This window comes from Hyla sarda, chromosome 10 (genome assembly GCF_029499605.1).
Source record: "Hyla sarda isolate aHylSar1 chromosome 10, aHylSar1.hap1, whole genome shotgun sequence".
Taxonomy (NCBI): Eukaryota; Metazoa; Chordata; class Amphibia; order Anura; family Hylidae; genus Hyla; species Hyla sarda.
In genome coordinates this window covers 107,547,402-107,830,964 of record NC_079198.1, presented here as the reverse complement: position 1 = coordinate 107,830,964, position 283,563 = coordinate 107,547,402, and the positions used below count along the sequence as shown (strand labels likewise).

At 43.8% G+C, this 283,563-nt stretch overlaps 5 protein-coding genes across 10 annotated transcripts in view; 1 reads left to right on the top strand and 4 right to left on the bottom strand.

Annotated features, from left to right (window-relative positions):
- LOC130293877 (membrane-spanning 4-domains subfamily A member 4A-like) overlaps positions 1-19,111 on the bottom strand; it is a 54,434-nt gene extending 35,323 nt beyond the window's left edge. The window contains exon 1 of one of the 2 annotated variants that reach the window (XM_056543084.1): positions 19,047-19,111. In XM_056543084.1, the coding sequence (XP_056399059.1) occupies positions 19,047-19,054 (8 nt within the window). In that variant the 5' untranslated portion in view covers positions 19,055-19,111. Of the gene's footprint in view, positions 1-7,001; positions 7,026-19,046 lie in introns of those variants that run through there. The other variant, XM_056543088.1, reaches the window with a different exon arrangement.
- A 30,097-nt stretch (positions 19,112-49,208) lies between these two features.
- On the bottom strand, positions 49,209-75,490 carry LOC130293872 (L-amino-acid oxidase-like). 2 transcript variants are annotated; one of them, XM_056543065.1, is made up of 7 exons: positions 65,897-66,049; positions 61,634-61,848; positions 60,087-60,196; positions 58,275-58,476; positions 56,776-56,841; positions 51,094-51,227; positions 49,209-50,312 (listed from the first exon to the last, which is right to left on the bottom strand). In XM_056543065.1, exons 1-7 carry the CDS (start codon positions 65,937-65,939, stop codon positions 49,529-49,531), a joined length of 1,554 nt encoding a protein of 517 aa, XP_056399040.1. In that variant the 5' UTR covers positions 65,940-66,049; the 3' UTR covers positions 49,209-49,528. The 2 variants fall into 2 exon arrangements, with proteins under 2 accessions (XP_056399040.1, XP_056399041.1); XM_056543066.1 differs by lacking the exon at positions 65,897-66,049 and adding an exon at positions 75,338-75,490 and having other exon boundaries at positions 49,214-50,312.
- A 4,521-nt stretch (positions 75,491-80,011) lies between these two features.
- On the bottom strand, positions 80,012-101,727 carry TNFRSF4 (TNF receptor superfamily member 4). The gene is given in 9 exon segments (XM_056543089.1): positions 80,012-80,460; positions 82,078-82,188; positions 86,269-86,492; positions 87,546-87,612; positions 88,560-88,694; positions 91,358-91,483; positions 97,700-97,718; positions 97,721-97,806; positions 101,383-101,727. Coding segments are annotated over 9 exon segments (1,053 nt in total). The 5' UTR covers positions 101,588-101,727; the 3' UTR covers positions 80,012-80,380.
- A 12,388-nt stretch (positions 101,728-114,115) lies between these two features.
- On the bottom strand, positions 114,116-176,740 carry SDF4 (stromal cell derived factor 4). 3 transcript variants are annotated; one of them, XM_056543070.1, is made up of 7 exons: positions 176,607-176,711; positions 163,786-164,136; positions 149,824-149,960; positions 142,792-142,905; positions 136,027-136,185; positions 119,441-119,616; positions 114,116-115,031 (listed from the first exon to the last, which is right to left on the bottom strand). In XM_056543070.1, exons 2-7 carry the CDS (start codon positions 164,091-164,093, stop codon positions 114,855-114,857), a joined length of 1,071 nt encoding a protein of 356 aa, XP_056399045.1. In that variant the 5' UTR covers positions 164,094-164,136; positions 176,607-176,711; the 3' UTR covers positions 114,116-114,854. The 3 variants fall into 3 exon arrangements, with proteins under 3 accessions (XP_056399045.1, XP_056399047.1, XP_056399044.1); XM_056543072.1 differs by having other exon boundaries at positions 176,602-176,682; XM_056543069.1 differs by having other exon boundaries at positions 114,117-115,031; positions 176,621-176,740.
- SLC35E2B (solute carrier family 35 member E2B) lies at positions 176,631-248,292 on the top strand. 2 transcript variants are annotated; one of them, XM_056543068.1, is made up of 9 exons: positions 176,631-176,768; positions 212,956-213,423; positions 224,939-225,074; positions 230,059-230,186; positions 233,446-233,566; positions 239,618-239,671; positions 243,159-243,231; positions 245,239-245,384; positions 245,598-248,292. In XM_056543068.1, exons 2-9 carry the CDS (start codon positions 213,102-213,104, stop codon positions 245,827-245,829), a joined length of 1,212 nt encoding a protein of 403 aa, XP_056399043.1. In that variant the 5' UTR covers positions 176,631-176,768; positions 212,956-213,101; the 3' UTR covers positions 245,830-248,292. The 2 variants fall into 2 exon arrangements, with proteins under 2 accessions (XP_056399043.1, XP_056399042.1); XM_056543067.1 differs by lacking the exon at positions 176,631-176,768 and adding an exon at positions 186,118-186,258.
- Positions 248,293-283,563: the final 35,271 nt, after the last annotated feature.

Below are 283,563 nucleotides of genomic sequence, written 5' to 3'. Positions count from 1 at the left end.
GGACTGAAGTTTACTTCAGTCCCGGCAGTGCAGCAGGGTTCCTGCTGTGTGATACAGCAGAGTCCCTGTTGCAAACTCGTGGGTGCCCTGGGCAGCACCCACAAGAACCATGGACGAGTATACTCGTCCTGGTGCGGGGACGTGCATCCGCCCTGGACGTGTATACATGTCCATGGTTGTTAAGCTGTTAAATATTGGCACCATATTTGCCATGCGCCAGTCCTGGGGAACAGTCCCTGTCCCTATAGAGTCCCTGTATAATAAAAAACAGGGGACTGTCTATTACATTACTTAATTCCTTTAGAACACGGGGGTGAATGCCATCTGGACCTGGTGATTTGTCTATTTTGATTTTTTGTGGGCGGCACTGTACTTCTTCCTGGGTTAGACAGGTGACCTGTACTGGGGAGTTTATCTCATCACACTGTATTTCACCTGGCATTTCATTTTCCTCTGTGAATACTGTGGAGAAGAATTTGTTTATTATAGGTGCACACAGCAGAGTTAGAGCCCCCCCCCCCCCCAAGTAGGTTCAGACAGCAGAGTTTTTCCCTTCCCCTCCCCTCCCCAGGTTGAAAATAAAAAAGCGATCTCCGTAGCAGGGGCCCGCATCTTTCCTCCTCCACAGTGCAGGCGCCGATGAGTGACATCATCGGCGCCTGCGCTGTGTGGGGGCGATGGTCACATCTCCTCTGTGTAAGTCGCAGATGTGACTCACAAAGACGGGAAGGCCTTCTCCTCTATGTGCGTGTACTGCACATACAGGAGAAGGCAGCGCTGTCTGCTGGGGATCTGGGACGAGTGTCCTGGATCCTCAGGAGCGGCGGCAGTGGGCCCTGTACCCGGCCCTCGGACAACGTTTGATCGCACCAGCTGGTCAGTCCGCCTCTGGTTCACACCACGTTTATGTTGTCCATCAAATATATCCGTCAGCATCACACTCTCAGCAGCGGGTGCCATTTATTACAGTAACCCTACTGGAGGCACTAGGTTTTCCACTGATATAGGTAATTTACCAGGACTCTACAGTTCGGTCTGCAGCGCTATTGATCCTTGTTAAATTGGCGCACCCTGCCAGTACTTTGACTGCACGGCCAGCAATTACCAGTTTGGAGTTGGTGCCAGTGTAAGCCATATACCGGCAACTTAAAAGCAGGTATTTTTGTTCTAGTACCGGGCAGTGGTAGATTAGGCCGGTGGATTTGGCTGCTCCCTTTCCAGGATGTAGGCAGTGTGATTACATAAGCCCTTGCCTACAGCCAAATTTGGGTACCAGGCCCGACTAGCTGAGGCTGGAGCTGCACCTAGTGAGGATAGCTTGGCACCTAGTTAGGACGGCGTGGGAGCAATCACTGAAGTAGTAAGTATATTATGTACAGTGGTGCACAGACAGTATATATATATATATATATGTAATTGCTAAATCAATGGAGAAAAATAGATGTCCGCACACCTACACATACATCTTGCATGAATATATATGTAAATGACAGGTCCATAGTGTACAATAGTGTACATTATTATCATAAAGTTCAAGCCGCTAGTCATATCATGGCCACCTGTATACAGCGGGTCCCTAACGTCCCTAGCATAAAATGGGCATCCACCATCATTGCCACAACGTCAGTGCCCATAGGGGGAATAGCCCAGTGGCAGAGCAGCAGTGCAGGCAACTGTGTCCCAGCCTCTTGGTCGTGGGCTCTGGACCACGGTAGCATTGGATGCTGCACACCACCAGTGTGAACAGATGATAAAATACACCTACCATGTGCTCGCTGTCAAAAGACTGGAAGACTGCTAGAAAACAGGGCCCTGTGCAGTTTCTTGCCAATTAAAGGGGTACTCCGGCGCTAAGACATCTTATCTTCAATCCAAAGGATAGGGGATGAGATGCCTGATCGCGGGGGACCCTCCGCTGGGGACCCCCGTGATCTTGCACGCAGCACCCCGATAGAATCAGTCCCCGGAGCACGTTCGCTCCGGGTCTGATTACTGATGATCACGGGGGCCGGAGCATTGTGACATCACGACCCCGCCCCCGTGTGACAACACGCTCCGCCCCCTCAATGCAAGCCTATCTGAGGGGGCATTACAGCTGTCACACCCCCTCCCATAGGCTTGCATTCAGGGGGCGGAGCGTGACGTCACACGGGGACCCCCGCGATCAGGCATCTTATCCCCTATCCTTTGGATAGGGGATAAGATGTCTTAGCACCGGAGTACCCCTTTAAATAGGCCTGGGCTGAGGGGGTGTATAAATTTGTTAAATAAAAAAAAAGATTTGGAGATTTTGGCCCCATGGCCGCTGTAAGACTGAATTCATACTCAGAGTTTACAGCTATTTTTCATGGTGATTTTTTTTTTATTCAAAAGTTCATAAAAATGCATGAGGGAGATTTATTAAGGGATTTAGAAGTTTTTAGTTTTTTTTTGCTTACAATAGGGCGAGGCTAGTGTATTATACACAGCTCATAAATGCAGTGTTTTTTTCTCTCTAAATATGTGTGATGGCCCAGTACAGGAGCTGCACCCCTGTACCCTAGCTGCCCCATCCGGCAGACTCCATCCTGTGACCCCTGGGCCCCCCCTCACCTATGTCTTGTATATATCACCTCCAATACCTATGTTATATAATATATTGTACATATGATGTGTTATACTTTTAAAAAATGTTGTCATGTGATTGTAACCAGGGATGGTACCAGTGACCATGTGACCTACAGAGTGACCTATGGGACCCCTCCAGAGTCTCCCCCATTTAAGCCCTGGGTGGAGCCTCTGCTCTCTTGTTCCTGCGTAGCTGAGTAAGGTCAAGTCCTGTAACAGTAGGTCTGGAGTCCAGAGGAGGCCTAAGGTCTACCACGCGACCACGGATACACAAGTCCACTACCCCCCAGGTCCAAGCCAAAACCTGGTAAGCTACAAATGGGGTATAGTCAGTCTTAGTCAAGTCAGTCCAAGTCAATCTGTATCAAGTCAGCGTGGCCGTGCATCAAATTGTCCAAGTCCACTATAAGTCCCAGCAAGCCCTGTGGTCTCTGAAGTCACTGGTCACCTCTTTGGGCCTAGCCAAGCTGTATCTGTTACACCTGTCTGACTCAGTAAAGCTGCCGTTGTTCCGTAACTTGGCGTCGGAGTCATTGTTTGCCCCCGTGCCTAGCCCAGGATCCAGTGGTATTCCTTCGGGTGGTGAGAGGATAAACTACTCCCTGGCATCACGAACACAAGGGGTTAATGCCATCTACCCCAAGGGTAATTCCATCTGTCCTCCTCACACCCTCACCACATATGACTATGTGTACAAGATACTGTACTATAATAAGTTGATTTATCTGCTTTATGCGCTAAACAATTACTTTTACAGTGATCCCTCAACATACGATGGTAATCCGATCCAAATGGACCATCGTTTGTTGAAACCATCGTATGTTGAGGGATCCATGCAATGTAAAGTATAGGACAGTGGTCTACAACCTGCGGACCTCCAGATGTTTCAAAACTACAACACCCAGCATGCCCGGACAGCCAATAGCTGTCCGGGCATGCTGGGAGTTGCAGTTTTGCAACATCTGGAGGTCCGCAGGTTGAAGACCACTGGTAAAGGAAGTTGTACTCACCTGTCCCCGCCGCTCCGGACCATCACCGCTGCCCTGGATGTCGCCCTCCATCCCTGTCACTGCGTCCCCAGGGTGTCTCCGATGCTCCGGCAAGGCCTCTGCTTCCCCGGCATCCTCGCTCTCTGTCGCCACCATCACGTCGCTACGCACGCCGCTCCTATTGGATGACCGGACGGTGTGAGCAGCGATGTGATGACGACGAAGGAGAGCGCCGACGATGCAGGGGATCCCGAAGAGGACGCGCCGGAGCCCCGAGGACAGGTAAGTGATCGTCAGCGGACCACACGGGGCACCGTAAACGGCTATCCAGTGGAAGCTGAAGCAGTCTGCGCTGCCGGATAGCCGTTTATGCGATGGCCCCAACATACAAAAGCATCGTATGCTGATGCTGCCTTCAACATGCGATGGCCTCTGAGAACCCATCGTATGTTGAAATGATCGTATGTCGGGGCCATCGTAGGTTGGGGGGGGGGGGTCACTGTATATGTTTTATACAAAACTTTGTATATCTTTGTATAATGAAAAAATCTTCAATAACACTTGTTGAACATTAAAAAAGTCATATAAGTTCATATTTCCTGGGCAGACCCATGATTGGTCCGTGCCGCCTGGCCAATCACAGCTGCCAATGGGAAAAATATGAAGACACAGAGCCGTAACTTCATTTTCCCCGCTGGGAAGCCAGAGAGTGGAGCGCAATGCTGCCTGCTTCCCTGGCTCCATTGTCACCCGCCCTTGCAGCATGACTACAACACCCAGCATGCTCTTACAGTGAGGACATGCTAGGAGTTGTAGTCGCGCAGCGGAGGCAGAAGACAAGCACATCTCCCACCCACGTTGCATGACATGCTGGGAGTTGTAGTCATGCGGCATGGACGGGGGATGTGCAGGCGGGTGACAAGCTTATCAACTGCCCCCGCCGCACGACTACAACTGCCAGCATGTCCTTACTGCAAATGTAACAAGAAGTTTTTGGTTTTTCTTATTTATTTCCTCACAAATTCTGAGAAATGAAAGTAAAGCAGCAGAAGAAGCTGAGGTTTGGCTGCTGTACATCATTTACATCAGGCTCTGAATGACAGTAGGTAATAATGGGGGAGATTTATCAAATCCAGTGCAGAGGAAAGGTGGAGCAGTTGTCCATAGCAACCAATCAGATCGCTTCTTTCATTTTTAATAAAGCCTCTGAAAAATAAAAGAAGCAATCTGATTGGTTGTTATGGGCCACTGCTTACCATAAATTCATATATATATATATATATATATATATATATATATATATATATATATATATATATATATATATATATATATACATACATTAATGCTTTCAACTAGAGGCCTAGCACAGCCTGTAATGTCATGTGATGTCACACATGTGATGTCACAATGAAGCATCGTGGTAAAAGGGCCCGCGCTGCCTGACAACTGTGTGGGTTGCTCAGTTTGAGTGTGAGGAGTGGATAGCAGAGCTATGAAGCGAAAAATGATGGAGTCCAGTGGGAGTGAGAGAGGCGGGGAGAAGATGGCCAGGATGGAGTCTGGGAGGTGTACCATCGGAGCAGTGAAGATGAGGAGACATCAGCTGAGGGCAAGACGACAGCAACATCTGATCCAGCCACAGTTTACATTCGACAAGGACGGGGACTGCATCATGACGGACGTAAGTCCTGATACCCAGCAGTTCACGTACGAGCCGGATGGTTCCTGTGTAATGAGAGACGTCTCTTAGGCCTGAGGAAGCTGTTTTTTTTTTTTTTTTAAATAACATCTATTGGGAACTCTAATTCCATCTCTAGAGTTTCCCAATAACATCTATAACATCCGAAGCTCCTGCCATCTATACAATCTGAGGCTCCTGACATCTATACAATCTGAGGCTCCTGACATCTATACAATCTGAGGCTCCTGGCATCTATACAATCTGAGGCTCCTGACATCTATACAATCTGAGGCTCCTGGCATCTATACAATCTGAGGCTCCTGGCATCTATAACATCTGAGGCTCCTGACATCTATACGATCTGAGGCTCCCCCGGCTTCTATACAATCTGAGGCTCCAGACATCTATACAATCTGAGGCTCCAGACATCTATACAATCTGAGGCTCCTGCCATCTATACAATCTGAGGCTCCAGACATCTATACAATCTGAGGCTCCTGCCATCTATAACATCTGAGGCTCCTGCCATCTATACAGTCTGAGGCTCCTGCCATCTGAGGATCTCATGAAGACTCATCGGGTGTCCTGGCTCCATATAGCACAAGATTCCAGTTTGGGATAAACTTTACCTCATCCAGAATTGTGCAGGCGCGGACGCCCATCTGATAGACACTTTCCATACTCTTCATGGCAACGTGCAACCAAGCATCCTATCTTCTCAGAAAGTACCAAATATTTATTTTATAATAAATATTGTTATATTTTTCCTATATTTAATGTATTTTATATTTATCCGCCAATTTCCAGTTACAAAGTAGATTTTTCAGTTTGGACAACCCCTTTATCTAGGTTTATTCCCAAGAATCTCATTAGGGGTATGTTCACACAGGAGTGAAATGCATGTGCTGCAAATTCCTTGCAGATTTTCCTAATTAAGTTCAATAGGGGATAAAACTCCCCAACAAACCTCCAGCATTTCAGACCTGGGTGAACATAGAAAGTTATCTTTAGTGATGCAACGAAATTTCAGCCGTCGAAAATAATTGGCCGAAAATGCCCCTTTCGGCCTTTTCGGCTAAGGGAATTTCCTGTCGATAATTATGGAAGGCGTGGCCTAAAGGGGGCGTGGTTTAAAACATATAAAGACTCCGGTGTAAGGCGCAGAACTGAGGAGAGGGCCCCTGTGCAAAGAATGTGCCTGCCCCCCCCCCCCCCAGCACTGTGCCCCCTTATGTACCTAGACCCCACTGGAGGGCCTCCACTTACCCCGTGCATGTAGTGTCGCCACTTGCCTTGTCGACCACAGTCCACGGCCCAGTGAGTACTCCCCCGGGTCAGCCCCCGTATCTAGCTGGGAGGCAGAGGGCAGTGCTCTCCTTTACATTCACACCCCTGGACTTAGCACGACACCCCTTGGCACCCCCTTGTTCCTTGGCTTCTTATCCTTAGTGATAGAAGTGACTTACAGGCAGGGCCAAACTGGGACCAAAAATAGGCCCAGGCATTTTAAAATAAACAGCCCATTTTTATGGTGGGGGTCTGACTCATGGGACCCCCACCAATCACCTTGGTTCAAGTGGTTCCCCAGATGTTGGAAAGCTGCAACTCCCATCATGTCTGAAGTGACTACAGCTCATGGGACAGTCAGGAGAATACACAATGATATCAGTGACTACAGCTCTGATGGGACAGTTAGGAAAATACACAATGATATCACTGACCTGAGTGACGTCTTCTCTGTTGTCTTTACTTTTCTTCTTCATCTGGTCCAGACACCAGGATTTCTTCCATCTTCTCTGCAGAGTCTGACACCTGGACATCATTGGTTCCTTAATTTGTCAGTAGATCCTCATCCTCTGTATGATGACAATAATCATTATAACCTTGCCAAATACTGTACCCCCTGAATATAATACTGCCAACCACTGTACCCCTGAATATAATACTGCCAACCACTGTGCCCCTGAATATAATACTGCCAAATAATGTACCCCTGAATATAATACTGCCAACCACTGTACCCCTGAATATAATACTGCCAACCACTGTACCCCCGAATATAATACTGCCAAATACTATTGCCCTGAATATAATACTGCCAATCACTATACACCACTGAATCACCCCATACACCCCACGCAACCCATCCTCAGTCTCCTCATCTCCCCCATACACCCCACGCACCCCTTCCTCAGTCTTATCCCCCCATACACCCCACACAACCCATCCTAGGTCTTCTCATCACCCCATACACCCCACACACTCCATCCTCGGTCTCCTCATCACCCCATGCACTCCATCCTCAGTCTTCTCATCACCCCCATATACCCCATCCTCAGTCTCCTCATCACCCCATACACCCCACGCACCCCATCCTCAGTCTCATCACCCCCATACACCCCACGCACCCCATCTTCAGTCTCATCACCCCATACACCCCACACAACCCATCCTCGGTCTCCTCATCACCCCATACACCCCATCCTCAGTCTCCTCATCACCCCATACACCCCACGCACTCCATCCTCAGTCTCCTCATCACCCCATACACCCCATGCACTCCATCCTCAGTCTCCTCCTAACCCCATGCACTCCATCTTCAGTCTCCTCATCACCCCATACACCCCACGCACCCCATCCTCAGTCTCCTCATCACCCCATACACCTCACGCACCCCATCCTCAGTCTCCTCATCACCCCATCCTCAGTCTCCTCATCACCCCATACACCCCATGCACTCCATCCTCATCACCCCATACACCCCACGCACTCCATCCTCAGTCTCCTCATCACCCCATACACCCCACGCACCCCATCCTCAGTCTCCTCATCACCCCATACACCCCATGCACTCCATCCTCAGTCTCCTCATCACCTCATATACCTTAAGCACCTCATCATTATTACACAGCTGACACCCCCTCTGTCTTTCTCATCAACATTAAACCCCCTAATCACTACACCCCTCACCCCCCCTCTGGTCCTCCTTATCAACACTACGCTCTCCCAGACCCCCAATCCTCCTTATTACACCACCAACCACTTCAACACCCCTCCTGTCCTCTTCATCATCATTACAATCCCCTCCCCCACCGCCCTGCACCTGACCGTCACTCTCCTCACCTTATCTGCTCAGTGATGCGGCCGTGTGAGGCGGGAGGGTTTGCTGCTCCTGTCGCTTCTGTCGGGGTCAGAGGCCATGACACGTGACGTCAGGGGCTTGGAACAGACGTGCGTGCCTGCGCGGGGCATGTCTGCTCCCATCAGCCCCTGGCCTGTCCGTCTCGCCCGGCCGGTTTAAAGGTAAATTACTGCTGTCAGCGGCAGGTCCGGGACCTGTTGCTGCAGCATAGAGTATGAAGTACTGGCAGGGGCCCTACAGGGGCCCAGACTGTGAGGCCCAGGCTGTGACCTGGGCTACTAGGTGGGCCCCCTAACACGCTGGGCCCCTGTGCAGCCGAATCGGCTGAACAAGTGATATGTCTGCCCCTGCTGTACAGTACATCAGGCAGTTGGCAGTACATGTCCTCCTCCCCCCCACAGGTCCTGTGTGGCAAGGTCTTGCCGCTCCATCATGGGCCCACTCACTCCTACCAGCAGTGCCGAGCGCTGGGAGGAGGTGACTTAACCCTTTTATGGCTGGCCGCCGTGTGTATACGGCACAGCCGTGCGGCAGGTGTATGAGTGGTAACATGGCGGGCATAAATGTCTGAACTATTAAAAAATTATGTTAATGAAACCGAACGGTCAGTGGCATAAATGTAAAAGAAATACAAACATCCAGAATGGTTGCTTTTTGTTCACTTAATGTAGCAGAAAAAAAAAGTGATTCCAAAAGTCCCATCAAAATAAAAAAATGATACAGATGAAAAATACAGATGACGGCGTAAAGAATTAGCCCCTATACAACCCCGTATATGGAAAAATTAGAACATTATAGGGGTCAGAAGAGAACATTTTAAGCATACTGATTTTTTTTTTTTTAAGATATAAGGGGGAGATTTACCAAAACAATCTGAGGAAAAATGGAGTAGTTGCCCATAGCAACCAATCAGTTTTAATCAGACAGGTGTATACCCCTATAGTGTGTCCTGGAGTCAATGTATGGTGAGCGGCAGTGCTGCGGCTCCAAGCCCGGCCAGTACCGTCTATAGCCACCTGTATGTGTTCCGGAGTCCCCTTCAAGTACATCAGTAACTAAAAAAATTCTGATAATACAATTTTACAAAAACTATATTGAAAAAAGTGGGCGGGGCAATGCATTTTCGGTTTTCGCCCATGCACAGCCAAAATTTTCTGTTTGAGCACAAAATTTCCCTTTCGGTGCATTCCTAGTTATTTTGATGCTATATTAAACTCACTGACTCTGACACAAATGGCAAATGACCTGTGGGACCTGCTTGGGGCCTGGATGGTAAAGTAGCTGATTGGCCAATTGGTCAGAGAAGGCCAAAAAGGATAATGCTATAGTGTGCCAGATATCAATATAATACTATACAATAGCAACATGACAGAAGTTTTATTTGTTAGGAATCCCAGTGCTGAGACCTAAAATGAATGGGCAGCAGAGTTAAACTGAGCGCTGAGCCCGTGTGTTTATCGTCAGCACCGATCTGCTCTGCACTGACAGTGGTGCCCAAGGTATTCGGGTCCGCAGGGGAAGTCAATAGAAAGGCGTACTCAAAAATTGTGACTTCTGGCAAAGCCATTTATACATTCCCACATATACAAAGTTGTGATGATTTTGTTATAAGAATTACCATCAGGTATTAAAAAAAAGAAACGCTATTTTCCAAGCATACAAATTCCCTCAGCCATGTTTAGTTTTTTTGTCCCATTCGCAGGCTTTTGGACTTGCATTCAAGGTTGAAAAGCTAAAGATAAGGCCCGTTTTACTTCAGAAGTTTCCATACAGGTCTGCATGCCAGGTTGTGGCAGGAATCAGATTTTTTTCATCAAAATCCACTGCTGATTTGCCCAGTGCAAATCCTAATATTGTGAACACCATTAAAAGGCCATGGACACTTTTGTATCTAATTATTTGCACTTGTTCCAATGCATAGAACAACCGATCAATAGAAAATCTAATCAACCGGGGGACCATGTAATACATATTGTTTTTACGTATGCTTATACAGTGCATTGTAAAAGTATTCGGCCCCCTTGAACTTTTTGACCTTTTGCCACATTTCAGGCTTCAAACAAAAAGATATAAAACTGTAATTTTTTGTGAAGAATCAACAACAAGTGGGACACAATCATGAAGTGGAACGAAATTTATTGGATATTTCAAACTTTTTTAACAAATAAAAAACTGAAAAATTGGGTGTGCAAAATTATTCACCCCCTTAACCCCTTAAGGACCGGGGGTTTTCCGTTTTTGCATTTTCGTTGTTTGCTCCTTGCCTTTAAAAAATCATAACTCTTTCAATTTTTCACCTAAAAATCCATATGATGGCTTATTTTTTGCGCCACCAATTCTACTTTGTAATGACGTCAGTCATTTTGCCCAAAAATCTACAGTGAAACGGAAAAAAAATCATTGTGCGACAAAATTGAAAAAAAAACGCAGTTTTGTAACTTTTGGGGGCTTCCGTTTCTACGTAGTACATTTTTCGGTAAAAATGACACCTTATCTTTATTCTGTAGGTCCATACGATTAAAATGATCCCCTACTTATATACCGTAGGTTTGATTTTGTCGGACTTCTGGAAAAAATCATAACTACATGCAGGAAAATTAATACGTTTAAAATTGTCATCTTCTGACCCCTATAACTTTTTTATTTTTCCGTGTATGGGGCGGTATGAGGGATCATTTTTTGCGCCGTGATCTGAAGTTTTTAACGGTACCATTTTTGCATTGATAGGACTTATTATTCATTTTTAAATTATATAAAAAGTGACCAAAAATGCACTATTTTGGACTTTGGAATTTTTTTGCGCGCACGCCATTGACCGAGCGGTTTAATTAATGATATATTTTTATAATTCGGACATTTCCGCACACGGTAATACCATATATGTTTATTTTTATTTACACTGTGGTTTTTTTTTTATTGGAAAAGGGGGGTGATTCAAACTTTTAATAGGGGAGGAGTTAAATGATCTTTATTCACTTTTTTTTTCACTTTTTTTTTTTGCAGTGTTATAGGTCCCATAGGGACCTATAACACTGCACACACTGATCTCTTATGCTGATCACTGGTTTCTCATAAGAAACCAGTGATCAACGATTCTGCCGCATGACTGCTCAGGCCTGGATCTCAGGCACTGAGCAGTCATTCGGCGATCGGACAGCGAGGAGGCAGGTAGGGGCCCTCCCGCTGTCCTGTCAGCTGTTGGGGATGCCGCGATTAGCCACGGCTATCCCGAACAGCCCGACTGAGCTAGCCGGCCACTTTCGGTTTCATAGCGCGCGGCGCCGTGATCGGCGCTGCGCGCTATTAGAGGCGGGTCCCGGCTTCACTATGACGCCGGGCCCGCCGTGATATGACGCGGGGTTACTGTGTAACCCCGCGTTATATCAGGAGAGCAGGACCAAGGGCGTACCTGTACGCCCTTGGTCCTTAAGGGGTTAAGTTAATACTTTGTAGCGCCATCTTTTGCTGCGATTACAGCTGTAAGTCGCTTGGGGTATGTCTCTATCAGTTTTGCACAGTTTTGCACAGTCGAGAGACTGAAATTTTTGCCCATTCCTCAAGCTCAGTGAGGTCGGATGGAGAGCGTTTGTGAACAGCTGGAGCTCAGTCAGGTTGGATGGAGAGCGTTTGTGAACAGCTGGAGCTCAGTGAGGTTGGATGGAGAGCGTTTGTGAACAGCTGGAGCTCAGTGAGGTTGGATGGAGAGCGTTTGTGAACAGCTGGAGCTCAGTGGGGTTGGATGGAGAGCGTTTGTGAACAGCTGAAGCTCAGTGAGGTTGGATGGAGAGCGTTTGTGAACAGCTGGAGCTCAGTCAGGTTGGATGGAGAGCGTTTGTGAACAGCTGGAGCTCAGTGGGGTTGGATGGAGAGCGTTTGTGAACAGCTGGAGCTTAGTGAGGTTGGATGGAGAGCGTTTTTGAATAGCTGGAGCTCAGTGGGGTTGGATGGAGAGCGTTTGTGAACAGCTGGAGCTCAGTGAGGTTGGATGGAGAGCGTTTTTGAATAGCTGGAGCTCAGTGGGGTTGGATGGAGAGCGTTTGTGAACAGCAGTTTTCAGTTCTTTCCACAGATTCTCGATTGGATTCAGGTCTGGACTTTGACTTGGCCATTCTAACACCTGGATATGTGTATTTGTGAACCATTCCATTGTAGATTTTGCTTTATGTTTTGGATCATTGTCTTGTTGGAAGACAAATCTCCGTCCCAGTCTCAGGTCTTTTGCAGAATCCATCAGGTTTTCTTCCAGAATGGTCCTGTATTTGGCTCCATCCATCTTCCCATCAATTTTAACCATCTTCCCTGTCCCTGCTGAAGAAAAGCCCAAACCATGATGCTGCCACCACCATGTTTGACAGTGGGGATGGTGTGTTCAGGAGGATGAGCTGTGTTGCTTTTAGGCCAAACATATCGTTTTGCATTGTTGCCAAAAAGTTCAATTTTGTTTTCATCTGACCAGAACACCTTCTTCCACATGTTTGGTGTCTCCCAGGTGGCTTGTGGCAAACTTTAAACAACACTTTTTATGGATATCTTTAAGAAATGGCTTTCTTCTTGCCACTCTTCCATAAAGAGTGGCCAGATTTGTGCAGTATACGACTGATTGCAGGGGCGTAGCTAAAAACCACAGGGCCCAGATGTGAAAAATTGTCCTGGGCCCCCCTACCCATACCCCACTCCCCCCCGACGACCTGCTTTCTCAATCCCTGACGACCCCCTTACTCGGCCTCAGCCGCACAAAGATATCAGTGACTACAGCACAGATGGGACAGAGTCAGGAGAAAACGGTGACTTACAGACAGGGATGGACTGGGACCAAAAATAGGCCCGGGCATTTTAAAATAAGCAGTCCATTTTTATGGTGGGGGGTCCGACTGATGGGACATCCACCAATCCCCTTTGTTCAAGTGGCTCTCCAGATGTTGGAAAGCTGCAACTCCCATCGTGTCTGAAGAGCCTCAGGATTTATGGGAGTTGTAGTTTTGCAACAGCTGGAGAGCCACAGATTGGAGTACAGCCATCATCACTGCAGAACATACAACTGACTACAGCTCTGATAGGACAGTCAGGAGAACACACAATATCAGTGACCTGAGTGACGTCTTTCCTTTTCTTCCTCATCCGGTCCAGACGTCAGGGCTTCTTCCAGCTACATCTTCTCTGCAGAGTCTGACACCCGGACATCATTGGTTCCTTAATTTGTCAGCAGATCCTTATCCTCTGTATGAAGACAGTAATCATTAGATTTCTGCCAAATACTGTACCCCCTGAATATAATCCTGCCAACCACTGTGCCCCCTGAATATAATACTGTTAACCATTGTACCCCCTAAAAATAATACTGCCAGACACTGCACCCTCTGAATATATTATTGCCACACACTGCACCCTCTGAATATATTATTGCCACACACTGTACCCTCTGAATATATTATTGCCACACACTGCACCCTCTAAATATTAGTGTTGAGCGGCATAGGCCATATTCGAATTCGCGAATATTCGCGAATATATGGACGAATATTCGTCATATATTCGCGAATATTCGCATATTCGTTATAATCCCGTTTTATTTTCGCATACGCGAAAATTCGCGTATGCGAAAATTTACATGTGAAAATTAGCATATGCGAAATTAGCATACGCGAAAATTCGCATATGCGAAAATTAGCATATGCAAATTTTCACGCGCCAGTCTCACACAGTAGTATTAGAACCTTCTTTACACCACACAAGCTGGAAGCAGAGAGGGATGATCACTGTGATGTGTATTGTGAAGAAAAAAACAAAAAAAAAACGAATATTCGTAATTACGAATATATAGCGCTATATTCGCGAAATTCGCGAATTCGCGAATATGCGATATTCGCGAATAATATTCGAATTGCGAATATTCGCGAGCAACACTACTAAATATATTATTGCCACACACTGTACCCTCTGAATATAATACAGGTATACATTTTACCACCTGAGTAAAAAACTACCACACACTGTAGCCTCTAAATATAACCCTGCTATACGCTGTACACTGAATATAATATAAATCTTCCTCCCGATTCCTTTGTTCCACCCTCTTTCCCTCTTTCCCCCTAGATTTGTAAGTTCTCTTCATGCTCCCCTGAACTCCCCCCCCCAAAAGTCCTTTCCCATTTAAATAACATCACTCCTCTAGCACCAACATACAGTCCCATGTAAATAACATCACTCCTATACCAACAATATACAGCCCCATGTAAATGACATCACTCCTATACCAACAATATACAGTCCCATGTAAATGACATCACTCCTATACCACCAATATACAGCCCCATGTAAATGACATCACTCCTATACCATCAATATACAGTCCCATGTAAATGACATCACTCCTATACCACCAATATACAGTCCCATGTAAATGACATCACTCCTATACCACCAATATACAGTCCCATTTAAATGACATCACTTCTATACCACCAATATACAGTCCCATGTAAATGACATCACTCCTATACCATCAATATACAGTCCCATGTAAATGACATCACTCCTATACCACCAATATACAGTCCCATGTAAATGACATCACTCCTATACCACCAATATACAGTCCCATGTAAATGACATCACTCCTATACCACCAATATACAGTCCCATGTAAATGACATCACTCCTATACCACCAATATACAGTCCCATGTAAATGACATCACTCCTATACCACCAATATACAGACCCATGTAAATGACATCACTCCTATACCACCAATATACAGTCCCATGTAAATGACATCCCTCCTATACCACCAATATACAGTCCCATGTAAATGACATCACTCCTATACCACCAATATACAGTCCCATGTAAATGACATCACTCCTATACCACCAATATACAGACCCATGTAAATGACATCACTCCTATACCACCAATATACAGTCCCATGTAAATGACATCACTCCTATACCACCAATATACAGTCCCATGTAAATGACATCACTCCTATACCACCAATATACAGTCCCATGTAAATGACATCACTCCTATACCACCAATATACAGTCCCATGTAAATGAAATCACTCCTATACCACCAATATACAGTCCCATGTAAATGACATCCCTCCTATACCACCAATATACAGTCCCATGTAAATGAAATCATGCTTGTCTCCATTCCTGTTGCTTTTTCATGGCAAAAATAATAAGGGAGATTTTTCTACCTTGTGCAGAGGAACAATAGAGCAGTCGCCCATAGCAACCAATCACATTTCAGCTTTCATTTTTCAAAGACCTTTTTTTTAAATGAAAGCTGGAATCTGATTGGTTGCTATGGGCGACTGCTCCAGTGTTCCTCCAGCATGCCCGGACAGCCATTCAGCTATTGCAAAACTACAACTCTCAGCATGCCAAAGCAGCCATAGGCTGTCTGGGCTTGCTGGGAGTTGTAGTTTAGCAACATCTGGATATCTGGTGCACTAGTTTGTAAGAGGAAGGCACTGTGTATAGTGAAAGTCCACCCCCCCCCCTCCCGTCCTCCTCCTCATCATTACCCCCCCCCCCCTCCCGTCCTACTCCTCCTCATCATCATTACACCCCCCCCACCCCCAAACCTAGCTCTACTCCCCTTCCTGAGCGGCGCTGCACGAGCCAGACGAGCCAGACAATGGTGAAACGTCAGACAAGAGGGATATAATTGGAGCTCGGCACTGTATATATGGACCCATGAGATGTATAGGAGCCAATAATAACAGCTAGTAGCAAAAAACATAAAAAAATATTTAAAAGACAGCCATCTAACCGATACCAATGCTGGATGCAGGGTACCTTGAAAGTAAAAACATTGGTCTGTGAAGCCAGCTAGCTGATCAACAATAAAATTCTAATAAAATCAGCTCATACATAATGCTATATAGCATTATAAACATATCTAATTAGGTCCATATATAGTGCTGTATTTTTAATATGTCACTGCCACCTAGTGGCCACTGAGCACCATTTTTCATTCATTCATTAATTCATTTATTTTGATTAAATAAAAGTTACATTTTAGTGTAAAGGAAATCATTTTGGGTGCCTCTATTCAGGGTTATCCCTGAGGGGAATTATTTCCCTAAGGAATTTTGTTTTGATTAGTAGTTGCCCGGAGACCCGCAAGGGGAATCTTTTTGGTAGTTTTGATGGTCAATATGTGTCACCAAGGCTCCTGGCCTTGGTGAAGTAAGAGCCGGTATTTATTCAGTATCTGTGCTGCAATGGGGAAACAAGTGCAGGGGGCCTTGGGGACACTGAAGGAGGCTGCCTGACAGGACAGCAGGAGCACGGGGTAACACCTCCTGTACTGGGCCACTAATATATATATATATATATATATATATATATATATATATATATATATATATATTATATGGTGAGAAGGTGAAGGGGATAATAGTGGATGGTCAATATGTGTCACCAAGGTTCCTGGCCTTAGTGAAGTAAGAGCCGGTATTTATTCAGTGTCTGTGCTGCGATGCAGATTGACACTGTGGCCGTAGTATGGCTGGAAGGCCAATCTGGGATGGCTCTTACTGGAAATGGTTAAGTGTAGGGTAGGGCCATTCCCCACAATCCAAGCGACCTTTTGTTGGCCTTAAAGCGTACCTGTCATAGTGCAAAAAAAAGTGATATGTTACTCAGGACCCAATCCTGATCATGTGCATATAATTTTTATGTGTCTCAGACCTATATATCCAGAGATATAAGCATTTATCTGCTGGTGAGTTACTTTTTCATTGTGCAGGCTGGAGGGGGCGTGTCAGTCTGTCTCCCTCACAGGAGCAAGCCTGTGCAGTCAGCCAATCAGTACTCTCTACTCTGTAACCCTTTCCTCTCTGGTTTTATGCTGTGTCATGTGTCAGAGGAAGATACTTGGAGCTTGCCTGCAGTAATCAGAAGACATTATGGTGAATTCATAGAATAGATCTTTATAAAATTAGTGCAATGATTTTTTAGATTAAAGTACAGCATTTTTATGAATACATGTTCTATCTGTTTTATCTTCTCCTAGTAAAGCTGGATGCTAATCAGCATAGCTGTCACTATGTGTGTCACTCATCTTTCACAAACTCCTGAATGTCTGATCAACTTCTTTGTCATTCAGGAGTCCGAGAAAGCTTTGACTATTTCAGCATGCTGGGAGTGGTAGTTTAATAACAACTGAAGCTGCAATGTTTGTAAATAACTGTGTTAGAGGAGTGTTGCCTCCAGCTGTTGTAAAACTACAGCTCCCAGCATGTCCACACATCCTTTATCTGTAGTTTTGCATACACTCAAAAGAAATCTCCTATACTGGATACCGGTATGCTTTACGGCCGGTATCCAGTATGCTGTAAAATCTAGACTAGTCTGTCTGGCTAAAAGACAGGGACCCCTAGTGCCGGCTATTTTGAGCTTGAATTTCAGGTGAAAATAAAAAAAAAATTTAACAGGTGTATATTGTGAAATGTCATATTATAATGAGTCCTGCAATATATGAAAAGTTTTTAACAATGACAGTGCCTCTTTAAAGGCAGCTTGCTTCACCAGCTGCGAGGGATTTGCATGTTGGAGCTCACTCTGCTAGAGTGGTGAGGTGGAATCTTCCCTGCATTTCCTCCAAGTTTGGAAGCTGGTGAGCAGCCTGCCTGGAGGCCTGAAAAAGAGTGAACTAACACCTAAGGAACGTTGGTGGACTTTGTTACTTTTTCTTTGAACTGCATCTAAGACGGTTTTTGCTGTTTGCTAAGTGTGAATAAAACACTGAACTTTGATTTGAAAAGTACTGTTTCCTTGCCTCTATACTGCAACCGCACCTATCTGCAAGAGTGAGTCATCACAATATATATATATATACACATATATACACACACACACACACACACCTTATGTAATTTCATGTATATATATATAAACACACACACACACATCTTATGTAATTTCATGTGACAACACTGAAGAAATGACTATATATACATCAGTAACGAGTTGTGGCCAGATTATGACCTGTAGATTTGGTTACCGGGTGACTAGTAGCTTAACTATGTATAAAACCACATGTTAGTGTAACCACAAACTGGAGGTGATGCCGCCAGGGGTGGACTGACAACACTCAGGGCCCCTGGACCAAAAAGTAAGGGTCCCCTGCGATGCTCCGCCGCTGGTCACATTTCTGCCCCTATTCTACCCAAATCCCTCCACCAGCCCTACACACAAAAAAAACTACATTTTATGTATAAGAAACGCTTTAAGGTAGGTAAAATAGTTTTCCATGACCAATAATACCAGTATAAAAGGAGAAAATATACACCACCACCCAATAACTGGATAATACCGCCATACTGTACTGAATAAAAACCACTATACCCAGACCAATATTCTATACAGGATCTGTATACAATATAAGTGATTATATACAGGACCATATGGTGGTAGATACCAGCTGTAAAGAGATCTGTATACTATATAAGTGATTATTTACAGGATCATATGGCGGTAGATATCAGCTGTACAGAGATCGGTATATAATATGTGAATATATACAGGACCATATGGCGGTAAACATCAGCTGTACACAGGATGTGTATACCATATAAGTGATTACAGTTACAGCAAGGGACTCACAAATACATCTTTTCTGATCAGTGGCATCCTCATTCCTTTTCTTCTCCGTCCAGATCAGACCGCTATATCGATCTCATACCATCTGTAGGACAAACAAGTCAGACATTTTTCCAGTGCCGTCCCCTCCTCTACACAATTTTTCCATCTATAAGCCCGCAAACTGTTATAAAGTCCTCCTTGGTGTCCTGCACAGTAATAGGGCGGGTAGGTAGGTAGCCAGGTAAATAGTTAACTAGGTAAGTAGATCAGGAAGCCAGATATGTAGGTAGGTGACTAGCCTGGTAGGTGGGTTGCTAGCTAGGTAGTTAGGCAGCCATGTATGAAGGCCAGGTATGTACATAGTAAGGTAGCCAGGTATGTAGGTAGGTAGCAAGATATGTAGGTAGGTAGTTAGGCAGCCAGGTATGTAAGTAGTTAGATAGCCAGGTATGTAGATAAGTAGTTAGGCATCCAGGTACAAAGTTAGGTAGCCAGGGAGTTAGTCAAGTAGGTAGCCAGCACCCCCCTACACCCAGTGGCAGGCAGCAGAGTTCCCCCACAGTAGGTGTAGGCAGCAGGGTCCCCCCTACAGTAGGTGTAGGCATCAGGATCCCCCTACAGTAGGTGTAGGAAGCAGAGTTAGAGTCCCCCTCCCAGTAGGTGTAGATAGCAGAATTAGAGTCCCCCCACCCAGTAGGTGCAGGCAGCAGAGTTAGAGTCCCCCCCCCTCCCCAGCAGGTGTAGGCAGCAAAGTTAGAGTTCCTCCCCAGTAGGTGTAGACAGCAGAGTTACAGCCCCCCAGTAGGTGTAGACAGCAGAGTTAAGAGCCCCCCCCCAGTAGGTGCAGTCAGCAGAGTTCCCCGCAATAGGTCTTGGCAGCAGAGATAGAGCCCCCCCCCCACCCCCCCACCCCCACCAGGCACAGGCAGCAGAGTTAGAGTCCCCTCAGTAGGTGTAGGAAGCAGAGTTAGAGTTCCGCCCAGTAGGTGTACTGTAGACAGCAGAGTTAGAGTCACCCCCCCCAAGCAGGTGCAGACAGCAGAATTTGAGTCCCCCCCCCCCCCAGTAACATAGTTCATAAGGTTGAAAAAAGACCAGAGCCCACCAAGTTCAACTTATAACCCTAATGAGTCCCTACTGAGTTGATCCAGAGGAAGGCAAAAAACCCTCATACTCTAGGTAAAAATTCCTTCCCGTCTCCAAATATGGCAATCAGAATAGATCCCTGGATCAACCTTGTGTCCCTATAGATCTAGAATCCATAACCTGTAATGTTATTATTCTCCAAAAATACATCCATACCTCTTTTAAATTATTTTACCCAGTTAACCATGACCACCTCCTCAGGCAGCGAATTTCACAGTCTCACTGCTCTTACAGTAAAGAACCCCCGTCTGTGCTGGTGTAGAAACCTTCTTTCCTCTAGACATAGAGGATGCCCCCTTGTTATATATACAGTCCTGGGTATAAATAGATCATGGAGAGATCTCTGTACTGCCCCCTGATATATTTATACATAGTTATTAGGTCTCCCCTAAGCCTTCTTTTTTCTAAACTAAATAACCCTAATTCTGATAATCTTTCTGGGTACTGTAGTCCTCCCATTCCCCCTATTACCCTGGTTGCTCGTCTTTGAACCCTCTCCAGCTCCACTGTATCTTTCTTGTACACTGGTGCCCAGTACTGTACACAGTATTCTATGTGTGGTCTGACTAGTGATTTGTACAGCGGTAGAATTATTTCCTTGTCATGATGCCAACCCATGATTTTCTTAGCCTTGGCAGCAGCTGCCCGACACTGGTCACTACAGCTAAATTTACTATTAACTAAGACTCCCAAGTCCTTTTCCAAATCAGTCATCCCAAGTGTGCTCCCATTTAATACATAATCCCAGCCCGGATTTTTCTTCCCCATGTGCATTACCTTACATTTATCAGTGTTGAACCTCATCTGCCACATCCCAGCCCAAACCTCCAACCTATCCAGATCCATTTGTAACAGTGCACTGTCCTCTATTGTGTTTACCGCTTTACAGAGTTTAGTATAATCTGCAAAGATTGCTACTTTACTATTCAACCTCTCTACAAGGTCATTAATAAATATATTAAATAGAACAGGACCCAAGACTGACCCATGTGGTACCCCACTAGTAACAGTCACCCAATCACAATAAGTACCATTAATATCCACCCTCTGTTTCCTATCACTGAGCCAGTTACTTACCCACTTGCACACATTCTCCCCAGCCCAATTCCTCTCATTTTATGCACCAACCATAGGCCTAATCACTGCGGCCCGCTGCTGCAGCATATTTTTTTTTCTCAATACTAAACCCCAGCCCCACCGGACATCCCCGACATCACCAACGCCAACCAACACCCCCCCCCCCCCCGACTGGGGGCCAGCACTGTACAGTGCACTGTATGCTGACTGATTGACTACATACAGTCAGCCAATTAGTCAGAATGCAGCAGCCACACACACCTCCAGGGCTGGCGGCCACTGCCTCTTTAAATCTGCAGTGGCCGGCGGGAGGTCCCCCTCCCCATCGCCCGCCCACTCGCTGGTAAAAAAAAAAAAAAAAAGCACTTTTCACACTGCTGCTGTCCAACTTCCGCTCTGAGCTGTATACAGTTCAGAGCAGGCCATGACCTCTGCCCCGACGCCTGCCCTATGGATAAGATAGGACACGACCCGGCTGTTGAAGATCGCTGCGTGGGACATGGTGTGTATCTTTTTTTAAAATTTTCTGTACGCGGGGGGGGGACAGGGAGATGTATGGGAACCACACACATCATGTTACACCAGTGTGCCTCCAGCTGTTGCAAAACTACACTCCCTGCATGCCCAAAGGCTGTCAGGGCATGCTGGGAGTTGTAGTTTTGCAACAGCTGGAGGCACACTGGTTGGGAAACACTGTGCTAGCATATTCAGCATACACATTATGTTAAACCAGTGTTTCCCAACCAGTGTGCCTCCAGCTGTTGCTAAATTACAAGACCCAGCATGCCCAAAGGGTGCCAGGGCATGCTGGGAGTTGTAATTTTGCAACAGTTGGAGACACACTGATTGGGAAACACTGTTCTAGCCAATTCAGTATTTCACAAAGAAAGAGCAGTGTTTCCCAACCATGGTGTCTCCAGCTGTATCAAAACTACAACTCCCAGCATGCTGTTTTGCAACAGCTGGAGACACCCTGGTTGAGAAACACTGTATTACCCATGCTACTTTTTGAGAGATTTATTCCACCCCCTGCTGCCTACCTACCTGAGTGTATTCCCACCTACGTATCTACCTGTCTTACTGTCTTCCTACCTAGCTACCTACCTACCGGGCAACCTAGCACACTAACTGGCTACCTACCTACCTACCTGGCAACCTAGCTAACTACCTACCTACATGTCTTCATACCTACCTGGCAATCTATCTATCTACCTACCTGTCTATACCTACCTGTTTTTAATACCTGACTACCTACCTTGCTATCTTTCTACCAAACTACCTGCCAACCTAGCAACCTACCTATTTGGGTACCTGGCTATTTCTCTACCTAACTACCTGGCAACCTAACTGCATACCTACCTGGCCGTCTTCCTTCCTACCTACCTAACTGGTTAGCTACCTACCACACTATCCAGGGAAATGTTTTCCATCGAAGCCCTGTGGTTTCAAGCTGCCCCCCTGGGGCCAATATAGAAAGGTGGAGCATTATGAGCAGCATAATATACAATGGGGACAAAGTGAGAGGGGATAATATACAATGGGGGCAATATGAGGGGGATAATATACAATGGAGGCAAAATGAGCGGCATAATGTACAGTGAAGGGCAATGTGAGGGGCATAAAATACTATGGGGGCAATATGAGGGGCATAATACCCTATGGGGACAATGTTGGGGCCTAATACTATACAGCTGCACAGAGGAATCTAATACTATATGGGGCAGTGTAATACATATAGGGGGTTTGTATAGAGGTGAGGATTTTGCTGTAGCGAGAAGCCTAAAATGTTTGTCTGGCAGATTCGGTGAAGATGAGTTGTGATCGGGAGAAATCTTCACGATGACCCAGGACAGATGGAGAAGAAAGAGAAAAGGGAACGACACTGATCAGAGAAGACGTCCCTGTGAGTATATAACTATAATGACTTATATGGTCTGTAGCCCCTGTGAGTATATAACTATAATGACTTATATGGTCTGCAGACCCTGTGTACAGCTGGTATCTATTTCTGTATGGTCACTGTATGGCGGATATTGGTATTTGTATAGTGGTTTTTATTCAATAACAATATAGGAGTATTAGTCAGTAGTAATGGTAGTTATTATGGTGTGGTGGAATTATATGTCCCTTGTATAGTGGTGTTATTAGTGATACTGGTCTGCGTATAGTGGCTTTTATTTCCTTACAGTATTCACTACAAAATGAACACAGAGTGGCGATATTATTTTATGTTTCTAAGCCCGATACTAAGATAAAATCTAGTGTTTGCCGCGGGGAGCAGGGGAGGGGGGGGGCAGACTACAAGCTGTGTAAGGGGCCCCAACATTTCTGATGCCAGCCCTGTGTGTAGGCTACATATAATAGACAGTCACAATCATACATGATGGGAATGTAGTCCTGAGCTGTGAGCCTGGGCATGTGTGGTGTGGTCAGGGCATACTGGGAGTTGCATGCTGGGAGTTGCAGTTTCTATCTGTAATGCCCAGCATGCCCTGATACAGCTTATGGTTTTGCAGCTGACCCAAAACTACAACTCCCATTATGTTGCACTATACTATAGTATAGGTTATATGGTGCTACATGCTGGGGGGAGCTGTAGTTTCGGTTCAGCTGCAGAGATATAGGCTGGAATCTGGATCAAGAAATTTCCTTGATCCAGATTCCAGCCTATATCTCTGCAGCTGAACCGAAACTACAGCTCCCCCCAGCATGTAGCACCATATAACCTATACTATAGTATAGTGCAACATAATGGGAGTTGTAGTTTTGGTCACCATATATTGTATCAGGGCATGCTGGGAATTGGAGTTGGTAACTGCAAATCCCAGCATTGCATTCCTTGAAGGAATGCAATGCTGGGAGGTGCAGTTACCAACTACAATTCCCAGCATGCCCTGATACAATCTATGATGACCAAAACTACAACTCCACACATTTTGCCCTATATAGGAGTACAATTTAGATTATGGTGTAACATGCTGGGAGTCCTAGTTTGTGGTCAGCTGCAGACCCAAAACTACAACGTGCATGCTGTTCCAAGCTTGCTGGGTGCCGCATCACTTTTTCAACCAATCTGGTGCAAAAAAAAAAAATTCAATTTGGAATATTCCCCCCTCTGTGCCTCCATCTTATAGTAAAATCGTTCGTCTGTTTGCCAAGTAAAGAAAAACATGAGTTTTACCATTCAACTTACAATTTTTTTTTTCAAATCCACATCAAATGCCTCCCTATAAACACCAGCAAACATGCACACAAGTGGGAGGTCTAGTCAGGGCTGGTGCATGGATTTTTGACACTCTAGGCAAAACCTAATTTTGACAACCCTTTGGCTCCGCCCATCGAACCCCTTGGCAAATATAAGATTAGGGGTAGAATTAGTCCCGTAAGCCTCATGGTAAATTCTAGACTTGTCCTCCTCCCTACAATTATAACTATACTGCACGTAATGTGGGGGAACTATATTGCACCTAATGTGGGGGAACTGTACTGCCAACCTAATGTGGGGGAACTGTACTGCCCCTAATGTGGGGAAACTATACTGCCAACCTAATGTTGGGGAACTGTACTGCATCTAATGTGGGAAACTGTACTGCACCTAATGTGGGCAAACTATACTGCCAACCTAATGTGGGGGAACTGTACTGCACCTAATGTGGGGAAACTGTACTGCACCTAATGAGGGCAAACTATACTGCCAACCTAATGTGGTTGAACTGTACTGCATCTAATGTGGGGAAACTATACTGCCAACCTAATGTGGGGAAACTGTACTGCACCTAATGTGGGGGAACTGTACTGCACCTAATGTGGGGGAACTGTACTGCCAACCTAATGTGGGGGAACTGTACTGCACCTAATGTGGGGAAACTATACTGCCAACCTAAAGTGGGGGAACTATACTGCCAACCTAACGTGGGGGAACTATACTACTAACCTAATGTTGGGGAACTATACTGCCAACCTAATGTGGGGGAACTGTACTACTAACCTAATGTGGGGGAACTATACTGCCAACCTAATGTGGGGGAACTGTACTACTAACCTAATGTGGGGGAACTATACAACCAACCTAATGTGGGGGAAAATATATTTCCATCCTAATGTGGGAGATTTATACTGCCAAGCTAATGTGGGGGAACTATGCTGCCAACCTAATGTGAATACAAAAATATAAAATTGTACTATTCTGATCCCTATAGCACTTTTTTTTCTGTATATGGGGATGTATGAGGGTCATTTTTAGTGCTGTGATTTGTAGTTTTTATCGGTACCATTTTTTTTTTTTTTGCTTGTTAGATATTTTTTATGGTATTTGAAGTGACCAAAAATGTGCTAATCTGATCAGTGCACTATTACAACTTTTTGGACCCCTTTTTGGACTTCTGATTTTGTCCAGGGCCATGCTAAGCCTAAAACTGGCCCTGGATCCAATCCTCCTACACTATGCAAGCAAGAGTGTGTGTGTGTGTGTGTGTGTGTATATTATATATATATATATATATATATATATATATATATATATATATGTACACATACATACATACACACATACATACATACCGTATATACTCGAGTATAAGCAGAGTTTTTCAGCACGATTTTTTGTGCTGAAAACACCCCCCTCGGCTTATACTCAAGTGAACTCTCCGCCCTCAGTGGTCGTCAACCTGCGGACCTCCAGAGGTTTCAAAACTACAACTGTTGTAGTTTTGAAACCTCTGGAGGTCCGCAGGTTGAAGACCACTGTGGCCTTCGACATCATCTAGCCCCCTCTCACCCCCTTTAGTTCTGTACCGGTGCTGCAGGACTGTCACGTGGGGAGGTCGTCCGGTGGGATAGTGGTTCCGGGCTGCCATCTTCACCAGGGGGGGGGCCTCTTCTCCGTGCTTCGGGCCCAACCCCGGAATAGTCACGTTGCCTTGACGACGACGCAGAGGTACGTTCATTACCAACGTCCCTCTGCGTCATCGTCAAGGCAACGCCTCTATTCCGGGCCCGAAGCGCGGAGAAGAGGCCCCCTGGTGAAGATGGCAGCCCGGAACCACTATCCCACCGGACGACCTCCCCACCGGACAGTCCTGCAGCACTGGACCAGCGCCGAGCGGAGGTGAGTACAGAACTAAAGGGGGTGAGAGGGGGCTGGATGATGTCGAAGGCCGCAGTGGTCTTCAACCTGCGGACCTCCAGAGGTTTCAAAACTACAACTCCCAGCAAGCCCGGACAGCAGATGGCTGCCCGGGCTTGCTGGGAGTTGTAGTTTTGAAACATCTGGAGGTCCGCAGGTTGAAGACCACTGTATCAGACATTGACAAGCGGTGATGATGATGACATGTGGTGATGATAACAAGGGGATGATGAAGGGGGGGGGATTATGACAAGGGGATGATGAAGGGGGGGGGTGTGGGATGATGACAAGAGGATGATGACAAGGGGATGATGACAAGGGGATAATGACAAGGAGATGATGAAGGGGGGTGGGATGATGACAGGGGGATGATGAAGGGGTGGGGATGATGACAAGGGGATGATGACAAGGGGATGATGAAGGGGGGTGGGATGATGACAGGGGGATGATGAAGGGGGTGGGGATGATGACAAGGGGATGATGACAAGGGGATGATGAAGGGGGGGTGTGGGATGATGACAAGGGGATGATGACAAGGGGATGATGAAGGGGGGGGTGTGGGATGATAAGGGGATGATGAAGAGGGGATGATGAAGGGGGGTGTGGGATGATGACAAGGGGATGATGAAGGGGGGGTGTGGGATGATGACAAAGGGATAATGACAAGGGGATGATGAAGGGGGGTGTGGGATGATGACAGGCGGTGATGATGACAAGGGGAGGATGAAGGGGGTGTGTGGGATGATGACAGGCGGTGATGATGACAAGGGGATGATGAAGGGGGTGTGTGGGATGACGACAGGCGGTGATGATGAAGGGGGGATGATGACAGGCGGGGATGATGAAGGGGGGATGATGACAGGCAGGGATGATGAAGGGGGGATGATGACAGGCGGGGATGATGAAGGGGGGATGATGAAGGGGGGATGATGACAGGGTGATGATGATGAGGGTATTAATGACGGGGGTCTGGATGATGACAGGGGGGGATGATGTATTTCCCACCCTAGGCTTATACTCGAGTCAATAACTTTTCCTGGGATTTTGGGGTGAAATTAGGGGCCTCGGCTTATATTCGGGTCGGCTTATACTCGAGTATATACGGTAAACAAACACACGCGTGTGCGGAGTGAGTTTGTGTTTAGGGTGCACATGCCTATGGCACCAACCTTTTATGTAGCACTGCATCAAATGCTTTGGATGCTTTGGAAAAATCCAGATATATGACATCCAGCGATTCCCCTGGTCCAGTCTGGAGCTCACCTCCTCATAAAGCCATGCTGATATGGGGTCATACATTTATTTTTATCAAGATACTCCAAAATAGCATCTCTTAGAAAACCCTCAAACAATTTACATACAACGGAGGTTAAACCAACAGACCTATAATTCCCGGGGTCACCTTTTGACCCCTTAATGACCAAAACAATTAGGTCTGTACACCCCTAAAAGACCAGGCCTGCTTTTTCAAATCGGGATGCCTGTCTTTAGAGTATAACTCTGGTAACGTTTTGCCAAACACGATAATTCGGACATTGTTTTTTTGTCACAAGTTGTCCTTCATGTACATAGTAAAAGTAAGCCGATATCATTTGTAGTTTTTTTTTTACAATGCAAAAAATAATGAAATTTTAAAAAAATAAGATTTTTTGCTATTTTAACACTTATAGGTTGTATATATTTATACTTTGACCAAATAGTTTGTGAAACTTATACTTTCAGATGTCTACTTTTTTTTTTAAAGTGTTTTTTTTATTAACATTGTAAATGAAATAGAAGCCTAGTAATTGCACTTGAAATTTTCAGTATTTTCAAAATTTTAAAAGAACATCCTTTTTTTATGTGCTATGCAAGGTTTGCAGACATTTAAAGGTGGTAGAACATAGGAAATGACCCAATTTTAAAAACTAGACCCCTCAAGGAATTCACTAAGGGGTACAGTGAGTATTTTAATGCCATATTTTTTTGGCAGGAATTATTACAAAGTCAGTGTTAAAAATTCGAAATTTGCTTTTTTCTACAAATGCATTATTTGTGGGACATATTTTTTGTACATCACTTCTGATATTGAAAAAAAGCACCCTATATTTTATTAAGCTGCTCCTCCCGTATTTGGAAATACCCCCGCTTAGGACATATTTGGTTCCTTGGCTTTCAGGGCATAATTTTAGGCCGAATGGATTATAGGCTGTACTTCATGCCTGCAAAGTGTTTTAGCTGCCAGAACCATACAGAACCCCCCACAAGTGACCCCATTTTGGAATATACACCCCCTATAGTATTCCTATAGACAAAAAGGGTCAGACAGAGCGCATCCGGAGAGTATTTCACACCGCGGATGTGAGATCACTGCTGCAGCTGGTTAGCTCAGTATGTCCGCTTGTGACTGCTGGCGGGAAATCCACCGCAATGAGTGGACGCACAAAGCTACCTAGCCGCAGCAGGGAGCTCATTGCTGTGATCCTACACAAAAATGCATAATATGTAGGATCATACAGCGGACAACCGCAGCATATTACATGCTGCGGATGTCCGCTGTGTGATCCCACACATTACGCATTTTTTTATTATATTTATTTAATAAACATGTTTTTTATTAAATTTTGTAAAAATATTTTTACACTTTAAAAAAAAAAAAAAATTTCACTTTTTTACCCTTTTTTTTAAATATTTTTACACTTTTTGTTACATATTTTTATTTTATTTATTTTTTATTCATTTTTTTAACACTTTTTATTAATTTATTTATTTTTACACTTTTTTTTTTAATGCTTTGGAATACTTAGTATTCCAAAGCATTGAAGTTATATGCTGCATGTCAGTTTTCACTAGCAGGCAGTATATCAGGCAATACCCAGGGCAGACCTGGGGGTCTTTGTAGGACCCTCGGCTGCCCAGGTATGCAGCAGCACCCCGCGATGCTCCGGGGTGCTGCAGGAGAGACAGAGGGAACCCCCTCCCTCTGTCAAACTCCTTACAGCTCGCGGTTACTTCCGACCACGGCTGTAAGGGTTAAACTGCCAGGAGTGAAGTGAACTTCACTCCCGGAAGTGCGGCAGGCCCCGGCCAGCTGCGTATTAGACACAGCACCCCGTGATCGCGATGCGGGGTGCTGCAGGGAAGACAGAGGGAGCCCTCTGCCATAACACTTACAGCCGCGCTCAATCCCGACCGCGGCTGTAAGGGTTAAAACTGCCCAGACTGAAGTTTACTTCAGTCCTGGCAGTGCAGCAGGGTCCCGGCTGTGTGATACAGCCGAGTCCCTGCTGCGATCTCGTGGGTGCACTGGGCAGCACCCACGAGAACCATGAATGAGTATACTTGTCCTGGTGCGGGGACATGCATCCGCCCTGGACGTGTATACACGTCCATGGTCGTTAAGCTGTTAAATATTGGCACCATATTTGCCATGCGCCAGTGCTGGGGAATAGTCCCTGTTACTATAGAGTCCCTGTATAATAAAAACAGGGGTCTGTCTATTACATTACTTAATTCCTTTAGAACACGGGGGTGAATTCCACCTGGACCTGGCGATTTGTCTATTTTGATTTTTTGTAGGCGGCACTGTACTTCTTCCTGGGTTAGACAGGTGACCTGTACTGGGGAGTTTACCTCATCACACTGTATTTCACCTGGCATTTCATTTTCCTCTGTGAATACAGTGGAGAAGAATTTGTTTATTATAGGTGCACACAGCAGAGTTAGAGCCCCCCCCCCCCCCCCCCAAGTAGGTTCAGACAGCAGAGTTTTTCCCTTCCCCTCCCCAGGTTGAAAATAAAAAGGCGATCTCCGTAGCAGGACCCTGCAGCTTTCTTCCTCCACAGTGCAGGCGCCGATAAGTGACATCATCGGCACTTACGCTGTGTGGGGGCGATGGTCACATCTCCTCTGTGTAAGTCGCAGATGTGACTCACAAAGACGGGAAGGCCTTCTCCTCTATGTGCGTGTACTGCACATACAGGAGAAGGCAGCGCTGTCTGTTGGGGGATCTGGGACGAGTGTCCTGGATCCTCAGGAGCGGCGGCAGTGGGCCCTGTACCCGGCCCTCGGACAACGTTTGATCGCACCAGCCGGTCAGTCCGCCTCTGGTTCACACCACGTTTATGTTGTCCATCAAATATATCCGTCAGCATCACACTCTACAGTAACCCTACTGGAGGCACTAGGTTTTCCGCTGATATAGGTAATTTACCAGGACTCTACAGTTCGGTCTGCAGCGCTATTGAGCCTTGTTAAATTGGAGCACCCTGCCAGTACTTTGACTGCACGGCCAGCAATTACCAGTTTGGAGTTGGTGCCTTAACTTAAAAGCAGGTATTTTTGTTCTAGTACCGGGCAGTGGTAGATTAGGCCGGTGGATTTGGCTGCTCCCTTTCCAGGATGTAGGCAGTGTGATTACATAAGCCCTTGCCTACAGCCAAATTTGGGTACCAGGCCCGACTAGCTGAGGCTGGAGCTGCACCTAGTGAGGATAGCTTGGCACCTAGTTAGGACGGCGTGGGAGCAAGCACTGAAGTAGTAAGTATATTATGTACAGTGGTGCACAGACAGTATATATATATGTAATTGCTAAATCAATGGAGAAAAATAGATGGCCGCACACCTACACATACATCTTGCATGAATATATATGTAAATGACAGGTCCATAGTGTACATTAGTGTACATTATTATCATAAAGTTCAAGCCGCTAGTCATATCATGGCCACCTGTATACAGCGGGTCCCTAACGTCCCTAGCATAAAATGGACATCCACCATCATTGCCACAACGTCAGTGCCTATAGGGGGAATAGCCCAGTGGCAGAGCAGCAGTGCAGGCAACTGTGTCCCAGGCTCTTGGTCGTGGGCTCTGGACCACGGTAGCATTGGATGCTGCACACCACCAGTGTGAACAGATGATAAAATACACCTACCATGTGCTCGCTGTCAAAAGACTGGAAGACTGATAGAAAACAGGGCCCTGTGCAGTTTCTTGCCAATTAAAGGGGTACTCCGGCGCTAAGACATCTTATCTCAAATCCAAAGGATAGGGGATGAGATGCCTGATCGCGGGGGTCCCTCCGCTGGGGACCCCCGTGATCTTGCACGCAGCACCCCGATAGAATCAGTCCCCGGAGCATGTTCGCTCCGGGTCTGATTACTGATGATCACGGGGGCCGGAGCATTGTGACGTCACGACTCCGCCCCCGTGTGACAACACGCTCCGCCCCCTCAATGCAAGCCTATGTGAGGGGGCATTACAGCTGTCACGCCCCCTCCCATAGGCTTGCATTCAGGGGGTGGAGCGTGACGTCACACGGGGACCCCCGCGATCAGGCATCTTATCCCCTATCCTTTGGATAGGGGATAAGATGTCTTAGCGCCGGAGTACCCCTTTAAATAGGCCTGGGCTGAGGGGGTGTATAAATTTGTTATATAAAAAAAGATTTGGAGATTTTGGCCCCATGGCCGCTGTAAGACTGAATTCATACTCAGAGTTTACAGCTATTTTTCATGGTGATTTTTTTTTATTCAAAAGTTCATAAAAATGCATGAGGGAGATTTATTAAGGGATTTAGAAGTTTTTTGTTTGTTTTTTGCTTACAATAGGGCGAGGCTAGTGTATTATACACAGCTCATAAATGCAGTGGTTTTTTTCTCTCTAAATATGTGTGGTGGCCCAGTACAGGAGCTGCACCCCTGTACCCTAGCTGCCCCGTCCGGCAGACTCCATCCTGTGACCCCTGGGCCCCCCCTCACCTATGTCTTGTATATATCACCTCCAATGCCTATGTTATATAATATATTGTACATATGATGTGTTATACTTTTAAAAAATGTTGTCATGTGATTGTAACCAGGGATGGTACCAGTGACCATGTGACCTACAGGGTGACCTATGGGACCCCTCCAGAGTCTCCCCCATTTAAGCCCTGGGTGGAGCCTCTGCTCTCTTGTTCCTGCTTAGCTGAGTAAGGTCAAGTCCTGTAACAGTAGGTCTGGAGTCCAGAGGAGGCCTAAGGTCTACCACGCGGCCACGGATACACAAGTCCACTACCCCCCAGGTCCAAGCCAAAACCTGGTAAGCTACAAATGGGGTATAGTCAGTCTTAGTCAAGTCAGTCCAAGTCAATCTGTATCAAGTCAGCGTGGCCGTGCATCAAATTGTCCAAGTCCACTATAAGTCCCAGCAAGCCCTGTGGTCTCTGAAGTCACTGGTCACCTCTTTGGGCCTAGCCAAGCTGTACCTGTTACACCTGTCTGACTCAGTAAAGCTGCCGTTGTTCCGTAACTTGGCGTCGGAGTCATTGTTTGCCCCCGTGCCTAGCCCAGGATCCAGTGGTATTCCTTCGGGTGGTAAGAGGATAAACTACTCCCTGGCATCACGAACACAAGGGGTTAATGCCATCTACCCCAAGGGTAATTCCATCTGTCCTCCTCACACCCTCACCACATATGACTATGTGTACAAGATACTGTACTATAATAAGTTGATTTATCTGCTTTATGCGCTAAACAATTACTTTAACAGTGGTCCCTCAACATACGATGGTGATCCGATCCAAATGGACCATCGTTTGTTGAAACCATCGCATGTTGAGGGATCCATGCAATGTAAAGTATAGGACAGTGGTCTACAACCTGCGGACCTCCAGATGTTTCAAAACTACAACACCCAGCATGCCCGGACAGCCAACAGCTGTCCGGACATGATGGGAGTTGCAGTTTTGCAACATCTGGAGGTCCGCAGGTTGAAGACCACTGGTAAAGGAAGTTGTACTCACCTGTCCCCGCCGCTCCGGACCATCACCGCTGCCCTGGATGTCGCCCTCCATCTCTGTCGCCGCATCCCCGAGGTGTCTCCGATGCTCCGGCAAGGCCTCTGCTTCCCCGGCATCCTTGCTCTCTGTCGCCGCCATCACGTCGCTACGCACGCCGCTCCTATTGGATGACCGGACGGTGTGAGCAGCGATGTGATGACGACGAAGGAGAGCGCCGACGATGCAGGGGATCCCGAAGAGGACGCGCCGGAGCCCCGAGGACAGGTAAGTGATCGTCAGCGGACCACACGGGGCACCGTAAACGGCTATCCGGTGGAAGCTGAAGCAGTCTGCGCTGCCGGATGGCCGTTTATGCGATGGCCCCGACATACAAAAGCATCGTATGTTGATGCTGCCTTCAACATGTTGAAATGATCGTATGTCGGGGCCATCGTAGGTCGGGGGGGGGGGGGGGTCACTGTATAGGTTTTATACAAAACTTTGTATATCTTTGTATAATGAAAAAATCTTCAATAACACTTGTTGAACATTAAAAAAGTCATATAAGTTCATATTTCCTGGGCGGACCCATGATTGGTCCGTGCCGCCTGGCCAATCACAGCTGCCAATGGGAAAAATATGAAGACACAGAGCCGTAACTTCATTTTCTCCGCTGGGAAGTCAGAGAGTGGAGCGCAATGCTGCCTGCTTCCCTGGCTCCCTTGTCACCCGCCCTTGCAGCATGACTACAACACCCAGCATGCTCTTACAGTGAGGACATGCTAGGAGTTGTAGTCGCGCAGCGGAGGCAGAAGACAAGCACATCTCCCACCCACGTTGCATGACATGCTGGGAGTTGTAGTCATGCGGCATGGACGGGGGATGTGCAGGCGGGTGACAAGCTTATCAACTGCCCCCGCCGCACGACTACAACTGCCAGCATGTCCTTACTGCAAATGTAACAAGAAGTTTTTGTCTTTTTCTTATTTTTTTCTCACAAATTCTGAGAAATGAAAGTAAAGCAGCAGAAGAAGCTGAGGTTTGGCTGCTGTACATCATTTACATCAGGCTCTGAATGACAGTAGGTAATAATGGGGGAGATTTATCAAATCCAGTGCAGAGGAAAGGTGGAGCAGTTGTCCATAGCAACCAATCAGATCGCTTCTTTCATTTTTAATAAAGCCTCTGAAAAATAAAAGAAGCAATCTGATTGGTTGTTATGGGCCACTGGTTACCATAAATTCATATATATATATATATATATATATATATATATATATATATATATACATACATTAATGCTTTGAACTAGAGGCCTAGCACAGCCTGTAATGTCATGTGATGTCACACATGTGATGTCACAATGAAGCATCGTGGTAAAAGGGCCCGCGCTGCCTGACAACTGTGTGGGTTGCTCAGTTTGAGTGTGAGGAGTGGATAGCAGAGCTATGAAGCGAAAAATGATGGAGTCCAGTGGGAGTGAGAGAGGCGGGGAGAAGATGGCCAGGATGGAGTCTGGGAGGTGTACCATCGGAGCAGTGAAGATGAGGAGACAACAGCTGAGGGCAAGACGACAGCAACATCTGATCCAGCCACAGTTTACATTCGACAAGGACGGGGACTGCATCATGACGGACGTAAGTCCTGATACCCAGCAGTTCACGTACGAGCCGGATGGTTCCTGTGTAATGAGAGACGTCTCTTAGGCCTGAGGAAGCTGTTTTTTTTTTTTTTTTTTTATAACATCTATTGGGAACTCTAATTCCATCTCTAGAGTTTCCCAATAACATCTATAACATCAGAAGCTCCTGACATCTATACAATCTGAGGCTCCGGACATCTAAACCATCTGAGGCTCCAGACATCTATACAATCTGAGGCTCCCGACATCTATACAATCTGAGGCTCCAGACATCTATACGATCTGAGGCTCCTGCCATCTATACAATCTGAGGCTCCTGACATCTGAGGCTCCAGACATCTATACAATCTGAGGCTCCTGACATCTGAGGCTCCAGACATCTATACAATCTGAGGCTCCTGACATCTGAGGCTCCAGACATCTATACAATCTGAGGTTCCTGACATCTATACAATCTGAGGTTCCTGACATCTATACAATCTGAGGTTCCTGACATCTATACAATCTGAGGTTCCTGACATCTATACAATCTGAGGCTCCTGCCATCTATACAATCTGAGGCTCCAGACATCTATACAATCTGAGGCTCCTGACATCTATAACATCTGAGGTTCCTGCCATCTGAAGATCTCATGAAGACTCATCGGGTGTCCTGGCTCCATATAGCACAAGATTCCAGTTTGGGATAAACTTTACCTCATCCAGAATTGTGCAGGCGCGGACGCCCATCTGATAGACACTTTCCATACTCTTCATGGCAACGTGCAACCAAGCATCCTATCTTCTCAGAAAGTACCAAATATTTATTTTATAATAAATATTGTTATATTTTTCCTATATTTTAATGTATTTTATATTTATCCGCCAATTTCCAGTTACAAAGTAGATTTTTCAGTTTGGACAACCCCTTTATCTAGGTTTATTCCCAAGAATCTCATTAGGGGTATGTTCACACAGGAGTGAAATGCTTGTGCTGCAAATTCCTTGCAGATTTTCCTAATTAAGTTCAATAGGGGATAAAACTCCCCAACAAACCTCCAGCATTTCAGACCTGGGTGAACATAGAAAGTTATCTTTAGTGATGCAACGAAATTTCAGCCTCCAAAAATTATTGGCCGAAAATGCCCCTTTCGGCCTTTTCGGCTAAGGGAATTTCCTGTCGATAATTATGGAAGGCGTGGCTTAAAGGAGGCGTGGTTTAAAACATATAAAGACTCCTTCTCCCATATTTCCCTGTGCTGTACAGTACATCGGGCAGTTGGCAGTACATGTCCTCCTCCCCCCCACAGGTCCTGTGTGGCAAGGTCTTGCCGCTCCATTATGGCCGCCGTGTGTATACGGCACAGCCGTGCGGCAGGTGTATGAGTGGTAACATGGCGGGCATAAATGTCTGAACTATTAAAAAATTATGTTAATGAAACCGAACGGTCAGTGGCATAAATGTAAAAGAAATACAAATGTCCAGAATGGTTGCTTTTTGTTGGTGAATGGCAGTGCTGTGGCTCCAAGCCCGGCCAGTACAGTCTATAGCCACCTGTATGTGTTCCGGAGTCCCCTTCAAGTACATCAGTAACTAAAAAAATTCTGATAATACAATTTTACAAAAACTATATTGAGAAAAGTGGGCGGGGCAATGCATTTTCGGTTTTCGCCCATGCACAGCCAAAATTTTATGTTTAAGCACAAAATTTCCCTTTTGGTGCATCCCTAGTTATTTTGATGCTATATTAAACTCACTGAGTGACACAAATGGCAAATGACCTGTGGGACCTGCTTGGGGCCTGGATGGTAAAGTAGCTGATTGACAATTGGCCACAGAAGGCCAAAAAGGATAATGCTATAGTGTGCCAGATGTCAATATAATACTATACAATAGCAACATGACAGAAGTTTTCATTGTTAGGAATCCCAGTGCTGAGACCTAAAATGAATGGGCAGCAGAGTTAAACTGAGCGCTGAGCCCGTGTGTTTATCGTCAGCACCGATCTGCTCTGCACTGACAGTGGTGCCCAAGGTATTCGGGTCCGCAGGGGAAGTCAATAGAAAGGCGTACTCAAAAATTGTGACTTCTGGCAAAGCCATTTATACATTCCCACATATACAAAGTTGTGATGATTTTGTTATAAGAATTACCATCAGGTATTAAAAATAAGAAACGCTATTTTCCAAGCATACAAATTCCCTCAGCCATGTTTAGTTTTTTTGTCCCATTCGCAGGCTTTTGGACTTGCATTCAAGGTTGAAAAGCTAAAGATAAGGCCCGTTTTACTTCAGAAATTTCCATACAGGTCTGCATGCCAGGTTGTGGCAGGAATCTGAGATTTTTTCATCAAAATCCACTGCTGATTTGCCCAGTGCAAATCCTAATATTGTGAACACCATTAAAAGGCCATGGACACTTTTGTATCTAATTATTTGCACTAGTTCCAATGCATAGAACAACCGATCAATAGAAAATCTAATCAACCAGGGGACCATGTAATACATATTGTTTCTACGTATGCTTATACAGTGCATAGTAAAAGTATTCGGCCCCCTTGAACTTTTTGACCTTTTGCCACATTTCAGGCTTCAAACATAAAGATATAAAACTGTAATTTTTTGTGAAGAATCAACAACAAGTGGGACACAATCATGAAGTGGAACGAAATTTATTGTATATTTCAAACTTTTACAAATAAAAAACTGAAAAATTGGGCGTGCAAAATTATTCAGCCCCCTTAAGTTAATACTTTGTAGCGCCATCTTTTGCTGCGATTACAGCTGTAAGTTGCTTGGGGTATGTCTATCAGTTTTGAACATCGAGAGACTGAAATTTTTGCCCATTCCTCGAGCTCAGTGAGGTTGGATGGAGAGCGTTTGTGAACAGCTGGAGCTCAGTCAGGTTGGATGGAGAGCGTTTGTGAACAGCTGGAGCTCAGTCAGGTTGGATGGAGAGCGTTTGTGAACAGCTGGAGCTCAGTGAGGTTGGATGGAGAGCGTTTGTGAACAGCTGGAGCTCAGTAAGGTTGGATGGAGAGCGTTTGTAAACAGCAGTTTTCAGTTCTTTCCACAGATTCTCGATTGGATTCAGGTCTAGACTTTGACTTGGCCATTCTAACACCTGGATATGTTTATTTGTGATCCATTCCATTGTAGATTATGCTTTATGTTTTAGATCATTGTCTTGTTGGAAGACAAATCTCCGTCCCAGTCTCAGGTCTTTTGCGGAATCCATCAGGTTTTCTTCCAGAATGGTCCTGTATTTGGCGCCATCTTCCCATCAATTTTTACCATCTTCCCTGTCCCTGCTGAAGAAAAGCCCAAACCATGATGCTGGCACCACCATGTTTGACAGTGGGGATGGTGTGTTCAGAGTGATGAGCTGTGTTGCTTTTACGCCAAACATAACGTTTTGCATTGTTGCCAAAAAGTTCAATTTTGTTTTCATCTGACCAGAGCACCTTCTTCCACATGATTGGTGTCTCCCAGGTGGCTTGTGGCAAACTTTAAACAACACTTTTTATGGATATCTTTAAGAAATGGCTTTCTTCTTGCCGCTCTTCCATAAAGGCCAGATTTGTGCAGTATACGACTGATTGTTGTCCTATGGACAGAGTCTCCCACCTCGGCTGTAGATCTCTGCAGTTCATCCAGAGTGATCATGGGCCTCTTGGCTGCATCTCTGATCAGTCTTCTCCTTGTATGAGCTGAAAGTTTAGAGGGACGGCCAGGTCTTCGTAGATTTGCAGTGGTCTGATACTCCTTCCACTTCAATATTACCGCTTGCACAGTGCTCCTTGGGATGTTTAAAGCTTGGGAAATCTTTATGTATCCAAATCCGGCTTTAAACTTCTCCACAGCAGTATCTCGGACCTGCCTGGTGTGTTCCTTGTTCTTCATGATGCTCTCTGCGCTTTAAACGGACCTCTGAGACTATCACAGTGCAGGTGCATTTATACAGAGACTTGATTACACACAGGTGGATTCTATTTATCATCATTAGTCATTTCATTTAAAAATTGGAACATTCAGAGATCCTCACTGAACTTCTGGAGAGAGTTTGCTGCACTGAAAGTAAAGGGGCTGTATAATTTTGCACGCCCAATTTTTCAGTCTTTTATTTGTTAACAAAGTTTGAAACATCCAATAAATTTCGTTCCACTTCATGATTATGTCCCGCTTGTAGTTGATTCTTCACAAAAAATTACAGTTTCATATCTTTATGTTTGAAGCCTGAAATGTGTCAAAATGTCAAAAAGTTCAAGGGGGCCGAATACTTTCACTATGCACTGTATTTAAATGGAAACTCTCATTAAAACAAATTTTTGCTTCTGCACTCCTTAAAAAGTATTTCTAATGTACTCTGTTTAAGAAAAAAAATGAAGTTTTCTATGTTTTATTTGTGTTTAAAAAAGCTGCCACTAGGTGTCTCCATACTTATCCAGAGCACCCCCCCCCCCCCCCCCCCCCCATATTTTGCACAGAATTTGGACTCCTGCTGGCCTGGCAGAAGTCCAAAATCAGGAAATGCAGTCTGGAGTGCTGAGGGGTGTGTGTGTGCAGCCTTATCCAATCATAGCTCACTCACACTGAACTCTGGGCTGTGTGTAGCAGAGTGAGGAAGTTCTCCCCTGTATGGCTTCAGATGATGTTCATGCCTGCTGGGAAACGCCCCTTCCCAGTCTGTGAATCTGAGTGAGCAGAAAATACAGAGCAATATCAAGGTAGAAAACTAAAGAATAATAAAAATAAAGGCAGGGGGTGGTTTATCATGATGGGGGCAGTGAACTGGGAGGATTATAAAATTTAACAAGATCATGAGAGGTACCGTACTCCTTAACCCCTTAACGACCAAGGACGTATATTTACGTCCTTTGGTCGGCTCCTGCGATATAACTGGGGGTCACGCAGACCCCATGTCATATCGGGTCGGTCCCGGCATGTATCTGAAGCCGGGACCGAGGGCTAATAGCACGCGGCAGCGATTGCGGTGCAGTGCCCTATTAACCCTTTAGACGCGGCGTTCAAAGTTGAAAGCCACATTTAAAACGAAAGTGAAACCTTCCCGGCTGCTCAGTGGGGCTGATAGGGACCACCGCAATGAAAATGCAGTGTCCTGATCAGTTGGGACATGAGCGGAGGTCCTCTTACCTTCCTCCGGCGTGTCCCTTCAGTGATTGATTTCTACAAGCCTGAGATGCTCCCCCTATGGGAGCTATAACACTGCAAAAAAAAAGTGTAAAAAAAAAAAACTTTACTTAAAAAACTAAATGCCATTTAACCCTTTCCCTAATAAAAGTCCAAATGACCCCCCTTTTCCCATAAAAAAGCATGTAAATAAAAATAAATATAAACATATGTGGTATCGCCGCGTGCGTAAATGTCCGAACTATAAAAATATATAATTAATGAAACCACACGGTCAATGGCGTGCACGCAAAAAAAATTCCAAAGTCCAAAATAACATAATTTTGGTCACTTTTTATATCTTGAAAAAATGAATAAAAAGCGATCAAAAAGTCCGATCAATACAAAATGGTACCGCTAAAAACTTCAGATCTCTGGAGCACGCCTTGAGCAGAGAGCACAACAGCCCGATCTAGCAGCACACAGCCACAGCATACTAATAAAAAATAAAATCGTTAGTGTATTCACACTCCCCCCAATAGACAGTCCGATATCCCCCCAGAGTCACTGAGCTTGGTGGGTCCAGGGAGAGGGTCCAATTCCATAGAAGAGGGGGTCTGCTAGGACAAAGTTGTTCATTTTAGTCCATAAGTCCAGGTTACTCCAAGTCACTAGAGAGGGTGGCCAGGCGGGGAGTCCGGCATCCAGTAATCTCTATTCCACATGGGACCAGTGCTGGGGACTGCTGCTGTTCACAATATTGCCGAAGTATTAATAGTAGGTTTCACCTATTGAAGGAAGTCCATAAATAGCAGTTTATCCCCATATTAGACTCCTCCATCCAGGGAAACTGTCTACTTAAGTGTCCTGTTCCCCAAAAAGAAGCCATAACTCACCAGTTTAGCGGCTATTAAGATAATTATCACGTGTAGCCTCAGTTTCCTTTCCTCCAAAAAAGGGATCTGTTCCGGCCTGATCTAGTCCCAGCAAGGAGTAGCAGGACACCACATGTACCCCTCACCACACCGCTACACCGCGCTGTAAGACAGGTGCCACAATATATGGGCTTCCGGAGCAGGCCCGAGACTCCTCTCTGTTAATGGCCGCGAAAGTCCACACCTCCCTCTCTCTCACCTCGTCTCCGGCGTCTCCCTTCACCACACACGTGGGGGGGGGGGGGGGGGGGGGGAGACCTCCGCCCCCCACCTCCGCCTCCCGTCCTGTCCAGCATCGGGCTGCGCCATTCTCCTCTCACTCCTCCCTCCTCCTGTGGCTGAGTCCAGCGCCCCCAGCTCTCGCAGGGCATCCAGGCCGACAAGCAGCACCAGCGGCGTCACTATGTGGGTATTCCGGCATCCCAGGGTCGGCATCAGCTCCACGTCCGTCCCGAGGGCTCAGGGGGCGGGGCCGGAGCCCCGGAGCGCGCGGCCCTAGCCCATGCCGCCGTCACTTCCTCCTTTGGCTGTCTGGGCATGCTGGGAGTTGTAGTTTAGCAACAGCTGGAGTCTCCCTGTCTGGGTAGACACTGCCAGAAGGGTCTGTTTACATTATACAAAACGTACAATGTGAACAGAGCTTCAGATTAACTAGCCTTGTTCCCTTCTGTAGCTCCGCCCCCTAATGATGTCATCACTAGGGGGCGGAGCTACACGAACACGGCTCGGGACTCGAGGGAAGTAAGCTGGACTTCGTCTTCTGTATACACTGTATACAGCTATCTATAGATAGCTGTATATAGTGTATACCGCCCAAAGGGTTAACCTACACTGTCCAGCAGTGTACGTTAACTCTTCCCTTGCTGGGCTTGCGCATAGCACACAGCACAGCAAGGAGTTAAGTGAGCCAGCAATGTGTATACTGTATACACATTGCAGGCTCACTGTAAGTTCTTGCTGGGCAGTAGATATACGATGTATACCTACGGCTCAGCGTCAGCTGTTCTCCTGGCTCTGTAGCCCTGAGAACAGCTGATCCCGACATTCACATCAGGAGGATCACAGCGGGTGTCAGGAGGAGTGACATCTGCTGGGATCTGTCCCTTACCGCAGGTACTAATACTCCCAACATGGAGCACACTCTGCTCCATGCTGGGAGCTGTAGTACCTGCATTAATAGACATATGGCAGCGAGTGTAACTTCTGACACCCGCTGCGATCTGTCTATTAATGCAGGTACTACAGCTCCCAGCATGGAGCAGAGTGTACTCCATGTTGGGAGTGGTAGTACTTGTAGTAAAGGGAAGATCACTGCAGGTATCACTCCTGACACCCGCTGTGATCCTCCTGTATAATGTATGGATGCGGCGGCCGCTCTCCTATGGTCCCCTGCATGGCCATATATATACACAGATTCCTATTTCTCACAGAGAGCTGTGATTGGCTGGAACCATCTGGCCAATCGCAGCTCTGCGGGAAATATGAATAGGTGTATATATACGTGAGTGCAGGGGACCATAGAAGAGCAGCCGCTGCATCTGTACATTATACAAGAGGATCGCAAGGGACCCCTTCGATCTGTCAATTAGTACAGGTAACTACTACTCCCATCATGGAAGAGTGTGTTCCATGCTGGGAGTAGTAGTACTACCTAAAAAATGTTTTTTCTAAAAAGTGAAAAACACGCACACACTACATTTTCATTATTGTCGGCTACATTTTTAGTGCTTTACCCGCTCACATAAATTGATCCCTGTTTAAAAATGAATAAACATTTCATAATAAAAATGATACATTTCGTTAGATACAATTTTTTCCATCACCACTGTATCTTTTTTATTATGATTTTTTTATGATACCCTGCGAAATTTTAATAAAAAAGGTATCTCCATAATTTATTAGGATCGCTAAAGTCCAAAAAAAGACTAAAAAGATTTACCGAATGTACCCGAATACCGAATGTATCCGAAAAAAAACAACCCGAATACCGAATGTATCCGAAAAATCTAAACCGAAAATATTGCCGAACCAAAATTATTTTCCAAAACGAAAAAACGAAACGAAATTAAACGAAAATTTTTCTAGTGCACAAGTCTAGTAGACATAAGCCTAAATCACAAAAGTCATGTACATCAGTCACAAACTTCAGTCAAATATACATTAGGGACTGTAGCATTCAGATAGCAATCCACACCACTGTCACTAAAATGTCATAACTAATGTCATTTCTTCTTGTCTTTGCGTGCCCAGGGTACTTTACTGGCCAGAAGGTATTCCTGTAGCTAACCAAATGCACGTACAAAAGTAAAGTAACAGAATGTCAACTATTATCCAGAGTAAAGTGTTCTAGGGTTACGTGTGTAATGCCTATAGACCCTACTAGCCAAGGCATTGGGCAGAAAGCCTCAGGCAACCCAATCCGCAACCAGTGTCTAACAGCCAAAAATAAACAGTGGTATAATGTCAAAGTGTATGTATAAGCTTTGCCGTCACCATGCATACCAAGTCTAATAGTCTAATAGTCAGTCAAATGTCAGTCAGATATATCATAGTACTAATCAAATGTTGTAGTACTCAAAGTGTGATGTCATAGCCATAATAGAATGTCAGATATAGTCCAGTGTCATAAAATTTTTAGTCAGTCAGAAATGTATAGTCAACTATGTCTGTTGTATGCATAGTTGTTACGCCTAGCGCTCCGGGTCCCCGCTCCTCCCCGGAGCGCTCACGGCGTCTCTCTCCCTGCAGCGCCCCGGTCAGTCCCGCTGACCGGGAGCGCTGCACTGACATGGCCGTCGGGGATGCGATTCGCACAGCGGGACGCGCCCGCTCGCGAATCGCATCCCAACTCACTTACCCGTACCGGTCCCCTCCTGTCATGTGCTGGCGCGCGCGGCTCCGCTCTCTAGGGCGCGCGCGCGCCAGCTCTCTGAGACTTAAAGGGCCAGTGCACCAACGATTGGTGCCTGGCCCAATTAGCTTAATTGGCTTCCACCTGCTCCCTGGCTATATCTGATCACTTCCCCTGCACTCCCTTGCCGGATCTTGTTGCCTTGTGCCAGTGAAAGCGTTTAGTGTTGTCCAAAGCCTGTGTTACCTGAACTCCTGCTATCCACCTTGACTACGAACCTTGCCGCCTGCCCCGACCTTCTGCTACGTCTGACCTTGCCTCTGCCTAGTCCTTCTGTCCCACGCCTTCTCAGCAGTCAGCGAGGTTGAGCCGTTGCTAGTGGATACGACCTGGTTGCTACTGCCGCAGCAAGACCATCCCGCTTTGCGGCGGGCTCTGGTGAACACCAGTAGCCTCTTAGAACTGGTCCACCAGCACGGTCCACGCCAATCCCTCGCTGACACAGAGGATCCACTACCTGTAAGCCGAATCGTGACAATAGTCACTAGTTGTGCATAGTCCATAGTCATACCTACTAAAGTGGCCTGCATCATCATTGTCACCACTACAAGTCCAAGCAAGCCTGAGAGGTTCCCTGTGTCCCGGTCACCTCTGTGGAAGTTGTTATACTGTTGTTATACTGCCTTCTTCAGTAAAGTTCCAGTTGCATCAAAACCTGCTTTGGACTCATTTAATATATGCTGTTTCTGGATTTGTTATCGGTGGTGCCCTACACCAAACAACCACATTCTGGCCTCACAAACACTACAAGGGATTATACTACCATCTGTCCCTGGGCTATTACCACCTGCCCCTACTTCTACCTGCACTACACCACCCTGGTACCATAAAAGCATTAATCAGTGGGCTGACCTCAGTGACCTCCTGTCACCTGCAGTGCTGTGTCCAGTTGGTACAATACAAATCCCAGCCAGCAGTGAACAAGCCCATAAAAGCTATTACATTACAATACCTAGAAAGCTGATAAAAGCAGTGGGCTGACCTGTATTGTAACACAACTACGCATTAAAAAGGTCGGACCAGTGCCAGCCTGTCGGCCAAATTATGGAGGACTTTCCTGGACACGCTTCTGAGTGTTGTGTGATAGAATGCCACCAAAGGAGTGAGGAATGTGCAGTCTTATATTGTGCTTCACACCACGGTTAACCCCTCTGTGAAGATCCCAAAGACCCCAAAGTTCTAAACTGCAATTATCCAATTAAGTCTGCGGTTTTATGAATGAAAAATTTTCCCACGGCAATTACTATGCATATCATTGACCTAGTAACCCATTTCTGAAAAAAGCGAGCGGAATTTGAAAATGAATTAAAAAGCTTTGCGCGTGTTTGCCAAAGTGTGCCTCCAGCTGTTGCAAAACTGCAACTCCCAGCATGCCCAGACAGCCTTTGGCTGTCAGGGCATGCTGGGTGGGTGTTGTAGTTTTGCAACAGCTGGAGGCACCCTGGTAACAGTAACCGTGTTAGCGCAAGTGACATGACATGTTATACATAAATCATCCGACAATCAAACACATCGATCAAACACATCAATCATTCATACAGTATTCATTCATTCATTCAACATTACATTATGTATTAATAATAAATCACATAAAATTATATTATCTTACCTGTCTTCCAATGTTCCGATCTCTGCAGCTGTCCTCTTTTCCTGCACACACACGCTCCCGATAATGGTCCCCTGCTTAAAAAAGATTTACCCGAATACCAAATGTGTGCGAAAGAAAATAAAAACCCGAATAACGAATGTATCCGAAAAATCAAACCGAACACCCAAATACCGAATGTATCCGAAAAATCAAAAAAGAAATTACTGAACCGAAAATTTTATCCAAAATGAAAAAACGAAATGAAAATTTCTCTTGTGCACAAGTCTACCTGTCACCACACTAAACATTTAATATATTGTTCCTTATGTAATTATAATACTGTAGAAGATGTGGGAGGTGGAATCCCGGCACGGATCTCCTAAACCTTCCCGTGGGTGACGACTTCAGCGCTACACCGAAGGGGTACAAATAGCAGTCGGAGAGGGTGCAGAGGATGGTGATAGCTTTTTATTGTATAATCATAAAAAGGATCTGTGCTTGGATGGACAACGTGTTTCGGAGGGGCCCCCTCCTTAGTCAGGTCCGCCCCTCCGAAACGCGTTGTCCATCCAAGCACAGATCCTTTTTATGATTAAACAATTAAAAGCTATCACCATCCTCTGCACCCTCTCCGATTGCTATTTTTACCCCGCCGATGTAGCGTTGCAGCGCCGGAGTTGTCACCCACGGGAAGGTTTAGGAGAACCGTGCCGGGATTCCTACCTCCCACAACTGCTACAGTATCCCATCCACCATCTCCGACAGGACCGACGGCCAGCTGCTCCCGGCATACCTGCGGAAAGACACCTGCTCAAGGCTTAGATCAGTGTTGCGCCTGAAATTAGCGCAACATCCAAAAGGTGAGCAGGCTCCTATCCATCTACCAACCATCTGTTATCCACGGATAACCGGCACTATATTAGCGCCACATCTGTCTTTTTTTCTCCCCTACATATTTATGTAATTATAAGACACTTTGCTATTAACTTGCTGTTAAAATTCTCAACCTTTATATGTTTTTAATGTGATTTTAAAAAACGGCCACTAGGTGGCTCTGTTCTGTTTCCTGCCACAAGTCAAACAGTTTGGTCTCCTCCCGGCCTGGCTGGAGACTAAACTCAGGAAGAGCATGCGGGGCATGGCGGGGCACAGCGCACATGGCTTCAGTGACATCACGCCCTGCTGGGGAACACCCACTTTCTCCTGCCGGGAGCTCTTACAATGAGAGCAAGGGGAAAGGTATGATACACAGCTTTTTAAAGCATATAATTTTTCTTAAGGGCAGGAGGGGTGTTAGGGAATATGGTTTAAAGACAGGTACTCTTTAAGGGTATGGTCATGCGAAGCGTATACACAGCGTATTTTATGCTGCAGTGGGAAATACACTGCGTAATCTCCTATGAATATACACACAGGGCTACTCAAAATGACGTCGGTGTACAGGCCCCGCCTCCAAACCTCCCGTCACGCACAGGGCTGCTGTCAAGTAGCCCTGTGTGTCTGCTTAAAGGGGAATATGTAGCGTATTTTCTGGTTTGCTGAAGATAAACCAGTGTTTCTCAACCAGCGTGCTTCCAGTTGTTGCAAAACTACAACTCCCAGCAGAAGGCTGTCCGGGCATGCTGCGAGTTGTAGTTTTGCAACAGCTGGAGGCATGCTGGTTGTGAAACACTAAAATAACCCCTTCCAATCATTAATTTTGGCCCTCACTATTGCCAACCCAGTCAGTTCACATCATCTGAATAACATCCATGTTTCCTATGTGTCACTGGACCCTTCAGTGACTTTTCATAGTGTTTGGTCATGTTTTTTTTCATACAGTATGGGAATGGTGTCCTGGGCTGTAAAGTAACACTTTATATCCTACAAAATCTGCTTTTTCATCCAGAGCCAATTGAGCTGACTCCTCAAATGTCAGCCTCATCTGGAAGTATTGGAAGGCTCCGTCATTGTGACTAACTGGGCAATAATCTCGTACTAAACAAATGAATGAAAGTTGCTTAAAAAGGGTACTCCACCGGAAAACATTTTCTTTAAATCAACTGGTGCCAGAAAGTTAAACAGATTTGTAAATTACTTCTATTTAAAAATCTTAATCCTTCCAGTACTTAGCTGCTGTATGCTCCACAGGAAGTTATATTCTTTTTGAATTTCTTTTCTGTCTGCCACAGTGCTCTCTGCTGACATCTCTGTCCATTTTAGGAACTTTTTAGAGCAGGAGCAAATCCCCATAGCAAACCTGTCCTGCTCTGGACAGTCCCTGACATGGACAGAGGTTTCAGAAGAGAGCACTGGGGTAGGACAGAAAAAAAAATTTCAAAAAGATAAGAACTTCCTGTGGAGCATACAGCAGCTGATAAGTACTGGAAGGATTAAGATTTTTTAAATAGAAGTAATTTACAAATCTGTTTAACTTTCTGGCATCAGTTGATTAAAAAAAAAAATCCCCTGGAGTACCCCTTTAACTATGCCATCTTTTGTTGGATCAGTAGGGTCCCATATTGATCATAACAATAAAGAGGCCACAGCATTAGTTTAAGTGGCATGGTTTGGCTGGCACTTCTGTGTAGGGAAGAACGCAAAGGTTTTTTTTTCCCTATGTGTTCTTGGGATTCGCAGGTACTTTATATCAGAGGTCAGACCCTTAAGATCATTATGTTATGACATAACCTTACCAGAGGCGGCTCTACCATTAGGCGAGGTAGGCAGCCACCTAAGGCCTCACATTAGCAGGGGCCTCGTGGCCGCCTAGCTCACCCCCTAAGAAAGTAAAATGAGTGGCAATGCCTACAATTTACACATCGCCACTCAGTATTATACAGGAGAAGGGAACAGGAATCCCTGCTCCTGTACTCACAGCTCTTACCCCGCACGGCCTGCACCAGAAGTCCTGCACCGGAAAAGATTCAGGCCCGGGAGGAGGACAGGAGGCGGCTGAGGAGCTGAGAGTGGGCGCTGCTGAACAGACTGGGCACGGACACCGGACATCAGGCGAGGGGACAAAAATATAGAAAAGTAGAAGACAGGGGTAATGTTAAAGGAAGCAGGGCCACTATTAAGGGGGAAAGGAGAAGTCTGTAATGGGGGGAAAGGAGGGGCAGCAGGATAAGATTGCTCTATATAAGGGGGACAAGAGGACAGGAAAAGGGCTTTATATAAGGGGGTACAGAAGGAGAGGAAGAGGGCTCTATATTAGGGGTACAGAAGGAGAGGAAGAGGGCTGTATATAAGGGGTACAGGAGGAGAAGAGGGATATATATTTTATATGGGGTACAGGAGGAGAAGAGGGCAAATTAGGAAAGGAAGAGGGCTCTATACAAGGGGGTACAGGAGGAAAGGAAGAGAGCCTTATATAAGGGGGTGCAGAAGGAGAGGAAGAGGGCTCAATAAAACAGGGTACGGGAGGAGAAGATGGCTCTTTATGAGTGGGTACAGGAGGAGAGGAGAGAAAGATGGGTCTTTGGGGGGGGGGGGAGGAGTGGTCTATAAATAGTTACAGAAGGAGAGGAGTGTGTCTATAAGCGAGGGCAGCAGAGCCTTAGGGAGCGCCCCTGTCTGTCACTGAGGTCCCTTTAGGTCCGGTTTCTGCTACCTCCATTTTGCACCTTGCAGCACCCAGCAGGCCAGACACACAGTGGTGAGTACTCATGATACACTTCCACCCAACAGGGCGTCATCTCAGTTGTCTGTAATTAGTAAAGGAGATTTATGTAGATTGAGGTATTTTTTATTTTTTTTGCTGAATTCGCAAAAGAGTTTTTTGTTGCGCGCAAAAAGGGTTAAAAAAAAATAATGCGGAACTGTAAATCTGGAGCAGCTGTAGTGACCCACTCTGTTATTTGGCACCAATGATACCTGTACCCAGGGAGTTACCCAGTATTTTACACAACACTTTCCCTTACACAATACTGTGCTGCCAACCAACACTACGTAGTGACGACATCTCAGTGAGGGCCTCAAGTTCAAGTTTCGCCTAAGGCCTCACAAAGTCTAGAGCCGCCTCTGAACAACGCCATCTTTCCCTATTATATCAGATGTCCTTTCAAGATCAATGGGGGATTATGCTTGAGTGACGACACACATCCTTTACTTTTTGAACTTTGTTTATTGGTATTGCTGTATATATTTTTTTCACATTAGCATGGATACAGAGTATATTTTGTACAGCTATGTTCTCTAAACTTGACAATTTGGCATTTATAGCTATTCTTCACAAATAAAGTTGAATTCAATGATGGAGGAACATGTTGGCGTCCCTATGAATCTCTTTTGCTGCCTTCAGACCACTCTTAATAGCTGTGTCGATCCAGCCATGAGGAAGTAACGTGTGCTCCCCTGCAAAATAAATTCTGCCTTCTGGTGCAGCCAACACTTCATATGTATCTCCATACTGATACGGTGTGAAAAAGGCAAAAGCTCCCATGGAATATGGATCCAGACTCCACTTCTTCATCACAGACTTCGGGCAGAGTTTTTTCAGTTCCTCCTTCGGTATCCTATGAATGATGGACAAGTCTTCCAGCAGGACATCAGCGCAATCCTCCTCACTGAGCGGCAAAAAAAACATTGAGTCGTCTTCGTAAGTGTACGAGGCCAGGATGACGCCTCTTCCATTGGTGAAGTTATGACTTGGGTAGTAGATGCTACGGGATGGTCGATCAGTAGAACTTTTTCCACCGACTATCCCATCCTTCTCCCAGAATCTCTTGGTGCAGCTCAGAAAAATCTTTGTGGCACCTCCATAATGAATGAAGCTCAGAGCATTGTACTTGTCATTACTCAGAGGAGGACTGAAGTGTATGCGTCTGGTGGCCTTGGCGGTGGAGGTAATGAGGACGTAGTCTGCGGATATGCTGGTGGGAGTAGAGCTCTTGTCTTTACGGTACTGGACAATCACAGATTTCTGATTCCTTGTTATTTTAACTACAGTAGAATTTAGTCTGATGGCCCTTCCAATGTAGCGTGAAAAAGCCAATGGTAACTGGTCAAAACCTCCTGTGATCTCATCCATCCTTATGGGGAAAAAAAATAAAATAGAACATGGGTAAAATAAGCCAAGTATATTTAGAACAAACATACAAAAAAAAGCATTTATTTCTCCATATGCTACAATGACTTTTGATACCATTCTTAAAGGGGTACTCCGCACTAGACATCATATCCCCTATCTAAAGGATGGGGGATAAGATGTCTGATCGCGAGGGTCCCGCCGCTGAGGACCCCTGCGATCTCTGCTGCGGCTCCCCGAACTTCGATCCGTGCCGGATGACTGGCGATGCGTGGCGGAGGCTCGTGATGTCACGGTCACTCCCGCCTCATGACATCACGGCCACGCCCCCTCAATGCAAGTCTATGGGAGGGGGCGTGACAGCCGTCACGCCCCATCCCATAGACTTGCATTGAGGGGGCATGCACTCTGACACTCTAAACGAACGCCAGGTGCAGCAGGGAGATCGCAGACATCTTATTCCCTACCCTTTGGATATGGGATAAGATGTCTAGGGGCGGAGTACCCCTTTAAATGTTTGTCAATCATGCCTTATGGTGTAATTGAGATCATTGTGTGAAGCTGGTGGGTTATATATGGGGCAGGCACTATTACATGGTCACTTTGGTAGTTACTATTTTAGCTATTTCATGTATACTGAGCTATTTTATGTATAGTCTGGCTAGTTTTACTATAGAAGTACTATGATAGGTGCTGATATGTGAGCACTGTAGCAAGGGCTATCCTGCCTTTACTATGAACATTGAGACGACCCCATGCAACAGTACTGTTTCTTTTGACTTTACCTGGTGGTGTTGAAGATTGAATCATCCACTAGTGACTCCAAAAATGAAATGTGAAATTCACCATTTATTCCCATGTAGTGTCCAATCATTTGAAGAGCTCCTGCGCTTAAATGTCCTTCCTCCGCCAAGAAGGACTGTGAATACAAAACATAAGATCTTACAAGATCTAGTGCAAAATGGGAATCTCAAGTTCTTAGCATCATACCTCAAAAATACAGTGACTCCCCCGACCTACGATGGCCCCGACATACGATCATTTCAACATACGATGGCCTCTCAGAGGCCATCGCATGTTGAAGGCAGCATCAACATGCAATGCTTTTTTTTTTTTTATGTCGGGGCCATCGCATAAACGGCTATCCGGCAGCGCAGACTGCTTCAGCTGCCACCGGATAGCCGTTTACGGTGCCCTGTGTGTTCCACTGACGATCACTTACCTGTCCTCGGGACTCCGGCGCGTCCTCTTCGGGATCCCCTGCATCGCCGGCGCTCTCTATTGTCGTCAATCACTTCGCCGTGCAAGCCGTCCCATCATCCAATAGGAGCGACGTGCATAGTGACGTGATGGCAGCGACGTTCACAGGCAGCAGAGACCTTCCCGGAGCGCCGGGGACACCCCGGGGACGCAGCGACTGCGATAGAGAGCGACATCCAGGGCAGCGGTGACGGTCCGGAGCTGCGGGGACACGCGGGTATAACCTCCAATACCAGTGGTCTTCAACCTGCGGACCTCCAGATGTTGCAAAACTACAACTCCCAGCATGCCCGGACAGCCGTTGGCTGTTCGGGCATGCTGGGTGTTGTAGTTTTGCAACACCTGGAGGTCCACAGGTTGTAGACCACTGTCCTATACTTTACATTGCACGAATCCCTCAACATACGATGGTTTCAACAAACGATGGTCCATTTGGAACGGATTACCATCGTATGTTGAGGGACGACTGTACTTCTATGATTTATAAAAAAGTCCCACACTTGTTCTATCCTTTCTATGGCATACTCAGTCCACCATGCTACCTGTGTAAAGTCTTCCCTTAGGACTCTACTGCCTCTTAATGGGGGAAGATTTATCAAAATCTTTGCAGAGGAAGAGTGGTGCAGTTGCCCATAGCAACCAGGTAGCTTCTTTCATTTTTTACAAGAGGCCTGTCAAAAGTGAAAGAAGCGATCTGATTGGTTGCTACGGGCAACTGCACCACCCTTCCTCCACACAAGCTTTAATAAATCTCCACCATTGTCTCCAGTATAGAGTCCTCTTCCCACATTGGTCGCACATTTATATATCAGCGCTCCTCCATTTGCATTTCCATTCACTTTCTGCATTTCTGATGACTCCTCTCACCGACAGGACAAACACCAAGCTCACACGCGGACTCTTCTTCATACAGGGATTAAAACTCTGCTCACTAGAAACAGAAGGGCACAAGACAAAGAGCAGGACCACCTATAATTTAGTTAAACGCTGTGTTGAATTGTATTCACAAACATTCCGTATAAAAGTTCCTTGAAAACATTTTTAAAAAAACATAGGAGACATAGGAGACATACCCTGGTTACACCTCACCGGCTATATCCTGGGGCACTATGGGATGTGATTAGAGATGAGCGAACTTACAGTAAATTCGATTCGTCACGAACTTCTCGGCTCAGCAGTTGATGACTTTTCCTGCATAAATTAGTTCAGCTTTCAGGTGCTCCCGTGGGCTGGAAAAGGTGGATACAGTCCTAGGAGACTCTTTCCTAGGACTGTATCCACCTTTTCCAGCCCACCGGAGCACCTGAAGGCTGAACTCATTTATGCAGGATAAGGGTGGGTTCACACTACGTTTTCTCCCATACGGGAGCGCATACGGCAGGGGGGAGCTAAAACCTCGCGCTCCCGTATGCCTTCGTATGCGCTCCCGTATGTCATTCATTTCAATGAGCCGGCCGGAGTGAAACGTTCGGTCGGCTCATTTTTGCGCCGTATGCGCTTTTACAACCGGACCTAAAACTGTGGTCAACCACGGTTTGAGGTCCGGTCGTAAAAGCGCATACGGCGCAAAAATGAGCCGACCGGACCGAACGTTTCACTCCGGCCGGCTCATTGAAATGAATGACATACGGGAGCGCATACGAAGGCATACAGGAGCGCGAAGTTTTAGGGCTGAATGTAGATTTTGAGATTAAAGGGGTATTCCAGGAAAAAAAATTTTTATATATACATCAACTGGCTCCAGAAAGTTAAAAATATTTGCAAATTACTTCTATTAAAAAAAATCTTAATCCTTTTAGTACTTATGAACTGCTGAAGTTGAGTTGTTCTTTTCTGTCTAAGTGCTCTCTGATGACCCCTGTCTCGGGATCTGTCCAGAATAGAAGCAAATCCCCATAGCAAACCTCTTCTACTCTGTGCAGTTCCCGAGACAAGCAGAGATGTCAGCAGAGAGCATTGTTGGCAGACAGAAAAGAACAACTCAACTTCAGCAGCTGATCATTATTGGAAGGATTAAGATTTTTTAATAGAAGTAATTTACAAATCTGTAACTTTCTGGTGCCAGTTGATATCTAAAAAAAATAAATAAATGTTTTTTTCCTGGAATACCCCTTTAAACAGTTATTGTAGTGAGTGAGATACATTAGATTGTTCAATGTGATGGATAGCGTTCAGTCCTGTCAGCTGCTTTTTAATTGATATTAGTTAAAGAATTTTAACAAAATATGGAAAGAGTATATCGTTTAGGATCTTTTTGGCTATGCATTTTAGTAATAGGCAAATCATCCCTGCTTCCTTGTTCTAAGAACATTTTGTATTGTCGAATATTTTATGATCATCATATTACATAGATGTATTTTTGTATGTGTTATTGTTGTTTTGCAATCTTTATGATGTCATACTTGTTCCATTAGGTATTTGTAATATTGTTTGCAAATTAAAATCTATAAATATAGTTAATAGAAACACCCTTTACTGTCCCAGGATGACACTGGTGAGGGGAAACCCAGGGTCATGGAAAAAAAGCGGGTGTGCCGTATGTCTTCTTTGCATTTTTTTATGTGTTCTAGGCGTATATTTTATTAAACTAAAGTATAGGTGTTGCTGCTCTATCTTGTGCTCTTTGGTTTCTAGGAACACGAGGTCAACTCCCTGTATCGGGGAGAATCCAAGTGTGAGTCATGGCCGTAAGAGAAGTGAATGGAAACGCAAAAGGAGGAGCACGGATATATAAATGTGAGATTAATGTGGGGGCATTTAGAGGCAGTAGCGCTCTGAGGGTAAACACCAGACAACAAAAGATCAGGGACTGGCACTACCCCTCTAGTATCAGTACAAACCTAAACAGGAGACCTGTTGCTCCATACAGAAACCTTTGCTCCACTCAATGGTGGTGATCAGCTGCCTCATGCAACTGTAAATCCACATACAGAAAGAATAAGGCTGTGGCACTCACCAGTCATGGGGACTTCTAACTGGTGAGTGCAATAGATTATATATATATCTTTTACTTACACACACCGACCTACGATGGCCCCGATATACGATAATTTCAGCATGCGATGGCCATTCAGAGGCCATCGTATGTTGAAGGCAGCTTCAACATACGATGCTTTTGTATGTCGGGGCCATCGCATAAACGGCTATCCGGCAGCGCAGACTGCTTCAGCTGCCACCGGATAGCCGTTTACGGTGCCCCATGTGGTCCGCTGACGATCACTTACCTGTCCTCTGGGCTCCGGCGTGTCCTCTTCAGGATCCCCTGCATTGTCGGCGCTCTCCATCGACGTCATCACGTCGCTGCGCACGCCGTCCCGTCATCCAATAGGAGCAGAGTGCGTAGCGACGTGATGGCGGCGACAGAGAGCGCGGATGCCGGGGAAGCAAGCAAAGGCCTTGCCGGAGCGTCTGGGAAAATCCCGGGGACGCGGCGACAGCTACTTCCCGGGCAGCGGTGACAGTCCAGAGCGGCGGGGACAGGTGAATACAACTTCCTCTAACACAGTGGTCTACAACCTGCGGACCTCCAGATGTTGCATAACTACAACACCCAGCATGCCCGGACAGCCAATGGCTGTCCGGGCATGCTGGGTGTTGTAGTTTTGCAACATCTGGAGGTCCGCAGGTTGTAGACCACTGTTCTATATACTTTACATTGCACGGATCCCTCAACATGCAATGATTTCAACAAACGATGGTCCGTCTGGAACGAATTACCATCGCATGTTGAGGGACCACTAATAAAATATATAATATATAATAAATTAATATATAATAAATTTTGAACATGTGTCTGCACTCTGCCCCACCCCCTCAGCCCAAACCTATATAAGTAGTAGTTAGCTACACAAGGGCCATTTCTTTCCTAGCAGCCTCCCAGTCTGACTGGGAGAGCATGGTAAGTGTGCTGTTACACCTTGTTCACACTGGTGTGGTGCAGGGCGGCGTCCGTTGCTGCCGTGGCGCCGTGTCTGCGGGGGAATGCGGCCCATAGACTGGTTTGAGTGAGATTGGGGCCGCTCTGCCAGTGGGTCGCTCCCCCCCTGAGGGCACTGGTGTCGCGGCGGTGGTGGTCACTGCCCAGTGCTATGCCATTTTATGCTAGGGATGTTAGGGACCCACTCTAAATAGGTGGCCTTGACGTGGCGAGTGGGCTTGTACTTTTTGATCAAAAACGTATATACTAACAACCTGTTAGTCATTGATATTATGCTGAGAAGCAATCAGATCATTATACAAGATTGTATAATCATGTTATCTAAACTTTTATAGATCACGATTTCATTGTACCTATCAGCCAGAGGTTCAAAGAAATAGTGAGGAATAGAAATCAGAGGTTATGTATTAAATATGCATGATATATAGCTGCTAAATATGGATGATTTATCTTTTGGCATCAAGTGAATGAGGTATGGCATATAACTGGCTGATATAACAGTGTCTAACATGGTCGTGTGCAGTGATGAGAAAATGGCCGTCTGGGGCCAAAAGGTAATCTAACCTTCCCCTCGCCTTTTTTTCTAGATACATGCTGAGGCATCCCACAAAATAAAACATACAATGGCATAGATCAGAGAAATTCTCCCAATTCTCCGATGAAAGGCTCAAACACAATGTGAACAGAGCTTAAAAGGGATACTCCACTGGCCAGTGTTCGTAAGTAAATGTTCCGAATGCTGTTTTTTGCGCTGTGGGGGTCAGCCACGCCCCTCGTGACATCACTGCCACGCCGCCTCAATGCAAGTCTATGGGAGGGGGCGTGACAGACGTCATGTCCCCTCCCATAGACTTGCATTGAGGAGGCATGACAGTGATGTCACGAGGGGCGTGGCAGACCCCCACAGCGTAAAAAAACAGCATTCGGAACATTTACTTCCGAACGCTGCCAGTGGAGTATCCCTTTAAGACAAGTACTAACTATTAAAATTAGTACTTAGTATCCTGATGAATTCCCTACAGGCATGGCATGTTCTCCCTGGGGTACATATATCGGATGTTGAGAATCTAGACTGTAGAGTAATTCCACAAGATATGCAATACATTTTTGGTATACATGTATGGTTTTCCTCATTCTCTTCTAAGACCACCCATTCCCAAAATAGGTGTGGGTCCCAAACGTTGGGACTGAAGTCTATCAGACATGTATGGCATGTCCTAGGGTTATGCCAGAAATATTCAATGTACATTTAATACAATCGGAACTTTACCCGCTCGGAAGCGTTGTCAAATCTTTTCAAGATTTCAGAGCAATTTCTGTTTGTTTCTTTCAGGAACTGAGGAAAAGACAAGAAGATAAAATAAAGCACTAAATATGAATTTTTTTCACGTTGTCATGAACTCTATTGTGCCATTTTCTAATTATCTCTGTTTCTCAAAAAGATGGAGTAAAATCAATAGTAATGCCTTTTAACCACCAATAGGGTTTTTTGCAACCCGCAAGTCCTCCCATTTATGTACCCCAACAGATAATAATGGATCACAGTGCATCTGTCACTGACCCTTAGAAAGAGAGGTCATGAAGTCAGTGTGAACAGAGTCTAAAAGCCCAATTCCCTGGTCTCCCCAGCAATATGGCTTATAAATAAAGCCCTTTGTGTAATAGAAATGTATTAGGGAATTGCTGCTATTACATATATTTAACCAGTAATTCGTCCTTTGCCTCGAGCAGTGAAATAATGGCCCTCATTTACTATTGCAAACCCGACATGTTTTGTTGGGTTGTGCGCCGGATTCTGTCGCATTGGGGAAATGGGGAGTGGTCTCCGAAAAGGGACGGGTTCACAACATTTTCACAACCACATAAAACGTGGTGGATTTGAGCTGAGGAAAACCAGACAGATCAGAGCATGTGTAAAAAAAAAGCAAAGTGTAGGGAAAGTGGAAAATGTAGGGAAACTTTAGTACATACCATGGAAAATTGTAGGGAATTAAAACCCACAAAGAAACCTACACAACACTCTTAGTAAATAAGGGCCAATATAATGCATACGGTGTCCATATTTGGACATCATCAGGCATCCAAATAGCCATCATTCCTCCTCCCTCATCCTCAAAACCCATCCTCCAGAGTAAGCTTGCCTCCTCCTCAGCCAAATCTCTCTCCTCCTTCAGACATAAACAAAATCCTCCCACATTCTTATGTCCTCAGACACACCCCATTCAGCCCTCAGCTCTCAGCCAAACCTCAGTCATGCCTCAGACGTCAGCCAAACAGCCGTTGATATCAAGTTTTCCTCGATTCGTAGAAAACAGAGTGCATGCGTGGCACTCCGCTGATAGCGCAAGGCTAAAGTAGGCAGCGTTAGAAGCAAAGTGCTAGCATAACCTTCACATGCGCAGTTGTCCGCACCGCTCAGAGCGCATGCGCTGCTTTCCACTGCTATGCAGTTAGCATAGGGTGGTTGGAAAACGTTAACGGCTGTTCAGCTGACATCTGAGGTGTGGCCGAGGTTTGTCTGAGGTTTGAGGGAGGTTAAGCTGAGGGTGTAAGAATGTGGGAGGATTTTGTTTATGTCTGAAGGAGGAGAGAGATTTAGCTGAGGGATGACAGAGGTTAACATGATGTACAACGGAGGAGGCGAGATTATGCTGATGGAGGACGGATTTTGAGGATGAGTGAGGAGGAATGATGGCTATTTGGCTGATGCCTGATTATGTCCTAATATGGACACCGTAAATGCAGACCCATTTGCTCTATGCTATATACCTTGTGCACCGCTTTATAATACAGATCAGTAACAGATTCACCCTCCTCTTCAGCCCTCAGATTGAATCCGAACAGATTTGGTGTCTTTTCGGGAACTTTGTGTGTTCGTCTTATATTGTTGAAGAAATAAAAAGTGTCTTCATCAGATGTAATAAAAGGGTTTAGTTTCAGCCCAAACTCTTTAATGTATTCATGAACAATCCTGCAATAAAAGGAATAATCCATATGAGACCTGTATTTAGTTTATGCTGCTTCATATTCATTCATCATATCGAAGCAATGTATTTCCGGTACTGGACCATAGAAGAGGCTGAGCATACACATCCCCATTCCAAGGGCCACAATGGCGTATACTGGAGCCAGGATGTGGAAAAATCTACTGGGTATTCAGTGCACCTAAACTTTCAACAAACTACTGACAAGTCATAGTGACCTGTTAGAAGTTGCGGTTATTGGGGGTCCGGGAGTTGAGACCCCCTCCAATCTTTAGAACAAAGTGGCAAGGGTGTCAGTCAGTGTATCAGTGCATAATACACAATATAGAGGTATAGAGGAGTAGGATAGAAATTACCAAGCCAAGAGTATGGTTAAACCCTGGTTGTAAAAAAAAAAAAAAAAAATTATATTATATCTATATCTATACACACACACACACACACACGAAAAAAGAAAGATAGCCGGCACAACAGCCTAATACACGGGTGCACACTGCCATGGCATCAGAGTATACAAAAAAAGAGGATTGCAGCAGCACACATTGGTCAAAAAAATTGAGGCTCTTAGCGCACTTTTTGATCAAAACGTGTCCCCCATCCACCACGGGGAGGTGGCCTCATTTAGGATGGGAACCTAGCACAAATTCTGAGCCTAAATGAGGCCACCTCCCCGTGGTGGATGGGGGACACGTTTTGATCAAAAAGTGCGCTAAGAGCCTCAATTTTTTTGACCAATGTGTGCTGCTGCAATCCTCTTTTTTTGTGTATATATATATGTGTGTATTTTATTAATTAAAAAAAAAAATGCAAATAAACATTCTGTATTCTGTAAACACAGCATGTTTAAAAACCCCTAGCTATTAAAAAAAAAAAAAAAACACTTTAAAATGATCAAAATTGCTGTTTTTTGCCCTTACTGCCTCTCAAAACAATTTATATTTCAGGTGATCAAAGCGCCATATGAACCCTGAAATGATGCCAATGTAAACTACATTAGACCTGGAGACTAAAACTATCATGTACTTTCAAATGCATGGTGAACACCATAAAAAAAAAAAAACCTTAAAACACAATGAGGATTTGCAGTTTTTTCTACCCACCCTGTATAGCATATGGCTGTGTAGACAGAAAAAAAAGGGAACATGAAATACTAAATCTGACCATAACCTTAAAGGGGTACTCTTTTGCTAAACATCTTATCGCCTATCCAAAAGGATAAGATGACTGATTGCGGTGGTCCTCTATTCATGTCTATGTGAGGGGGCGTGACAGCCCCTCCTATCAACATGAATGGAGGGGATGTGGTATGACGTGACGTCACAACCACAGCCTCACGAACCCAGCTTTCTAAACATAATGTTCAGAACGCCACGTGTCTGCATGGAGATTGCAGGGTTCCCATCGGCCGGACCCCTACGATCAGACATCTTATCCCCTATCCTTTGGATAGGGGATAATATGTCTAGCAAAAGAGTACTCCTTTAAAAGGTGTTCATGAACCAGAGCTAAAAAGGTAAGCAAAAAACGACCACAGGAAACAAACCCAAAGTACACAAAAAAATTTGACAATATTAAAATAATTTTTGATAAATGGTACCTGTGAGAAGGTGGCAGACGCATAGGTCCTAAGTCTGCATACCAGCCTTCTGGATCTCGGTATGTGTAGACACGACCTCCAACTCTATTACTGCTTTCCAATATGGTTACCTGAAATCGAAAAAGCTTCGATCATATAAACCTTCCTTTTTCTGTACAAATGACTATTGGGTGGGACAACTTCTCTTGGGACCCAAGTTAGGCCTCAGTATAAAAAGCTTTCTGATGGACAGTTGGTTGGCTCACAGCTATCAGCTCTTGTTCTCTCAGTAAAGGTGCCCACATACATTTAATGGCCGTCAGCAGAATGTCCATTTGGCCAACAGCTTTTACCTGTTCACCTTGTACACACTGGGGGACATCAATGTTTGCTTATGTATTCCTTTTTTTAGTAAATTTTTTCTTACAATTTTTTTTTGCTTATGTGCGACTTACGGTATTTATCAACTGCTTTCAACCTGTTGATAAATTTCTTTCACGCAAGCAAGTTCTCTTTTTTTGCTTTGGTAGTGACTTTCTGCTCCATGTCTGAGCTGGAGGAAATTTTGTAGGTTTTTTTTATGTGATGTGACTTTCGCACTTGAAATCTCTGACCACTGCAAGTCAAAAATCACTTTTTGCTTTGGTAAGCAAGGTTTTTATTTTTTGCTTAGGGCGCTGCACAATCAAAAAGTCGCAGAAAAAAAAGAGTAGTCGCACGTGCGACTTTTTTTGCCACAATTTTAAGCAAAAAAAAAAAAATCGACTAAATGCTTGGTTAAATGTCCCCCATGGAGATTAAGCTTGTGTATTGTGAATGAGCAGAGGGGATGTAAGCCACTGCCAGATAAATACAGACCCCTGGACCTCCTAAATAAATACAAACCCGCAGACTAGAAAATACAGACCCCCTAATAAGATACTGTCCCCTAGACCCCCTGAATAAATACAGACCCCCCTCATAATAAACAGACCATGAGCCTTCCTAAATAAATACAGCCATCAGACTCCTAAGAATACAAATCCCCAGATTCCCTAATAAAATATGAACCACCAGACCCTGTAATAATATACACCCTCGACCAAACTCCTACATAAAGGCTCTAGAAGATTCCCCTTGACAGAAAGCACAGACTAGACTCCTCCATACAGACCCCAGGTTGGATGTACAGCAAAGATGCCAATGCCAACCTACACACTACATTGCATGGGGTGGTTCCCAGAAGAGGGTGGGAATGGGGAGAGGTGAATATATTTTAAAGAGAACGCTACACCAAGGAGGTCTGCCTTTTCTTTTGGGAGACTAGGAGGTCTCCCCTTTTACCAAGTTTCAGAAAGAGTTCAGAAGGGTTAATAAGTATGGTTTATGGGGGGTTGGGAGACATAGCTTTGGGCCAAACAAATGTTTTATCTTATGTATCTAGACAACTTTAGTAGGTTTGCGGATTTGAAAGGACATAAACTGAGGAGGTAACAGTCTATATTGGATTCCCTCTTCTCCTTTTCCTAGTGGTCTGGCTCGTAGATTAACACCATAACAGTCAAAAAGAAAAGGATTTGCCTACTTACTCTGTGTCCTGCATCCTGCAAAGTTTTGGCTGCAGAGAGGCCGGCCATTCCAGCACCAACAATCACTACATGTTTCCGATTGGGTGTCTTAGAGGATGGCAATCCATGTTTGGCAATGTCCAGGAACTCTTCATAGTTGGGGTCTTTCAGGCACTCCTGGAGCAAATCATTAGTGCTCGTACCAAATATGGTCCAGAACAGTAGAGAGGCGAGAACTGTGTGTGCAGATCAGAAGAGACAGGTAAGTCATCATAGCCTACATTCAGTATACAGACACCTTCAAATAAATGGGAAAAAGCGACAAACAAAAACAAAACCCACTGTCACTGTTTTTTGGAAAAATACCTCCTTACCATAAAGTCATCCTATTTATGCTCATATGGAGAAGAAGATATATTCAAATATATACATATGTGTTACAATGATGCCACTCACTAAGGTTGTCCATGTTCCACCTCCGTAGTCCAAAGACTTTCTTACTGCTCCTGTTTCCACAACAGATCTAAATAGGAGTGACCTCCGGAAAGTGCAAGCTACCAGGGTGATGGTGGAAGAAGTGTAATAGTAAGAACATTTCTCAATATAAAACATCCTGTCAACAGGATCTTAAACAACAGGTTTTACCTAATTCCAATCTGGATTCTGTGTGACATGACAAGTTCTCAGGGAGGATCCCTCACTTTAGATGTCTTCCTATCTGTGTAGTTCTATAACCTGCACTTTAATGTGGCTTCAATAGCTGAGCCTATATTTAAGGCTTTTTATATACATTGATGGACATTTATCAACGGGTTTAGTCAGGTTTTCTTTACTATAATTGTGGAAAAATTGTCGCGTCTACGTGTGTTTTCGTGTGACAATTTGCATGAAGAACAAGAAAAGCAAGAAAATTCAAACTTGCTTACGTAGTAAATTTTTCAAAATGGATTTGCTTAAGGCTAGGTTTCCACTTGGTTTTTTTTCTGGCAGTTTTTGGAATACAGCCACTGCAGTTTTTGAGCCAAAGTCAGAAGTGGATCCATTGGGGAGGAAAAGTATAAGTCCTTCCTTTATATTTCCTATTCCTTTTGAATACACCTCTGGCTTTGGCTCAAAAAAACTGCCAGAAAAAAAACCAAGTGGAAACCTAGCCTTAGTCATGTATCTATCAACTGCGACAGTCGCAACTGCGCAAAAAAAAAAAAAAGTCGCAACAAGGTAAAAAATTTACTAAATTTACTCCAGCTCAAACATGGAGCAGAAAAAGCTACTACCAAAGTAAAAAAGGAAAAATTGCTTACGTGAAAGAAAATCATCGACAAGCTGAAACCAGTTGATAGATAAGTCACACATAAGCAAAAAAAAGTAAGGAAAAAATTACTAAAAAAATAAATAAATAATAATAATAATACATAAGCAAACATTAATAAATGTCCCTCATTATCTCTATCACCCATCAGGGTTTTTTGGCATTGTGTAACACTTCATCTTCTAAAGATTTCTCAGAACAATTTTATGTTTCCATATACAGAGCCACACGAGAGCTTGTTTTTGTGGGACCAATTGCACTTTGTAAAAGACACCTTTCGTTTTACCATGAAATGTACAGTGAAACAGGAAAAAAAATTATATATTTTTGTGGTTTAAATAAAAACCTGCAATTTTGAAAGTTTGAGGGATTTAGTTTTTACACTCTACTTGGCACGCATCCTTATTTTGCAGGTAATTCTGATTACAGCGATACCCAATTTTTACAGTTTTTACAATTTTTTCCAGGTTTTACAATTTAAAAGAAAATGTAAAAAAATAAAACAAATTGCTGTGGATGCCACATTCTAGCCGCTATTACTTTTTTTTTGTCTACGGAGCTGCATTAGGTCTCATTTTCTGTACCTTGACCTGCAGTTTTTTTTTAAATCGGTATCATTTTGGTGTCAATGGGACCATTTGATCACTTTTCATGCCATTTGTTTCTGGAAGTGATGTGATTAAAAATGAGTAATTCCTGCATTTTGTTTAGTTTATTTTTTGTTTTCGCTTACACATTTTATCACGTGGGATCAAAGGCATTGTATTTTAAATAGCTCAGATTTTTCTGCACACTGCAATACCAAATATGGTTGTGTTTTAATTTGTGTTCTTAGAGGAAAGAAAATTTTTTTTTTTTATATAAAATAGAATATAATATAATATATACACACACACACACTTTTTGTTCACCAAGGAGACTTTAAACCCTTAAAGGGGTACTCCGGTGAAAAACTTTTTTAATCAACTGGTGCCAGAAAGTTAAACAGATTTATAAATTACTTCTATTAAAAAAATCTTAATCCTTCCAGTACTTATTAGCTGCTGAATACTACAGAGGAAATTATTTTCATTTTGGAACAGTGCTCTCTGCTGACATCTGTCCATTTTAAGAACTGTCCAGAGTAGGAGAAAATCCCCATAGCAAACATATGCTGCTCTGGACAGTTCCTAAAATGGACAGAGATGTCAGCAGAGAGCACTGTGTTCCAAAAAGAAAATAATTTCTTCTGTAATATTCAGCAGCTAATAAGTACTGGAAGGATTAAGATTTTTTAATAGAAGTAATTTACAAATATGTTTAACTTTCTGGCACCAGTTGATAACTCTTATATTTTCCTCCACAGACTAGTATGAGGGCTTGCTTTTGACAAAAAAGTTACATGTGTTCTTTATTCTTTGGTTCAATACGATTAAAATGATACCCATGATAATATACTTTTCTATTACTGTTGCGCTTAAAAAAAAAAAAAAAAATCACAAACTGTTTAACCAAATTAATACGTTTAAAATCCCCCTATTTTGAAGACCTATAACGTTTTCATTTTTCCGTATGAACGGCGGTATGAGAGCTCATTTTTTGTGCCGTGATCTGTACTTTTTAATGATACCATATTTGCTTATATAAAACTTTTAATACTTTTTTTATACATTTTTTGGGAATAAAATGTTATAAAAAAAAGCAGCTATTTTGGCCTTTTTTTTTTTACGTTCACCGTACGGTATCATTAACATTTTATTTTAATAGTTGGGATATTTACGCACGCGGCGATACCAAATATGTGTGTGTGTGTAATATATATATTTTTTAAATTTATTTATTTTATTTATTTATTTAATTTTATTTTTTACACTTTTTCGGGGTGAAATAGGGAAAATGGGACAATTTACGTTTTTATTTACGTTAAGTACCAGCTCACCAGGACGTACATTTATGTCCTGCCTCGTTAAGGGGTTAAGGACCCAGGCATTTTTTTGCACATCTGACCACTGTCACTTTAGATATTAACTCTGTGATGCTTTTACTTTTCATCCTGATTCAGAGATTGTTTTTTTTTGGGACATATTCTACTTTATGTTAGTTGTACATTTTCGTTGATCATTTCTTGGTGAAAATTTCCAAAATTTGATGAAAAATTTGAAAATTTAGCTTTTTTTTTTTTAAAGTTTGAAGCTCTCTGCTTATAAGGAAAATATACTTTCCAAATAAATTATAGATTGATTCACATATACAATATGTCTAATTTATATTTGCATCATAAAATTGACATGTTTCTACTTTTGGAAGACATCAGAGAGCTTCAAAGTTCAGCAGCAATTTTCAAAAAAAAAATTTTCTCAAAATTGGAATTTTTCAGGGACCAGTTCAGTTTTGAAGTGGATTTGAAGGCTCTTCATATTAGAAATACCCCATAAATAACCACATTATAAAAACTGCACCCCTCAAAGTATTCAAAATGATATTCAGTAAGTGTGTTAACCCTTTAGGCCAAGTTTCCACTTTTTTTCCTGGCAGTTTTTGGAATACAGCCACTGCAGTTTTTGAGCCAAAGTCAGAAGTGGATCCATAAGGGAGGAGAAGTGTAAGTCCTTCCTTTATACGTCCTATTCCTTTTGAATACACTTCTGGCTTTGGCTCAAAAACTGCAGTGGCAGCTATCCAAAAACTGTCAGAAAAAAAAGAAGTGGAAACTTAGCCTTAGGTGTTTCACAGGAATACATTGATGTGATCTAAGGTGATACAAGGTGCTCAACTCCAAGTGCAGTTGTGCACCTACGTTGGAGTGGAGGACCTGCACCTATGAATCACAATGTGGTTTCACAACTGTGGTTATTGTAAACAATGACATTAGCTAACCCTCAAAACTGATGTAAAACTGAGACATTAGCCAGTATATCCTTATATGAAAGACACACTTGAGCCCGCACACCACGCCAAGGTTTCTCAGATGGTGCGGGTCCTATCAACTAACCTACCTGGCCAGATAAATAAAACCAGGAACCGATATAAGGCAGCCATAGGCCCGACTTGCAGATTGCTCCTCAGTCACCTCCAGTGTGAATCTAAGCAGACATACAATGGGAGGGAGTAGACAAACTACAAGCCCCACCCTGGTTGGTTCATTTGTAGCAGGCCTCTCAGGTGAAACCCTAATGCTACCCAGCAAGATAAAAGGGTGCATTAGTATAAGCCTTAAGCAAAGACATAACGGCTTATATTTGCATGAACATGGTTATAGCAGGAAAACTCCACCCCAAGTGCAGTTGAGCACCTTTGCTGGGGCGGAGGTCCTGCACTTGTAAACCGTTGCTAAGGGCGATCCCCAGCAAAAATTGCACCTATGGATCACAATGTGGTTTCACAACTGTGGTTAATGTAAACAATGACATTAGCTAACCCTCAAAACTGATGTAAAATTGAGACATTAGCCAGTAGATCCTTATATGAAGGACACCCTTGAGCCCGCACACCACGACAGGAATAGCAGCAAAGTGAAGCAGAAAATTCAAAATCTTCATTTTTTACACTCGCATGTTCTTGTAGACCCAGTTTTTGAATTTTAACAAGGGGTATAAGGAGATAAATCACCCTAAAATTTGTAAGCCAATTTCTCTTGAGTAAGGAAATATCTCATATGTGTATGTCATGTGCTCTGTGGGTGCACGAGAGGGCTCAGAAGGGAAGGAGCAACCCCACCACCACCACACATAGCATACTATTTTGGACACTACACCCCTCAAGGAACGTAACAAGTTTCACTAAAATGCAGTTTTTACCCCCAAATTTTACATTTTTAAAAGGGGTAATAGGAGAAAATGCCCCCCAAAATTTGTAACCCACTTTCTTCTGAGTATGGAAATACCCCATGTGTGGATGGCAAGTGCTCTGCTGGTGCACTACAATGCTCAGAAGAGAAGAAGGAGTGCCATTGAGCTTTTGGAGAGACAATTTGGTTGGAATAGAAGTCAGGGCCTTGTATGTTTACAGAGCCTCCCGTGGTGCCAGAACAGGTGACCCCCCCCCATGTGAACCTATTTTAGAAACTACACCCCTCACAGAATGTAATAAGAGTTACAGTAAGCATTTACACCACACTGGCATTTGACAGATCTTTGGAACAGTGGGCTGTGCAAATGAAAAACTACATTTTTCATTTTCACGGACCACTGTTCCAAAAATCTGTCAGACACCTGTGGGGCATAGATGCTCACTGTACCCCTTATTAGATAACATGAGGGGTGTAGTTTCCAAAATGGGGGGGGGGCATTGTTTATCCTTTATTTTGTGTAGTGTTTTCAGGGTAAATTCGCAGTGTCGGGATTCACAGTTCGCAGGTTTACGGTAAGTTTCCCGCTAGGAGTTGGTGCTGCGGTGGAAAATTTGCCACAGCTCAAACTTGAAGAAGGAAACTCACTGTAAAACCACCCGTGTGAATGTACAGGGTAGGGGGCAAACCTCCAGCTGTTGCAAAAATACAACTCCCAGCATGTACTGATCGCCGAAGGGCATGCTGGGAGATGTTGTTATGCAACAGCTGGAGGTAGGCAACTACAACTCCCAGCATGCCGAGACAGCCGTTTGCTGTTCATGCATGCTGGGAGTTGTAGTTTAAGATTTAGAGGGCCACGGTTTAGAAACCACCGCACAGTGATCTCCAAACTGTGGCCCTCCAGATGTTGCAAAACTACAAATCCCAGAATGCCCACACAGTAAGCAGCTGTCTGGGCATGCTGGGAGTTGTAATTTTTGCAACATCTGGAGGGCTACAGTTTAGAGACCACTGTATAGTGGTCTCCAAACTGTGGCACTCCAGATGTTGCTAGGCAACGCTTCACTGGCTTTCGTAGTCAGCAGGATCGCCACACCAGGGAGAGTATTGCTGCCCATCGCCACTGGTAAGGGACCTCCACCGCCGATTACACCACAGTTCCCCCATTCTGCCCTGACTACCGTGGGTGGGCAGAACGGGGGAACTGAACTTTAACCCCCCCACCCCGATCTGCTATTGGATGGTCACTTCTGACCGACCAATAGCAGAGATAGGGGGGAGCACTCCTTCAGGGGGATCGGGGATGTCTTGCACATCCCTGATCCCCCTTATTTTCCGGCTCACCGGAGACCCGTGTGACCCACAATCGCCTCAGATCAGATTGCCGGCATGGAGTGGGGGGAGTCTCGGGAACTCCCCCAGGGGTTTGCACATGGTGCCTGCTGAACGATTTCAGGAGGCATCCAGGTCCGGTCGCCGCCAGGCGAGCAGCGGGGACTGGAATTCCCATGGGCGAACAGGTACGCCCAGGGTCCTTAAGTACCAGGGTGTACCTGTACGCCCTGGGTCCTTAAGTGGTTAAAAAGCAATCATTTTATTGCTTTTACAGTTCATTGTCATTCCACTATATTGGGGACTAGAGTTGAGCGAATTTTTAAAAAGTTCGGCTCACCAAACATTTCAAAAATCGTGAGTTCGGTTTGGCACAATTCGACTTGAACCAGCAATGAAATAAGCCCCTAAACATGTTTGAAACACTGCCTAACAGCTTTAAACTACTGTCTAACACTGTTAGGAGAGTATACAAGTCGTTTTTAAAGGGTCAGTTATGGTGACAGGCGGTAACCCATTGTAACTATTACAGCTCACCCATTTTTTAGGCTTATTTACACCAAAATAAAGTGGCAAAAAAAGTGTGGTGACCCAACGGGTGAATGGCGGGACCACAGGGGTTGCGGTGAGAGTGGTGGGATCTGATGTTATTAATAGTGTTGAGCGGCATAGGCCATATTCGTCATATATTCGCGAATATTCGCATATTCGTTATATTCTTGTTTTATTTTCGCATATGCGAATATTCGCGTATGCGCAAATTAACATGTGAATATTGGCATACAAAATTAACACGCGCGTAAATTCGCATATGCGACAATTAGCATATGCTAATGTTCGCATATGCGAATTTTCGTATGTGCGAATTTTCGCACGTCAGTCTCACACAGTAGTATTACAGCCTTCTTTACACCACACAAGCTGGAAGCAGAGAGGGATGATCACTGTGATGTGTACTGTGAAGAAAAAAAAAAAAAAAAAAACGAATATTCGTAATTACGAATATATAGCGCTATATTCGCGAAATTCGCGAATTCGCGAATATACGATATTCGCGAATAATATTCGAATTGCGAATATTCGCGAGCAACACTAGTTATTAACCCCCGGAGTCGGAGTTCCAGAACCCCACACGCCCGGATTCTCCGCTATCCCACGGGCTAGTAGTGAATAAAGAATCCACAACCAGTTAAACGGAGGCTTTACTGAGTAGAAGACAGGTGTAAATATCTTCACAGCTAAGGCCAAATTTCCCAGAGAGGTGGCCAGTAGTGTTGAGCGGCATAGGCCATATTCGAATTCGCGAATATTCGCGAATATATGGACGAATATTCGTCATATATTCGCGAATATTCGCAATATTCTCGTTTTGTTTTCGCATCTGCGAAAATTCGCGCATGCGAAAATTAGCATAAAAAATTTGCATATGCGAAAATTCGCATATGCTAATTTTCGCATATGATAATGTTCGCATATGCGAATGTTTGCACGCCAATCTTCGTATATTCGTAATTACGAATATATAGCGCTATATTCGCGAAATTCGCGAATGCGCGAATATGCGATATTCGCGAATAATATTCGAATTGCGAATATTCGCGAGCAACACTAGTGGCCAGTACCCAGAGGACCTCGCAGCTTGCTGGACCAATACTTGTAATTAACTTGACTTGTAATTAGACTTGACTTGACTATGTGCAGGACTTGACTATTACACCTTATCTTTAACCTGTTAAGGACCCAGGGCGTACCTGTATGCCCGGAGTCCGCTCCGTTCTATAACGTCTCTAACAATGGCCGGGACCCATGGCTAATGATCTCGGTGCCGCACGCTATTAACCCTTTAGACGCGGCATTCAAAGTTGAACCCCGAATGTAAAGTGAAAATAAAACAATGCCGGTTAGCTCAGGGAGATTTCGGTGAAATCGCGGCATTCCAAACAGCTTACAGGACAGCTGGAGGGTCCCTTACCTTGCCTCCTCACTGTCCGATCGCCGAATGACTGCTCAGTGCCTGAGATCCAGGAATCATTGATCAATGGTTTCCTATGAGAAACCATTGAACAATATAAAAGATCAGTGTGTGCAATGTTATAGCCCCCTATGGGAGCTATAACACTGCAAAAAAAAAAGTGAAAAAAAAGAAGTGAATAAAGGTCATAACCCCTCCCCTAATAAATGTTTGAATCACCCCCTTTTTCCCATTTAAAAAAAAAAAAAAAAACAGTGTAAATAAAAATAAAAAGAAATATATGTGGTATCACCGCGTGCGGAAATGTCCGAATTATAAAAATATATAATTAATTAAACTGGACGGTCAATGGCGTACGCGCAAAAAAAAAAAAATCCAAAGTCCAAAATAGTGTATTTTTGGTCTCTTTTTATATCATGAAATAATGAATAAAAAACGATCAATAAGTCCGATCAATAGATTAAGACGCAAAAAATGAGTCCTCATACCGCCCCATATGCAGAAAAATAAAAAAGTTATAGGGGTCAGAAGATGACAATTTTAAACGTATACATTTTCCAGCATGTAGTTGTGATTTTTCCCAGAAGTCCGACAAAATCAAACCTATATAAGTAGGGGATCATTTTAACCATATGGACCTACAGAATAATGATAAGGTGTCATTTTTACCGAAAAATGTACTGTGTAGAAACGGAAGCCCCCAAAATTACAAAATGGCATATTTTTTTCAATTTTGTCTCACAATGATTTTTTTTTCCGTTTCGCCGTAAATTTTTGGCCAAAATGACTGACTTCAATTCAAAGTAGAATTGGTGGCGCAAAAAATAAGCCATCATATGGATTTTTAGGTGCAAAATTGAAAGATTTATGATTTTTAAAAGGTAAGGAGTAAAAAATGAAAATGCAAAAACGGAAAAACCCCAGGCCCTTAAGGGGTTAAAGGGGTTCTCCGGTGCTTACACATCTTATCCCCTATCCAAAGGATAGGGGATAAGATGCCTGATCACGTGAGTCCTGCCACTTGGGATCCCCGTGATCTTGCACGTGGCACCCCGTTTGTAATCAGTCCCCAGAGCGTGTTCGCTCCGGGTCTTATTATGGGCGACTACAGGGCCGGCGGCGTGTGACCCGCCTCCGCCCCCGTGTGACGTCACACTCCGCCCCTCAATGCAAGCCTACGGGAGGGGGCGTGATAGCTATCACGCCCCCTCCCGTAGGCTTGCATTGAGGGGCGGAGTGTGACGTCACATGGGGGCGGGGGCGTAACGTTACAAGCCACCGGCCCTGTAGTCGCCCGTAATCAGACCCGGAGCGAACACGCTCTGGGGACTGATTACAAACGGGGTGCCACGTGCAAGATCACAAGGATCCCTAGTGGCAGGACTCACGTGATCAGGCATCTTATCCCCTATCCTTTGGATAGGAGATAAGATGTGTAAGCACCGGAGAACCCCTTTAATCCGTAGGTCCATACGGTTACAAAGATACCCTATTTATGTAGGTTTTATTTTATTTTACTACTCAAAAAAATTATAACTACATGCACCAAAATTGGAATGTTTAAAATTGGCATCTTCTGACCCCTATAACTTTTTTGGTTTTTGCATACAGGGCTATATGAAGGCTCATTATTTGCGCCGTGTTCTGTAGTTTTTATTGGTACCCATTGTTTTGATGGGTCTTTTTGATCGCTTTTTATTAATTTTTTATGGTATATGAATTGACCAAAAATGCACAATTTTGGACTTTGGTATATTTACATGTACGCCATCGACCGTGCGGTTTAACTAACATTTTATTTTAATAGTTCTGACATTTACGTACGCGGCAGTACCACATATGATTATTTTTTGTTTTAAAAAATGGGAAAGGGGGTGGGTTATTCAAACTTTTATTAGGAAGTGGTTGATTGCATATCCTGATCAATGCTATGCCATAGCATAGCATTGATCAGTACTCTGCTGCTCCTCGAGGCATTGAGCAGCAGAACACCGATCGGACAGAGAGGAGGCAGGTGAGGACCCTCACACTGTCCTCTCTGCTGATCGGGACATCGCAATTTTGTCGCGATAGTCCCGATCCGCTGAGCTGCAGGGACATTTTACTTTTTTTTTTAGATGCCGCGATCAACTTTGATCGCGGCGTCTAAAGGGTTAATGCTGGGCATCGGCATTAACCCTAGGTCCTGGCTGCTGGGAGCAGTTGGGACCAACCGGGTTTGACGCACGCTCAGCTTGTGAGCGTGCTTCAAACCCTGGTAACGGGACTCAAGGTGTACAGGTACGCCCTCTGTCCTTATGTACTGGGACACGAGGGCGTACCCCTACGCCCTCCGTCCCTATCAGGTTAAAGGGGCACTCCAATGCTCCAAACACTGTGTGCGCGCTACGAGGGTCGGCCACGCCCCCTTGTGAAGCCCCCTCAACGCAAGTCTATGGGAGGAGATGTGATGGCCGCCACGCCCCCTCCCATAAATTTGCATTGAGGGGGCGTGGCTGACCCTTGCAGCGCGCACACAGTGTTCTGAACTAAATGTTCCCCTTTAAAAAGAGAAGAGACTGAATTATTGTAAGGACATGGCTTATATAATAGAACAACTCCCACCACCGAACCATACCTTGGGCCTCATTTACTAGGAGTGGAGTGTATTTTTCCATGGTATTTACTATTGTATCTTGTATTTGGTGATTTTTCCCTACGTTTTGCTCTTTATACACCTGTTCTGAGCTGTGGGGTTTTCCAGAGCTCAAATCCTCCACATTTTATGCGTAAACATTTATATTTGTATCCAGTGATTGGCTATGCATGACACTCTGGGTTCCAACGTCATTCAGGGCCCAAGCGTCACCCTGCAGTCGGGGACCAGAGCAGGACACCAGAGGCACCATGGGAGTGCTAGAGGTTTATTTCATAATATACTGTAGAATGGGCATTGTTCTTAATACAGTAAAAGCTTTTTACACATAGGGCTAGCGCTTGCGATCTTAATAAATGTAGAGCGGTACTTGAACTTACATCTATTATAAGCAGTAAGCCAAGGTGCCACACAGCAATAAGGATTTCTGTCCACGAGCGCTGCGTGTAATAGTGATAAAAAATGCAATATCCCAGTACAGATCCTGCTACGTGGTTTAAGTTGGTCATTAGATAACCGTAGTGTTGTTACGTGTCCCATTAAATTATACTGTGTATTTCCTATATGCTGACACTGTGAATTGTGATTGTGCTGCCATCTAGTGGCAAATCTATTTCAATGTCTACATTGATCCTTCATATACTGATAATGGTGACCGGTTGAGTTCACTTTCACATTTAAAGGGATATTCCAGGAAAAAAATTAATTTTTTATTTTTTATATCAACTGGCTCCGGAAAGTTAAACAGATTTGTAAATTACTTCTATTAAAAAATCTTAATCCTTTCAATAATTATCAGCTGCTGAAGTTGAGTTGTTCTTTTTTGTCTGGCAACAGTGCTCTCTGCTGACATCTCTGCTTTTCTCAGGAACTGCACAGAGTAGAAGAGGTTTGCTATGGGGATTTGCTTCTAAACTGGGACATGCGTCACCAGAGAGCACTTAGACAGAAAAGAACAACTCAACTTCAGCAGCTCATAAGTACTGAAAGGATTAAGATTTTTTTTTAATAGAAGTAATTTACAAATCTGTTTAACTTTCTGGCGCCAGTTGATTATCTATATATATATATATATATATATATATATATATATATAAGTTTTTTCCTGGATAAGCCCTTTAAATATGAACACACGTGCAGTTTAGGCCCGCTTTAGCAAAAGGATGCCCTTAAAATTTCCATAGATCAGTGTTTCCCAACCAGGGTGCTGCTAGTTGTTGCAAAACTACAACTCCCAGCATGCCCGGACAGCCAAAGGCTGTCCGGGCATGCTGGGAGTTGTAGTTTTGCAATAGCTAAAGGCACCCTGGTTGGGGAACAGTGACACAGACCATGATGAAAATTGAGTAATTTTACTTCACACCCAAGCCGCCCTATTTTTCCCATATATTTTAATAAAATGCAACTTGTTATTCCCTATTTTTGTCTCCGATGACTAATATAAGGAAAGGGAATTAGTCAGTTTTTATAAAGTCTGTCCAAATAGTAGAAACAGATATAAGCAGCAATGCAAAATCCACATGAATGCCACTCGGGTATAGCAGGACAATACTCTATTCACAATAGGGAAGGCAAACAAAATGTTCATAGTGAAAAGGGGCAGAAAGGCACTCGCCATAATACTTGAAGCAATCTTGATGCTTTATTTCAGCCATCGTAGTACAAACACGTACAGAACCGTGCAGTTCAACACAACAAAGGAGAAATGGTTACAGCTGTTTCTCACACAAGTGTTTCATCGGACCATCTCCACCCTCCATGTGAGGCTGGGTTCACACTACCTTTATGTCATATGGGGACCGGATCCGGCTGGGAAATGTGAAAAACCGGGCGCTCCCGTATCCCAGCCGGACCCGGACCCCATCTCGGAGTGATTCTGGTCGGCTCATTTTTTTTCCCCGTATCCGGTTTTCTGGCCGAACTGAAAACCAAGTATGGGGCAAATATGAGCCGATCAGTCACTATCTGACTCCGGTCAGCTTATTCAAATGAATGAGATGGGGGCCAGGTCCGGCTGGGATACGGGAGCACCCGGTTTTCCCATCCCCCAGTCAGATCTGGTCCCTGTATGGGCAAAACTTAGTGTGAATGCAGCCTTACTGGGGTTAAAGGGGTACTCCGGTGGAAAACTTTTTTTTTTTTTAAATCAACTGGTGCCAGAAAGTTAAACAGATTTGTAAATTACTTCTATTAAAACATCTTAATCCTTCCAGTACTTATTAGTTGCTGAATACTACAGAGGAAATTCTTTTTGGAACACAGAGCTCTCTGCTGACATCATGACCACATTGCTCTCTGCTGACACCTCTGTCCATTTTAAGAACTGTCCAGAGTAAGGGAAAATCCTCATAGAAAACATATGCTGCTCTGGACAGTTCCTAAAATGGACAGAGATGTCAGCAGAGAGCACTGTGGTCATGATGTCAGCAGAGAGCTCTGTGTTCCAAAAAGAAAATAATTTCCTCTGCAGTATTCAGCAGTTACTAAGTACTGGAAGGATTAAGATTTTTTAATAGAAGTAATCTACAAATCTGTTTAACTTTCTGACACCAGTTGATAACAAAATAAATTAAAAAAAATAAATAAAAAAGGTTTTCTACCGGAGTACCCCTTTAAAACTTGGGCGGAAGGGAATTTAAAACTTTAAAACTTGGGCGGATGGGAAAAACCACTTAAGAAGAAGACTTTTTGTAAAATGTTTTATTTACCTTGAGGTCTTTATCAATTGGCACTACGGGGATTGTGCACCTCAGTATAGACATATATCCCAATATAGTGTGAGCGTCCTTTATGTACGGTAAATTTCCCCTGAAGAAGACACCTTCACATCTGAGACATCTGGAGCAGGATCTTCTGAGGAGTGGGCCAAGATACCTGGAGACAAGTGCAGAAGTCTCATTTGGGGAGATTTATCAAAACTTGTCCAGAGGAAAAGTTTCCCACTTGCCCATAGCAACCAATCACATCGCTTCTTTCATTTTTAATAAGGCCTCTACAAAACGAAAGAAGCAATCTGATTGGTTGCTATGGGCATCTGGTCAACTTTTCCTCTGCACAGGTTTTGATAACTCTCCCATTGAGACTATGCTCACACAGCTTAAAATGGGCGAATATCCTCCCAGAAAACCTGAGTGGACATTCCGCACATTTACTTGTTTCTGATTTTCATCAGTTAATGTTCAGTACATTTATATTCGTTATTACTTTTGTTAGTTTCAAGTTATTCTTTGGCTATGTTTACAAGGTAGAATTTCTCCACGGAATTCTGCAGTATATTCCGCAGAAATGATTTGCCCATTCACTTCAATGGAATTCCTGCAGCAGAAATTCTACTGTGCACATGGGACTGCGGAATCCCATTGAAGTGTATTTGCTATAGGTTTATGCAGAATTTTCATGCAGAAATTCTGGTGTGTGAACATAGCCTTAGGGAGCGAAAATTATCGTGCAGAAATTCGGGCGAATGCGCTGTCTCATAGACAGCTATGCATTCCATGCGGAGTCCACAGAAAGAATGAACAGGTTCATTCTTTCTGCGGACACGGAAAACCAAATTTTTGTTTCTGGCACGGAAATTTCGTCTTGTGCACAGCGCAGCAGAATCCCTTTGAGTTCAAATTCCGGATGTGTGAACATGGCCTTAGGGAAGTTTCTTCTTAGGCTAAGTTTCCATTTTTCATATTATGCACAGTCACTACTAGGAGTACAGAGCAGTACCTGGTAAAGAATAAAGGTGGTTGGCAGTAAAGTGAAGAGTCGGACTCCCATAATTTAATATTCACCATAAATTTGAATGTCTCAGATAACCCTTAGGCTAGGTTTACACGTGTTTCTTTTTTTTTACAAAAACGCCAATAAAAAGCCCATTCTGCCGCATGGCGTTTTTTTTTGTGAAAAAACGCTGCGGCCAGATGTTAGCTGCAAGTCAATAGTAAACTGCAAAATGCCAAATCCACTTGGCGTTTTTCAGTTTGGCGTTTTTTTAATCCTTTTGGGCTCCTTGGCAGTTTTTAAAAAACGACTTCTTGTCGAGACTTTGGCATTTTTTCGGGAAAATCTTGGCGTTTTTCTCCCATAGAAGTCTATGGAAGTGAAAAAACACCAAGAAAAACGCCATGTAGGTTTTAAATTTGGCGTTTTTTCAGGCGGTTTTTATTCTCTTTTGGACTTTAGCGATCCAAAAAAAAGTGTTGGAGATACCTTTTTTTATTAAAATTTTGTAGGGTACCATTAAAAAATAATAATAAAAAAGATACAGTGATGGAAAAAATTGTATTTAACGAAATGTATCTTTTTATAAGAAAATGCTATTTAATTTTTAAACAGGGATCAATTTATGTAGCCGACAATAATTAAAATGTAGTGTGTGTGTGTTTCACTTTTTATTAATTTTTTTTACATTTTTTAGGTAGTACTACTACTCCCAGCATGGAATACACTGTTCCATGATAGGAGTAGTAGTTACCTGTACTAATTGACAGATCACCGGGGTCCCTTGCGATCATCTTGTATAATATATAGATGCAGCGGCAGCTCTCCTATGGTCCCTGCACTGCCGTATATATACACATTCATATTTCCCGCAGAGAGCTGTGATTGGTCAGATGGTTCCAGCCAATCACAACTCTGTGGGAAATATGAATAGGTGTATATATACGTCAGTGCAGGGGACCATAGAAGAGCAGCCACTGCATCTATACATTATACAGGAGGATCACAGCGGGTGTCAGGAGGAGTGACACTCGCTGCGATCTGTCTATTAATGCAGATACTACAGCTCCCAGCAGAGTGTGCTCCATGTTGGGAGTATTAGTACCTGCAGTAAGGGACAGATCACAGCGGATGTCACTTCTCCTGACACCCGCTGCGATCCTCCGGATGTGACGGGATCAGCTGTTCTCAAGGCTACAGAGCCGGGAGATCAGCTGATGCTGAGCAGTAGATATACATTGTATACCTACTGCCCAGCAAGAAGTTAAAGTGAGCCTGCAATGTGCATACAGTATACACATTGCTGGCTCACTTAACCCCTTGCTGAGCTGTGCGCTAAGCCAGCCTGGCAAGGAAAGAGCTAACTTACACTGCTGGACAGTGTAGGTTAACCCTTTGGGCGGTATACACTATATACAGCTATCTATAGATAGCTGTATATAATGTATACAGAAGATGGAGAAGTCCCCTTACCTCCGTCCAGTCCCCGCGGGTCCATGTAGAGCCGGACCCTAGTGATGACGCCATTAGGGGCAGAGCTACAGACGAGATCCAGGCTATTAAGTCTGAAGCTCTGTTCACATTGTCCGTTTTGGATAATGGGAACAGACCCTTCTGCCAGTGTCTACCCAGACAGGGAGACTCCAGCTGTTGCTAAACTACAACTCCCAGCATGCCCAAACAGCCAAAGGCTGTCTGGGCATGCTGGGAGCTGTAGTTTTGCACCAATTGGAGGCTGACTGTTTAGGTAGACATTGCATTATGGGCGCTCTCCCCTGCAGAGAGTGCAAAAAATGTCCTAACCCATTTTTTTGTGTTTTTTTTTTTCTTTCTTCTCGTTTCAGATCCGTGTATGCAGAGGATTACGACGGATTCGATGGATTACCACAGATTAACTGGATTTTTTATATTTTAATAAAATGGTTAACGAGGGCTGTGGGGGAGTGTTTTTTTAAAATAAAATAATTTTTCCAATGTGTTGTTTTCTTTTTTATTGAATATTCAGGCTTAGTTATGGAGGCTGTCTAATAGACGGAATCCATTTCTAAGTCGGGGGCTTAGCGTTTGCCCCAAAAACAGCTAGCGCTAACCCCCAATTATTACCCCGGTACCCACCGCCACAGGGGTGCCGGGAAGAGCCGATACCAACATGCCCGGAGCGTCAAAAATTACGCTTCTGGTTCTCACCCACCCTGGTAACATCAGGCTGTTGCTGCTTGGTTGGTATCTGGCTGATACTGAAAATAGGGGGAACCCAAGGTTTTTTTTTTTTTAATTTATGAAAAAAAAACACATAGGGTTCCCTGTATATTCAGTATCAGCCAGATACCAACAAAGCAGCAACAGCCTGACGTTACCAGGGTGGGCAAGCCCAGCCTAAATAACGCCAGCCTGTTACCGCCCAGGAGCACCATTTTTGATGCTCCGGGCCTGTTGGTACCAGCTCCACCCGGCACCCCTGGATCCCCGGGTGTTTTTGGGGCTAACGCTAAGCCCCGGCTTAGTAATGGATATGGTCTATTAGACAGCCTCCATTACTAAGCCTGAATATTCAATAAAAAAAAAAGACACAACTCATTGGAAAAATTATTTTATTTTACAAAACACCCCCCCCCCCACAGCCCTCGTTAACCATTTTATTAAAATAAAAAAAATAAAAGTTCATCCATCGTAATCCATCGAATCCGTCGTAATCCTCTGCATACATGGATCTGAAATGAGAAAAAAAAACACAAAAAAATGGGTTAGGACATTTTTTGCACTCTCTGCAGGGGAGAGCGCCCATAATGCAATGTCTACCTAAACAGTGAGCCTCCAATTGGTGCAAAACTACAACTCCCAGCATACCCAGACAGCCTTTGGCTCTCTGGGCATGCTGGGAGTTGTAGTTTAGCAACAGCTGGAGTCTCCCTGTCTGGGTAGACACTGGCAGAAGGGTCTGTTCCCATTATCTAAAACAGACAATGTGAACAGAGCTTCAGACTAGCCTGAATCCCGTCTGTAGCTCCGCCCCTACTGACGTCATCACTAGGGGACGGAGCTACACGGACCGGCGGTGACAGAAACGAGGAAGGTAAGTGGACCTTGTCTTCTGTATACACTATATACAGCTATCTATAGATAGCTGTATATTCTGTATACTGCCCAAAGGGGCTATAGGAGCAGGGAATCCTGTCAGTCTGGTGACAGGATTCCCGGCTCCTGTATAGTATACACGGGTACACTATGCCCCCCTGTATACTATACGGCCAGGGAGGTGAGTAGTGATGCTGTACATCACTCCTCATCTCCTTACACTCTGTGGACCGGGCGCTCAGCATCCGACCCACAGAGTGGTACCCAGAAGGCAGTGAGAAAACTGCAACAGGGGACAAATTTGGCTGTTTCCACACACCAGGGAAAACGCCAGAAAAAACACCAGAAAAACTGCCAAAACTCAGGAAAAACCTGTGGCAGTTTTTCTGGCGTTTTTGCTGGCGTTTTTTTAGGAGTACAAAAAAAACCAAGTGGAAACCTAGCCTTATAATGTAATAAAAGAAAGAATAGCATCATGATAAATCATAAGTCATAGTACTCACCCTGAAAAGAAAATCAGCAAACATCATATATTATATAACATAATAGGCATAATAGGTGGGAAAAAGTGGTTAAAATGTTTATTTTACGTCCACAATGTATTAAAATGAAATACTAAAAATATTTAGAAAAAGGAAAATGTTCCCAGTTTTTATTACAAGTATGTACATAGAATTATACAAAAATAAAAGGCCCATCTGTCATAAAAAAATATGCAAAAATCAGCATAAAAATGTTTAATTAAACCAGCTCTTAGCAGAATTTGATGAGATATAATAAAAAAAAAGTCTGGTTAAATCTCTGAAAATGCACTTTTAAAATAAAAAGGTTTTCAGCAGAAAGTCTACAGCCAGCACCAGCCTTGTCACAGTCCCACACTGGCATCGGCTGTAGAGAATAAAAGCCACTGGATACCAGTGAGTAAAGGCAGCTTCATAAAACTGCAGTCCGTTCTAAGCCGCCCGTCATGCCGGACACTCCTTGGGAAGACTGGAGTCAGAACTTGTGCTCTCCTCTTGTATAGGAACTCTGAACCTCTCTCCTCCTGACAAGACAGAATTGTTAGGGTTAATAAAAAACTGCATAATCCTGCAATAGTTCTTATAACCATTTTATATTTAGCCTATTTAGGTTATAATAATGAAAACACTGCATAGATGAACAGATCCCAAGAAATTTGTTTATGGAGGATTCACTGCAAATTAACCACTGGTTTAATTCGGCTTCAGTCCTACACTCGCTGGGCCAGGTGCAGAGTGTTCAGACCAACTAGTGCAAGTGGCAATGCTCAGCATCATCACTTACCGTATATACTAGAGTATAAGCCGACCCGAATATCAGCCGAGGCCCCTAATTTTACCCCAGGAAAAGTTATTGACTCGACTATAAGCCTAGGGTGGGAAATACATCATTCCCCCCATGTAATCATCCAGACCCCATTCATCATCGCCGCCTGTCAATCCCTTCATCAGTGGTCTTCAACCTGCGGACCTCCAGATGCTGCAAAACTACAACTCCCAGCATGCCTGGACAGCCATCGGCTCTCCAGGCATGCTGGGAGTTGTAGTTTTGAAACTTCTGGAGGTCCGGAGGTTGAAGACCACTGCGTCCTTTGTCATCATCCCACCCCCCTCCCCTTCATCATCACCGCCTGTCAATCCCTTCATCAGTGGTCTTCAACCTGCGGACCTCCAGATGTTGCAAAACTACAACTCCCAGCATGCCCGGCCATCCATCGGCTGTCCGGGCATGCTGGGTGTTGTAGTATTGAAACCTCTGGAGGTCCGCAGGTTGAAGACCACTGCGGCCTTCGTCATCATCCAGCCCCCCCCCCCTTTTTGTTTTGTACTCACCTCCCCTCGGCGGGAAGTTAGGGTGAGCTGCAGGGACCGTCCGGTGGGGAGGGTTAGTCGTGGCGGGCTGTCCATTTTCACCGGGGGGGCCTCTTCTCCGCGCTTCGGGCCCGGACTAGTGGCGTTGCCTTGACGACGACGCACAGGGACGTTGCGCATGAACCAGCTCACCCTAACTTCCAGCCGATGGCTGTCCGGGCTTGCTGGGAGTTGTAGTTTTGCAACATCTGGAGGTCCGCAGGTTGAAGACCAATGATGAAGGGATTGACAGGCGGAGAGTTCACTCGAGTAAAAGCCGAGGGGGAGTTTTCAGCACGAAAAATCGTGCTGAAAAACTCGGCTTATACTCGAGTATATACGGTACCTCCTTTGGGCCAGACAGTAAGCAGTAATATGTAGCGCATTGCTGCTTACTGTAAAAGAACAGGGGACTCCTGTCTTTAACAAGAGTCCCTGCTCCTCAACCTAGTTTGCATTGCCATCTGTGCTAAAATGCCATGAAAACTATGGACAGCTTAGTCAGTATAAAGGGGACCGGGGCTAGGTAAGTATAGGATACTCATATCTGTAAAACATTAGATATCCCCTTTAAATGATGAGGGTCAGTGGAGGCTCTGCAGACAACATTCCTTTCCAGCGCCACCAACAGAGCATACTGCTATTTAATCAGATTTTCTAGCCATAAACATATGGTAGAGAATCTGGAAGAATTTAATAAAATTGTATTATACCATTTTATTATTGTATTATGTTGCAGATATTAGCAAAACTTTGGTTAATTGAGGCTTACTGAACATTTTAATACTTACTAATGAATCCTCTGTTGTTCTTCTTATGATTTATTTGTGTTATCATCGTTAGGATTATTCCGGCAGATAATACAAGCAGGACGGCTCCAATCAGGATCAATGACAGAGTCCCTAGAATAATAAAACAGGATGTTATATCACTTCATATTCCAAAACAAGCCTGCAAACCCTCATGGTAACACACCAAGGTGTGGACGGGATACACGGACGCTCGACAACCAGGTAGTAGGATAAAATGTTTATTCACCCATAATGCAACGCGTTTCACAGCACATCTGCTTCATCAGGCATTTATCAGGTTAGATGGGTTCATAGCACACTATATATACACATAGGTGTAGCGCATTAACCCTTTCAGGGCCGTTGAGCACCTGAAGGGTTGTACAATTATATCAAAAACTGTTGCAATAATTATAAATAGTAACAAAAATATATATAGTATAAAAGGCAACATAAAAAATAAACAAATAAAAATGAAAAGAGAATGAACATAAAAATAAATGTAAATAATAAAAAATCGAGTTTGAATAAATAGTAAATATCTAAAATAGAGACACATGTATATTATCTGGACATCTTAAAAACTTATATAAGAGGCTCCTTATTATATGATATCGATGCATGTATTGAAGCAAGTCGATACATACATCGGGACAAATCGCACCATGTGAACATATCTGTATCGTGTATCCCGTCCACACCTTGGAGTTCTACTGTTATTTTGGCTATACAGTGGTCCCTCAACATACGATGGTAATCCGTTCCAAATGGACCATCGTTTGTTGAAACCATCGTATGTTGAGGGATCCGTGCAATGTAAAGTATAGAACAGTGGTCTACAACCTGCGGACCTCCAGATGTTGCAAAACTACAACACCCAGCATGCCCGGACAGCCGTTGGCTGTCTGGCATGCTGGGTGTTTTAGTTTTGCAACATCTGGAGGTCCGCAGGTTGTAGTCCACTGTTAGAGAAAGTTGTACTTCACCTGTCCCCGCCGCTCTGGACCGTCACCGCTGGCCGGGATGTCGCCGTCCATCACTGTCGCCGCGTCCCCAACTCTCTGGCAAGGCCTCTTCTTCCCCGGCATCTGCGCTCTCCGTCGCCGCCATCACGTTGCTACGCACGCTGCTCCTATTGGATGACGGGATGGCGTGCGCAGCGACGTGATGACATCGATGGAGAGCGCCGGCGATGCAGAGGATCCCGAAGAGGACACGCCGGAGCCCCGAGGACAGGTAAGTGATCGTCAGCACAGGGCACCGTAAATGGCTATCCGGTGGCAGCTGAAGCAGTCTGCGCTGCCGGATAGCCGTTTATGCGATGGCCCCGACATAAAAAAGGATTGTATGTTGATGCTGCCTCTGAGAGGCCATTGCATGTTGAAATTATCGTATGTCGGGGCTATCGTAGGTCAAGGGGTCACTGTATATGACGAGACGAGGAGTGGCTGCTGACACCTTATTCATTTCTCTACATCTTGTTCCATTGTTGCACTTGGTGGAGTGTAACCTACTGTGGTAAGAGCAACATCCAGCTACATTCATTTCTCTGTGCAATAGCGGTATCACACTATGGAGCGCTGTCTGCCTTTTGTTTTACTTCATGCTAACACACGGCTGTATTATAGATCTGCTTTTATGGAACGAACACACAAGAAGAGGGCCACACCACCTGATGATGTCTGCACAGGGTTAGCTAAGAAGGATGCTCCCTATATTATTATTGTAGGTAGAAACCATTGTATGTTGAGACCATAACTCTATGAAAACCTGGTAATTGGTTCTGAAGTTCCAAAATGTCATCCAAAAATAGGAAAAAGTGAGGATTAGACATAAGTAGATAACTAATACAGATAAAGCAAATCCTTACATATAAAAGTAATAAAGATCTGCTGGGAGCTGTAATCACTGTCTATGTAGAGGACAGGAGCTTCTTCAGGGTCCTGTACAGAACACAGTGTCCTAAAAAAGTAACATGGAGCCGCCCTCACCTGGAGCAGATAACCCTGGTACAGGTAAAGAGTAGTACAGAACATGTAATACCTCCCTGTACTGTAGGGGGCGCGACCAGACAGCCAGTCAGTGCATACACTTCAGTAATACAGGGGTTTTACCAGTGAATGCCCATTTTCATTGGTCAGTTCTTCCAGCTATTAAGACGTTTTTCAGATCTGGACTGTCCAAGTCTGGTTTCAAGTACAGTGATCCCTCAACTTACAATGGCCTCAACATACAATAGTTTCAACATACAATGGTCTTTTCTGGACCATTGCAAGTTTAAACCAGACTCAACATACAAAGTTACAGACAGTCCAGATTTGCGAAACATGTCAATGGCCGGAAGAACTGACCAATCAGAACGGGCAATTTACTGGTAAAACACCTGTATTACTGAAGCGTATGCACTGATTGGTGTCTGGTAGCGCCCCCTACAGTACAGGGAGGTATTACATGTTCTGTACTCTTTACCTGTACCAGGTTTACCTGCTCCTTTGGACACCAGGTGCGGACGACTCCATGTTACTTTTTTAGGACACTGCGTGTTCTGTACAGGACCCTGAAGAAGCTCCTGTCCTCTACATAGACCAATGTTTCCCAAGCAGGATGCCCCCAGCTGTTGCAAAACTACAACTCCCTGCATGCCCGGACAGCCTTTGGCTGTCCGGGCATGCTGGGAGTTGTAGTTTTGCAACAGCTGGAGGCTCCCTGCTTGGAAAACACTGAAATAGACCGTGATTACAGCTCCCAGCAGATCTTTCTTCCTTTTATATGTAAGGATTTGCTTTATCTATATTAACTATCTACTTATTTTTCTTTAATCCTCACTTTTTCCTATTTTTGGATGACATTTTGGGGGATTTAGAACCAATTACCAGGTTTCCATAGAGTTCTGGTCTGAACATACAATGGTTTCAACATACAATGGTCGTCCTGGAACCAATTAATATTGTAACTTGAGGGACCACTGTAATAATATACTTATAATAAAATCTTGTAACTTGAGGGACCACTGTAATAGATAGCCATAAGGCCTTCGTGCACTACCATAAACGCTTACCTATGCATGTCATTTCAATCCAGTTTACATTATTGACAAATACTACAAGAACGATTTATCTACAGAGGTTTTATAGTCCCATAGAATACACTAAAGGAAAATCATACAAAAAGAACAGACCCTATTGATGTACGATAAATATTTGTGATGGGAAACCCCCATTTAGAACAAAGGATGAGAGCTGTGGGGAAGTTTAGCATGAGATGGAATTGTATTTCCTTTTCAGCCACTTCCCCTTATATATGCTTTGAATATAGGCGCCTGATGGGTTGTAAAACTTGAACAATGCAGGAATGCTGGTATTTTCAATAGGTAAAACTGTGTCACAAAAAATAAGACTACAAAAAGACAAGCAAGGATTTTCCACTGTGCAGAAAACCCCACATAAAAAAAAAAAAAAATACATACATATATATGGTTTCTCTAGACTTGACAAGGAAACAACATGTTTTCCTTGGAATTCCCTGTATGGAAACCAAGACTTGATGAATACAGAAGGAATAGGCTTGACTTTTGTTAAAGGGGTACTCCACTGGAAAACATTTTTTTTTAAATCAACTGGTGCCAGAAAGTTAAACAGATTTGTAAATTTCTTCTATTTAAAAATCTTAATCCTTACAGTACTTATCTGCTGCTGTATCCTACAGAGGAAGTTCTTTTCTTTTTGAATTTCCTTTCTGTCTGACCACAGTGCTCTCTACTGACACCTCTGTCCATGTCATGAACTGTTCAGAGTAAAAGCAAATCTCCATAGCAAACATCTCCTGCTCTGGACAGTTGCTGACATGGACTGAGGTGTCAGCAGAGAGCACTGTGGTCAGACGGAAAAGAGCTAGACAACTTCCTCTGTAGTATACAGCAGCTGATAAGTACTGGAAGGATTAAGATTTTTTAATAGAAGTAATTTACAAATTTGTTTAACTTTCTGGCATCAGTTGATTTAAAAAAATGCTTTCCAGTTGAGTACCCCTTAAAGGTATAAAAGTGTTTGCCAACCAGAGTGCCTCCAGCTGTTTCAAAACTACAGCTCTCAGCATGCCCAGACAGATGAAGGCTGTCCGGGCATGCTGGGAGTTGTAGTTTTGAAACAGCTGGAGGCACCCTGGTTGGGAAACAGTGATGTATAAACTCACCCCAGTAATGTGAGTTGTTAGACATGGGGGTCACGCTGATGGAGATAGGATTTGTAGTGGTAACATTCTGAGGACTGGTTGCTTTTCCTTTAGGTCTGGTAGTAGCTGGTGTCAAAGACGTGGTGGGAATTCTGAGAGTCACAAGACTGGGTGTGGGTTTGGTACATTTCACATCCCGTACAGCAGATCCTTGCTCCATAATGGTTTGACCCAGAGCGCTGCAGCTATAAAAAGACAGAACACGCTAAGTAAGAATAGTGAATATAGCATGAAAACAAAAAGGGCTTAATAAAGCAGCCATAATAAACTGACACACTGACAGCCCATCAGCTCTGGAAAAGAGCGCTGTGCACAGATGAGTAGTGCGGAGACCGAAAGTATTTAGGGAGCTTTTTTAACATTAGCAAACATATTTTACATTTGTAGGGTAGACAAAGGGCTCACTGGGCCGGAGGAACAGATCAAAATGGAGCTGTCACTGGCCATAGGGGCATCTTAAACCCTCTATCTTCCAAATTACTCTTATGCATGGCTTGAGATCGTTTGTAATGTTGGCGATGCACTTTAGAATAATGTCAGCTGGACCTGACAACTTTAACACACCTGGCAAACCATCCAATCAGTATGCGGGCCTCCCAACTCAGGCTTAGGGTACTCCGCCCCTAGACATCTTATACACTATCCAAAGGATAGGGGATAAGATGTCTGATCGCCGAAGTGCCGCTGCTGGGAACCCCCGTGATCTCTCCTGCAGCACCCCATGTCATCTCAGTCACTCCCACAGACTTATATTGAGGGGGCGGGGGTGTGACGTCACGATACTCCGGCCCCTGTAACAAAGCAACAAAAAAACTCGTAAGGCACTGCAATGATTCAGGAGATCTAGTGTAAGGGCTTGAGTGGTTCTTGCCCGTCATCGGGCATGGAGCGAAGTTCAGTTGACACAGGGCGCTGCAGGAGAGATCGTGGGGGTTTCCAGCAGCAGGACCCCCACGATCAGACATCTTATCCCCTATCCTTTGGATAGGGGATAAGATGTCTAGGGGCGGAGTACCCCTTTAATGGCAGATGTCAAAGGAGAGAAGGATCGGACAGTTGGATTTGAATATGCCTGATCCTTAGTACTATTAGAGTTAATGGAGCCAAGCTGTAACACCACACACATAACCTTAGGAGTGTTGCTGTTTTTAGGAATAAAAAAAGCTCTGTTTTCTAATTCTCGATAACCCCTTAAAGGAGGACTGACAAACACAGTAGGAAAAATAGTTTTTACTTACTCTGTCCATGGGCGACAGATACTGTTTTCTTTATCTGAAAAATATCCAGACTTGCAGGGCTGGCATTCTGGAAGGAGAACATTTACAATGTCCTTGTGATTTACAGCAGTCTGATAGACAAAGAGCTGACACCCAGCTTTAAATATGAGGACAACTGTCCTTTATAAAGTAGCTTTATAGACCAAGACTGTGACTGAGTTTTGTCTCGGACACCTAGCGCCCATTCAAAGCTCAGCTTTCGTTTCTTAAAATAAACTCTGATTGGTTGCTATCAGTTAGTTTCCGAGCAGAATCTGCTTGCAGCAGAATCCCATCAATCACCACCAATCTGGGTTAGTTCCGACCACTAGAACCCCCCATGATCTCCTGCCCAGGTACCCTGCTCTCTGCATAAATGAAGCTGTGTCGACCAAGGTACAAAGTTGCAGCTGACACAACATCCCCCACCCCCTCCCTCCGCTATATTTCCCATAGAGATGCATGGAGGGGATGTGTGGGTCACAACTTTGAGCCTCGGTCGACACAGCTTCGTTCATGCAGAGAGCAGGTCAGACGCAGTCAGACCCCTCGTCCCCACGATCTGACACTGATGATAAGTTTTTCAGACTGGATAACTCCTTTAAAGGGGTACTCCGCTGCTCAGTGTTCTGAATGCTGGAGCCGGGAGCTCATGACGTCCCGCCCCCTCAATGCAAGTCTATGGGAGGGGGCGTGACAGACGTCACGCCCCCCCATAGACTTGCAGTGAGGGGGCTGGTTGTGACATCATGAGGGGGCGGGGCTATACCACCACGAGCTCCCGGCACCAGCGTTCAGAACAGTTTGTTCCAAACGCTGAGCAGGAGTACCCCTTTAAGTCCCAGCCAACCATCTAATGTGTATGGTGGACTGCCTTTACCCCAGCCTTACATTGCAATAATAAATCTAACTCCACAAGTTAAAACTAAATGAACCATTTTATAGATATCATTATTGAGTAAACATATGTATAAAAACAATGCACAAATCACATACTGTTATTGACAATCTCTTTTCCTTTGTCACACCGACAGGCGGTTTTGCGGTCATTTTTTGGCGTACTTCCTTCAGGGCATTCACAAATAGCGTCGGTCCCTTTGGTGCACGGCTTTTTTTCAATGCTTCCTTCAGCTGTCAAATCAGAGGACAAGGAAATCATGTGATCTCACTATATTATCTATTTATTTACATCTCCAGCAAGGACAACCCCATAAACCCCCTGGTCATCTGCTTTTGTCATTGGCTTAAAGCTGCTAGTATTTGCTTAGGAACTGTCTACTCAGTCTCCACTGATTCCACAGGGGCATTTTTTTTATATGACAATTTGGGCAATTTATATATAGTTATTTATAATTTCACCCTTGGTGTCCATTTCTCTCCATTTATTTCTTGGTTCTCTTTCCAACTACGAATTGGTTTCAGATTTCCTTTAGCGGCACATGTGGCAGGCTATAGTATCTTATTTGTTTACATGATAATCTAAAAGGAAAGCAGAAGGCGCTCCATGTGCGGGATCAGCAGGTCAGGCCCATAGGGAAGGGCCTGATGAAGCTGCGCATGCGCAGCGAAACGCGTTGCATCTAATAAACCCAACTTGATTTTATGCTGCACTCCTCCTCGTTCCTCTATCCAGCGCCGACATCTCCTACTACACGGTCAAATTGCTTATCTATTTGTTTACATGGGCACTGTCACTTTAAAAAACCTTAGACATGTTTTAGAGATTTATGAAAAGTTTTCATCGGTCGGGGTCTACGTGTTCAAACTGCAACCAAAAGTCTATACAACATGTCAAAAGTTTTTTTTTAAAGGGACAGCTACACAAGGAAACTTGCATGCATCATATAGGAAGCAACGTCCTGAAGGTAGACTTCAATTGGATGAAAGATGTATGAGGATGTACTAGTGTATTATTGTGAAGAAAGATTAAATATTCTAACTAGAGATGAGCGAACTTACAGTAAATTCGATTCGTCACAAACTTCTCGGCTCGGCAGTTGATGACTTTTCCTGCATAAATTAGTTCAGCTTTCAGGTGCTCCAGTGGGCTGGAAAAGGTGGATACAGTCCTAGGAGACTCTTTCCTAGGAATGTATCCACCTTTTCCAGCCCACCGGAGCACCTGAAAGCTAAACTAATTTACGCAGGATAAGTCATCAACTGCCGAGCCGAGAAGTTCGTGACGAATCGAATTTACTGTAAGTTCGCTCATCTCTAATTCTAACACACCAAAGTGCTATGGGGGAGATCTATCAAAACCTGTGCAGAGGAAAAATTGCCCAGTTGCCCATAGCAACCAATCAGATTGTTTCTTTCATTTTGCAGAGGCCTTGTTAAAAATGAAAGACGCGATCTGATTGGTTGCTATGGGCAACTGGGCAACTTTTCCTCTGCACAGGTTTTGATAACTCTCCCCCTATGTGTTGTGGTCTTTCATGGCTAGAATTAATCTTTATATTCCTAAGAAGGGTACTAAAATTGTTAAGCACATAGACAAGAAGGTGCAATTACCTTATTTGGGGATCATGACTATATATTTCCATGAAATGTTTTAAAAGTCATCAGGGGGGAAATCATCAATAATGGTTGTACTGTGTATGTTTTTACCCCTTTTTTTTGGCTTCATTTTTGGTTGTTCAGGTTCAAATTCATCATAAGGTGTACGCTCCTTGATGAATCTGGTTTCATGTGGTATATAATGTGTCCACCAATTCTTTTTCTCTGTCTTTTTTTTATTTTTTACAACTTACATTTTGTCTATATTTACGTTTTCTGTGACTGTCGCACTTAGTTGTCGCAACTTCGATCGTCTCATCTATTCATGTAAATGCGTTTTTACTTGAATTTCCCTTTATTGAAATTTTTTTTTACATATATTTCCCCTATCCAGTTGTGTAGCGTGTTACCCGCAGCCTCCACACTATCTAGGTAGGGGCCTGCCGCCAGCCTGAATATCAAAATCCCCTTTTTGTTTGTTTTGTTTTATGCTCAAACGCCCCTCCACCCCCTCCCCCCCCCCCCAACACTGCGTGTCAACTAGGGAGTTCCCGATCCCAATACTAGTATCGTTATCAGGGCCGATTCCCCGATACCAAGCCTGATACCTCCTGCAGTGCGGCGTCCTCCAGTCAAATGCCCCGCTCCGCTGACCTGTTCTCCCGTCTTCATCATGTTGTTCCATGGACGAGCATGTGACACACACGTCACTCTACTGCGCCCAGTGTAACGCTATGAAGAAAGCAGAGTGACGTGTATGTCACATGCTCCTCCATAGGACGCCATGATTTGGACGAGGGAACGGGGCAGCAGAGCGGAAGCCCCGACAGAGGACAGCCGCAGGTGAGAAACTACCAGGGGCACTAACGAGGGTGGGGGGTGGCTTGCTGTCTACAAAGATGCAGTGGATAGCTTTTTTTCTGCACCATAAACAATATGGTGTAGAAATGCGACTAATGAGTAGAGGATGCGACTAAACATGTGACAATAGGCGTTTGTCACAAGTGATGAATTTGTGAGCACTGGAAGAAAAAAAAGGGGTAAATGTAGACAAACAGTTTGGTGTGAAGAATAACATAAACGGTTTGGCACATTAAAAAGTCACAAGCAGTGGCTTGCGACAAAATATGCGACAATTATATGGGGGGAAAAAAAAAGGTTTAAATGGCTTGATGAATTCCCCCCCCCCAATCATGTTCAGGCTTATTGGGAACAATTTTAGTGGGACCCTCCTCTATGTCACCCGAATATGGCATATAGAAAAGGTTCATCTCCTTGGTCCTCCATTTATTGCTTACCTTTGTCGCAGACAGTGCACCGCTGACAGCGATCTCTGGCATTCTTTGGGTTATATCGGTTTTCCACACAATTTCTACATTTAGATGCTTTATTTGAGGGTGTGCATACTTCTTGTATCTCCTGGCCTAAAATGAGAACAATAAATAGTAAATAATGGTACCTAATTTCAGAATAGACATTAGCTACATGATTATTATTCATAGGCTTGCATTGAGGGGGCGGAGTGTGACGTCACACGGGGGCGGAGCCGTTACGTCACTATGCTCTGTCCCCGTGATCGCCAGTAATCAGACCCGGAGCGAACACGCTCCGGGGGCTGATTCTAACGGGGTGCGGCGTGGAAGATCACAGGGGTCCCCAGCGGCAGGACCCCCGCGATCAGGCATCTTATCCCCTATCCTTTGGATAGGGGGATAAGATGTCTTAGCGCCGGAGTACCCCTTTAACTTTGATCAATATTCTGCTTAGGCTAAGTTCACATGTCACAGTCAGGTTGCGGTTTTAGTTGCGATTCCAGCAAAATGGTTGCATTATTGTCCATTTTTAGTTTTGACGGGAGAAGAACAGGGCGGGTCTAGACGGCCGTGTGAACGCAGCCTAAATCCTATTTGGGTTTAGGAGTGGGGTTATTAATTAGTGATTGACAGCTATTTCTATGCACACTCAAATTGAGTAGGGCCGCCCACTGGATTCCTAAACCTAAAAGAGCAGAGGTTTAGATCAATAAACTACAGTGGTCCCTCAACGTACGATGGTAATTCGTTCCAAACGACCCATTGTTTGTCGAATCCATCGTATGTTGAGGGATCCGTGCAATGTAAAAAGTGCATTAAATACTCACCTATCCCCGCCGCTCCGGACCGCGTCCTCACTGCTCCCGATGGTCTCCCAGGGGCTCCCGATGCTGTCCCGCTGCTCCGGCGTCTTCCGCATCTTCACAGGACTCCGGGCCTCGCTTTCTGGTGACGTTATTACGTTAGTGCGTCGGGACGGCGTGCACAGCTACGTAATAACGACGCCGGAAAGCGAGGCCCGGACCCCGGAGAGGAGCCGGAGCAGCAGGGATAGGTAAGTGAACCTGCTGGGGCACATTACACTGCTATCCGACAGCAGCTTAAGCATTTTGCGCTGTCGGATAGCAGTTAATGCGATGGCCCCGACATATAAAAGCATCGTATGTCGATTTAATCATATGTCGGGGCCATCGCATGTCGGGGGGTTACTGTACAAGCCACACTAAATATTTCCCCCATAAACTATACAGTGATCCCTCAACTTACAATGGCCTCAGCATACAATGGTCTTTTCCGGATCATTGTAACTTGACACCAGACTCAACATACAATGCTATGGAATCTGCGAAACGTGTCAATGGCTGGAAGAACCGACCAATCAGAATGGATATTTCACTGGTAAAACCTGTGTATTCCTAAAGTGCATGCACTGACTGGTGTCTGGTAGCGCCCCCTACAGTACAGGGAGGTATTACATGTTCTGTACACTTTACCTGTATTACTGAAGTGTATGCACTGACTGGTGTCTGGTAGCGCCCCCTACAGTACAGGGAGGTATTACATGTTCTGTACACTTTACCTGTATTAGGCTGGGTCCACACTACGTTTTGTCCCATACGGGAGCGCATACGGCAGGAGGGAGCTAAAATCTCGCGCTCCCGTATGTCACCGTATGCGCTCCCGTATGTCATTCATTTCAATGAGCCGACCGGAGTGAAACGTTCGGTCCGGTCGGCTCATTTTTGCGCTGTATGCGCTTTTACAACCGGACCTAAAACTGTGGTCAACCACGGTTTTAGGTCCAGTTGTAAAAGCGCATACGGCGCAAAAATGAGCCGACCGGACCGAACGTTTCACTCCGGTCGGCTCATTGAAATGAATGACATACGGGAGCGCATACGGTCACATACGGGAGCGCAAGCTTTTAGCTCCCTCCTGCCGTATGCGCTCCCGTATGGGACAAAACGTAGTGTGAACCCAGCCTTACTGAAGTGTATGCACTGACTGGTGTCTGGTAGTGCCCCCTACAGTACAGGGAGGTATTACATGTTCTGTACACTTTACCTGTATTACTGAAGTGTATGCACTGACTGGTGTCTGGTAGCGCCCCCTACAGTACAGGGAGGTATTACATGTTCTGTACTCTTTACCTGTGCCAGGGTTAGCTGCTCCTTTGGGCGTCAGGTGAGGGCGGCTCCATTTTACCTTTTTTTAGGACATTGCGTGTTCTGTACAGGACCCTGAAGAAGCTTCTGTCCTTTACATAGACCAGTGTTTCCCAACGAGGTTGCCTCCAGCTGTTGCAAAACTACAACTCCCAGCATGCCCGGACAGCCTTTGGCTGTCCGGGCATGCTGGGAGTTGTAGTTCTGCAACAGCTGGAGGCACCCTGGTTGGGAAACACTGACAGACAGTGATTACAGCTCCCAGCAGATCTTTATTACTTTTATATGTAAGGACTCGCTTTATCTGTATTAGTTATCTACTTATTTATCTTTAATCTTCACTTTTTCCTATTTTTGGATGACATTTTGATGGCTTCAGAACCAATTACCAGGTTTCCATAGAGTTCTGGTCTCAACATACAATGGTTTCAACATACAATGGTCGTCCTGGAACCAATTAATATTGTAGCATTAGGGACCACTGTATATCAATCTGCTCAGCTCTTCCAACTCTATAACATAATGACTGCAGTACAGACTGCATTTTCAGTGTTATAGCTACCTTTAAAATCCCAATGTCCTGCATTCACCCTGCTTTCTATGTATCAGACAGAGGCTGTAGTCCAGTGTTTCCCAACCAGGGTGCCTCCAGCTGTTGCAAAACTACATCTCCCAGCATGCCAGGAAAGCCGTTGGATGTCCGGGCATGCTGGGAGTTGTAGTTTTGCAACAGCTGGAGGCACCCTGGTTGGGAAACACTGCTGTAGTCAAACATTCACAGTCTGGTGATAGACTGCAGTATGTGACTGAATGTATAGTAGGGCAACCTGGTGGAGGCAAAGAAGCATAAGGCTAAGTTTCCACTTTGTTTTTTTCTGACAGTTTTTGGAATACACCCACTGTGCAGTTTTTGAGCCAAAGCCAGAAATGTAATCAAAAGGAATAGGACATATAAAGGAAGGACTTACACTTCTCCTCCCTTATGGATCCACTTCTGACTTTGGCTCAAAAACTGCAGTGGCTGTATTCCAAAAACTGTCAGACAAAAAAAACAAGCGGAAACTAAGCCTTAGGGTGCGTTCACACGTGCGTATTTTTGCTGCAGATTTTCTGCCCATTAACTTTGATGGCTAGATAAATCTGCTGAAGCAAATCTGCAGCAGAAAATACGCACCTGTGAACGCACCATTAGGCAGCCAATGAAATAAATAGCTGGCCGCATGATACACACAGGTCCGCCTATACAACTGTTAGTGGCTCTCTACTCCAGCTAAAAGAGTGGGTCCTGAGTGTGGGGCTCCCCCAAATATGACATCCCTATGCTCTAAGGCTGCATTCACACCACGTTTTTGCAATACAGTTCCCGTAACAGGTTTTTGATGAAAAACGGTTTCCTTAAAACCGGACTAAAGTGTATAAAAACTTGTGTACAAATTTTAACCCATTTAGGGTTAAAAAAAATTTACACAATGTGATAAATGATATCCGTTTTTTAACCCCTTAAGGACTCAGCGTTTTTCTGTTTTTGCATTTTTATTTTTTCCTCAACACCTTCTAAAAATCATAACGCTTTCAATTTTGCACATAAAATTCCATATGATGGCTTATTTTTTGCGCCACCAATTCTACTTTGCAGTGACATTAGTCATTTTACCAAAAAATCCACGGCGAAAGGGAAAAAAAATTAATTGTGCGACAACATTGAAGAAAAAAAATGTCATTTTGTAACTTTTGGGGGCTTCCATTTCTATGCAGTGCATAGTTCGGTAAAAATTACACCTTATCTTTATTCTGTAGGTTAAATTGATCCCCTACTTATATAGGTTTGATTTTGTCGCACTTCTGGAAAAAATCATAACTACATGCAGGAAAATGTATATGTTTAAAATTGTCATCTTCTGACCACTATAACTTTTTTATTTTTCCGCGTACGGGGCGGTATGAGAACTCATTTTTGCGTGTTCTGACATTTTTATTGCTACCATTTTTGTATTGATCGGACTTTTTGATCGCTTTTTATTCATTTTTTCATGATATAAAAAGTGACCAAAAATACGCTATTTTGGACTTTGGAATTTTTTTTGCGCGTACGCCATTGACCATGCGGTTTAATTAACAATATATTTTTATAGTTCGGACATTTCCGCACGCGGCGATACCACATATGTTTATTTTTATTTACACAGTTTCTTTCTTTAATGGGAAAAGGGGGGTGATTCTTACTTTTATTAGGCAAGGGGTTAAATGACCTTTGTTAACTTTTTTTTCACTTTTTGTTTTGCAGTGTTATAGCTCCCATAGGGACCTATAACACTGCACACACTGATCTCCTATGCTGATCCCTGCAAAGCCATAGCTTTGCATGGATCAGCATTCTAGGGGCTCGATTGCTCAAGCCTTTAGCTCAGGATTGGAGCAATCAAACGCCGATCGGACGTGACAGAGCAAGTTAAGGGGGCCTCCGCTCGCGTCCTTGCTGATCGGGACGTCACAATTTTATCGCGATAGTCCCGATCAGCCCGACTGAGCTGCCGGGAAGCTTTTACTTTCATTTGGACGTGGCGATCAACTTTGATCGCAGCGTCTGAAGGGTAAATAGCGCGCGGCACAACGATTTGTGCTGCGCGCTATTAGCCGAGGGTCCCGGCTATCATTAGCAGCCGGGACCAACCCGGTATGATGCAGCGTGACCCCGTTTTAAATACTGTTACCGGGTGCAGGGCGTACAGGTACACTCTGCGTTTTTTAAGAGGTTAAGAAAAAAACTGTATACATTTTTAACTTTTTCACTTCATTGTGAATAAAGTTTCACGCGTTTGATTGAAATTCCAAGAAAAAAAACAGTGCAAAGTAAAAAACTGTATGTGCAAACCGAATGGAACGGTCCGCACATACGGTTCTGTACGGTTCCCATTGACGTATTCGGTTTAATACGGTTTTTCGCCCGGACAAAAAAAAACGTGGTAGGCTACGGTTTTGGGTACGGGGAAAAAAAAAACGGACAAAACCGTACAAGATACAAAACGGATGCAACCGGGTGCATCGTTTGGCATATGGTTTCCAATACGGTTCCGTGCGGTTTTCAGATTGAAAACGTATACGGGAACTGTATTGCAAAAACGTGGTGTGAACCCGGCCTAATAAGGAACGTGGAGAGGGGTTGTGATGGTGAGAGAACCCCATTAAACTGATGATACTAAGGAATACAACCAGGACGTACAGCATTACAGTTATGACACAGCGATAGGACGTACAGCATTACAGTTATGACAGTGATAGGACATACAGCATTACAGTTATGACACAGCGATAGGACGTACAGCATTACAGTTATGACACAGCGATGGGACGTACAGCATTACAGTTATGACACAGCGATAGGACGTACAGCATTACAGTTATGACACAGCGATAGGACGTACAGCATTACAGTTATGACACAGCGATGGGACGTACAGCATTACAGTTATGACACAGCGATAGGACGTACAGCATTACAGTTATGACACAGCGATAGGACGTTCAGCATTACAGTTATGACACAGCGATAGGACGTACAGCATTACAGTTATGGCACAGCGATAGGACGTGCAGCATTACAGTTATGACACAGCGGACGTACAGCATTACAGTTATGACACAGCGATAGGACGTACAGCATTACAGTTATGACACAGCGATAGGACGCACAGCATTACAGTTATGGCACAGTGATAGGACGCACAGCATTACAGTTATGACACAGCGATAGGACGTACAGCATTACAGTTATGACACAGCGATAGGACGTACAGCATTACAGTTATGACACAGCGATAGGACGTACAGCATTACAGTTATGACACAGCGATAGGACGTACAGCATTACAGTTATGACACAGCGATGGGACGTACAGCATTACAGTTATGACACAGCGGACGTACAGCATTACAGTTATGACACAGCGATAGGACGTACAGCATTACAGTTATGGCACAGCGATAGGACGTACAGCATTACAGTTATGACACAGCGATGGGCATACAGCATTACAGTTATGACACAGCGATAGGACGTACAGCATTACAGTTATGACACAGCGATAGGACGTACAGCATTACAGTTATGGCACAGTGATAGGACGTACAGCATTACAGTTATGACACAGCGATGGGCGTACACCTGCAGTAGTAGATGTGTGTCAGTAAAGTACTCATCGCTCCTTTTTCGGTATTTCCCCTCTAAGTTCTTTCCATTCATGATGTATGAAAACTGCAATGTCTGCAGATCTCTGAATAGTAATTTAGGCTATATTTATCTCCGGAAACAAGTAGATTTGTAAGGTTTACAAAAAAGTGAAAAAAACATCTCCCCACACATGGGGTGAAAAATCTGATCCGATCTCTGGGGAAAGTACATGCAAATGTACAAGGATCAAGGCTGGTGGAATATAACCATAATATGGGCACAGATCAGCGACAATATCAGACTCCACACTCCGTGGTCTTATAGAATTATAATAGGTCACATAATGTTCTATGAGAAATTTGGTTTAAGGGGTACTCCACTTGAAAACATTTTTATTTATTTTTTTTATCAACTGGTGCCAGAAAGTTAAATAGATTTGTAAATTACTTCTATTTAAAAATCTTAATCCTTCCAGTACTTATCAGCTGCTATATGGTCCACAGGAAGTTCTTTTCTTTTTTTCAATTTCCTTTCTGTCTGACCACAGTGCTCTCTGCTGACACCTCTGTCCATGTCAGGAACTGTCCAGAGCAGGAGCAAATCCCCATAGCAAACCTATTATGCTCTGGACAGGTGTCAGCAGAGAGCACTTGTGGTCATGACAGAAAAGATATTCAAAAAGAAAAGAACTTCCTGTGAACCATATAGCAGCTGATAAGTACTAGAAGGATTAAGATTTTGAAATAGAAGTAATTTACAAATCTGTTTAAATTTCTGGCACCAGTTAATTAAAAAAAAAATGTTTTCCAGAGGAGTACCCCTTTAAGAAAAACAGCAGGGAGTCCAGTTGTTATATCCCTTGTATGAACACTGAAAGGCGTCCACATCACCACAGTGTGACGGTGACTAGTCCTGGGCGGTATGACCAAAAATGTGTATCACAGTATTTTTCAAACTTGTGGCGGTTCCACGGTATTTGACGGTATTATTTTTTTCACTTTTTTCCCCCCTTACCATCATAACCCCCCCTCCCCTTCTTGAACGAATCAGCCGCAGTGCGCTGGGGAACTAATCATATATGACCCGCGTGCGCTGTCCAGCTCTCCCCCCCCCCCCCCCCCCCTCCCAGCGAATGCGCTGTCGCCACATCGGGGGACTAATCATGTTACCCGCAGGCGTTGCTCTCCTTTTCCTCCTGTGAGCCGATGCGCTGGAAATGAATGAGTTGTGAGCGGCGGGCGCAGGACTTCTGTTTGGAGAACTCAAGCCGTCACCTCCCCCTGCAAGCGCTGAAAGCCAGTGGGGTGGGCCGCAGGTGCTGCAGAACGTCTAATCAGAAGTTCTGCAGCGCCCGCGGCCCACTGGCTTTCAGCGCTTGCAGGGGGAGGGGACAGCTTCCGTTCTTCGTCCTGCGCCCACGGTATAGGGAAAAATTCATATCGCACAGAAAAAACACATGGCATCCGGTATGGACCGGAATATAGCCCAGCACTAACGGTGACCCATTTCTCTGTGGCAAAGTAAATGGCAAGTAAGACAAATTGTGCTCCCGGAGAAAGTTGTGCTAAGAGCATAACACCGCTATGTGCTATAAAGTGGCATGTAGTGGGTCAGTAACCTCTGGGTCCTCCGAATCCTACAGATGAAGGACAGCTACATAGAATCCATAAGAGCAGAGTAAGCAGACAGTCTATAGCAGTGTTTCCTAAGCAGGGTAGTATACAGCCACTAATAAGTACTGGAAGGATTAAGATTTTTTTTTTATAGAAGTCATTTGCAAATATGTTTAACTTTTCGGCTTTTTGACCAGTTGATTTAAAAAAAAAAAAAAAGTTTTCCACCGGAGTACCCCTTTAAGAGTCTGTTTAAGATTTGAAACGTGTTGTTCTGTCTTAATAAAGCAGCTGATGTTTCATTTATCTTGGATCCATCCCCTGATTGGGAGAAGCGCCCGGCTGATGTATATTCTGTATCTGCTCTTTAGGACCCCCTTCATGAGTGGCAGGAAAACGTTCTATTACAAACACACACACTCCTCACACATTACCCCCCTCCTCCCCCTCAGTATATATATATATATATATATATATATATATATATGTTTTCTTCTAGTAGTATACATATGTAGGACTCCCCTTCCCCCCCCCTCAGTGTATATATATATATATATGCCCCCCCTCTTCCCCCTTAGTATATATATATATGGACCCCCCTCTTCCCCCTCAGTATATATATATATATGGACCCCCCCCCTCTTCCCCCTCAGTATATATATATATATATATATATGGCCCCCCCCTCTTCCTCCTCAGTATATATATATATATATATATATATATATATGGCCCCCCTCAGTATATATATATATATATATATATATATATGGCCCCCCCTCTTCCCCCTCAGTATATATATATATATATATATATATATGGCCCCCCTCAGTATATATATATGGACCCCCCCTCTTCCCCCTCAGTATATATATATATATATATATATATATGGCCCCCCTCAGTATATATATATGGACCCCCCCTCTTCCCCCTCAGTATATATATATATATGGCCCCCCCTCTTCCCCCTCAGTATATATATATATATATATATATATATATATATACACACAAGGGTTGGTGTGAGACAGCACCGGGGACCAACCTTCGTGCATGTGAAACACCCAGGCAGCCAGCCTGGTGTTAATGTGTGCAAAGTCCAGGAATCACAGCACCAATAGGTCTAGGATCTTCATAAGCTGGTTTCTTTATTTACCCCAAAAATACAACGTTTCGGCAACAATAGCCTTTATCAAGCCTTGATAAAGGCTATTGTTGCCGAAACGTTGTATTTTTGGGGTAAATAAAGAAACCAGCTTATGAAGATCCTAGACCTATTGGTGCTGTGATTCCTGGACTTTGCACATATATATATATATATATATATATATATATGGCCCCCCTCAGTATATATATATGGACCCCCCTCTTCCCCCTCAGTATATATATATATATATATATATGGCCCCCCTCTTCCCCCTCAGTATATATATATATATATATATATATATGGCCCCCCCTCTTCCCCCTCAGTATATATATATATATATATATATATATATATATAAGAACCCCCCTCTTCCCCTGCAGTATATATATATATATATATATAGACCCCCCTCTTAACCCCTCAGTATATATATATATATATATATATATATACATATATATATGGACCCCCCCTCCTGCTCCGCAGTATATATATATATATATATATATATGCCCCCCTCTTCCCCCTCAGTATATATATATATATATATATATATATATATATATATATATATATATGGCCCCCCCTCTTCCCCCTCAGTATATATATATATATATATATATATGGACCCTCCTCCTCCCCCTCAGTAAATATATATATATATATATATATATATATATATATGGACCCCCCCCCCCTCAGTATATATATATATATGGACCCTCCTCCTCCCCCTCAGTATATATATATATATATATATCTATATGCCCCCCCCCTCCCCCTCAGTGTATATATATATCTATATGGACCCCCCTCTTCCCCCTCAGTATATATATATATATATATATATATATGACCCCCCTCCTCCTCCCCCTCAGTATATATATATATATCTATATGGACTCTCTCACCTTCCGAACAGAAGTCGCAGCACACGTTTCGTCCGCCCGAGGTTTCCGGGTACTGATCCGGCGGACATGAAGCAGCAGCAGCAGCCGGCTCCGGGAGCAGAGCACCGAGCAGGAACAGGGACAGCAGCCCGGTCACCAGGAGACACATGTCCGCCATCTGCTTGTCACTCGGGACACTCTGCTCCATCTCCCGGCTCCGCTTCATATACCCGGGGGCGGACGGGGCGGGGCCTCCTCCTATACACAGTCATCGCTGTGCACCATGTGACTACAATGCTGGGGGTAGTAGTTGTACAGTAGTAGTTTCTCTTTATTATCGAATGAATCAGTCGCCATAGATATCAAACATGCAACCAATCAGATGACAGCTTTAATGAGCTAGAGAAATACAAGCTGGGATTTGATTGGTGCTCCGGTCTTTTGCACTGGGGTGAGTTGCCCATAGCAACCAATCAGGCCCGGCTGTAGGGGAGAGTTTTTTTATTTTATTTATTATTATTATTATTATTATAACGTGTGCAGAGGAGAAGTGGTGCAGTTGCTCATAGCAACCGATCACATTACATCTTTTATTTTTCAGAACCTTTAAAAAAAAATTATGAAAAAAGCTGGTTGGTTGCTATGGGCAACCACATCACTTTTCCTCTATGCAGGTTGTAAAAAAAAAAAAAATCTCCCCCTCTGTGTTTAAATGAATTAGACACTAAAATGTTTTATCCCAAGATTAGAAGTTATCCCCTATTCACAGGATAGGGGATAACTAAGTCAACAAGAATACAGTGGTCCCTCAAGTTACAATATTAATTGGTTCTGGGACGACCATTGTATGTTGAAACCATTGTATGTTGAGACCAGAACTCTATGGAAACCTGGTAATTGGTTCTAAAGGCACCAAAATGTCATCCAAAAATAGGAAAAAGTGAGAATTAAAGAAAAATAAGTAGATAACTGATGCAGATAAAGCAAATCCTAACATATAAAAGTAAGAAAGATCTGCTGGGAGCTGTAAATCACTGTCTATGTCAGTGTTTCCCAAGCAGGGAGCCTCCAGCTGTTGCAAAACTACAACTCCCAGCATGCCCGGACAGCCAAAGGCTGTCCGGGCATGCTGGGAGTTGTAGTTCTGCAACAGCTGGGGCCACCCTGCCTGGGAAACACTGGTCTATGTAGAGGAAAGGAACTTCTTCGGGGTCCTGTACAGTACACAGTGTCCTAAAAAAGTAATGGAGTCGCCTTCACCTGGTGTCCAAATGAGAAGCTAACCCTGGAACAGGTAAAGTGTACAGAACATGTAATACCTCCCTGTACTGTAGGGGGCGCTACCAGACACCAGTCAGTGCATACACTTCAGTAATACAGGTAAAGAGTACAGAACATGTAATACCTCCCTGTACTGTAGGGGGCGCTACCAGACACCAGTCAGTGTATACGCTTCAGTAATACAGGGGTTTTACCAGCGAATGCCCATTTTGATTGGTCAGTTCTTCCAGCCATTGACAGGTATCACAGATCTTGACTGTCTGTAGCATTGAATGTTGAGTCTGGTTTCAACTTACGATGGTCCAGAAAAGAACAATATATGTTGAAACTATTGTATGTTGAGGCCATTGTAAGTTGAGGGATCACTGTAAAGGTCATTTGTCCCCCAAGTGAATGGCGCAGCAGGGTTCTTGCTCAGCCAGAACTCTCTTCGCTGACTAAGAGACTACCAAACATTCCGGTGTGTTTAACCCATAGAATTTAGTGGTCTCCAAACTGTGGACCACCATATATTACCAAATTACACATAGTTGGAGTTTTGCAATATCTGGAGGTCCACAGTTTGAAGACCACTGCCATAGATAGTGAGTAGCATTTGACCTCCATTCACCTAATGGGTGGAGGTCTCAGTGGCCGGACCACCACCTATCACTTTTTATCTTATGGATAGGGCAGGGCTCAAGTCCTGCAGGAACATGTGGGAACTGAGTTCCTGCACTTTTTCCACATCAGGATTACCATTCCCATTAGCAGGAGTCCTGCAGGATCAGCCCTTGAGTGGAAATCTTGGGTTCCCACACTTTTTTTCTCAGGACTTGACCCCTGGGATAGGGGGTGACTTTTTATCTTGGAATAACACATATATACAGTGATCCCTCAACCTCCAATGGCCTCAACATACAATAGTTTCAACATACAATGGTCTTTTCTGGACCATTGTAAGTTGAAACCAGACTCAACATACAATGCTATGGACAGTCCAGATCTGTGCAACGTGTCAATGGCCGGAAGAACCGACCAATCAGAATGGGCAATTACTGGTAAAACCCCTGTATTCCTGAAGCATATGCACTGACTGGTGTCTGGTAGCGCCCCCTACAGTACAGGGAGGTATTACATGTTCTGTTCTCTTTACCTGTGTTACTGAAGTGCATGCACTGACTGGCTGTCTGGCAGTGCCCCCTACAGTACAGGGAGGTATTACATGTTCTGTACACATTACCTGTACCAGGGTTACCTGCTCCTTTGGACACCAGGTAAGGGCGACTCCATTTAACTTTTTTAGGACATCGCATGTACTGTACAGGAAGAAGCTCCTGTCCTCTACATAAACCAGTGTTTCCCCAAGCAGGGTGCCCCCAGCTGTTGCAAAACTACAACTCCCAGCATGCCCGGACAGCCTTTGGCTGTCCGGGCATGCTGGGAGTTGTAGTTTTGCAACAGCTGGAGGCACCCTGGTTGGGAAACATTGACATAGACAGTGATTTACAGCTCCCAGCAGATCTTTCTTACTTTTATATGTAAGGACTTGCTTTATCTGTATTAGTTATCTACTTATTTTAATCTTTAATCTTCACTTTTTCCTATTTTTGGATGACATTTTGGTGGCTCCAGAACCAATTACCAGGTTTCCATAGAGTTCTGGTCTCAACATACAATGGTTTCAACATACAATGGTCATCCTGGAACCAATTAATATTGTAACTTGGGGGACCACTGTAATGTCCACCCCAATGTATTGTATCCATGCGTCTCACATCAGACCAGCCCTATGGCTCAGAGGAGCATTTCTGACTACACCATCTAACCAGGGAATTGCAATTTAGGTGATTTTCCTTTCCTCCTATGCTGTTATAGCTGTAAGGAAGGGCGCGTTCCCACAGGGCGTATACGCAGCGTATTTGACGCTGCGCAAAATGTATGGCAGCAGCGGGAAATACGCTGCGTATTCCTTGCTCACTATACACACAGGGCTTTCCGGCGGCAGCCCTATGTGTATAGTGAGTTTTGGAGGCGGGGCCGTGTGCCGGCGTGACTGTGACGCGCGGCTCCGCCTCCAAAACTCACTATACACATTGGGCTGCCGCCGGAAAGCCCTGTGTGTATAGTGAGCAAGGGATACGCAGCATATTTCCCGCTGCTGCCGTAAATTTTGCGCAACGTCAAATACGCTGCGTATACGCCCTGTGGGAACGCACCCTTAAAATGTCTCCCTGCCCTGTGAAATCTTGGTGGGTTCACGTCTGCCAGCGCTATACTGTTTACGTATTGATGTGGTTAACACTGTATAACGTTACCAAGAAAGGGAAGTAGGAGATTGTGGTATCTGCACATCAGTGAATGAAAAGCACTATATATATATATATATATATATATATATATATATATATATATATTTATGCCAGCTAGCGTCTAAATTCTAGATCACACTTTTTTTTTTTACTATGGTTTTCTGTTTCCAACCAAGGAATCATTGCTTGTAATTAATCGGAAGAAATTGATTTTGGTGAAAATTCCTGCTGTGGTGACAGATTGTGAAGATATCTATCAGTGTTTCCCAACCAGGGTGTCTCCAGCTGTTGCAAAACTACCACTCCCAGCATATTGTCAGGGATTTGCAACTGCCGGAGAGACACGGGTTGTAGTTTTGCAACAGCTGGAGGCACCCTGTTTGGGAAACTCTGATCGGTATATTTATATCTAAGAAGTGTTTGCATTCTTCAAAAGTAGGGGGAAGGATAAAAGTACTATTTGGCTAAAGATGAGCGCCGATAGACTTAACCCATTGAGGACACAGTAAATGGTTGGACATTCCACGAAGAGCTGTTGTGTAAACGAGCACGTGCCAGAGGCTTCCTGCCTGTGTGGACAATCTACACAGGGGCATAAAAACCTCATGCCACGCCTCTCTGACACTCTATTAAAGGGGTACTCCAGCGCTTAGACATCTTATCCCCTATCCAAAGGATAGGGGATAAGATGCCTGATCGCGGGGGTCCCACTGCTGGGGACTACCGTGGTCTTGCACGCTGCACCCTGTTAAAATCGCTCCGTGTTTGCTCCAGGTCTGATTACTGTCGATCACGGGGCCGAAGCATGTGACGTCAAGGCTCCGCCCCGTGTGATGTCACGCCCCCTCCCATAGGCTTGCATTGATTGCACAGATTCTAATCTGCAGTTGTCAAATCTGCACAGTATCCTGTATTTGTGAACGTACCTAGAGATGAGCGAACTTACAGTAAATTCGATTCGTCACGAACTTCTCGGCTCGGCAGTTGATGACTTATCCTGCATAAATTAGTTCAGCTTTCAGGTTCTCCGGTGGGCTGGAAAAGGTGGATACAGTCCTAGGAAAGAGTCTCCTAGGACTGTTTCCACCTTTTCCAGCCCACGGGAGCACCGGAAAGCTGAACTAATTTATGCAGGAAAAGTCATCAACTGCCGAGCCGAGAAGTTTGTGACGAATCGAATTTACTGTAAGTTCGCTCATCTCTAAACGTACCCTTAGGGTCTATTCACACGTACAGTATTCTGCGCAGATTTGATGCGCAGGATTTCAAGCTGTGTTCAGTCATTAAGTTTACATTGAAATCTGTAGCAGAAAATCCTAATAGATGAATAGACCCTTAAGATCACAGGATAAAATTTAATAGATTTTGGCCTAGGAATGTAAAATTTTGCATTAGGCTCATTTGCATTCTATAGTACCACTTATTTGCCTGTATGCCAGACACCAAAAGCAGACCTAAAGCAGTGGTCTGCAAACTTTGGACCTCCAGATGTTGCAAAACTACAACACCCAGCATGCCCGGACAGCCGTTGGCTGTCCGGGCATGCTGGGTGTTGTAGTTTTGCAACATCTGGAGGTGAACAGTGTGGAGACTACTGACCTATAGCACCTTCTGGTTACCTCTGATGTGGCTTAAAGGGTACCTCTCATCAAATAAACTTTTGATATATTTTAGATTAATGAATGTTGAATAACTTTCCAATAGCATGTTAATGAAAAATATGCTTCTTTCTATTGTATTTTTCCCGATCAGTCCTGTCAGCAAGCATTTCTGACTCATGCTGGAGTCCTAAACACTCAGAGCTGCCAGCCTGCTTTGTTCACAGCCAAACAGGCTGTGAACAAAGCAGGCTGGCAGCTCTGAGTGTTCTCCTTTGTGAACAAAGCAGACTGGCAGCTCGTAGTGTTTAGGACTCCAGCATGAGTCTGAAATGCTTGCTGCCAGGACTGGTAGGGAGACCCCTAGTGGTCATTTCTTCAAAGTGGAAAATTAATTAGAAAGAAGCATATTTTTTAATAACATGCAATTGTAAAGTTATTCTGCATATATTAATCTATAATATATCAAAAGTTATTTTGATGAGAGGTGCCCAGGTGCACATCATGACGCAAGCAAACTACAGAAAACCCAAAATATAACAGGGTTGTGGATGCAGAACAGGTCCTCATTGAGACGGCACAACAGAGCTCTAGTGGAAAATGTATATGAGAAGTTCATATCTTCCACCACCACGTATCTACCACAAAGATCTGCGGCATCAGACGCCGTGCAGCACTGTCTGTCATGCACATGGGACCTGTGATTGTGATCAGCATCGCTCATGCTGTGAGATCATAGTAAGTATAGTTACGCCTTCTTCCATGTAGTAATGGAACATACAGTTAAGGCTAAGTTTCTACTTGTTTTTTTTTGTGGCCCAAAAAAACTTTAACGTTTTTACAAAATTTGTAGAGATGAGCGAACTTACAGTCAATTCGATTCGTCACGAACTTCTCGGCTTGGCAGTTGATGACTTATCCTGCATAAATTAGTTCAGCTTTCCGGTGCTCCCGTGGGCTGGAAAAGGTGGATACAGTCCTAGGAGACTCTTTCCTAGGACTGTATCCACCTTTTCCAGCCCACTGGAGCATCGGAAAGCTAAACTAATTTACGCAGGAAAAGCCATCAACTGCCGAGCCGAGAAGTTCGTGACGAATCGAATTTACTGTAAGTTCGCTCATCTCTAAAAATTTGCAAAAAAAGGATGCAGTAGTGATGGAAAAAAAAATTTAATTTAACAAAATAATTTTTTTTTTTATAACGAAATTTTAACAAATGTTTAATAAAGTGTGTGTGTGTTTTTCACATTTTTTTCTCAAATTTTTTTTTTTAGTTAGCACTACTACTCCCAGCATGGGACAGACCGTTCCATGATTGGAGTAGTAGTACCTGCACTAATAGACACATTGCCCTGGGTGTCACTCCTGACACCCGATGTGACGGTCCATAATAAAGCAGAGATGCAAAGCGGCTCTATACAGTGCTCGCATCTCTGCACTGTACCTCCGGCCAGTGATGTGAATAGAACATCACTCATTCATATTTTCCGCCAAGAGTGGGGATTGGCCGGATGGCTGCAGCCAATCACAGCTCTCAGAGGGAAATATGAATGAGTGATGTTCTATTCATATCACTGGCCGGAGTTATAGTGCAGAGATGCGGAGCGCAGGAGAAAGCCGCTCCGTATCTCTGCAATAGATAGGACGATTGCATCACAGCTGTCCGGGCATGCTGGGTGTTGTAGTTTTGCAACATCTGGAGGTGAACAGTGTGGAGACCACTGACCTATAGCACCTTCTGGTTACCTCTGATTTAAAGGTGCACATCATGAAGCAAGCAAACTACAGAAAGCCCGGAGAAAGCTGCTACGCATCTGTACTAGAGATGAGCAAACTTACAGTAAATTCGATTCGTCACGAACATCTCGGCTCGGCAGTTGATGACTTATCCTGCATAAATTAGTTCAGCTTTCAGGTGCTACGGAGGGCTGGAAAAGGTGGATACGGTCCTAGGAGACTCTTTCCTAGGACTGTATCCACCTTTTCCAGCCCACCGGAACTCCTGAAAGCTGAACACCTTATGCATCAACTGCTGAGCCGAGAAGTTCGTGACGAATCGAATTTACTGTAAGTTTGCTCATCTCTAATCTCTACAATAGATAGGACGATCGGATCACGGCTGTCCGGGCATGCTGGTTTCCCTAGGGGTACATTCATGCGTGCGTTTTTTTACGGCACATTTTCTGTGGCTGGTTTTCTGACCCATTGAAAATCTGCAGCAAAATACAATGCAAAACATGAACGTGTGAACGTACCCTAAAACAGCCTCCATGTACACAAGGCCTCGGTATTTGAATTATTGAGTACTGCAGTATTTCCTGCAGACTGTACAGACAACACTAACACAGTCCTGAGATACAGATTCCTTTATTTCTTCAGAAGCAGAATTAAACGGATGACTTTGGTGCACAATGTTCTCTATAGAAAATAGGTTGCTATTAAACTGATGTATAAAAATAAATTACATGTATCTGTGAGGGTCTCCACCATGGCAACATTTCCCAAAAATGTTCCACCCACTGGTCTAAAGATCTCTGTAGCAGAGTTGCTTTATGTCACTGACACTCAAGATGTCATTGTACTTATCATATCACTGTGTTGTACAGTAACTGAGTTAGAGTAAATGTACCGCCATATAGAGCTCCACGTCGTATTATGAAGATATTCCCCCAAAAACAATCCTTTAAAGGGGTACTCCGGTGGAAAACTTTTTTTTTTATTAAATCAACTGGTGCCAGAAAGTTAAACAGATTTGTAAATTACTTCTATTAAAAAAAATCTTAATCCTTCCAGTACTTACTGTCCAGAGCAGCATATGTTTGCTATGGGGATTTTCTGCTGGACAGTTCTTAAAATGGACAGAGATGTCAGCAGAGAGCACTGTGGTCTTGATGTCAGCAGAGAGCTCTGTGTTCCAAAAAAAAATAAAAAATTCCGCTGTAGTATTCAGCAGCTAATATGTACTGGAAGGATTAAAGGAGTACTCTGGTGGAAAACTTTTTTTTTTTTCTGGTGCCAGAAAGTTAAACAGATTTGTAAATTACTTCTATTAAATTTTTTTTAATCCTTCTAGTACTTATTAGCTGCTGAATACTACAGAGGAAATTATTTTCTTTTTGGAACACAGAGCTCTCTGCTGACATCATGAGCACAGTGCTCTCTGCTGACATCTCTGTCCATTTTAGGAACTGTCCAGAGTAGGAGAAAATCCCCATAGCAAATATATGCTGCTCTGGACAGTTCCTAAAATGGACAGAGATGTCAGCAGAGAGCACTGTGCTCGTGATGTCAGCAGAGAGCTGTGTGTTCCAAAAAGAAAATAATTTCCTCTGTAGTATTCAGCAGCTAATAAGTACTGGAAGGATTAAGATTTTTTTGATAGAAGTAATTTACAAATCTGTTTAACTTTCTGGCACCAGTTGATTTAAAAAAAAAAATAATATATATATATATATATATATATATATATATATATATATATATATATATTTTCCACCGGAGTACCCCTTTAAAGGTTGGGCATCTCCTGCAATACAGCATCCAATGGCGCTATTCTTGAGGCATTGCAATGCTCAGTACAGTGTTTCCCAACCAGGGTGCCTCCAGCTGTTGCAAAACGACAACTCCCAGCATGCCCGGACAGCCGAAGGCTGTCCGGGCATGCTGGTAGTTGTTGTTTTGCAACAGCTGGAGGCACCCTGGTTGGGAAACACTGGCTCAGTACCAGGTCGGTGTCAACATCAGCTCTGCTGCATCTGTACAGCAAACACATATTCCACCTACTAATGAACACATGGAGCCATCTCCAATATTACATGAGATCATATCCATAGAACATACAATACAAAGACAAAAAAACGAAAACATTTTTTTTTTTAGAAATCTTATAAACACGCCATCTATGATCTCAATATGTGTCTCCATGAATATATAATACAGTTGTAAAAAAAAATATATAGAGAAAAATAAAATGAGATCACTGTGGTCATGAATAGAGATGAGCGAATTTACAGTAAATTCGATTCGTCACGAACTTCTCGGCTCAGCAGTTGATGACTTTTCCTGCATAAATTAGTTCAGCTTTCAGGTGCTCCGGTGGGCTGGAAAAGGTGGATACAGTCCTAGGAGACTCTTTCCTAGGACTGTATCCACCTTTTCCAGCCCACGGGAGCACCTGAAAGCTGAACTAATTTATGCAGGAAAAGTCATCAACTTCTGAGCCGAGAAGTTCGAGACGAATCGAATTTACTGTAAATTCGCTCATCTCTAGTCATGAAGTCATATGTTCTGTATTTTACAATGTCGGATTTTATCTTCACACACGGCGCCATTTATGTGCTCTATATTGCAAAAGTATTTCTCAATATGTGACATTCTACAGTAAAGGTTTGTTATCTGCTGACCAGGAACTTGTCAAGTCACATTGACCCCTCCAGGGATCATGTGGGTGACATACATGTTATTTAAAAAAAAAATTTTTTTTTTTTTTTTTTTTTTTAAAGGAAGTAACAAAAGTTCACAACAAAATGACATTAATATTTCCTCTTAGAAAATGAATTTGATTTGATTGATGGCTCTCTAAATTATTGGGCTACAACCCGTATCATACAGCTTAGATAGCAACGTTAAAGGGGTACTCTGGTGGAAAACTTTTATTTATTTATTCATTTTTTTTAATCAACTGTTGCCAGAAAGTTAAACAGATTTGTAAATGACTTCTATTAAAAAATCTTAACCCTTCCAGTACTACTTAGCTGCTGAATACTACAGAGGAAATTCTTTTCTTTTAGGAACACAGAGCTCTCTGCTGACATCACGAGCACAGTGCTCTCTGCTGACATCTCTGTCCCCTTTTAGGAACGGTCCAGAGTAGGAGAAAATCCCCATATGCTGCTCTGGACAAGTCCTAAAATGTAGAGACGAGCGAATTTACAGTAAATTCGATTCGTCACGAACTTCTCGGCTCGGCAGTTGATGACTTTTCCTGCAGAAATGAGTTCAGCTTTCAGGTGCTCCCGTGGGCTGGAAAAGGTGGATACAGTCCTAGGAAAGAGTCTCCTAGGACTGTATCCATCTTTTCCAGCTCACCGGAGCACCTGAAGGCTGAACTAATTTATGCAGGAAAAGCCATCAACTGCCGAGCCGAGAAGTTCGTGACAAATCGAATTTACTGTAAATTCGCTCATCTCTACTAAAACGGACAGAGATGTCAGCAGAGAGCACTGTGCTCGTGATGTCAGCAGAGAGCACTGTGTTTCAAAAAGAAAACCATTTTCTCTGCAGTATTCAGCAGCTAATAAGTACTAGAAGGATTAAGATTTTTTTTATTTTTTTTATTAAGTAGTAATTTACAAATCTGTTTAACTTTCTGGCACAAGTAGATAAAAAAAAAATATAAAAAAAATAAAGTTTTCCACCGGAGTACCCCTTTAATCCTTCTAACCAAGGATCTTTCCTCTATATGTATTGTATAATGTACTCGTGGTTGAATTCCTGATAATCCATTTCCAGGAGATCTTGTTATCTTGATTTGTATTCAAAACGACATATCTAAACTTGCTCCACCGATTTCTATTATGTGTTTTACTCTCCCGTTATTGTAAAATTGTTAAAATTCTTCTCAAATAAACAGTTCTACAAATAAGAAAATGAATTTGATTCTCCAGCTAAAATTTCTTACAAACCAACCAAATAGCCCCTGTAATGAAGACTTGAAGAATCCAAGACTGGTTACTAGGGAGAAACGCTGCCTAACAATCCCATATAAAGGCCGTAATTGTTTGGCGAGATACATGTTAGGTCGCTAGCCCCAGCCCGACTGTGGCCTTAATTGTCCAAACTAAAGGCCTTGTTCACAAGGCAGAATTTCCGAGCAGAATCCGGCAGATAAACCCGTTGCATTGTTTTTAATGGGATTCGGCTGCTCCATGCACGTGGCAGAATTTCGGTGCCAGAAACATGGAAATTCAAATGTCAATTATTTTGCCGGAATCTGCTCGGAAATGCATTGGAGTCTATGGGGACAGCTCATGTACCGGCAAGGACTGATGTGCCCCAGCATGCCAAGACAGTTGTTAGCTGCATGATGGGAGTTGTAATTACATGACAGCTAGGACAATGGGCACTGCGATAAAGCCGCATACTAATGTATTAATAAATAAGTGGGCTCAACCACAAAGACTCTGATTAGTAATGGGTGCTTATCCCTGCTTCAAAGCAAACTGTACAACCAAAAATAGAAAAGAAAATATATAAAAAAGAAAAAAAAAAAAAAAAGAAAAAAAAAAATATATATATATATCAAAATAATTCTTTATTGTACAAAAAATAGCCATATATTATTAAAAACATTTAAAAAGGAGGTCCACAAGACATCTCGGACCAACCTAAAGCCATAGGGAAGGATCCCAGACTTAATCTGGTACTCCCCCCCACAAACAAAGACACCCGTCTAATATCTATATGTCTAAAGAGTAAGGTGCAATAGTCCCCCTGTGACTTCTGGCCCCAACACAATATAATCTAGGGTACACAAATGTTAGCTCTTATGGGTAACAAATGTATACAGTCTTGCTGCAAAAAGTGCAGTTTCTACATCAACAAGGCTTAACAATCCATACACTGCAAATACATATACATCACACTGTCATGTAGAGAGCGGGTGTCTCACAAAATCCCCAAGTCCCCACGCGTTCCGTCACTCTTGTGCGCCCCTGAGGAAGTCGCCAAGAGTGACGGAACGCGTGGGGACTTGGGGACTTTGTGAGACACCCGCTCTCTACATGATAGTGTGATGTATATGTATTTGCTCCCTTGATCATATCATGTGACTTGGTTATTTGATTTATTTATTGTTGCAGCAGCAGTGTATGGATTGTTAAGCCTTGTTGATGTAGAAACTGCACTTTTTGCAGCAAGACTGTATACATTTAACAATCCATACACTGCTGCTGCAACAATAAATAAATCAAATAACCAAGTCACATGATATGATCAAGGGAGCAAATACATATACATCACACTGTCATGTAGAGAGCGGGTGTCTCACAAAATCCCCAAGTCCCCACGCGTTCCGTCACTCTTGGCGACTTCCTCAGGGGCGCATGTGCGCCCCTGAGGAAGTCACCAAGAGTGACGGAACGCGTGGGGACTTAGGGATTTTGTGAGACACCCGCTCTCTACATGACAGTGTGATGTATATGTATTTGCAGTGTATGGATTGTTAAGCCTTGTTGATGTAGAAACTGCACTTTTTGCAGCAAGACTGTATACATTTGTTACCCATAAGAGCTGCCATTTGTGTACCCTAGATTATATTGTGTTGGGGCCAGAAGTCACAGGGGGACTATTGCACCTTACTCTTTAGACATATAGATATTAGACGGGTGTCTTTGTTTGTGGGGGGAGTACCAGATTAAGTCTGGGATCCTTCCCTATGGCTTTAGGTTGGTCCGAGATGTCTTGTGGACCTCCCTTTTAAATGTTTTTAATAATATATGGCTATTTTTTGTACAATAAAGAATTATTTTGAGATATATATATATATATATATATATATATATATATATATATATATATTTATATTTGTGGTGTGCTATCACTTTCTGCTTTTTCTTTTCTATTTTTGGTTGTACATACTAATGTATGGCTCCATAGCAGAATATAAGTGTCCTATTACAGCTATATACTACTTGGTCATTCTATATCTTCCTAAGGATATGATGTAATCAAGAGTTGAAAAAAATATTTTCAAGAGAAATAGAATAAACTTAAAATTCTACATCTATAGTATTTCGCTTTTTAATTTTACATTTTTTATTTTCGACACCATCACCATTGACCAATAGTAAACATGAATTAACTGATATGGACGAGAACAAGTAAAGACAGGATACATAAATAGTTCAATTTCATATAAACAAAGATCTATTATATAATACACTTTACACGGACGGTTCACCATTCACCACTGTCGAGTCCTTTAGATTATTTTGCGTGGCCGGATATCACTGGCCGTAGAGAAGCTGTAGAGGGCGCCCCCCTCCCGCAGGTGATTCGAGTCATTGTATGATCAGGATGAGAGAATCATCTAAGCAAATAAAAGCCATTATTTATGTGCAAAATTCTGCCATGAAGGTCGCAAACGGTGGGGGGGAAGGCAACGGCCCCCATTCAATACTGCACACTAAGAACACGCAGGAGGAGTAGCAGCAAAAGTGGTGTGGATCCTCCCTATTAGGCTATATAAAAAGCTCTCCATCCACAGAAAGGACTTCTCCAGCCAAGGGGGTTAGGAAGGACAATCCGGATGAAGGGTGGAAACCTAAAACTCCTCGTGCACGTTGCGGGCATAGTCCATCAGTTTGCTTCCTGTGAAGTATTCGCTGTATTTCAGGATCTCTTCCAGGCCCAAGAGATGATCTTGGTTTTCATCCGCTACAGCGATCATCTGCTTGGCTTCGTTCAGGGCGTTGTACTCATTCATGGGGTCCATGTACTCCTGAGTAAACACACAAGACACGTTACTATTGTGGAAGTATAACCAGCAGTATTTAGAGAGTTAAATGGGATATGTCAGATGGTTTTACATAGTGTAAGTCAGTGTTTCCCAAGCAGGGTGCCTCCAGCTGTTGCAAAACTACAACTCCCAGCATAGGAGTGCGGATCTGACTGCTAGGCCCTCCAATGATCACGAAAAAAGTGAGGTTAAATCTCCCATAAGTGAGTGGAGCGGCAGCACACGTGCTCCACTACCGCATCAGTCATTGTTTTTGGGGCTGCTGAATATTGCAGAGTTCAGTGGCCTGCAATACAGTGACCCCCCCCCCGACCTACGATGGCCCCGACATACGATCATTTCAACATACGATGCTTTTGTATGTCGGGGCCAATGCATAAACGGCTATCCGGCAGCGCAGACTGCTTCAGCTGCCACCGGATAGCCGTTTACGGTGCCCCGTGTGGTCCGCTGACGATCACTTACCTGTCCTCAGGGCTCCGGCGCGTCCTCTTCAGGATCCCCTGCATCTTCAGCGCTCTCCATCGACGTCATCACAACGCTGCGCACACCGTCCTGTCATCCAATAAGTGCGGCATGCGTAGCGACGTGATGGCGGCGACGGAATGCGAGGATGCCGGGGAAGCAAAGGCCTTGCCGGAGCGTCAGGGACACCCCAGGGACACGGCGGCAGCGATGGACGGCGACATACAGGGCAGCGGTGACGGTCCGGAGTGGCGGGGACAGGTGAGTATAACTTTCAATATCAGTGGTCTTCAACCTGCGGACCTCCAGATGTTGCAAAACTCCAACTCCCAGCATGCCCGGACAGCCGTTGGCTTGCCGGGCATGCTGGGAGTTGGAGTTTTGCAACATCTGGAGGTCCACAGGTTGTAGACCACTGTCCTATACTTTACATTGCACGGATCCCTCAACATGCGATGGTTTCAACAAACGATGGTCCATTTGGAACGGATTACCATCGTATGTTGAGGGACCACTGCATTCTGAAATCCAGGGTGAACCAGGGTGCCTCCAGCTGTTGCAAACTATAACTCCCAGCATGCCCGGACAGCCTCCCCCACCAGTCCTGTAAGTAGTCCCCTGGGTGAGGAGCTATACTCACCTTGTCCTGGCACGACCCACATCATTGCTCTTTGCCTGCTTAGGGAGTAGAGCGGTGACCAGGGCTGTCAATCACACTGAGGGAGCATCATTACAGCAGGAGAAGACTGGATTAGGGGAGTATAGCCACCCTGTCCTGGGGACTACTTATGGGGCCGGTGGGAGAAAATTTCGAACTTAATATTCTCACAATATCTGCCGACAGAACATTTCCGGGGGATGGTGGACAAAAAGATTTTACCATAAAAAAAAAGAGCTGCCACACATTAGATATGGTAAAATCTAATGACATGTGTCCTTTAAGGAAGTTGAAAAAGAAGTATCATTCTGGGCAATTAACCCCTTAAAGACCGGGGGTTTTTCCACTTTCGTTTTTTGCTCCTTGCCTTTAAAAAATCATAACTCTTTCAATTTTGCACCTAAAAATCCATATGATGGCTTAATTTTTGCGCCACCAATTCTACTTTGTGATGACATCAGTCATTTTACCCAAAAATCTACAGTGAAACGGAAAAAGAAATCATTGTGCGACAAAGTTGAAAAAAAAAACGCTGTTTTTTTACTTTTGGGGGCTTCCGTTTCTACGTAGTACATTTTTCGGTAAAAATGACACCTGATATGTATTCTGTAGGTCCATACGGTTAAAATGATCCCCTACTTATAAGGTTTGATTTTGTATTACTTCTGGAAAAAATCATAACTACATGCAGGAAAATGTATACGTTTAAAATTGTCATCTTCTGACCCCTAAAACTTTTTTATTTTTCCGTGTATGGGGCGGTATGAGGGCTCATTTTTTCCGCCGTGATCCGCCGAAGTTTTTAACGGTACCATTTTTGCATTGATAGGACTTATTTTTTCATGATATAAAAAGTGACCAAAAATACACTATTTTGGACTTTGGAATTTTTTTGCGTGCACGCCATTGACCGAGCGGTTTAATTAATTATATATTTTTATAATTCGGACATTTCCGCACGCGGTGATACCATATATGTTTATTTTTATTTACATTTACACTGTGTTTTTTTTTATGGGAAAAGGGGGGTGATTCAAACTTTTAATAGGGAAGGGGTTAAATGATCTTTATTCACTTTTTTTTTTCTCACTTTTTTTTTGCAGTGTTATAAGTCCCATAGGGACCTATAACACTGCACACAATGATCTTTATCATTGATCACTGGTTTCTCATAGGAAACCAGTGATCGATGATTCTGCCGCTTGACTGCTCAGGCCTGGATCTCAGGCACTGAGCAGTCATTCGGCGATTGGACAGCGAGGAGGCAGGTAGGGGCCCTCCCGCTGTCCTGCAAGCTGTTCGGGATGCCGCGATTTCGCCGCGGCTATCCCTAACAGCCCACTGAGCTAACCGGCAGTTTTTACTTTCACTTTTAGCCACGTGGCTCAGCTTTGAGCGCGCGGCTAAAGGGTTAATAGCGCGCGGCACCGCAATCAGTGCCGCGCGCTATTAGCGGCCGGGTCCCGGCTTCACTATGACGCCAGGGCCCGCCGTGATATGATGCGGGGTCACCAGGCAAAAACTTATATATATATATAAAATCAACTGACTCCAGAAAGTTAAACAGATTTGTAAATTACTTCTATTAAAAAATCTTAATCCTTTCAATAATTATAAGCTGCTGAAGTTGAGTTGTTGTTTTCTGTCTGGCAACAGTGCACTCTGCTGACATCTCTGCTTGTCTCGAGAACTGCACAGAGTAGAAAAGGTTTGCTATGGGGATTTGCTTCTAAACTGGGCGGTTCCCGAGACACGTGTCATCAGAGAGCACTTAGACAGAAAAGAACAACTCAACTTTAGCAGCTCATAAGTACTGAAAGGATTAAGATTTTTTAATAGCAGTAATTTATAAATCTGTTTAACTTTCTGGAGCCAGTATATATATATAACCCCTTCAATGGCAGCGACGGGCCGTTCTCCCGATTGTTCGGTGAACAAATAAAGAAGCCACAGCAAGAACATCTCAGTGAGTGCTCCGTTTTTTTTGTTTCTTATGCTTGTTCACCATCTTACACTGGATTCACACGTTGTCAGCACCCGAATAGATGACAGCTAGCTTCTAAGGGAGCCGTACTGCCACGGCATATATTGCATTTATCTTGGAGTTTACGGGTGGTGCCTTAAAGTGCTCTCTTGGTCTTAAAATCAATCATTAGTTAGTAGCTAGCTGTTAAGTCAACCCATTAAAAACAGCTAAACTGCGTTAAATCTGTCAACCCAAGAGACCCTGGACCTGAGCCAGTTTAAAGTAAAATAAAGGAGGGGTTGAGGTAATTTTATTTTTATTTTTTTTTGGCCGAGACAACTTAATGTTGCAGAAAGGTGTTTTTTGAAGACAGAATGTGCTAGGTTTTTAGCGCTGAATTTCCAGTAAGAGTCCTGTTACAGTCCCTTTAGGAAATTAAACTACAGAAGCAACATGCAGTAGTAACAGCCGCCATAAAGTCTTGGAAATTTTATATATATATATATATATATATATATATATATATATATATATATATATATATATCTCAACTGGCTCCAGAAAGTTAAACAGATTTGTAAATTACTTCTATTTAAAAAATCTTAATCCTTTCAGTACTTATGAACTTATGAAGTTAAGGTTGTTCTTTTCTGTCTAAGTCCTCTCTGATGACACCTGTCTCGGGAACTGCACAGAGTAGAAGAGGTTTGCTATGGGGATTTGCTTCTAAACTGGGCGGTTCCTGAGACAGGTGTCATCAGAGAGCACTTAGACAGATAAGAACAACCTTATCTTCAGAAGCTCATAAGTACTGAAAGGATTAAGATTTTTTTAATAGAAGTAATTTACAAATCTGTTTAACTTTCTGGAGCCAGTTGATATATATATATATATATATATATATAAAAAAGCTGTCCGGGCATGCTGGGAGTTGTAGTTTTGCAACATCTGGAGGTCCGCAGGTTGGAGACCACTGGTCTATAGACAAATTCCACCCTTAGAACAGACGTATGTAAACGTTTCTTTAATGGCATTAGGAAAGGCTGCCAGATTCCCACCGATCCTGAGAACAGTTTTAGCCTCAGCAGCAGGTGGAGGGCAGATCAAGCATGGTGTCTGGTATTACAGCTCTGCTTTATTAAGGTGAATGAGGTTGAGGTGTACTACCAGATGCAACCTGTAGACAGGTGTGGTGCTGTAGGAGGAAAAAAGCAGTCATGTTTTTCTAATCCAGAGTAATCGTTATAACTTGTTTAATGCACAGGATTCTCTTATAGAACCTACTGTCCCCTCCTTACTAACCTCCAGCTCCTCCATTGTGACTATGCCATCACGGTTGGCATCAATGACGCCTTCAAACTCTTTCTTTCTGTCGCTGACCCATTCGTCGTCAATATCTTGCGCCTGCTTGTTTTCTACGGTTCCCATCGGGAGAGAGATGAACTCGGACAAAGTCAGCTTCTTATCCCCATCTTGGTCTGTGTAGAAGACAGAATGATCAATAGCCAATATGATCACATTATAAAGCTAGGATAGTTCACTAGAATCTACATACCTCTCCTATCTGTAACAGGTTGGACAGCATTTAAAAAAAACATTGCTTCTCTCTTACTAAAACAGCGCCACACCTATCAACAGGTTGTATGTAGTACTGCAGATCATATCCGTATTATAAAGCTTAGATATTATAACAGATAATGGCACTGTTTTTGGATGAAAGCAAGCATGTTTTCTAATCCTGTACAAACTATTTAAAAAGGTATGCGAGTTTAAAACAATAAATAAATAAATAAATAAATAAATAAAGTGACACATCCTAGGGATATACCAAAAGTTTTGATCAGTGTTGGTCTGGGTGTTCAGACGTCACTGATCACTGACCGATCACTAGAACAAACAGGAAAAGATGGGTGCGTCTGTCCCTGATCTGTGTCTACGTGAGCGAGACGGTCCCATAGACTCGCATTATAAGACGGTCTCAATCATGTGAGTCAGAGCCGGTAGAATACATGCTTAGCGTCACTGTCACTTAAAGGGGTACTCCGCTGTTAGACATCTTATCCCCTGCAATACCCCCTGCAGCTGCCTGGAGCTACGTTTTCTCTGAGACTGATGACAGGCGGTGCAGGGGACGGGGCATTGTGATGTCAGGGCCCGCCCCCTCGTAACATCATGCCCCACCCCCTCAATACAAGTCTATGGGAGGGGCGTGATGCCCCTTTCATAGACTTGCATTGAGGGGGGCGGATGTGATGTCACGAGTGGGAGGGGCTGTGACGTCACGATGCCCCGTTCCCTGCACCGCCTGTAATCAGCCTCAGAGAAAACGTAGCTCCAGGCAGCTGCAGGGGGTATTGCAGGGGATAAGATGTCTAACAGCGGAGTACCCCTTTAAAAAAATCTATTCTGACCCCACAATCAGTAAAATGAAGCAGGAGAAGCACATGGCTAAATGCTTCTCTCCCTGTCTCATTGCACAATGTGGGTTTCAAAGACTTACTATAGAGTTTGTCCTGTGCTGTGTGACAAAGGACAGAAGTGCCCGGCCGCGGTTCTCCCACCTTGTCTAGCCACCTATGCGTCTGAACACTCAGTGCCCCTTTAACAGACTATAGTGGATCTATCCAAATAAAATTTGTATATACATTACTATATTTCATATTTTGGTGCAGTCGTTTCTGGTCCCCAGCTGCTCATCCAAATGCCAAAATCTAGGAACAGTAATTTGCACCTCCAGAGGTTTACATCTACTCTATAATCAGCAAATGTATAATTCCTTATTGTTATAATTCTTATTATAGACCATTATTCCTTCTTTGTTATTTTCATATGATCAATTTCTTTCTACATTGTACAGAGAATAAAACAGTCCTTGCTGCCATTATAGGAGTCACTCAGTCCACATGTATGACACGACATAGGTCAGTAGACATTCATCTGATAAGGATTCCCACTGCAGGGGAGATATTAGTCAGCCGCAAGACCAAATCAGATAAAAAGGTACAACCAAGTGCCCTCACAGTACTAAACACAATCTCAAGAGATCATAAAGATATCATAAAATCATAACATGATCTGTATTTATTAAATGGTACAAAAAAAAAAAAAAAAACAACAACAAAAAGACCCCCAAACAAACCAAACGGCAGAATAACAAGGGTAGTTTAAAGGGGTACTCCCGTGGAAAACTTTTTTTTTTAAATCAACTAGTGCCAGAAAGTTAAACAGATTTGTAAATCACTTCTATTAAAAAATCTTAATCCTTCCAGTACTTTTTAGGGGCTGTATACTAAAGAGAAATCCAAAAAAGAAATGCATTTCCTCTGATGTCATGACCATAGTGCTCTCTGCTGACCTCTGCTGTCCATTTGAGGAACTGTCCAGAGCAGGAGAAAATCCCCAGAGCAAACATATGCTACTCTGGACAGTTCCTCAAATGGATAGCAGAGGTCAGCAGAGAGCACTGTGGTCGTGACATAAGAGGAAATGCATTTCTTTTTTGGATTTCTCTGTAGTATACAGCGATCTCCCTGCTGCACCCGACATTCATTTAGAACGCTGAGTGCAAGGGGCGGAGGTCGGGATGTCACGGCCACGCCCCTCGTGATGTCACACCAAGCCCCCTCAATGCAAGTCTATGGGAGGGGGCGTGGCGGCCGCCACACCCCCTCCCATAGACTTGCATTGAGGGGGCATGGTGTGACATCACGAGGGGCATAGTTGTGACAATCCCGGACCCCTCCCCCCTCACCCAGCGCTCAAAACAAAATGTTCCGAATATTGGGGCAACGGAGCACATCCGTGTAAAAAAACATAGTAAGCAGGCATAGAGAGAACAGCAGAGATGAGCTCTGGAGAGGTGACAGCTGTTTCGCAGCACAAACTGCTTAATCTCTGTGTGAGATCAAGCAGCTTGTGTTGCGAAACTGCTGTCACCTCTCCAGCGAGCTCTCTGGAGCCGTTCTCCCTATGCCTGGTTACTACGTTTTATAAATGGAGGTATAATAGGAATAGTTTTAAATTATTTTAACAAAAGGGCGGTATGAGGGCTCATTTTTTGCACCTAGATCTGTAGTTTTTATCAGTACCACTTTTGCTTATATTTTACTTTTTAATCACCTTTTATGAAAAAAAAAAAAATTGGAATAAAATGTGACAAAAAGCTGTAATTTTGGACTTTTTTTTTTTATTAACGCTCACGCCGTTTACCATACAGTATAATTTACATTATATTTTGATAGTCGGATATTTACGCACCCGGCAATACCAAATATGTTTTTTTTTAAAATGCTTTTTGGGGGTAAAATGGGAAAAACCTCACTACTATTTTGTGGCCAAACAACACATACAGAGGTATCGACCCCTAACAACAAATTAACCCATAGGGGTTAAAAAAGTCCTCTTGGATATGTGTTCATAAATAATACTTAACTTTTAATGTGTATAAATAAAAAGTGAGAACAAACATTTAAAACCACACCTCATGAGGTGACACTATTTTGCTATTGGTCCCTACTATACACTAAATAGTCTAAGCTCCACTGTTAGTCCCAATCTAGGGTATGTGCCACTATATCAGTCCACTAGGGCACGTCACTATAATAAACTCCAATTGAAGATTTGGAGTGGACGTATAGTGGTGATAGCTTGTAGGTCGACCAAGATAAATTTATTTTATGGCCGTCCCACCATTGGAGCCTGTGATGATTGATATCAACCACTGTTCAAGATAGAGTAAACCAAACCCCCACCACGCTGTGCACCGCGGGTGTGGGTTGGACGGTGGTGCTCAGGTAGGAATTAGTTATTTATGTGCATTTCACTCTTTAGGTCACGATGAGGTGCAAATTTAAAATAAAATGCTGTCACCCCGACATGTTTCGCCCCTCACAGGGCTTGATAAAGCCCTGTGAGGGGCGAAACATGTCGGGGTGACAGCATTTTATTTTAAATTTGCACCTCATCGTGACCTAAAGAGTGAAATGCACATAAATAACTAATTCCTACCTGAGCACCACCGTCCAACCCACACCCGCGGTGCACAGCGTGGTGGGGGTTTGGTTTACTCTATCTTGAACAGTGGTTGATATCAATCATCACAGGCTCCAATGGTGGGACGGCCATAAAATAAATTTATCTTGGTCGACCTACAAGCTATCACCACTATACGTCCACTCCAAATCTTCAATTGGAGTTTATTATAGTGACGTGCCCTAGTGGACTGATATAGTGGCACATACCCTAGATTGGGACTAACAGTGGAGCTTAGACTATTTAGTGTATAGTAGGGACCAATAGTAAAATAGTGTCACCTCATGAGGTGTGGTTTTAAATGTTTGTTCTCACTTTTTATTTATACACATTAAAAGTTAAGTATTATTTATCAACACATATCCAAGAGGACTTTTTTAACCCCTATGGGTTAATTTGTTGTTAAAATGGGAAAAAGGGACGATTTACAATTTTTATTAGGGGAGGGGAATTTTCAAATGTTTCTACTTTTTATAAAATTTTAATTTTTTACACTTTTTATGTCCCCATAGGAAACTATCTATAGCAATCAGTTGATTGCTAATACTGTTCAGTGCTATGCATAGGCATAGCACTGATCAGTGTTATCGGCCATATCCTGCTCTAGTCTGCTCGATCTCAGATCAGAGCAGAAGACCCATGGAGATGGACGGAGGCAGGTGAGGGGACCTCCAGCCGCCATGCTGGATGAGCGGATCCCCGCGGAAGCTCTGCGGGCGATCTGATCATCCATTTTAAGTGCTTAACTGTAGCAGATACAGTGATCTGTACTGATCACGGCATGAGGGGTTCAAGGGGTACTCCGGTAGAAAACAATTTTTTTTTTTAAATCAACTGGTGCCAGAAAGTTAAACAGATTTGAAAATTACTTCTATTAAAAAAAAATCTTAATCCTTCCAGTACTTATTAGCTGCTGAATACTACAGAGGAAATTATTTTCTTTTTGGAACACAGAGCTCTCTGGTGACCTCTCTGTCCCTTTTAAGAACTGTACAGTGTAGGAGAAAATCCCCATAGAAAACCTATGCTGCTCTGGACAGTTCCTAAAATGGACAGAGATGTCAGCAGAGAGCACTGTGGTCATGATGTCAGCAGAGAGCTCTGTGTTCCAAAAAGAAAAGAATTTCCTCTGTAATATTCAGCAGCTGATAAGTACTGGAAGGATTAAGATTTTTTAATAGAAGTAATTTACAAATTGTTTTAACTTTCTGGCACCAGTTGATAAAAAATAAAAAAAACATGTTTTCCACCGGAGTAATCCTTTAATGGCAGACATGAGCACGATCGCTGATGTCCACCATTACCAGCGGGTCCCTGGCTGTTGACAGCAACTGGGACCTGCCGTGCATGATGCAAGAACCAGTCCAATGCTCGCGTCAAGTACATGGCATAAATGTACGTCAAGGTGCGCTAAGTACCACCACACCAAGACATACATTTACGTAAATTGTGATTAAGGGGTTATCCACCATAAGGTGATTTCAGAACTTACCTGCCAGACAGTAATGGACATGCTTAGGAAGGATCTGCACTTGTCTTGGGGCTAAAAGGCCATGTTGTGAGATTTCCATAACGCTGTGGCTATCTTTTTTGTGAACTGGCTATTTCTTGTTGGAGTTCATTCCCTCAAACTACAAGTCCCATGATTCCTTGTAAGTGTGAGGTCACTTTTCTCCCTACCACCCCACCCACTGAAACACACCTGTGCTCCCTTCAATGCAATAGACCAGTGTTTTCTGACCAGGGTGCCTCCAGCTGTCCAGCTCCAACATAGTAACATAGTTCATAAGGTTGAAAAAAAAGAGTCCATCAAGTTCAACCTATAACCCTAATAAGTCCCTATTGAGTTGAGTTGATGCAGAGGAAGGCAAAAAACCCTCATACTAGAGGTATGAATGATCTCCCTCCCACCTAGCGATCGCTCCACCTATTGAAGCAAAGACAGGCTCCCTCTGAACACCTGACTGCAGATGTAATGTCGGGCTGCACTGCAACCTGGAAAAACCTGAGAAGACAATCATTTTGTATCCTATTAAAAATAAACAATGGGACGAAAATCACATAAGAATTGTGAGACCACCATCATACACCGACCCTGTCCGTTATTTGCATGTTACTCAAGAGGTTTGAATAAAGTTTTCTGCTTTTACTTGACCCGAACAGCTGATTTCCATTCTTGCACCAACACACAAAGGTACAGACACTATATTATGAATTACAATAACTTTACAGCCCCTGTAGCACAGTCAAAAAAAAAAAAATCCTAGAATATCCCTTTAGGCCCAAGGAAGGCAGCAGTCCAGTGCTAAAATGAGTAGCCAAAATATTGCCTAATAAAGAATATCTTTACAGTAAGCCTTGTCTCCTGGACCTCACCCGTCAGCCGCCCCCACATCCAGCTTTTGGTTTTACTGGGAATACATTAGGAATATTTATGCACAATCATAGGAAACTGACCTATGATGGGAAAACCCCTTGAACAAAACAAGAAGCGTCAGAGTGAGAAGTGACATTTTGAGATGCGGATATTTCAGTGTAGAAAATGTAGATAAACTTCCCCGATTTTATGCTGGAGCAATAAGGTGAATGAGATTATGTTAGAACAGTAAAGTAGAGCAGTTTCCATTCTGAGGCTTCCTGTTCTGTACACATTTCCCTGTATGATGATTTTCTTCTCAGGATTACAGTGAAAAGTGACACCAGTAGAGAGATAACACTGGATCCACCATCATTCACAGCAGAGATCAGCCCCCCACACACACACTGTACATTGCCCCATAAATGGTTCACAGAGAATGCTCAGTAAGGTCTCTAATTCATCTAAATTGGTCAGGCAGTAAAGCATATCACCAAATGCTGAAAAGAATAAAAAAAATAAAACCCAGCTCAGGCAAGATGACAGCCCCTATAAAAATGCACAAACAGTGGGGGAGATTTATTGTAATCTGAGCAGAGGAAAAGTTGCCCATTACCAATCAGATCGCTTCTTTTATTTTTAAAGGGGTACTCTGGCCCTAATATATCTTATCCCCTATCCAAACGATAGGAGATAAGATGTCTGATCGCGGGGGTCCCGCCACTGGGGACCCCTCCCATAGACTTGCATTGAGGGGCGGAGTCGATACTCCGGCCCCGTGGTCGTCACTCTGCACACTCGAAGCCTCCAGTGCTGTGGAGAGCTCACAAAGGTGGGTGCGCGATGACAGATTGCGGGGGTCCCCAGCAACTTTTCCTCTGCACAGGTTTCAATAAATCTCTTCCTATGAGTTTAAAAAAGTTACAATTAGAAAAAAGAAAAAGATTTGGAAAAAATAGAAAAAACAATAAACTAACATGTTTCAGTGTCTGCCTCTAATCATTAAAGGGGTACTAGGGTGGAAAACTTATTTTTAAATTACTTCTATTAAAAAATCTTTACCCTTCCAGTACTTTTTAGCAGCTGTATGCTACAGAGAAAATTCTATACTTTTTGAATTTCTTTTTGGTCTTGTCCACAGTGCTCTCTGCTGACACCTGATACTGTTTTCCGCCAGAGTCCCCCTTTAAGAAAAAAAAAAATCTAGGCGACACGTTCCCTTAAAGTAATTTGCTTTATTATTTGATTTCCTAGTTGTTGCACACGTTAAGAGCAGTGGCTGTATTTCCAGGCACCGCTTTATATTGGTGTTCTACAGCGGATTGTTGTAGACTATTGAGCTGGTGCATACTGAAGAGTTTCAAGACCTATCCAACACAGTTAAGTCCTCTTCGAGGTGCTTTCCATTTTGTTATTGTTGGAAATCAATAAACTTGTTTAAAAAAAAAAAAAAAAAAAAGATGGAATTTAAAGGGGACATTTTTTTTTCCAAATCACCTGATACAAGAAAGTTAAACAGATGTGTAAATTACTTCTATATAAAAATCTTAATCCTTCTAGTACTTATCAGCTGCTGTATGCTCCACAGGAAGTTGTTTAGTTCTTTCCAGCCTGACCACCGTTCGCTCTGCTGACACCTCTGTCCATGCTAGGAACTGTCAAGAGCAGGAGAGGTTTGCTATGGGGATTTGCTCCTACTCTGGACAGTTAATGACCTGGACAGAGGAGGCAGCAGAAAGCACTGTGATCACACTGGAAAAATCTACACAACTTTCTCTGGAGCATACAGCAGCTGATAAGTACTGGAAGGATTAAGATTTTTATATAGAAGTAATTTACACATCTGTATAACTTTCTGGCATCGGTTGATTTGAAAAACTGTTTCCTCTTGGAGTACCCCTTTAACTTTAAGGAGATTGTTTGTGACTTTAAAGAAGTTGACAAAACAGCAGAAAATGTTATTTAAAATAATAATAATAATAATTTTAAAGTCAACCTCAAGCCAACAACAATGCTTCTATATTTCCTCATCTCCTGCCCAGACTACATCGAAATACTTATCTGTGACCTCCCATGTAGCACTCTTCCTCCCTTCTGGTTCAACCTAACCTTTTGCAACCCTGTTATTCAAGTTCTAGAGATTAACGGGGTTATCTCGGAAAAAAACTTTTTCTTATATATCAACTGGCTCCAGAAAGTTAAACAGATTTGTAAATTATTTCTATTTAAAAAAATCTTAATCCTTTCAGAACTTTTGAGCTGCTGAAGTTGAGTTGTACTTTTCTGTCTAAGTGCTCTCTGATGACACCTGTCTCGGGAACTGTCCAGAGTAGAAGCAAATTCCCACAGCAAATCTCTTCTACTCTGTGCAGTTCCCGAGACAAGCAGAGATGTCAGCAGAGAGCACTGTTGCCAGACAGAAAAGAAAAACTCAACTTCAGCAGCTGATAAATAATGGAAGGATGAAGATTTTTTAATAGAAGTAATTTTCAAATCTGTTTAACTTTCTGGAGCCAGTTAATATTAAAAAAAAAAAAAAATTCCCTCTGGAATACCCCCTTTGACAATGAGATGCAAGGCTGTCCATGACCTGTCCCCTCCATACAACTCTGACCTAATCATACGATCATCTCTAAAATCTCCCTCAGGCATGCGCACATTACGAATCCTCACCTTTTTAAACTCTGATATCGCAGCAGTGGAGTGGTCAATTAACTAATGAGAAATATGTATGGATTTAGGGTCAAAAGCCCCATACCAGTGTTTTCCAAAGAGTGTGTCTCCAGCTGTTGCAAAACTACAACTTCCAGCATGCCCGGACAGCCGAAGGCTGTCTGGGCATGCTGGGAGTTGTAGTTCTGCAACAGCTGGAGACACACTGTTTAGAAAACACTGCCCTATACAGCCATGTTCTTACTTTCAAGAGGTCCATTCATCTCTATGGTCCTGAACAAGATATCCTCTTATGTCCGCCAGGACACAATAAGAAGCCTGGATGCATTCCCCCCCCCCCCCCCCCCTCCATCTCCGGTGCGGTACACCAGCGCTCTCACTGAGGAGCGCATCACATCTACCGGTAGACGGCACGCCCTCCATTTATTCCTATGGTAGCGCTGATGATTTCCGAGTGCTGTACTCGGGTCTTTTCAGAGCTCCCATAGGAATGAATGGAGCGCTTGGTGGCTGCAGCACGCGCCCCTCACTGAGCGCCGGGTCCCCTCCTGGTGATCGCTATAAGTTTTTTTTTGTTTTTTTTTTTAGCGGATTCCTCCTTTAAAACTCTGTCTTGTGCCGTTCTGTTGTTATCCCTCCTGGAAAATGTAATGTATGAAACTGATGAAGGAAACAGAAGCACAGAAAATGCAGGGGTTCTGTCTCCCAAGCGCTACTGTGTAAATAAGTCAGGATGCAAATGGATCCACAGGATTCTTTTATTTTATTCGTACGTAAAGGGTACAACTGGACAACGAGTTTCGGTGTGTTCTCATGCCTTGCTCAGGTCCACAACAATAATTTTGCGGTGTCCTGCTAGTGAGTTCCTGTGTCTAGGCGGCCTTTTTTCCTTCTCTTTTCTTTTTAACCCTCAAATATCTAATTTACTACGCCAGAGAGCGCTCCGCATCTTTTTATCTTTTTTTTTCGTTTTCTTCCCTCCTAATTTACGAAATTGGTATGTATGGGTGCCGCTCAGTGTTAATATGGTGTGTAAGAATACACCACCCCCCCCCCCCCCCCCCCCGTTGACAAGGGCAATGGTAACGTTTTTTTTTCTTTCATCAATTTATTCATACGTTAGGAACAACGGAGGAACGGCACAATGCAGACTTATTTTATGGATGAGAATGTATATTCTGCAAGGGCTGTCAGACTCGGATTTACATTTCTCCTGACTGCAGAGTCTGCATCAGACAGGTAGGACTCTACCATGCATCATATGGGTTCCCTATAGAAAAGAAGTTCTCGGAGTTGCCGATTCCCCCTGGTCTCCAATAATAAGCAGCATGGAACCTGTTAAGGAAGGAAGAGTAACACCTAGTGGCTAGATGAGAGAATGACAGTGTAGAACATGAGGACACTACACAATTTGCACATTACAGCCACTGAAATGTCATCATCCCCCCCATCTCAGGTGAACCATTTCCACCTGTACAGAAAGTAACACTCTGCACTTCTGACCACATCGCCATGTGCAGGAACCGTGTGGTAAGACTTGTTTGACTAAGCGGTACCTGTCTTTGAGAAGGTAGGCACAATGTGGTGAGCCACACTTCCCTGTCCTTAGCACATGCACGCTCACACATGAGATAAGAATTGTATTTATAAAACTTTAATATTCAGTAAACATTAAAAGATATTTAAAAGGGTTTTTGTTCTGCCTAAATGGTCACTGTCCTTTTAACATTACATAAGTCAACAGTACAAACTAAAATAAGAAACTTTATAATATCTTACAGCAAGGAAAGAAATCCAGCACTGCTTGCTTGCCATCCAAAAGCCTTGTCTTTATTAATCGTGTTCACACAGGATACAAAACAGGAGATAAACCTCTTCTGACGCATTTCGGGATATCAGCGTGAAACGCGTCAGAGGAGTTTTTCCTCCTGTTTTGTATCCTGTGTGAACACGTTTAAAAGGGGTACTCCGGTGGAAAATTATTATAAATTTTTTTTAAATCAACTGATGCCAGAAAGTTAAATAAGTTTGTAAATTACTTCTATTAAAAAATCTTAATCCTTCCAGTACTTATTAGCGGCTGAATACTACAGAGGAGATACTTTTTTTTTGGATTTCTCTTCTGTCAAGACCACAGTGCTCTCTGCTGACCTCTGCTGTCCATTTTAGGAACTGTCCAGAGCAGAAGAAAATCCCCATAGCAAAATAAATACTGCTCTGGACACTTCTTAAAATGGACAGCAGAGAGCACTGTGGTCGTGACAGAAGAGAAATCCAAAAAGAAAAGCATTTCCTCTGTAGTATACAGCCGCTAATAAGTACTGGGAGGATTAAATTAATAAATGTAATACAAGTTATTTACAAATCTGTTTAACTTTCTGACACCAGTTGATTTAAAAAAAAAAAAAAAAGTTTTCCACCGGAGTACCCCTTTAACCACTTAAGGACCTAGGGCGTATGGATACGCCTTGACGTCCTGGTACTTAAGGACCCAGGGCGTATCCATACGCCCATGGGAATTTCGGTCCCCACCACGCGCCGGACGGGGACAGGACCAGGATGCCTGCTGATATTGTTCAGCAGGCATCCCGCGCAAATGCAGGCCCCCCCCCCATGTCTGCGATCACGGCAGATCGTTGGTGAATTCGCACTAACGATATGCCGCGATTCGGGTCATGTGTGACCCGCTGACCCGAAGATACAAGGTGATCGGGGGTGTACAATACACCCCCTATCACCCACTGTATCTATGGGGAGGTGTCGATTTCGTCAACCCCCCCAGGAGCGCTGCTATTGGCAGCCGGCGGGGGAGGGGTTAACTGCATCTTCTTGCAGCTCTGCCCGTTAGCTGAGTTCAGTCAGCGGGCAAAGCTGCTCGAAGGTGCCAGGGACCCCCCCCCCGTGAGGATTGGAGCCCCCTCAGGACCGACGATCCCCTATAGAGCAGGGACAGAAAGCCCCCCATGGAAAGGTAGGAAAAAATTGTGTAAAACAGTAAAATAAAAGTTTTAAAAAAATCCCCCCTCCCCCCTAATAGGTCCCCAAGGGTCTGCCGGAGATTTTTCAGCTTGACACGGGCCCTATTAGGGTTTCAGGGCGCTGCATTTGCCTCCCATGGCACGGAAGCGGTTCGAGGCCATTCGGGAATGCCAGCATTATGCAGATAATGAGGCATGTCCGCCCCGAGGTGATCCCACCTATGACCGGCTTTACAAAGTGAGGCCGGTCATCGATCACCTTGGGGCCAAATTTTTGGAGGCCTATGTACCGCTTAGGGAGCTCTCTGTAGAGGAGTCTCTCATCAGTTTTAAGGGGAGACTCATCTTCCGCCAGTATATTCCCTCGAAGCGGGCGCGATATGGCGTGAAGCTTTATAAACTTTGTGAGAATACCTCCGGGTACACTTACACGTTTAGGGTGTATGAGGGACGAGATTCCCATATTGAACCCCCAGATTGTTCCCCACTCTGGGTGTTAGCGGGAAAATCGTTTGGGACCTTATGTACCCATTTGCTGGATAAGGGTTACCACGTGTACGTGGACAACATTTATACCAGTATCCCTCTCTTCACATCCCTTGCTGCCAGATCGACGTCCACTTGTGGGACCGTGCGGAAGAATCAGAGAGGCCTCCCTCTAAATTTTGTTCAGACACCTATGCCCAAGGGTGAGTCCCGTGCCCTCACCCATGATAACCTGTTGTTGGTGAAGTATAAGGATAAGAGGGATGTCCTTATGCTGACCACTATTCATGGTAACGGCAGCTCACCTGTCCCTGTGCGAGGTACCACAACAACGGTCTTCAAGCCCGATTGTATTCTGGACTACAATCGGTATATGGGGGGAGTTGATCTTTCTGATGAAATCCTGAAGCCATATAACGCCATGCGGAAAACACGGGTATGGTACAAGAAAGTTGCGGTCTACTTGGTACAGGTTGCCATGCACAGCTCTTTTGTACTGTACCAGAACGCTGGCAACACAGGGACATTCCTCCAGTTCCAAGAAGAAGTCCTAAAGGTCCTGATCTTTGCTGACTGGGAAAGAGCAGGCCGGACTTCCCAAGGAACTGAAGTTATAGGTGCCAGGATCGTCCCAGGCCAACACTTTCCAGGTGAGGTCCCCCACACTGGAAAGAAGGGACGATTCCAGAAAAAATATAGTGTGTAACAGAAGGGGGATTCGGAAGGACACCACCTATCAATTTGACACTTGCCCTGATCATCCGGGCCTCTGCATTAAAAACTGCTTCAGGGAGTATCACACTTCCATGCAGTACTAAATTTTCCCTTTTCATTTCAATTTTCCATAATTTGACCCCAATGTACCAAGTCCAGAGTACATTCCAAGTTTTAACCCCATAAAACCACTAAATTGCCCAAAAAAACTCTCATAAAAAAATAAAAGAAAATAACTGATAAGACCTCTGGGGGTATTTTTTTTCTCTGGGTCATGGGTCACTGAGTCACTTTCATCGGGGACTTTTTATGTTGCCTCAAATGCGCAGCGCTCTCTCCCCACCTGAGCGGGTGCGCAATTGAGGAAACAGGTTAGGGACGGCCACACACATCACATTCCCAGAATGATGATTCAGAGAATAGGGTTTGGGGTGGGCATATTTTTTAGTTTTGGCTATGCTCTGGGTCATCATTCTGGGAACATAACCTGTTTTATCCTTTTATGTCCCTCTGTACCCCTTGTTAGTTATTAGTGTACCCCATATAATGCCCCTTGAGGGGGGGGGGGGTCCCACTGTTCTGGCTCCATAGGCAGAAGCTCAAGGCCCCTGACTGCCCTCCTGTTCCTCCGTGACCAGTGTGCACCCACAGATCCGTTTTACGCCCAGATATGAGGTATGTCCTTTTTCCAAAGAAATGTATTTACAAATACATTTTTTTATTGCTTTTCTGGCAGTAAATGCAACATCCCCCCCCCCCCCCCCATTTCAGCAAAATTAGCAAATGTAACTCCTTCTCTTCTGAGCATTGTAGCGCTCCTATAGTGCATTTGACGTCCACTTATGGGGTACATCCATACTCAGAGATGGGGTTACAAATTTTGGGGGGTATTTTCTGCTATTAACCCTTGCAAAAAATTTGAAATTTGGGGGGAAAACACACATTTTAGTGAAAATTATTTATTTTATTTTTTTACATATGCAAAAGTCGTGAAACCCCTGTGGGGTATTAAGGCTCACTTTGTTCCTTGTTACGTTCCTCAAGGGGTCTAGTTTTCAAAATGGTATGCCATGTGTTTTTTTTTTTTTGCTGTCCTGCCACCATAGGGGCTTCCTAAATGCGACATGCTCCCAGAGCAAAATTTGCTCTCAAAAAGCCAAATATGACTCCTTCTCTTCTGAGCATTGTAGTTCGCCCGTAGTGCACTTCAGGTCAGCGTATGGGGTACCTCCATACTCAGAAGAGATGGGGGTTACAAATTTTGGGGGGCATTTTCTTCTATTACTCCTTGTAAAAAAATTTTTATTTGGGGCATTATTGAAAAAAAAAAATGTACACATCCAACTTTAACGTAAAGTCGTCAAACACCTGTGGGGTGTTAAGGCTCACAGGACCCCTTGTTACGTTCCTTGAGGGGTGTAGTTTCCAAAATAGTATGCCATGTGTTTTTTTTTTTTTGCTGTCCTGGCATCATAGGGGCTTCCTAAATGTGATATGCCCCCCCAAAAACCATTTCAGAAAAACTCACTTTCCAAAAACCCACTGTCGCTCCTTCCCTTATGAGCCCTCTACTGCGCCCGCCGAACACTTGACATACACATATGAGGTATTTCCTTACGCGAGAGAAATTGGGTTACACATTTTAAGAAAATTTCTCTCTTTTTACCCCTTGTAAAAATGCAAAAACTGGGTTCACAAGAACATGCGAGTGTAAAAAAATGAAGAATTTGAATTTTCTCCTTCAACTTGCTGCTATTCCTGTGAAACACCAAAAGGGTTAACAAACCTTTTGAATGTCATTTTGAATACTTTGAGGGGTGCAGTTTTTTTTTATGTGTCATTTATGGGGTATTTCTAATAAGAAGGCCCCTCAAATCCACTTCAAAACCTAACTGGTCCCTGAAAAAATCCGATTTTGAAAATTTTGTGAAAAATTGGAAAATTGCTGCTGAACTTTGAAGCCCTCTGATGTCTTTCAAAAGTAAAAACGTGTCAACTTTATGATGGAAACATAAAGTAGACATATTGTATATGTGAATCAATATATAATTTATTTGGAATATTCATTTTCCTTATAAGCAGAGAGCTTCAAAGTTAAAAAAAATTCAAAATTTTAAATTTTTTCATCCAATTTTGGAATTTTTCACCAAGAAATGATAAAAGTATCGACAAAATTTTACCGCTAACATAAAGTAGAATATGTCACGAAAAAACAATCTCGGAATCAGAATGAAAGGTAAAAGCATCCCAGAGTCATTAATGCTTGAAGTGACAGTGGTCAGATGTTAAAAAAATGGCCGGGTCCTTAAGGTATATTTGGGCTGGGTCCTTAAGGGGTTAATAAAGACAAGGCTTTTGGATAGCAAGCAAGCAGTGCTGGATTTCTTTCCTTGCTGTATCCAGAGTTCAGCCGGTGAGGATACCGGCAGCTTCCATGCACTGGCTTGCGATAGCAGGAAAGGATGAGCTGTTCTCTTGGTGGATAAAAAAATATATCTTATTAGATTAAAAAAAAAAAAAAAAAAAAAAAAGGATCTTTCTTATGATATGAGCCGCTTAAACTTCTTCCTACCTCTTGCACGGACCATTCACTCTCAAATCCCAGGTATTGTTTGCTGATGGATCAGATTAAATGCTGCCTACCAAAGTCCATGGAGATGAGAAGGAAGAGGTGGTGTGGTGAGAGAGACTGAGATACAGACAGTGCTGCAGGCTCTAGTAAGTGTCTTACTACTCTTCTGGATCCACAGTTACCTGCTCAATACTGCTGTAAAATGTAATTTATTCCACTGCTGCTTTTCAGCAGAGTCTCACTGAGACAGTGAAAGACTTTACTAAAGCCTGCAGAATCTCTGTGTCTGTCACTGCACCTGATCTCTCCTCCTTGGCCCCCACCTCATAGACTTCTATGGGCAGGTGTACCCTGATTCCTTCAAGAGCTAATAAGATATCTTGTCTTTCAATACATATTTAGCAGTGGATTGACAGTGAAAGGTCAAGAAAAGGAGAAGTGGCCCATAAAATAAAATAAAAAAAAGAGCAATTTTTATCTAAAAAGATACATTACAGCATATTCATAAATTGTCTTGTACTATTTGCCAAAAGGACAGTGAATTTGTTTCTAGAAAAATATACATTAACAGACTGTGGAAATTTTCAGCACAGTGGATTTGTTGCAGATTTTCCCACTGAAATCCGACAGCAAGTGCACAGCAAATCTGCATATTTTTTCGCACCATTTTAAAAAATTCACAAGATTTTATGCAGATTTTTCACGCATTTTGTTATGAAAAATGTTTGAATCAAATCTGTCTAATGTGCATTCACACTTGTGGTATATTTACACACATAAAATATGTTGTGGATTTTCAATGATAAAATCTGCAGCAGAACATCCGTAGCATATTTAGTGCATGTGACGTCAGAGTGCCAGTTAGCACCTCATTTGAATATAACGAAAATAGAAGATTAAGGCTGAACAGCACGGCGGATCTGGGCACAGTAATCATTAAACTGATCAGCGTCCCCCGCACTACCAGCCAGTACTGCTGGTTAGTGCGGGGGAAGAAAGCTGACAGTTTTCCTTTAAGGCAGACACATCCCTGGTGCTCATGATCGGTATTGGAAATAACCTAAAGTCATGTTCTCACCTAGGTCACGAATGATCTCTTTCACCATGAATTTGAGCATTCCCCGGCTGTGTTCTGGATGCAGGAAAGAAAGGAACTCTTCTTCATTGAGGAGCTGGTCAGCTGGTGGGTTGTCAGCTTGAAACCAGCGGTCTTTAAGGTTATCGAGTACTTCCTGTGCTGTGAAGGGGAAAAAAAAAAAAAAACATTGATAAACATTTTTAGGCCCTTTATTTTTAGTCTTACTAAAAAACAAAGTGCAATCTTCCAATCAATCACTCATAAAATGCACTGCGATACAACTATACTGTAGAAGACCTAATAGGAATATAATGAGGGCAGAGCTGGGGATTATTGTTAGGGCTGCATTATACAGCCTGTCCCCCAGTGTATGATCGCCTTGGGATTGGGCAGCGAGAACCACACGATAGATCGTTCAAGATAATTTGTGCAACCCTTTACTTCTATCACTCGTCACCTGCCTATGCCTATTACACAGGGTGATATGCAGCCAACCAACAATGATCTATAAACCTCTCAAAACCCCCTGATCAGCTGACAAACAAGCTCACTGATAAACCGGTCGCTAAGCCAATTATACAGGGAGATCTTAAAAGAGTACCTGTCACCAAACTAAACTTTTAATATATTGTTCCTTGTGTAATTATAAGACAATTTGCTACATGATGTGATAAAAAAAAAAAAAAAAACGGCCACTAGGTGGCTCTGTTCTGTAACGTGATGAAAGTCAAACAGTTAGGTTGGTCTGAAGACCAAACTCAGGAAGTGTGTGTGGGGCATGGCGGGGCACAGCTCTCACAGGCTTCAGTGACATCGCACCTGCTGGGGAACACCCACTTTCTCCTGCCAGGAGCTCACACAATGTGAGTAAGGGGAAAGATCTGATACAGAGATTTTTAAAGCTCTGAAATTTGTTTTAAGGGCAGGAGGGGTGTTAGGAGTAGTTAGGGAATATAATCTGAGTTAGTTTAGAAAATATAGTTTGACGACAGGTACTCTTTAAGGCCAATAATCGCCCCATATTAAAAAGCCCTGCCCAAAATAGTATTATTGCCTCCCCCTATTGACCACTTAGTATTATATTATACACTTTCATCTTTAGATGTGACATACACCCCAATCCTTGGAAATAGGGTTTACATTTCTGCTTATAATTTCTTCTTGTTAGAACAGTTCTTGTTATTCTTTATATATTCTTTGTTTATGGTCCATGTGTAAATCATATCTAAATTGTGTGTGTATATATATATATATATATATATATATATATATATATATATATATATACACACACACACACGTGTGTGGAAAAAAAAATTATATATCACACACACATACACACATATATACACACACATAGTATATGGTGTTATGTTAACTATACCTCATTTTGCATGTTTTCATTGATGACATGGCATTTTTATTTACTTTATTATGTTCTTTCCTACTTTATGTTCATCATAACATCTTTCACTGGGCTGACAGTGGTATAACACAGGTGGCACCCATAAGTGTTGGCTTGTGCCCACACATTCATAGCACACCAGTTAGCGGGAGCTGCATAGTTCCTGATGTACTATTACTGTGCAGGAAGCAAAGGGGTTACAAGCCACTAGAGATGAGCGAACTTACAGTAAATTCGATTCGTCACAAACTTCTCGGCTCGGCAGTTGATGACTTATCCTGCATAAATTAGTTCAGCTTTCAGGTGCTCCCGTGGGCTTCCAGCCCACGGGAGCACCTGAAAGCTGAACTAATTTATGCAGGATAAGTCATCAACTGCCGAGCCGAGAAGTTCGTGATGAATCGAATTTACTGTAAGTTCGCTCATCTCTACAAGCCACGTCTCAATCACTGTTTTCAACTTTCCCAAAGCATAAACTTTGCAATAGGTCTTTGTGAAAAAAAAATCCCATTTTGCTCATACAGCCCTTAGGGTAAGGTCATGTGCCGTATTTTGCTGCATATTTTGCTAACCACTGACTTTAAAGAGTAGCAGCGGCTAGAGATGAGCGAACTTACAGTAAATTAGATTCGTCGCGAACTTCTCGGCTCGGAAGTTGATGACTTATCCTGCATAAATGAGTTCAGCTTTCAGGTGCTCCGGTGGGCTGGAAAAGGTGGATACAGTCCTAGGAGACTCTTTCCTAGGAATGTATCCACCTTTTCCAGCCCACCGGAGCACCGGAAAGCTGAACTCATTTATGCAGGATAAGCCATCAACTGCCGAGCCGAGAAGTTCGTGACGAATCGAATTTACTGTGAGTTCGCTCATCTCTAGCAGCGGCAGCAGCAAATACGCAGCAAAATATGGCACGTGTGACCCTACTCTTATGATCGAAAATGCATCTTCATGGTAAATGACAACAAACCAACCTTGTATAATCCGATGCTACACATTTCCCATTAGACCCCTACCGAATTTATGTTGGCATCAAGTTGGAAAAAAGAATGAAAAATGTGCGACAGCAAGAAAAAAAAAAAAAAAAAAAATCAGAGTTTGTTTGTTGTCTGTTATCCTGGATCTGCAGAGAGCTGGAGGAAATTGTTAAGGCTTTTTGCAAAGTGACTGATGTTTAGAGGCAACAATATAAACTGCTTGAGACGACACGACCTTGTTGTGCATTAGTCGGCTTTCGGGCAGCGTTCACCGCCGAGCGCACCTGTTATTCCAGAACTGACTGATTTGCCGGTAAGAACAGTAGGCTGAGTAAGAGCAAAAATTGTCATAGCTGTTCATGTTAAAAACATTATCTATGAGTGAAATGAGTTCAGAGGGTATTACTGCTGGTAAAATTATCTTCCTGCTCCTCTTGGAAGTCTTATACGTTTAGGAGTCACATTTTATAGACAGATATACTTTATCGATCACATTCTTGACTAAAATAACGCTCTAACATTAGAGCCTGTTTGCTGCCACTTATCTTAAGAACTGGTAACAGAGGTACCTTTAAGGCAGTGTTTTACAAACAGGGTGCCTCTGGCTGTTGCAAAACTACAACTCCCAGCATGCCCGGACAGCCAGCTGTCCGGGCATGCTGGGAGTTGCAGTTTTGCAACAGCTGGAGGCACATGGTTTGGAAAAACACTACTTTAAAAGGGGTATTCCAGGCAAAAACTTTTTTTTTATATATCAACTGGCTCTGGAAAGTTAAACAGATTTGTAAATTACTTCTATTAAAAAAATCTTAATCCTTCCAATAGTTATTAGCTTCTGAAGTTGAGTTGCTGTTTTCTGTCTAAATGCTTTCTGATGACTCAGGTCCCGGGAGCTGTCCAGCTCCTATGGGGATATTTTCCCATCATGCAAGGGATATTCTCCCATCATGCACAGCTCCCGGGACGTGACATCATCATTGAGCAGAAAACTTCAGAAGCTAATAACAATTGGAAGGATTAAGATTTTTTAATAGAAGTAATTTACAAATCTGTTTAACTTTCCGGAGCCAGTTGATATATATATAAAAAAATTAGTTTTTGCCTGGAATACCCCTTTGAGGTGTACCTATCGCTTTAAAAAGCATTCAGATTTTGATCAGTAAGGGTCCGGGTGCTGACCCCCCACCAGTTACTAAAACGAATAGCTGATGCCTATGTTTTAGCGATTGGTGAGAGTCCAAGCAACTGTATCCCCAAGCGATAAAAACCTATAACATGTCAGAAGTTAATATTTATTTCATTTTTTTTTTTACATTAAAGAAGATGTCTTTTTCACATTAAAGGAGATCTTCGGCAAATAAAAAATTATCTCCTATCCACAGGCCCCTCGCGATCAATGGGACGGGACCCAGCACTCAGTGAGGAGCTGCAGCGAGCTTGCGCACCATTCATTCCTACGGGAGCGGCAAAAAGACCCGAGTACAGCTCTCGGGCATCATCAGCATTCCCATAGAAATGAATTGAGCGTGTACCATGTAACGGTAAACGACACACGCTATTCACTGAGATCGCTGGGGTCCTGGTGATTGCGGGGTGGTGATCCCTTATTCTGTGGATTAGCGATTGGCCGATATTATCGGCCGATATTCACGATTTTGGACATTATCGGTATCGGCAATTACCTTGCCGATAATGCCCAGCCCCCCGGCCAGAGACCACCGCCGCTGCCCCATTGCCTCCCCCATCCCCAGTTTTATAATTATCTACTTCTGGCTCCTTCGGCATTCTGTGCAACACAATGACGAGTGACGCCCTCAACGCGACGTCACCTTCAGTGCGCACAGTGGCAGCTCAGGACGCCTCCGGAGCCAGAAGTAGCGCAGACCCCGGGAACAGATAATTTTAAAAACGGGGATGGGGGAGGCAGTGGAGCGGTGGTGGTTGGACTAGGGAGGACCCAAGGACAGGCAGGGGGAGAGAAGCGGGCGGCGGTCTCTGGCACCGCAAAAGCCACTGCAGTTCATCGATTTAAAGCGCCCGCTTTAAATCATTGATCTGCAGTGGCTTCTGCGGGGCCGGGTGGGGGGAAATAGCCGATAACTTATTCCGATATTCCGGTATAAGTTATCGGCTATTGGCCTGAGAGGTCACAGATTATCGGTATCGGCCCTAAAAAAAAAATCGATATCGGTCGATCACTACTGTGGATAGGGGATACGTTTATTTCAGCTGGAGAACTCCTTTAATAGTGACAATGAAAAAATAAATGTGTGTTGCAAAGGTGTATATAGCATTAAAATTTTTGGTCATATTAAGCAATTTTGGATCAAACCGTAAAATCATTCACCGATTCCCCTGTATGGTTCAGAAGCTGGAGCAGAGCGCCAGACACCCTCTGAGAACCAGCTCCTCTTCTCATGAGTCTAAACCCATAAATGATTTCCTCTTCCTTTCAACGTGTGGCTGTAAAGTCTTTGCTCAATACTTTTGTAATCATCATGACTCAGAGATTGAGCGCTGACGCCAACTCATTCATTACAAGACTGTTCCTAAACTGCGCAGGGAAAGGAAGTGTCTGGTGACTGATAGTTTCCAAAAATAAAAAAATAAAATTAAAATTCCCTTTACAGCCCGACTGATCTCTTCAACAAATTTTAAAAACAAATGTGACAACAGAAAGTGCAGCCATTGGTTGTCACCTTTGAATGAGCTTTTCAGTAACCGTGAACATGCTGCCCAACATGTGCAGCCGCCTCTCCATTTACTCCCTAACCTAGATTCAGCAGCTGCCTGATGGCACAAGGTCAGGGTACCCCTGCTGTTTCGATAGATGGAGGTGGCAGAGATAGGAATCCCACCTATAAAACCTTTAGAGCATATTCTGTACATATGCCATATAGATCTATGGTGGGGAACTCCCTGTAAATAGTAAATAACTAGAGCGTATTATTCTTTTACAAACAACAGATACCGTACTTTTCGCCCTATAGGACGCACCGGCGTAAAAGACGCACCCAATTTATAGGTGCAAAATCTTAAAAAATAAAGATTTTGAACCCAATAGTGGTCTTCAACCTGCGTCCGGGCATGCTGGGAGTTGTAGTTTTGCCACATCTGGAGGTCCGCAGATTGAAGACCACTGCATAGGAGGTAATACTCACGTTTTCCCTCAGCTCCGGACCCGTCACCGCTGCCCTGGATGTCGCTCCATCACTGTCCCCGTCGCTCCGAAACGTCTCTGCTGCCGGCCGGGTATCCTCGCTCTCCGTCGCCGCCATCACATCGTTACGCACGCCGACACATGTACGCGCCGACGTGATGACGAGGAAGGAGTGCGCCGGCCATACAGGGGATCCCTGAACGGAGAAGACACCGAGGAGGCAGGTAAGGTCCCTCCCGGTGTCCTGTAAGCACTAACCCGGCTATTCAGTCGGGCTGTTCGGGACCGCCGCGTTGAAATCACAGCGGTCCCGAACAGCCCGACTGAACAGCCGGGTTAGTGTTACTTTCCCTTCAGACGTGGCGGTCAGCTTTGATCGCCGCGTCTGAAGGGTTAATACAGGGCATCACCGCGATCGGTGATGTACTGTATTAGCCGCAGGTCCCAGCCGTTGATGGCCGCAGGGACGGCCGCGATAGGGGTGTATTCGCCGTATAAGACGCACTGACTTTTTCCCCCCAGTTTTGGGGAAGAAAAAGTGCGTCTTATACGGCGAAAAATACGGCATGTTGGAAGGAAAAATGTAATGTAATGGAATGGTTGCAAATGACAAAAAAAAAAGTTACTGAAATTTTGGGTAAACTGAACCATTTTTTTCCCCCATAAAATAAACAGGAAATTAAACGGATTATCCCAAGATCAAAAGTTACCCCCACGTATCCACAGGATGAGGATAACTAGCTGATTCGTGGGGGTCTCACCCTTGGGATCACAAGAATGGGGGTTAAATTAGCCCAGTCAATGCTTAGCCCAGTGTTACCCAGCCAAAGGCTGTCCAGGCATGCTGACAGTTGTAGTATTGCAACAGCTGTAGGCACCCTGGTTAGGGAAACACTGGCTTAACCACTGCTTCACTCTCTAGAACATTGCAGACTGCTAAACTACGTAAGGAAGCCCCAAAAACAAAGAATAAAGCAGTAGCCGAACATGCGCGTGCCACTACACTCACTCGTGGGACATTTGACCTCTGCTTTTGTAAACGTATGGGGGACCAGCAGTCAGACCCCCACTGTTTAGCTAGTTATATATCCCATAGAAAGGTGAAAACATTTAATCTTGGGATAACTACTTTAATAAAAGAGGAAAAGTAACTGACGGTGGTCGCCCTTGTGGACATCAAGTGTAGTCATTCATTGTATCCTGTAGGTGCCATCATAGAAACTTACTTTCTTCATCGATCTTCAGCTCCTCATTGTTCTTAACTTTCTCAGCGATCTCCTTTTCATTGAAGCCTTTGCTGGCCAGGAACTTCACCTTGTACTCGTCCCACGACACATGTCCTGCAATAAAAAAAAAAGCACAGAAATCCAACATTATGAGGTCTACGGAAAGCGTGAACAATGAAGAGAGACAGGGTTATTGAATGTCTAAGCACAGTGTTTTCCCCAAATAGGGTGCCTCCAGCTATTCCAAAACTACAAACTACAAAACAAGCATGCTGAGAGTCGTAGTTCTGCAACATCTGGAGGCACCCAGGTTGGGAAACACTGGTCTAACATGATATCATGATAACAATGAAGTAATCTAGCCTAAACTGATGACCTAAGCTCAGCACTCCCTTAGTGTGAGTACTGCAGATGTTTACTGTGCTCATACATTTAGTACAAGGTAGTGCAAGGTACTGCGGCGTTGTTTCTTTCAGCTGAAAAAAAGAAAGTAACTAAATAGTACAGTAGTAAAGGTATAAGTGCTAGCAAACGCCGCTTGCATTAGTGTCACGGCCCCTTCAGACAGCTGATTGGCAAGGGTTCCAGGAGTTGATCACCGCTGACAATATTCATGGCTGGAATACCCCTTTAAAGGGAACCAGTCATCAGATTTTACCATATCTAAGGCTGCATTCACATCTCGTTTTGTACATACGGGCGCCAGATCCGGCTGGAGGAGGGGAAAACCGGGCGATCCCGTACCCCAGCCGGATCAGCCCGTGACTCCATTTACTTTAATGAGCCGACCGGAGTCAAACGGTGACTCCGGTCAGCTCAGTTTTGACCCGTATGCGGTTTTGGACCGGACCTAAAACCGTAGCATACGACATGTTGCCTAACACGTGGCAACATGTCATATATAGTAAAAACTTCTTCCTCACCATCCACAGGATGTTCCTGCTTGCGTGGATGGTTGGGATATATAGATGAAAAGTGAATCACACTGAGGGGCGCGATTACAGCCGGGATTAGGTGAGTATGGCTTCCCTCCCATGTGACTACTTATGGGGCCAGCAGGGGAGACTATTAAACAATACAGTGACCCCCCGACCTACGATGGCCCCAACATACGATAATTTCAACATGCGATGGCCTCTCAGAGGCCATCGCATGTCGAAGGCAGCATCAACATACGATGTCGGGGCCATCGGGTATGTTGGGGCCATTGCATAAACGGCTATCCGGCAGCGCAAACTGCTTCAGCTGCCACCGGATAGCCGTTTACGGTGCCCCGTGTGGTCCGCTGACGATCACTTACCTGTCCTCGCGATTTCACCGCGACGGTCCCGAACAGCCCGACTGAATAGCCTGGTTAGTGCTTACTGTACACCGGGAGGGACCATACCTGCCTCCTCGGTGTCTTCTCCGTTCAGGGATCCCCTGTATGGCCGGCGCTCTCCTTCCTCGTCATCACGTCATCGCGTACGTGCGTCGGCGTGCGTAACGACGTGATGGCGGTGACAGAGAGCGAGGATACCCGGCCGGCAGCAGAGACGTTCCGGAGCGACGGGGACGCGGCGACAGCAATGGAGCGACATCCAGGGCAGCGGTGACTGGTCCGGAGCGGCGGGGACACGTGAGTTTTACCTCCTATGCAGTGGTCTTCAATCTGCGGACCTCCAGATGTTGCAAAACTACAACTCCCAGCATGCCCGGACAGCCAACGACAGCCACTATTGGGTTCAAAATCTTAATTTTTTTAGATTTTGCACCTATAAATTGGGTGCGTCTCATACGCCGGTGCTTCCTATAGAACGAAAAATACGGTACACGAGTAAATTCCTCTTGAATTACTCAGTGTGAACGCACCTTTAGGCTGCTGCAGTTTACAGATCTACACTACAGGTACATTTGTGTGCAGAAAAAAAAAAAAACATCCGTAGAATGTGGATTAGAACTGTTAAAATCTTCTCCCCATGTAGAGTATTGTAGTCTGCTGTGGTTTATCCATGCACAAATCTTCAGCGATTCTGGTATGTGTGTATTAACTATTTAGGGCTAAGTCCAAGGAGACTCAATCTGTAAAGGACAGTGCTTACCAACCAGGGTGGCTCCAGCTGTTGCAAACCTACAACTCCCAGCATTCCTAGAAAGCCTTCGGCATGCTCGGAGTTGTAATTTTGTAACAGCTGGAGGCACCCTGGTAGGGAAACACTGCCTTAGGCAAGATGCAATTAATTTGTAAAGTTTTGTCCAATTTCAACATGCCGATCCTTTGTTCTCAAGGGAGATAAGGGGGTCCGGCTGCAGCTTAGTCCCCTTTCTCTAATAGGAAAACAAGTAAGCTTGGAAAGCTAATAAAACAAGCGCATGGAGGGTAGGAAGGAAGAACAACAACCATGTAAGTCAGTGATGCCCAACCTGTGGTTCTTCAGCTATTGCAAAACTAAGGCTGTCGGGGCATGCTGGGAGTTTGTAGTTTAGCAAAAGCTGGAGAGTGACATGTTGGGGACCATTGGTCTAAAACATATGAGCATCTATAGGCGCGATTGAAAATCAGGATGTAGAGGAAGAATGTGGGTGGAAGTCAGGCTGCCTGGCTCTTAGGTACATATTACTGCAAGCAGCTTACAAGCCAGGCTGAATATGGAAAATACCTTACAAACTGAAAGAAGTGGTAAAGAAAAGTGCAAACTTTCATTTCAACTATGAGTAGTGAATATGTAAGTGCACAGATCACCTTATAAAGTCATAGAAAGAATGCAACCTAAATCCAAATGTAGGTAAAAGCCTACTACTCTGCCTCGCAAGGCATCGCTGCTGTTTAACTAAGGCGGCTCCCTGGAGGGGGCACGATACTAGGGAGTCGGTGTCACCTGATGTACATTTTCTTACTGTACTTATATCCCTATACAATGGAGGAGATTTATCATAGCATGTGCAGAGGAAAAGTGCAGTTACCCATAGCAACCAGATTGCTTCTTCCATTTTTCAGAGGCTTTTATTTATTTATTTTTTTAATTAAAGGGGTTATATAAAAAAAAAGTTTTTTCCTGGATATCAACTGGCTCCAGAAAGTTAAAGGGATTTGTAAATTACTTCTATTAAAAAATATTAATCCTTTCAGTACTTCTGAGCTTCTGAAGTTAAGGTTGTTCTTTTCTGTCTAAGTGCTCTCTGATGACACCTGTCTCGGGAACCGCCCAGTTTAGAAGCAAATCCCCATAGCAAACCTCTTCTAAACTGGGCGGTTCCCGAGACACGTGTCATCAGAGAGCACAAACCTTAACTTCAGAAGCTCAAAAGTACTGAAAGGATTAAGATTTTTTAATTGAAGTAATTTACAAATCTGTTTAACTTTCTGGAGCCAGTTGATATATATAAAAAATAAAGTTTTTTCCTGGATAACCCCTTTAACGCCTTAAGGACGCAGGACGTAAATGTACGTCCTGGTGCGGTGGTACTTAACGCTCCAGGGCGCACATTTACGTCCTGTGCATAACCGCGGGCATCGGAGCGATGCCCGTGTCATGCGCGGCTGATCCCGGCTGCTGATTGCAGCCAGGGACCCGCCGGCAATAGCCGACGCCCGCGATCTCGTGGGCGTCCGTCATTAACCCCTCAGGTGCCGGGATCAATACAGATCCCGGCATCTGCGGCAGTGCGTGATTTGAATGAATGATCGGATCGCCCGCAGCGCTGCTGCGGGGATCCGATCATTCAGAACGCCGCACGGAGGTCCCCTCACCTTCCTCCTTCCGGCTCCCGGCATCTCCTGCTCTGGTCTGAGATCGAGCAGACCAGAGCAGAAGATCACCGAAAACACTGATCTGTTCTATGTCCTATACATAGAACAGATCAGTATTAGCAATCATGGTATTGCTATGAATAGTGTAAAAGTGTAAAAAAAAATGTTAAAAAATGTAAAAGTAAAAAAAAAGTGAAAAATCCCCTCCCCCAATAAAAAAGTAAAACGTCCGTTTTTTCCTATTTTACCCCCAAAAAGCGTAAAAAAGAAATTTTATAGACATATTTGGTATCGCCGCGTGCGTAAATGTCTGAACTATTAAAATAAAATGTTAATGATCCCGTACGGTGAACGGCGTGAACGAAAAAAATAAATAAAAAAGTCCAAAATTGCTACTTTAATACATTTTATTTAAAAAAAATTATAAAAAATGTATTAAGAGTTTTTTATATGCAAATGTGGTATCAAAAAAAAAAAGTACAGATCATGGCGCAAAAAATGAGCCCTCATACCGCCGCTTATACGGAAAAATAAAAAAGTTAGAGTTCATCAAAATAAAGGGATTATAAACGTACTAATTTGGTTAAAAAGTTTGTGATTTTTTTTAAGCACAACAATAATATGAAAGTATGTAATAATGGGTATCATTTTAATCGTATTGACCCTCAGAATAAAGAACACATGTCATTTTAACCATAAATTGTACGGCGTGAAAACGAAACCTTCCAAAATTAGCAAAATTGCGTTTTTCTTTTTAATTTCCCCACAAAAATAGTGTTTTTTGGTTGCGCCATACATTTTATGATATAATGAGTTATGTCATTACAAAGGACAACTGGTCGCGCAAAAAACAAGCCCTCATACTAGTCTGTGGATGAAAATATAAAAGAGTTATGATTTTTAGAAGGCGAGGAGGAAAAAATGAAAACGTAAAAATTTAATTGTCTGAGTCCTTAAGGCCAAAATGGGCTGAGTCCTTAAGGGGTTAAACAAGCGATCTGATTGGTTGCTAAGTGCAACTGCTCTATTTTTCCATTGCACAGGTTTTAATAAATCTCCACCAATGTGTATTAGGCCAGCAATGACAAATAAATGCAACAGAGCTAGAAGATCACTGGAAATGTCACAAAAAAAACAACATCAGTCAAAAAGTGCACAAATATTATGAGATTTTACAGCTGACCATCCAGGATCTGTTGGACTTAAAAAGTGCACTTTTCATTTATAGAAAAAAAAAGTTAACATGTCACAAACTTTGATCGGTCGGGGTCTCTGTGCTGAGATCCCCCACTGCTCATTATAAGTGGTGAGAAGAAGCGAGCAGTAACGCGCTGAACTTCCCAGCTCTCAGTGATCTACATCCTGCTTGAAAGGACGGCCCCAGTCACAAAGCAGGATGGAGATCACTGCTAATCCGATAGTTTAGTGCGCTACAGCAAGCATCTCCCTGCTTGTTCAAATGAAACGTCAAAATTTTTTTTTAAACAACAGACACTTTTAAGGGGTGACCTGGTGAAAAAAACACATATCTCCTATCCAGAGGAATGGGAATGTCTGTTTTTGAGGGGCCAACTGCTGGGACCCCCACAATGTACTTGAACAGGACCCAAATGGCACATGCTCCTTTCATTTCTATGGAAGCGTCGAAAATACCCAAGTACAGCAGTTGAGTCTCTTTGACGCTCACATAGAGCCAGGTCCTGTTCAGGAGATCGCTGAGGGACCCAGTTGTCAGACCCCCTGCGATCAGACACCCCCCTATCCTGTGGATAGGGATAAACAGTTTTTCACCAGACCATCCCTTTAAGGAACTTTACTTTTAGGCTTCTTTCACACAGCTGTTTGCATACGGCAGTGCGACGGACATCAGGGAACACAGGGAGAAAAAATACATCATGCAACGTCTTTTTCTCCCGCTACACCCGTCAAAAAACAACGGCACCTTACGGACCCCATAATAGAAAATGGGATATGTCGGGACCAGGTGTTGCCCGTTGTGCCCGAATAACGGACGTTAAAGGCACACACAAAAAAAAGTGCCTAAGGAACCTTTTCAGAGGGGGCACAACGGCAGTGTGAAAGGGGCCTTAAATGGTCACTCTCATTAAAACAAAATTTTTGCTATTGCAAAAATATTTGAAATATACTTTGTTTAAAAATAAAAAAAATATGAAGTTTTCTATGTTTTATTTAAGAGCACATTTTCCCCCATCTCATATACAGACTTTGGACCAAACACAGGAAGTGCAGCCTGGAGTGCTGAGGGGGGGGGGGGGGGGTGTCCAGCCTCATCCAATCATAGCTCCTCTCACACTTAACTGCCATATACTGTTGGTTGGATACAGCGTGATTCGCACGATTTTTCATTTGGCAATACTGAATCGATTCAAAATATTTTTGAATCAATCCTTTTATTGATGTGGAATTTGTATCTCCTGATGCCTGGGACATGCAGTTCCGGGCGCCGGGTAGGTGAATTTTTCCGGCTCGTGCAAGCAAGGCCAGATTTGACGCGGCGTTGCTCTGGGTGTATGGAGCGGCTACCGACTCATGCCCGCTCCGTACTCTGCGGCCCCCGGCTGATTTCAGTAGCCGGGCCGGCTATTAACCCTTTAGATCGCCATGACTGGCTATTAACCCTTTAGATCGCCGCTGTCAAAGCTGACAGCAGCATCTAAAGGGATCTGTGAATGCTCCCTGGTGGGCTAGTGGGGTGGATGGCCCCCCCGCAGCGCAATCGCGGGTGGGCGATCCAGTGTGGAGGTAGCCGGAGGGCTTACCTCTGCTGTCCCGTGGCTCTGTCATTGATAGATCCTGGCTGGACCAGGCTCTATCAATGGATCGCAGATCAATGGAGTTCAATAGAACTCTATTCATCTAATGATTCCTCCTAAAAGTGTAATAAAGTGTATAAAAAAAATAAAAAAATAAAAAAAAGTTTTAATAAAAGTGTAAAATACATTGTTTTTGAGACAGAATCGTGATATATCGTCCCGTAAACAGAATATATCGCGATATAGCGTATTGTCATATGTGTATCGCGATACGTATCGCCAAATTCTTGCCGATTCACACCCCTACTCCAGGCTGCACTTCCTGTGTTTGGACTTCGGTCCTAAGTCTGTGTATGAGATGGGGGAAAATGTGCTCTTGAGCTTTTTTAAGCACAAATAAAACTTCATTTTTTTAAACAAAGTATATTAGAAATATTTTTTATTTACCACAAGGAGTGCAACAGCAAAAATTTGTTACAATGAGAGTTTAAGGTGATAAAATCTGTATACAAGAAAGTCATTACTTACCATCCCCGTCGGGATCCACAGCGCGGAAATGAAGTTTATTTTCCTTCATCGCCTCCTGAAAATGTTCTTCAGTCTTCTCCATAATCCAGCGCTGCATTTCTTGTGCACTGATCTGTTTGTCCTTATTTATGTCCACCCTTTAAAGAAAATGAAGAAAACGTAAGAAACTATGTATGTTGTATGGCAAGTTGGTCTTTTTGTATACTATTTATGTCGATTTTATGTATATTTTTGAAGAGCGCCAACTAACCACATCATTATTGTTCATGGGCTGTTTCTGGTAATGTGGCCCAGCTCGAGACCCTCACCTATAGAGAGGACTAGAGTCTTCAGAGCCCAGTGACCAGTTGAGGGGGGCACTGCCTGACTGACTAAATGTAGAGGAGGCCTTGCAATGGCATTCTAATAGAAGCTAATCTCGGAAAGAGAAGTGTGCACATATGCAGCCAATACACTGTTCCCTCAGGATCAGGGCATCCCTAGGACCACCACCAGTCAGACATTTATGGCATATGCTGTAGATTTGGATAGGAATGCCCCTCAAACAAACAACAACTACACATAGAAACACACAAGACACAAACAGAACAAGTGCTGCGAAAATACAAAAAAAATAAAAATAAAATAAACATTGTAATCGTATGTACACTGCTCAAAAAATAAAGGGAACACTTAAACAACACAATGTAACTCCAAGTCAATGACACTTCTGTGAAATCACACTGTCCACTCAGGAAGAACACTGATTGACAATCAATTTCACATGCTGTTGTGCAAATGGAACAGACAACAGGTGGAAATTATAGTCAATTAGCAAGACACCCCCAATAAAGGAGTGGTTCTGCTGCAGGTGGTGACCACAGACCACTTCTCAGTTCCTATTCTTCCTGGCTGATGTTTTGGTCACTTTTGAATGCTGGCGGTGCTTTCACTCTAGTGGTAGCATGAGAAGGAGTCTACAACCCATACAAGTGGCTCATGTAATGCAGCTCATCCAGGATGGCACATCAATGCGAGCTGCGGCAAGAAGGTTTGCTGTGTCTGTCAGCGTAGTGTCCAGAGCATGGAGGCGCTACCAGGAGACAGGCCAGTACATCAGGAGACGTAGAGGAGGCCAACAACCCAGCAGCAGGACCACTACCTCTGTCTTTGTGCAAGGAGGAGCAGGAGGAGCACTGCCAGAGCCCTGCAAAATTACCTCCAGCAGGACACAAATGTGCATGTGTCCACTCAAACGGTCAGAAACAGACTCCATGAGGGTGGTATGAGGGCCCGAAGTTGACAGGTGGGGGTTGTGCTTACAGCCCAAATTTGCCACTGGCACCCTGTGCTCTTCACAGATGAAAGCAGGTTCACACTGAGCACATTTGACAGAGTCTGCAGACACCATGGAGAACGTTCTGCTGCCTGCAACATCCTCCAGCATGACTGGTTTGGTGGTGGGTCAGTAATGATGGGGGGTGGCATTTCTTTGGGGGGCCACACAGCCCTCCATGTGCCTGCCAGAGGTAGCCTGACTGCCATTAGGTACTTAGATGAGATCCTCAGACCCCTTGTGAGACCATATGCTGGAGCGGTTGGCTCTGGGTTCCTCCCAATGCAAAACAATGCTTGACATCATGTGGCTGGAGTGTGTCAGCAGTTCCTGCAAGAGGAAGGCATTGATGCTATGTACTGCCCGCCCGTTCCCCAGACCAGAATCCGATTGAGCACATCTGGGACATCATGTCTCGCTCCATCCACCAACGCCACATTGCACCACAGACTGTCCAGGAGATGGCATTTGCTTTAGTCCAGGTCTGGGAGGACATCCCTCAGGAGACCATCCCCCACCTCATCAGGAGCATGCCCAGGCGTTGTAGGGAGGTCATACGGGCACGTGGAGGCCACACACACTACTGAGCCTCATTGTGACTTGTTTTAAGGACATTACATAAAGTTGGATCAGCCTGTAGTGGGGTTTTCCACTGTGATTTTGAGTGTGACTCCATATCCAGACCTCCATGGGTTGATAAATTTGATTTCCATTGATAATTTTTGGTGATTTTGTTGTCAGCACATTCAACTATGTAAAGATGAAAGTATTTCATACGATTAGTTCATTCATTCAGATCTAGGATGTGTTATCTTAGTGTTCCCTTTATTTTTTTGAGCAGTGGATAAATCTGGTGCCTGCCTAACCAGACCTGGTCCCTATCCAAATAGTCAGGCTGCTAAAAACTGCTACTTTTGGGATTGGCAAAATCTACTACACTCCTCCATTTATTGCAGGGCACTGATTTGTATACCAGCCAGAAGAAAGCCAAGAGAGCCTCTATGTTTGCATGTACAGGAACTTTTCTGAAGTAAACCAGTTTTTCCCAACCAGGGTGCCTCCAGCTGTCGCAAAACTATAACACCCAGCATTTCCGGACAGCCAAAGGCTGTCCGGGCATGCTGAGAGTTGTAGTTTTGCAACAGCTGGAGGCACACTGGTTGGGAAACACTGTGCTAAACGTGATGTAAATAGGGACTTTTATGTGACCTGCCCATCCATACTGACAACTACCTAGAATCTCTATGAACGTGCATTGAAAGCTTCATCATCTTCACTAAAACATGAGAAGCCCTTAAAGGGGTACTCCCCGTGAAAACTCATGTGGAAGATTTTTTAATAGAAGTGATTTACAAATCTGTTTAACTTTCTGGCACCAGTTGATTTAAAAAAAAATAGTTTTCCACCGTAGTACCCCTTTTTAACCTAAGTCACAGGTCGGGGGAAAAAAAGTGCAATAAGAAGCAAATATTTTATGTAAATATTTACAAAGTAAAAAGACAAAGTCATCACTTTGTCCTAACCAGAGAACAATACGCCCATAGACTCCATCGCGGATCCCACACAGTATATTTCACCTATGTTCTTGAGGCTACATGAGAAAACTTCATAGCAGATAAATATGTAAATGCATTTTCCTCTGCTGAACAGATCCGGGTCTATTTGAAGCAGAAGCCTCATTCTCTGCACAGAAGTTGATATTTTGTGACATTTTGGTCGAGAGTGGAAGCTCCAAGAATAGGCAGCCGGATTGTGTGGGCACACACCTTACGTACGCGGTTCTTTCCCCAAATCAGATATCTGCTGAGCAGGATGCTAAGATGGCAGAAGCAAATTGGTGGTTTTCTTTTCAGTTTAAATAAATTAGAGTTTTGTCTCATTTTTTTTATAAACTCATATTGTCTGAATAATTTATTAAAGGGACACTCCAGGGTTTAAAAGGATAAACATATCAATTTGTCATCAAACTTTTTGTCCACCATGGCACATTTCAAGTGTGAGCGCATGGCTTGAAAAGTGTTGGGAAAGTAATGGATACTCCTTATGTACTCACACAATATAATGGAACAAAAGTTGCATAAGCTCACCAAGCCGCTTGTGGAAGAGAACATTACATCTATGGAAATTAGCACATTTTGTTCCATTATATTGTGTGAGTACATAAGGAGTAGCAGTATTTTTGGCAATTATAACACTAATATATATACATTTTATTCCCATTTGCAGGCCCCATCTGTAATTTTTAGTTGTCCTAGCCTCTATGATGTCTCTAATACACTACATAATCCTGCTCCTCTATATTTCTACACCCTTAGAAGCAGCAGCAGCATAGTGGACATTATAGGGCAGTACAGAGCAGTCTAAACTGTAAATCCAGCACTGGGTTGATAATATTCACTTTAAAGTCCTATAATAAATCTACATTCTCTATGTTTGCTATTGTTGCTCAAATTTTTCCGTCACAGGATCATTTACATTTTATTTGAATAGTTCTGACATTTCCGCCAGGGCTGTGGAGTCAGAGTCAAGGAGTCGGAGGAAATTTTGGGTACCTGGAGTCAGAGTCGGCAAACAATGCACCGACTCCTACTAAATTTAGATTGGAATAAAAAAAAAAAAAAAAAAAATAAGTTTAAATGTCCCAATTCACAAAAAGTTATAATTAATGACTTCTCTACTGTAAGAATAAAGACCAATGCATGCAGTGCCTCACGTAACCGCAAAATGAATACGTTAAGTGACCGTGAAGAAGCATGCTTGTAATGTGCTTCACTATATGGCACGCAACGCACAATTCGGAGCGGTAATACTTATACTTTCCATAGTGTTGTGTTTTGCTGTTACAGGGAACCCGTGGGTAACCTAGCCTCTCACTGATAAGGGATTAAGTAAATATGTTTTTTGCAGGACTAGAGACACTTGTATAAGTGAAGGGAATGGAGGGTCAATAGTTCAAGACTGAAGCTGTAAACCATTGGAAAAAGGCTACAATAATTTGTAAACTCGATTGTTAGCTTAAAGGGGTACTCCGCCCCTAGACATAGTTACGTCATGGCATCGTTACGTCATGGCTCCGCCCCCTCAATACATAGACTTGAATTAAGGGGGTGGGCCGTGATATCACAAGGGGCGGAGCCATGACATAACAATGCTCCGGCCCCTGTATCGCCCGTCATTACGCACAGAGCGAACTCGCTCTGTGCAGTAATGATAGCGCGGTGCCGCAGCGGGGATCCCGGGGGTCCCCAGCAGCGGGACCCCGGCGATCTGACATTTTATCCCCTATCCTTTGGATAGGGGATAAGATGTCTAGGGGCGGAGTACCCTTTAAACATGACTATGGGATTCTACTAGGGAAATCATGTTTTATAATAAATGCCCCTTCCTTTATCCTCCCACTGCCCTATCTTCAGCAGCAGATCAGCACACAAACTGTTCAATACAGTAGACTGTTGGCTTCCCAGCCAGTAGTCCTGCGGTAATGACATGTATGTTGCCTTTCTTTCCTTCAAGGAATGTATAAAATACATTCGCATATTAATACAGAGGAGTCGGGGAGTTAGAGTCAGACATACAAAAAACTCCGGAGTCGGAACATTTATCTACCAACTCCACAGCCATGATTTCCGCGCACTGTGATACAAAGTAAGTTTATTTAGTTTATTTTTATTTTTTGTAAAACGGAAAAGAGGGTTGTAGGATTAACTCACATTTATTTAAATAATTGTTTTAAGGTTTATTTCGACCTTAGATGTCTTATCCCCCCCCCCCCCCTATCCAAAGGATGTCTGATCGCGGGGGTCCTGCCGCTGGGACTCCCCACGATCTCCATGCAGCATCAGGCTTCCTGTGCCGGGCGCTGCTCCCGAGACGTGATGTCATGGCCACGCCCCCTCCATTCATGCCCACTCTAAGATGTCTAAGGCCAGAATACCCCTTTAAAGGATAGGGGCTAAGTGTCTGATCGCTGGGGGGTCCGACAGCTGGGACCCCGCGATCTCCCGAGCAGGGCACCAGCATTGCCGCACTATGCGCCGGTTAACGCACGTAGCGTCGACGATACGCCCCCTCCACATACAGCTCTATGAACGCTGCCTCCCCACCTCTCCCATAGAACTACATGGAGGAGGCGTGTCGGCTGCGGCATTATGCTGCGGCCAACACACCTCTTGCACGGCAGAGCCATAGCCTGTTCAGTAGATCACAGGGGGTCCCAGCATTCAGACCCCCCGCAGTCAGACACTTATCCCCTATCCAGTGGATAGGTGATAAGTCGTTTTTGCTGTAGATGTCCTTTAAGTCCCACAGAGAACTATTAATAGCAATCTTTTGATTGCTAATACTGATCAGTGTTATTTGCGATCTACTTCTCTGGTCTGCTAGAAGGCCACCCAAAGGAGGAGATGGCAGGAGTGATCACTATTGATCACGGCAGCTGAAGGGTTAATGGCGGACATCAGCTGATAACAGCAGTCGGCCAATTCCAATCACCTCGCTGGGATCCAGCACAAAAATTGCAGCTTTGTTGAAGATTCCAATAGTACAACACAGGTAAAACCGGTCACTACATGGAAGCCTGCAACGTACATGTAGGTCGCTGAGTACTAAGTACCAGGGAACAGCAACGTACATGTACATTTTGTGTCCCCTAAGTATTAAAAGGGACTGTCGATGTATTATTTTATTGTACAACAATGCTCAGACAGGCAGGTGGTAAACAGAAAAAAAAAAAGTTAAAAACCTCCCATCATGCACTGACAGCTGGATAGCCACAGTTTGGAGTATGCTAATGTCTACCAACCCACCGCATGCAAAGAGTAATGACATCCATATGGAGCTTTCAGCACTGGAGTAAAGCAAGTGGCTCCTCACAGCACTTGTTTTGTGAATGCCTCACTTTACTGCAAACAGAAGCAAAAGCAAAGAAAAATAAATTTGCTAAAAACACTTTCCTCTCAAATTCATGAGTGAATATTGGCTCTCCCCAGGAAACCACACCTAGTATGCTGACCCCATTTCAAAAGGAAAACCAGATGTCGCCCCCGACACATGTGCAGCACTAAAAGGCTTTGTGAAAGTGAAAAGGATGCATGTGCCACCCACCTAAACTGCTTAGGGTTCACATTTTTCACACTTTTAATGTTTATAAAATAAGCATTCTACCTGGTACAATGACTGACAAGTTTTGGAAAACTTAACTGCAGATAATTTTTTTTTGCAGCATGAAAGTGAGGACAGGTTCCCTGTAACAAGATGACATATGGTTCAGGCAGCATGAAAGTAGGGACAGGTTCCCTTTAACAAGAGGATCTATGGTTCAGGCAGCATGAAAGTAATGAATGCGATGATCCAGCACAAAAATTGCAGCTTTATTGAAGATTCCAATAGTACAACACAGGTAAAACCGGTCACTACAGCATCAGACACGTTTCGAGCGCACGCGCTGCCGTGAGCACATCGCAGCAGAATCTTGTCTAATTCAATGGGACTCTACTGCTGCAGAATCTCTGTGCAGAATGCCAATGCGGAACTCCGCACAGAAATTCCAAGGCGTGAACACAGCCAGCGTTAGATCTGTGTTTCCCAACCATGGTGCCTCCAACTGTTACAAAACTACAACTTCCAGCATGCCCAGACAGCCAAAGGCTATCCGGGCATGCTGAGAGTTGTAGTTCTGCAACAGCTGGGGGCACCCTGGTTGGGAAACACTGGCTTGGACCTTCACATGACCACAGACCAGGTTTATACAACATTTTCTGCGTGCATTTTGGCGCATTATAACAAAATACACACGTGCAATGTGTGCCCCATTGTTTTTAGTTGTTTTAGAACATGCATTTTAAACACAGCCCAATATGACTTAGTCTAAATGAAAAGCACATTCATGAACTCGATGAAAAACGCGGTCAGAAGAGGGAAATAAGTGATGGAAATCCTTGTAATTCTGTTGCATATTTTATAGCGTATTTTTCTTCTATTCGAAAATTAAATGGGTACTCTCATTACAACTCATTTTTGCTATTACACTCCTTATGGTAAATAGAAAAATCTTTCTATGTTTTTTTTTGTATTTAAAAAAAGCTGCCACTAGATGTCTCCCAACTTGTCCAGAGGACATTTTCCCCAATCTCTTGCACAGACTTTGGACTCCTGCTGGCCTGGCAGGAGTGCAGCCTTAGCCAATCACAGCTCATCTCACACTGAACTGAACTGCTCTGGGATGTGTGTAGCAGAGTGAGGGAGGAAGTTCTCCCCTGTATGGCTTCAGATGATGTCACGCCTGCTGGGTAACGCCCCCTTCCCAGTCTTTGAATCTGACTGAGACTGAAAATACAGAGCAATATCAAGGTAGAAAACTAAAGAATAAATAAAAATAAAGGCAGAGGGTGGTTTATCATGATGGGGGCAGTGAACTGGGAGGATTATAAAATTTAACAAGATCATGGGAGATACTCTTTATTCTTTGCGCATGTAATCTGCGGCACCTCTTATCCACAGCCGTCCTAAGGAATAGGATTGTTCTGCTCTTGATGAAACCATAAAACAAAAAAGATTATAAAGTTAAATATACGGCCCTCCTTGCCTTCATGACTCTACATAACAAAACAAAGTTTGCTGAAGTTTAACAAGTTTAATGTGCACACATACTGTAACACAGATGTGCACCTTGCGTGGGAGAGTTTTGAGCAACCGCACTGAGGCTTTGAGAACCACAAAGATCAGTCACGTTTCTTGTTTTTGATGATAAAGGTCCAATTTCTTGTAAAGGTGTCATAAGAAGCGGCGCTTCCAGCAGGAAGAATAACAAAGCTCCATTACTGGCTATGTAGGTTGGGATTTCTCAGAATGATGACATGTACCGTACGACGTAGGTTATTGTCCATACAAAGTCAAATGTCAGGGTTTTACCCGATGGCAATAGATCTGAAAGATTCTGATATAAGATATGGGAAAGATTTATGATAAATCACAGCTGGTAAAGAGCAGCTCTCGCTCTGTGGTTCCCAGCCAGTCAATGTACTACATGGCCGCCATGTGATACTATGTTTTCCCTGTAGTGGCCAAGGCGCGTCTTGTATGACAAGACGCGCCTTGTCCAGCAATAACAGCTGACTGCAGGGCCAACTTCTATTTAGCCCCTTAAAAGGGGTACTCCGCTGCTCAGCGTTTGGAAAAAACTGTTCCGAACGCTGGAGCCGGGAGCTCGTGACGTCATAGCCCCGGCCCCCCTCAATGCAAGTCTATGGGAGGGGACGTGGATTACAGATAACTAATCCAGGCTGTTTAGCCCCTTAAAATGTTGCAGTCAATAATGACTATGGTGCCCAGGTGGTCAGACAACTGTTCCTCTGTTCCATCTCCCTCCAACGTTCTCCCGTGAAGTGATCACGAGGTGCAGAGCAGTTAAGATGGCAGCCACGTCCCTAGTTAGGGTGCTTGGTCCTGTCATTTTGGTAACCTAGTACTAATAGAGTGATCATAGAGCAATAAAGGAATACAGAGGCTGTTCGGGAAACCATGTCTGTCGAAAACCATGTCGAAAACCATGTCTGTCTGTTTTGCTCTAAAAACAGCTCCACACTTGTCCGCAGGTCACAAGTGCTAACTCACAGATCTGAAATGCTGGATACTCCGGACGGCTGTGTTCTGTTTTTGTGAGAAAAGCAGCCACAACAACCCATTCAATGATCTCAGCATTCACAAGTACTGTATTTACATAGACCATTGTTTCCCAGCCAGGGTGCCTCCAGCTGTTGGAAAACTACAACTCCCAGCATGCCCGGACAGCCTTCGGCTGTCCGGTCATGCTGGGAGTTGTAGTTTTGCAACAGCTGGAGGCAACCTGGCTGGGAAACACCGACATATACCCAGGCCTTAGTAAAAGGCTGCAAGTAAATGCGGATAATTCTTCCCTGCCACATTTACAGGAGCTGCTTATTGCAGACTCCCAAAGCACATAATAGAGATGAGCGAACTTACAGTAAATTTGATTCGTCACGAACGTCTCGGCTCGGCAGTTGATGACTTTTCCTGCGTAAATTAGTTCAGCCTTCAGGTGCTCCGGTGGGCTGGAAAAGGTGGATACAGTCCTAGGAAAGAGTCTCCTAGGTCTGTATCCACCTTTTCCAGCCTAGGGGAGCACCTGAAAGCTGAACTCATTTATGCAGGAAAAGTCATCAACTGCCGAGCCGAGAAGTTCGTGACGAATCGAATTTACTGTAAGTTCGCTCATCTCTAGCACATAACCTTGTAGGAAGAAGCAGATGACCTCCAGGTAAAGGAGAAAGAAAGAAAAAAAAATGAACCCATCTGTAGCACATTAAATGCTAAATTCTTACGTTTTTCTATATTGCAAAAACACAAAACCAAAAAAAAATAAAAAATAGAAGGTTGCCGACATAACTGTGGGGGTGGGGGGGGGGGGGGGGGTTTAAGGGCACCATTTTTGACTGCACAGCCTGTATAACCAAAGCACATTGAAGGAATAGGCTACAAACCGTGCAGGAAAAATCCATATATAAAAATGGTTACTTTGTAGTTAAACGTGTTTTTTTAGTATCACTGGTTGAAACTAAAAACTATTGTTGTCACTGATTTAAGTAGTCGAAATGTTCTGACATGTACATACACTGATCCTAAAATCATGGGGTCTAAATACAATTGTTCAATGGTCTTGACAAGGAACAGACATGGGGACTAAATGACATGCCCTTGATGTAGTTTATATTAGGGCTTCTCAAAGTGTTTCTACTTTGGTCTCAGCAGCAAATCCATGGCGAAGCTACCATACCCCTATCAGTGCCAACCAAATACCACCATGCAGTACACACAATACAATACAAAAAATAAAAATAAAAAATCCAAATGGAGAAGGTGAACTAGGCACAGTAAAAAGTCCCAGGAGAGACTTGAAATAGATCCAAATTGTAGGATTGAAACGCAGCAATTCGTATGTTGGATGGGTGAAGAAGTCATATTTTTGGTTTCTTAACCTTTAGAGTGCCGATTTGCTGCATTTAAGCTTGAATCCTTAAAAAAAAAAAAAAAAAAAAATCGCAGTGCAGCACAAAATACCTCTCCAGCAGTACCAAACCAATACTGCAGTGCAGCACAAAATACCTCTCCAGCAGTACCAAACCAATACTGCAGTGCAGCACAAAATACCTCTCTAGCTGTACCAAACCAATACTGCAGTGCAGCACAAAATACCTCTCCAGCAGTACCAGGACCACTGTTAACAGTATTCTCCCCATTTACTCCCATCCACCACTGACAGTATTACTATTCCCATTGCCATGACTCCGCACAAAGAATGAACGTGTTCATTCTTGGTAAGGACACAGAAAATAGAATTTCCGTGCCAGAAACATCTGGCACAGAAACTCCGCTGTGTGCACAGCGCTGCAGAATCCTATTGAATTCAACGAGACTCTGTTGCATCGGAATCTCTGTGCCGAATTGCAATGCAGAATCCAGCATGGAAATTCTGACATGTGAACATAGCGTTACACTCTCCCCCTATCCCACTGGTAGCAGCATTTTACCCACCAATTCCTCCCCAGGACACCATTCCCTGACTAGCAGGAACAGAGAAGATGCAGGAGGTGGGAGGGAAACAAAATGTCAGGAGAGCTCTCCCGACTTGCTCTCCCTCTCACCTCCTAATTCTCCTCTGCTCCTGATGATGCAAGGCCTGTAACATTGGTTAATTTCCTGTGGTGAGAATGGGTGAGGGATCTGTAATTACAACATGGAGGGACATTTATCAATGTTTGCTTATGTATTCTTTTTTTTAGTAATTTTTTCCTTACTTTTTTTTTTGCTTATGTGTGACTTATTTATCAACTGGTTTCAGCCTGTTGATAATTTTCTTTCACGTAAGCAATTTTTTCTTTTTTACTTTGGTAGTAGCCTTTTCTGCTCCATGTTTGAGCTGGTGTAAATTTAGTCAATTTTTAACCCTGTTTTTTTTTTTTGCGCAGTTGCGACTGTCGCAGTTAATAAATACCTGACTACCCGTAGTCCATTTTAAAATGTTTACTACGTAGTTAATTTTTGGAAAACTTGCTTTTCTCGCTTTCCAGTCAAAATGTTGCACGAAAAATCGCGTAGTCGCAGTTGCGACAATTATAGCAAAGAAAACCTGACTAAACCCGTTGATAAATGTCCATAATGGTCACAAACTATTGAGTGCACGGATCCTGCACCCAACGAGCAGTCTTCAGGAGAGCTGCAGAATATGTGGACTCATGGACATGTGACCTTGTTGTGGCTGCAGATCCTTTACCCATTCTCACCACAGGAAGTGAACCGATATTGCAGGCCTGGCATGGGTGGATGGGGGGACACATTTTGATCAAAAAGTGCGCAATGAGCCTCCATTTTTTGACCAAGAGTGCTGTTGCAACTTTCTTTTTTGTACATCATCAGTTTCTGCTTTGCATATAGCAATTGAAGGAGAAGCACAGGTGCACCGGCACTACAACAACCACAATGCCCTCAGATGTGCAGATAATGGGCCGCTGACAGAGTGACTGCAAATAGATATGTATCTCTAGGTGGTGCAGACTATGAATAACGGAGCAAACATCCTTAGTTATGCAAGAGAACAGAAGTCGCACTCACCCAGTTCGATGCAAGAATCAAATCCATTTATTAAACACCAGCAGTGGATGACAGGATAAAAAGTCACTGACACGCGGGGAGCGAGGGCGCACGCCCCCAGACGCGGGGTATACAACAGGAGGCGACTAGTTTCGTATATACCTATTGGCCGTAAGAAGCGTCGTGCTGTGACGCGAAACTAGTCGCCTCCTGTTGTATACCGCGCGTCTGGGGGCGTGCGCCCTCGCTCTCTGCGTGTCAGTGACTTTTTATCCTGTCATCCACTGCTGGTGTTTAATAAATGGATTTGATTCTTGCATCGAACTGGGTGAGTGCGACTTCTGTTCTCTTGCATAACTAAGGAAGTTTCTGCTTTGCGCTGATTAGAGATTCTGTGTGCAGAGCTCACATGAAATAGATATCCTTGGCAAGGATTCCTGGGGGAAAAACAAACAAACATTGAAATGTATTCTACACTACTGGCTCTCTAGCGCAGTGTTTTCCAAACAGTGTGTCTCCAGCTGTTGCAAAACTACAACTCCCAGCATTCCCGGACAGCCGATGGCTGTCCGGGAATGCTGGGAGTTGTAGTTTTGCAACAGCTGAAGACACACTGTTTGGAAAACACTGCTTTAGTGCCCCCTATAGGTATCTACCACGTAAGTCAATGTCTTAAATCACAAAGGCGCCTTGAAACAGTATTCGGGATATTAGCCATGCAATAACACCCATTTGTACGCAGTATTGTTCCTAAGATGTTTCAAGGCTCTTTCATAGATCAGATAGGGTACCTGCCTATAGGTGGCACTAGAGAGACCATTTTCTTCCTTCTGAAGGAGGAGAGCCAATTTGTGAGCTGCACTAAGTATCTATTAAGTAATAGTAATAAAGTTAAACTGTATGAACAAAGTTCAACATTAGCTTATATAAAGCTACAGGAAGTGAGCTGTCAGTTCCACGAAAAAAAAAAAAAATTACTACAAAAACATCTAAGAACAAGTCACATCAGATTAGCACATTACATGAGTCAGGAACCGGTCACCGTCACAACCCACCGGAGAGTCACTGATAAAAGTCTAAGAATCTGTGTGCAGTGATTTACACCGTAAACTGCTAAGAAGAAGAGAAATTACCAGCCTTGAGTTTAACCTCATAAGGGTGTATTCACATGTACAGTATCCTGCGCATATTTGATGTTGTAGAGTTCAATGTAAACCAAATGACTGAACACAGCTTCATATCTGCGGCTTCGATCATGTGCCGGATACTGCGCATGTAAATTCATTTTAAAAGGAAATATTTAGCATGGACCAATATAACCTTATCCACAGGACAGGAAATAAGCATCTGTTCAGTCGTCAGACCCTCCGATGCCTAGAACAGAACTAAAGAAGCTCTCATGTGCATGAAGAAGTAGTGTTTATACATCAAAGTCAGGGTCCGACTGCTGGGACCCCTCAAGATCACCTGCCAGGTGCCCCGGCATACCCCATGCATGGAGCTGTCACCCCTCTGTGCACGAAGCTGTGTCGGACAGCGCACAAAGTGGTGGTCGACATGCCCGCCCATGTATCTCTATGGGAGAGGCGGAGATACAACGCTTCCATAGAGATGTACAGTATGTGCAGTGGTCGACACAGGTTCGTGCACAGAACCGGAACCGTAACAAAACCAGAAGGAGATCGCAAGGGGTCCCAGCGGTCGGTCCCCGCAATCAGACACTTATCCCCTATCCTGTGGATAGGTGATAAGTTGCTAAGTACTGAAGTTCCCCTTTAAAAGGAACACTCTGGGCAGAACAGATACATGTGTTATGACTACTGCAGGGTGCGACTGTGTAATGCTTGAAACAAGGAATAAGGCCCTGCATTCTACATAAAGCACATCATTTCTGCCCGCAGTATTCCTCTATAAGCAAGGCTTGACTTGTATCTGCTGCTATTATAGGGGTCATAAAATACAAGGGTCATGGCCCGTTCACAGATGCTCTTGTACCTGTGGCTGTGTCAGGAACTGGAACCCAAGTTCAGTTAGGGACTTACTTTGAAAAGATGGCTGTCAACTTCCTCCTGTTTCTCCTTGGCTCTGAATCCTCATCAAACTCTTCTCTCTCTTTCCCTAGGAAAACCTCTTGATGGAACTCCTTGTTGAGGTGACCATCCATTTCCATTTTCACTCCGTTAAGATGGTCCGGGGGCATGATCTCATTTTCATCCTTATTGTCCACTGGTTTATCTTTTAAGGCAGAATTATTGGCCGGCCTGGCATAAACATCCATAAGAAGAAATACGAATAAGAGGGAGAGGTAGAGGGAACCCAAGCTGAAAAGGAATGCCTGCTTAGACACCATTGTCCTTCACTGAAGAGGATGTAGTTGTAAAGAGATTTTCTTCCTGAAAAAGATAACAGCATATAAAGAACCAGTGTGACAGATTATACAGTGCCTAATCCCTCAAGTTATAATATTATTGGTTCCAGGACGACCATTGTATGTGGAAACCATAAATCTATGGAAACCTGGTAATTGGTTCTGAAGCCACCAAAAGGTCATCCAAAAATAGGAAAAAGTGAGGATTAAAGAAAAATAAGTAGATAGCTAATAAAGATAAAGCAATTACATACATATAAAAGTAAGAAAGATCTGCTGGGAGCTGTAATCACTGTCTATGTAGAGGACAGGAGCTTCTTCAGGGTCCTGTACAGAACACACAGTGTCCTAAAAAAGTAACATGGAGCTGCCCTCACCTGGTGTCTAAAGGGGCAGATAACCCTGGCACAGGTAAAGAGTAGTACAGAAAATGTAATACCAACCTGTACTGTAGGGGGCGCTACCAAAAAGACTTCAGGAATACAAGGGTTTTACCAGTATAATGTACATTCTGATTGGTCAGCTCTTCCGGCCATTGACACGTTTCACAGATCTGGACTGTCTGTAACATTGTATGTTGAGTCTGGTTTCAAGTTACAATGGTCCAGAAAAGACTATTGTATGTTGAAAATACTGTATGTTGAGGCCATTGTAAGTTGAGGGATCACTGTATAAGCAATGAGTGATACATCATTGTAGGTCTATAAGGAAGTTACTTCTAGATTAAATATTGGAGTAGAGTGACAATACCAGACACAGCCCATGGATACAAGAGGCGCTGTTGCATCCACACACATATACTTATATTCAACCTGTCACTATTTTCTCACTAAATATATTTCCAAAGGTACTGACATAAAATGTTCACCAGATGTTGGTTATGTTGGTATTTTATACATACAAAGAAAACTAAACAAATAACCTGAGGGGAAAAAAAAGTCAGTAACATAGTTTGTAAGGTTGAGTCCATCAAGTTCAACCTAAAACCCTACTGTGTTGATCCAGAGGAAGGTCAAAAAACCCCATGAGGCTGATGCAGATTGCCCCATGAGAGGAAAAATTCCTTCCTGACTCCAATATGGCATCATAATAACCCCATAAATCCAGTATCCATAAGTTGTAATATTATCTTTTCAAGAAAACATCCAGGCCCCCCTTGAACTTGTTTAGTGAGTCAGACATCACAACATCACGAGGCATAGAGTTCCATAGTCTCACTGCTCTTACAGTAAAGAATCTCTGTCTGTGATGATGGTGAAACCTTCTTTCCTCTAGACCAGGGGTGGGCAATTATTTTTCCCATGGGGCCACATGAGAAACTAAAAATATTGTGGAGGGCCGGGTAGTTTTTCCCCCAGATCAGGCAGCATAGTTGTCCCCCAGATCAGGCAGCATAGTTGTCCCCCAAATTAGGCAGCATAGTTGCCCCCCAAATAAAGCAGTATAGTTGTCCCCCAGATTAGTATAGGTGCCCCCCAGATAAGGCAGCATAGTTGTACCCCAGATTAGTTGTCCCCCAGATTAGGCAGCATAGTCGTCCCCCAGATTAGGCAGCATAGTCGTCCCCCAGATTAGGAGCATAGTCGTCCCCCAGATTAGGAGCATAGTCGTCCCCCAGATTAGGAGCATAGTCGTCCCCCAGATTAGGAGCATAGTTGTCCCCCAGATTAGGAGCATAGTTGTCCCCCAGATTAGGAGCATAGTTGTCCCCCAGATTAGGAGCATAGTTGTCCCCCAGATTAGGAGCATAGTTGTCCCCCAGATTAGGAGCATAGTTGTCCCCCAGATTAGGAGCATAGTTGTCCCCCAGATTAGGAGCATAGTTGTCCCCCAGATTAGGAGCATAGTTGTCCCCCAGATTAGGAGCATAGTTGTCCCCCAGATTAGGAGCATAGTTGTCCCCCAGATTAGGAGCATAGTTGTCCCCCAGATTAGGAGCATAGTTGTCCCCCAGATAAGGCAGCATAGTTGTCCCCCAGATAAGGCAGCATAGTTGTCCCCCAGATAAGGCAGCATAGTTGTCCCCCAGATAAGGCAGCATAGTTGTCCCCCAGATAAGGCAGCATAGTTGTCCCCCAGATAAGGCAGCATAGTTGTACCCCAGATAAGGCAGCTCCCCCCCCCCCCACACACACACTGACACATACACATATAAACACAGACACTCACCCGCCCTGCGCAGCAAAGGGAGACAGGATACACGGCCTCTCATCCTCTCCCCTCCCTGCTCTGCCTATGGAGGGTTGTAAGACTGCACGGGGCAGAGAGAAGGTGGGGGAGGGGGAGAGAGGAGACAGGAGGTCACGCCCCCTCCCCAGCACTGTACAATCTCTTCCTGTCATCGCACGGAGCTCTCCCTGTCACAGGCTGGTGGTGTCAGACCTGGGCATTGTACGGCCGACAGTCAGCGTGGGCCGGTCAGAGCCAATCAAAGGGCCGTATGTGGCCCGCGGGCCGTACAATGCCCAGGTCTGCTCTAGATGTACAGGATGCCCTCTTGTCATGGTTACGCAAGAGTCCCTCAAAAAAAGGACAAGAGTCTTGGGTGGGTTCACATTACATTACTGCTCCCATTCATATCCAGCTGAAAATGGGATGCTTAGTTTTTCCCCCAGATCAGGCAGCATAGTTGTCCCCCAGATCAGGCAGCATAGTTGTCCCCCAGATCAGGCAGCATAGTTGTCCCCCAGATCAGGCAGCATAGTTGTCCCCCAGATTAGGCAGCATAGTTGTCCCCCAAATAAGGCAGCATAGTTGTCCCCCAGATTAGGCAGCATAGTTGTCCCCCAGATTAGGCAGCATAGTTGTCCCCCAAATAAAGCAGTATAGTTGTCCCCCAGATTAGTATAGGTGCCCCCCAGATAAGGCAGCATAGTTGTACCCCAGATTAGTTGTCCCCCAGATTAGGTAGCATAGTTGTCCCCCAGATTAGGAGCATAGTTGTCCCCCAGATTAGGAGCATAGTTGTCCCCCAGATTAGGAGCATAGTTGTCCCCCAGATTAGGAGCATAGTTGTCCCCCAGATTAGGAGCATAGTTGTCCCCCAGATTAGGAGCATAGTTGTCCCCCAGATAAGGCAGCATAGTTGTCCCCCAGATAAGGCAGCATAGTTGTCCCCCAGATAAGGCAGCATAGTTGTCCCCCAGATAAGGCAGCATAGTTGTACCCCAGATAAGGCAGCTCCCCCCCCCCCCCCACACACACTGACACATACACATATAAACACAGACACTCACCCGCCCTGCGCAGCAGAGGGAGACAGGATACACGGCCTCTCCTCCTCTCCCCTCCCTGCTCTGCCTATGGAGGGTTGTAAGACTGCACGGCAGAGAGAAGGCGGGGGAGGGAGGAGAAAGGAGGTGCACGCCCCCTCCCCAGCACTGTACAGTCTCTTCCTGTCATCGCACGGAGCTCTCCCTGTCACAGGCTGGTGGTGTCAGACCTGGGCATTGTACGGCCGACAGTCAGCGTGGGCCGGTCAGAGCCAATCAAAGGGCCGTATGTGGCCCGCGGGCCGTACAATGCCCAGGTCTGCTCTAGATGTACAGGATGCCCTCTTGTCATGGTTACGCAAGAGTCCCTCAAAAAAAGGACAAGAGTCTTGGGTGGGTTCACATTACATTACTGCTCCCATTCATATCCAGCTGAAAATGGGATGCTGACTTATACTGAAAACGCGAGCAGCGGACCCTATTGCTTTATAGAGCCAAAGTTACCTAGTGACTCCGCTTAGGACGTGTACTATTTGAAAAGTGCAGCGGGACGCACTTTTAGGGCTACATTCACACCTCGTGTTCACTCTACGGGTGCCGGATCCAGCTGGGGGAGGTGAAAACATCGGCTAATTTTTGACCCGTATCAGGAAATTTGCATTGGCGGCGAGAGCGATGTCTCCGCAGCGATTGCGCTGATGTTCACATGGTGAGCAGCGGTAGAAACCAGGTCACCTGACCCATCTACCTATAAATTCAAGTTAGTGCAGGTGACTCTGCTGTAAGATTGACTTTAATAATAGGGAGTACCCCCTTGTAGGTAGTATAGATAATTGCAGACATTAGTAGCAGCCCCCCTGTAGACTACAGCCCCAGCCTTGTAGACAGCAGCCCCCCCTCTTGTAGACAGCACCCCCCCCCCCCCGTGTCCCCCTTGTATACAATAGCCCCCCCCTTATAGACAGTTCTCCCTCTTGATCCCCTTACAGAAAGACAGCAGGCCCCCCATGTAGACAGTGGGCCCAATCCTTGTAGACAGCACCCCCCCTTGTAGACAGCAGGCCGCCCCCACTTTGTAGACAGCGCTCCCTCTTGTCCCCCTTGTAGACAGCAGGGTCCCCCCCCTTGTAGGAAGCAGCCCCCCCTTCCTCTTGTAGACAGTGCTCACCTGCGGCTGTCCTCGGGTGTTGCCGCTCCGCTGTCCCTTTTTCCCGATCGCATCATGGCGTCCTATGGAGAGGAGCATGTGACATACACGTCACTCTGCTTCCTCCATAGCGTTACCCTGGGCGCAGGGGAGGAGGAGTGATGTGTGTGTCACATGCTCCTCCATAGGACGCCATGTTGCGATCGGGAGAACGGGACAGTGGAGCGGGGCCGCACAGCAGCAGGTATCGGGGACATTAAACGAGTCCACGATACCATGCAAATACCGAGTATCGGGCCCGATACAGATACTAGTATCGGTATCAGGACATCCCTAATTATTTCACAATAAATTTGCCTCGACCAGGTGCTTCTCACAAGATTTCCGACATAAGAATAATCAGAAAAGATGTCCAAGAGCCAAGGACACTTGTGGAGACCTGGAATTAGCAGGGGCTGTTGTCTCAAAGAAAATCGTAACTAATGCACTCATGGCCTGTCTCACCGCACAAGACTCCATTGTGAATATAAAGTAGGTTGAAGCTCGTGTGGAGTTTGCTGGACAACATTAGGAAATTGTGAAATACTGGGAGAATATAGTGCGGACAGATAAGAGCAAAATGGAATTGTATGGAGGTGATAATATGCACCATGTTTGGAGGAGAAATGGCGCTGCACATCACTCCAAATACACCAGAACAACAATGAAGTCCGGAGGTGGGAACATCATGGTGTGAGGCGGCTTTACAGCAAATGGTATCGACAAACGTCATAACTGAAGGAAGGATGAATGGGCAAATATACAGACACATTGTGACAAAAATCTGCTGCCATCTACCAGGATGATGAAGATGAAAAGAGGGCGGACATTTCAGAAAAACAGTGATCCCAAACACACAGCCAAGGAAACTCTCAAATGGTTCAAATAAAAGAAAATAAAGCTGCTAGAATGGCCCAAACCACCTGACATATCCCAATGAAAATTCATGGAAAGAACACCAGTGGTCCTGACTGCCCTCTCGTCCCTGTCCTCCCCCCCCCCCCTCTTTTTTATGTCCCCCCCCTCTTTTTTATGTCCTCCCCCCTCTCTTCGTCACACCACTGTCCTGTTTGTCCACTTTATTGTTCAACTTCTACTGACGTTTTTTGTTTTGATCAGTCCTTTTCGTTAGATAGCTTGTGTTTTGCTTTGCTGTTGCTCAGCACGTTTTTACTACTTGACACTGCACTCAAGGGGCTTTTACCTTGTGGACCCCTCTTGTTGTCTGATGGTTTCCTGTTTTCTCTTTATGATGCTCCTCTTACATGCCGCAATATAATATTCTCTTTTTACTCTGACCCTCATTCTTTATGTGTAATTGTCGTACATGTCATCCATGTCGGTTGTTTGTTTTCCTTGTTCTTTCTTTTTTTTATTTTTTTTTTATTTTAATGAGAAAATCTATTGGAAAGAACTGAAGATCATGATTCATAGAAGAGGCCTATGGAACCTTTATAAGATGTAAAGACTGATTGTGTAGAAGAATAGGCCAAAACCCCAGCAGAGCAATGCTTGCCACTAGTTCTTCCATTCAGGAGACGTCTAGAAGCTGGCATAACCAAAGACTTATATACAACGTATTAAATAAATATCCGTAATCGTGTTCAATACTTTTTTCCCTGTGTCATTTCACATTATTACACAAGACTTAATTCCTGAGCTTATTTGTTTGGTTTCTTTGTATGTATGTATTACTTAGGTCGTTACCAACATCTGGTTAAAGGAGAGCTCCGGCAAAAATTAACTTATCCCCTACCCACAGGATAAAGGATAAGTAGCCGATTGCGGGGGATCCGACTGCCAGGGCCTTCCATGATCACCGGGACAGGATCCTGGCGCTTTCAGTGAGGAGCGCGTGTCGTCTACCTGACGGCACATGCTCCATTCATTTCTATGGGAGCGCCAATGATGCCCAAGTATATACTCTGGTCTTTTCAGTGCTCCCATTGGAATGAATGGAGCAAGTGCCGGCAGCAGGACGCACTCTTCACTGAGCTTTGGGACCCCCCCCCCCCCCCCGCGATCAGCTACTTATCCCCTATCCTGTGGATAAGGCATAAGTTATTTTTTGCCAGAGATATACTTTAAAATTTCAAGTCAACAGCACTGTTATAAATATATTTAGTAAGAAAAGTTATGACTTATCCCAACTGCTGTGTGTGTGTGTATCTATCTATCTATCTATATTTATTTTTATTTATTTATTTTTTTATTTATTATTATTATTTTTTTTATTTTTTACTCATCATATTACGAGAGTGGGATTCCGAAAGTTACACAACCAAAGTCATTGGGGAGGCAGGTATTAAAGGGGTATTCCAGGAAAAAAACTTTTCTTTTTTATATATCAACTGGCTCCAGAAAGTTAAACAGATTTGTAAATTACTTCTATTAAAACATCTTAATCCTTTTAGTACTTATGAGCTGATGAAGTTGAGTTGTTCTTTTCTGTCTAAGTGCTCTCTGATGACACCTGTCTCGGGAATCGCCCAGTTTAGAAGCAAATCCCCATAGCAAACCTCTTCTAAACTGGGCGTTTCCCGAGACAGGTGTCATCAGAGAGGATTTAGACAGAAAAGAACAACCTTAACTTCAGAAGCTCATAAGTACTGAAAGGATTAAGATTTTTTTAATAGAAGTAATTTACAAATCTGTTTAACTTTCTGGAGCCAGAGATATATATATATATATATATATATATATATATATATATATATATATATATATATATATATATAAGGTTTAATGAGATGCTTCAATCATAGTACATATGACAGAAGGAACTATTGAAAGCTACAGTAAATATTGCAGGTATTTACTTAGGAAGCAGTTCATATGCCCTGCCATTGTAAAACAACTCTGAGTTATCTACGGATGATGAAGTGTATAGTTAGAAACAAAGTCAGGCCTGTATATATATATATATATAAATAAAATAGTTTTTTCCTGGAATACCCCTTTTTGCTAATAAAAAGAGTAGAATGGTCACTGGAAAATAGAATCTGACCAACATCTGCATGCTGGGAGTTGTAGTTTTGCAACAGCTGGAGGCAGCCTGGTTGGGAAATACTGGCTTTTAGGTGGAGGGCTGTGCTTATGACCCATGGCTTACACAATGCTTTGCTAATATTTATTTTGCCCATGTCCAGACAAGTATTTTGCCAGTGCTGCAGCTTGTTCCTGAATGAGCAGAGTGACAAAATACAGATGAAGAACACGTGACAACAAAACATCAAGGGCAGAACACAGACGGGTAAGGTCATGGTGCATACTGCAAAGGCAAAAGAACACACATTCTGCAGTGCAACGCAGAACAGACAGGCAGCCGGTAATTCAAGCTTCACACACTTTAGTTTCAGGCACAGACATCCATTTCACTTTCAACTTTGGGTGTTAAATGCTCCAAATATTTGCTCTATTATCCAAAAAGCCAAAGTATAGGGGCCACAAGCCAACAGGAAAAAATTTAGCCCCGTTAGCGCCTCTGGCCCAGATGTACTGTTTAACTTTGTGTCTTTACCTAACTTTTAGTTTTTACTAGAGATGAGCGAACTTACAGTAAATTCGATTTGTCACAAACTTTTCGGCTCGGCAGTTGATGACTTTTCCTGCGTAAATTAGTTCAGCCTTCAGGTGCTCCGGTGGGTTGGAAAAGGTGGATACATTACTAGGAAAGAGTCTCCTAGGACTGTATCCACCTTTTCCAGCCCACCGGAGCACCGGAAAGCAGAACTAATTTATGCAGGAAAAGTCATCAACTGCCGAGCCAAGAAGTTTGTGACGAATCGAATTTACTTTAAGTTCGCTCATCTCTAGTTTTTACCTTGCACAATGCATTCTATGATCCAATTATCCCCTCAGGCCCGGACACCTTGCCAAACAACTGCTACCTGGATGTAAGAAGTGCGCTGGGGAAAGTATGGAAAAGGTCAAGAAGCTCCAGCTGTCTATTACAGCAGGGATTAAAGGGGTGCTCCGGTGGAAAACATTTTTTTTGTTAAATCAACTGGTGCCAAAAAGTTAAACAGATTTGTAAATTGCTTCTATTAAAAAAAAAAAGAATCTTAATCCTTCCAATACTTATTAGCTGCTGAATACTACAGAGGAAATTCTTTTCTTTTTGGATTACTTTTCTGTCTGTCCAGAGTGCTCTCTGCTGACACCTCTGTCCATTTTAGGAACTGTCCAGAGCAGCATAGGTTTGCTATGGGGATTTTCTCCTACTCTGGACAGTTCCTGACAAGGACAGAAGTGTCAGCAGAGAGCACTGTGGTCAGACAGGAAATAATCCAAAAAGAAAAGAATTTCCTCTGTAGTATAAGACAGCTGATAAGTACTGGAAGAATTAAGATTATTTCATAGAAGCAATTTACAAATCTGTTTAACTTTCTGGCAACAGTTGATTTAAATAAAATAAAGTTTTCCACTGGAGTACCCCTTTAAGAGATAACTCTGATCACGGCCATTGAACTCCTACATGACAAGCTTAATAGTTATCTAGGTGGTTAGGCTAGGGGATGCTCTATTACAGGGGTCTCAAACTTAAATTATCTGGGGGCCACTGGAGGTAGCGGCTCGGTGAGGCTGGGCTGCATGCACCCCTCACATATAATGCCTCCATCATGCAACCATCATCATCCACCAGCAAACCCTTGCCCCCATTCCTCCTACCACCCTGTGGTAATAGCATAAGCTGACGGATGATGGGGGTTCTACTGCTGGGGGGGGGGGGAAGCATTAGGTAGGCAGCAGTTTCCCCAAATTAGGCAGCCTTAGCACAGATTCCCCACCTGGACTGCACTACTTACAGCTGCCTGCGGGGACTTCCTGGCGGAGGAGCCCGCTAAACTTTACGTCAACGCACGCGCTACACAGGACGTCGGCATCCCTGTGCGGCGCTTGCGATGACGTCACTCACGGCGCATGCCTCTGCAAGGAAGTCCCCGCAGGCAGATGTCAGTAGCAGTTTCGTGACGGGGCAAGACTGGTTGCTCCGTCACATGTGCACCGGGTCCCATGTAGCAGTGTTTACCGAAGTGTGTGAAGTCTTCTGGCATGTAGCCCTGCTTGCCCGAAGCTAAATGCCTGAAGAATTCACCTGCCCGGCACCCGGAACTGCATGTCCCAGGCGTTAGGTGATACAAATTCCAGATCCCTGGTGCGGGCTGCAAAATTTCGTTCCGCGGGCCGCAAATGGCCCACGGACCAGGAGTTGGAGACCCCTGCTCTATTATATTAAAATGTACTACCATATTACTGGTTCTGTGATATCTTTTGTGCTCCTGTATTATAGCGACAGGAATAGCAGTATCCCAGCCACTTACCTCTGTAATACCGCCAAACAGCGAAATTATAGCAGCACGAAGAGAACACAGACTTATAGTGTCAGGGATGGGTGTGTAGCTTTAAGTGTCAGTGAACATTAACCTTGATATAATACGTGTTATAAGTGTAGTAATAAATATATAATCCCTAGTAATAAATGTGTCAGTGCATCGTGTTATCTATATTAATAACATAGAACTTGGGCAAAGTACAAGCAATGATCTTCTCAGTGCTGAACTAGTGAGTAAGTAAAAAGTAAACCAGCTGACAAATCGCCGTCAATGTGTTATCCTGGGGAAGCTGCATGAACCTGTGTATCTTTCCTGTAGCAATGATGTAAAGTAAACCTGTCCATATATATAAGTGGCACTGATTGTGGTGTCACCAGTTGTATTGGTGGCCTCCAGCCTCTCCCATGACCACAGATGTCAATGGAGAGAAGGATCAGGCATGTTGAATTTCAACAAACAGAATCTTCTCTTTCTGCCGTATGAACCACTGCCAGAGGCAAAGGAATCTGGCTGTAGCTTTCTAATGTCTTCCAAATTAGAATGTATATTTGCTGCATTGACAAGTATGGGGTGATCAGGAGCAGTCATCTAATATGTATCGCCAGCTTTGGAGCCCACCCATTCAAAAAGGGTACAGCCTTGTCACACATGGTTATGCCACCTGTGAAAAACATTCCTGGCAGCTCTCTCCACTTTGGCCAATAAAAGGTCTAACAGAGCACAGTAATCCCCTATAAAATATCCAACAGGGCCTATGGGAAGGACCTGTCTTCTTACCAGGATAGGTCCCTTTAAAGGAGAACTGTCACCCTGATCAACCACACTAAACCCAATATACTGGGTTATAGTGTGGGTGACCAGGAATCCACAGAGGGATCACTTACTATAATCGGTGCAGTGGTTGCCGAAATATTGGCTGGCGAAGTTCCCCTTCTGAATTCATGGCGTTGTGCACAGTAAGCGGGGCCCTGCCGGACGGCCGCCCGTTTCTTTCTGTCTCCTTCATCAGCCATCCCCTTAGTTAGCATATTCATATTCTGCAACTCCACGTCCTAGTGACGTGAGTCGCAGGTCATATGAGCGCTGCACTCTGTCGGTAGAGCGCATGCGCCGGCAGTCTACATACAGCTCTCATGTCCAGAGCTCTGACTGCTGAAAGCAGTCATGTGAAAGCTGTAGAGCTGCCGGTGTATGCGCTCTACCGACAGAGCGCAGCGCTAATATGACCTGCGACTCACGTCACTAGGACGTGGAGTCACAGAATATGAATATGCTAACTAAGGGGATGGCTGATTGAGAAGACTGAAAGAAGCAGGGGCAGCCAGCCTGCGGGGCCCCGCCTCCTGCGCGCGACTCCCTGAATTCAGAAGGTTGCACCATCCGCCCAATGTTTGTTCGGTTCAGGAAACATGTCCGACTTTCCAGGAGGGAAGAAGGGGTGCCCAGACTGGCAGAAAATCTGCAGATCAAACACAACGGCAACCCCGCAATACTAACTTTCTTCGGTCTGGAAACTGTCAAACATTCCTATGGGTCTCACCAGACAGACCTTTCTGCAACAAAGAGAAGCACGCTGGATCTCCCGGCTGGGAGCCACTGAATTATAAACTAGAAGGGACTAAACCACCTTAAAGGAGATGTCTCATGGAAAAAAAATGTATCCTCTATCCACAGGATAGGGAATAAGTGAACCACCGCCATCTCCTCTACGGGGCCCTGACTCTCCACAGGAAGGCAGCGTCACAACCCGCACCCCCTCCATATATCTATATGGGAGATCCGATCAGCTATCTTCGGCTCTCCCATAGAGATATATGGAGCGGACAAGGCAGCCCTTGCTTCGGGCAGGGGTCGTGATGCTGCGTTCCCAGGGAGAGCTGGGGCCCTGTACTGGAGATCACGGGGTTCCCAGCAGTCGGACCCCCTGCAATCTGAAACTTATCCCCTATCCTTCAAAACAGACGGAGCATCAGGTAACTCCTAAATCATTCATATCACATTGGAGTTTGTCTACCATGCTTTACTCTGCAGCTCTGCCTGTTCAAATGTAGGGCCCCTTTCACACGGCCATTGCTCCCCGTCAAGAACGGCTGTTTTTTTTGTGTGTGTGTGTGACTTTAACAGCCATTCTAGTGACGGGGAGCAACGGGCAACAACGGGTCCAGATGGCTCCCATTTACTAATATGGGGGTCGTCGGGCACTGTTGTTTTTTTGACAGAAATAGTGGGAGAAAATACGGCGCTTGCAGTAATATTTCTCCCGCTATTCTCCCCGGCTCCCGACAGCCGCCACACTGCCGTGTCATAACAGCAGTGTGAAAGAAGCCTAAAAGAGGGAGGAGAGGATGAGTATTTGGTATCGTATATCTGGAAAGGCTCAGCTTTAAAATGGTCTACCCAGGATTAACACAATAACTGCTGTCTTCCATAAAAAATAAATACAGCGCCACGCCTGTCCTCAGGTTGAGTGTGGTATGGCATTGCAACTTAGTTTCATTGAAGTGTATAAAGCCAAGTTGTAATACCACAAACAACCTGATGACAGATGTGGCGCTGTTTTCTCTATTCCCGGATAACCCGCACATGAATAATAGAACAGACATGTACAGAATACGATGCTGTCATTATAACGGAACCGAAACTGAGGTGAGGGCTGAACCTGAGTGATGGCGGCTGACTCACGTATTGTGAGAGACACCGGAAGCTCATATGCCCACACACGGATGTAACATATATGTATCTCTGCCGGTACATACGTCACCTTTCCTCTGTTACCTGCTGCACACGTCGGCAAAGCTCTCGGTTGCGGTCCGAGGCAGCGATCATCTACAGACCGGAAGCAGGAAGTGATTGAAGCCGGGGGAAGGAGGAATAGAGGACACGCCTGTACCAGACGCAAGGTTCCGCCCCCTCCCGCCGGCCGGTGAGGGAGGTGGATAGAGCGGGGTTTGGTGCAGTGCGGTGCTAAGCTCGGGCGTTGTACTGCAGGACAGCCGTGTGTCTATTGCAGTGTTTCTCAACCAGGTTCCCTCCAGCTGTTGCAAAACTACAACTCCCAGCCATGCCCGGACAGCCTTTGGCTGTCCGGGCATGCTGGGAGTTGTAGTTTTGCAACAGCTGAAGACACCCTGAAACACTTGTCTGTGGTGACATAGGAGGGTAATTATCAAAACCCGTTTAGAGGAAGAGTGGTGCAGTTTCCCATAGCAACCGATCAGATTGCTTCTTTCACTTTCCACAGGTCTATTTAAAAATGAAAGAAGCGATCTGATTGGTTGCTATAGGCAACTGCATCACTCTTCCTCTACACTTGTTTTGATAAATCTCCCCCATAATGTACAACATGCTGATGAAAAGGCTCACAATTCGGGGGTATAAATAAGTAAAGATGATGGGCAACCTATAGATTGAATAATAATCCACATATAGGCTGTGTTCACACAGCGCGTGACCTTTAGTCCGTATTTGGCTTATGTTACTTTTTCACCTATTGCTTTCACTTTAAGGTGCATTTTGCAAAACAGCACCACTCCTGTCCACAGGTTGTGTGTAGTACTGCAGGTCAGTTTCATTCACTATAGTGGAGCAGAGCTGCAATACCAGACACAACCTGAGGATAGGAGTGGTGCTGTTTTTTTTTTTTATCCTAGCCTTTTAAAGGGGTACTCCGCCCCTAGACATCTTATCCCCTATCCAGAATATAGGGGATAAGATGTCTGATCGCGCGGGTCCAGCCGCTGGGAACCGCTGTGATCTCTCCTGCAGCACCCCCTGTCATCTGGTGCATAGAGCGAACTTCACTCCGTGCCTGATGACTGGCGATGCAGGGGGCCGTAGGCTCGTGACATCATGGCCCCGCCCCCTTGTGATGTCACACCCTGCCCCCTCAATGCAAGTCTAAGCGGAAATTCTGCCATGTGAATAGACCCTTAGACACTTATCCCCCTATCCGCAGGAACGAACGCTGGGACCCCCGCTATCTCCTGAAGCAGGCCCGGCTCTGCCGCAGCCTGCCCGTTCAGGAGGCACATGCTGCCGCTGGTACACCCCCTCCATGTATGTCTATGGGAGAGGAGGAGATGCAGCATTCCTGCATCCCTGCCTCTCCCATAGAGCTGTATGGAGGGGGCGCGTCATCAACGACACGCACATTAGCCGTGCAGAGCCCCGGCAATGCCGGGTTCCCATACGGGATCAGACACTTATAATCTATCATGTGGATAGGGGATAAATGTGTAACACTGCAGTATTCCTTTAACCCCTTAAAGACGAGCGCCGTAAATGCACGTCCTGGTGAGTTGGTACTTAACGCACCAGGACGTACATTTACGTCCTAAGCATAACCGTGAGCATCGGAGCGATGCCCGAATCATGCGCGGCAGGTCCCGGCTGCTGATCGCAGCCAGGGACCCGCCCGTAATGGCGGACACCCACGATCCCACGGATGTCCGCCATTAACCCCTCAGATACCATGATCAATACAGATCACGGCATCTGCAGCATCGCGGTCACTAAAATGGATGATTGGATCGCCCGCAGCGCTGCCGTGGCGATCAGATCATCCAGCACGGCAGACGGAGGTCCCCTCACCTGCCTCCGCTGCCTTCCTGCAGACCAGAGCAGATGACCGATAACCCTGATCAGTGCTGTGTCCTATACATAGCACTGAACAGGATTAGCAATCGAGTTATTGCTATAAATAGTTCCCTATGGGGACTATTAAAGTGTAAAAATAAAAGTAAAAGTAAAAAAAAATTGAAAAACCCCCTCCCCCAATAAAAACGTAAATTGTCCCATTTTCCCTATTTCACCCTCAAAAAGTGTTAAAAAAATATTTTATATACATATTTGATATCAACGTGTGCGTAAATAACTGAACTATTAAAATAAAATGTTAATGATACCGTACAGTGAACGGCGTGAACGTAAAAATAAAAAAAAAGTCCAAAATAGATGCCTTTTTATAACATTTTATTCCCAAAAAAATTTATAAAAAATGGATTAAAAGTTCTATATAAGCAAATATGGTATCAATAAAAATTACAGATCACGACGCAAAAAATGAGCCCTCATACCGCTGCTTATACGGAAAAATGAAAAAGTTATAGGTCTTCATAATAGGGGGATTTTAAACAAACTAATTTGGTTAAAAAGTTTGCGATTTATTTTTTTAAGTGCAACAGTAATAGAAAAGTATGTTGTTATCATGGGTATCATTTTAATCGTATTGACCCAAAGAATAAAGAACACATGTAATTTTTACCGTAAATTGTACGGCGTGAAAACAAAACCTTCCAAAATTAGCAAAATTGCGGTTTTCTTTTTAATTTCACCACACAAATAGTATTTTTTGGTTGCGCCATACATTTAATGGTAAAGTGAGTGATGGCATTACAATGGACAACTGGTCGCGCAAAAAACAAGCCCTCATACTAGTCTGTGGATGAAAAAATAAAAGAGTTATGATTTTTTGAAGGCGAGGAGGAAAAAACAAAAACGTAAAAATTTAATTGTTTGCGTCCTTAAGGCCCAAATGGTCTGCGTCCTTAAGGGGTTAAATGCAAAATCTATGGCAAAAGTGCCCTGGGAGAGATGACCCCAAAGTGCCGAAATTCACTGGGTATGAGACCCTACTTGAAGTGGAAGCATGTAGCACGTACTTTACATGGCTGGATGTATGCGCTGTTTTTCATGGCACACATCCACATTATTTAACCCCTTAAGGACAATGAATGTATATTTACGTCCATTGCCCTTTCCCGTTATATGAAGAGCACTCAGGAGCTGAGTGCTCTTCATATCTGGTGGGTTCATACCTGGTGCTATCGGCAACCACGACCCGCGGCTAATGCCAGACATCGCCGATCAGGCTGATGTTTGGTATTAACCCTTTAGACGCCGCAATCAAAGTTGATTGCGATGCCTTAAGTGGGAGAATGACATAGCATTGTTCAGTGTATGCAATCTAAGGGTCTATTCACACGGCAGAATTTCCGCACCAATTCTGCTTCCGCTTCCTTGGGTGGTTTCTGGCTTGTGCAGATTTTGTGCGGAATTGGTGTGGAAATTCAGAAGTTTGAATGGGAGTGCGGAATCCCATAAAAGACTATTGGGCTTTCATTTGAGGCGGAATTCTGCAAACTGAAATTCTGCCGTATGAATAGACCCTAAGGATTGCATGTAATAGTCCCGATAAGGACAAAAAAATAGTGTAAAAAAAATTGTTAATAAATGTTATTTAACCCCTTCCCTCAAAAAATATTTGAATCAACCCCCCTTTTCCCATAAAAACAAAAACATATGTAAAACAAAAAATAAACATATGTGGTATCGCCGTGTGCATAGAAGTCCAGAATGGCATATTTTTGGTGACTTTGTATAACCGTAAAAAATGTATAAAAAGTAATCAAAAATTCCCATCAAAACAAAAATGGTACCGATAAAATCTTGAGATCACGGTGCAAAAGATTAGCCCACACATCCTCGTATGCAGAAACATTTAAAAGGTTATAGGGGTCAGAAGAGACATTTTTAAATGTGCTTATTTTTGTACAAAAAATTATAATTTTTTTTAAGAAGTAAAAAAAAAAAAAAAACAACATATAATTTAGGTATCATTGTAATCATGTGGACCTACAGAATAAAGAAAATATGTAATTTCTACCAAAAAGTACACTGCGTAGAATTGGAAAAAAAAAGTGAAAAAATGAGTCCTTAGGCTAAGTTTCCGCTTGGTTTTTTTTCTGGCAGTTTTTGGAATACAGCCACTGTCAGAAGTGGATCCATAAGGGAGGAGAAGTGTAAGTCCTTCCTATATATGTCCTATTCCTTTTGAATACATTTCTGGCTTTGGCACAAAAACTGCAGTGGCAGTTTTCCAAAAACTGCCAGAAAAAAAAAACAATTGGAAACGTAGCCTTAAAGGAGTAGTCCGGCACGCACTTTTCTATTTTCATCCCGTCCGGGCTGCAAAATAAAAGAAAACAAACTTTCTCTTACCTGCCAACGAGCCCCCGGAGCTCCGGTACACGTGTTCGGTCCCCGGGCTGTATTCTTCTTACTTCCGGTTAGCCCGGCACGTCACACGGAGCTTCAGCCTATCACTGGCCGAGGCGGGACATCGCTGCGGCCGGTGATAGGCTGAAGCTCCGTGTGACATGCCGGGCTAACAGGAAGTAAGAAGAATACAGCCCGGGGACCGAACACCTGTACCGGAGCTCCGGGGGCTCGTTGGCAGGTAAGAGAAAGTTTGTTTTCTTTTATTTTGGATAAAAATAGAAAAGTGCGTGCCGACCTTTAAGGGGTTAAAAAAAAATCTACAGTAAAAAAAAAAGAATAAAAAATATTTGTGGGACAAAATAGAAAAAAATCCTGCATTTTTCCACATTTTGGGGATTTCATTTCTGCGCAGTGCACTTTACAGTTAAAACGACGTTACCTTTATTCTGTAGGTCAATACAATTACGGTACAATACTACCCAATTTATATGGGTTTAGGTTTTTTTTACGACTTAAAAAAAAAATGTACTTTTTCTAAGAAATGGAGTATGCTCAAACTTGTCCTCTTCTGACCTCCTATAACTTATTTATTTTTCCGTAAACAAGGCTTTATTAGAGCTCATTTTTGTCTTCTGGCAGACCAGAGAAGCAGAATGCAGAATACACTGATCAGTGCTATGCCTATACATTGCACTAATCAGTATTAGTAAGTAAAACAATTGCAATAAATAGTCCCAGTGGGGACTTAAAAAAGTGTAAAAAATAAATAAAAAAGTAAAAGATGTACAGTGTACAAATACCATAAAGTGTACAGCGTAAATATAAAACCACGCAAAATTAGCAAAATTGCATTTTTTATTAACATTTTTCACCATAAAGAATTTTTTTTTTTGTTGTTGCGCCACACATTGTACAATAAAATTAGAGAGGTCGTCCCCTTCTGACCGGCATTTAACCCTTTAGACACAGTGATCAATGCCGATCATGGCGCTTAAAGAGAAAATGAAAGTTCCTGGTAGCTCAGTGGAGCTCACTGAACCCCCCCAACGTGATAGATGTTCTGGCAGCTAAAATGGCAAAGGAGGGTTCCCTTACCTACCTCCTGCTGCCGATCCAATGATATAGCTTGGGTTTAGCCAGGCTATATCAGTGGATCGCCGATAATACTGTATAATGCTATGTCATAGGCATAGAACTTTACAGTAAATGCAATCTAATGATTACATATAAAAGTCCCCTATGAGGACTTAAAAAGTGTAATGTGAAAAGTTGTTTGTAAAATTATATAAAACCCCCTCTCCTAATCAAAAAAATCAAATCAACCTTATTTTCCCATTCTGAACGACAAACGGCATAAAGGTACAAAAATACTAAACACCAAAAATACTGGTTTTTAATCACACCATAAAATAAAAAAGAAAAAAATTATAAAAAGCGTTCAAAATGTCCCATCAAAGCAAAAATGGTACCGATAAAAACTACAGATCACGGCGCAAAAAATAAGCCCTCATAAATCCCTGTAAACGGGGAAAAAAAAGTTATAGGGGTCATAAGAGGACAATTTTATTAAAGGAAAGCTGTCAGCAAAGTCACCCGCACTTACCAGCGGTAGCGCGGGTGATGTTGATTAAAATGCTACCTACTAAGCCCAAATCCATTGCGGCATTCCTCCGTTTTGACCCTAATTATTAGGGATGTCCCGATACCGATACTAGTATCGATATCGGGGCAGATACCCAGCATTTGCATCGTATCGGGGACTCGTTTAATGTCCCCAATACCATGTCCGATACCTGCTGCAGTTCGGCGCAGCTCCGCTGCTGTTTTCCTGTCCGCATCATGGCGTCCCATGGAGGAGCATGTGACACGCACGTAAATCCACCTCCTCCCCTGCGCCCAGCGTAACGCTACGGAGGAAGCAGAGTGACGTGTATGTCACATGCTCCTCCATAGGACTCAATGATGATGGAAGGGAAAAAGGGAGAACGGGGCAACGGAGCGGCAACACCCGAGGACAGCTGCAGGTGAGCACTGTCTACAAGGGGGGGGGGAGCTGCTGTCTACAGGGGAGACAAGAGGGAGCACTGTCTACAAGGGGGACATGAAGGGGTGCTGTCTACAAGGGGGGGCCTGCTGTCTACAAGGGGGGGGGAGCTGTCTACAAGGGGGGGGAGCTGTCTACAAGGGGGACAAGAGGGGATGCTGTCTAAAAGAGGGGGGCGCTGTCTGCAAGGGGGAGCTGCAGTCTACAGGGTTGGGGCTGCGGTCTACAGGGGGGCTGCTGTCTACAGGGAGCTGCTGCTAATGTCTGCAACTATCTATACTACCTCCAATGGGATACCTGAGTCACCTGCACTCATTTCAATTTATAGGTAGATAGTGCAGGTGACCCAGTTTCTACCGCTGCTCACCATGTGAACGTCAGCGCAATCGCTCCGGAGACATCGGTCTCACCGCCAAAGCAAATTCCCTGTTCTGCCCAATGGAGAAGAGAGAAATCTTGGCTCATACTACAGCAGCCGCCTCCATTGCACACAAGGACCCACATATCAGAACGGTAAGCAGCACCAGAGACCCTGGTGTCAGATTCCCTTTAAAATAAAAGTACTGGTAATTGGTATCGGCGAGTACTAGAATTAAAGTATCGGTATTCATACTAAGTCTTAAAAAAATTGTATCGGGACATCCCTACTAATTGTGATTATGCAAATGACCAGTCAGTGGCACGGGTGGAGTTACGATAGCGGCCTCGAGCACTGTGTCAGTCTCAGTGCTCGGCCCGGTCATACATATTCATACAATCCCCTCCGCTTCCCCATTCTGTATTTACTCCTACTGCGCATGTGCTGATGATGGCCGTGGCCATCTTGGATCATCGGCAAATGCACAGTAATAGTAAATACAGAGCGAGGAAGCGGAGGGGATTGTATGAATATGTATGAGGAGGCTGAGCGCTGAGACGTCACAGTGCCCGAGGCCGCTATCCTAACTCCACAGGTGCCACTGAATGGTCATGTGCAAAATCACTGGTTAGTGCGGGGGACTTTGCTGACAGTTTCTTTAAAAAAAAGTTAGCTTTTTTTTTTTTAACCTCTTCAGGACATAGAGCGTATGGATACGCCCTGCATTCGAAGTCCTTAAGGACTGAGGGCGTATCCATACGCCCGTGGGAAATCCGTTCCCACCGCTAGCCGGTTGGGGACCAGAGCCGGATGCCTGCTGAAATCATTCAGCAGGCACCCTGGCACATCGCCCAGGGTGGTCCTGAGATCCCCCCATGTCGGCGATCGGAGAAAATCGCATGTCAATTCAGACATGCGATTTTCTCCAATTCCGGGCTGATCGGGTCTCTGGTGACCCGATCACCCGGAAAATAGGGCTGATCGGAGTTGTCAGCAACAGCCCCGATTGAAAGTGAAAGTAAATCGATCTTTACTGTGGCAACCACTAGGGGGGCCAAACTGCAACTCCCAGCATGCCCAGACAGCCAAAGGCTGTCTGGGCATGCTGGGAGTTGTAGTTTTACAACATCTGGAGGGTCACAGTTTGGAGACCACTGTTACAGTGGTGCCCAAACAGTAGCCCTCCAGATGTTGCCAAACTACAACTCTCAGCATGCCTTGACTGCCCAGGCATGCTAGGAGTTGTAGTTCTGTAACATCTGTCCCTTCAGATTTAGCAATTTTCATGCCATTTTTGAAAATTGCTGCTCTACTTTGAAGCCCTCTAATTTTTTCAAAAAGCAAAAATATGTCCATTTCATGATGCCAACATAAAGTGGACATATTGTGTTTGTGAAGAAAAATTAAATTTATTTGGAATATCCATTTTCCTTGCAATTAGAGAGCTTCAAAGTTAGAAAAATGCTAAATTTTCAAAATTTTCATGAAATTTTGGGATTTTTCACCAAAAAAGGATGCAATTAACGCCGAAAATTTACCACCAAAATAAAGTAGAATATGTCACGAAAAAACAATCTCAGAATCAGAGTATTCGGTAAAAGCGTTTTCGCGTTATTAATTCATAAAGTGACGGTGGTCATAATTGCGAAAAAGGGCTCAGTCCTTAAGGTGAAAAAGGGCTGTGTCCTTAAGGGGTTAAAGTAGTACAATAATAATAAAAAATAAAAAAAACTCTACTTACCTCCTGTGCTCCAGCGATGCCTCCTGTGTACTGCTCCAGTCTCCCACCTGGACCCAGCGTGTCACATTGCTGCTCAACGAACCGCTGGCTGAGATGCCAGCAATTCGCTGAGTGAAATTCAGGCCCCATTGACTTCAATGGCATTCCACTGTGGATGTCCGCAAAAGGTATTTTTTGCGGAATGCCCACAGCCGAAATTCCACTTTCTGAATGGGACTGCAGAATCCCATTGAAATCAATAGGCAGTAAATGAACATATAAGCAGGGGTCAAGTCCTGGGAACAAAAGTGTGGGAACTCACCCAAGATTTCCACTTAAAGGGGTACTAGACATCTTATACCCTATCCGCTGTTGGGGACCACCATGTTCTCCCTGTTGCACCTGGTGTTCGTTTAGAGTGTTGGGTGCAGCGCCGGAGGCTCGTGACGTCACGGCCCCTCAATGCAAGTCTATGGGAGGGGGTGGGACGGCCATCACGCCCCCTTCCATAGAATTGTATTGAGGGGGCATTACTGTGACGTCACGAGCCTCTGCCCTGCATCACCAGTCATCCGACACTGCTCGCTCGCTCCATGCACCGGATGTCTGGAGTGCTGCAGCCGAGATAGCGGGGGTCCCCAGCAGCAGGACCCCTGCGATCAGACATTTTAACCCCTATACTTTGTATAGGGGATAAGATGTCTAGGAGCGGAGTACCCCTTTAAAGGGCTGGTCCTGCAGGACTCCTGCTAATGGGAACTGCGTTCCTGCTGTGGAAAAAGTGCAGGAACTCCATTCCCATGAGTTCCTGCAGGACTTGAGCCCTGCATATAATTCTATGGGAGAAAAAAAAAAAAACTTCATGTGGGATTTGCATTAGTGTTTTTCCCCATCATTTCTTCCATAGAAATCATTGAGTCACGTGATAAAAGAATCACATGACTTGTTATGAGAAAAAGGCAGGGGAGAGAAAAAACAAACAAACAAAAAAAAAAGCCTAAATTAAAACCCACTAATTTTTTGGGGCGGGGGCGCGACAAAAATGGCATCTTGGGGGTACAGAATGGCAGGGCAGTTTTTTGTGACTTTTTTTTTATTTTAAATAAAAAACAAAACAAAAAAAATATGTGGAAAAGCCTAAGCCTCGCAGTCCCGCCTGTTACCGTCAGGCGTCGCTGTAGCCGCGGCACTTCTCCCCTCAGCAGGTCTCCGTCTGCCTCGCTGGCGCCGGGTTTACACTGTCGCTATGGAGAAAGGCTGAGTGCGGCCGGTCAGGCGGCTGGAGACACCGGGTGAGTACGTGAGGGAACAATACTCTGTTATATCCTACACGGACCCGTCACACCTCCAGGACCGGGTCACCGCCCGGGTGGCAGCCGCAGTTGAGTGCGTGTTTCTGGGCTTGTGACTAGGAGAGTGGCAAGGGAAAGTAGTAGGCCGCTGCCAGCTCAACCGGGCGCTGTGGTCAGGGGAGGGCGCACTGGACCCGGGCACCGGCTATGGCTGGAAAGTAGCATCATAGCACTACTCTGCATCCTGTTCCCTCCATCTGTGGCAAAACTACAACTCCCAGCATGCCCTGACAGCCGAAGGCTGTCAGGGCATGCTGGGAGTGGTAGTTTTGCCACAGGCTGCAGGCCATTCCTGTTTTTTCACTGACAGCAAGCAGAGATATAAGAGAGTCAAAGACCCGGGCACAGGCAATGGCTGGAAAATAGCTTCATAGCACTAATCTGCAACCTGTTCCCTCCATCTGTGGCAAAACTACAACTCCCAGCGTGCCCTGACAGCCTTTGGTTTGTCAGGGCATGCTGGGAGTTGTAGTTTTGCCACAGGCTGCAGACCATTCCTGTTTTTTCACTGACAGCAAGCAGAGATATAAGAGAGTCAAAGACCTTGGCACAGGCAATGGCTGGAAAATAGCTTCATAGCACTAATCTGCAACCTGTTCCCTCCATCTGTGGCAAAACTACAGCTCCCAGCGTGCCCTGACAGCCTTTGGTTTGTCAGGGCATGCTGGGAGTTGTAGTTTTGCCACAGGCTGCAGGCCATTCCTGTTTTTTCACTGACAGCAAGCAGAGATATAAGAGAGTCAAAGACCCGGGCACAGGCAATGGCTGGAAAATAGCTTCATAGCACTAATCTGCAACCTGTTCCCTCCATCTGTGGCAAAACTACAACTCCCAGCGTGCCCTGACAGCCTTTGGTTTGTCAGGGCATGCTGGGAGTTGTAGTTTTGCCACAGGCTGCAGACCATTCCTGTTTTTTCACTGACAGCAAGCAGAGATATAAGAGAGTCAAAGACCTTGGCACAGGCAATGGCTGGAAAATAGCTTCATAGCACTAATCTGCAACCTGTTCCCTCCATCTGCGGCAAAACTACAACTCCCAGCATGCCCTGACAGCCGAAGGCTAGGGCTTGAAAGTAGCATCATAGCACTACTGTGCAGCCTGTTCCCTCCATCTGTGGCAAAACTACAACTCCCAGCCTTCGGCTGTCAGGGCATGCTGGGAGTTGTAGTTTTGCCACAGGCTATAGACCATTCCTGTTTTTTCACTCAAAGCAAGCAGAGATATAAGAGAGTCAAAGACTCGGGCACAGGCAATGGCTGGAAAATAGCTTCATAGCCCAAATCTGCAACCTGTTCCCTCCATCTTTGGCAAAAGACTGTCAGGGCATGCTGGGAGTTGTAGTTTTGCTGCAGACCAAGACCATTCCTGTTTTTTCACTGACAGAAAGCAGAGATATGAGAGTCAAAGACCTTGGCACAGGCTATGGCTGGAAAATAGCTTCATAGCACTAATCTGCAACCTGTTCCCTCCATCTGTGGCAAACTACAACTCCCAGCATGCCCTGACAGCCGAAGGCTAGGGCTTGAAAGTAGCATCATAGCACTACTGTGCAGCCTGTTCCCTCCATCTGTGGCAAAACTACAACTCCCAGCCTTCGGCTGTCAGGGCATGCTGGGATTTGTAGTTTTGCTGCAGACCATTCCTGTTTTTTTTTTTACTGACAGCAAGCAGAGATATAAGAAAGCCAAAGGCCCTCTCAGCAAGATGGGAATACCATATTATTGATAACGCTGCAAAAAGTAAATACACACAGTGGTGTTTTTTTTTTTTTTGTTTTTGTGTTTTTTACTGTTTCCTCCTTTGGGTTCAGGTTACAGTGGATGCCTGCTACAGAGGATTTGGTGACAGCTTCTGAGTCTACCTCATCCCTATGTTTTTATAAGTGGTTGAAGGGGTTATTCTGGCTGTGAAAATACTAACCCTTTCAATTACAGTGATCCCTCAACTTACAATGGCCTCAACATACAATAGTTTCAACATACAATGGTCTTTTCTGGACCATTGCAAGTTGAAACCAGACTCAACATACAATGCTACAGACAGTCCAGATCTGTGAAACGTGTCAATGGCTGAAAGAACTGACCAATCAGAATGGGCATTTTACTTGTAAAACACCTGTATTACTGAAGTGTATGCACTGCCTGGTGTCTGGTAGTGCCCCCTACAGTACAGGGAGGTATTACATGTTCTGTACTCTTTACCTGTATTACTGAAGCATATGCACTGACTGGTGTCTGGTAGCGCCCCCTACAGTACAGGGAGATATTACATGTTACCTGTACCAGGGTTAGCTGCTCCTTTGGACACCAGATGAGGACGGCTCCATGTTACTTTTTTAGGACACTGTGTACTGTACAGGACCACGAAGAAATTCCTTTCCTCTACATAGACCAGTGTTTCCCAAGCAGGGTGCCCCCAGCTGTTGCAAAACTACAACTCCCAGCATGCCCGGACAGCCTTTGGCTGTCCGGGCATGCTGGGAGTTGTAGTTTTGCAAAAACTGCAGGCACCCTGGTTGGGAAACACTGACATAGACAGTGATTTACAGCTCCCAGCAGATCTTTCTTACTTTTATATGTAAGGATTTGCTTTATCTCTATTAGTTATCTACTTATTTTTCTTTAATTCTCACTTTTTTCCTATTTTTGGATGACATTTTGGTGGCTTTAGTACCAGTTACCAGGTTTCCATAGAGTTATGGTCTCAACTTACAATAGTTTCAACATACAATGGTCGTCCTGGAACCAATTAATATTGTAACTTGAGGGACCACTGTACACTCGTCAACATAGTGTAAATATACTGTATATTGATCTCAAGAAATAACAAGCAGAAAACTGGCTTCGAAAATATGTACAAAGTTAATAAAACATGTTATTTTTGAAAAAAAAAAAAAAAAGCCAAAAACCTGGGCACCGGCTATGGCTGGAAAATAGCTTCATAGCACTAATCTGCAACCTGTTCCCTCCATCTGTGGCAAAACTACAACTCCCAGCATGCTCTGACAGCCTTCGGCTGTCAGGGCATGCTGGGAGTTGTAGTTTTGCCACAGGCTATAGACCATTCCTGTTTTTTCACTGAAAGCAAGCAGAGATATAAGAGAGTAAAAGACTCGGGCACAGGCAATGGCTGGAAAATAGCTTCATAGCCCAAATCTGTAACCTGGTCCCTCCATCTTTGGCAAAAGACTGTCAGGGCATGCTGGGAGTTGTAGTTTTGCTGCAGACCAAGACCATTCCTGTTTTTTCACTGACAGCAAGCAGAGATATCAGGGGAGGGCGCACTGGACCCGGGCACCGGCTATGGCTGGAAAGTAGCATCATAGCACTACTACAACCTGTTCCCTCCATCTGTGGCAAAACTACAGCCTTCGGCTGTCAGGGCATGCTGGGATTTGTAGTTTTGCTGCAGACCATTCCTGTTTCTTCACTGACAGCAAGCAGAGATAAAGAAAGCCAAAGACCTGGGCACAAGCTATGGCTAGAAAATAGCTTCATAGCACTACTCTGCAACCTGTTCCCTCAAATTGTGGCAAAACTACAACTCCCAGCATGCCCTGACAGCTGAAGGCTGTCAGGGCATGCTGGGAGTTGTAGTTTTGCTGCAGACCATTCCTATTGGGAGTTGTAGTTTTGCTGCAGACCATTCCTGTTTTTTCACTGACAGCAAGCAGAGATATGAGTGAAAGACCCGGCACAGGCAATGGCTGGAAAATAGCTTCATAACAATAATCTGCAACCTGTTCCCTCCATCTGTGGCAAAACTTTGCTGCAGACCATTCCTGTTTTTTTTACTGACAGCAAGCAGAGATATAAGAAAGCCAAAGACCTGGGCACAGGCTATGGCTGACAAATAGCTTCATAGCACTAATCTGCAACCTGTTCCCTCCATCTTTGGTAAAACTAGAACTCCCAGCATGCCCTGACAGCCGTGGGTTTGTCAGGGCATGCTGGGAGTTGTAGTTTTGCCACAGGCTGCAGACCATTCCTGGTATTTCACTGACAGCAAGCAGAGATACAAGAAAGCCGAAGAATTGTGCATGGTGTGTGCCATATTGAGAGTAGTTGTCTATATGGTAGTCACGAGTTGACTACTGCTACTTCCTGAGCTGTGCCAAGTCACATAACATTAGGGATACCCACCGATGCCAGGATGGACAGGGTTGTGCCACGCTGAGTATTGTAGACATCATATCTCAATGCCAAGGGAAACCATCCTCAGGTAGGTCCACACTAACCCGCTTTGGGTAATAGCGCTTGTGGCGCTGAACACGGTGGTACCGTTTATATTGTCATCCGTTGCAATGTTTTTCTTACATATTCATTATTATTATTATAGATATGCAAATGAGCATCCTTGGCACACTGGGGGCATTACCTAGGTCCAGATCACACCCCTACGCCTATTATTCATTGTTTCCCCCGCAGTGACGCAGCGCAAGTGAGTGTGGAAATGTCGCGCTTGTCCAACATTTCCGGCATTGTAAGGCGGAATGTCTGCCCGGAAAAAAATTCCCGACTGACATTCCGCAAACAGCTGAACATGCTGGCGCTAGGACCACTCGGAATTCCGAAAGGATTCCGCGGGAAGAATTGACGTGTCAATTCTTTCTGCAAAGGCTGGCATCGGGAGTTCTGCAGAGGCTGGGATTGGCAGATATTTCCACTAGAGATGAGCGAACTTACAGTAAATTCGATTCGTCACGAACTTCTCGGCTCGGCAGTTGGACTTATCCTGCATGAATTAGTTCAGCTTTCCGGTGCTCCGGTGGGCTGGAAAAGATGGATACAGTCCTAGGAGACTCTTTCCCAGGACTGTATCCACCTTTTCCAGCCCACCGGAGCACCTGAAAGCTGAACTAATTTATGCAGGAAAAGTAATCAACTGCCGAGCCGAGAAGTTCGTGACGAATCGAATTTACTGTAAGTTCGCTCATCTCTAGTTTCCACCACGAACATTCTGCTATGTGCGCAAAGCAGCAGGATCCCATTAAAAAAATAAAATAGGATTCTGCTGTAACGGAATTTCCAAAATTCCATTGTGTGAACAAGACTTTAATGTGAATGCGCAAAATTTCTGTGCTACGTCACCGAGGGGAAGAATATTAAGGTGGCGGGTAGGTGTAGGGAGACATTTACCCCCCAGTGCACCATAGATCCTCATTTGTATATATCTATAATAACAGATTTTTTTCTAAATATGCTCATTCTGCCTTCTTAAAAGGACATCTGTAGTAGTACTGGGCGATATGACCAAAAATGAGTATCACGGTATTTTTCTAAAGTATCACGGTATTTCACTGTATTTTTTTTTTTTTACATTGAGACTTGCATTGAGGTGGCGTAGCGGAACTAAATGGGCTTTTGGAACTAAATGATCTGAACACCGGGGCAGTGGAGTACCCTTTTAAATAGATGTAACAAACAACCCTACAGTCTCCAGCTGTTGCAAAACTACAACTCCCAGCATGTTGGACTATATAGTAGTGTATAGTATAGGTCAGTGTTTCCCAACTAGGGGTGCCTCCAGCTGTTGCAAAACTACTACTCCCAGCATGCAAGGACAGCCGTTGGCTGTCCGGGCATGCTGGGAGTTGTAGTTTTGCAACAGCTGGAGGGCCTCAACAGCTGGAGGGCCTACTGTAGGTATAGTATATTATACAGACCCCTGTCCATCCCAGAACCCTGACTCACCTTCCCAGTTGCTGCAGGGACCGTCCGGGGAGGGTGGTCCGGGCCATCCATCCATCCATCCTTCCTGTAGTGTCCGGCGGCATTCCGGGTGGAGGGTGAACTGGTCCGGGCTGTCCTTCTTCTCCAGAGGTCCTCTTCTCCACTCCGGGCAGGCTCCGGCCTAGTAACGCTGCATAGATTCCCCTGCTGCGCAGTGACGCACCTGACGTCACGGCGTAGCGGCGTCTATGCAGCGTACTATGCCGGAGCCTGCCCGGAGTGGAGAAGAGGACCTCTGGAGAAGAAGGACAGCCCGGACCAGTTCACCCTCCACCGGGAATGCCGCCGGACACTACAGGAAGGATGGATGGCCCGGACCACCCCCATTATGAGTAAGTTTAATTTTTTTTATGGACTCGGAGGGTGGGGAAGGGGCCCGACCAGTATAGCGGTATGGGCAAAAATCCATATCGTGGGAGAACAAAAAAACGGTATCCGTTTCATACCGGTATACCGCCCAGCACTAATCTGTAGTAGTAATTTTTCAAAATCCTCTGTGTCGGGCTGCAAAACGTAACAAAATGAACTTTAACTCACCTTCTGACGTTTCCCCGTTGCGCTCTTATTGGTGTCCCGGTCCTCCAGTGGCGGTCTTCTTTCTGAGGACAAGGAGTCATACTGCGCCCAGCCCATCGCCAGTGATGTCTCGCCTCGGCCGTTGATAGGTTGAGCTCAGTGTCATGTAATGAGCACAGCGGATTCTCAAAAATGACCACTACAGATCTCCTTTTAAAAAAACAAACCTTTACTAACCTCCGGTATCTCTGCTCTGGTCCCTGGTGTGATCCTCTTCCTGGTATCGGTGGTTGATCCGTCACAGTGTGGCTCAGTGAATGGCAGTGTGACATATTGGGCCCGGGCACGCCATAAAAGGACTCAATACGTCACATTGCCAATCAGCCAATTTGTGGCTTTGGCGGGACCCCATTGCGGACAGCGATTTTCTGAACTACACTATGACAGATCAACCACCGGAGCCAGGAAGAGGAACGCCGCAGGAGCAGTATACCGATTGAGCACGGGAGATACCGTAATTTAAAGTTTTTTTCTTTATGGAAGACAGAATAGGCATATATATATATATATATATATATATATATATATATATATATTTCTTTTTTTAAACACTCTGCTGCCGGATCATAATAAGATTGTGTTCACAACCACAAGCGATATCACTAGTGTTAAGCGAATTTACAGTAAATGCGACCGAACTCTAACCTGGCATTGATTGCTTTAGTCTGCATAAATGTATTCAGTGCTTCAGGTGCCTTGAGAATTCTCGACTGTATTTATCTTTTCCAGCACCTGGAGCACTTTGAAAAGAGAATTAATTTATGCAGACTAAAGTAATCAACAGCCATGTTGCTTGATTGACAGCTGGAAGCTGAGCCCTGTTTTCAAATCTTTCACCTGCATATAATTTGTATGCACAGCACAGTGATTTGGGAACAGGGCTCGGCTTCCAGCTGACTGTCAATCAAGCAGGTACAGGGAAGGAGGGGGAGCGGGGAGGTGTTCCAGTCCTCACCACTTGGCATTGGAGAATAAAAGCATTGTGGGTGTAAAAATTTTTGCAAAAGTGCCCTAAAATGTGACTTTTTCCAGTTTAGCACTACTCGCTGCACTTTTCTAAAAAAGCGGGTAAGAAGTCCTGCAGGATGACACTTTACTGTGATTTGCGTCAGAAATTATAGCAAAAAGTCTACTCCAGCTCCTAGCTGGCGTACAGTGTGTCAGATGGAGATGTTGTCATTGACTACAACTTTGTGGCTCTGACCAGCATTAAAGGGGCTATCCAGCAAAAAAATTTTTTTTCTTTTTTATATCAACTGACTCCAGAAAGTTAAACAGATTTGTAAATTACTTCTATTAAAAAATCTTAATCCTTTCAGTACTTATGAGCTGATGAAGTTGAGTTGTTCTTTTCTGTCTAAGTGCTCTCTGATGTCACGTGTCTCGGGAAACGCCCAGTTTAGAAGCAAATCCCCATAGCAAACCTCTTCTACTCTGTGCAGTTCCTGAGACAAGCAGAGATGTCAGCAGAGAGCACTGTTGCCAGACAGAAAACAACAACTCCACTTCAGCAGCTGATAATTATTGAAAGGATTAAGATTTTTCAATAGAAGTAATTTACAAATCTGTTTAACTTTCTGGAGCCAGTTGATATAATTTTTTTTTTTTTTTTTCTGGAATACCCCTTTAACCCTTCCTGATGATAGTGACTGACTCTATCTCTGGTCACCTCTTGGGTTGATGACTACTAGAGATGAGCGAACTTACAGTAAATTCGATTTGTCACAAACTTCTCGGCTCGGCAGTTGATGACTTATCCTGCATAAATTAGTTCAGCTTTCAGGTGCTCCGGTGGGCTGGAAAAGGTGGATACATTCCTAGGAAAGAGTCTCCTAGGACTGTATCCACCTTTTCCAGCCCACCGGAGCACCTGAAAGCTGAACTAATTTATGCAGGATAAGTCATCAACTGCCGAGCCGAGAAGTTCGTGACGAATCGAATTTACTGTAAGTTCGCTCATCTCTAATGACTACAGCTGTGCGGTCCAACATGTTGCATGAAAGTCAATGGACAGGACAGCCGTGCCGTATTTTGGATTGACTTGTCTAGGACAGGTTGTATATCGGTATTCTTTAATGCACTATTATAGGGCGACCTACATAGTCTCTGTCACTCCCACTGTCAGGTGATCTGTATCTAGAGGTAAATATAGACTTTACGCGTTTGCTCTCGGATTACTTTGCTGTTGTTATGAAGCCGGCGGAGCAGTATACATGGGAAGGTTCATCTTGGGTGAGCTCAGCATAACTAGCGACTCCTTGGGTATTATTCTTCTTTCAGGTAGTGAATACAGATTTATCATGACTTCCCTGCTTTCAATCACTAGACAGAGAGCATTACTTTGTGCTACTATATCAACTAGAGATGAGCGAACTTACAGTAAATTCGATTCGTCACGAACTTCTCGGCTCGGCAGTTGATGGCTTTTCCTGCATAAATTAGTTCAGCTTTCAGGTGCTCCCGTGGGCTGGAAAAGGTGGATACAGTCCTAGGAGACTATTTCCTAGGACTGGATCCACTAGAGATGAGCGAACTTACAGTAAATTTGATTCGTCACGAACTTCTCGGCTCGGCAGTTGATGATGTATCCTGCATAAATTAGTTCAGCTTTCAGGTGCTCCAGTGGGTTGGAGACTCTTTCCTAGGACTGTATCCACCGGAGCACCTGAAAGCTGAACTAATTTATGCAGGATAAGTCATCAACTGCCGAGCCGAGAAGTTCGTGACGAATCGAATTTACTGTAAGTTCGCTCATCTCTAATATCAGTGTTTACTAACCAGGGTGCCTCCAGCTGTTGCGAAACAACAACTCCCAACATTAATTATATCCTTATATATCACATGAACTGATGATACTTGTCCAGTTCGGCCTTTAGACTCTTGTGGTACTTTGCTCCCGTAGACTTTACATTGTACACGATTTTGTCCATTACTATTTGTTGTACTCACGGGTAAAGTCCTTCACAAATATTAGCAAGTTGTCATGAAATATATTCTACTTCTGTTCTCAGTGAGGCTCTTCAGATGTGTATTGATATAATAGGTGTATTTGCTTTTAGCATAAAGTACTTTGCAGTACTTTGTGTATAGATATTTTTTTTTTGCTTTACAGTTTTTACTGTGGACCAGTCAGCAATTTTAAATTATCAGCAAAGCTGACAGCGCTATACAGAGGCCAGGCCAGGGAGGGGAGGGGAGAGGAGCGAAGTCTGTGATCTCCGCTATTAAGCATGTATGATAGACTTAAATCAGCGGTTTTCAAACTGTGGCCCTCCAGATGTTGCAAAACTACAAAACCCAGCATGCCCGGACAGCCAACGGCTGTCCGGGCATGCTGGGTGTTGTAGTTTTGCAACATCTTTTTTTTTTATTTTTTTAATTTTCATTCAACAAAAATATATGATATACAACAATCAAAATTGTGGTCAGTATATATTCCCACTGTACCCACCGCCCCCCCCCTACCGATGCCAGGAGAAGAAAAAAAAAAGTTTTGCAACATCTGGAGGTCCGCAGGTTGTAGACCACTATTAGAGGAAGTTGTACTCACCTGTCCCCGCCACTCCGGACCGTCACCGCTCGTTACCGCTGCCCTGGATGTCGCTGTCCATCGCTGTCGCCGCGTCCCCGGGGTGTCCCCGACGCTCCGGCAAGGCCTCTGCTTCCCTGGCATCTTCGCTCTCCGTCGCCGCCATCACGTTGCTACGCACGCCGCTCCTATTGGATGATGGGACGGCGTGCGCAGCGACGTGATGACGACCATGGAGAGCGCCGACGATGCAGGGGATCCCGAAGAGGACGCGCCGGAGCCCCGAGGAAAGGTAAGTGATCGTCACCGGAGCTCACGGGGCACCGTAAACGGCTATCCGGTGGCAGCTGAAGCAGTCTGCGCTGCCGTTTATGCGATGGCCCCGACATAAAAAAGCATCGTATGTCGATGCTGCCTTCAACATGCGATGTCCTCTGAGAGGCCATCGCATGTTGAAATTATCATATGTCGGGGCCATCGTAGGTCGAGGGGTCACTGTACGTCATAAATAACATGGTCTCCATGGGACGTGGCTATGCTGCAGTCGGAGAGTGGATAGCATTACTTCAGTAAATCTTTTACCCTACTATCCACCCACCCACCCACTGCAGCATAGCCACGCCCCCTGGTGACCATGTGACTTATGACTTATTGCATCTGGCTACATGGTATGCTGGGGGGGAAAATCCTGGAGTAGCCCATACACAGTGTTCCTGGCCCCTCCTCTGTCAGTCATGGCTAAGAGAAGGGACCGGGAATGCCCTCAGTACAGAGAACTTTGGGCACTTAACAAACTGACCCTTACTTGTAGGCGCTTGCAAGTGGGCAGGAGCTTATAGGGGTACTCCACTGTAAAACATTTTTTTCTAAATCAACAGGTGCCAGAAAGTTAAACAGATTTTTTAATTACTTCTATTTAAAAATCTTAATCCTTCCAGTACTTATCAGCTGCTGTATGCTCCACAGGAAGTTCTTTTCTTTTTGAATTTCCATTCTGTCTGACCACAGTGCTCTCTGCTGACACCTCTTTCCATTTTAGGAACTGTCCAGAGTAGAAGCAATTACCCATAGCAAACCTCTCCTGTTCTGGACAGTTCCTTACATGGACAGAGATGTCAGCAGAGAGCACTGTGGTCAGACAAAAAAGAAATTCAAAAAGAAAATAACTTCCTGTGGAGCATACAGCAGCTGATTAGTACTGGAAGGATTAGGATTTTCAATAGAAGTAGTTTACAAATCTGTTTAACTTTCTGGCACAAGTTTATTTATAAACAAATGTTTTCCAGTGGAGTTCACCTTTTAAAGGGGTTATTTAGCCTTTAAAAAATAATATGCTGTTGGGGCAGTAAAAAACAAAAAAAAAACATCCTTGCCTAGCTCCGATCCCCCACACCTCCCACCAGTCCCCCAAACGTCTTTCTTCTTCCGATATAATCACTGGTTGCAGGACCTTCCTGCTCAGCCAATCACTGACTGAGATGGGACCCTTCTGTGGTCACTGATTGGCTGTGCTGGCAGGTCCTGCTCTGTGCACTGCTCTCAGAAGCAGGAAGAATACAAAAGAATCTTGGACCCGATGGAGAGGATTGGGAGTAGGGAAATAGATTTATTTATTCTCCTTTGCAACTTAGGCTGCATTCACACCACGTTTGTGCAATACAATTCCTGTATACATTTTCAATGTGAAAACCGTACGGAACCGTATTGAAAACCGTATGCATTGACTCTCCAATGAAAACCGTATGCCAAAAGATGCATCAGGTTGTGTCCGTTTTGCATCCTGTACGGTTTTCTCCTTTTTTTTTTTTTCCCGTACCCAAAACTGTAGTCTACCACGGTTTTTGGTCCGGGAGAAAAACTGCATTAAACCGTATAGGTTTTTTTTTTTTACATGGGAGTCAATGGGAACCGTACAGAATCATATGTGCCTACGGTTCCCTCCGGTTGTCACCATACGGTTTTTGACATTGCACAGTTTTTTTTTCTTGGAATTTCAATCAAACAAGTGAAACTTTATTCAAAATGTTATGTTTTTTTTCTTTAAAAACGGATGCAACCGGACATCATTTTTCAAACCATATACGGTTTTTAACTGTATATGGGTTGAAATTTGTACACACATTTTGATACAGTTTAGTCAGGTTTTGAGGAATCCGTTTTTCATCAAAAACCTGATACGGGAACTGTATCGCAATAACGTGGTGTGAACGCACCCTTATACTGATTTTTGGCTATTAAATACTGCTGGAAAATGCTGACCAAGTCTGCAATGTGTGGGTACATAGTCATCTTGCCTCCATGCTCATGGTCTCTTGTGAAATTCCACATTATATTGCAGTTTTCTGTTGAATTGAATGTTATTTTGAACCTATTCTCTGTATCTAAGTGGCTAGATGGTTAGATGAAGAGATTTTGCATTTATTTCTCAGCATCTGGATTTGGTGCTTTATCTTATGTGGATGGATTCTGTATTTCTCGTTCGCTGGTCACTCTGTTCTGCTTCTCAAGTGAGATCTTACGAGCCTCGTTGATGTTATTGTGATATTTGAAATAACGCAAACCTTAGATCGGTTATAGAGATGAGCGAACTTACAGTAAATTCGATTCCTCACGAACTTCTCGGCTCGGCAGTTGATGACTTATCTTGCATAAATTAGTTCAGCTTTCAGGTGCTCCGGTGGGCTGGAAAAGGTGGATACAGTCCTAGGAGACTCTTTCCTAGGACTGTATCCACCTTTTCCAGCCCATCGGAGCACCTGAAAGCTGAACTAATTTATGCAGGAAAAGTCATCAACTGCCGAGCCGAGAAGTTCGTGACGAATCGAATTTACTGTAAGTTCGCTCATCTCTAATCGGTTACACAGGGTACTGTAGTGGTACAGTAGGTTGATAGATCTGGAAAATACTTTCCCACATTGTTCTATACATTACATCAGTGTTTTCCAACCAGGGTGCCTCCAGCTGTTGCAAAACTACAACTCTCAGCATGCCCGGACAGCCTTTGGCTGTCCGGGCATACTGGGAGTTGTAGTTTTGCAACAGCTGGAGGCACCCTGGTTGGAAAACACTGCATTACATGCTTGGCATACAAGGCCTTATTTATTGTGTACCAAGCAAAGCAGATTTTCTGTTTAATCCTGGAAAACCTTGTTGTCTCTGCACAATGTCTTATTATTAGGGGGGAAAATTTGATGTGTGAGCATACCCTTAGAAGGGTAACACAGGGTCTCTCTCTGTCAGGACCTCAACAGTCGGCTAAAATCTGTGAAGTCATACAGCAAACATTACACAGTTTACATTAGAATGCATGTATGTCCATACATGCTATATAGTGCAGACAAAAAGACATTTGCATCAGAAGTTCCATTAGGCCCCCGCCATGACAGATTCTGGCCAAAATTCTGGTTAATAAAAACAAACCAACCAAAATAAAGCCACCATAATGAAAACCCTCAATAAAGTTGTTGTTGTCTGAAGCAGACAAATGAAAAAAAAAAAAAAAACTAGCAGTGGTGCAAACACAGACATTACCACGGAATTCCCTTAGGGTAAGGTCACACGTGCCGTATTTGCTGCTTCATATTTTCCTACCCATGAAATCATTGGGTAGCAAAATTTTATCTGCAGAAAATATGCAGCAAAATACGGCATGTGTGACCGTACCCATAGGGTCTGGAATTGGAGAGGAATTTCCACGAGTAATTCTGCTGGCTTTTTCCTCTCCAAATCATTCAGCAGTGAAATCCCCCATAGAGCTGTGCAGAATTTCTGCCCCTCAGTTCACACTGAGGAATTTCCTCAAGCAGAATTCTGACGAGGAAGTATGTTCCGCTTGAAGAAAGAACATGTTCTTTCTTTCAGGCGGAATCAGCGTCGTTCTCCCATAGAGATCAATGTTGTTGTTTTTTTCAGTCAGAAGCATTTCCACGCGGAATTCGTGCATGAAAAAAAAAAAACAACAGAGAAGTATTTATGAATAGAAATATTTGATACTCCTCCTCTTCTCCTCCTCTGCATGAAACCTGCATTTCCGCGCGGAAATCGCTGCTAATTCTGAGCGGAAAAAAACTGTATTTTGGGGGCGGAAATCTTCAGCATGATTTCCACCCCAATTCCTCAGTGTGAACATACCCTTAGGGTCTATTCACACGTACAGTATTCTGCGCAGGATTTGATGCACAGGATATGAATCGGTGGTCAGTCATTTAGTTTACATTGGAATCTGCAGCATAAAATCCTGTGCATCAAATCTGCACAGAATACTGTACGCGTGAATAGACCCTTAATGGTCTATTCACACGTAGTGTATTCTGTGCAGATTTGACGTGCAGATTTGATGCGCAGGATTTTATGCTGCAGATTTCAATATAAACTAAATGACTGAACTCGGCTTGAAATCCTGCGCATCAAATCTGCGCAGGATCCTGTACGTGTGAATAGACCCTAAAGGGGGACTCCGCTGCTCAGCGTTTGAAACAAACTGTTACGGACACTGGAGCCGGCGCCGAGAGCTTGTGATGTCAAAGCCCCATCCCCTCATAATGTCACATGTCATGGCGGAGTACCCCTTTTTAATGTGTAAATCCAACATTTAGCCTGCGCAATCGTCAGCTCCAGTGCGGGAGGACGCAGGGCGGTGGTACAGTTGCAGAGGCAAATGTATCTTGTCCAGCAAGTTCTGTGCAAGAGTCCCATTTGGGCTGCACGATATATCGCAATCGAATTGCGATAATTGCAGATTGCGATATGTCGATTTAGCCCTTCGCAAAATTTTGCGATTATCTAAGCACCAATGGGAGGAGAAACAGTGGGCCCCACAATGGAGGGGACGCGCCACACGGGATCAGAGCCTGGCTCCGGCAGTAAGCTTAGCCCCCGTGCAGTGCGGCCCGACTCGGCCCCTTCAGTGTACGTCCTACTGTTTCTCCTCCCAGTAGACCCTAGCGTTGGGTGGAGGTTAACCCTTTACGGCCGGCTGCCACTAATAAACAGCGCAGCCATGTGCTGGGTCTATGAAGCAAGCTCAGGAGCTAAGCTTACTTCATAGTGGCTAATGCTGGATATAACTGATCTGGCGATGTCCAGCATTAACCCCTTAGACACCGCAATCAAAGTTGATCTCTGTGTCTAAAATGCCGAAGCAACCGGAGGTAACAAAATGCCACCGGGTCCTGCTCAGCTGAGAGGACAGAGGGAGGGTCCCTACCAGCCTCCGGTTTGTCCGATCGGCACTCCAATAATGCAGGCAGCCTGTAGTAATGGAGCACCGATAACACTGATCAGTGCTGTGCCATGGTACCGCATTGATCAGTGTCTGCAAGCACAAGATTGCAAATAATAGTCCTCAAGGAAGTTTTTTCCTAAAAGTGTGCCTCCAGCTGTTGCAAAACTTTAACTCCCAGCATGTTTTGAGAGCCTTTGGCTGTCTGGGCATGCTGGGAATTATAGTATTACAGAAACGGTAGAGATCATACAATCCATAAAGAGAGATATAAATGTCATGATTGTTTTGGCCTCCAGATTACGCGCTGCTGCCAGACATTTCTTCATACAATAGAATTCATTTTCCATGTCTAATCCAGCATCTGTTTCATTGCACATCACTGATTCCATGCAAACCGTTCTGCTCATTAGTCAATGTAAATATTAAAGTACATCTCCGGTGAGAATGAAGGTCTCCGCTCTGTCCAGCTTCATGTATTCGTCTATAGCAGTGATCTCCAACCTGCGGACCTCCAGATGTTGCAAAACTACTACTCCCAGCATACCCGGACAGCCAACGGCTGTCAGGGCATGCTGGGAGTTGTAGTTTTGCAACATCTGGAGGTCCACAGGTTGAAGACCACTGGTCTATAGTATTCAGTTTCACTTGTTCACAGATGACAACGGGACAAAATGATTTACCTATGTCTAAGGGTGCATGCACACCACGATTTTGCAATACAGTTCCGGTATCAGGTTTTTGATGAAAAATGGATTCCTCAAAACCTGACTAAACTGTATCAAAAAGTGTATACAAATTTTAACCCGTGTACGGTTTGAAAAATGATGTCCGGTTGCATCCGTTTTTTAAGAAAAAAACGTATACGTTTTTAACTTTTCACTCCATTTTGAATAAAGTTTCACTTGTTTCATTGAAATTCCAAGAAAAAAAACTGTGCAATGTCAAAAACCGTATGGTGAAAACCTGATTAAACCGTACGCACATACAGTTCTGTACGGTTCCCATTGACTCCCATGTTAAAAAAAAAAAACGTATACGGTTTAATACAGTTTTTCAGCCGGACCTAGAAACGTGGTAGACTACGGTTTTGGGTACAGGTAAAAAACTGGACAAAACCGTACAGGGTGCAAAACGGACTAAACCGGATGATGCGTTTGACATACAGTTTACAATGTTAAGTCAATGCATACAGTTTTCTATACAGTTCCATACGGTTTTTAACTTGAAACCGTATACGGGAACTGTATAAAGCTGGGTTCACACTACGATTTTCAAATACGGTAACCGTATACGGTTTTCCGCAAAAAAACATATACGACCGTATCCGAAACCGTATGCATAGAGAATGCATTGTAAACCGTATTCCAAATGTTGTGTACGGTTGCATCCGTTTTGCCTCGGATACGGTTTTGCCGATTTTTCAACCGTAGGCAAAAACGCTGTCGACCACGTTTTTGCCTCCGGTTGGAAAACCGTATGCGGTTCTTTTAACATTGTTGTCTATGAGAACCGTACACAGAATTTCAGAATACGGTTGGACACGGTTTTTCAAATCCGTTTTTTGGAGTTGACACATGCGCAGAAGGAATTTCAATAGAACCATAATAACTTTATTAAATTGCTTGAAAACTAATTCCAACAAAATAGCAAAACCGTAGGCAAAAACGGATGCAAACGTATAGAACCGTACATACTTTTTGGAACCGTATACCGGGAAAAACCGTATTTGGAGTCATACGGTTGTATACGATTGCATACGGTTTTTGCCATACGTTTTTTAGCGGAAAACCGTATACGGTAACCGCATTTGAAAAACGTAGTGTGAACCCAGCCTAACAAAAACGTGGTGTGCATGCACCCAAACTGTAGTCTACCACGGTTTTTGGCCGGGTGAAAAACTGTATTAAACCGAATGTCTTTTTTTATTTTTTTATTATTTATTTATTTTTACCATGGGAGTCAATGGGAACCATACAGAACCGTATGTGCATACGGTTCCCTCCGGTTGTCACCATACGGTTTTAGACTTTGCACAGTTTTTTTTTTCTTGAAATTTCAATCAAACAAGTGAAACTTTATTCAAAATGGAGTGAAAAGTTAAAAACGTATACGTCTTTTTCTTAAAAACGGATGCAACCGGACATCATTTTGCAAACCGTATACGGTTTTTAACTTTTATACGGGTTGAAATTTGTACACACGTTTTGATACAGTTTAGTCAGGTTTTGAGGAATTCATCAAAAACCTGATACAGGAACTGTATTGCAAAAACGTGGTGTGAATGCACCCTAAGAGTCACCTAATGCCAACCTGAAGCATGGCGGATAATGGCCTGTGACTTGTTTGGCAAAATGGAGGAATCATTAGATTAGCCTTTAAATTGACAGAGCTTTTCTCTATGTCAGGCACGTGTCTTAATGGACATGAAAAGTGATGACTAAAATTAGCAAATATTTACTGTGTTTGGCGTTTCCAGTGTAATAAAGAAAATTGTGCCCCTGAAGTGGAATGTGACCCTCCGCACAGGGACACTGGCTTTGAAATTTCACTAACATTAATAATTGAATTGGCATCCCGAAATATTCTGCAAATTGAAACCGAAAATTTGCTTCACTCTAATGAAAGATGTTTTGTTTATTTTTTAGCCCATTTGAAGTCTAGTTGAATAGTTGGAGGTGCAGCAAATGGTAAATTGAATTCACTTTGGACTTTTTAGCGGCTTTTACACATGAAAATCAGAAAATCCACACCAAATGGATGAATTTTTGTCGCACATTTATCACTGCGGATTTTGATGTGGATTGGGGGAAAAAAAAAAAAAGAAAAAAGGTATATTGCCCAGATGTATCAATCTGCATAAAACAAACATGTCTAATTTTCCTATGATAACCGATCACAACTCAGCTTTAAAATCTTCAAAAGTTCTGGAAAATGTAAGCGGAGCTGTGATTGGTTGTTATGGGCAAGACCAGACAGTTTTTGATAAATCTGGTCCTATGTATATGATGAGGTCCACACCTGCAAGTTTTGCTGCAGATTTCTTAAAGTTTCAACCCCCTCCAATTTCCCTGCAGTTGGACATAATAGGGAAAATTCATAACAAATCTGCAATTTTTCCACAATATAATTTTCCTAGTACTCTTAGGCTAAGTTCACACGGCAGAATTTCCGCAATTCTGCATAAATACCTTGCTGAATGAAAGATCCTTGAAACTTTTAGTAATTCGGAATTTTCCGGCAGAATTGTCACAGCGGAAATTCTACTGTGTGAAAAGGATAGCGGAATTGCATTGATGTAAATTTTGTCAGGATTCTAATGTGGATTTCCGCACGTAAATTCCGATGTGTGAACATGGCCTTAGAGTTCAGAACACTTTATGTAAGCCTGCAACTATTGGGGCCCATCTATGCTTAGAGTTGTGAGATATAGGGGGAGATTTATCTAGATATGTGCAGCTGTCACGCCCCCTCCCATAGGTTTGCATTGAGGGTTGGAGCCGTGATGTCACAACGCTCCGTCCCCCTGATCTACGGTAATCAGACCCGGAGCGAACACGCTGCCCTGGATGTCACTCCATCGCTGTCGCCGTGTCCCCGTCGCTCCGCAACGTCTCTGCTGCCGGCCGGGTATCCTCGCTCTCCGTCGCCATCATCACGTCGTTACGCATGCTGACGCACGTACGCGATGACGTGATGACGAGGAAGGAGAGCGCCGGCCATACAGGGGATCCCTAAACAGAGAAGACACCGAGGAGGCAGGTAAGGTCCCTCCCAGTGTCCTGTAAGCACTAACCCGGCTATTCAGTCGGGCTGTTTGGGACCGCGGCGGTGAAAGCCCGACTGAACAGCCGGGTTAGTGTCACTTTCCCTTCAGACGCGGCGGTCAGCTTTGATTGCTGCGTCTGAAGGGTTAATACAGGGCATCACCGCGATCGGTGATGTCCTGTATTAGCCGCGGGTCCCGGCTGTTGATGGCCGCAGGGACCGCCGCGATAGGGGTGTATTCGCCGTATAAGATGCACCGACTTTTTCCCCCCAGTTTAGGGGAAGAAAAAGTGCGTCTTATACGGCGAAAAATACGGTAATTTACAAATCTGTTTAACTTTCTGGAGCCAGCTGATAATATAAAAAATATTTTTCCTGAATAACCCCTTTTAAAGGCTCTTCCGTTTTCCATAGACTTCAATGTTAAATTTACCGTATCGTTTTTTTTCTTTTCTTTTTTCTTTTTTTTAAACGGAAGAAAAAATACTGCATGTGCTGTTTTTCTGCCTTCAAAAAAAAACGGAAATCAGCACAGACGGGTACAAATGGATGTAAACGGGATGAATGGGATTTTTTTTTTTTAAACTGTTTTTCATCCGTTTGCAGCCTGCAAGAACGGAACCGAAGCGGGGATAAAAAAAAAATAAAATTAATTAAAATGGGGACAGACGGCCGTGAGAACGCACCCTTACCCTTCTATAGTCGGACTAGAATGGCAGGAGGTGGATACAGCATAATGTTTGTCTTCTGAATAAATGTTAACAATGTAGCTTCTCTCCAGACTGAGAAGAACTTGCTCTACAGCAGTGTTTCCCAACCCGGGTGCCTCCAGCTGTTGCAAAACCACAACTTCCAGCATGCCCGGACAGCCGAAGGCTGTCCGGGCATGCTGGGAGTTGTAGTTTTGCAACAGCTGGAGGCACCCTGGTTGAGAATCACTGCTCTACAGTAAGGGAACAGTGCAGTGAAATGTGTAAAATTCTTTATATTTCAGGGGCCACATGCAAGACATTTAACTTTGTCTCCGTATGTGGATCAGACATAAGCACAAAGCATCTGGTGACCACAGGGTGTAGTATGTGTGGGCTCCATCGCCTGTGGGGAAGATTAGGAGCTGGGATCTGTCGTGCCTTGTCTCTAGCCTGCAGCCAGTACTTACAGAATATAGTGTCAGTCCTGGGCTGGGACTGTGTTGTGCTCTACTGCCACGTTATAAAGAGTCAGGATCAGAGAGCAGATGGAACAGCTGTAAGTCACATCTCTTGTCCCTAGGAAACTTCTTTTAAGGCAAGTGTTCTGATTTCTTATTTCATGCATGCTTTACATTTACCCTCAGTGACAACTTTTTGAGGCAAAATACAAAACGGAACATTGAAGTTCTCCTGACATATGTTCGGTTTTATACTAGTAAGATGACTTGTTCAGTGCACTTGGACACTTCAGATTCATCTGCAGGTCTGTGATGTAACCATATGTGTGTGTGTATGTATATATATATATATATATATATATATATATATATATATATATATAGAATGTGTCGGCAGATAAGAACCATTAGGCCCATCTAGTCTGCCCAATAATCTGAATACTATGAATAGTCCCTGGCCCTATCTTATCTGAAGGATAGCCTTATGCTTATCCCATGCATGCTTAAAGGGGTATTCCAGGCAAAACCTTTTTTATATATATATATATATATATCAACTGGCTCCGGAAAGTTAAACAGATTTGTAAATTACTTCTATTAAAAAATCTTAATCCTTCCAATAGTTATTAGCTTCTGAAGTTGAGTTGTTGTTTTCTGTCTAACTGCTCAATGATGATGTCACGTCCCGGGAGCTGTGCATGATGGGAAAATATCCCCCATAGGAATTGCACAGCTCCCGGGACGTGAGTCATCAGAGAGCAGTTAGACAGAAAACAAGAACTCAACTTCAGAAGCTAATAACTATTGGAAGGATTAAGATTTTTTAATAGAAGTAATTTACAAATCTGTTTAACTTTCCAGAGCCAGTTGATATATAAAAAAAAAAGTTTTGGCCTGGAATACCCCTTTAAACTCCTTCACTGTATTTGCAGCGACCACTTCTGCAGGAAGGCTATTCCATGCATCCACTACTCTCTCAGTAATGTAATACTTCCTGATATTTTTAAACCTTTACCCCTCTAATTTAAAACTATGTCCTCTTGTGGTAGTTTTTCTTCTTTTATATATGCTCTCCTCCTTTACCATGTTGATTCCCTTTATGTATATAAAGTCTCTATCATATCCCCTTTGTCTCTTCTTTCTTCTATACATGTTAAGGTCATTTAACCTTTCCTGGTAAGTTTTATCCTGAAATCCATGTACTAGTTTAGTATCTTCTCTGAACTCTCTCTAGAGTATCTATATCCTTTTGGAGATACGGCCTCCAGTACTGTGCACAATACTCCAAGTGAGGTCTCACCAGTGTTCTGTACAACGGCATGAGCACTTCTCTCTTTCTACTGCTTATACCTCTCCCTATACATCCAGGCATTCTGCTAGCGTTTCCTGCTGCTCCATTACATTGTCTTCCTACCTTTAAGTCTTCTGAAATAATTACTCCTAAATCCCTCTCCTCAGATACTGAGGTCAGGACTGTGTCAAATATTCTATATTCTGCCTGAGGGTTTTTACGCCCCAGGTTCATTATCTTGTACTTATCCACATTAAATTTCAGTTGCCAGAGTTCTGACCATTCTTCTAGTTTTCCTAAATCCTTTTCCATTTGTCGGATCCCTCCAGGAACATCAACCCTGTTACATATCTTTGTGTCATCAGCAAAAAGACCAATACCGAACCATCGAGACCTTTTGCGATATCACTAATGCAGATATTAAACAAAATTGGTCCCAGTACAGATCCCTGAGGTCTTAGTAAATAAGGGCCAATGACCGGCATTTATCATTGTAGGTGTAAGTGACGCATTTTTTTTTACACCTTTTTTTTTGTGTGCTGTTGATGTGTAGGAGCACCAAATTTATTAAATGGTCACAGAGCATTTAAAGGGGTTATCCAGGAAAAAACTATTTTTTTTATATATATCAACTGGCTCCAGAAAGTTAAGCAGATTTGTAAATTACTTCTATCAAATAAATCTTAATCCTTTCAGTACTTATGAGCTGATGAAGTTGAGTTGTTCTTGACATGTGCTCTCTGATGACATGTGTCTTGGGAACCACCCAGTTTGGAAGCAAATCCCCATAGCAAACCTCTTCTACTCTGTGCAGTTCCCGAGACAAGCAGAGATGTCAGCAGAGAGCACTGTTGCCAGACAGAAAAGAACAACTCAACTTCAGCATCTGATAATTATTGAAAGGATTACGATTTTTTAATAGAAGTAATTTACAAATCTGTTTAACTTTCTGGAGCCAGTTGATATATATTTATTTATTTATATATATAATATATATATAATTTTTTTTTTTCCTGGAATACCCAAATTTTGTGCAGGTCACATTTTCTGAAATTTCTCTCTTCATATACACTAAAAAGGCTAAGTCTGGGCTGGTGTAGTTTTAGAGAATTTTTAAGGGGCTTTGTGCCTTTTTTGCGTCTTTTCACAAAAAGGCGCAGTTGAGAAAACCCTTCCATGTCATGTGTATTGCCAAAATCAGTGGATTGCAACTCAAAATCAGCAGAAATGTGTAAACCAAAAGCCGCAAATAAACCCTGCTTGCGCCTTTTCTATACTCAAAAAACAGTCGGCCAATGCTTTTTTCTTTTGGGCATTTTTCCTCACTGGCAGCATGCTGTGACTTTGACAATTTTTAACCCATTTGTAGCGTTTTTGTGCAAATATGTGTTGTATCTTATTTTGTGCATGTACTAATACATACTTTTTTGGAAAAACGTTACAAAAACTTGCTTAGAAAGATCTTATGATGCATGCTGCGGCTTTTTGTGGTGGTTTTCGAACAAAAAAACAGACAAACAAACAAAACAGAATGTGAAAAAAAACAATGTGAAGGAGGCCTTAGGAGGATTTCAGTCTTTAATGTTTTATTTTTTTTTATTTTAATTTTTTTGTCACTGTCTCTTTAAAATACTTTTGATATGTCCTTGAGACATGTCAAAAGTTTTGATCCTTTAGGGTTTGGATGCTAAGACCCCCTAGAACAAGCGAGGAGAAGCGCACAGCTAAGGCCTCCTTCACATTGCCGTTCACATCTGACCCTTTAAAGGAGTACTCTAGCGCCGACTATTCCTCCTCTGTTGTGCCCAGGCTGAAAAGTGAAAATAAACTTTCACTCACCTTCCTGTGTTTCCCCAGAGCACTGCTACAACTGATTGATCCTCTGGTCTAATCTTCTTCCTTCTTCTGTGTGCACGGATTGCCACATGGTGCTCAGCCTATCACCGGCCGCAGCAATGTCCTGCCTCGGCCAGTGATAGGCTGAGCCCCATGTGACAATCCATTCACAGGAAGAAGGCAGAAGACAGGACCAGAGGACCGATCATCTGTAGCAGTGCTCCGGGGGAACGTAGGAAGTTGAGTGAAAGTTTATTTTCATTTTTTTTTCAGCCCGGGTTGGAATAGTCGGTGCTAGGGTACTCCTTTTAACCCTTTAAGGACTGAGCCCTTTTTCGCAATTCTGACCACCGTCGCTTTACGCATTAATAACTCGAAAATGCTTTTACAGAATATTCTGATTCTGAGATTGTTTTTTCATGACATATTCTATTTTATTTTGGGGCTAAATCTTCGGCGTTACTTGCATCCTTTTTTGGTGAAAAATCCAAAAATTTCATGAAAATTTTGTAAATTTTGCATTGTTCTAACGTTGAAACTCTGCTTGTAAGGAAAATGGATATTCCAAATAAATTTAGTTTTTATCAACAAATACAATATGTCCACTTTATGTTGGCATAAAAAAATGGACATATTTTTGCTTTTTGAAAAAATTAGAGGGCTTCAAAATAGAGAAGCAATTTTCCAAAATTTCATGAAAATTGCAAAATCTGAAGGGACAGATGACAGATGTTACAGAACTACAACTCCCAGCATGCGTGGGCAGTCTAGGCATGCTGAGAGTTGTAGTTTGGCAACATCTGGATGGCTACCGTTTGGGCACCACTGTAACAGTGGTCTCCAAACTGTGACCCTCCAGATGTTGCAAAACTACAACTCCCAGTTGCAGTTTGGCCTTCCTAGTGGTTGCCACAGTAAAGATTGCTTTACTTTCACTTTCATACCCCCCCCCCCCCCAACCTGGTTTCCCTACCTGAGCCAGGATCCAGCAGTCTCCAGTGACGATCCGGGGTCCCCATGCATCTTCTCCTCCAGGTACCGGCCTCCATCTTCTTCCCACGATCCCCTCGACATCCAGGGGTGGGCAGACTGGGGGGTTGGCAACCCACTGTCCTGCCCTGCCATTGGTCAGAATCAGTTCTGACCAATGGCAGGGGATAGGAGGAGATCACAGCACTGCGACCTCGCTCCTATCCCTCAGGATGATCAGGGCTGTCCCTGACAGCTCCGATCATCCCTATTTTCCGGGTGATCGGGTCACCAGAGACCCGATCAGCCCGGAATAGCAGAAAATCGCATGTCTGAATTGACATGCGATTTTCTGCGATCGCCGACATGGGGGGTCTCAGGACCCCCCTCGGCGATGTGCCGGGATGCCTGCTGAATGATTTCAGCAGGCATTCTGGTCCGGTCCCCAACCGGCTAGCGGCGGGGACCGGAATTCCCACGGGCGTATGCATACGCCCCTCGTCCTTTAAGGACTCGGGATGCAGGGCGTATGCATACGCCCGGCGTCCTTAAAAGGTTAAGGGTCAGATATTGTTTTTTGAGCTGATTGGAACCTAAAATGGGGCAGATGCAAACTGCTACTTTCAAGTCTGGATGGACCCATTCACTTGCACGGGTTCCTTCGGTGATCAAGTAATTTTACAGTAATTTAACGGAGAAAAAAACTTGTGCGTGCACTTTTCTCCACTAATCTCCCGTTCTTCTGGCTGGATTGTTGACGGAACTCCGAATAGCCGAGTCCGATGGCAACGTGAACAAGGCCTAATCTCTTCTCTCCTCATTGCCAGTTACTGATTCTATTGAAAGTCTATGGGGTCTATATCCTGCAGCAATGTAATAGAAGGGGAGAGAATTGCTTCTCTCCACATGTTCTAGTAATCGGTGAGTATCTCAGCACCCAGATCCAAAACTTTTCACATGTCAACTTGATCCAACAGCATTGTAGCAGGCTTTGCATCTAAATTTATTAAACAATGTAAGTCAGTAACCAATGGCTTATATCTTATCATAAAGTGACTACTACATAAAGTGACTACTACAATGCTAATTTGTTCTGGTTCAGACAAGGTGCATACTGAAGCTGGCAAAGTTTGCCCATAGAGACTGGCTATAGGCAGCACTGAGACAGATTTGTCCTGCAGCTTGTACCTTTCACTGACTGTGAGGTTGTCATTAGAGATGAGCGAACTTACAGTAAATTCGATTCGTCACGAACTTCTCGGCTCGGCAGTTGATGACTTTTCCTGCATAAATTAGTTCAGCTTTCAGGTGCTCCGGTGGGCTGGAAAAGGTGGATACAGTCCAAGGAGACTCTTTCCTAGAAATGTATCCACCTTTTCCAGCCCACCGGAGCACCTGAAAGCTGAACTGATTTACGCAGGATAAGTCATCAACTGCCGAGCCGAGAAGTTCGTGACGAATCGAATTTACTGTAAGTTCGCTCATCTCTAGTTGTCTAAATCCAGTTATTGTGCAATATCAGGACACTAGTCCCAGTTTTTATCATCAATAACAAGTAGCAGATAATGTAATTGTATCTGCTTATACATTTCTTATCACTGCTCGAATCCAGCACAGGAGGGGTTGTCTTAAGCAAAGTTAGATAAATCACAATCGACTCTGGGGAACATGTCATCATGAATTTTCTATGATTTTTTATTTTTTTAACGCCCCTTCTATATTTTATAATAATACTGAAATCGTGCAGTTTAGCCAATAGGCCTAATACTAAGCTGCGGCTTCCAGTTCTGCCTGTGGTGATAAGGAGAAGGCTACTGGAAAGTGATGTCTACAGTATTACAGTAAAAGGTGACACCAGTAGATGGATAAGACAGGATCTTCACAATAGCTGAAGCTCAGCCTGTGCCAAATCCAGATAAGTCACTACCATAGACAAACAGCATTTTCCACTTTTCCCATTAGAATTGACACACGCTTGCCCCAGGCTGTGGAAGATAGGTGTCTTCAGTTAAAGGGGTACTCTGCCCCTAGACATCTTATCCCCTTATCCAAAGGATATGGGATAAGATGTCCGATCATGGTGATCCCGCCGCTGGGGTCCCCCGAGATCTCCCTGCTGCACTCTTAGAGTGTCGGGTGCAGCGCCAGAGGCTTGTGACGTCACGGTCACACCCACTTGTGACGTGGGATAGGGGATAAGATGTCTAGGGGCGGAGTACTCCTTTAAGCATTTGACAGTTTGTATAGGACGGGTAGATGTGTTATTGGGTGTACAGTACGCCCCTCTAGTTTCCTTTTAGTATTCACAGTGCCAGGAATACTAGCTTTAGCTTGGTCTTGGCCGGGGAGGTTTATCTTCTTTCCATATGTTGCACACAGGTATGACTCAAGTAGTTGTGTGGAATGTTTTGTGCTGATTACTATTATTAGCTTTTATTATTGTAACACAATATAGTAAAGTAGTGTCTAGTTTTTGTTTTTCTTTTGTCTTATCACTGCGTTTGGTTTCTGCGCTGTTATAAGTGTTAATGTAGTGTAAATGATCCTTTTTGTCACCTCAATAGGACATAAAGCCAATATCCTGAGGCCATCCTCAAAACAAAAGGAGATCAGCAATGGAAATCTTTGAGTCGATATTGGACTGAGCAGAACTATCGGGACCTCTGCTGTTCAGACAGATGATACGTTTGCCTGGGGTATAACCACCAAGATGCCGTCTAGTAACTCTCAAGCATCAGAAGACTGTAAGAACCTTTTGTCTCAGGATAAAGTGAAGGGAAAGTCCCCATATCACCATGGACCTCTGTTTCCTCACCGGGCTGAGAAGATTGTTATTACCCGCAGTGACAGTGTCCCTGAGGAGAATGTATTGCAGATCACAATCACAGAGACCACAGTCATTGAATCAGATCTGGGAGTGTGCAATTCCCGGGCGCTTATCTACCTCTCACTATGGTTCTTCTTCAGCTTCTGTACACTTTTCCTAAATAAATATATCCTCACATTACTAGAAGGGGAACCGAGCATGCTAGGTAAGTCTCTTAGTTCCCTTACATTTCTTTTGTATTTTTCTTCAGGCGATCTGTAGCTGAACATTTTCTACACAATAATATGTATTTCTATTGTGAAAGCTGTTTTTATTCTAGCCCTCTTCTAAAAGGTCAGCTTGGCTCCGACAGTGGTCTGACTTGTTCCTACAGCCAAGTTCACTCATGACCTACTTGTTGCAGTTAAATACATGTGAATGGGGCTTTGTGAAAATTGTCTCAGTGTGGGAGCATGGCCTTTAAAGGGGGTTATCCCGCAAAGTGTGCCCAGCTGCAAAGTACACCCCAACACATACTGAGTCACCTGATTGCCAATGAGCTTAAAATAAAAGTTTAATAATTTATATATACCGTATTTTTCGCCCTATAGGACGCACCGGAATATAAGACTCACCCAATTTTAAAGGTGCAAAATCTAGAAAAAAAAGATTCTGAACCCAACAGTGATCTTCAACCTGCGGACCTCCAGATGTTGCAAAACTACAACTACAAAAAACTATAAAACTGTCCGGGCATGCTGTCCGGGCATGCTGGGAGTTGTAGTTTTGCAACATCTGGAGGTCTGCAGGTTGAAGACCACTGGTATAGGAGGTAATAGTCACGTTTCCCCGCCGCTCCGGACCCGTCACCGCTGCCCTGGATGTCGCTCCATCGCTGTCACCGCGTCCCCGTGGTGTCCCCGTGGTGTCCCCGACGCTCCGGACGTCTTCTTCCCCTGGATCCACGCTCACTGTCGCCGTCATCATGTCGCTGTGATCCCGTCGTTACGCACGCCGCTCCTATTGGATGACGGGACGGCGTGCGTGACGACGTGATGACGTCGAAGGAGAGTGCTGGCCATGCAGGGGATCCTGGCACGGAGCAGACACCGAGGAGGCAGGTAAGGTCCCTCCCGGTGTCCTGTAAGCTGTTCGGTTCGCCGCTATTTCACCGCAGCGTTCCCGAACAGCCCGACTGAGCAGCCGGGTTAGTGTCACTTTCGCTTCAGATGCGGCGGTCAGCTTTGATCGCCGCGTCTGAAGGGTTAATACAGGTCATCACCGCGATCGGTGATGTCCTGTATTAGCTGCGGGTCCCGGCCGTTGATGGCCGCAGGGACCGCAGCGATAGGTGTGTATTCGCCGTATAAGACGCACCAACTTTTCCCCCCCAGTTTTGAGGAAGAAAAAAGTGAGTCTTATACGGCGAAAAAAACGGTATGTGTGTGTATATATATATATATAATGTGTTGCTTCATTTGCCAGGCGGTGTGCTTATGAAACATTGCTGCGCTAATTTATTTATTTCTAATATCCCTATTCATTTTTTATGATGTACATCATCATTGTACATACATATGGTCCAAATAGGAAAAACAATATAGCTATATCCTTTCCATTTTTTTTGTATACCTCTGTGAGGAGATCAAATACAAGAAGTGTGGATGGACAAGCGGGGGTCTGTGCACAGAGGCTTTGTGAAATGCTCCCGACTCTCACACCAGGAAGATTGACAAGCCAGGAGCCTGCACAGAGCCCTGCTTGTCCTGCCCTCACTTCCTGTTTTTGGACTTCTCCCAGAGACACACAGGCAGGAACAGCATTTGTTCATCCAAAAATATACATATAATTTTATTATCCCCATTATGAAAAATGTTTTTGTTAACAACAAGTACACTTTAATATATTCCTGCTCTAAAACTTTTATCTCATAGTTCATCTTTTCTTATTTCTGTGTCTCTCTCAATTTCCGCCTATATGTTACAATTTTATTAATCTGTAAATCACAGCGTCTAAAATTAAAAAAATTCAGTCTGGCTGATCGCTACACCTGCAGTGAATTAGCGAGGTCCCAATCAGCTGAGGGGATGGTGGGAGGGCCCTAACCTGCCTCTTTGCTGTCCAATCAGCGCTCCAATGCTGCAGTCTACCATGGCAGCCTGGAGCAATGGAACGCTGATAACATTGATCAATGCTGTGCAATGGCATAGCATTGAACAGAGTATGCAACCCGATTGCATGTAATAGTCCCCTATGGGAACTAAAAAAAAATAATAAAAAATAAGTTAATAAATGTGATTTAAAGGGGTATTCCGCCCCTAGACATCTTATCCCCTATCCAAAGGATAGGGGATAAGATGTCAGATTGCCGCGGTCCCGCTGCTGAGTTCGCTCTGCACGTAATGATGGGCGGTACAGGGGCCGGAGCATCGTTACGTCACAGCTCCGCCCCTCGTGACGTCACGACCCGCCCCTTTCAATACAAGTCTATGGGAGGGGGCGTGGCGGTCGTCACGCCCCCTCCCATAGACTTGCATTAAGGGGACGGGCTGTGATGTCACGAGGGGCGGAGCCATGACATCACGCTGCTCCGTCCCCCGTATCGCCCGTCATTACGTACAGAGCGAACTCGCTCTGTGCTGTAATGATAGCACAGTGCCGCAGCGGGGATCCCGGGGTCCGAAGCAGCAGGACCGCGGCGATCTGACATCTAATGCCCTATCCTTTGGATAGGGGATGAGATGTCTAGGGGCGGAGTACCCCTTTAACCTCTTGCCTAATAAAAGTTTGAATCACCCTTTTCCTAATTTTTTAATAAAATAATGTAAACAAAAATAAACAAACATGTGGTGTCTCGGCATGCGTACATTTCCGAACTATTAAAATATAACATTAATTAAACCGCATGGTCGATGGCATACACGTAAAAAAAATATATATATACCAAAGTCCAGAATTGCGTATTTTTGGTCACTTCATATATCATAACATTTTTTATAAAAAGTGATCAAAAATAGTACCAATACTAAAAAAAATGAGCCCCCACACATCACCATATACCAAAAAAATAAAAAAGTTATAGGGGTCAGAAGAGGACAATTTTAATCTTGCTAATTTTTAGACAGAGTTATAAGTTTTTAATAGTACGGTAGTAAAACAAAATAAAACTTATATAATTTGGGTATCATTTCTTTGTGGGTTTTAATTCCGTACAATTTATTTTCCACAGTATTTACTAATGTCGGAGACCAAGCCCCTTTTTGGGTCTTCTTAGCAAAATGGAGAGTTAGTCAGGGTTTTTCCAATTCTGGCACAAATTCTGTCGCAAAATCTGGCGCAGACAGAATTTCTGTCGCAATGCGACAGAATCTGGCGCACAACCCGACAAAACATGTCGGGTTTGCAATAGTAAATGCCAGTGTGTAATTTTTACCAAAAAGTGCAGTGCGTAGAAACGGAAGCCCCCAAAAGTTACAAAATGGCATTTGTTTGTTTTTGGATTTTTTCGCCCCACAAATAATTATTATTTTTGTTTTGCTGTAGATTTTGTGGTGAAACGATGTCAATACAAAGTACTATTGGTGGCACAAAAAAAAGTCCTCAAATGAAGAAGAAAACTGAAAGGAAATGAAAAAAATAAAAACATTTTAAAGGGGTACTCTACGCCTAGACATCCAAAGGATAGGGGATAAGATGTCTGATCATGGGGGTCCGGCCTCTGTGACTCCCGTGATCTCAGTAGAGGACCCGGCATTCTGAACACTATGTTCAGAACTCTTTATGTAGACGGCCATGGTCTTAATGTCGCATCACACCCCCTGTCACGACCACGGCCACCCGCACCAAGCATTCTGAACATACTCTTCAGAACGGCAGGTGCTGCACGGAGATTGTGGGGGTCCCAGAGGCCAAACCCCCTCAATCAGGACATTTATCATTGGCTTTACACCACTTCAATGTTCTAAATGTCCCCACAATTTTTTTGTGCAATTTTTGGTAGAACATCTCTCAAAGTTGTCTTATGTTTGGTGCACCGTACACCACTTTTTGCAGTGGTGCTGTATTTATTATTTGTGCAAATTAAATTTAGAAGTGTTTAGAATTTTTATTTTATTTTATTTTTACACCACCTAATAGAACATGTACAAAAGTGTCAGATGCAGCCCGGTCATAGGTATACAGCGTACAGCAGTGGTCTCAAACCTGCGGACCTCCAGCTGTGGCAAAACTACAGCTCTTAGCATGCCGTTGGCTGTCCGGGCATGCTGGGAGTTATAGTTTTGCAACAACTGGAGGTCCGCAGGTTGGAGACCACTGGCGTACAGTGAGTTCCATCGCCGGCGGCCCCCAACAAAGGAGGAGGGCAGTGCTTGACATAGTGAGTAGTACCCCGCTGGGCTGATCATTAATTGGGAGGAGCAGAACAGTGCCGGCTGGTAACATGATTTTGGGGGGGGAAGCCGGACACCACATGATTGGGAGGGGGGGGGGGGTTGGGGGGACAGAACAGCGCTGGCGGGTCACATGATTTGGGGGGGGGGGGGGGTGAGAAAATACAGTTATATACCATGGAACCGCCGTAAGTAAAAAAAAAAATACCGTGATACACATATTTGGTCATACTGCCCAGCCCTATGATCCATTCACCATCTTGTGTATGGGCTCTACATACCAATGACTATACTTAACCCGTTAAAGGGGTACTCCGCCCCTAGACATCTTATCCCCTTATCCAAAGGATACGGGGTTAAGATCAAACACAAAGTAGCAGCCAGCTCACCTCCCTGGAAGCTCTGTACAGATCCGCCTGGACCAGGTGCGTGCAGACTAGAAACAAAGGAAAATTGATCCAGCAGAGTTCATACAAATCCAGTCTGTATTAAAACAGTACATCAAATACGGATCTGGCCGCGGCGTGCTGTTTCTAATGCACTTGGGGTGTTTTTTGTTCATCAAATTTTTAACATGATACAGTAAAAGCTACGTTCTAACTTCAAGTTTTTGTGAGCTGGATTTTTCTTTCTTTGTGGTTCCATTTACAAATCTGTTTAACCTTCTGGCACCAGTTGATTTAAAAAAAATTAAATAATAAAAAATGTTTTCCACCGGAGTACCCCTTTTATAGGACTGCAATACTAAACACAGCCTATAGACGAGGGTGGCACTGTTTCAGAAATATTATTTTATCTTTGTGTTTCCGTGGTAACAGGCAGATAATAGTATAGCCTTATCCTGCAGTCATTCTTTCATCCATCATGGAAGTAGAACTGCCAGACACGTGAAGGTTTATGCCTATGTATGGTGGATTTCTGTGGTATATCTCAGCCACACTTGAGTCTTGCCATAAAACACTATACACTTGCCAATATTACGAATGTAGCAGGGGGACAAGCTGCAGTATACACCACCATCCTATTCTCATGGGATCCGACAGATACCACAGACATTCACGTTGGATAACATGCACCTAGCCTAAGATCATAAAAGGTTTGTTGTTTGCAAACATGGAGATAAATAGAGATGTGGGCAAAATACAAGTGGTAATTCTTATTAAAGGGGTATTCCAGGCCAATACTTTTTTTTATATATCAACTGGCTCCGGAAAGTTAAACAGATTTTGTAAATTACTTCTATTAAAAATTTTTAATCCTTCCAATAGTTATTAGCTTCTGAAGTTGAGTTGTTGTTTTCTGTCTAACTGCTCTCTGATGACTCACGTCCCGGGAGCTGTGCAGCTCCTATGGGGATATTCTCCCATCATGCACAGCTCCTGGGACGTGACCTCATCATTGAGCAGTTAGACAGAAAACTTCAGAAGCTAATAACTATTGGAAGGATTAAGATTTTTTAATATAAGTAAATTTACAAATCTGCTTAACTTTCCGGAGCCAGTTGATATATATATAAAAAAGGTTTTGCCTGGAATACCCCTTTAAAGACTTATTGCAAAGTTACTTTAGCATTTCTGATGCATTGGGACAATAAAAAGAAATAGTTGTGAAGCTGGACATGTCTGTAGTATTGTATATGTCTGTTGCATCCTTGCAGGTGGCTATTCAGGTTGAGTTCATATTCTAATAATTCAGGATAATTGTTGGCGTTTAATTATATTGTGGCTGTAAATACTGGGAATATTTCCACAATCCATGAAAAATCCATTTAACTTGTTTATGACAAAGCTTCATGGCTACTTGAAGTAGAGTTAATTGTAATTTAATAAGCCTATGTCATCCATGATCTATCTCTGGAGTATAGCGTCATCATTTACAGACTCGTGTATACCGGGGTAATTTCTGATTCACCAGATTAATTGTTAAATTATTTGTTAAACGGCACCCCAACCTTAAAGGGATACTCCGCCCCTAGATATCTTATCCCCTATAAGAGGTCTGATCGCAGGGGTCCCCCGCAATCTCTGTGCAGCAACCCGCGTTCATTTAGAACGCTGGATGCAGGGGTCGTGACGTCATAGCCACGCCCCTCGTGTCTTCACTCTACGCCCCCTCAATGCAAGTCTATGAGAGGGGGCGTAGTGGCCACCACGCCCCCTCTCATAGACTTACATTGATTTGGGGTGATGTCACGAGGGGCGGGGCCATGACGTCACAACCCCTGCCGCCCGTTCTAAGTGTTCGGGACAAAATGTTCCAAATGCTGGGGCAGCTGAGTATCCCTTTAAGAAAATTTAAAAGTCCCTTTAGATTCTATTCACATGTACAATATCCTGAGCATATTTAGTACACAGGATTAGAAGCTGCAGATTTTAATTTAAACTAAATGACTAAACATAGTTTCAAATCTGCAGCAGATCTTCAATGGAGCCAAAGAGCCCGTTCACTCTACAGAATTTATGCAAGATACAGTGGGGATCAAAAGTTTGGGCACCCCAGGTAACAATTTGTATTAATGTGCATAAAGAAGCCAAGGAAAGATGGAAAAATCTCCAAAAGGCATCAAATTACAGGTTAGACATTCTTATAATATGTCAGCAAAAGTTAGATTTTATTTCCATCATTTACACTTTCAAAATAACAGAAAACCAAAAAATGGCATCTGCAAAAGTTTGGGCACCCTGCAGAATTTATAGCATGCACAGCCCCCTTTGCAAAGCTGAGACCTGCCAGCGTCATGGATTGTTCTCAATCATCATCTGGGAAGACCAGGTGATGTCAATCTCAAAGGTTTTAAATGCCCAGACTCATCTGACCTTGCCCCAACAACCAGCACCATGGGTTCTTCTAAGCAGTTGTCTAGAAATCTGAAACTGAAAATAGTTGACGCTCACAAAGCTGGAGAAGGCTATAAGAAGATATCAAAACGTTTTCAGATGTCAATATCCTCTGTTCAGAATGTAATTATGAAATGGCAGTCATCAGGAACAGTGGAAGTTAAAGCAAGATCTGGAAGACTAAGAAAAATATCGGACAGAACAGCTCGCAGGATTGTGAGAAAAACCATTCAAAACCCATGTTTGGCTGCACAATCCCTCCAGAAAGATCTGGCAGACACTGGAGCTGTGGTACACTAGTCCACTATAAAGAGATACTTGTACAAATATGGTCTTTATGGAAGAGTCATCAGAAGAAAACCTCTTCTACATCCTCATCACAAAAATCAGCGTTTGAACTTTGCAAGTGAACATATAGACAAGCCTGATGCATTTTGGAAACAAGTTCTGTTGACCGATGAGGTTAAAATTTATCTTTGGCCGGAATGAGCAAAGGTACATTTGGAGAAGAAGTGGAACACAATTTATTGAAAAGAACCTCTGTCCAACTGTTAAGCATGGGGGTGGATCAATCATGCTTTTGGGGTGTATTGTAGCCGGTGGCACAGGGAACATCTCGCGAGTAGAAGGAAAAATGGATTCAATAAAATTTCAGCAAATTTTGGATGCTAACTTGATGCCATCTGTGAAAAAGCGGAAGTTAAAGAGAGGATGGCTTCTACAAATGGATAATGATCCTAAACACACCTCGAAATCCACGGGGGATTACATCAAGAGGCGTAAACTGAAGGTTTTGCCATGGCCTTCACAATCTCCTGACCTCAACATAATTGAAAATCTATGGATAGACCTTTAAAAGAGCAGTGCGTGACACACAGCCCAGAAATCTCAAAGAACTGGAAGACTTTTGTAAGGAAGAATGGGCAAAGATACCTCAAACAAGAATTGAAAGACTCTTGGCTGGTTACAAAAAGCGTTTACAAACTGTGATACTTGCCAAAGGGGGCAGTAGAAGATATTAACTCTACAGGGTGCCCAAACTTTTGCAGACGCCATTTTTTTTCTGTTATTTTGAAAGTGTAAATGATGGAAATAAAATCTAACTTTTGTTTATAAGAATGTCTAATCTGTAATTTGATGCCTTTTGGAGATTCTTTCATCTTTCCTTGGCTTCTTCATGCAAATTTTTTTACTGGGGTGCCCAAACTTTTGATCCCCGCTGTACATCCACAAGGTAATTCGTCTTGCAGCTGACTCCCATCAAGAATTCTGCTGCTCGGTTCACACTATGGAAGTTACATCGCAGGAGTTCTGATGCGCAGTCTGCCAGAGAAGTCTTTATAAAATAATAATAATAAGATAATAGAAAATCCCCAGGGGACAGGAAAAGGAATGTCACCTGTACACACAGAACCGGACTAACTGGAAAGATAGCACCTCCCTGTTCTTTTATTACCTCCAAGGTAAGGGCCAGATGCCAATAAATTATCAATTCATGCTAAAAAAAAAAAAGCATTTGGTTTGTGAGTTTTCTGGTTGTATTTTGCTTTTTTAGAAGGAGCTTTCTTAGATGATGAATACAACCTGGATGATTGTTGACTTCAATAATCTCTGCTGACACCACAAACAGCTGCCATGTGGAGGCAGGACATGGATGTGACTCCATTAACCCCTTAAGGACTCAGCCCATTTTGGCCTTAAGGACTCAGACAATTTAATTTTTACGTTTTCATTTTTTCCTCCTCGCCTTCTAAAAATCATAACTCTTTTATATTTTCATCCACAGACTAGTATGAGGGCTTGTTTTTTGCGCGACCAGTTGTCCTTTGTAATGAAATAACTCATTATATCATTAAATGTATGGCGCAACCAAAAAACACTATTTTTGTGGGGAAATTAAAACGAAAAACGCAATTTTGCTAATTTTGGAAGGTTTCGTTTTCACGCCGTACAATTTATGGTAAAAATGACGTGTGTTCTTTATTCTGAGGGTCAATACAATTAAAATGATACCCATTATTACATACTTTTATATTATTGCTGCGCTTAAAAAAAATCACAAACTTTTTAACCAAATTGGTACGTTTATAATCCCTTTATTTTGATGACCTATAACTTTTTTATTTTTCCATATAAGCGGCGGTATGGGGGCTCATTTTTTGCGCCATGATCTGTACTTTTTTTTGATACCACATTTGCTATAAAAAACTTTTAATACATTTTTTATAATTTTTATTTAATAAAATGTATTAAAAAAGTAGGAATTTTGGACTTATTTTTTTATTTTTCGTTCACGCCGTTCACCGTACGGGATCATTAACATTTTATTTTAATAGTTCGGACATTTACGCATGCGGCGATACCAAATATGTCTATAAAAAAAAATTTTTGCGCTTTTTGGGGATAAAATAGGAAAAAACGGACGTTTTATTTTTTTATTGGGGGAGGGGATTTTTCACTTTTTTTTTACTTTTACATTTTTTTACTTTTTTTTTTACACTTGAATAGTCCCCATAGGGGACTATTCATAGCAATACCATGATTGCTAATACTGATCTGTTCTATGTATAGGACATAGAACAGATCAGTGTTATCGGCGATCTTCTGCTCTGGTCTGCTCGATCACAGACCAGAGCAGGAGACGCCGGGAGCCGCACGGAGGAAGGAGAGGGGACCTCCGTGCGGCGTTATGAATGATCGGATCCCCGCAGCAGCGCTGCGGGCGATCCGATCATTCATTCAAATCGCGCACTGCCGCAGATGCCGGGATTTGTATTGATCCCGGCACCTGAGGGGTTAATGGCGGACGCCCGCGAGATCGCGGGCGTCGGCCATTGCCGGCGGGTCCCTGGCTGCGATCAGCAGCCGGGATCAGCCGCGCATGACACGGGCATCGCTCCGATGCCCGCGGTTATGCTTAGGACGTAAATGTACGTCCTGGTGCGTTAAGTACCACCTCATCAGGACGTACATTTACGTCCTGCGTCCTTAAGGGGTTAAAGGGGTTTCCAGGAATAGCAAAACAGTTTAGGCTGGGTTCACACCACGTTTTAGGCAAAACAGGACCGGATACGGCTGGGGGGAGCTAAAACCGGGCCCTCCCGTATGCGGCCGTATGTAATGTATTTCAAAGAGCTGAACGGAGTGAAGCACTGACTCCGGTCGACTCATTTTTGCACTGTAGGCGGTTTTCCCAACGGACCTAAAACTGTGGTAGACCACGGTTTTAGGTCCGGTGGTAAATCCGCATACGGGGACCGGAGTCAGTGATTCATTGAAAGACATTTTATACGGCCGCATACGGGAGTGCCCGGTTTTAGTCCCCCCCCCCCCCCCAACCGTATGCGGTCCCGTATTGCCTAAAACGTGGTGTGAACCCAGCCAAACTGAGCTCCAATACCACATACAACCTGAGGACAGGTGTGGTGCTGTTTTTGGAAGAAATCATTTTTTTTAATTATTTTTTATTATGGATAACCTCTTTTAATATAACAGCTGCTCATATAGGATACACTAAAGCAGTTTGGATAACCCTTAAAGGGTACCTCTCATCAAATAAACCTTTGATATATTTTAGATTAATGAATATTGAATAACTTTCCAATAGCATGTTAATGAAAATATGCTTCTTTCTATTGTATTTTTCCCGATCAGTCCTGTCAGCAAGCATTTCTGACTCATGCTGGAGTCCTAATCACTCAGAGCTGCCAGCCTGCTTTGTTCACAGTGAAACAGGCTGAGAACAAAGCAGGCTGGCAGCTCTGAGTGTTCTCCTTTGTGAACAAAGCAGACTGGCAGCTCGTAGTGTTTAGGACTCCAGCATGAGTCTGAAATGCTTGCTGCCAGGACTGGTAGGGAGACCCCTAGTGGTCATTTCTTCAAAGTGGAAAATTAAATAGAATGAAGCATATTTTTTAATAACATGCAATTGTAAAGTTATTCTGCATACATTAATCTATAATATATCAAAAGTTTTTTTTTGAGAGGTACCCTTTAATAGAGTGATGCAATTTCCTTGTTTTGCACCCTTTGGACACCCCTCATCATTGAACAGGTCAGTGGGTGACTTCTGTTGGCCATACATTATGGGGGGGGGGGGGATTCATCAAAACTTGTGCTGAGGTAAAGTAGACCAGTTGTCCATAGCAACCAATCAGATCGCTTCTTTCATTTTTAAAAAGGCCTCTGATAAATAAAAGAAGCGATCTGATTGGTTGTTATGGTCAGCTGGTCAACTATTCCTCTGCACAGGTTTTGATGAATCTCCCCCTATATCACTAGTAGATATTCATGCCTAAAAAGCAAAATGTGATTTGGCAAATGGTTCAGTCATGTACCCTCTGTGTAATGCTCCACACTATAATATAGGGTTCAGTGGCTGGACCCCACTTTTATCTCCATACACAATAAGAGGGCCTACAGAAACACATTGCCCAATGTTGACATCTTTTGCATACTGATGGCTGTATATATCTGGATGCTTTATCTGGTTTCTTTTTTGTTTCTTCTTCAGGCGCTGTCCAAATGTTGACCACAACCTTCATTGGCTGCATCAAGATGTTCATCCCCTGCTGCTTGTATCAGCACAAAACCCGTCTCAGCTACCCCTCAAACTTTCTCATGATCATGTTGTTTGTGGGGATTATGAGGTAAATGTCGGGCCCTTCACCTATCAGACATCTGTGCCGAATCCTGGAAAGAAATGCTTTAGTCAATATTCATAAGTTTTAAAGCGATGACGTGTTCTTGGAATAACGAACAGCACAATTGTTATTGCTGTCACTGCATAGTATTCCTGTTTGACATAGTGTCTGCGTTAGGTGACCTTAACATTATAGGACTTAAATAATTCACGCTGTTGGCTTGTGCAAAAAAAAAAAAATGTCTGAGCAGTGTTATAGCAGGTTGGAATCGTGTGCACACTTTTTATTTTATTTTTTTTTAAAGGGGTATTCCAGGCAAAAACTTTTTATATATATATATATATATATATATATATATATATATCAACTGGCTCCAGAAAGTTAAACAGATTTGTAAATTACTTCTATTAAAAAAAATCTTAATCCTTTCAGTACTTATGAGCTTCTGAAGTGAAGGTTGTTCTTTTCTGTCTAAGTGCTCTCTGATGACACCTGTCTCGGGAAACGCCCAGTTTAGAAGCAAATCCCCATAGCAAACCTCTTCTAAACTGAGCGTTTCCCGAGACAGGTGTCATCAGAGAGGACTTAGACAGAAAAGAACAACCTTAACTTCAAAAGCTCATAAGTACTGAAAGGATTAAGATTTTTTTTTTTAATAGAAGTAATTTACAAATCTGTTTAATAACTTTCTGGAGCCAGTTGATATATAAATATAAATATAAATATATATATAAATATATATATATATATATATATATATATATATATATATATATATATATATATATATAAAAGTTTTTGCCTGGATAACCCCTCTAATATGTCTTTATGATAAGGCTGATGCTCTATTGTGTCAGCTGTGAAGAACAAATGTGAAGCAGACACTATATATATATATATAATATATATATATATATATATATCTATATGTAGGTTGGCCAACAGCTGCCTCTGCTATTTTAGCCCACAATAATCTAATTTATGGACAGATTATAGGTTGGAGGCCCCTATGCAGATTAGAGAGAGAGATGGTCCTGCCAATATTGCAGAGTTCAACCAGTAATGATCTAATGCATTGTTTCCCAACCAGAGTGCCTCCAGCTGTTGCAAAACTACAATTCCCAGCATGCCCGGACAGCCGTTGGCTGTCCGGGCATGCTGGGAGTTGTAGTTTTGCAACAGCTGGAGGCACCCTGGTTGGGAAACACTTATCTAATGTGTTTAATATGAGCAGTTTAAGAATGTTGCTTGGGCTCGGACAGAGGGATAAACAAGAGGATTGGGATCATAAAGGACAAACATTTAGACTAACATTAACAACACAGGATCATCAGTCCATTAGGAAAACAGACAAAAGTAGGGGACATACACATTCAATGAGGAAGAGGAGAGCACAGCACAATTTAAAGGCCCAGTACTAGCCCCATTGCTTAAAGGGGTACTTCGGTGCAAAACCTTTTTTTTTTTTTTTTTTTTTTTTTTTTTTTTTAAATCAACTGGTGCCAGAAAGTTAAACAGATTTGTAAATCACTTCTATTAAAAAAATATTAAAGGGGTATTCCAGGAAAATTATTATTTTTTATTTTTTTTATATCAACTAGCTCCAGAAAGTTAAAGGGTAGCTCCCACCATCACTTTTTTTTTTTCTGTCCCTGCCTATTACCCATCTATCCCTAACCCCCTCCCTGCCTTTAATTTTTTTTTATTTACATATTAAAAATGCTTTTTGTCTGCCTGGTAGCGTGCTCACTACCAGGCTGACTTCCCCAGCAGGCCCCACGTCACTGATGCCTGCTGGGGACGACACTTCCACCCATAGTTCACCTATACAGGGTGCCTCCAGCTGTTTCCCCATTGCAACTCCCACCTTGCCCTGACATCTATTGGCTGTCAGGGCATGCTGGGAGTTGTAGTGGGGAAACAACTGGAGGCACCCTGTATAGGTGAACACCGGAGCACATACCACTCCCCGCCGCGCAGTCCCCAACCCCCCCGCCCCCGGCCCCGTCGCGCCGCTCAACTCACTCCCCCTCCCCCTTAGTTCACTCAGAGTACCCCCTCCCCGCCATTCAGCTCGCAACCAGGGCATGCTGGGAGTTGTAGTGGGGAAACAGGAGGCATACTGTATAGGTGAACAGTATACATAATACAGTGAACATAATACTTTACCTTGTCCCCGAGCCTGCGCGCGTCCTCTTCCTTCAAAGCGCTCGCTCCCGCCTGTCTGATTGACAGGCGGGAGCGAGCACAGCAGTGATTGAATTTCGACTCGTTGCCTGGCTTCAACGAGTCGAAATTCAGTGGTGACGTCACTGCTGAATGCATTCGGCCACTAGGAGGGCGACCCCTAGTGGCCGAATTCATAAGTGATTTTAAACTGTTTTAAAATCACTTTTTTTAATTAAACTATATTAGAGATATGTTGTAGTACTTAAGTACTACAACATATCAATTTTTTGTTTTCTTGACAGTGCCCATTTAAACAGATTAAAACTTCTATTAAAAAATCTTAATCCTTTCAATAATTATCAGCTGCTGAAGTTGAGTTGTTGTTTTCTGTCTGGCAACAGTGCTCTCTGCTGACATCGCTGCTTGTCTCGGGAACTGCACAGAGTAGAAGAGGTTTGCTATGGGAATTTGCTTCTAAACTGGGCGGTTCCCAAGACACGTGTCATCAGAGAGTACTTAGAAAAGAACAACTCAACTTCATCAGCTCATAAGTACTGAAAGGATTAAGATTTTTTTTATAGAAGTAATTTACAAATCTGTTTAAATTTCTGGAGCCAGTTATATATATATATATATATATATATATATGTATATATATGTATATAAAGGTTTTTCCTGGATAACCCCTTTAATCCTTTTAGTACTTATTAGCTGCTGAATACTACAGAGGAAATTATTTTCTTTTTGGAACACAGAGCTCTCTGCTGACATCACGACCACAGTGCTCTCTGCTGACATCTCTGTTCATTTTGGGAACTGTCCAGAGCAGCATATGTTTGCTATGGGAATTTTCTTCTACTCTGGACAGTTCTTAAAATGGAGATGTCAGCAGAGAGCACTGTGGTCATGATGTCAGCAGAGAGCACTGTGTTCCTAAAAGAAAATAATTTTCTCTGTAGTATTCAGGAGCTAATAAGTACTAGAAGGATTGAGATTTTTTAATAGAAGTAATTTACAAATCTGTTTAACTTTCTGGCACCAGTTGATTAAAAAAATAATAATTTTCAACCGGAGTACCCCTGTAAAGGGGGCCAGCCCTGTATAATACTACATTTTTCAGACCCTGCTGGTAAAATATGGTCCGCTGCAGCTAAAGGTCTCCAGAAGTTTCTGAAGTCATATCTGCAGTGATCTGCCAGGTTACCAAGCTGGCTTAGAAGGAAACTGCAAAATACGTTTAACTGGTCGATTAGAAGTTTTTCACCTTCACAGAATTTCCATTATTTGCTGTCTGGCATTATGCTGATGTATCTACCGTATATACTCGAGTATAAACCGAGACCCCTAATTTCAACCCAAAATCCCAGGAAAAGTTATTGACTCGAGTATAAGCCTAGGGTGGGAAATACATCATCCCCCCTGTCATCATCCAGACCCGTCATTAACATCTTCATCATCATCACCGCCTGTCATCATCCAGACCCTCATCATCATCACCTGTCATCATCCCACACATCCCCCCTTCATCATCCCCTTGTCATCATCCCACACATCCCCCCTTCATCATCCCCTTGTCATCATCCCCACCCCCCTTCATCATCCCCTTGTCATCATCCCACACCCCCCCCTTCATCATCCCACACCCCCCCCTTCATCATCCCACACACCCCCCCTTCATCATCCTCTTGTCATCATCCCCACCCCCCCCCCTTCATCATCCTCTTGTCATCATCCCACACCCCCCCCCTTCATCATCCTCTTCTCATCATCCGCCCTCAGTGGTCTTCAACCTGCAGACCTCCAGAGGTTTCAAAACTACAACTCCCAGCAAGCCCGGGCAGCCATCGGCTGTCCGGGCTTGCTGGGAGTTGTAGTTTTGAAACCTCCGGAGGTCCGCAGGTTGAAGACCACTGCGGCCTTCAACATCATCCAGCCCCCTCTCACCCCCCTTTAGTTCTGAGTACTCACCTCCGCTCGGCGCTGGTCCGGTCCTGCAGGGCTGTCCGGTGAGGAGGTGGTCCGGTGGGATAGTGGTTCCGGGCTGCTATCTTCACCGGGGACGCCTCTTCTCCGCGCTTCCGGCCCGGAATAGAGGCGTTGCCTTGACAACGACGCAGAAGTACGTTGGCAATGAACGCACCTCTGCGTCGTTGTCAAGGCAACGTGACTATTCTGAGGCCAGGCCCGAAGCGCTTAGAAGAGGCCTCCCCGGGGAAGATAGCAGCCCGGAACCACTATCCCACCGGACCACCTCCTCTCCGGACAGTCCTGCAGCACCGGACCAGCGCCGAGCGGAGGTGAGTACTGTACAGAACTAAAGGGGGTGAGAGGGGGCTGGATGATGTCGAAGGCCGCAGTGGTCTTCAACCTGCGGACCTCCGGAGGTTTCAAAACTACAACTCCCAGCAAGCCCGGACAGCCGGTGGCTGCCCGGGCTTGCTGGGAGTTGTAGTTTTGAAACCTCTGGAGGTCCACAGGTTGAAGACCACTGCGGGTGGAGAGTTCACTCGAGTATAAGCCGAGGGGGGTGTTTTCAGCACGAAAAATCGTGCTGAAAAACTCGGCTTATACTCGAGTATATACGGTACATAGACAGGAATGTTCTCTGCAATAATATTATATTTGGGAAATTATCCACTTAATAAAATTAGTTCCAATGCAAAGCTGAAATCCTGTGACTATGGCCTTGTCATCAAGCATCCAAGTGTTATGTAAGAAGGGAGGCTTGATGTCTGCAAATCAGTCGCCAGCCCCGTCCTTCTTGCTGTGAAGTCTAAGCATTTTCTCAAGGTGTGCACCTTGTCTGCTTTCTTTATTCCAGGTTCTCCACTGTGGTTCTGGGGCTGGTCAGCTTGAAGAATGTAGCCGTCTCCTTTGCAGAAACTGTTAAAAGCTCTGCGCCTATTTTTACGGTTATAATGTCCAGGCTCATTTTAGGAGAATACACTGGTAAGTATTTACTGCTTTACCATCAGACGCTTCTTATCCTTCATTTTCATATCCTGCCCCTTTTATGCCATTTTGGTTACTGACCTTTTCCTGTCTATGTGCTGGTATGTATTTTATAGTAACTCTTGTCAGTTATTGAATATAATGCATGGGAAAATCATTGTCAGGTTTAGGAGCCTGCAATAACACATTGTAATGCTTGGGTCAACACTTCAACAGGGGATGTGGGAGCCAAAATATTTACAGCTGCGTAAGTCTAATGCTCTTCCTCCTTACTTCCTCCCACTATTCACAACACACCTCCTGGGCGTTCCTTATCTTTTAGTAATCCTAAAACTGCCTACTTCTTGATCCCTGTGGTCACTGTAAGACAGTGGTTCTTAACCTTGTTGCAGGTACTGAACCCCACCAGTTTCATATGCACATTCACCAAACCCCTCTTAATTGGAAAAATAAAATATGATTTTTTTCAAATTCAAAACATAGGAGGTATATATATAAGTATATATTTATACATAGGTGCACAAAATGAACAAAACCATTAAGAACAAAGAACAAAACCATGAAAACATGATTTTCACACAAAAACAAAAACATAATGAATATTTACTGCAAATCAGTGTGACTTCTGCTGTTGTCTTTCAGAGACCAGTTCAGAAATGCGCGGCTTTACCTTGGCAAGTGCCGCTCTCATGTCATTTCTGCAACAATGGCAGTGTTCCCCCACATTAGGCAGGCAGTGTTCCCCCACATTAGGCAGGCAGTGTTCCCCCACATTAGGCAGGCAGTGTTCCCCCACATTAGGCAGGCAGTGTTCCCCCCCACATTAGGCAGGCAGTGTTCCCCCCCACATTAGGCAGGCAGAGTTCCCCCCCACATTAGGCAGGCAGAGTTCCCCCCCACATTAGGCAGGCAGAGTTCCCCCCCACATTAGGCAGGCAGAGTTCCCCCCCACATTAGGCAGGCAGAGTTCCCCCCCACATTAGGCAGGCAGAGTTCCCCCCCACATTAGGCAGGCAGAGTTCCCCCCCACATTAGGCAGGCAGAGTTCCCCCCCACATTAGGCAGGCAGAGTTCCCCCCCACATTAGGCAGGCAGAGTTCCCCCCCACATTAGGCAGGCAGAGTTCCCCCCACATTAGGCAGGCAGAGTTCCCCCCACATTAGGCAGGCAGAGTTCCCCCCACATTAGGCAGGCAGAGTTCCCCCCCACATTAGGCAGGCAGAGTTCCCCCCCACATTAGGCAGGCAGAGTTCCCCCCCACATTAGGCAGGCAGAGTTCCCCCCCACATTAGGCGTGCTGCTGGTCACTTACCAAGCTGGCCAGCGCGCGTCTTCCTCCTCTATCCTCCGGTCTTCGGCGCCTTAGTTTCCATGGGCGCACACACGGGACGTCAGTCACGTCCCGGCGGCCCTGTGTTTTTAAACTTAACGCGGGGCCGCAGGGAGTTAATAGTGATGGGGGAATTGCCCCGTCGCTACAGGACGGCCAAACACCAGCTCTGCTCGGGGCCCCGGGCCAGCTCTGTTTGCCTGTCCTGTTGCGACCTCCCACGCCGAACCCCCGGCACTGACTCACCGAACCCAGTTTCAGAACCACTGCTGTAAGGCTTTATTCACACACAGTATTGCTGAAAAACAGCCCAAAAACGGCTGAAAAAAACCCCAGACTATATAGCATTTGTTCAGTTTGATGGGCATTTGTGGTTTTTTTTTGTTTTGCCTTTTTGAGGCTTAGGTAGTAGCTGAAAAACCTGTGCGGCAACAAAGTCCACGGGTGAATTTAAATGAGGCATATTTGTTACAGGAGTTTCTACAGCTGACATCTGAATGGGCCTTTTAGAAATCTGTATGCATGCTAAAAACAGAACAGTCCTATTTAGGAACAGAATTTTCAGTTAAAGACATTTCTGCTGCATGTAAATATACTCTGACGACTTCTACCAAAGCCAAATTTCCAGAGTTCCTTTTGTTGGCAAGAAGCTATACACAACAGTCCATGCTGGATATTGGTGGCATACCCAATGCCAAGACACCAGCCTCTATCCACTGAAAAACCCTTTAAAGTGTCCCTGTCATTTAGAAAAACTTTTGACTTGTCACAAGTTTTAATGAGTTGGGGACTTAGTGCTGAGACCCCCACCAATCAGTAAAACAGGCAGTAATGTGATTTCCACCTAGCTTCACTAGACAGCTCCATTTTATGTCTATTTGGCTGTCTAGTTGGATGGACACTTCTTGGGAGTGAAGCACTTAATGGGGTACTCCTGGAAAATATTGTATTCATCCTATATGCCTGGGTTGTTGCCATTATAATAGTCAACTTTAACTTTCCTCCAGCCGCTCCCCCGTTGCCACTGTCATTTGTCTCCTGTCCTCCAGCCTCAGTCTCTTTCCTGGTTTGGGGCCTGACCTGTCACACTGTGCTCAGCTAATCGTCGGCCACATCGATGTACTACCTTGGCGGTTGATAGGCTGAGCAGCAATGTGATGTAACCAGCCCGGCCTTCTTCCTGGTTCTCAGGCCCATTACATCACATTGCTGCTCAGTCTATCACCGGATGATGTAGAATCTCGCTGCGGTCGGCAATCATCTGAGCACAGTGTGGCGTGGCAGGCCACAAAAGCAGGAAGAAGCCTGGGCTGGATGACAAGATATCAATTCAAGCGGCAAAAGGTAAGTCAAACTGTATTATTTAAATGGTGGCAGCTCAGGCATATGACAAGGACACTTTTAGGTAGTAAGTAAATAAAATGTAGTACCACTCATGCAGCGGCTGGGGTTCTGATGTTGTATAACACCACTCAAAGCTCTCGGGTTGGAGTCTCAGTTGGCACACTCGTTTTACTGCTGTGGTGTAGATCACAAGATAGTTAGGCCTCGTTCACATCAGTGTTAGGAGCTCCGTTTGCTGATTCCATTAAAATGACAGGACTTTAGCAGAGAAAAATAATCCTGCAGGTCAAATTTATTTCTCTGTTAAAATCCTACAAAATGACGGCATTGAACGGAAACCCGACAGACCAGTGGTACCTGTTGGGATCCGTTGGTGCCCACTGTTACACACTCAGTCTAGCTCAGTTATCAGTGTGCCGAATGGAGCTCTGTAACCCTCATGCGAACATAGCCTAATATATCACAGCTATAGGGGTTTTTATATATATAAATATAATTTCCTTGTAGACATGTTATTAGATTCCAGGGATCATGTTGTTGTTCTGACTTCTAGTGAATACTAAAGAGTTTGGTCTTTTACAGGAATGATGGTGAATCTGTCCCTCCTACCTGTCATGGCAGGACTTGCCCTCTGTACTGCAACTGAAATCAGTTTTAATGTTCTCGGCTTCTCCGCAGCATTATCCACCAATATAATGGACTGGTAAGATATTATTTTCCTTTGTCCTCCAAAAGTTGCCATTTAGGTAAGGGCTGATTGCCTTTGTTGCTTCAGGCTACCCAGTCCATATTATGTGGAGCTTAATCCTTCCCCATTGCTTCTTGCCGCTTTAATGACCTGTGACTTTGTGCATCTGGGCAGTCTGCATCCCGTCAGCATTAAATTCTCCTATTTAAACCATTTTTAGATCACATTTATGCCAAGATAATGTGTGGAAAGTGTTTTAAAAAGTAGCGTGAACCATTTAATTTAGACTGTGTTCGTGCCTGTTTAAATTACATGCAAAGCCACGTCACACGGTGTTTCCAGTAGTATGTGTGTGCGATTTCCAACATCTCCAAACGGCACAAGAAGCTCCGCCATCCTGATGCCGGAGGGAGGTAAGGAGACCTCTGATCACCATCTGCACTGGAAACAGGCCCATTGGAATCTCCGGTTTCCCTTTTAGATGCTGTGATTGGCATTGATCACAGCATCTATGGAATTAAAGGAGTAGTGCAGTGAAAGATAACTTATCCCCTATCCAAAGGATTGGGGATAAGTTATAGATCAGTGGCGTCTGACCGCTGGGACCCCCCACGATCTCCTGAACTGGGCCCCGACAGTCTGTCGGAAGCGGCCGTTCTGACCCCCCAGGAAGCCACTGCCGACGCGCCTACTCCATGTATCTCTATGGGATACATGGAGGGGACGTGTTGGCCATGGCTCTTGCGGGGGTTGGCATGCCCCCTTCCAGCAGACTGCTGGGGCCCCGTTCAGGAGATCGTGGGGGGTCCCAGCGGTCGGAACCTCGTGATCTATAATTTATCCTTTGGATAAGTTATCTTTGACTACAGAACTCCTTTAATGGCGGACATCAGTGCGATCGATGATGTCCGCCATTATCTGTCGAGTCCCCCGAGCGCTGTTCCTACGCTCACTTCATAGTCGCACCATAAATGTACAGCACTGTGCACGTAGTTACTCGCTGCAATGCCGTACATTTACTTATGGGGTTTAACCTCTTAAGGACGCAGGGCGTATGGATACGCCCTGCATCCCGAGTCCTTAAGGACGCAGGGCGTATCCATACGCCCGTGGGAATTCCGGCCCCCACCGCTAGCCGGTTGGGGACCGGAGCCGGATGCCTGCTGAAATCGTTCAGCAGGCATCCCGGCATATCGCCCAGGGGGGTCATTATGCCCCCCCATGTCGGCGATGGCCGCAGATCGCTGGACAATTCAGTCCAGCAATCTGCGGCGATTCCGGGTCAATCGGGTCTCCAGTGACCCGATGACCCGGAATTACTGGCTGTTCGGGGCCGTCTCTGACGGCCCCGAACAGCCAGAGCCTGCAGGGGTGAGGTGGCACTGGTGCCACCTCACGATCGCCCTGATTGGTCGGCCGGATTACCGGCCGACCAATCAGGGCGCCTGCTGCGGGCGTCACTCCCGCACCCGCTCCGCCCCTCTTCCGGAGGGCGTGAGCGGGTGCGGGAAGACGACCCCGGGTGCTGGGGACCCCGATCCCCGGCGTCCATGTTGGGATCGGGGCCCCAGGAGCGACGGCGGCGGCGAGGGACAGCCTGCGATGGAGCAGCAGCAGGAGGTGAGTTACAGCCTCCTGCTGTTGCTTAGCAACAGCTCCCAGCATGCAAAAAGGGCATACTGGGAGCTGTAGTTATGCAACAGCAGGAGGCAGACCACCACAACTCCCAGCATTCCCTTATGGGCATGCTGGGACTTATGGTTTTGCAACAGCTGGAGGCACATTATTTCTATGGAAAAGTGTACCTTCAGCTGTTGTATAACTACAACTCCCAGCTTGCACAAACAGCTAAAGTGCATGCTGGGAGTTGTAGTGATGCATCTGCTGGTTGCATAACTACAACTCCCAGCATGCCCGTTGGCTGTCGGTGACTGCTGAGAGTTGTAGTTTTGCAACAGCTGAAGGCACACTGGTTGTGAAACACTGAGTAAGGTCACAAACTCCGTGATACATAACCAGTGTGCCTACAGCTGTTGCAAAACTAAAACTCTCAGCATGTACAGTCTGTCAGCGCATGCTGGGAGTTGTAGTTTTGCAACAGCTGGATGTCCCCCCCAATGTGAATGTACAGGGTACACTCACATGGGCGGAGGCTTACAGTAAGTATCGGGCTGCAAGTTTGAGCTGCAGCAAATTTTCTGCAACAGCTCAAACTGCCAGCGAGAAACTACTGTGAACCCCCGCCCGTGCGACTGTACCCTAAAAACACTACACTACACTACACTACCACAAAAAATAAAATAAAAAGTAAAAAACACTACATATACACATACCCCTACACAGCCCCCCTCCCCTCCCCAATAAAAATGAAAAACATCTGGTACGCCATGGTTTCCAAAACGGAGCCTCCAGCTGTTGCAAAACAACAACTCCCAGTATTGTCGGACAGCCGTTGACTGTCCAGGCATGCTGGGAGTTTTGCAACAGCTGGAGGCACTCTGTTTGGGAATCACTGGCGTAGAATACCCCTATGTCCACCCCTATGCAATCCCTAATTTAGGCCTCAAATGCGCATGGCGCTCTCACTTTGGAGCCCTGTCGTATTTCAAGGCAACAGTTAAGGGTCACATATGGGGTATGGCCGTACTCGGGAGAAATTGGGCTTCAAATTTTGGGGGGTATTTTCTGCTTTTACCCTTTTTAAAAATGTAAAGTTTTTGGGAAAAGAAGCATTTTAGGTAAAAATTTTTTTATTTTTTTTACATATGCAATAGTCGTGAAACGCCTGTGGGGTATTAAGGTTCACTTAACCCCTTGTTACATTCCACGAGGGCTCTAGTTTCCAAAATGGTATGCCATGTGGGTATTTTTTGCGGTCCTGGCACCATAGGGGCTTCCTAAATGCGGCATGCCCCCAGAGCAAAATTTGCTTTCAAAAAGCCAAATGAGACTCCTTCTCTTCTGAGACTTGTAGTGCGCCAACAGAGCACTTTTCACCCCCATATGGGGTGTTTTCTGAATCGGGAGAAATTGGGCTTCAAATTTTGGGGGGTATTTTCTGCTTTAACCCTTTGTATAAATGTAAATTTTTTTGGGAAACCAAGCATTTTAGGTAAATTTTTTTATTTTTTTTTACATATGCAAAAGTCGTGAAACACCTGTAGGGTATTAAGGTTCACTTTACCCCTTGTTACGTTCCCCGAGGGGTCTAGTTTCCAAAATGGTATGCCATGTGTTTTTTTTTTTTGCTGTCCTGGCACCATAGGGGCTTCCTAAATGCGGCATGCCCCCAGAGCAAAATTTCCTTCAAAAAAGCCAAATGTGACTCCTTCTCTTCTGAGACCTGTAGTGCGCCAGCAGAGCACTTTTCACCCCCATATGGGGTGTTTTCTGAATCGGGAGAAATTGTGCTTCAAATTTTGGGGTGTATTTTCTGCTATTACCCTTTTTAAAAATGTAAAACTTTAGGGAAACCAAGCATTTTAGGTAAAAATTTTTTTTTTTTTTTTTTACATATGCAAAAGTCGTGAATCACCTGTGGGGTATTAAGGTTCACATTACCCCTTGTTACGTTCCCCGAGGGGTCTAGTTTCCAAAATGGTATGCCATGTGGGGTTTTTTGCAGTTCTGGCACCATAGGGGCTTCCTAAAGGTGACATGCCCCCCAAAAACCATTTGACGCTCCTTCCCTTCTGAGCCCTCTACTGCGCCCGCTGAACAATTAACATGGACATATGAGGTATGTGCTTACTCAAGAGAAATTGGGTTTCAAATACAAGTAAAAATTTTCTCCTTTTTACCCCTTGCAAAAATGCAAAAATTGGGTCTACAAGAACATGCGAATGTAAAAAATGAAGATTGTGTATTTTCTCCTTCACTTTGCTGCTATTCCTGTGAAACCCGTAAAGGGTTAAAACGCTTACTGAATGTCATTTTGAATACTTTCGGGGGTGCAGTTTTTATAATGGGGTCATTTATGGGGTATTTCTAATATGAAGACCCTTCAAATCCACTTCAAACCTGAACTGGTCCCTGAAAAAAAGCGAGTTTCAAAATTTTGCGAAAAATTGGAAAATTGCTGCGGAACTTTGAAGCCCTCTGGTGTCTTCCAAAAGTAAAAACTCATCAATTTTATGATGCAAATATAAAGTAGACATATCGTATATGTGAATTAAAAAAAAAATTATTTTGAATATCCATTTTCCTTACAAGCAGAGAGCTTCAAAGTTAGAAAAATGCAAAATTTTCAAATTTTTCATCAAATTTTGGGATTTTTCACCAAGAAAGGATGAAAGTTACCAAAAAATTTTACCACTACGTTAAAGTAGAATATGTCACGAAAAAACAATCTCGGAATCAGAATGATAACTAAAAGCATCCCAGAGTTATTAATGTTTAAAGTGACAGTGGTCAGATGTGCAAAAAATGGTCGAGTCCTTAAGGTGAAAAAGGGCTCAGTCCTTAACCCCTTAAGGACCAAGGACGTACCGGTACGTCCTTGGTCCTGCTCTTCTGATATAACGCGGGGTTACACAGTAACCCCGCGTCATATCATGGCGGGCCCGGCGTCATAGTGAAGCCGGGACCCGCCTCTAATAGGGCGCAGCGGCGATCGCGGCGCCGCGCGCTATTAACCCTTTAGCCGCGCGCTCAGAGCTGAGCCGCGCGGCTAAAAGTGAAAGTGAAAGTTCCCGACTAGCTCAGTCGAGCTGTTCGGGATAGCCGCGGCTAATCGCGGCATCCCAAACAGCTGACAGGACAGCGGGAGGGCCCCTACCTGCCTCCTCGCTGTCCGATCGCCGAATGACTGCTCAGTGCCTGAGATCCAGGCCCGAGCAGTCATGCGGCAGAATCATTGATCACTGGTTTCTTATGAGAAACCAGTGATCAACATAGAAGATCAGTGTGTGCAGTGTTATAGGTCCCTATGGGATAACAATGATCAGTGTGTGCAGTGTTATAGGTCCCTATGGGACCTATAACACTGCAAAAAAAAAGTGAAAAAAAAAAGTGAATAAAGATCATTTAACTCCTCCCCTATTAAAAGTTTGAATCACCCCCCTTTTCCAATTAAAAAAAAAACACAGTGTAAATAAAAATAAAAATAAACATATATGGTATCACCGCGTGCGGAAATGTCCGAATTATAAAAATATATCATTAATTAAACCGCTCGGTCAATGGCGTGCGCGCAAAAAAATTCCAAAGTCCAAAATAGTGCATTTTTGGTCACTTTTTATATCATTTAAAAATGAATAAAAAGTGATCAATAAGTCCTATCAATGCAAAAATGGTACTGTTAAAAACTTCAGATCACGGCGCAAAAAATGAGCCCTCATACCGCCCCATACACGGAAAAATAAAAAAGTTATAGGGGTCAGAAGATGACAATTTTAAACGTATTAATTTTCCTGCATGTAGTTATGATTTTTTCCAGAAGTACGACAAAATCAAACCTATATAAGTAGGGTATCATTTTAATCGTATGGACCTACAGAATACATATCAGGTGTCATTTTTACCGAAAAATGTACTACGTAGAAACGGAAGCCCCCAAAAGTTACAAAACAGCGTTTTTTTTTTCAATTTTGTCGCACAATGATTTTTTTTTTCCCGCTTCACCATAGATTTTTGGGCAAAATGACTGACGTCATTACAAAGTAGAATTGGTGGCGCAAAAAATAAGCCATCATATGGATTTTTAGGTGTAAATTTGAAAGAGTTATGATTTTTTAAAGGCAAGGAGCAAAAAACGAAAATGCAAAAACGGAAAAACCTCCGGTCCTTAAGGGGTTAAGGGGTTAAGCCAGTACTTACTGGGCAGACCAGGAGATTGCAGTTGAACGGAGCATCAGTGTAGACCTATTTTATCTTTGTGAGACTTTTAATGTGTTCCTACATTGCCTGCAACATTCATGTCCAGCATCCGAGTGCACGGGATACGTTGTCATCGAGAAGAATCGCTCACAGTGGCGTCATTTATAGAAGCAAAGTGGTTTCACAGGAAATTGATATATTCCCGCTTTATATTCATGTATCATGAGTTTGCTGTTTGTCTCATTTCAGCCTGCAGAATGTCTTCTCAAAGAAGCTCCTCAGTGGAGATAAATACAAATTTTCGTAAGTATATTGGGGGGAATATTATATTACATTTATATATTCTGCCATTTTTATACCAGATAAGAACCATTTATGACTTGTCTATGTGTAACTGATTTGTCAAAGTACCTTACAATGAATAATACATTTTAAATTTGAAATGGTTGTCTGTCTAATACAATGTTTCCCAACCAGGGTGCCTCCAGCTGCTGCAAAACTACAACTCCCAGCATGCCCGGACAGCCAAAGGCTGTAGTTTTGAGGCATTTTCTTATTAAAAGTTAAAAAAAAATATTGCCATGAAGAGAAAGTATTTTGACCAATAATTACAATTGAGGTATTCAATATGTACATTCGGGTGGAAGAAACAGACATGGTCGCACATCTACAATCTTGTATAATGATCTAATTGCTTCTCAGCATAATATCAAAAACGAACAGGTTGTTAGTATATACGTTTTTGATCAAAAAGTACAAGCCCACTCGCCACGTCAAGGCCACCTATTTAGAGTGGGTCCCTAACGTCCCTAGCATAAAATAGCGTAGCACTGGGCGGCGACCACCACCGCCGCGACACCAGTGCCCACGGGGGAAAGATCCACTGGCAGAGCGGCCCCAATGCCACTCAAACCAGTCTATGGGCCGCAACCCCCCCCCCCCCCCGCAGACACGGCGCCACGGCAGCAACGGACGCCGCACAGCACCACACCAGTGTGAACAAGGTGTAATAGCTCACTTACCATGCTCTCCCAGTCAGACTGGGAGGCTGCTAGGAAAGAAATGGCCCTTGTACAGCATTTTTCACATGTTACTGTGCTTTGCCTGTATATTTTGCAATTTTCTAAAATTGTGGTAACAATGTTGTTTTTACCATAATTTGGGCTATTGTGGTACTATAGCATAGAAAAAAAATTCGCAAAAATGCAACATGTGAACACAGCTTCAGGGGAGGTGTATAGTTTCTATAAATCTTATCCCATAGATATAGCAGCAACAGTATACAGATAGAGCTGAGAAGGGAGGGGGTCTGTGAGCTTCCGGGAAGTATCCAGGTGATATATGTGATGTAATTCACAGGAAATCACCTGACACAGGACCCTGACCACTTCCCGAGAGACACAGTCATGTAATTTTCTGATAATGTAAATGTTGGTCACATGACCCTGTTACAGTAATAAAATGCATCAATGCAGCTGTGCTGGAATAAAACAAATGGTGTTGTAGGAAAGTGGTGGTCGGTGCGCATGATATGGGAAAAAAACAAAACAAAAAACCTGGAGTGCTTCTTTTAATCTGTCGATGGAAAACATCCAGCAGATCAGCAGTGCTGCTGTGTGAGAGAAACTCTGTTATCCCCTGTACAGTCTGAATGTTACAAACATACAGAGCCGCTATTGGACTGGAGAGCAGATCCAGGCAGCACTGGAGATAATTAAAGCAGCAGAGCTCTGCTGCCTATTTATTTTTAGATATCGTGGGGGTTTCTGCAATGGGACCCCTTCCAATTTAAAGTGGTACTCCGGTGGAAAAAATTTTAATCAATTGGTGCCAGAAAGTTAAACAGATTTGTAAATGACTTTTATTAAAAAATCTTTACCCTTCCAGTACTTTTAAGCAGCTGTATGCTACAGAGGAAATTCCTTTTTCTTTTTTAATACATTTTTGTCTTGTCCACAGTGCTCTCTGCTGACACCTGATGCCCGTATCAGGAACTGTCCAGAGCAGGAAAAAAATCCCCATTGCACACCTATGCTGCTCCGGACAGTTACTGACACGGACAGAGGTGTCAGCAGAGAGCACTGTGGACAAGACAAAAAAAGAAATTAAAAAAGAAAAGAATTTCCTCTGTAGCATACAGCTGCTAAAAAGTACTGGGAGGGTAAAGATTTTTTAATAGAAGTCATTTACAAATCTGTTTAACTTTCTGGCACCAGTTGATTAAAAAAAATAATAATAATGTTTTCCACCGGAGTATGCTAGGTACCCTTTTAAATGGGTTTTCCAGACTGTAGTTATTGATGATCTATTCTCTGCATAGGTCATGAATATATGATCAGAGGGATCCAACACCGGACACTCCTCTGATCCGCTTTTTGCCACAGCTTCAGGGCTGGCATCTACAGAAACCCCAGCCAGAAGCAGAGAGCAGCGTACATGGTGTAGTGGCCATGCTGGGTTACTACAGCGCAGATGTCTGCTTCCAGCTCTGTTCTCTGTGCGTGTCAGCACCACGGCTCTGGCAAACAACTAGTCATCAGCAGGGTGTTGGGTGTCAACACCCCCACCAATCTGATTAGGAAAGGTTATTTTCTAGTATGTCACATGTTCCATGTTTTTTTTTTCTTTTCGATTTTGCCCGTTTTGGTTTCTCTAGAGCAGTGTTTCCCAACCAGGGTGCCTCCAGCTGTTGCAAAACTACAACTCCCAGCATGCCCGGACAGCCTTTGGCTGTCCGGGCATGCTGGGAGTTGTAGTTTTGCAACAGCTGGAGGCACCCTGGTTAGGAAACACTGCTCTAGAAGAAAGTTTGTGCTTTATTTATTTATACTGTCTCAATGAAAGAAGCGCTGCAGCAGAACCCAACATGTGTGGGATGGGAAGTCTGACTGGCAGTACTATTGGCACCTACATCATTATAGATGTACTGCTCCACCTAGTCAGGATAAATACGCTAGTTTATCTTGTTTTTATATGGGGCGATAATGTGTGCAAGAGATAAGTGAAAGTATTCAGGTAACACCTGAAAGTGTATAAATATAAAAATACAAACACCTGAAAGTGTATAAATATATAAATACAAACACCTGAAAGTGTATAAAGTGTATAAATATAAAAAATACAAACACCTGAAAGTGTATAAATATATAAATACAAACACCTGAAAGTGTATAAATATATAAATACAAACACCTGAAAGTGTATAAATATATAAATACAAACACCTGAAAGTGTATAAATATATAAATACAAACACCTGAAAGTGTATAAAGTGTATAAATATAAAAAATACAAACACCTGAAAGTGTATAAATATAAAAAATACAAACACCTGAAAGTGTATAAATATATAAATACAAACACCTGAAAGTGTATAAAAATATAAATACAAATAAAAAAATAAAGCATAAATTCATAGAATTGTTTTTTCTCCTAGGCACCATGAATTATTCATAATTAGAGAGGAGCGAACTTACAGTAAATTCGATTCGTCACAAACTTCTCGGCTCGGCAGTTGATGACTTATCCTGCATAATAAATTAGTTCAGCTTTCCGGTGCTCCGGTGGGCTGGAAAAGGTGGATACAGTCCTAGGAAAGAGTCTCCAGCCCACCGGAGCACCTGAAAGCTGAACTAATTTATGCAGGAAAAGTCATCAACTGCCGAGCCGAGAAGTTCGTGACGAATCGAATTTACTGTAAGTTCGCTCATCTCTATTCATAATCATGCTTAATGCAAAAGACTTTTATAAGTTTTTATGCTTTATTTAATTATTGTCATTTGTTTTGCAGACCGCCTGAACTCCAGTTTTATACCAGTGCAGCAGCTGTGATCATGTTAATCCCAACATGGATATTCCTAATGGTGAGTAATATATACCTGCACATGGAGACAGCTGGACAGTCTTCACAGTATGCAGGGAAAATAATTTTTCGCTTTTGTGATGTTTACAGCAATATTATGTCATGTTGTATGTCATGTCATTTATTGTTACACTGCATACACATTTATCATTGTTTTTGCTCATTTTCTGGCATGTTTAAGTGGTTTTCCAGATTGGAAGGCCATGTGTCTATGAGGTGTGACCTAGGATGTGTAAATAGATTTACATTCATCATCTGCCTTAAAAAAATAAAATCTTGAAGACTTATACTCCATTCACCGTATGCCGTATGATGGGGGAAGTTTATTGATGCATGTATTTTTCCTGTTGGGAATCTTTGAGAATTTATGCAATTTATTATGTTGTGTGCACAATTTCTTACATAAGACACAGATACCCCACCAGAAGAACTGCACAAGTTAGTGCTCATAAGTTTTGTGTGTCATATCTGTATACCATGTAGTGTACCATGATTTAAAGGGGTACTCCACTGGCCAGCATTCGGAAGTAAATGTTCCAAATGCTGTTTTTGCGCTGCGGAGGTCGGCCACGCCCCTCCTAACATCTTGACCACGCCCCCTCAATGCCAGTCTGTGGGAGGGGTCGTGACGGCCAAGGGGCGTGACCAACCTCTGCAGTGCAAACATTTACTTCCGAACGTTGGTCAGTGGAGTTTTTTTTTTGGCCATAAACTGAATAGGACGGGCAGCAATATCAAACACAGCCACTAATATCAAACACAGCCACTAAGGAATGTATGGCGCTGTGTATGGTAAGGGATAAAGAGGCTGCAGCACCCATGTTAGCACTGAAGCCCCTCCAATCTGCTCACTAGCAGGGAGGTGTTTGGTAGTCAGGGACCCTTTTGCCCCATTGTAAAGATAGGCCATCAGTAGTGGAACAGTATTTTAAAACCAAATTCCTCCCCCCCAAAAGAAGACAGCTTCTTGAATTCCATTATCAAGAAGCAGAGCAAGATGTCTTTAAGGAAGTACAGCAAAAGGAGAAGAACACAACACATGATGAGCTTTGGTTTGTTTCCTTCCTCTCCTCCCTGATAGAAATGTCATAATTTTGGATGCCTGTGGTTTTATGTAAGTTTATTGATCTAGATATAGATGGCACCAGTTATAACAAATAAGGAGTAGCATTAATATGTTTGCCTTTCTGAAAGTAATAAAAAAATAAAATAAAAAGTTCTTTGTGAGGCTATGTTCATATCTATACAGACACTACATTTGTGGTATGTTGGTGTACACCATAGTGTACCCTCCCCAGAGATCCATTGAGTTCAATAGATCCAACATAGTCTAATAGTGGCTTTTGGTCCACGTTTGGTCCATTTCTAAGCATATACAGTTTTTTTTTTTTGCATGAGGAAATTAAACTATGGATAACACATGACTGGAATTGACAGAATTTATTTGGGTATTAAACCTCTTCATAGAATTAGAATCATAGCCACCTCTCTTCTGTGAGGGATCAAACTGCTCTTACCTATGGAATTACATAGGTGTGTGTGTATATGTGTATAAAATATATATTGACCTATATTATATACTCGTGGCCTGACCACACATACCTGTGTGTATGTATGTGTATATATATATTTATGTATGTGTGTATATATCACTGTTTCCCAACCAGGGTGCCTCCAGCTGTTTCAAAATTACAACTCCCAGCATTCCCTGGTTGGGAAACTGATTGATATACATACACACACACACACACACACATAAAAGTGGGGTCTACCCACTGTACTTCATACAACAGCAACATACAGCTATAAATCTCATCCAGGTCTGGTGGTTCTTCTGTAGGAGATTCTGTGGCTGCCATTTATCTTAAAGGTAAATTTATAAGCATGGAAACCTTATCTCCACAATACTTTTATTCATTTTTATTTGCTCAGCAGATTTCTTAAAAGAGCTGTAAAAAGTGCTAGTCAGTCTAAATATTTAGTACTATGTCTCCTTGCTTTGATATAGGACATGCCATTGATCGGGGAGGGTGCGAGAAGATTTAGCTACAACTGGGACGTCATTGTGTTGCTTCTTATTGATGGAGTCTTATTCCACTTTCAAAGCGTCACGGCATATGCGTTAATGGGGAAGATCTCTCCTGTAACGTTCAGGTACTAAATTACACATTACACGTCTGTATTTTTGCATTTATCTATCTATCAGTGTGACAAATGCGGCCGACACCTACAGGACAAACTTAAAGTTCTAATAAAACAAAAAAGTATTTGAGTATTACATGTACAATAGATCTGATTGTTGCCATGGAAGCGTAAGTAAGTGAAAAATAAAACTATGTTGATCTGTACGTTTTTGTGTCGTTTCAGCGTCGCCAGCACTGTGAAGCATGCACTTTCTATCTGGCTCAGTATTATCATTTTTGGAAATAATATCACCATCCTCTCTGCCATTGGAACTGTGTTTGTGATCATTGGTGTCTTGCTTTACAATAAAGCAAGGCAGCATCAACGAGAATCATTCCGAATGCTCAGTGTCCCATCAGTCACTGAGGACTCTGAACCACTAATAGGACAGGACCAAAAGTCACATGAAAAATAAAATGGATCTGTTCCGGATGCCTGACATTTTTCTTCTGCCATTGACATTTACGGCGACTGTTGTTGTGCTGCTATAGGACAGCCATCATTGGATCAATGGGGTCACCAGGAGACACCGATTTGAGGTCTTGCATAGAGACCAGAGAGTTCTGGATTTGGGTATAGGAGGAGCTCTGTACAAATGCTACTTGTTTTCCAGTTTCCTAATTCTTCCAGACACTTACATCACAGAAGAGGAGTTTCTATTATATCACAGTGCTGGCAAATTACCTGCCTCATACTAAGCACAACGTCTAACATCTTGCATTAATTTAGATTGCATTAGAATTCCTAATTCAGTGTAAAATGGCCCTTGATGGACTAATAGATAAATGTGAAGCCATACCAATGAGTAACACAACACTCAGGCCTATGGGCCACAATGCGGGACCTACCACTATGGTGCATAAAAGCAAGCAGCAATGCAATTTAGATACCTAGGGACCACTCGACATTATGTACGCCTGCTTTAGTTTTTTATTTTAAGCAATCAATGGATTTAGATCAGTGAAATCTGTTTTGTCTTGGTCTAATAGTGTTTCCTATGTTAAAACGTATTTTGATGTTGAAAGAAATCAAAAGGGGCCTTCTGATAGTACCCAAGTTATAGATCATGTTCACTTTTGCAATTATTTTTGTAATGCTGCCATCCAAAAAGTGAAGAGAATTTGCCTTTAATTTTAAATATCCTACCGTTTTAAACACACATTTTCTATGCAGGCCTTTGTGACTTTAAAGCCTGTGTCTATCCTGACCTGCAGTTGTGTTACAATCTGCTCAGGTCCCTCAGATAGAAGACACACAGGTCTTTATAGATATTGTGTGCATAAAGACGTAGGATATTGTTAAAAATATTTTTGCATAGGAGCAGTGGAAAATCATCAGAAAAAGTGCCTATTAGGGGAATTCAGAGTTAAAATTACTTATCCTCTACCCATTGATGGGGGATAAGTATCAGATCATGTGGTTTGACTTCTAGGGCCCCTACGATCTCCAGAATTTTACAAATGGAGCAGCTAGTCACACATGCACACCATTGCTCTATTCTTTGTCTATGGAGCTGCTGAAGACAGCCGAGTACTGTGTTCCACTTTCTTCGGTAGCTCAATATAGAATAAATGGAGCGGCGGCAGAAAATAGGATCATTCCTGTGATCCTTAAATTATCCCTCTTATGGATAAGGGGTAAGTCATTTTAAAGAGCATCTGGCACTTAAAATGACCCTTGTAAACTAGACCCATACTCCTTACTGTGCCCTTTGCTTGTATAACTTTATTTTGTTTTTCTGTGGCCGAAAACAAAATTCTGGAGGCGGGGCCAGCAGCTGCAGAGCTGCGCCGAGTAGACCCTCCTTTCTCCCCAATGTCAGCGGCTTTTGATTCACACACAGGGCTACAGGGTAGCCCTTTGTGTGCAGTCGGCGCGTGTGCCAGCACTGTGGTTTTTGGCGCGTGTGCCAGCACTGTGGTTTTTGGCGCGTGCGCAGACTGCACCTGTCCCAATACCGAGTAAAGGTAGTGAGAGAGAGCAGCAGGAGACAATACTCCCAGGATCACTGCTCGTGATCAGATCCAGGTCAGAAGCAGCAGGACAGTCAGTTATTTAGAGGAGTCATACAGGCAACACAACAGCAAATTGTGGTAAATTTATAAGGTTTATTTAGACGGTTGCAAATGTGTCCATATGTGTCTTTGCAAATGTGTCCATAGGTTTTAAAATGTAGGACTAGACCCTAATCCATTGTTTTTCAAACAGTGTGCCTCCAGCTGTTGCACAACTACAACTCCTAGCATGCCCGGACAGCCTTGGCTGTCCGGGCATGCTAGAAGTTGTAGTTTTGCAACAGCTGGAGACACACTGTTTGGAAAACGCTGCCTCAACCACTCGCTCTTCTTCACAGACAACCTTAATTGACATTAAAACAAACAAAAAAACAACAACTATGTTGCCAATATGTGTGTTAACCTATGTAGAATGTAATGTTTTATTACTGGTGTCAGGGAGCATGGATGACGTCCACATGTAGATTCTGTTCAGTGGTAACAATATTACTGTCATTACATAATCTGTATTTAGTACAATCATTACTGTTAATTCTCTTTCCGAATTCATTGCCTTCAGTCTGCAAATATTTCTCTATGTCACGACTGCTCCGGGATTACACAATGTGAGGAATGACTGCGAGAACTGAGACTGGTGACCACTTTTTGTAATGCCGCCTCCACTGCGTCGTTCACACCTGTGGATTGTACAGAAATCTTTCTATTTTTATGAACTGTGGCTAAAGCCTTTTGTAGAAAACCTACATTGCTGACCTGTGGTCGGTTGTATTTTGTGTTTGTGTATATATACAGCATCTTATCCTTATTTGTGACCAATGCAGTTACCATCCTGTAAGAAAGAGAATGGCATTACTTGAAACGTATTGATTTATTGTGATTCTGTTATTATTTAAGTAATATATACGTTGCTAGTTCTCCTGTTTTAGGCATCTGTGCAACAAGCGCACCAGTCGCCCATTCACAGACAAGACTCTTAGGCCGGGTTCAACACGTTGCGGACATTCTGCACATTTGACTAATCCAACGGACGCTAGGACCGCTCGGAAATGCACCGTCTCATAGACAGCAATGCATTTCCTTGCGGAATTCCCAGAGGCACTATACATGCCTATTCTTTCTGCAGACCCCGGAATTGGACATCTGGCACAAAAATTCTGCCATGTGAACAGTGCAGCAGAATCCCTTGGAAATCAATGGGTCTCCACTGTGTGAACATAGCCTTATGCTATTAACAGGGCTAGTTGGCTTAAAGTTAGTGTCCACCTTTTTAATATCAAACTGAATTTGATGTTGGTCAATTTATTATTATATTCTTGAAACAAAGCTCCAAATCCTCTACACCAGAGTTTCTTAACCAGTGTTCCGGCAGCTTTAGCAAAACTACAATTCCCAGCATGGAGAGTGCATGGAGGGGGGTGGTTCGAACCATGCTCCGCACCTCAGCGGTTGGACCACACATACATAGTGCACAATCAGAAACGTTTCCCTATCCTGTGGATTCTGTAGGGGATAAGTGTATGTCTGATTGTGGGGAGTCTCACCACTGAGACCCCAGACCCTCCAGAACGGTACCCAACCTCCCTGTGCATGAGTGCTGTACTCGTGTATCTCCTGCACTCCTATAAAGAGTGCATGGGGGGGGGGTGTATGTTCACCCACGCTATGTGCACAGGGAGATTTGGGGTTTTTCAGTAATTAGACCCCAAATCCACTGTCCACAAAGGAATTTTAAAATGCTGGACAACCCTTTTATATGATAGATTTCTATCTGCCTGCAGCCGCCACTAGGTGGAGCTAAGGAGCTTTATTAGATTCCTGATTATGACTATTCCACGTGTGCTTATGATATGAAAGCTGTGGTGAGATTGGTTCATTTGGACATCACTACTAGAGATGAGCAAACTTACAGCAAATTCGATTCGTCACGAACTTCTCAGCTCGGCGGTTGCTGACTTTTCCTGCATAAATTAGTTCAGCCTTCAGGTGGATACAGTCCTAGGAAAGAGTCTCCTAGGACTGTATCCAGCTTTTCCAGCCCACGGGAGCACCTGAAAGCTGAACTAATTTATGCAGGGAAAGACATCAACTGCCGAGCCGAGAAGTTCGTGACGAATCGAATTTACTGTAAGTTCGCTCATCTCCAATCACTACCACTTTCTCTTGGGAAAAAGTTTGTATATTTTAAGAATTAATAAGCAGAACATTGCTCTTGTGAGCTGCCGTCTTCTGTGTGTAGTGGATGACAAGGTGCGCTTCTATATGCACTGGAGGTCTGGATTTATCTGTATATTTTTGTTTATTAATATGAGTAGAGGGTCATAAGACTATACTTGGTCCAATATCCATGAATTACAGTGAAGCCATTCACGCAGTGGCCTTGTGAATAGGAAATATGGACAAATTTGATGCTTTTATTCTGTAATATTTAATCCAAGTTTAATCACAGTTTTCTTTAACAAAGAAACATCGGCAAAGTGTAAGGAGTCTCCCATGACACCATGTAAAATTGACCTGAGAAAAGGATTGGGAATACTTACATCCACAACCCAGAACTGGGCAGCAGTAGCCATCTTCCTTTCTCTAGCCACCAATTGCCATTTATTGGTAACCTTTCTCCTAGGTAAGTGATGCCCCAACGCATAGGGATGCAAACTTAAGTGACTAAATCTTCTAAATATTTAGGAGCAAAATAGCAAAACTAATGACCTAGTTTGATTTTTTTTTTTTTTTTTATTAAAGCCAGATACTGAAACATGTCTTTTCCTAATCGGTTTCTATTTACAATTTTTTTTGGGGGGTACATCTATAATGGGGGCTGCCACTTTTGCCTGAGCATTTGGAGATATGCTTTACAATAGACCAAAGCTTTTCTATTCACATGAATGGTAAAGATGTCTAGGCATGCTCCGTGACCTACAGAGAGGACATTCCACGGGGACGGGGAGCCTGAGCTCTTAACTTGTGAAGATCTTGTCTTATCCATCTATTGGTATCACCTTTTGCTATAATGCTGTACAGCACTGGTCTCCAAACTGTGCCCCCCCCCCCCCCCCAGATGTTGCAAAACTACAATTCCCAGCATGCCCGGACAGCCAACGGCTGTCCGGGCATGCTGGGAGTTGTAGTTTTGCAACATCTGGAGGGCCACAGTTTGGAGACCACTGCTGTACAGATTACTTTCCAGCAGCCTCCTTATCACAGACAGAACAGGAAGTCTCAGCTTAGTTTTAGGACTAGTGGCCAAAAGGAAAACTGCAAAATTCCAGTATTTATTTATTTTTTTTAAATATAAAGATTGCAAAATGAAAAATTAGAAACAAAAGAACATTGGGGTGTTATCCGCATGCAAAACCGTAGCCTAAAGTTGTGGTAATCCAACTTTTTTTTTATCCACACCATGGGATTTTTTTGTTGCCTTTTGGCTTGAGCCTTCATATTAATTTGACATCTGTACCATTGTATTCTCACAATTTTCACTCTTCGCCTTCCTATTATAGTGATTGTGCCTCCCAACAATAGTTTTTTATTTCATGTGTTTCATGTTTTTTGTTTTGTTACACTAATTTTATTGCATCAGAGCAAATTGCATCTTTTTGGATAAGTTGCCTTGTAAAATAATTGTGGATCTTGCCATTGCCATGTTTTGCCGCAGATTTTTTGAGTCTGAAAAAAAAAACATGAACCATGATCTGTTCTGCCTTTTTGTGTGTGTGTTTTTTTTTCTTCTTCTTTATGTTGACAGGAAGGTCTAAACCCCAGGATATAGGCACAAGAAACATTAGGCTCCAGCGGCTCAGAGAAGTGATGGTAACATAGCCTTAAAGGGTACCTCTCATCAAAAAAACTTTTGATATATTATAGATTAATGTATGCAGAATAACTTTACAATTGCATGTTATTAAAAAATATGCTTCTTTCTATTTAATTTTCCACTTTGAAGAAATGACCACTAGGGGTCTCCCTACCAGTCCTGGCAACAAGCATTTCAGACTCATGCTGGAGTCCTAAACACTACGAGCTGCCAGTCTGCTTTTTTCACAAAGGAGAACACTCAGAGCTGCCAGCCTGCTTTGTTCACAGCCTGTTTGGCTGTGAACAAAGCAGGCTGGCAGCTCTGAGTGTTTAGGACTCCAGCATGAGTCAGAAATGCTTGCTGACGGGACTGATCGGGAAAAATACAATAGAAAGAAGCATATTTTTCATTAACATGCTATTGGAAAGTTATTCAACATTCATTAATCTAAAATATATCAAAAGTTTAGTTGATGAGAAGTGCCCTTTAAAGGAGTTTATATGTATAGTAGAATCTCCCAATAGCGGACACTCACGAGGAATAAGAAAGTGTCCGCTATTGAGAGATGTCCCTTATTGGGAAAAATGCTCAAAATTCTTCCTAAATGACAAAATATTGTCCTGTACTCATTCCAGAGTGTAATTACCTATAAAACACAATAAAATGTAATATTACAGTAGAATCTCCCAGTGTCGTTTAATCTCCCCTTCTCTCTCCACCTATATCATTTCATCCCCCCTTTATACCATGTGCCAACTTATTCCCCTCCATGCATTGTACCAAATTATCCCCCCTGTGCCACAACATTTCCCCTTGTTCCCCCTGTGCCATTTAATTCCCCCTTTATTCCCCTCTGTGTAAATTTGGTGGTAAAGAGGGGGTGATGAATTTGCACAGAGGGTAATAAAGGGAGAATTAAATAGCACAGGGGGATCAAGAGGGGGGGGGGGGGGGGGATGATTTGGCACAGTGGAATAAAGAGGCACGGGGGGGGGAGATGTGGCCGGGGGAAATGCATTAACAGGAGACAACTGTTTAAACATTTGTATTGTATTGTAGGCGGCCCTGTGTACAAGGTAGGGGCCGGCACATAAGCCTGATTGTCTCCTTTTGGGAGAGTTTTGTCCCCTATTGGGTGTGTCTGCTTCCATTATTGGGGATGTCCCCTATTCGTAGGCTGCAAACTCTTATGTGACTCTGCCGGGGAATTAAAAACTGTCCACTATTGGGAGGTGTCCACGAAGGGAGATTTTACTGTATATGTATAGGGAATGTTAATTTACATGCTTGTTCCAAGTTTTTTTTTTTTTTTTTTTATTAAACATTGGTCCTACCGTGTTTCCCCGAAAATAAACCCTACCCCGAAAGTTAGCCCTAGCAGGATTATGGGGTAGGGCTGCAATATAAGTCCTACCCCGAAAATAAGACCTAGTCCAGGGGTAATCTGCTGGCGGACCGCGGTCCATATCCGGACCGTGGCCGCCAGTAATGCCTGCAGACCCCACATGGCCACCACAGTAATGCCTGCAGACTCCACATGGCCACCACAGTAATGCCTGCAGACTCCACACACCTCCCCCCCGGCCGCCACATTAATGCCCGCAGGTCCGACATCGCGTCCAGCCACCACAGTGCATTAATGCCTGCAGATTCCACATTCCCCCGCCCACCCCAGTAATTCCCGCAGACCCCACACCCCCCCTCGGCCACACCCCGCCTCCTTTGGCTGGTCCCAAGGCACCCGCAGCAAGTTAGCTTACCGTAATTCAGCCGGGGCAGGGACGCGTCACAGACGTGTCCCTGCCCCCGGCTGCTAAGCAGCAGGAGAAGATCTCGCAGGAGGGTACCGTACGGTAAGAAAGTGAAATGAGTACCGGTACCCAAGTTTATTATGGCAGAGGGGTGGGGGGCACTGTAGGGCAGTGTTTCCCAACCAGTGTGCCTCCAGCTGTTGCAAAACTACAACTCCCAGCATGCCCGGAGTTGTAGTTTTGCAACAGCTGGAGGACATCGCTGTAGGGTACGGTAGGAGTGTGGAGGACGACAGGGGAAGGGGAGGATGGGGGGCTGCAGGAGTGTGGAGGATGCCCCCTATCCTCCACACTCCTGCAGCCTCCACACTCCTGCAGCCTCCCATCCTTCACACTCCTGCAGCCCCCCATCCTTCACACTCCTGCAGCCCCCCCATCCTTCACACTCCTGCAGCCCCCCATCCTTCACACTCCTGCAGCCCCCCCATCCTCCACACTCCTGCAGCCCCCCATCCTTCACACTCCTGCAGCCCCCGCATCCTCCACACTCCTGCAGCCCCCCCATCTTTCACACTCCTGCAGCCCCCCCATCCTTCACACTCCTGCAGCCCCCCCATCCTTCACACTCCTGCAGCCCCCTATCCTCCACACTCCTGCAGCCTCCCATCCTCCATACTGCAGCAGCCCCCCATCCTTCACACTCCTGCAGCCCCCCATCCTCCACACTGCTGCAGCCCCCCATACCGTAAATAAATAAGCCCTACCCTGAAAATAAGCCCTAGTGTGTTTTTTGTGACTAAAATTGAAGATTTTCCTAAACCAGTTAACGGAAAATATAGATTTTATGAAAGACAGGAGGCGAGCATTATATGCATTATCTTTCTTTACTGCAAACACATAGCAGCCCAAAAACGTAATATTCAAGTAATACAGAGAAAAAAACTTTGATAACACACGCAGGTGTCAGGTAAGCACACACAAGCATGCTGTCACAACAGGTATCCAATAGGTGTGTATCCCAGGTTATATAAGGGACCATTGACTGTCATTAGTCCTCTTTCTTTGTGTGACCCGAGATAAAAGTACAACCAGTTCAACTTGAAGGAGAATCCAAAAACCTTGAAGACTACTGAAGAAGATATAGGTGAGAAGATGAAGATGAAGCTGACGTTCTTCACGCAGTGAAATGTAGGTAGAATTGTAGAAACACCAGTAGTAGAATCCATGAACAAACGAGTGAGGTCCAGCATGTTCCGAAGTCAAATTTCTTAATATGCTGAAACGACAAAATTAGAGAAATAACAGGGATGGGAAATAGGGAGGGATAATGCTCGCCTCCTGTCTTTCATAAAATCTATATTTTCCGTTAACTGGTTTAGGAAAATCTTCAATTTTATATCAGACAGGAGGCATTCGCATTATATGCAAGTTCAAAGCTACAATGCATAGAATAACATTGATAATACTAACAACTACATTAAAGCATAGACATAGAAACATGAGATTCCGGTCTAAAGTAGAAGGTTTTAAAGGTAGACTCAGAAGACCAATCTGCAGCTTTGAGAAGGTCGGCGAGAGAGCCACCTGATTGTAAGAGTTTGGTGGAAACTGCTCCTCTAGTGGAATGGGCGCCAAAAAGAGAAATGTCTATGTGGGCAAAAGACATTACTTGTCTAACCCACCTAGCAAGGGTGGCAGAAGAAACCGGTAAATGCGGTTTGCAATAAGAAATAAGGAGTTGAGAATAGGAATTATTCCTGATGGAAATTGTCTTAGCTTCATAAGACTTGAGACATCTGACCACACAGAGCTTATCATTGTGAGGAAAAGCCGGATAGAAAACTTCCTGAATGTTAGTTTTAGTTCTTCTGTTGATCTTAAACACAACACCTTGAGGGGAGAACTGGCGAAGAGATATATCAAGGGCCTTGACATCAGAAACTCTTTTGATGGAAATCAAACATAGAAGAGTAGTAAGTTTAAAAGAGAGGAGTTTAAGCGACAGGGCGTCATTATCTTCCCAAGAATTAAAGAGATTCAAGATCAAATTGACATCCCATGTAGAATGATATTTAGGTGCTGGGGGACGTTTAAGTCGAATACCTCTAAGTAGTTTACATACAATAGGGATTTGTCCAATGGGAATGGCGTTGACAGGTTCATGGTAAAAGGAAATTGCTGATCGATAAAGATTAATGGTGCGATAAGCCTTACCATCATCAAATAATTTAGATAAGAAGTTCAAGAAGTGGGGGAGAGGTGCACGAATGGGATCCAAGTCCCTTTGTGCGCACCAATCAGCCCAAAACTTCCAGGCTGATCGGTAAGCTGTCCTGGTGCCTGGAGCCCAGGCCTCGGAGAGGATAGTTCTAGTTGATGAAGAAATGTCTGGGTCAAAAGAGGTTGGCCCGAAATCAACCAAGCAACTAGAGGAAGTTGTTGTGATAGTATTAGCGGATGAGGGTTGTTGGAGGGATCCAATAGGAGGTCTTGTAATGGGGGAAGGATCCTGGGAAAATCCAGAACCATGCTGAGAATTTGTGGGAACCAAGATTGAGTCGGCCACCACGGAGTGATCAGGACTATTGTAGATTTGTGAAGGAGAGTTTGAATGAGAACTCTGGAAATCAGATTGAACGGGGGAAAGGCATATAAGGGTTGGTGAGGCCAAAATTGGAGAAGAGCATCTACTCCTAGTGCTTCTGGATCCGGACGCCAACTGAAGAACCGGGGAAGTTGGCGGTTGAGTCTGGACGCAAAGAGGTCCAGATAGAGGGGTCCCCAAAGAAGATTGAGTTGTTGAAATATTAGTGGATTCAATCTCCAGTCGCTGTAATCTGTAAGATAACGCGAGTTCCAATCCGCTACAGAATTGGATAATCCTGGAAGATATTCTGCTCTCAGGGTAATATCCCTGTCCAAACAAAAGTGCCAGAGTTCTTTTGCAATATTGACGAGCAGTTCTGATTTTGTCCCTCCTAATCGATTTATGTATTGGACAGCAGTTATGTTGTCCATGCGAAGGAGTACACAGCAATGGGACATGTCTCTTATGAAACTCTTCAGGGCGAAAAATCCCGCCTTGAGTTCTAGACAATTGATGTGAAGAACGGATTCTGTGGGAGACCATTTGCCTCCCGTAGAAAGGGATCCGAAACGGGCGCCCCAGCCAACCAGGCTGGCGTCCGATTCCAAGATGACATCTGGTCTGGAAAGAAAAATCGTCTTCCCATTCCATTCCTGGATATGATGGAGCCACCAAACCAATTCTTCTCTGGCTTCTGAGGATAATGGTATCTCGTCCGAATACCCAAGGCCCTGTTGAAGATGTTGGATTTTCAATCGTTGGAGGGCCCTGTAATGTAAGGGGGCAGGAAAAATGGCCTGAATTGAGGCTGATAAAAGACCGACTATCCGAGCAATGGCTCGTAGAGAAATAATATCCTTGTTCAGCAAAGAACGAATCTCCCTGCGAATAGTTTTTAACTTCTTCAAAGGGAGACTCAAAAGAGCCGAACGAGTATCTATCAAAAAGCCTAGAAATTCCATTTGTTGAGAGGGTATAAGAACAGATTTGTCGTAGTTGATCAGGAAGCCTAGATAAGATAAGAGAGATAGTGTCCAATTCATGTGGGAAAAAGCCTGGGCACGAGAGGAAGCCATAATCAAAATGTCGTCTAAGTAAATTATTAGACGAACGCCCCGAGATCGCAGAATGGCTATAACTGGTTTCATCAACTTGGTGAAGCACCAAGGGGCTGATGAAAGACCAAAAGGAAGGCAAGTAAACTGCCATTTCATGTTGTTCCAAATAAATTGGAGAAAAGGTTGTGAAGATTGGTGAATAGGGACCGTAAGGTAAGCATCTTTCAGGTCTACTTTGATCAGCCAATCTTCTTGAAGAAGAAGATCCTTTAATAAATGTATTCCCTCCATTTTGAAATGACGGTAATACACAAAGTTGTTCAACAACTTGAGATTGATTACAGGTCTGTGACCTCCGTCTTTTTTCTTCACCAGAAAGAGGTTGCTCACAAAACCTGGTGAATCGAGGGGAATTTGGATAATAGCATTTTTTGAAACTAGCTCCTCGATTTCTGAATTGATAAGAAGTTGATCTACTTTTGAAAACTGTATGGGATGAGGAAAATGAGTCTGTATCGGAGGGGATATGAACTCTATTTGATAACCTTTCACAACTGAGAGGATCCAATGGTCGGAAGATACTGAATCCCAATTTTGGGAAAAAAGAAGGAGTCTTCCGCCCACTGGAGGATGGAAAGAAACTGGGTGACTTACCTGAAGGCCTGGATCTTTGGGCGCCTCTGAAGCCTCTTGCCCTCCATGGGCGTCCACGGGTAGGAAAGAATGGCTGTGGATGGGTAACCGGAGGGGCAAATGATGATGACCTTTCTGGTTGAGGTTGGGGGCCTTTATATTGGTATTGGTATCTGTTTTGGTTACCTCGGCTGGGAAAACGGCCCCTGCTTTTCCCAGCCCTGCCAAAAATTTTTTTTTTTTTTTTTTTTTTTTTTTTTTTGAAAAAACTTTTTTCAGATTAGATTGTGCCTTGTCGAGGCTTGAGAATAACCCTACATACTTAGATATCTCTTTTACAAAGTTATCTCCAAAAAGGAGTCCTTCAGTAGGGTTGGTGGACTCAGACGTGGCCAAATGAGTAAGCTGTGGATCCAGCTTCATTAATATGGACCTTCTCCTTTCTGTACAGAAGGCCTCATTTATATTTCCAAAAAGGCACATAGCCCTTTGGGCCCAACCCCTCATAGTGGGTATATCTATGGGGTTGCCAGAGGCTGCAGCCTCTTCTGTAATATCTATAATTTTGGCTATAGGTCCCAAGAGGTCCAGGAATTTATCCTGGCACGATCTGAAACTCCGGTCTATTCCCTTTTTGGGATTTTTTCCCGATTTCTGTAAATATTTAATTAAAATGGGATCTACTTCTGGAGTCTGGGAAGTGTCAACAGAAAGTGTGGGTCTTGGGCACTCTGCCCGTAATTTATTTCTATCCTTTTTGTCAAGACCCCTTTTTAGCCAGAAAGAAATAAATTTGTCAACCTGAGGGTTTGTAGACCACTCACCTGACCTTGGGTGAGAAATTTGGGAAGGGTTAAAGAATGGTAACCCCAAAGAATCCAAAATGGTGGAATCTGAGATTGAGGTGTCTCCATAATTGGTATTATCCTCACCTACATCATCTGGCTCAAAGGATTGATCCCCATTGTCAGAGGATTCTGAATCCTCATCAGAATCTGTCTCCTTAGACTCCGTAAAGGAGTCCGGTTTGGATCTTTTAGAGGCCCTTTCTTCCCGTACGTCATACTCTTCCTCACGGGTGGAGGGTTTAGGATGCAAAGATTGAGCATCTGTATGGTGGCTGCAAGATGGGCGCAAGCCTGGAATGTGGTCTTGACCCCGCTGAAAGGATAAAACGGAAGGGTCGTCTTTATTTAGAGGCCTCTTAAAGGGTCGTTTTTTATGACTTTTATCAGTCTGCTGTTGCTGAGAGGAAAATTGGTTAATGGATCTAGCCACAGATAAAGCTAGAGTGTCCTGCATAGAAGCCATAGCCTCAGACACTGCACTTTTGACTGATCTGGCTACAGACTGGTCAACCAGTTCTTGAATTTCCATAGAAATTGTGCTTCTAGTATCTTTAGCAGTCATTTGATCAGATGACATAATTGTAATAGCAGAAAATATGCAGCAGATTTTTTAACCTACTATAATGGTTAAAGTAAAATAGCACCACTAGTGATAGGTGTAAACACACAATATATTATCAATATATCAGTGGTCTATAAAAATATCAATCAATATCTATATATAAATGTTAATTAATTAATCTATTAATAATGTGTTAATAAATGGGCTACTGAGAATAATGTATATATAGAAAAAACTTCTTTCCTGAGGGAAAAAATTTGACCAACTGTGTTGAATAACTAAGAAATGTACTGCAGTGTTCTGAAAAGAACGCTAGGCGGCAGTATAAGCTAATAATTATTGTTAGTCAGGGAAATTTTAGTCAGCCAATAGAACGGGAACCTGTTGAAAGACTGGTCGCGTCGCGAATGAAGTAACTGAGGGCGGGAACAACTGGTTGATCACCAACCAGAGGAGATATCGCGAGAACAGAGAAAAAAAGAAGTACGTCATCAGGGAAATGGCCGTGACTGAGGAGAGAGAGCGGCGCGTGAGCGGAGTGTGGCGCGCGAATACAGCGCCGATACCTTAATGTGAGAACCAGGTAGGAAATAATAGGAGAATATAGAAAACTGAATATAGTGAAATAACGATGAAAGCGGAGTATATGAAAACATAAACTAGAGATAAGGGGGGAAATATGTAATATGATAATTAATATGACAATTATATGAACCAAACTTAGTAATGAATAGTGACAATGAACGTAAATAAAGCACTCATCTGAACTGTCCGCGGAGCAGGAAAGAAAGAGGACTAATGACAGTCAATGGTCCCTTATATAACCTGGGATACACACCTATTGGATACCTGTTGTGACAGCATGTTTGTGTGTGCTTACCTGACACCTGCGTGTGTTATCAAAGTTTTTTTCTCTGTATTACTTGAATATTACGTTTTTGGGCTGCTATGTGTTTGCAGTAAAGAAAGATAATGCATATAATGCGAATGCCTCCTGTCTGATATAAAATTAATATAAGACCCGGTCTTATTTTCGGAGAAACACGGTATTAGAGTTTTTCCCCATACGTTTTCTCGGACAGGAGTTCTGTTGTGCAGAAATAGCCCTTTAGCGCTCACTCACTTGTGATGAACATTTAGCATTTACCTTTCCTTAGCACTATTGGAGAGGACACTCGTCGACTGTACAAAAGCAAACTCTATGCATGAAGGGGAAACTCCAGCATCCACAATTCAGTGCAATGAAAACTTATTTGAAGGGAATGTGTTGTCAAATAAATGACTCATTGTTAAAATGAAGTTTTTATCCTAACTAAATGTTTAAAGAATTTTTTGTGCTCTTTGCTAATTTAGCATTTTATTATCTATATTTTAAAGAAATAATAAAATCTTAACGTTTTCATTCTGACCACTAGGACTAACACTTCTGGATCTGTACAGATCATTTCCCAGTAATGCCTTTCTTCTCAGGAGTGCAGTGAAAGGTGACACCAGTATATAGATAACACTGGATCTACCAGCATTCACAGCAGTGATTAGCATCCCACCTTCCTGTAGTATGACCTCTGTAAAGGTCACAGAGAATGCTCAGTAGTGTCTTCCATTCATCTGGATGGGACAGTTTTAGTCTATTGTTACCTATGTCCATGGGTCCTGCTGGAAATCATATCACTAAATCCTGTTAAAAACAGCTCAGGCAAGATGGCAGCCCCTGTAATAAAATTTTGAAAATGAAATTGTAATTTTTTAATCAGAAATGGAAACAGATTAGAGAAAAAAAGGTTTTAGTATATGCCTCTAATCACGAAAAAATCTGGGTGATCCATACCCTTTAACCCCTTAAGGACCAGGCCATTTTACACCTTAGGACCAGAGCGTTTTTTGCACATCTGACCACTGTCACTTTAAACATTAATAACTCTGGAATGCTTTTAGTTATCAATCTGATTCCGAGATTGTTTTTTCGTGACATATTCTACTTTAACATAGTGGTAAAATTTTGTGGTAACTTACATCCTTTCTTGGTGAAAAATCCCAAAATTTGATGAAAAATTAGAAAATTTTGCATTTTTCTAACTTTGAAGCTCTCTGCTTGTAAGGAAAATGGATATTCAAAATAATTTATTTTTTTTATTCACATATACAATATGTCTACTTTATGTTTGCATCATAAAATTGACGTGTTTTTACTTTTGGAAGACACCAGAGGGCTTCAAAGTTCAGCAGCAATTTTCCAATTTTTCACAAAATTTTGAACCTCGCTTTTTTTCAGAGACCAGTTCTGGTTTGAAGTGGATTTGAAGGGTCTTCCCATTAGAAATACCCCACAAATGACCCCATTATAAAAACTACACCCCCCAAAGTATTCAAAATGACAATCAGTAAGTGTTTTAACCCTTTAGGTGTTTCACAGGAATAGCAGCAAAGTGAAGGAGAAAATTCACAATCTTCATTTTTTACACTCGCATGTTCTTGTAAACCCAATTTTTGAATTTTTACAAGGGGTAAAAGGAGAAAATGTATACTTATATTTGTAGCCCAATTTCTCTCGAGTAAGCACATACCTCATATGTCTATGTAAAGTGTTCGGCGGGCGCAGTAGAGGGCTCAGAAGCGAAGGAGCGACAAGGGGATTTTGGAGAGTACGTTTTTCAGAAATGGTTTTTGGGGGGCATGTTGCATTTAGGAAGCCCCTATGGTGCCAGAACAGCAAAAATAACCCACATGGCATACCATTTTGGAAACTAGACCCCTTGAGGAACGTAACAAGGAATAAAGTGAGCCTTAATACCCCACACGGGTTTCACGACTTTTGCATATGTAAAAAAATATATATATTTTTTTCACTAAAATGTGTGTTTCCCCCCAAATTTCACATTTTTGCAAGGGTTAATAGCAGAAAATACCCCCCAAAATTTGTAACCCCATCTCTTCTGAGTATGGAGGTACCCCATAAGTGGACCTGAAGTGCACTACGTGCGAACTACAATGCTCAGAAGAGGAGGAGCACCATTGAGCTTTTGGAAATAGAATTCGTTTGGAATGGTAGTCAGGGGCCATGTGCATTTACAAAGCCCCCCGTGGTGCCAAAACAGTGGACTCCCCCCACATGTGACCCCGTTTTGGAAACTACACCCCTCACAGAATTTAATAAGTGGTGCAGTGAGCATCTACACCCCACTGGCGTTTGACAGATCTTTGGGACAGTGGGCTGTGCAAATGGAAAATTAAATTTTTCATTTTCACGGATCACTGTTCCAAAAATCTGTCAGACACCTGTGGGGCGTAAATGCTCCCTGTACCCCTTATTACATTACATGAGGGGTGTAGTTTCCAAAATGAGGTCACATATGGGGGGGGTCCATTGTTCTGGTACCATGGGGGCTTTGTAAACACAAGTGGCCTTCAATTCCGGAAAAATTTTCTCTTCAAAATCCCAATGGCGCTCCTTCTCTTCTGAGCTTTGTAGTGCACCCATAGAGCACTTTACATCCACATATGGGGTATGCTCTTACTCAGAAGAAATTGGGTTACAAATTTTGGGGGGCTTTTTTTTATTTTCCCTTGTGAAAATAAAAAATTTAGGGTGACACCAGCATTTTAGTGAAAAAATATTTTTTTTTTTCACTTTCCCATCCAACTTTAATGAAAATTTGTCAAACACCTGTGGGGTGTTCAGGCTCACTATACCCCTTGTTACGTTCCGTGAGGGGTGTCGTTTCCAAAATGGGGTCACATGTCTGTATTTATTGTTTTGTGTTTATGTCAGAACCACTGTAAAATCAGCCACCCCTGTGCAAATCACCAATTTAGACCTCAAATGTACATGGTGCGCTCTCACTCCTGAGCCTTGTTGTGCGCCCGCAGAGCATTTTACGCCCACATATGGGGTATCTCCGTACTCAGGAGAAATTGCGTTACAAATTTTGGGGGTCTTTTTTTCCTTTTACCTCCCGTGAAAATAAAAAGTAAAGGACAACACCAGCATGTTAGTGTGAAAAAAAAAAAATTTTTTTACACTAACAGGCTGGTGTAGACCCCAACTTTTCTTTTTCATAAGGGGTAAAAGGAAAAAAAGCCCCCAAAATTAGTAACGCAATTTCTCCTGAGTACGGAGATACCACATATGTGGCACTAAACTGTTTCCTTGAAATACGACAGGGCTCCAAAGTGAGAGAGCGCCATGCGCATTTGAGGACTAAATTAGGGATTGCACAGGGGTGGACATAGGGGTATTCTACGCCAGTGATTCCCAAACAGGGTGCCTCCAGCTGTTGCTAAACTCCCAGCATGCCTGGACAGTCAGTGGCTGTCCGGAAATGCTGGGAGTTGTTGTTTTGCAACAGCTGGAGGCTCTGTTTTGGAAACACTGCCGTACAATACGTTTTTTATTTTTTATTAGGGGGACAGTGTAAGGGGGTGTATATGTAGTGTTTTACTCTTTATTATGTGTTAGTGTAGTGTAGTGTTTTTAGGGTACATTCACACTGGCGGGTTTACAGTGAATTTACCGCTAGGAGTTTGCGCTGCGGTGAAAAATTTGCCACAGCCCAAACTTGAAGCAGAAAACTTACTGTAAACCCGCCAGTGTGAATGTACCCTGTACGTTCACATTGGGGGGGGGGGGGGGGGGGGCAAACCTCCAGCTGTTTCAAAGCTACAACTCCTAGCATGTACTGACAGACCGTGCATGCTGGGAGTTGTACTTTTGCAACAGCTGGAGGCACACTGGTTGGAAAACCTTCAGTTAGGTTCTGTTACCTAACTCAGTATTTTCCAACCAGTGTGCCTCCAGCTGTTGCAAAACTTCAACTCTCAGCATGTACTGATCGCCGAAAGGCATGCTGGGAGATGTAGTTATGCAACATCTGGAGGGATCGCAACTACAACTCCCAGCATGCAGAGACAGCTGTTTGCTGTTTAGGCTTGCTGGGAGTTGCTATAGTTGCTATAGTAGAGCTATAGTTTAGAGACCACTGCATAGTGGTCTCCAAACTGTGGACCTCCAGATGTTGCAAAACTACAACTCCCAGCATGCCCAGACAGCAAACTGCTGTCTGGGCATGCTGGGAGTTGTAGTTTTGCAAGATCTGGAGGTGCACAGTATAGAGATTACTTTGCAGTGGTCTCAAACTGTAGACCTCCAGCTGTTGCAAAACTGCAACTCCCAGCAAGCCTAAACAGCTCTCTGGGCATGCTGGGAGTTGTAGTTTTGCAACATCTGGAGGGTTACAGTTTAGAGACCACTATAGTGGTCTCAGACTGTAGCCCTCCAGATGTTGCTAAGTAACTCACCGGCTTCCGTTGGATCCAGGGAGCTGCGTCGCGGTCCTCTTCTTCCGCCGATCGTCGCCCGCTGCCGCCGCTGATCGTCGCCGCTGCCGTCGCCGATGGGTAAGTGGATCTTCGGCGCCGGTCCCTGTCGGTTTCCCCGTCCTGCCCCGCCTATTGTGGGTGGGTGGGCAGGACGGGGAAACCGAAAGTAAACCCCTCCGCCCCCGATCTGCTATTGGTGGTCGCGTCTAGACCACCAATAGCAGAGATAGGAGGGGTGGCAACTCTGCCACCTCACTCCTATCGCTACAGGGGGATCGTGGGTGTCTAGGACACCCGCGATCCCCCTTCTATTCCGGGTCACCGGGTCACCATAGACCCGTATGACCCGGAATCGGCGCAAATCGCAAGTGTGAATTCACTTGCGATTTGCGCCGATCGCCGACATGGGGGGGTCTAATGACCCCCCTGGGCATTTGCGCGGGGTGCCTGCTGATAGATATCAGCAATCACCCCGGCGCGATCCCCGCCCGGCGCGCGGCGGGGACCGAAATTCCCACGGGCGTACAGGTACGCCCTTGGTCCTTAAGGGGTTAAAGGGGTACTCTGGTGGAAAGCTTTTTTTTTTTTTTTTTTTTTTTTTTTAAATCAACTGGTGCCAGAAAGTTAAACAGATTTGTAAATTACTTCTATTAAAACATCTTTACCCTTCCAGTACTTTTTAGCAGCTGTATGCTACAGAGAAAATTCTATACTTTTTGAATTTCTTTTTTAGTCCACAGTGCTGACACCTGATGCCTGCATCAGGAACTGTCCAGAGCAGGAGAAAATCCCCATAGCAAACCTATGCTGCTCTGGACAGTTCCTGACACAGGCAGCAGGTGTTAGTAGAGAGCACTGTGGACAAGACAAAAAAGAAATTCAAAAAGTATAGAATTTTCGCTGTAGCATACAGCTGCTAAAAAGTACTGGAAGGGTAAAGATTTTTTTTAATAGAAATCAGTTACAAATCTGTTTAACTTTCTGGTACCAGTTGATTTAAATTAAAAAGAAAAACATTTTCCACTGGAGTACCCCTTTAATCTTCATTCCATCTCATGACATGACAAGATAAAAAAAAATACAACATGCATACAATGTGTTTTGAGTATCAACTAAAAGGTTACACTTGAAGAGCGTCATATTTTGCAGGTTTTTATGTCTTACATGTCTTGAGATGGAATAAAGATGAAAGAAGTTTTTATTGCACTGGATTGTGGATGCTGGACTTTCTACTTCACATATTCACATTCCTGTTGCCCTTTTGATCCAGTCATGATGACACTTTTTATCTGAGGTCCACACATCCTTAGATAATGATCATAGATCAATGACTACCTTCCCCCCCCCCCCCCCCCCCCCATGAATTCTTAAGGTATACTGCCCATGTACAATGCATTAGAACAGTGTTTCCCAACCAGGGTGCCTCCAGCTGTTGCAAAACTACAACTCCCAGCATGCCCGGACAGCCGTTGGCTGTCCGGGCTTGCTGGGAGTTGTAGTTTTGCAACAGCTGGAGGCACCCTGGTTGGGAAACACTGCATTAGAAGATTGTGTGAACCCTGCCTGGCCAAGAAAAAAATTTAAATGTGAAGGATCAGACATTGGCACTAAGATGAGAGCAGGAATAGCTCTAGACCGTGCTCTGCTATGATGGGAAATGTATTTGTTAAAGGGGTACTCCGGTGGAAAACTTTTTATTTCTTAAATGAACTGGTGGAGAAAGTTATACAGATTTGTAAATTACTTCTATGAAAAAAATCTTTATCCTTCCAGTAATTTAGTGTTGCTCGCAAATATTCGCAATGCAAATTTTATTCGCGAATATCACACTATATATTTGTAATTACGAATATTCGTTTTTTTTTTTTTTTTTCACAGTACACATTATAGTGATCATCCCTCTCTGCTTCCAGCTTGTGGTGTAAAGAAGGCTCTAATACTACTGTGTGAGACTGGTGTGCGAATTTTCGCATACGCGAAAATTCGCATATGCAAATTTACGCTTATGCTAATTTTTTATATGCTAATTGCGAATTTTCGCTTATGCGAAAATAAAACGAGAATATTACGAATATGCGAATATATGACGAATATTCGTCCATATATTCGCAAATTCGAATATGGCCTATGCCGCTCAACACTAGTAATTATTAGCAGCTGTATGCTACAGAGGGAATTCTTTTGCTTTTTGAATTTCTTTTTTGTCTTGTCCACCTTGCTCTCTGCTGACACACCTTGTCCGTGTCAGGAACTGTCCAGAGTAGTATAGGTTTGCTATGAGGATTTTCTCCTGCTCTGGACAGTTCATGGACAGAGGTGTCAGCAGAGAGCACTTTGGACAAGACAAAAAAATAAATTCAAAAAGAAAATAATTTCCTCTGTAGCATACAGCTGCTAAAATGTACTGGAAGGATAAAGATTTTTTAATAGAAGTAATTTCCAAATCTGTTTAACTTTTCGGGCACCAGTTGATTTAAAAAAAAAATTTAAAAAATTTCCACCGGAGTACTCCTTTAAGCACTATTAGTCGCATGACCGCTCATACTATTCCTGCTACAGACTGGAGATTAAGAGTGAGGAGGAGGAATAAAATTCAAAGTAAGTGGCTAAAAATAACCACTAAAGAAATTATTTGGCATTAGTATATTATAAACTGGTTTGTGGGCACACCCCTTTAACTTACACATTTAACCTATGTTGTGCTGTGTTGCACCAGTGCCATCTAGGAATAGGTAGAAAGAGAATGTTTTCTCTTTCACCTTCCACCATCTAAAGACCAGAACTCCTAAACGTGATGTGCACATGAACTTACAGAGCATAAAGTTCTCCAAAGGCAGTGCGGACAGCCATAGGGAAGGGTGGACAGCTAGGATGTGAGGGCACTGCAGCTGCCGCCAATAGCCTTATGGCACTGACTAAGGGGAACAGGGTTTAGAAACGCTGCCGCTCTCATTGGCATCATAGAGAGCTACTACACGAAAATGTCCTTAAAGGAGTAGTCCAGTGGTGACCCAGTGGTGAACAACTTATCCCCTATCCTAAGGATAGGGGATAAGTTGCAGATCGCGGGGGGTCGACACGCCCCCTCAATACAACTCTATGGCAGAGCCGAAGTGCTGCCTTCGGCAATCTCCGGCTCTGCCATTGAGATGTATTGAGGGGGCGTGTCAGCCGCCGCTTCGTGCGGGGGTCGACACCCGCGATCTGGCCGGAGAGCCTGGCCCCCGTACAGAGAGATCGCAGGGGGCCCCAGTGGTCGGACCCCCCGCGATCTCAAACTCATCCCCTATCCTTAGTTTTTCACCACTGGACTATTCCTTTAGAAGTTCTTCGACAAGGCACACGTCAATTTTGCGGGGCGGGGGGATCAGCTGGGGGTAAAGTTTGATATATACTTTATTTCACCTCTCTTCCATGAACCCCTCTTTTAGCAGGGATTTTGGTGACTTAGGGTGTGTTCACACAGCCGTCTGTCCCCGTTCCCCCCCCCCCCCCGGTCTAGGTTCCGTTGTTGCTGCATATTTCTCCCGTTACTTTCTCCCGTCACAAAATAACGTCTGTTATTAAAAATGGGCTATGACTGGTTAAAACAGATAATCTAAAAATCCCATAGACTATAATGGGATTTTGTAACAGCCGTTTAAAGGCCGATTTTAAGGGTTTTCGTAACAGAACATTAAACAGACCTTTATAAACAGGTACATTTTATAGTGTTAAAGGGGCCTAAATGGATTACAAATGGTTGTGAAAATAATCCCATTGATGTCAATGGGATTTTTTTTTACAATCCTTTCACATCCGTTTGCACCCGTCATTTCTGTTTTTTTTTTTTTTTTAACGGGAGAAAAGACTGTGCATGCAGTATTTTTTCTCTCGGCAAAAAAAACAGAAGAAAAAACAGATACGTTGAAGTTATGGAAAACGGATGAGCCTTTAATGTCATCCGTTTGCATCCATTTTTTTCAATCAGTTTTCTTGATCCGTTTTTACTTTTGAGCATGCCCAGAAATGCTCAGAACAAAAAAAATGATTTTTTTTGTTTATTAACTGAGCAATAACGAATCCAAATGGATAACATCTGTTTGCATCCGTTATTGTCCGTTTTTTTTTTGACAGGAAAAGAATGGGACTGGTCTAGACGGCCGTGTGTCAACGAAAACTTTTTATATAATGTAGATAATAACATTATATGTTTTTGTAATATACATTGGTTAAAATTTTTTTATATTTTTTGGGGGTGAAAAAATGCTGTCTCTGCAGCTATCGCATGTTTATCTCTGTGAGGAGTCCAAATACAGTAAGTGAGGTTGGACAAGCAGGGCTCTGTGCAGGCTCCTGGCTTGTCAATCATCCTCATGTGTGAGCCCATAGCATGTCACAGAGCCTCAGTGCACAGAGCCCTGCTTGTCCTCAGTGCACAGAACCCTGCTTGTCCTCGGTGCACAGAGCTCTGCTTGTCCTCGGTGCACGGAGCCCCGCTTGTCCTCGGTGCACGGAGCCCCGCTTGTCCTCGGTGCACGGAGCCCCGCTTGTCCTCGGTGCACGGAGCCCCGCTTGTCCTCGGTGCACGGAGCCCCGCTTGTCCTCGGTGCACGGAGCCCTGCCTGTCCATCATCACTTCCTGTATTTGGACTCCTCATAGAGACACACAGGCAATAGCTGCAGGGACAAAAAATATACATATTATTGTATTATCTACATTATATAAAAGGTTTTAGTTGATGACAAGTACACTTTAAGAATATTTCTAGATACAGAAGGCCAAAAAAAGTCTTTAAGGTGGTTAACAGTATTTAATATTTTAATTTAGAATTCCGAATCAGACTACAGCCAACTAAGCAGAGCTGGTTTGTACAAATATTTGGATTAGTTATCTACATTTTATACTGACTAATAATACCTTATTGGTTTGAGCTTCTTATCTGGAATGTTTTAGCTCGGTTAAATTAAGGATAGGTTTTTTCATTACTAGTAATATTTAGTACTGTGGGTATTGCAGGACGAACTGTAGTTTTTATTGAAGAATTTTCAATCTTTCTAGCCACCTAGAGGTTACAGCCATTATTGCATGTAGGGTTTTAATGGTTGTAGTCTAAATTTTCTTATAACAATACTGAATTCAAAAGTAAAATATTTCATACTGTTAACTTTCTCAAGACCAATTTAGACCTTAAATGAACACGGTCAAATTCAAAAACATTTAATATGTTGTACATTTGGGCAAAACATTAACATTTCTAATGGATTCTATAAGAAAATGTTATTTCCTTTTTATAGAAATCATGGCTTATAAAAAAAAAAAAAATCTTTTCAAGGGGTCCCTAGACTATCCAGAACATAATCCTGTCCAGCTGCAGCATTATCTTTATCCCAGCCGAAGCACAGGCAGGGACAGAGCCCAAAGAAGTGAGGGCACAACTAGCACGCCTGTCTCCTCAGACTGCAGCCTGGATGATTTCTAAACTCTCTAACGCAATGTTTTAAAAAACAGTGTGCCTCCAGCTGTTGTAAAACTACAACTCCCAGCATGCCCGGACAGCCAATGGCTGTCCGGGCATGCTGGGAGTTGTAGTTTTGCAACAGATGGAGGCACACTGCTTGGTAAACACTACACTAACCTCCTTAAAAAGTAAAAGGATATTTACCAAATCATGCCAGCATAAAGCAGATACATTGTAAAAGTGAATTGTTAGCTAATTTATGTGGCATGACTATCTTTCTTAAAAGATGTGTGGGTCCTTTCACTTGTATACACATACACTTACTGGCCACTTTATTAGACACACCTTTCTAGTACCAGGTCCGACCCCTCTTTTGCCTTCATTCTTCGTGGTATACTTTCTACAAGCTGCTGGAAACATTTCTCAGAGATTTCTCTCCATATACACATGATAACATCACACAGTTCCTCCATATGGACATGATGACATCACACAGTTCCTCCATATGGACATGATGACATCACACTGTTCCTCCATATGGACATGATAACATCACACTGTTCCTCCATATGGACATGATGACATCACACTGTTCCTCCATATGGACATGACGACATCACACAGTTCCTCCATATGGACATGATGACATCACACAGTTCCTCCATATGGACATGATGACATCACACAGTTCCTCCATATGGACATGATGACATCACACAGTTCCTCCATATGGACATGATGACATCACACAGTTCCTCCATATAGACATGACGACATCACACAGTTCCTCCATATGGACATGACGACATCACACAGTTCCTTCCTATGGACATGATGACATCACACAGTTCCTCCATGTGGACATGACGACATCACACAGTTGCTCCATATGGACATGATGACATCACACAGTTCCTCCATATGGACATGATGACATCACACAGTTCCTCCATATGGACATGATGACATCACACAGTTCATCCATATGGACATGATGACATCACACTGTTCCTCCATATGGACATGATGACATCACACTGTTCCTCCATATGGACATGATAACATCACACTGTTCCTCCATATGGACATGATGACATCACACTGTTCCTCCATATGGACATGATAACATCACACTGTTCCTCCATATGGACATGATGACATCACACTGTTCCTCCATATGGACATGATGACATCACACTGTTCCTCCATATGGACATGATGACATCACACAGTTCCTCCATATAGACATGATGACATCACACAGTTCCTCCATATGGACGTGATGACATCACACAGTTCCTCCATATAGACATGATGACATCACACAGTTCCTCCATATGGTCATGATGACATCACACAGTTCTTCCATATGGACATGATGACATCACACAGTTCCTCCATATGGACGTGATGACCACACAGTTCCTCCATATGGACGTGATGACATCACACAGTTCCTCCATATGGACGTGATGACATCACACAGTTCCTCCATATAGACGTGATGACATCACACAGTTTCTCCATATGGACAAGATGACATCACACAGTTCTGCAGATTTGTCGGATCCATAATGAGATTCTCCGGTTCCACCATATCCCAGCGGTGATGTATTGGATGAGATCTGGTGACTGTGGAGGCCATTGAAGTCCTGTGACCTCATTGTCCTGTATGAAATAATGTCATGTGACCTCATTGTCCTGTATGAGATGATGTCATGTGACCTCATTGTCCTGTATGAGATGATGTCATGTGACCTCATTGTCCTGTATGAGATGATGTCATGTGACCTCATTGTCCTGTATGAGATGATGTCATGTGACATGGGGCATTATCCTGCTGGAAGTATCAGAAGATGGGTGCACTGTGGTTATGAAGGGATGGACATGGTCAGTAACAATACTCAGGTAGGCTGTTGTGTTTATACCAGGCTCAATTTCGTCTAAGGGGCCCAAAGTATGGCAAGAAAATGTCCCTCACACCATTACACCACCAGCCTGAACCATAAATACAAGGCAGGATGGATCCATGTGTTCATGTTGTTTACACCAAATTCTGACCCTGTGATCTGAATGTCGCTGCTGGAATTGTGACTCAGACTAAGCAATAGTCTTCCAGTCTTCCATTGTCCAGTTTTGGTGCCTGTGCGAATTTCAGCCTCCTTGTTCTTAGCTGACAGGAGTGGCACCCAGTGTGGTCTTCTGCTGCTGTAGCCCATCTGCAGGTTCTACGTGTTGTGCTTTCAGAGATGGTATTCTGTGTACATTGGTTGTGGCGAATGGTTATTTGAGTTACAGGTGAAACTTGAAAAATTTGAATATTGTGCAAAAGTTCATTTATTTCAGTAATGTAACATCTGCAGAAGGAAGCATGAAGTGCTCCAAAATCTGTTAGATGGATGCGTTGACCCAGCCCAGTGGATTAACACCACCAGATGACATGGCTCCCCAAATCATATAATATATTGGGGATTTGGGGTTTTCATGAGCTGTAACCATAATCATCACAATTATGACGAATCACGGCTTGAACTATCTTGCTTTGCATGTAATGAGTCTCTCTCATATATTAGTTTCACCTTTTAAGTTGCATTAATGAAAGAAATGAACTTTCCCACGATATTCAAATTGTTTGAGTTTTACCTGTACTGTTGCCATTCTGTCATCTCCAACAAGTCTGTTGTTTTAAGGTTCCTAATTTCTGTCCTCCTCCAATCCCTGCCAGGCACCACCTATATGGTAACACTCCTCCCTTCCTTTGGTGCCAGAGTAACATTGTAGTTTTTCAGTGACCTCTCCCCTGCAGGTGAAGTCCAGCTATCACATCCTGGAGCTGGATGAATGGTGAAGAACATTCAGCCCCCGACCACCAACAGATTGAGATATACATTTTTATGTATAAAGTATTTTCTCTCAGAGATCAACTGGACATAAGGATCAATTGACATGCAAGTATAGTTCATAAATTTCAGCCAAATTGCTGGGTCACCCCTAAGTAATAATCTCATCTCTGTGCCACGGACAAGTTAAAAGAGCCTTCTCTGGGTCCCTAACAAGGTAAAAATACCTCCTCTCTGCACCTGGAATGTAATAGTACCCCCTCTGTGTCCCCCCAAAAGTTGACAGTGCCCCCTCTGTGTCCTGCACAACTTAATAATGCTCCTTCCGTACCGCCTACAAGTTAGTAGAGTCCCTTCTATGTCCTCTCCTTGGTAACAGTGCCCCCTGTGCCCCTCAAGAATTAATAGTGTCCCATATTAGGTAACAGTGCCCCCCTCCCCACACTCGTGCGTCAGAGCCACACAAATGACTGCTGAATTGCCCCTATGGCCCTTTGCTGCTCTTAGTTATCGGCTCGGCTGCATGTTATCTATGACACAGGGAGATGTGCGGCCGATGGCCAATTACTTTTTAGTAGATCAAAATAAATGTGTAATATGGTGCTTAGGTCGTCTATTGAATATTAGTGTTGAGCGGCATAGGCCATATTCGAATTCGCGAATATATGGACGAATATTCGTCATATTCGCGAATATTCGCATATTCGTAATATTCTTGTTTTATTTTCGCATATGCGGATATTCGCGAGTGCAAAAATTAACATATGCGAAAATTTGCATTTACAAAAATTAGCATTGGCGAAAATTTGCATATGCAAATTTTCGCATGTGCGAAAATTCGCACACCAGTCTCACACAGTAGTATTAGAGCCTTCTTACACCACGTAAGCTGGAAGCAGAGAGGGATGATCACTGTGATGTGTACTGTGAAAAATAAATAAATAAAAAAAAAAAAAACGAATATTCGTAATTACGAATATATAGCGCTATATTCGCGAATATGCGATATTCGCGAATAAAATTTGAATTGCGAATATTCGCGAGCAACACTATTGAATATTCCTCACTTAAAGGGGTACTCAGGTGAAAAACTTTTTTTTTTCAATCAACTGGTTCCAGAAAGTTAAACAGATTTGTAAATTACTTCTATTAAAAAATCTTAATCCTTCATGTACTTATTAGCTGCTGAATACTACAGTGGAAATTCTTTTCCGTTTGAAACACAGAGCTGTCTGCTGACATCATGAGCACAGTGTTCTCTGCTGACACCTCTGTCCATTTTAGGAACTGTCCAGAGTAAAAGGAAATCCCCATAGCAAACATATGCTGTTCTGGACAGTTCCTAAAATGGACAGAGATGTCAGCAGAGAGCACTGTGCTCGTGATGTCAGGAAAGAGCTCTGTGTTCCAAAAAGAAAAGAATTTCCGCTGTAGTATTCAGCAGCTAATAAGTACAGGAAGGATTAAGATTTTTTAATAGAAGTAATTTACAAATCTGTTTAACTTTCTGGCACCAGTTGATTTAAAAAAAAAAAAGTTTTTCACCGGAGTACCCCTTTAAAGATGAAAATAATCACGTTCCACAATTAGAATCATTACATTGTCAATTTGATCACTGTAAGTACAGTCATGGCCATAAATGTTGGCACCCTGAAATATTTCTAGAAAATGAAGTATTTCTCACAGAAAAGGATTGCAGTAACACATGTTTTGCTATAAACATGTTTATTCCCTTTGTGTGTATTGGAACTAAACCAAAAAAGGGAGGAAAAGAAGCAAATTGGACATAATGTCCAAATTGGACACCAAACTCCAAAAATAGGTGGGACAAAATTATTGGCACCCTTAACACCCTTTGGAAAAAATAACTGAAATCCTTCGCCTCCTATAACATATAATATATCAATAAGCTTCTTACACCTCTCAGCCGGAATGTTGGACCACTCTTCTTTTGAAAACTGCTCCAGGTCTATCTTATAGGAAGGCGCCTTTTCCCAACAGCAATTTTAAGATCTCTCCAAAGGTGTTCAATGGGATTTAGATCTGGACTCATTGCTGTCACTTCAGAACTCTCCAGTGCTTTGTTGCCATCCATTTCTGGGTGCTTTTTGACGTATGTTTGGGGTCATTGTCCTGCTGGAAGACCCAAGATCTTGGACGCAAACCCAGCTTTCTGACACTGGGCTGTACAGTGCGACCAAAAATTTGTGGTAATCCTCATATTTCATGATGCCTTGTACACATTCAAGGCCCCCAGTGACAGAATTAGCAAGACAACCCCAAAACCTATGAACCTCCACCATATGTCACTGGAGGTACTGTGATCTTTTCTTTGTAGGTCTCATTCCGTTTTCGGTAAACAGTGGAATAATGTGCTTTACCAAAAAGCTCTGTCATCTGTCCACAAGACGTTTTCCCAGTATTTTTGCTTACTCAAGTTCATTTTGGAAAAATGCAGTCTTGCTTTTTTATGTTTCTGTGTCAGCAGTGGGGTCCTCCTGGGTCTCCTCCCATAGTGTTTCGCTTCATTTAAATGTCGACAGATAGTTCGCGCTGACACTGATGCTCCCTGAGCCTGCAGGACAGCTTGAATATATATTGGAACTTGTTTGGGGCTGCTTATTCACCATCTGGACTATCCTGCGTTGACACCTTTCATCAATTTTTCTCTTCCGTCCACACCCAGGGAGATTAGCTACAGTGCCATGGATTGCAAACTTCTTGATAATGTTGCGCACTGTGGACAATGGCAAATCTAGATCTCTGGAGATGGACTTGTAACCTTGAGATTGTTGATATTTTTCCACAATTTTGGTTCTCAAGTCCTCAGACAGTTCTCTTCTCCTCTTTCTGTTGTCCATGCTTAGTGTGGCACTCACAGACACACAATGCAAAGACTAAGTGAACTTCTCTCCTTTTTATCTGCTCTCAGGTGTAATTTTTATATTGCCCACACCTGTTACTTGCCCCAGGTGAGTTTAAAGGAGCATCACATGCTTGAAACAATCTTATTTTTCCACAATTTTGAAAGGGTGCCAATAATTCTGTCCAGCCCATTTTTGGAGTTTGGTGACATTATGTCCAATTTGCTTTTTTTCCTCCCTTTTTTGGTTTAGTTCCAATACACACAAAGGGAATAAACATGTGTATAGCAAATGACGTGTTACTGCAATCCTTTTCTGTGAGAAATACTTCATTTTCTAGAAAAAAACCTCAGGGGTGCCAACATTTACGGCCATGACTGTAGGTAATTGGAATGTTTGCTTAAAGGGGTATTCCCATCTCAGCTTCTTACATCTTATCCCCTATCATAGGGGATAACAAGCTGATTGGTGGGGATCCAACTGCTGGAACCCCCGTCGATTCTGAGAATGGGGACACAGTTGTACCCCGTATGATTAGGGTGCACTGCACATCCATGTCCACTCCTCCATTTATTCTCTATGAGGCAGCCAAACGTTTCTATATACTGAACTTGGAAATGTTTGGTGACCCCGTAGAGAATGAATGGAGCTGTGCTGGTGCGATGTGCTCCATTAATTTCTGGGGTACTTTAGGCGCCTTTGCCAGGTTGGGCGGGAGTTCCAGTGGTTAGACCCCCACCTATCAGCTTGATTTGGATAGTTGATAACAAGCTTAGATAGAAAACCTCTTTATCATGCTGTATTTATATTAAATGAGGTATGCAATGACAACATTCCACCACTAGATGTCACCTAATATTCATACATGTACCCAATGGATGGGACAGGTAGTTGTCTTATTTTACCACTAGATGGCATCATGTTTCAATGTAGTAAAGATAGTCTGTAGACTTGATGGGAGAAGCTTTTATCAATGGAACTACAGAAGCTTAATAGGTTCAAAACAAAAAAGTAAAATCTCAATCGGGATGGAAGGACGAGGACCGACATGGACTTTCTCCTAAATCACTGATCAAGTAACAACATGTATGGTTTTTGGACACCATTTCTTTCATAGATAGAAATATTCCCTACACAGTATCTGATGCCAAGATTATATTTCTACTACAATTTTCGTATATTCACTGAAGTTAAGTGACATTCAGTGGTGTTTTCTTTTCCTAGCTCTGATAATACATTAACTACAATGTAAATTGTTACATTTAATGTTTAACATATCAATATACACTGCTCAAAAAATAAAGGGAACACTTAGACAACACAATGTAACTCCAAGTCTTCCATGAAATCACACTGTCCACTGTTGTGCAAATGGACCAGACAACAGGTGGAAATTATAGGCGATTGTAGGAAATTATTAGGGAAACAACCCAATAAAGGAGTGGTTGTGCAGGTGGTGACCACAGACCACTTCTCAGTTCCTATGCTTCCTGGCTGATGTTATGGTCACTTTTTAATGCTGGCGGTGCTTTCACTCTAGTGGTAGCATGAGACGGAGTCTACAACCCACAAGTGGCTCAGGTAGTGCAGCTCATCCAGGATGGCACATCAATGCGAGCTGTGGCAAGAAGGTTTGCTGTGTCTGTCAGCATAGTGTTCAGAGCATGGAGGTGCTACCAGGAGACAAGTCAGTACATCAGGAGACGTGGAGGAGGCCGTAGGAGGGCAACAACCCAGCAGCAGGACCCCTACCTCCGTCTTTGTGCAAGGTGGAGCAGGATGAGAACTGCAAAATGACCTCCAGCAGGTCAAAAATGTGCATGTGTCCACTCAAACGGTCAGAAACAGACTCCGTGAGGGTGGTATGAGGGCCCGACGTCCACAGGTGGGGGGTTGTGCTTACAGCCCAACACCGTGCAGGGCGTTTGGCATTTGCCAGAGAAGACCAAGATTGGCATATTCGCCACTGGCGCCCTGTGATCTTCCTAGATGAAAGCAGGTTCACACTGAGCACATGTGACAGAGTCTGGAGACGCCATGGAGAATGTTCTGCTGCCTGCAACATTCTCCAGCATGACCGGTTTGGCGGTGGGTCAGTAATGATGTGGGGTGGCATTTCTTTGGGGGCCGCACAGCCCTCCATGTGCTTGCCAGAGGTAACCTGACTGCCATTAGGTCCCGAGATGAGATCCTCATACCCCTTGTGAGACCATATGCTGGTGCGGCTGGCCCTGGGTTCCTCCTAATGCAAGACAATGCTAGACCTCATGTGGCTGGAGTGTGTCAGCAGTTCCTGCAAGAGGAAGGCATTGATGCTATGGACTGGCCCGCCTGTTCCCCAGACCTGAATCCGATTGAGCACATCTGAGACATCATGTCTCGCTCCATCCACCACAGACTGTCCAGGAGTTGGCGGATGCATTAGTCCAGGTCTGGGAGGACATCCCTCAGGAGACCATCCGCCACCTCATCAGGAGCATGCCCAGGCATTGTAGGGAGGTCATACGGGCACGTGGAGTCCACACACACTACTGAGCCTCATTGTGACTTGTTTTAAGGACATTACATAAAGTTGGATCAGCCTGTAGTGGGGTTTTCCACTTTGATTTTGAGTGTGACTCCATATCCAGACCTCCATGGGTTGATAAATTTGATTTCCATTGATAATTTTTGTGTGATTTTGTTGTCAGCACATTCAACTATGTAAAGATGAAAAGTATTTCATACGATTAGTTCATTCATTCAGATCTAGGATGTGTTATCTTAGTGTTCCCTTTATTTTTTGAGCAGTGTACTTATTCTTTATAGAAGCTGAACAAACATGCCTCAAATATGCAAAAAAATAAATAAATCTGAATGTGGTCTATAAACTGTATAGGGCTGTCTATAGTACTCTGTAAGAACAATTTTCTGTAAGAACAAGAGGATATAGATTTTCCACTGTAACATACTTGTGTGATATCAATCTATTTTCATATGTGTAATTTCTCTTAGTATTCTCTTATTGCGATGTCTTAGTGTTTCCCAACCTGTGTATTCCAGCTATTGCAAAATTACAACTCCCGACGTGACAGACAACTTTTGGAGCATAGTGGAGTCCTGTCTTGGTCAGTGATTGGCTGAGCTGGAAGGACCTGCACCCAGTGCTTGTATTGGAAGAAGCCAAAAGATCAGGGGACAGGGGCTAGGTTAGTATGTTTTTTTTCTCTATTTTCCCCTTACCCCAGCACCATATTATTTTTATACTAAAGACTAAATAACTCCTTTAACCCATTGAGTACAGGTATGCCCTTTCCGTATGGGCCATAATGCACCAGGGTTATCATACAGTGACATAGAATTTTATGGTGGCACCGTGTTTTTTTTCAGCCCTTTCCAAAAAGTGTTGTGCATTCTCTAAGAAAAAGAAAAAAAAATGGTTATACTTACCTCCACCTACATTCCCATGCTGATCCCCTGTTCTTCCTTTCTTCCTTCAGTTGGTGCTCTGGCTGCCGCAGTCATATGACGTCTGCTGCACCAGTAACACCATTTAACAGCCTCAGCGGTGAAGCTCTGCACTCAGGAAAATGCAGCGTGATGGCGAGGCTGCTTATTGGCTGCGGCTGTCATGTGACACCAAAGTACCGACTGAAGACATTAGATGCTATTACAGCGATGGCAGTATGGGGGATCAACGTGGGAACAGAGGCGGAGGTAAATAAACCTTTTTATTTATTTATTTTTTTAAAGATGAGACACAGGACTGGGACACATGGTGAAGAAAGGGGGGGTTGAGGGTACATTAATAACTAGCACGAGGGGGGGGGGCAGTGAGGTGACATTCTCAAGCCCTTTATTAGAGCATGTAATTTTCTGGTTGTTAGACTGGTGGTCTAACATGACCCAAATGCTGTAATTAATTGTGTCAGGCCCAAGGCCTGATTATTAAAATCCTATATGTGTATTATAAATTATAACTGTGTGTGAGGTATTATCCAAGACCTAGGGGTGGAGGTCATTCAGACTGTGGGTTTGTGTATTGCATTTTATTGGGGGGGGGGGGGGGGGGGTCTGGCTGTTTGTTTACATCTCCTTTGAAGTCAAATGCTCTTTTGAAGCAGCAGTCCCATCATATAATCAACCAGATAAGAGGGCCAGGGACAGAGATGCCCCCCTGGTGGGATCAGAGGGGAGGGGGGAATGGAGTCTCCCTCCAAAAAGGCAGATATATAACATTTAACAATGCTAGACTCAGGGTGTTCAATGCTGTGCAACAAGCTGACAAGACCATCCTAAGAACAGCACTCTCATGGACTCTCACTCACTCATGGACTGCTATATCATCATGCTGTAAGAACTTCATCTTTTGTTTTCTGAACTTGCCTTGCTAAACTCTTTTATATATTGTTATACCTGTATGTCATTTGTTCCTGTATTTTTATATATTTAGCACTGTGATACCTTTTATCAGATTAAATGTTTAATTAATCAGCTCTGGTCTTTGATCTCTAAATATAGGAGCTCACTGTCAGGATTCGGCAGGCTGGAGGTGGATCCTCTGTGTCAGAGAGGGATTGGCGTGGGCCGTGCCGGCGGACCGATTCTAAGTTGCTACTGGTATTCACCAGAGCCCGCCGCAAAGCGGGATGGTCTTACAGCGGCGGTAGCAACCAGGTCGTATCCACCGGCAACGGCCCAACCCCTCTGACTGCTGAGATAGGCGCGGTACAAGGGATTAGGCAAGAGCAAGGTCGGACGTAGCAGAAGGTCAGGGCAGGCAGCAAGGATCGTAGTCAGGGGCAACGGCAAGAGGTCTGGAACACTGGCTTGGGACATACAAGGAACGCTTTCACTGGCACAATGGCAACAAGATCCGGCAAGGAAGGGAAGGGGAAGTGAGGTTATTTAGGGAAGTGCACAGATGAACACACTAATTAGAACCAGGCGCTAATCAGTGGCGCACCGGCCCTTTAAATCGCAGAGAGCCAGCGCGCGCGCGCGCCCTAGGGAGTGGGGCCGCGCGCGCCGGGACAGAACAGACGGGGAACGAGTCTGATAAGCGGGCCGGGATGCGAATCGCGAGTGGGCGCGTCCCGCATCGCGGATCGCATCCCGGCTAGGGACATTATCGCAGCGCTCCCGGTCAGCGGGTCTGACCGGGGCGCTGCGAACAGGAAAGCGCCGCGAGCGCTCCGGGGAGGAGCGGGGACCCGGAGCGCTCGGCGTAACACTCACCTTTTCTGAAGGCAGCTCTGGTGGAAACACATTTATCTAAGGGTTAATTTGGGGACTTGCTGGGACTAGTAGTGGATACCCAGAGGTCTGGCGGCCTTAACCCTTGCACCATCACACTCTCTCTAGCGTCGTGGCTGGACCGATAGGGTGTGATCGTGACAAATTGTATGGATGCAACTGACCTGGGAAGAAACAGATGACACTGTAGGAACATTGGGAGGGATTTAGCATTATATAGGAATGAAAAAGAAAAACCTGAAATGCTTCTTTAACAGCTGATCATTGACACAATGAGGATCACAGTTCTGATGATCATTTACCTACATTAAAGGGGTGAACATGCTTGTGGGACATATCTATTTGCTTTATAACAAGTAGAATTGATTAATTTTACAGGACTGTCATCCACTGGGGGGAGATGTGTATGGCTAGGTTGCTTTCCAATTGTATTCACATTTTACCTGACCAATTTATATAAATTAATTACGATATGAATATGTATCTGAAGTGCATCTTTCAAATTTGTTTCCCATAAAACAAGAGATCTTGTATGTTAACATTGACCTCCTCTGCACCTCTCATTGTTGCTAATCTGACCGAGCATCAAGTGCACATCATCTCCAATGACCATCATGCATTAATCTGTCACAACACAACTTTGTGTTTTCTTGTAAAACCTCTTGCCTCAGCTCATCACTGCCTCGCGTATAGACAGGCGAGCCGAAGACAGTCCGGGAATGTGAAATGTACCGTGTTCCTAAGTGCACGAGACACCAGAGATCCTTATCAATGAATCATTTCATACAGACAGCGTATGGACATCATTCCGTGACATAACATCACAATTCAGCAATATCAGATCTAATGTCACTTCCCAGCATTTCGCATTAGCTTCTAAAAGGAATGTGCTTCTCCTGCAAAATGCGTCTGTATGGCATTTTTAGCCTTGAAAATGCTTACGGGCTTATTAGATAATATGTCAGATTATAACTACTGTTTTTTTTGTACTACAGAATCCTACATTGTAAACAGAGGCTTCATTGAGGGTTCAGTGGAGTAGGAGGCTGCCTTAGGCCCCATTGGATGGGGAAATAGAGAGAATGTATTAGAACACTAGTGGGGGGGGGGGGCAGAAGCCATGAAATAAATGATTGTCGATCCAACAGATATCATTATGAAGTTCATGGGCAAGGGGTGGTGGGACGTGTGCTGTAAGAGACCTTGTACAACCTCTGGAAATTGATGCAACAAATAAATGTGCTATATACAACCAACAATAACTTCCATCTAATGAACTCTGCAGTCAGGGCTGTATTTACTATTAGGCACCCGTGGGCCTGGGCCTAGGGGGCAGGACATGTGCTTAACTTCTCTAGTCTAAAAAAAAAGTAGCACATTTTTGCAAAAGCCAATTTTTTCTTTTTGTGTGCCGTCTATAGTACTTTTGCAAAAAAATTTAAATAAATAAAATGGGCAAGGCATAGCGGTAGGGGGTATGAACTAACACAGCCCAATGGATTTATGATAATTGATGCCGAAACTGCCCTAAATTTTGGTGAAATCTACATCATCTCATAGTAGGCACGGGCCTGCGCCTCAAAATACATTTATTGCAACCTTCTCCACTACAGTTTAGCTATAGACCAGCTTGTATAATGCCGATGTAAGTAAATCTGCATCTTAGTGTAGACTTAGGGTCTATTTACATTTGCCTGCGAAATTCCACTTCAAATGAAAGCTCAATAGACTTCGATGGGATTTCGCACTCCCATTCACACTTCTGAATTTCAAGTGGAAATTCAGAAGTGTGAATGGGAGTGCGGAATCCCATAGAAATCTGTTGGGCTTTCATTTGAGGTGGAATTCTGCATGCGGAAATTCTGCCATGTGAATAGACCCTAGGTCTTCTAGTGATACACGGCAATAAAGCCAATCACCACTAGTTATAATGTGGTGGCCCAGTACAGAAGTGGCCCTTCTGTACACTATTGGTCCTATCAGGTGGACTCAGACCCAGTCCCCTGGCCCCACACTTCTCAGAACTCTCATTGTCCCTATAGAGTTAATGTATTGCATTATGTGTTAATGTATCTTTAAATCCTGTTGTTAAGCTATATGTAACCAAGGAAGGAGTAAGTGACCAGGTGACTTGTTGGTGACCTATGGGACCCCTCCAAATTTCTCCCTTATATAGCAGGGAGGAGCTAGCTTAGTTCAGTTGAGTCTTAGCTGAGGTGCAGTCCAGTGAAGACCTGAGAGTGTCTGGTGTTCCTGAGGGAGACCAAGGCATAACCATGCAGCCACTATCCACGGAACCCCCTACGGATGAAAGTCAAAGCCTGGGAAGAAGTCTAGTCAGCATTGTCAAGTCAAAAGTCAGCGTGGGCTGCATAATTGAGTCCATGTCCACTACAAGTCCCAGCAAGCCAACAAGCCTCCTGAAGTACACTGAGCATCTCCTTGAGCCTAAACTGAGCTGTAAAGGGGTTTGGCACCTTAATGGACTGCTATCACGTCCTTGTCAACAGGGGAGGAGTCAAGAGAGACTACCTCCCCACCCATTTACACTCCTTAGAGAGCAGGGAGATAGTGGAGTACACCCCAGTCCGCAGTGTACAAGGGGAATGGGCGGCAGCTGTCACCAGACCAAAGAACCCCACACAGCTCCCCTTTGTCTGCTTTTCCTCGGAGGATTGGGAGTCAGGTCCTTTTGGTCTACTGCCTTCAAAAGTCAAAGGTCAAGTAATGGAGGAGGAGTTACTGCCCGAGGTGCCCGTCATGGCACCCAAGTACCATCCAGACCCAAGAAAGAAGTCCACAGATGTGCTTAGGCCTACTCCTAGCGTTGTGGAGGCTTGGCCTACCCAACGGGCACTGACTAAAGTGCCTCGGCCTACTCCTGCTGAGGAGGAGGTTTGGCCGCCTCAACTGTCACCAACACTTTGTCCCCCAGTGGCGCAAGCTGCTGCGGTACAGATGGTGGTAAAAGTGAGCCCCACCATCACTGATTCTACGTTATCCCAGGTGACGTGGAACACCAGAGTCAGTCCCTTGAAGGGGGCATGGTCCCGTAGTCCCCGCTACATGTCTCAGCCCACGAAGCACCATGATAGGCGAGGCTGGGATGGAAAGTTTCTGGGATAAAAGTCATATGTTCATTTTTTGGTTTCCCTACTGTCAAGTCGTGAGACTAAAAGTTGTTTTGTGGAGTACCACTACTGTTT

Excerpts from the sequence above, each read along its gene's own strand:
- SDF4 (XM_056543069.1), bottom strand. The coding sequence starts at position 164,093 with ATGGTGTCTAAGCAGGCATTCCTTTTCAGCTTGGGTTCCCTCTACCTC. Across the intron at positions 149,961-163,785 it reads TTGACAGCCATCTTTTCAAA|GGTGGACATAAATAAGGACA; the intron begins GTAAGTCCCTAA and ends TTTTCTTTAAAG. Across the intron at positions 142,906-149,823 it reads TGTGGATCCCGACGGGGATG|GACATGTGTCGTGGGACGAG; the intron begins GTAAGTAATGAC and ends TTTTTATTGCAG.
- SLC35E2B (XM_056543068.1), top strand. The coding sequence starts at position 213,102 with ATGCCGTCTAGTAACTCTCAAGCATCAGAAGACTGTAAGAACCTTTTG. Across the intron at positions 230,187-233,445 it reads CATTTTAGGAGAATACACTG|GAATGATGGTGAATCTGTCC; the intron begins GTAAGTATTTAC and ends GGTCTTTTACAG. Across the intron at positions 233,567-239,617 it reads TCCACCAATATAATGGACTG|CCTGCAGAATGTCTTCTCAA; the intron begins GTAAGATATTAT and ends GTCTCATTTCAG.
- LOC130293872 (XM_056543065.1), bottom strand. The coding sequence starts at position 65,939 with ATGGCTGCCTTATATCGGTTCCTGGTTTTATTTATCTGGCCAG. Across the intron at positions 58,477-60,086 it reads CGTCTGCCACCTTCTCACAG|GATTGTTCATGAATACATTA; the intron begins GTACCATTTATC and ends CTTTTATTGCAG. Across the intron at positions 56,842-58,274 it reads ATTATAAAGCGGTGCACAAG|TTCCTGAAAGAAACAAACAG; the intron begins GTATATAGCATA and ends TCTTTTCCTCAG.